Source organism: Mytilus californianus, unplaced genomic scaffold (genome assembly GCF_021869535.1).
Source record: "Mytilus californianus isolate M0D057914Y unplaced genomic scaffold, xbMytCali1.0.p SCAF_19, whole genome shotgun sequence".
Lineage (NCBI taxonomy): Eukaryota > Metazoa > Mollusca > Bivalvia > Mytilida > Mytilidae > Mytilus > Mytilus californianus.
The window spans coordinates 10,976,852-11,254,904 of NW_026262667.1; the positions used below are offsets into that span (position 1 = coordinate 10,976,852).

The following is a 278,053-nucleotide window of genomic DNA, read 5'->3' on the forward strand; positions in this document are numbered from 1 at the left end:
CAGAAAAGTAGGGGTGAGAGCGCTTACAATGCAATTTTCCATATAATTTATATTTTCAAGAGGGCATAACTCCTTTAAAAACAGTTGTTTGGCACTGATTTGCAAACTTGTCCAATACATTGCTTATATAAATCTTGGATATAAATTTCATAAAAATCTGGCAAAAACAGTACATGTGAAAGTGCTTACAAGACCGGATGGATACCTGTAATTTCAGCGTCCCCCACACCACATTGTGCAGGGGACAACAAAAAGTAAATAAAAGCTGTATACAGACTGATGTTTTTATTCTACAAAGATCATCTGTAAAGGCACATAATCAGCAGTACATTATAAAATATCACAGAAAGAAACAGAGGTATAATATCACCAGTAATAAAATCACCATCAGTGGTCAATCCAGGATTTTCAAAAAGAGGGTCAAACCGAAAATTTGGCAGAAAAGGGGTACCTGCTTTTTCAGGTGAAAAACAGAAAATGCACTTGAAACACAAATATTTTGCCATATTCCACCTGGATCTACCCTAATTTTGTGATAAACCTAAGAAAGTGATGAGCAATTGTTGAGTAATATACATTTAGGCACTTTTAAGATTATCAATGATAAAACATGTAGTTAACTTCTCAAACTTCTCTCAGTTTGTAAGAATTTTTTTTATTTCTAATCTTTAATCACTTGTTTAAAGAAAATTAATATGAGACATATCTTTAGGCAGCCAATTTTGAGTTTTAATCTTAAAGAAAGAATTTCCTCACTTCAAAAATGTTAATTTATAACAATTTTCTTATAAAGATTCATATAATATTACCATAGCATAACAACATATTATTGAACAATTTGCAAGCTACTCATGAAAAAAGGTCAACTAGATTTCAATTTTATGTGTCTTTTCTTATATGCTTTTAAGTGTAAAATCTAAAATAATGATCTCTTGCCTTTTTATGCCAGATAATTTAAATACATTCAAATAATAACATTATTCATCGATTTTATATTGTTTTTTTTGTAAACGACTTACAATATGCAGTTTATCTACCCAAAGATTCTACTAATGAAACCGGGACCTTCACTGAGATATTTATGTCGGTGGAGTAATACATTTTTTTTTTATTAAAATAAGACCTTTTTTAAGGCAGAACAAATGTTTGGTAAAGCAAAACAATTCAATTAATCCTAATAAAAGCTATTACAGTTTCCCTCTAAATTCCCATTCAACTCAAAAGGAGCTAACAAGTGTATACTCTTTTAAGTTTTTCATTTGTTTTCAGTGTTAACTTAAGAGAGATATTGTGCAAAATATTTTAGGTTTTCCATAAAATTTTAAAATATGTTTTTTAACACAAAGAAAAACGACTTTTCCAGATTTTATAAAACATGTTTTCTTCTTAAACTTTCACCCATTTTTTTTAGGCAAATGCAACACCAAAGGGGCTAACTAATATCATGATATATATAACATGTATTTTCATTTCAAAAATAATGTTGAAGTAACATTTAGACAGATGGTTTTCATATTATAATAATCATAATCACATAATACATTAAAGCATCTTTTTAACAACCCTAATATAGAGGTTGGTCACAAACTAAAGCAGGCAAATAGCACAACAGATAAACATCTTTTAGAAGATATACATGGTGCATTCAAAACTACCACCACCCATAAATAAGTAAGATGATTTTCATTTGCATATTTAACAGTGATCTAAGTCATTATATTAGATAGTAAACAGCACCAAGAGAGAATAATGGAATCAAGTTCTTAAAATATTTTTTTCAAAACTAAATAAAATTTTAAAATGTCACAACCATCCACATACATGGCAACCAGACCCCCCTTTCTATTCCAAACATTTTTACAAGTTACTACTCACTGTGATATTGAAAACTTGAAGTAATAACCACTTGAATGAGATGAAAACAACATTGTCTTTTGAACTTAAAATTTACCTCAGAACTGTTGATTATTTATTAGCTTTGTGTTCGTCCATACGAAATTAGGAATTATAATAAAAATGCATTGAATTGATTTAACTAGACTTGACTTTTAACATTTTTTTGGATAAGTTAAGTATTGTATTTTATAGACTTCATATAAAATTTAAATATTACCAACCAGAAACTTTAATTTGATGCATGCATCGAATGTCAGTGTTGAGTTGAATAAAGATTTTATGTCATTAAGTCTTAGTTGTGAGTTACTTCCTACAGAAAGTACAATAAAGGTTGTGAGGCAAAGTGCTCAGACAACTGAAAATCACTTTTAATTCAGGATAACTTATTTCTATTTGCTGTTGTGTAGTCACTAAAAGCCAAGTATACACTTAAATACAAATGAATAAATAATCACAGAAAATGGTAACCGGTACAATTTTTCAAAGATATTATGTGGAATATAAGATGAAAAAATGTAAATCTTTAATTATGCCATCATATTTAAAAATATTTCATTTAATTTTGCTCAGAAAAATATTTAAATTTTCTACTCTTATTGTACCGAATTTTAAACACATACATGAAGCTCAAAAAGTCGTCTGATAATAAACAGGACATCAATTGGCACATACATAAAATAAAACAATTTGGCACAAATACCAACCAAAATATCACAATAAATACAGGTATTTTCCAAACAAATTTCATTGAAAAAAAGATACTGAATTCAATATTTACCCAAGAAATAAAATAAGTCAAATTCAGTATGAAAAAATATATATTAAAAATATGTAACAGAAAGGGCACTTAGGCTGTATGAAAGTGAGCATGAAGCATAAAAATTTAATAATACAAAAATATAACCCATAACATATTTTCTGTTGTTTGTCAACCATTAATATTAATTTGCCATTTGTGCAAAAATAAATTAATCTACATGTAAGTACAGTATGTATAATCAGTAATTTATAATTTCTTCTAACTACATTGAAATCTGTTACAACAGTTTTAGGAATAAATATATAATTGCAAATTTGACACTGGCATACAACACTCCATGTAAAACTTCATCCAACAATGATATTGTCATGAGTTATCTTTACTGTTTTGGTTCCTAGAATGAGATTATCTCCCTTAAGTAACGGTTCCCTGAAGTCTTCTACCCGGGGCAGAGAAATGTCTTTTCATGTCTAGTATATGGTAACGAACAGGTGACGGTGAATGATCCATGTACTTCTCATATCCTCTGAAAAATATATAAAACAAACATTCAGCTTCTATAATACAGCTAAATCTAAAATGTGTTTCGGCAAAAAGTCTGGCATTGATATTGACAATCCCAATAGTTCTTTTCTCAAGAATGAATAATAAAGTATTTCTTTGTCACAATAATTTTTTACCGAAGGTAGGTTAGTTTATCGTGGTTAAAACCAACTACTTCCCAATCTTCTAATACGCATATAAACATATGTCAATTCTACCATAGCTATACAAAATCTACTACTACACTGAATAAGTGTAATATTGCAGCAACAGGGGACAGCACTCCTATTAAAGGGAGTTAACCAAAGAATACATTGACAAGACATTATATTGGTGAGTAATGCTGCTTATCTCATTTAATTTGTTAAGATAGCAGATCTTTTTATTGAATATGAATGTTTCAAATATAAAATAAAAAATAATGTTGGCCAATTTTCAGAGCAGTTTATCTCTTAATCCTTATATAACTATTCATGTTGTCTTTGGAAGGTTGATGACATTTACAAGTTCATGAATCCAACGTTTCTTTATTCTTATATAAGATTGGGTATCGAAAGTGGCCCCTTCAACTGACTTAAGTTCAGTTATAAAATTACATACTGTAAATTCAGAAATTTTTGCATACATTAATTATTGTGATTTTTGAAGAATGTACAAAAATGTCAGATTATAAATTAGTAAGGTTTCAGTAAACGCTGTATATAAATAATGCTATCAAAGTTTTAATTTATATTTGCTATACCAATTCTGTAACAATTTTTGCAATGATAAATTTATTTTGAAAATTTCAGAATTTACAATATAATTATATAAATATCTGTACTCAAATGTTTTTTCTCTGTAATAGTTATGGTATCAATGTGTAATAATTACTTAAATAGGTCACTATAACTTCTGTAAAGTGTATAAAACAATCTTTGGGAGAAAAAGAATTTAATAAAATGCTTCGCTGGGCGCAGCTTGATACGACCGCAGAGGTCGAACCCTGAACAGTTGGGGCAAGTATGGACACAACATTCAAGCTTGATACAGCTCTGAATTTGGATTGTGATTAAATATTTGACACAGCATAGGTTTCTGACACAGAAAGAATGTGGTCTAAGAACTTCATTTTTTTTAATTTACCTATTATGGTCCAATGTCCAAAATCAAAATACATGGTTAGATTCAGCATATCAAAGAACCCCATATATTCAATTTTTGTTGAAATCAAACAAAGTTTAATTTTGTTGGACCCCAACTTGGACCAACTTGAAAACTGGGCTCATAATAAAAAATCTAAACACATGTTTAGATTCAGCATATCAAAGAACCCCAAAAATTCAATTTTTGTTAAAATCAAACTAAGTTTAATTTTGGACCCTTTGGACCTTAATGTAGACCAATTTAAAAAACGGGACCCAAAATTAAAAATCTAAATACACGGTTAGATTTGGCATATCAAAGAACCCCAATAATTCAATTTTTGATGAAATCAAACAAAGTTTAATTTTGGACCCTTTTGACCTCAATATGAACCAATTTGATAGCGGGGTCCACAAATAAAAAATCTAAATACATGGTAAGATTCAGCATATCAAAGAACCCCATATATTCAATTTTTGTTGAAATCAAACAAAGTTTAATATTGGACCCCAGTTTGGACCAACTTGAAAACTGGGCCAAAAATCTAAAATCTAAATACATGTTTAGATTCAGCATATCAAAGAACCCCATATATTCAATTTTTGTTGAAATCAAACAAAGTTTAATTTTGGACCCCAACTTGGACCAACTTGAAAACTGGGCCCATAATCAAAAATCTAAACACATGTTTAGATTCAGCATATCAAAGAACCCCAAAAATTCAATTTTTGTTAAAATCAAACTAAGTTTAATTTTGGACCCTTTGGACCTTAATGTAGACCAATTTAAAAAAAGGGACCCAAAATTAAAAATCTAAATACACGGTTAGATTTGGCATATCAAAGAACCCCAATAATTCAATTTTTGATGAAATCAAACAAAGTTTAATTTTGGACCCTTTTGACCTCAATATGAACCAATTTGATAGCGGGGTCCACAAATAAAAAATCTAAATACATGGTTAGATTCAGCATATCAAAGAACCCCATATATTCAATTTTTGTTGTAATCAAACAAAGTTTAATTTTGGACCCCAATTTGGACCAACTTGAAAACTGGGCCAAAAATCAAAAATCTAAATACATGTTTAGATTCAGCATATCAAAGAACCCCATATATTCAATTTTTGTTAAAATCAAACAAATTTTAATTTTGGACCCTTTGGACCTTAATGTAGACCAATTTGAAAACTTGATCCAAAATTAAAAATCTAAATACATCGTTAGATTCGGCATAACAAATAAATAAATGTGGTCAAAGATTTTACAAATCTAATGCGCCATACTGTGCAATTAAAGATTACTTCTTGAAATTTTTCAATATTTGAAATTTGAAAAAAAAATAATATTTGAAGAATAATTCTTTTTAATTTCTGAAATCTGAAATGAGAAAAAAATTGACCCCCCACCCCCCCCCCATTTTTTCCCCCAAACCATAATTACCCATTTAAATTTACCATAGTGCTAACTTAATCTATTATATAATAGAATTTAAAATATAGTGTCAAATCCTTCATATGGATTTTTTTGTAAAAAAAAAAAGATGCAACATTTGCAGATATTTTTACTGGTCTTCCTTTATAAATATGCATTTCTTTAAACATAATTTAAAAGCAGTGTAAGGGAAGTAACCAAAACGTTGTATTTGGATTACCTCCCTTACACTGTTTTAAATTATCTTAATTGTTCATTAACCATTACTTTATACATAATTAAAAAGCAGTGTAAGGGAGATAATTTCAATGATGTATTTGATTTATCTCCCTTACACTGCTTAAAATTATGTTTTGTACTAAAGTATTTGTCCATTAACCAGGACAACCTTGTTTTTCCCCCTTTTTTGCCCCTAATTCTTAAACGGTTTGAGCCATAACCCCTCAAAGCAAATCCTAAACATCCCTTTGTGGTATGGAAACTTGTAGTATAATTTCAGAGAGATCCATACACCGTTCCACAGTTATTGTCTGGAAACTAGAAAATTCTTATTTTTGGCCCCTAATTCCTTAACTGTTGGTACCATAACCCCCAAAATCAATCCCCACCTTCCTTTTGTTGTATTGAACCTTATGGTAAAATTTCATAGAGATCCATTCACTTAAACTAAAGTTAGAGTGCGAAAACTAATGCGTATTCGGACGACGACGCCGGACGACGACGCCGGACGACGACGACGACGCCAACGTCATACCAATATACGACCACAAAAATTTTTTTGCGGTCGTATAAAAACAAATATTATAAAATACTACTTGACAACAAAGTGGTATTGTTTGTTTTACCTTTTTTTATTGTCAATGAGTATTACTTTATTGGTACAGGTATCATTCAGGATTGATGGTTAACATATATTATTTGTTTTTAAGATTATGGTTCTCAACGTAAAAATATTCTTTAAATTCTGATTAACAAGTTACATTATTTACACGTTCTTAGACTTCGGTTCATGTGCTTGATGTACCTCAATCAGGATTAATCATAACATTTTAAACATTCTGAAGATTATGATCAATCTCTGTTTTAAAAGTTCCTTAGATTTTGGATGCTAACATTTTTTAATAAAGAAATCTGAAAAAAATCTAAACTTTGAAAACCATTATCGATGAATAACATGAAAGTATATTTTTCTATTAGGACTAAGGTAGGACTTTTGTATCAGCTAATGTATTAACTGCTTGGATTTATAGAAATGTATATAGGAAGAAGTGATACGGATAAATCTCTATTATAAATATGTAATAAAATATTAGGTTTGTTGAAATTTATGTAAATTTTGGATTTCCCTAAAAACTGTAAATACATGGGAGATTTGAACCTGTCTGTAAAGTGACAATTACCTGTAAATCAACTAAACGAGGAACGAAAGTCCGATGACGTTGAAGTCTGTTAATAAAATAACATGCAGTAAATACACAGACCATGCACTATTAACAATGAATATATGTTTGTGTTTATTATTTGTTATCTAATGTTATACAATTCTAATACTAGTATAAAGTATGGTAAAATTAAATCTATAAAATGAGATAACAAAACAAGATTTAATGAAATATGCATGAGCTAAAATGAAACATTAAAGATACAATAAACGTGTTTGTCTTCTCTATCTTGTGAAGTAATAATAAAATAGAAAAGAAAGGATATGGGGTATCCATCCATGATTGCATGAGTTCAAATATTTTGATAACATGTTAAATTCTATTTTTACCTTGAAACGTATTATTATTTTCACTGTTACACAGACATGATAAAATGTGACATTCATTTTTCAAAAATTGATAAAACATATCATTTACTAATTTAACCAGTATTTGCCTTATAAATTGCTGTTTTTTTTTTCATTTCAAATTTGAATAATATAAACAATATCAAGAGGAGTGTTAAGGTAAGCTTTAAACAAAAACATATGTTAAAGAAACATAAACTTTAGACACAGCAACAGCATTAATAATTTCTACCATTTCGCATTCCATAATGAACAATGGCTTTAGTGCATAAGATCATTTAAGATTTATTTATTTTTCTGATAGATGGTATTTGTTAACTTCCCTACTCATTTGCAAAAACCTATTGTCCACACAAGTGTATACACTTTACAAAGATATGCATACCACTGTCTCAATACAGTGCAACAATTATCACCATCAACCTTAACTATGATGTGAATTACAATTATCACCGTCAACCTTAACCTTAACTATGATGTGAATTTAGAGATTATCTTCTTTTGATTTTACCTTTACTTGAATAAAAAAAACTGTGAAGCCATGCCAGCATGCGAGTAGTATCTATAGTGTTGCCTAGTTGGACCTTTTGGATCTTGTGTATTGCCTATTAGGACCTTTTGGGTCTAATGTATTGCCGACGGTTGTTGGACCTTTTGGATCTAGTGTATTGCCTATTAGGACCTTTTGGGTCTAATGTATTGCAGACGGTAGTTGGACCTTTTGGATCTAGTGTATTGCCTATTAGGACCTTTTGGGTCTAATGTATTGCAGACGGTAGTTGGACCTTTTGGATCTAATGTATTGCATATTTGGACCTTTTGGATGTAATGTATTGCCTAGTAGGACCTTTTGGATCTAATGCATTGCTTTAATATTAGGACATTTTGGATCTAATGTATTGCCTGGTAGGACATTTTGGATCTAATGTATTGCCTATAGACCTTTTGGATCTAATTTATTGCCTATTGACTTTTTGGATCTAATGTATTGCCTGATAGGACATTTTGGATGTAATGTATTGCCTATTTGGACCTTTTGGATCTAATGTATTGCCTGATAGGACATTTTGGATGTAATGTATTGCCTATTTGGACCTTTTGGATTTAATGTATTGCCTGATAGGACATTTTGGATGTAATGTATTGCCTATTTGGACCTTTTGGATCTAATGTATTGCCTGATAGGACATTTTGGATGTAATGTATTGCCTATTTGGACCTTTTGGATCTAATGTATTGCCTGATAGGACATTTTGGATGTAATGTATTGAATATTTGGACCTTTTGGATCTAATGTATTGCCCGATACGACATTTTGGATGTAATGTATAGCCTATTTGGACCTTTAGGATCTATTGTATAGCCTATTTGAACCTTTTTGGTCTAACGTATTGCCTATTTGGACTTTTGGGATCTAATATATTGCCTGTTTGGACCTTTTTGATCTAATGTTCTGACTATTTGGACCTTTTGAAATTTGTGTATTGCCTGGTAAGACCTTTTGGATTACTGGTACATGTAATAGCAAAATGTTTAATATAATAAACTATTTTTTTGTGAAGTTCTAAAAGAAACAACTTTTACAAATGTTTTCAGTACTGACCTGCTTGACCGTTTTCTCAATGTTAATGATCACTGAACTGGAGTATGTAAGTCCTTTTAAATGTATTATATTAGACCACTTGTTTTTATGTAATTCAAACTTATTAAACAATTGGCCTGATGAAAGTCTTTATAATCTGAGTATTAATTTCCAAAACTTTAAATTTCAAAATAATTTGTGAAGCTGGAGGTGCTATGTGCTGAACTGGTAAAAGACTTCATTTAAGTGAAAATCCAATAAAATCAATGCAAATAATTGTTATCTGAAGTTTTCAAATACAATATTATTGTAAAAAGTTGACTTCTGTGTAACTTTAGTTCCTTCTGTCTAAAGACTAAACTATGCACTCTTTAAAATGATATATCATTTTGCAGTTTATCATTTTTTCTCTATCATAAATATTCTACTCTAGAAAAAGACATTTCTTGGTGCAGAATGAACTTTGAATACAAAATACTGAAACATATAATATCTCCACGAGAAAATAATATTACTTTGAAAGAGTGCCTATCTAACATAGCTTGAAGATTTAATTATTTAATTAATTTGATAGATATAAATAATAAAATAAATTATTATTATTATTATATTATAAAAAAAATATATAAAAATTGCAACCCTAAATTACTGCACATAACCCCCCTGGACATAATTTTGGAAAACAATAGCAATAATCCAAAAGGTAGTGAACAATTGCTAAAATATTTGTGCAAGTATTGCTTCACTACAATCCTCCCTTTGTACTTACACATTAATTTACATATATGATCTGGCCCCTTTCTTCTCTGTACAAAAAAATGGGGAAAATACTTACTAGTAATTCAACTAGGTTTACATGAGAATAACAAAGTTAACTTTTTTTCCTTTAGATTGATTGATTGATTGATTGATTGGTGATTGCTTTACATCCTTTAGACAAAAAGTACATGTAGTGTCATAGAAATAATCATATTTTACATATAAGAATTTTCTACAATCAAATTAGATAAGGATAAATAAATTTAAAATTAAATTCTTTATAAAAAGAGACATTTTATGAAATTAAACATTCTGATCTCGAAAGATATAAATGAGATAGACCATCAAAACATACTGTGACCACCATGATTGATTATGTAGAATGATATTATGTAGATGAAATTATGCTTCAGGTGTACTCTTATACCTATCTACCTTCATTTCTTTACTCAGATAATTAGAAAAAGAGTCCGTCATCACATTTATGTACAGTCCAGACTGACAAAACAACTATCAACTTATTTTTTCTGAATGTCTAGCAGGCATGTATCGGATATAACTAATTGTTAACTAACTATCATGATAAAAATTGAACTTAGCTTATAAATAAATTAATCATCTACAAGCAGAGTCAGTGGAAAGAAACTTATTTCATAAAAATCTAACCAGACAAGATTCAAACCAAAAATAGAAAAAATTAACTAATTATAGAAGTTTTTATTATGCAAAACCCTAAAAAATAGTTAAAATAAAATTCTGAATGTAAAATTTAAAATAAATATCTACCATTAGTATGCAAAGGAATTTAAAAAAGATTTCAAAATAAATTAACATATTAAATAAATTAGCATAAATTATTGGTTAACACAGTCACTGAGTTTTATTCCTAATTTATCTAAAATTCTGCTAAAACACAATTCATTCAAGTCTGGTCTAAAATTAAGAAAGTACAAATAACCTATGTTCCCAGAAACTACTTTAACTTTATATCATGTAGATTTATGAATTTTTTAATGAATAAATAAGCTTTTTAACAAATGGTAATGTTAAAACATGCCAATCCTACAATACTAGCCTAAATAAAAATACATCAAGTCATTATTTGATTTCCTTTCAAACTTATTCTATGTAATGGCATGCATATTATGTTATAAAATTATTTCTCTTGAACAAAATTTACATTCATTGTAATCTTTTTGTTAAAGCACTGAATGACATGCTGATGAAATGCCCGAATGAATTGTGACGTGAAGACCCTGAGATTATAGATGTGCGATTTTAGCATCAGTCATCACAACACAAGTTACCTCCTCTTGAATGGTTCTATTGATAGCATTGGCCCAAGTTTAGCATAAATTTCCCTAAAATGTTATAAAGATATAATAAAAAGTTGCTACTGAAGTTATTTTTACTTTTTTACTAGTTTTTTTTTCTCAGAGAAGACTTCTTGTTTAAGATTAAAAATTGCACAAAAACAAAAAAATGTGACATTAGGTTATCAAATGTGTTAGATATTTGTCCCTTAGTATGATAGTGACAGTATGGTGTAGATTTATAATAACACACCATACAGAATCAAGAAAGATAGAATACACAGGCTAACTTGCATAATACTGGTAACGTTCCTTGACCGCATATAGAAAGAATTCTGAAACACAATACAGCATTGACCATTTTATCAAATGCTGCTTTTTACCGGAAAATATGATGTTATTAAAACGTTCAGTGTGATTTTCAGTTGAAGTAACAAAATGGTGTAAATTATATTTAACAAATGGAAAAGAGATGTATATCCTTACTGCATACATCCTGCTTGACAAAGCATATTTAGCTCCCCTTAAACTGCATACATCATGTTTTACAAAGCATATTTATCGCCCCTTAAACTGCATACATCATGCTTGACAAAGTATATTTATCTCCCCTTTAACTACATACATCCCGCTTGACAAAAAGCATATTTATCTCCCCTTAAACCAGTTTGACTAATAATATAACATCCATCGGATGAAAATTCTCACACTGCAAAAAATAGTTTTAAAATTTGTTGTTTTGCTGAAATTTAGATGAAGTTATATTAAAAGAAAAGAGTTTTTTAAATTATTTTTTCAAGACTCAACATGAAGTTTTCATCTATTATATTTTGAAAAACTAAATATGCTTTGTGAACATTTTCAAGTAAAAAAATGTTTGATATTCATTTTGACCTAGTATTATTTCCCAATTTAACAAATTACTTTCTTCGTTTTGAACTTTTGATGATAAATAATGGTATTCCTATATTCCTATATCTGAAATCTGAAAGTTGATAATTAGCTATCACCTAGGAAACGGTAATAAAATCCTCATCAATACAGCCATCACCATTTAAACTAAAAGCAACAAATGTGACCTTGGCCTAAGTGAGAAAAAAAACTTAAGTGACAATACATTTCACTAAATCAAACAATACTTTTTTTTTCATGAAAACCCAGTAATCATAGACATATTTTCTTGATGCTGGTAAAATCTATTTTGATTGTTGCAAATACTGTTTGAATCACTAATAGGTTTTGAAATCACATATTTAATAGCTATAGATTTCTTAAGTACATTTTGATATTTTAAATTATTTTTAACCATCAAAATAGATATAATGGTAATCAGTTACAAGGTAAACATATATATTCCAGCTGGGTTTTGATAATAAATAACTACTACATTTTTTATTTAAGATGATGATATAATTAAGCTCTTCATAATTAATAAGTAAGAATGTCGGATGTACACCAAATCTTCTGTGTACAAAAATTTGGTAATGAGTATTATATCAAAATCTACTTTTATTCAATTAATAGCTTTCGATATAAAGTACTTTTAGTATTGTCACTAGCAACTAAGTGAAAAGTGTTCTGACAAAAAATCCTAAACCTCAATCCCCTTTTCCTTCAGTGCACACTATACCTAATCCACCTTGAAAAGTGAAATAACATTGTAAATTCACAGAATATTATACAAAAAAAGTCAGAAGTTGTATAGCAGGTTCAATGTCTAAGACATAATTACATCTCATTCATGTTTTTGATTGTAACATACTTAAATAACTCCGGTTTTAACTTAGGGACATGATCCTTTCGTTTACAAGACTGTAAGACTTATTGATGGAGTTCAATGAGATTGTATGATAATTTCATCATATTTATTAAGACTTTGTCCTACAACTTATCTGTGGTTTATGCTTGATATCTTTTTTTTTTTTTAAATTCAAACTTCCACAAAAGGATTAAAAAGAAGCCAGATTTAATTTTTATGATAATTATGCAGTAATCAAAATATGCATTAAAGTTTGACAAAATAAGTGTAGGTATAAGTGACTACAATATGCAACCGGAAATGGATAAATGGAAGATAAATTGCTTTTCAAGTTTTCTGTCAAGTATTTTCTTTTGAAGAGTATTTTTTTCTTTTCAATCATTTTTACAAAATTATGAGTGATAATATATGTATTAAAATGTTAATGCAAATTCAAGAAATAAAAACAGATTCATATGAATTTAGAATTAAAAAAATGTTACTTGAAAAACAACTCGTCTCGGTGGTTTGTGAGAGGGATTTATTTACAATACAGTGAACATTCATAGCATATATTGGATGTAACATCTAGCTAAGATATACAACTATTTACTGATCATATAAAAACAATACACCATGTAACATTTAATTATATATATAATTTAAGGCCAGCTGTCTGCACTTCATTTCTTATCATAGTACAATTCAAAAATTTTTCTTTTGTTATTTAGAATAAAATGTTGCTCTATGATATTTGAATCCATGTAATTTGAAAAATAAAATTGTGTAATGTGCTTTGTGGTACTAAACCTGGAAGTTTACTAAAACTTGTATCCTAGCAACAATAATAATCCCTAAACATTATGTAACATATTATCTTGCGTTTCAGACAGAACCTGCATTTTTCTCCCTCTTAATGCCTACAAAAACGTTTTTCTAATGTCATCAATGGTAAATATGGTATTAAGAAATTTATCCTAACTTACCAAGATATGAAATGCAATGACTTTACAACAAATAAATAGACTTACTTGACTTGCTGTATATTTGTGTTTTCTCTGAGTCTGTCAACTCTGTCCTCATCCGTGGAGGATGTCAGTGGTCGCTGTATTGGCATTAGTGCAGAGTCCACAGACATTCCAGGATTACCCCAGTGGTCCACTCCTGTACCCCCTATCTCTCCACCCCAAGCTGACCTCATTCCAGATTTACCCTTGACTGGACTGAAATATCAACATTATCATTTTTTTTACTGAACAGTTCCTTTGAAAAGCTAATCTAATTATAAGTCATTGGTGAAGAATATAAGTCATGCATTTATAAATTAATAAATGACATTTTTCGATATCAGCTCTACTATCAGCTGAGAAATAGGAGCTCCGAAAGTTGTAGTTCTCTCTAGGTACTCTGGCTTCCTCCACCAATAAAAACAGGCTGACATGAAATACCCAAGAGTGCTAAAAGTGGTGTTAAACACCAACAATCAATTAATCATATCTTGTTTTGATCAGATATCTTTGGTAATGATAGAATTCTTGTATTCACTGAAATTATTTTCCTTTTTTTTTACAGTCTGAAATCTTTTGGTGTAAGGACTTCTGTTTGTTTGCTTTACATTTGACCCTTTATATTTACCTGAATCTAAAATCTTTGGGTAAGGAGAACCCTTGCATTGCCTGTAATCTTGTTTTCATTACTTGTTTTTTGAAGTCTCTTCTTGCATTACCATAACCATTGAATATATGATCACAGAATGACAGATTCCCATTCATATACATCTAAAATATCATATACGATAGAATGTTAAGTTCAAGACAGATTCCCATTCATATACATCTAAAATATCATATACGATAGAATGTTAAGTTCAAGACAGATTCCCATTCATATACATCTAAAATATCATATACGATAGAATGTTAAGTTCAAGACAGATTCCCATTCATATACATCTAAAATATCATATACGATAGAATGTTAAGTTCAAGACAGATTCCCATTCATATACATCTAAAATATCATATACGATAGAATGTTAAGTTCAAGACAGATTCCCATTCATATACATCTAAAATATCATATACGATAGCATGTTAAGTTCAAGACAGATTCCCATTCATAATCATCTAAAATATCATATACGATAGCATGTTAAGTTCAAGACAGATTCCCATTCATAATCATCTAAAATATCATATACGATAGCATGTTAAGTTCAAGACAGATTCGCATTCATATACATCTAAAATATCATATACAATAGCATAGCTCTGTGTTCGGGTTGTTGTCTCTTTGACACATTCCCCATTTCCATTCTCAATTTTAAGTTCAAGAAACAAGATTGATAGAACACATTTTTTTTCTGGGGTTTACATGAATATTTCTGTTTAAAATGAATAATTTTGAATGTCACAAAAACCTGATAACCTGAAGAAATTACATAGAAATTGATCAAAGATGCAAATGGTCAGGTTGCACAGACTTTTTTTTAAATGCAGAATGATCTATACTGAACAATGGTTTTTTATAGCTGACTTTACGGTTCTGGTTTTGCAGGTTGTTGACAGCCATATGGTGACCTATAGTTGCTTAAATCCACATCATTTGTATTGTAAGCCCAAGTTGAAATTATGTTATGATATGCCCACTGTAGAAATTATGTTATGATATGCCCACTGTAGAAATTACATGTATTCTGCTTTGAATAATTTGTATGATCACAGACATATGGACATCTTGGTCATCTTCCCCTTTTTAAAGCAATTGAGATATGAGTTTGTATGTGAATGTACCAAAGATGTGTTTGGTCATGTAAACCGTATTGCATGTTAACATCAACTTTTGTCAATTGATTGAGTCTTGTGACGAATAAAACTTTTTGTAAGTAAAAAATTAAACTGAAATTCAATTATGCAGAGATTGTTAGGTAAAGTAGATAAAATGTGTTGTGTATATTGTGTTTATTCATCGTCTTCCTATTGCAATATAAATGTAACATCATAAACATAAGAGTCAGCTAGTGATGTCTACATGAAAAAAATGGTGTGAAATTCCAGACAGAGCTACTGAATTAATATCTATTGATTTCATCCATAATATTACTTACAAGAATCATACCAGGAACTACATTATGCCGAGTAAGAAGAAGGGGTGTTGTGTGATGTGACCCTTCAGCTGCCGTATTAATATCATATTGAAAAATCCTATAGGTATCATTCCGTCCTTGAACACAAGGTTTAGTTCGATTCCTATTTTGATTCATATAAATTTCTTCCAACATATCTTCTGCTGAATTTACATATGGAAATCTGAAAAAGAGACAAAAAACATTACAATGGAATAATATCATTTTAAAATGTAGGTCCTTTAAATTTCCTCTTCACTTATGCATCAGATTTCCAGCAGCCTGAAAGAAAAACACATTTTGAACAGCAAGTCTTGGAAATTATTAAAGTGCACTTTTTGAGAATATCAGTCCAGTGAAAACTCTTTCTGAGAATATCAGTCCAGTGAAAACTCTTTCTGAGAACATCAGTCCAGTGAAAACTCTTTTTGAGAATATCAGTCCAGTGAAAACTCTTTCTGAGAATATCAGTCCAGTGAAAACTCTTTCTGAGAACATCAGTCCAGTGAAAACTCTTTTTGAGAATATCAGTCCAGTGAAAACTCTTTTTGAGAATATCAGTCCAGTGAAAACTCTTTCTGAGAATATCAGTACAGTAAAAATTTACTTTTACTACTAAAGAGGTGACATTTGTCAAAACATACAAATTTTATTAGAACTAGAAGCTCTTAAGAGCCTGTGTCGCACACCTGCATCTTCAACAATAGCCACTATTTAGTAAAACTCATCATTTAAGAGAATAACTCTGAGTTAACTGACAATTTCAGTGATGTGGAAATATTTGTAGATCTTATCCTGCTGATAATTTTTCCCTTTTTAAAGTTTCTATTTATCTAATATAGTTTTCAAGATTATAGTAAAGAAATGCATAAAAATGTTAGAAATTATCATTTAAGGGCATAATGGCTTATTTGTAGATCTTGTCTTGCTGATCATTTGTGTTATTTAAAGTTTCTATCTATCTATAACATTTTTCAAGATAATAGGGAAAAATGGGAAAAAATGGAAAAAAATCGTTATTAAAGGCCAATAACTTCAATAAGGATTCAACTAATGATTTCGGTTATGTTGACTTATTTGTAGATCTTGTCTTGGTGAAAATTTTTGCTTTAAAAGTTTCTATCTTACTATTCTGGGTTTTAAGACATTAAGCAGAAACAGAAAAAAATCGTAAAAATCGTCATTAAAGGGCAACAACTCTAATAATGAGTCAACTGAAGATTTCTGCTATGTTTGACTTATTTGTAGATCTTGTCCTGCTGATCATTTTTGCTTTTTAAAGTTTCTATCTATCTATCATAGTTTTTAAGATATTAGGCAATAATGCACAAAATTGGTAAAAATCATCACTTAAGGACAATATCTCCTATAAGAAGCCGTCTGGCAGTTTTGGTGTAAACGAAGAAGTTGGTAGAGCTCAACATTTTGAACATATTTGCCCTATCAGATTTTCAAAATAATGGGCAAAACTTGCATTTTACCTCTATGTTCTATTTTTAGCCATGTCAGCCATCTTGGCTGACAGGATGGGTCATTGTACACATTTTTCAAACTAGATACCCTAATAATGATTGTGGCCAATTTTGTTTATATTTGGCCCATTAGTTTCAGAGGAGAAGATTTTTGTAAAAGTTAACGGACGACATACTACGAAAAAAAGTTTTATACTTTTCTTTACCTCTCTTAATTAAATTGTTTCATATTTTTCATGTCGAAGCCTTTTATAGCTGACTATACAGTATGGGTTTTTCTCATTGTTGAAAGGTCGTACAGTTGCCTATAATTGCTTACATCCACTTCATTTGAACTTAGGTTGATAGTTGTCTCATTGTCAATCCTACCACATCTCCTTATTTTTATATTGTGAAAGTTGACTTACAATGACGAAATAACGGAGATAACAATAACTTGTGATTCAGGAGCTTCTGTTGATACAAAATCATCATATTCAATGTCAGTGATCTGTGGAATGTAATGTCTGCTGCAACGACAAGATGGCCGCTCTAATCCTAATAGCTGTTGTCGAATAGCTATTGGACAATGGACTTTGACAGTTGACAAGTCTATATGGCTCAAGCTTGTAACCTGTCGTGACACAGGAGCACTAGATAGACTTGTTCTAGTACTTCTAGTTGATCTTTTACCAGCCGATCTAAAAAATAAATTATACAAAATATTAAAATGTATGATTACTTTGTATACTTTGAAAAAGGAAAAGTTCACCATATTTTGTTTCAATTGGTTCTTAGACAAGTATATTTCAGACACAACTTTATGTATTTCAAACTACATTTGTGACCTTAACCTTGCAGTCAACATTTTAACCTAAATCTAAACACACCTTATGGTGGCTGACAACAAAAAAATCAAAATATCATTTTTATCTTTCAAGCAATTCAAAAGTTATGAGTCATGACACAACTAGGTATATTTGAATATGGGGATGTACAACTGAACTAATTTTGTGACCTTGACCTTGAAAATAGACATTTCAAACTTATTTGCTGATATTTGTAGTGACATGTCCCAAAAATAGGTGGCAAAACATGTCATATCATTTTGAGTGTTGACCTCTCAAGATAGTGTGTCAACCAGCTCCATATCTATGGTCAATCTGCAACAAAAAGTAACAATTGTCAAAATATAGCCCCATTCCCTAAGAAATAGTATTCATACTGTGTTAATCTCTCTAGAACAGCTAGTGCAGTGGGTGACATGTCGTCATCACCAATCTCATGTGGCTCATCGTCAAATTTAACCACCGATGCCACAGCAGACTTCCTTGCAGTGTCTTTCGGTGTGGTCCGTGATAAAACTGAAGAAAAAAAATCATCTTTTTCAATTTTAACTTTTGAAACCATTGTTCTTATAAATACTCTGCAGTAAACGTAATAACAATAAAGTCAGAAATAACAAGAAATGATTGTAACAGGAAGCTGTGACGAAGTCTCCCGAACAAAGTCCCCATTAGAACAAACCCCTAAGGACTCCCCCTATTATTCATTCAATTCATCTTTCAGATATTATATGGTTAAGGAGTAGGGATCGTTACCATTTACAAGATATAAGAACATTCTTATATGAGAGGGGGTGGGGATGACCACTGGGAACCTCTTTAATATTTCATTTAATGTATCTTTTCATGTCAAACTAGAAAATATATGGTTTAGGGGTGGGGATCTCACCCACTTATAAGATATGTGAACATATTCAAATGACAGGGGGTGGGGATGACCCCTTGGGACTAACCTTAGATATCATTTAATTCATCTTGGCATGTCAAACCAGAAAAATATGGTTTAGGGGTGGGGATCTTAACCACTTAAAAAGATATTTGAACATATTTAAATGGCAGGGAGTGGGGATGACCCCTGAGGAATAACCCTGTATATCATTCAAATCATTTTGACATGACAAACAGGAATATTAATGGTTTAGGGTTGGGGATCTTGACCATTTACAAGATATAAGAACATTCTCAAATGGCAGAGGGTAGGGGTGACCATTGGGGACTAACCCTATATTTCATTCCATTTGTTTCATCATGTAGAAATTTTCAATTATATAGATTCTCCAATTTTGTGTTTTGTGTAAATTGAAAAAAAAATGTTCAGGGTCAAAGGTCAAGGTCATAGGTGACCATTTACCTTTTGACCTTGAAGTAGGCCATATGTTCCCATGGTCATTACTGAAGACTCCATGTGTCTATCACTATCTGTTCTAAAGTTATAATCATTTGAAAATAAAAAATTAAAACATCCCATAGGGTTCCATAACTAACCCATTTCTTATGGCCCCTTAAAGTACTCCTTAATAGCCCCTGATGCACAAATAAAAGTCTGATTGCACCACTGGACATGTTAGTCTAACATATTGTGGAACCTTCAGGTAATCTGACAAGCAGCTTTGGAAAAATGCTGCGGATAAGTTCAAGTTAGAAAAGCTACAGAAGAGGAAGTATAACTGAGTTTGGAAGACTTAATAATACATAGGACATATGGTCAGGTTTTTGTTTAGAGTTGAACTTCAATTAGCTTTAGCATACCTTGAACACTATGATCAACACAAAATGACATAACTCCCTAAAATGTCTTATCTGTATACATCTATATCTATAAACAACAAAAAATGCTAACAAAGTTTTATGACATCTTTTGGATCGAAATGTACTCCCTCCAGTAAGCTTACATACTTTCAATTTAGCATGCTTTGTTACCAAGGAAGTTAATCCAAAAACATTCAATATACCAACTGGAACATAAACAAATGATTACCATGTCATATAAGATATTTCAAGCCGGCAAATATTAATGACAAGTAAATCATAAACAAAATATTGTGGATTTAACAAGCGTAGCTTCTGAAAAGACACATAGTAAAATAATTCACTAGACAGTTAAAATAAGGTAATGGCTTCAGGCTTACAACATATTTTGCACATGGCCATGAATTTCTTACTTAAAATCCACATACCAAAAATTATTAACAAGTCATGCAAAGTTACTGAGAAACAGACATTACCAAAAAATCTAGTTACTGGAATGTTAAAATTAGGACAAGGTCATGCAAGAAGTGACTGGTTGAAATGGTTATTGTGTTAGCTACCTCTATACCAATTTTTGCTGGGCCAGGGGAAATATTAGATAGGAATCAACTGTATGAATTACTTTCTGAAAATTAATGCTGCCACCAAAATGATATTCTAAAGTTTCTGCTCGTGTGACTTTATTTGCAGTAATAATATTAGGGCTGATTTATCAAAATTGTTGAATAAAACATAAAATAAATTACAAATGGTTTTCAAGATTAAATATGCCAGGGTAGGTAAATTTAGTGTTCTAGTTCAAAAAGGCAATGAAGTACTTTGGAGTTAAAAAAGACTTTGCAAAACTAATCAATCAAAAAGTTGAAATCCCTTCTTAAGGTAGATAGGGTGTCTTCCTCCATCTTGGATTTTAAAATACCAGAAAACAATCGGTCTAGATCTTTAATAAAAGGTGCAAATTTTGAGAGTAGTAGGTAATTCATGTGTAAGAATTTTCATTTCAATATAGAAAATGATCTATTTTATCATATTTATGGTTGTATTTTATAAAAAAAAGAATACTTTTGTTTGATTCTATTTTTTCCAACTTTGCCACATAAGGGGAGGCAACTCAAATGTAAGGGCAGATAATTCAGATAAAGTTACATTTACAATAGAATGTGTTAGGAATTTACCTATTTTATTATGTAGCAAGAAAACGGGTCCCGTGACCCCATTTTTTCTTTTTCTTATCTGAAAGCATACTAGTAGAGCTATCTTCTCATATTTTATCTCAAAATTCTATGGTGTAGTTTTCGTTTTATAGCAGAAAATTGGTTTTTCCATGCATAATCTATACAAAATCTGTCAATTTTGCACAATCTGTAGCGTGAAAATAAGCCCCGTGACCCATTCTTTTTATTATTTTTTTTTAAAAAGCATGATATAAACTACATTTTGGCAAATTATTAAAAAATTCTATGGATTATAATTTAGACACCCCATCTACCTTAAATTAAAATCTAATTTAATAAATTTTACTTTAAAACTATGTAAGATAACAAAATTAACAAATCAAGCAGGCGTGTTAATTTTGAACTTAACTTGCCCTATATAAAATCTGCCGGCAATAATGACAAACAAATGATGAAATTCTTATTTCAACCGTTACAAACAGTAATTCTGTTTTTAAGGATTCATTCAGGTAATACAGGACAGGGATTTTGGGTATAGGTGATCATTAAGATAGGGTTAACTTTACCTTTCTTGAGGCAAGAACGGGCTAAAACAAATATGTAATCTGTAAGTCATAATATACGCAAATCAAAATAAAAGTATCAGGTAAAAACTTTTTATATAATGTACTAATTATAAATATAAATACGGCTGACCTTTTCTTTAACAAACAATATGACATGTCAAACCTTGATTTACGAAGTGACATTGATATTGGTTTAGTAGTTTAGTAAAACACAACTTCAAATTCATAAAGTTTTAAAAGTTGAACCAAGGATTGCTTAGGACATTTTTGATATCTTAAAACAATTTGCATCAAATTTTCCTGAAAATAAAAATAAAATATTAGATATTGAATTTTTCTAAGGTATATGGACCCCAAAATGCACAAATATTCAGTATTCTATAATTGCAGTATACAATTGTAATGTTCAGTTATCTAATATTGCAGTAAAGTATATATATACCTTCATCAGTACAGAAAAATAATTCATTGGTAGGATATAAGTAAGTATACAAAACCCTTTTTTCCCTTTGCAATTACCTAATGGGGCAGAGGGAGCTCTAATTCGTCTGTCAGTTGCCAGGTCAAGAACTGCTTTCTGGCTTGCTGTGTCTCTATCCATTCTTTCTGATATTCTAGCTGATTGTATCTTGCGTCTGTAATCTGTAAATTCAGGTCGATCTTTCATTCTGCTAATATCAGGGGAGATAAGTCCAATCGTTACACGATAATGTTCCATCCAGTCATCAACTAAATTTCTACAAATTAAGATTACATTGAAAATGAACATTTGTAATTTGTATTTCATATGTATTTCAGAATTTCATAATACAAGATATAAATCTGAATATTATCTTTTTATGATTGCTTACAAATTTTATAGAACTTAATTGTAAAGAGTGCACACGCTGAAATGTCTCGCCTACTTTACTACCATTGATTTTATGTTGATAGCCCTAAATATAAAGTTTAACTACAAGTATCACATTGACTTATCATGATCCAAGAAAATGAGGTCAAGGTCAGATAAACCATGCCAGAAATAAATGTAGTCATGTACACCTTACAATCATTCCATACATTGAATTTAGTTGACCTATTGCTTATAGTATACAAGAAACAGACCAAACAATGAAAACTTTATATTGACCAATGAACCATGAATATGAGGTCAAGGTCAGATGAACCCTGCCAGACAGACATGTACACTTTACAATCATTCCATGGATCAAATATAGTTGGCGTATCAAATATAGTATCTAAGAAACAAACTTAACCTCGAAAATGTATCATTGACCAATGAACCATGAAAATGAGGTCAAGGTCAGATGATACCTGCCAGACAGACATATAAACATTACAATCATTCCATACACCAAACATAGTTGACCTATTGCTTATAACAGACCAAAACACAAAAACTTTGAGCAATGAACCGTGAAAATGAGGTCAAGGTCAGATAAAATCAGCCAGACTGACATGTACAACATAAAATATTTCCATACACCAAATATAGCTGACCTATTTTATACAGTATTAGAAAAATAGACCAAAACACATAAACTTAACTTTAACCACTGAACCATGAAAATGAGGTCAAGGTCAGATGACACCTGCCAGTTGGACATGAACACCTTACAATCATTCTATACAACAAATATAGGAGACCTATTGCTTATAGTATTTGAGATATGGACTTGACCACAAAAACTTAACCTTGTTCACTGATCCATGAATTGAGGTCGAAGTCAAGTGAAAACTGTCTGACAGGCATGAGGACTGTGCAAGGTATGCACATACCAAATATAGTCATCCTATTACTCGTAAAAAGAGAGAAATTAACATTACAAAAAATCAACTTTTTTTTCAAATAGTCACTTAACCATGAAAATGAGGTCAAGGCCAACAGACATATGACAGAAGGAGACTTCATCACATTAGGCATCTCTATACAAAGTTTGAAGCATCCAGGTCTTCTATCTTCTGAAATATTACGCTTTTTAATAGTTAATTAATGCCGCCGTGGATGTTGCCACCGGCAGATCACTATCCCTATGTCAAGCTTTCTGAGACAAAAGTCGCAGGCTCGACAAAAAATGATCATACTTGATTGAAACTGTAAGCCACAATAGAATTGTTGTTCTTTCATTTTGTCCACTCTTAATATTCATAGAAAAATAAGTTTCATTTACTGATTCAACAATGGTTAACATCAACTGAATTCAGTTTTCTCTGTGAATATTGCAATAAAAGATTTAATGAACATTTCACAGCATGTAACCATCAAATATGTATGAGTTTCACAAAAATAACGATCGATTTTTTTTATTTCACTTTTCATATATATGCAACTACAAAAAAAATGTATTAAGAATCTAAATACTGATCATTTCCAACCGATTTACATTATTAGTTAAAATGAAAACATTCCATGACTTGTAAATATCTAATGTGTACGTTATCTAATGATCTCTAGTTCCAATCTAAATGTCTTTCACTTGACAACAAGTCAATTTTACAGCACTTTCTTACGCATACATTAACTAATGGTAATTTGCTGTATATTCTCTACATTTTTTGAAAACCTTTGAATTTCCAGCATATAGAACAATATTTCTGTCAATACTTAGTTGATGTTACATGTGAAATTTTTAGTTTATCACTGAACACATTCTCAAGATGAAGAACAGCAATAAAAGCACAGATCTTTTGATATATTGATATTTTTATGAAGTTTTATAGAGTATTGTCTCATGTGCATGATTTCCATACTCTTTTGCCCATTGGCATTTTTATATCATCCCTAGACAAGCCCATATCAGACTGAGGATTTTATTTACTAGTTTTTTGGCAATGCTTCGTCAATAATTCCCATAGACATCAGTGGTCAGAAAAATACTGACTATTTAATGCCAATCCAACAATACAATAATATGTGTATAACAAGAAAATATGTTTTAAACTTCTTTCCTTTTCTTTTTTATCTAGATATATTATTTGCAACTAGTTTAAGGGAGTACAGTATTGTCTCATGTCCATTATCTCTGTATTCATTTAATTCCCAAATAAAAACCTACTTTGCTTTTCTTTGTAATCTTGCTAAGTCTCTTTCAGATTCGTGTTCATACTGCAGTTTATCAGGAAACTCTAATAACTTCTGTATTTCAGCTATGTGGGCTTTCACCTGTAAGTAATTTTACACTTTATTGACTGGTTGTAAAGCAGAATTTAGTTTGGAGGAAACACAATTATAACAGTGTATAATAACCATATCTTTGAAATCTTTATCATTAGCTATATTAATTAATGCAAAGTTCACACAACAACAATTTGTTTTTTCTTACAATCTACATGTTCTGTTGTTCATCTTTTACCTACTTACAGGGGCATACAATTTTTGAATATTCAGTAATAAACTGTTGACAGATATATGTCTTATTTAGATATAGGAAGATGTGGTATGAGTGCCAATGAGACAACTCTCCATCCAAGTTACAATTTATAAAAGTAAACCATTATAGGTCAAGGTACGGCCTTCAACACGGAGCATTGGCTCACACAGAACAGCAAACTATAAAGGGCCCCAAAAAATTACTAGTGTAAAACCATCGTCTGCATAAAATTCAGAAAAAGACCATCTGATGGACAGCAACATTGATAATTAATTCAAAGTCACTGGACCATGAACTAGTGGGCAGGGCCTTAAAATGGTTGTCAAACTGAGATATACAGACAGCAATGTTACTTTATGGAAAATATCATTGTCTATTGTAAGTAGTTCCTATCAAACTAACTTAAGAAGAAAACTTAACATTTAAAATTGCTAATTTATTCAGTCATTGGACCATGGCCTGTGGGCAGGGCTTCAAAATAGTCGTCAAACTGATATGTACCGATAGTAATGCAACTTCATACAAATCTGATCTGAATTTCAAATTCAATTGCAATGTTACCTTTTTCTGTTTTCCTCTGTTCTTTGTTTTGGTTTTAGGTGCAAAAATTCTCATAAGTTCTTTGGCTGCTCTTGAAGTAAAGTTAAGTCCTGTAAGTAACTGTTCCTAAAAAAAAAACAAATTGCAAATTGATCAAAATTTTATTTTAGGAAATTGCCAATATAGAAATGTAAAAAAAATAAATAAAATAAAATACTTATGGATTATTCCAACTACACTATTAACCAGGGAAGTCATTAATAGCTGTGAAAATTATTTTATTGTTTTCATGATATTTTACAAAATACATATTCATCTTTTCAGTAACAACAAATGCTTGACTATGATAAAAAGTTTTTCAAATATTTTTCTTAATCATATCAAATCATCATGGACTTTCTTAAAGCTGTAAGAAACATTTTCTGCAGCTTTTTCTTGGCAGAGTGATCAAGGAGTTTCTGAGAACGGGAAGAAACATAGCTGCTGTCATTTTCATTGCAATGTTAAAGTATGCTTTTGGAAAACTGGATAAACAAATATTGGAAAGTCACTATCCCCTTTTAGAAACCTGTATACATGACTAAGTATGACTATCTAACCAATATATTTACATTGTCTTCCTTCTCCACAGCTCCGGTATAAGGTAAGATAGGAAACTTTGCTGTTTCTTTCTGACAGCTGAACACGATGGCCATACTGGTCTGACTATAACATCTGAACACTAGGTGGTTATTGAGCTAAAAAAATACTAATTGTTTATAGCTGAAAGGTATACAGCATACAGATTTCTGTCAAATGAAAAAAAGAACACAGTTGACCTTCTGTAATGTAAAATTTTTGCTCAGTATCATAAATATCAAGATAAAACTCTGAATTACATCCTTTTTTATTATCATCAATTTCAGATAATTCATTTCAAGAAAGCAGGATAGTTATTAATATTGACAAAAACTTTTCTTAAAGGATATGTTTAGTAATATCTGTATTGATTCAATAGATGGCTTTATTGGAGGAGTACAAACTGTTGTAAATCAACCACAATGACTTAGTTGTGTTCTGTGTTGAAGTTAATTTCTACTTTCATTTTGTGAAATATAAGATATTGTGAAATATAAGCTTTTTTAAAATATAAAATATTACATATGTGTTAAAAAAACTTTCTTTGTGCAAACTTTTTTTTGCCAAGGTCATGTTAAGTTCACAAGAAGAAATGATTTATACCTGTAATACAACAGGAGTCCCCAGTTTTACATACCTGTAACATGACAGGATTCCCCAGTTTAACATTGCTCATCGGCCATTTCCATTTCTGTATTACACTACCATCAGTGTCTGTTAAATGACCTCCCTTTGCTGTAGACAGAAACCTAAAATTAAAAGTAGAGTTGTTAAAGTTATTTCTGTGTTGATAAAAATGTGGATAATTGTCTCATCAGTTATGATGCCACAGATTCTTATTTTCATTTTTTTTATTTTGTAGTTATTCTAAGATAAAATAAGAGATGTGTTTAAACAAATATGCTTGGTATTAATCTTAGGTTAAAGCACATATTTTAATTAAGATATAATTCATGGGGGCTTGAATATATCGTGATTTTACCACGGGTTGGCCCTTTATGACAAATATTTTACCCTGAGTGATAGCGAGGGGTAAAATATCGGCATAAAGGGACAACCCATGGTAAAATCACGATATATTCAAGCCCCATGAATTATTTCGATTCTAATAGGACAAATACGGCAATTGTTTTGGATCGAAGCGCTCTAGATGAAGGCATTATTTGCCGTTCCCATAAATAAACGCACTATTAAATTGACGTAAAAGACCGGAGCAAACTGAATAAATGGCATGCTTAAACTATTTACAATAACATATTTAGATAGGTTTGGATGAATCTAAATGATAATTGTACTTATATGTCTTATATGTATACAAAAAATGGCTTATATAGCACATTTTTGCATCGTTTGTTTACATTTGCTTGTTGTGATGATTTTCGGTTTCACAATCGTGTATTTTCCCGTAAAATGCTTATATTCTTACGTCATCGTTCTATGACGTCGGGTAGCTCATTCATAAAAAACATATGACGCGGGAGTACGATTGGAACAGCCCAAACAATATATTCATATTTTACCACGGGTGTGTACTCAAAGCGTTTGAAGACCGTCATGTTAGAATGCTAATTATAATATCAAAAGTAGTAAATTCATGTTTGTAACTTGACAAGATGTAAGTCATGCAATCAATAAATTGAGTCTGATACACTTGATGAGGCTTTTAGATTTGACGGCAGTTTTCAGTCTTTGCTCCAGTTTTTAGGGGTCATTGATTTTTTTATTCAGTGTTTTGATTTCCTTTGAAATTTTTGTTTCTGGGGACATATCCCTTATCCTGTCAGTTTGATAATCTTTATAATTTTTAGTTTCAATTGCACCTTCATCAAGTCACAACCAAAGTGGTGTCGTCAAACGTATTCAAAACTAATTAGTTATTTCATTCTAATGGCTATCAAAAACTCACCAAAACACCTGTGGACTTCAGGGAAAAAATTTATGTATCAAACTTGTGATGACTTCACATGCATCAACTCATAACTTACAACATATTTACCTGATATTTTTGCCAGTATTGCTAAAACATACACCCTTGCCACAGGGAGTAAAACAAGCAAGCATTCTGGGATTGTTGCCATCATCATACGCTACCAAGTAATATCCTGGCCGACCATATCCTGCAGAACTAAACATTATAGCTGGCTTTCCAGAGGGATAACTTCAAATAGTTAAGGATAATTTACTGTTTTTAATAAATTGAGAAAAAAGTTTCATTTAAGACAAATTATATATTTACCAAGTACATATAAATTATGAAATTATTGTAATTACATTATTGATGTAACACCTTGTATTCAAGTCATTACAAATATTCTATGACTTAATTAACAAAGGATACTACACAAAGCTTGTTCCGTCATGAACTGTGGCTTGTATGAGTTGTTTCCCTTCATTTCTATCATCTCCAATGATTGGTATCCGGATTTTGCCGGACTTTCCTAAAACTGGACTATCTGTTTTTACAGGTGACTTTCTGTATTTCAGCAGGACTTCTTTTTTGTGGTCTCCATAGTAACGAACAACAACTGGCTTATCTTTTCCTTCATCAAGATCATCTTGTTGCTGTTGTTTTCTGAAAAGAAAAAAAAGTAAATATAAAACAAAAGATCATTTATTTTTGATTAATCAGGTGATTAGTCTTGAATGATAAATTAAATAAATTCTTATTCTGCATGTAAATATACATCGAGTGAACCAACACCTTTGAACGGTAAAGCTGGTAGAATAATCAGGATGGATACCGAAGTATGCTGCCGTTGTCTGAAAACCTCAGGAAAATAAAACTATAAAAAGACAACAACATCCTGGATTACTGCAAGGAAATGCTTTATTCTGGTCTACATATTTCGCCACTTATGGTGGCGTCTTCAGGACAGTTTAATGATAGGAAACAAATGCATGTAAATGTTAAATTTGGCAAAGCACCATACTTGAGATAAATAAATAATATATAAATACTATAAAATGCAAATAAACATAGCAACACTTAACATAAATCGATATGACAAAAAGAATCCTATCCATCATATATATTAAAAATGGCTCAGTGAATTACTTTTACCTCAAAATTATGAACATTTAGTAATTAGATCTTCAGATTGAACAGGCCATTCATTAGGAGGCAGTACCCGGCACTTTTACTCTCCTATGCTACTGATAAGTACCGCCTGAATTAAGGAATTTTTATATAAAATGTTCATTGAATATATTGAAATGTTCCACCTACAAATAGGAGTGTACCAGTCAACATGAAAGATAATGAAACCCCTGTTGAAAACAAAGTTTGGTGTCATATATTTACTCTTTTATCAAATTTGGGAGATTTTTGGAAATGACTGGAGGTAAATTACATTACATGTATTTCAAAATGTATAATAATCTATCATTTTTTAGGTTATAGCCCAATACTACTATGGTCTATAATTTCATTATAGCCTAGTACTACTTTAAATAAAAATAATTAAAATTGAAATACATACACTGTCTTAATAAGTTCTTTAAAAGCTTCATATTCTTCTTGCAATTTCTTCCTGTCTACTTCTTCTACGTTGTTGTCCATTATTACACCTAAAAAGAACATTAGTAGAGTGAACACATTTTCTTCTTAATTATTTGTTTTCTTGAAATAAACAAAAAAAAAAAGACTTTAAATTTTCATTTCATAAGATATTGTAATAGCCATAAAATGGAAGATAAATCCACATACCCGAGATGAATAAAATTTCTTAAAGGTGTAATACCACCATTGTTTTTTCCCTATTAGTCTTTGTTAATTTGGCATTTTTAAAAAATAGTGCAGAATTTATCTTTGTATCAAATAAAGAACTACATGGCATGAGTCAAGTATTATCCTGTCCAGTACTACAGTCAAAATTTTACATACATTTAATTGCATATGAGATAATAACCATCACTGGAAGTTAACCCATCAAAATGTCGCCCCTTTTTTTCCTGTTTACAAGCTTTATAAACCATGTCACCTCAAGTTTCAAGAAACACCAAATAAAAAAAAGAAAGATGATTTGAATCCCCCAAGGTATATGTTTATGACTCAGAAATGTCAAATTCAAGGGGAATATTTTATTTCGTCCCTTTTTCGTATGAAACCGGATGTGACGTACCATGTATTGGTGGTATTACATCTAAAAAAGATTTTCAAAACATTTTTCAACACTTATATCTTAATCAATATAGTTAAATTGAAATATACCAATATATTGATCAAATATTAAATCTTTTGTTGTTTGTTTGTGATGAAAGTATGGATCACACTGTTTCTATACATATAGAAGTTATCATAACTTGATATATAAAACAATATTCTATCTAATAAGTTACACAAACCTTTTTTGTCTTTTAATGAAAAACTTATTGTAACTAAAGCCGTTGCTGAAAAATAATGAAAAGTATTAGAATAGAATTTTGTGTCACAATCGATGAGTATGCATGAATTTTTTAAGACTTACAATACAATTCTATGCATCTCATTACTTCCATATCATAGTGATTGAAAATGTTTGTACTTATTTTGACAGTTTTCATTACTGTTATTGGTTGTACTTTTAAGGATTTGTGTATGAATGTCCAATTAAAATGATTTGTAGGAATAGTTATACATGTATATGGCAGGGTAACAGGGCTATAATAGAATACAGCAGCAGTTATAAATGTTTTCAAAAGAAATCACTTTTATTAATTGAACTGGTATAATATGACAAACAGATGTAAATTAAAGCACTTCATTTAGATGAAAAACAGCAATATGTGTTGATATCTTATTTTAATTATTTTTCTTATCCTTTTATGTTGCCTCATGTAGGTTTGTCAAACTGCAAATCAAGTCAATATATCAAGCCATAAAAGGAGATTTTTTACAACTGTGAAGGATTTTCAATTTGATGGTAGTAGAGAGAATTAGTATACCTAGGTTAAACCCCCAACCATAAAGTGACTGATTAACTTTTGCCAAAAGTAGATCAAGTGCATCATATTACTTTTGCCAGAGGAAGTGTTTAGATAATAGGGGATATAATACAGTGATCATTACAGAGGTCAATCTTTGCCCTCAATGTAATACTCACCACTGTGCAAAGTGGTATTAAATAAACATATTAAGATTAAAATTTACAGCATCATCCAAGTAAATGATATAGTGAATTAGTTGGAGTCAAAAGACAGCTGCAGTTATGACGTAATATATGTACATGTATCAGAAAAATGGAGAAAGGTGTTACCTGATCTGAAATTAAATTAGATATTTCATATACAAGGTTTTTTATACCAGCACAACTATTTGTTAAATGTTAGATGGTTGTTAGTTGGTTGTTAGTACTAAAAGATCAATCTGATTAGAGGAATAATTAAGTTGATGGATAATATATATGGGTATAATAGAAGTAAACTTATCATTACCTATCCAATGGCTAAAACTCATTAAGTAAGAAAGATATCAATTTTATCTTTTTTGTGAATCATAATTAAAACATTTTGACAACTCACATCTTGGATCAGATGGCGTTTCTGCAATATTGGAAAAAGCATCGTCATGCAATCCCTTTCTGATATTTGGTGAGCGTAATCCTGCGACTGTAAGTGTAGAGGATGAGAAAAAAATTCTAATTATTATAAGCATTATATTCAAATAAACATGCAAAGTGGTAAAATGAATTGTTCTAGTTTCGTGGATAGTTCACCTTTTTTTTTTTAAAAAGGCAGCAAGTTAATTTAAAATATTACAAAAAACAGCCAATGAAACCATTATTAAATTCAAACTTTTTGCAAATTAAATGAAATGTGCTAACTCCAAGCAACTGAAACAAGCATGAAAATAATAGCATGAAATTAGGACCTAAAACTCCAGCAATGACATAAATGATCCACGAAAATTATAAAAATTCATGATACTTCATAGATATACAGCTTTCAAAACTAAATCAATTAATGCCTAATTCTCATAGATATTTTTTGACAGAACAAATAAGTCGAAGCGCAGATAACTTCAAAACTTATAAAATCTTTTTACTTTTATCAGAAAATTCATTAAAAAATCTTTGCAATGTTAACCCTTGTTTGTATTTCAATGTTATGTGCATGACAATGTTTTTGGGGTATTTTTATTTTTCAGATGTTTTGCTGGACCAGTGCAAGCAACTGCAGACTTCAACCAAAAGAAATAACATATTTTGAATCCTTACAAATGAAGATGTGAGCCATAAATTTAATATTAATTTACTTAAGAGTTACCAAACACTGTTAATTTTTGTTCTTTAAAAAAGAGACATATGAGAAAGAAATATGCATTAATTGACAATTCAATGGCTACTCATGCATTTAAAGTTCTAATAAGTAATATAAAACAAGCTAATTTACAAAATGTATCATAGGTTTATAAATATGAACTATATATCATCATCATTACTAGTAATATGTAGTACTACTTGTGTATCTATAAATAAATTACAATAAAAAATATAAGCACATTATATAAATTAATATGAAAATAGAATTTTTTGTGTAACGGTAATTTTGCTTATTTAATTACCTAGACTAACATTTTTTTTTAATTTCTCATAATGAAATTTGTTGAAAATCTACTACGATATGATTTTAAGATATGAACTACAACTATTACACTAGATGACCATGCAGTCTGAGTATCTTAAGTTTATTTTAAGTCTTTATAGTATACTTCGTTGACAATGATATGGGTACGTAGATGATGTTAAATTCACTTCATGCATTCAAATTTTGTTATGTTGTTGGAACAAAATATTGTTTTTATTACCTGGCAATTTATCTAGAAGTGACACAAAAATCAATGTATAATAACAGATTGATTAGTTGATTGCTATATAACATCAAGTGACTTTCAAAGTCACATTTTGAATGCTTATTCAGGATGATGAAATGTTGGAGTTATAAGACTATACTTTGCTTTATACTAGACCAATAATGCAATATTCTGATTTCTGAGTCAAATTCACATTCTAGCTCATCAGGTTCAGTCCTTCCTGTTTGAACACATCATTCTGAGTACAAGCACAATGGTATTTGCTCTTACTCTTAATAGCTATATGCTTAAACATATTAACAGTAAATACTATATGAATGGTCTCTTGTTTCACCAGTCTAGGATCAAACTAATGATCTTCTATTCATAGGACCAACACACTTTCAGGAAATCACAAAGTCAATTACAAAATAAAAGAAGTACTCATAAATAAAAGGAGATGTGGGGCATACTCAAACCTAAATACACAAAGAACTAAAAGAATCTATAATTACATGTATGTAAAATAAAATATAGACTTCTACGTACACCACACCCTCAGACAGACTGAAAAATTTACAGACAACTTATCCTAAATAAAGGACTAAAGAGATGATTTTATTTTGTGTTTAAGAGCAGGTGAACAAGCAAAAATCTTCTTGGATTAAATAATGAGATAAAAAAATATTGGCATAATTTTCCTGTGATTTTTTTTTCTGACATGTAGTTGTACTGAATATCCAACAAATCTTCCAGCAACTTTATGTACTTTCTGATTGGAAAACACACAAAGCATTTTGATATTGCTATACACAATGCAAAATGAATTTTGATTATATTATTTTAATCTGTAAATATGCAGTCATGCTTCCCTCATCCATTGTTTGCATTTAATTTGACTAAAAAAATATTTTACCTCTAATGCCTAATGCATTAATAAAATAAAAATATCAAGTGTACCCAGCCCTACAAAAATGTTAAAGCAAACCTAGTTACCATGCATTTAAAATTTGACTTGAACGTTTTCATTGAAATCATGATCAACTAATAATTTCATGATTTAGTGCAGGACACATGCCATCTGCAGTGCAATGATATAGAGTAAATGCAGATTTGTTAATTGATTACCCTTTCTAGGCTTATATATCGGCTGGTTAGGAGATAATCCTAAATAAAAGATATATCGGCTGGTTAGGAGATAATCCTAAATAAAATATAAAGTCAATTTTCTTTCAACTATACAATCATTCTAATTCTCTTGACAACATAATTGTTAATTTATCATTTAAAGTTATTGATAATCATAATCAGATTACCCGGTAAAGAAAACAATGGTGCAGTACCTGGTGCAGCTTACACGGTTTGATTCATACCACTTTCATAGCTGGTGTTATAGAAATGATACAAAACTAAGCATGAACAACCATACCACTTTTATCATATATATATATATGCTACATTTAGGACATATAGATAATGTAATATTCCCATGCTACATGAATATACATGTCAGTGAAGAAAGAAAAAAATTATGTGTTAAGAATCTTTTAAAAAAATAAATGGAGAATGTGACCATAGGACACAATAGTTATCAAAGGTACCAGGATTAAAATTTAAATAAACATTATAAAGGGACATAACTCAAGAATGGTTAAAGTGATCATATGCAACCCAAATTCAAACTTGATCTGTGTTTTGTGGTAATAAGCATTGTGTATAAGCTTCATAACATTTGGTTGAGGCAAACTAAAGTTAGAGAACTGAAAATTAAACTAATTTTGGAACATACAGACGTACAAGGGTAACCGTCACACTTAATGTCCCCTCCAGTGCGGCTGGAGCATAAAAAGAGTCCTTTACTTGCAATGTAGACCTGTAAGACATTTCTGGACTATAGAAATTTGAAAGTTTTTTTATAATTAGAACTGGCAATTAGTTTTCATTAAGATTTGACACTTGAATATTAAATATAAAGACTTTTTATTAACTTTCCTGACCAGTGGTGTTGACAGTCCTTTTACGGTATTTCATACTATATTTTATCATCTAATCACAGCTAATTCCAAATAAATTTTAAATAAGATACCCTATCTGTTCAATATGTGTGATAATCACAAGTCTTACATGATCTCATGGTATGTTACTTTATTATGTAAAGATTTTAGTCTTAATCCTTTTTACTGACAATATATTCAGAAAAGATATCTGAAAGTTTACAGCTTATTAAAGGTCTTATCATCAAAATTATATAACCAAACATTTCAAATTTAACAGAAACATAATCAAATTAGTTCATTTAACTTGTATATCAAATTATGAAATCTTTGTTCACTGTATTACAGAAACAAGTAACAGACCATCTATTATATATTTTATAGCGTGTCATTTACTCCTAATTACATCAAATTTAAAGATCAAGATCAATATGATATTGTACTAAACTATTTATTCATTCAGGCAATTAAATATGCAGGGTCTCAAGACTTGTTCATTTCTTGATGAAGTGTAAAACTTGTGGCGGGAGGCCTAACGTCACGACAGTTCCTAACTTGTTAACACGACAAACATTGATTTATTGTTTTTATTGAATTTACTATTGATCCTAACATCAAATTAACGATATAAAAAACATTAGTCAGACTTTATTACAGTTAAACTTCTGATTTTCTGATATTCAATGTTCTATATTAAAAAAAATATTTTTTAGTTGTATAAAATTAAATCTAAGGATACAAATCAGTATCTAAGTGGAATAAGACATGAAAAATAAAGTTAATTTTGAATTTATCATGCTACTTTGAAAACGAGCAACATTCAACTAGTTCAAATCATCCAACGAAACATGCAACTACATGTAATTCAAAATATCATGGCACATAGTTACAAATGTAGATGCCTGTGTGGCAGGGCATGCCATTTCTTATATTTATATCTAATTTAAAGTTTGGCCACACTTGCAAAATGTTTTATTATTCAAGGGAGAATAATTACAAAGTGCAAATGATTACATAAAAAGCAACAGCTTCTGGTCTGTAACTTTTCTGAATACCTGGTTGTTTATAAGTTTGATCCCTTGGAAGACACTGTATTTCAGATGATCAATCTTGCAACTTATTAATTTTCTGGAAAAGTTGCTTATCAAAATTTGCTACTATTGACCTACACTCATTAAACACCAATTAGGTTATTATAAAACCCATCCGGGTGATTGGTCTCAACCTGTTAAGTTCTAGCTGGGACTATTATACTAATGTTAGTATAATTGTCCCAGGTTCTAGGTATAAACAGACACTTTCATTACAGGTTATTAGAAAAAATAAGTATGTTAAGCTTCTCTGGAATTGACTAGTAAGATTTAATGATTTAATTGCATATTCAAAATCAGTTTAAGTTAAAAGTTCCTAACTGCATTAAGTGATTAAACACCATAAACTATTTAAATGCATTTTAAAGTATACATGAACCTTTTAACATATAGTTTAAATTGCATTTATATTTTCAGATCAAAGCATTTGTTAATTACTACTGGAAGAAATAATAAATTAGCAATTAATAATTAATATGCCTAACAGGAAAGATTTTGCATTTTAAATGATTTCCGTTTTAAATTATACCTAATAATGTGTTATCCTTTCACAATGCATGGAGAAGGGAACAAAAGAATACCCATTAAAGCATTAGAAAACTTTTCTGTTTACAATTGAGGTTTAATTATTGATTTTTCCATTTAATACTTAACAACTCTTATGAGTATAGGATATCTGAAGTAGTTTGGCAAATAAATTCATTTAACATGTATGGATTGTGTGTGATTTACATAGCGATAACACATTATCGGAACAACCAATTCAACACAAGATATTGTACCAGTTTTAAGTGTTTGCTTGTAATGACTCTTCACTTATGTCCAGGAAACAAGTTTGTTTGATTCTGTTAGAGTCAATATCAGTTTTATAAAAAAGAGTCCAAAAACTACACAAGAAATTAATAATATACTAATCAATGTTCTAAACTAATACAAATAGGTTAAATGGAACTTATTTTAATAAAGTTATATCACTTAAATACTATCTGTAGGATATAATCTATATATATATAAAATCCATGCATTTTGTTAGTAAATCTATGGAAAAAAGAATTCATGATGAGGTACATATCATTTACCCTAAAATAGACAATTTTATAACATGTCTATATATTAATTAACTTTTTCATGTAAACTTAAGACCATTCATTGTTGGAAGGTATGATACATTCTTTGAAATGAACTGTGACCTATTTTTTTTTTTTTTTTTTTTGCATTAAAATTGAGAATGGAAATGGGGAATATGTCAAAGAGACAACAACCCGACCAAAGAGCATTAGCATAGAGCACAATTTAAAAATAAAGTCTAGTGCCAAGTTAAGTCTAAATTTGAATTCACATTTATATCAATTACATTGTATATGAGATGTCTAGGACCACCTGTGAGGTCCCCAGGATAACATCAATAATAACAATATCAGAGAGCCTAGACTGTAACAGCAACTTTAGAGTTTGAATGTGTTGGGAAGCATTCAAATTACTTACTGACACATGATGCCTTATAATATTAGTATTATCTGGGTCTTGAAAAATTGAAAATAACTATTAATAATGAATCTTGAGAAACAGGTTTATAAATGTGACCTACTTGAACCTCTATGATCCCTAGATACTCTGCCGCCTGGTCGTATATCCAGTTTACTTCTTGCTACTGACTGTGTTGACATTCTGCTATCACTTCTTTTTGGCATTCTATTATCTCCTTTCCCATCATCTTCAATTATTTCTGGTATAAGGGGTCGGTTTGATATTTTTTTCACTTTTGGTTTTCCTAGACTTGACGATTTATCTAACACTGAAGTTCTACCACCAATGACATCATCGTCTTCATCATCACTATGAGTATCCCGCAGTGAATTAAAATACTGTTCTTTAATTTCGACCGTCTGCCATTCCCGTGGTACATAAATCACATCATTAGTAAGTTCTTTCCATGTTGACATTAACTGATATTCCAAACTTTTTGGAACATGATCTGCAATATCATCATAAGAATACAAATATTTTGCTAGCTGCTGAAGAATAGAATATGATGTACTTTTAGTGTCTTCAAATAAATATTTTTGTGAGTCCTCGTCATTTGACAAGGCACTATCTAATCGGTTTTTAATGTTTGTGACTGATTGGTTAATATTTGGCAGCAAGCTTTTCTTTCCCAATCCATCGCCAAATGGATCTTGTTCCTGTTGTTTTAAAGCTTCCCTGTTCTTGCTAGCTAAGTATGCAGCTACTTTGGGATTTGGATGTGCAAATCGTAAAGCTTCTGGTAACTCCTCTGGAGCCTTACGACAACGTTTTGGTATCTTCCTTTTCACCTCTTGTTGAAAGAAATATATTTCTTTTTCATTGTAAAGCACATCATTTGCTGCCATTCTTGTAATCCATGGGTTAATCACTTCCCAGGCTTATCCCTCAGCCATATCTATAAGAAATTAAATCAAAAATGTTTTAAGTTTTACTTTAGTTGTTATATTAAAGAAAATCATTCATATGTGATAAATTTTAAACACAACAGAAGTAGTTGTTTTAAATTCACAAGTTCTAATAAACTTCAAGATCTGAAATTTAAAATCGACAATGTAATCCTTCATTTATGATCTTATACAAACTTTTATTATCAGAACATTAGATAAGAAGTCAAAAAATTACTATGTACACAGACAGTATAAAACTGACAAAAGTTAAATATTATTTTCATCATAAAATGAATTTGAATGTTGACAAATACTTAACAATGGATCAATAGTAAAATGGGATATAGTATTGAAGATATCTGAATAATCAGGTTGTTAAATAACAAACAAGTCAGTCAGTAGAGGGATAAAAAGATAGTACAATGTACATGTAGGTAACCAAATTTTTTCAAGCCATTCGATTGACTTTATAAGCTACAAATCTGGAAATAATCTTGTGAAAATGGGCCTTGGTTTTGAACCAAGTAATCTACATGTAGTAGTATTTTGAATTGTATAAAAATGTTTCTTGATTTCAACATAACATGTATGAAGGTCTGGTTTGGGGGTCTTCATTTCTTTATTCTTTTAATTTGTATCCCATTTTTTCTATACTTTTTTTTGGCCCATTGTTATCTAATCTTTATATTTTAGCAGCCCATTATTTTCTATTCTTTATAATTTTGGTTCATTACTCTCTATTCTTTATTTTTTGGCCAATTATTCTGTGTGTTTTGCACACGATTCTCTTTTCTGAAAACCCATCTAGTCCAAGATCTAGACCCTCATGTATCAAACTGCAGACTAAAGCCTTAAAATTTATGTCATTGAAAAATCTGAATCGGCATTTGGCAATATCATATCCCTGTAAGTATCTCTAACCATAAATTCAAAATTCAGATATCAAAAATACAGTTTGTACTGCTTTGTCCCTTTTCAAATTATCTACTGGTGTCAAAATTGGAAAAACAAAACTACATGTAATTGTCCAGTTTTATTTTTAGTCTTCTTAGGTGACAGGGCGAGCATTAATTTCTATCCCTGTGGTATAGGTAAATAAAGGAACCGGCATGCAAGTTAAGATAGACCTACATGTACGAATATATGTTATAGTACAATCTGCATTTTATATTTCTGCAAATAAGCATTTAATTTACCTACAAGGTTACTGGACATGAAAATTGCAGTAAATAAGAACTTACTGTTTGCAGTACCATAAAATATCCATAACATATAGATGTAAATTGGAAGCAGTCGGTGTAATACCAAACATGTTTCAAACTAACCTTCCTTTATACGAGTTAAATCATAGATTTCAGATGAACCTACAGTTTGTAGTTTTATTCAAACTTTAGTTTTACAACATCAATATTTTCAGTTAAGATTTTGGTATAAAATTGACCATTCTTGATTTCTTCAGACCAAAAAAATGAAAGAACTTTCTGAATTTTGAAGAATTTTTACATTGGCAATTTAGAAAAACGTAAAAGTAATAGCTTAGCTATTGTTTTCTTGTTGAGTATTTTTACATCTCAAAATTTTAAAACCCTTTGACCATGCTAGGGACATACACATGTAAAAAACTATGTCCCTTGTTGGCAGACCTTCACAACAAATTAATAATATTAAACAAACTAAGATATAATTACAATCTTGAACTTCTAGAAAATAAATTGTGACTTCAATGAGATATGTTTTTGTATCCTTTAAATTCATATACAATATTCATACATTGTACAAAATATAAAATTTATTTTAATGAGCTAGGATAGAAATGTAGAGAGCTCTTCTCCTGTTTCTTAGTGTGTACAAATACTTTTCATATTTTCCTACAATGTACAAATATTGTTTTAATCCTGCAATGCATCATTCATGCTCAAACCTATTATTTTTAACTTCCAACCGTTAAATTTGTGTTTTTTTAATGAAAGCAACATGACTTAGACCTGAATGGCTATGAGAACCCCAAATTGCAAAAATGATCTGAGATGTAATTTGAACATAACTATTTGCTCACAACAAAAGCAGGTTACATAAATATATGTGTACTATCTGTATCACTTCATGTTTTCTGTATACATGTGCATGTATTTTTATTGTAAAAAGGTTGATTGCAGGATAAAAACAATGGTATAGCGTCCTAATGACATATACATGTATGATGTGTGAAATTCTTTGCTATAATGTAAAGGATAAATACTGCTTAGGACACAACATTCATTTTAAAAACATTGCAGCCAAAGAGTTAAACACAGGTCTTTCAAAAGGTTAGAAATTTAATTTAAGCACATGTACATGTATAGAAAGTAACGATGGTGACAAATTAGATGAAACACTTTCAAAACTAGAGGCAGATTCCAATTTCATTGACCAAACACCAAAACAAAATTTATATGATCAGAACCACCTCATTGACAACCAAAATCTTTACAATATTTTAAAGTGTTGTTAATTAACAGCGGATAAACCAAATATGACATTCTAGTTCAAATATGCACAATTCTTGAAGGATTCACACAGATGTAAAGTGGTCCATAAGGCCTTAAGATTGAGGATGATGCTATCCGGTTATTCTGTTCGTCTGACGTCCAAATCATGTAATCTTTTGCGTTCTGTCTACTGAATGCCACAAAGGCAGGGATATTAGAAAAACTAAATTATGGGAAGCAACCTTATAAATATGATATATCGGTTAAATGCGAAGTTGTATATCAGTCATCTCTGAGACTACTATAACACAGTGTTATAGTAGTCTCAGGTCATCTATTACTATTACTATTACATGTAAAATTGAGAATGGAAATGGGGAATGTGTCAAAGAGACAACAACCCGACCATAGAACAGACAACAGCAGAAGGTCACCAACAGGTTTTCAATGCAGCGAGAAATTCCCGCACCCGGAGGCATCCTTCAGCTGGCCCCTAAACAAATATATATACTAGTTGTAGCATGCAATCATTTGCATTTTCTTGTGCACATACAAGATATAGATATAAGAAGATGTGGTATGAGTGCCAATGAGACAACCCTCCATCCAAGTCAAAATTTATAAAAGTAAACCGTTATAGGTCAAAGTACGTCTTAAACACGGAGCCTTGGCTCACACCGAACACGAGCTATAACAGCTGTATAAAGGGCCCCAAAAATTACTAGTGTAAAACCATTCAAACGGGAAAAGGTTAACATTTATTGATTAGACCAATAGTCAAATTTAGTTATTCATTACTGTTTTCTTATATGTTGTAAAGTTTTCATTAAAAAAAAAAAATCACTCACCCGGTTTGTTATGATATAATTGCATTTTAAACATGCACACTCCACGAGTCACAGCTCGCTCGACATAAATGTAATAAATCTTGTCATTGACTCAGAATGAAACAATGAAATGCTATATCAAACTATATAGGTAAGTATACAGGTTAATATGTAATTTTCTTTTATATAGAGTCATTAATGGAATGAAATCTTTAAATGAAATGAAGTACCTGTTCGTTTTCGCCGCCATCTTGGTTGACATCGTAACCTGGCAACTTGAAAGATGACGGAACGGACATGAAACATTATACGGATTTCAGATGAGAAAGTGGGAGTGCTCCTATATAAAACGGAGGATCAGAATGAACAGAACAGTTGACTTTTTTGGGACCAGTCGCTAAAAGACTAGTTTGTCCGTCAGCCCGACTATTACAGTTTCCTTGTTAGAACTTAAAGTAAACAAACAAAAAATATAAATAAACGAAAGTCTATTACAACATGAACATATATATTAATGCACCTAATAGATAAATGTATAGAAGTCCCAGGTGGGGAAAAGTTTTTTGATGAATTGTACAAATGTAAATTTCTTGAACATATTTCAATTTTTTCCAGAATTGGATGAGGGTATAGAATTTTTCTATTGAAGATTTGTTTAAAAAACAAACTAAAGTCAGTATTAGTTTTGGTAATGGTATTGATAATGGTATCATTGGTATTGTAATAGTTATTGGTATTGGTATTGGTATTGGTATTGGTAAAAAAGGTATTGGTATTGGTATTGGTATAGGTATTGGTATTGGTATTGGTATTGGTATTGGTATTGTAATAGTTATTGGTATTAGTATTGGTACTGGTATTGTATGGTATTGGTATTGGTATTGGTATTGATATTGGTATTGGTATTGGTATTGGTAAAAATGTATTGGTAAAAAAGGTATTGGTATTGGTATTGGTATAGGTATTGGTATTGGTATTGGTATTGGTATTGATATTGGTATTGGTATTGGTATAGGTATTGGTATTGGTATTGGTATTGGTTTTGGTATTGGTATTGGTAAAAATGTATTGGTAAAAAAGGTATTGGTATTGGTATTGGTATTGGTATTGGTATTGTATGGTATTGGTATTGGTATTGTATGGCATTGTATTCTATAGACTAAGCTGTCGTGTGTGATAAGTGTGACACATTGTTCCATATTAACTGTGAAAATATTAGCGACGATATTTATAATTGCTTCATTGGTTCAGATTGCTCCTGGTATTGCACCAATTGTGGACTACCAAGTTTTGCCACTAGCTCATTTGAATCAATGTTAATACCTGAAAGCTTAAACACATATAAAACATTAGATTAAAGTAATGAGTCATTGAACTATAGTAACCCCAGTTCGCCACAGATGACATCTTCACCAAAATCAATAATTACTAAGAAAGCATCTAAACACAAAAGAAGACCACTACCATCAGATACAGAGAAAAATAGAATTATGATAATCAACTGTCAATCATTGAGAAGGCGAAAGGACATCTTCCAAACAGCTATAGGAAAAATACAGTCGCATATAATAATAGGTACTGAATTATGGCTTGACCCATCAATTAAAAATGAAGGTATATTCCCGGATGAATTCAAAGGGAATGTATACAGGAAGGATAGACAATCAGATAAACATGACAGAGGGTTTGTAGCCATCAAAAATGCATTAGTAAGTGAAGAAGCAGTAGAGCTTAAGAGTATTGCTGAGACAGTATCGGCAATATGACATTGCCCTCAGGTAATAAACTCTTTTAGGTTCTATATACCATCCACATACAACAGACATAGACTCAATGTTTATGTGTTACATATTTGTTTTTCGTTTATTTTTTGTACATAAATTAGGCCGTTGGTTTTTTCCTTTGAATTGTTTTACATTGTCATTTCGGGACTTTTTATAGCTGACCGTGCGGTATGGGCTTTGCTCATTGTTGAAGGCCGAACAGTGACCTATAGTGGTTAATTTCTGTGTCATTTGGTCTCTTGTGGAGAGTTGTCTCATTGGCAATCATACCACATCTTCTTTTTTATATATCAATGAATGAAATAAGGAAGAACATAGAGAAAGCAACTAGTGTTGAAACCCAGACAGTATGGTGGGGATTTTAACCTACCAGACATAGAGTGGAAAGACCTATCAAACGCTCAAGTCAAAGAAAATGGTAAAAGCATAGAAATCCATCAAGACTTTATAGACCGCATAACAGACAGCAGAGGCCTGGTACAACTAGTAAATCGACCGACTAGAGGAAACAACACATTGGACCTCTTTCTTACAAACAAACCTTCAACAATATACAGAGCTGAAGTCTGCCCAGGGATTTCTGATCATGATATTGTTTATGCAGAAGCAACAACGACACCGGTTAAAGAAAATCAGACACTAACAAAAGTGTACCAATATAAGAAAGCAGATTTTGAGACCATGAAAGCTGAAGCAAAGAATCCTGGAAACGACTTTATTATAAACCATCAAAATAGTACAGATATAAACATAATGTGGGAGGGATTTAAAGATGAAATACATAAACTTACTAACAAACACATACCATAGAGAACAATTAGATATCAACATAGATACCCCTGGATAACGATAGAACTGCGTAGGATGATGAGGAAAAGGGACAGACTGTAGGAGGGGGGGGGGGGGGGTAGAACCTTTATCGGGACTCCGGGATCGGGTGTTTTTAAGCTCGGGATTTCGGGAATTCTTTTTTCGAATTTCGGGATGTCGGGATTTAATTTTTTTTAAATTCGGGACCTCGGGATTCCATGTTTGTAAGCCCAGGATTTCGGGATCAGGACCCTCCTACCCCCCCCCCCCCCCCCCCCCCAATTGTACAATAAAATAAAAAAAAACACAGGAGATAACGGAAAAATTAGAACAGCATACAAAAACCTGAAACATCTAGTGAATCAAAGCACGAAAGCGCTGTAAAGGCAGTTAATTACAGGTTGTGTGTATTTTAAGTCCAGTTATATCATTATCTTGCATAGTACAGTGTACTTATCAGAGGTGGCTTTCAGTATTTAAGATTTAGAGTTCTCTAATGATATTGAATAAGTTTTATGAATGTCATATTCTGAGCACTATATGAAGCCGATTGTTCTCACTTGTTTATGAACTAGTGCATTATGTCCAGTTTGTACCTTTTTTATCTATGTTTATAGTCAAATTAGTTATCAAAGGTACCAGGATTATAATTTAATATGCCAGACGTGTGTTTCGTCTACATAAGACTCATCAGTGACGTTCAGATCAAAATAGTAACAAAGCCAAACAAGTACAAAGTTGAAGAGCATTGAGGACCCAAAATTCCAAAAAGTTGTGCCAAATACGGCTAAGGTAATCTATTCCTTGGATAAGAAAATCCTTAGTTTTTTCATTGGCAATCATAACACATCTCCTTATTTATATAATGATCTATATTCAACGACCTCAGGTACAAAAAAAATGTATGTAACTAAACTATGATGGGAAACCTTTGACTTCTTTCTTTATATAAACTTTTGATTTGGTACCATAGAACTATGTAGAGTAAATGTACATTGCAACATGTCAACTCTTTCAACTCCAAGCAAAATTATATTTCCAAGCATAAAGTAATTTATGAATGAAATAAAATGCTCCGCTGGGGCGCAGCTTGATACGACCGCAGAGGTCGAACCCTGAACAGTTGGGGCAAGTATGAACACAACATTCAAGCTTGATTCAGCACTGAATTTGGATTGTAATTAAATATTTGACACAGCATAGGTTTCTGACACAGAATGAAAGTGGTCTAAGATACTTAAAAAAATTTAATTTACCTATTCAAACCATATCATTATTATTTGCTTTTATATATAAATCAGAAATAACCAATTTAAAATGGAAAATTTTAAAGAAAAAAAAGGAAAAAGAATCCCCCCCCCAAAAAATTATTTGAACCCCCTTATGATTCATCACCCCAAAACTCAATCCCAGCCTTCCCTTTGTGGTATGGTACCTTGCAGGACAATTTCAGAGAGATCCATACACTTGAACACATGTTATTGTCTGGAAACTAGAAAAATGCTTGTTTTTTGGCCCCTTTTTGGTCCCAAATTCCTTAACTTTTAGGGCAATTACCCCCAAACTCAAACCCAGCTTTCCCTTTGTGATATGGAACCTTGTAGTACAATTTCATAAAGATCCATACACTTACACACAAGGTATTGCCATGAAACTAGAAAAATGCTTGTTTTTTGCCCCTTTTTGGCCCCTAATTCCTAAAATTTGGAGGCAATTACCCCCAAAATCAATCCCAGCATTCCCTTTGTGATATGGAACCATGCGATACAATGTCAGAGAGATCCATAGACTTACACACAAGTTATTGTCATGAAACTAGAAAAATGCTTGTTTTTTGCCCCTTTTTGGCCCCTAATTCCTAAAATTTGGAGGCAATTACCCCCAAAATCAATCCCAGCATTCCCTTTGTGGTATGGTACCTTGCAGTACAATTTCAGAGAGATCCATACACTTGAACACAAGTTATTGTCTGGAAACTAGAAAAATGCTTATTTTTGGCCCCTTATTCCTAAACTTTTTGGGCAATTACCCCCAAACTCAATTCCAGCTTTCCCTTTGTGATTTGTAACCTTGTAGTACAATTTCATAAAGATCCATTCACTTACACACAAGTTATTGCCATGAAACTAGAAAAATGCTTGTTTTTTGCCCCTTTTTGGCCCCTAATTCCTAAAATTTTGAGGCAATTACCCCCAAATTCAATCCCAGCATTCCCTTTGTGATATGGAACCTTGTGATACAATGTCAGAGAGATCCATAGACTTGCACACAAGTTATTGTCATGAAACTAGAAAAATGCTTGTTTTTTGCCCCTTTTTGGCCCCTAATTCCTAAAATTTGGAGGCAATTACCCCCAAAAATCAATCGCAGCATTCCCTTTGTGATATGGAACCTTGTGGTACAATGTCAGAGAGATCCATACACTTACACACATGTCTGGAAGTTACAAAAATGCTTATTTTTGGCCCCTAATTCCTTAACTGTTGGTACCATAACCCCCAAAATCAATCCCCACTTTCCTTTTGTGGTATTGAACCTTATTTTAAAATTTCATTGAGATCCATTCACTTAAACTAAAGTTAGAGTGCGAAAACTAATGTGTCTTTGGAAGACGATGCCGAACGACGACGACGACGACGCCAACGTCATACCAATATACGACCACAAAAATTTTTTTGCGGTCGTATAAAAAGGAGTTCTTAATTAAGAAATAAACTGATTCGCTGAGCGCAGCTGTATACACCCGCAGAGGTACTACCCTGAACAGCTGGGGCAAAAATGGACACAATATTCAAGCTTGATACAGGTCTGAATTTGGATTGTAATTAAATATTTGACATATTATAGTTTCTGAATAAATGTAGTCAATGAACTTGAAATCGGTTATATGAATTGAATTTATATTCAATTAAAGATTTCTTGATGTTGTGCAATACACTGTGCTGTTGTGCAATACTTAATAAATCTGTTGCCAGACTATAAACAAATAAAGTTCAATTTCTTCTCAATGTCATATTTGAAATTTATGAAAATCAATAGGGAGATTACATCAATAGCTATAAATAATTCACCAAAGTTTCATGTGAACTGCTTAAAGCATTTTTGAGTTGTTGTCCAAAAACTGGAAAATCCCCCCTTTTTTAATGAATAAAACCCCATAACTCAGAAATGTAAAATCTAAAATTTATAAAATTCTAAAGGGAGCTTACGGATTGATAATTTAGTCTTAGATGCAAGATTTTTTATCAGTTGTTAGTGGCTTTGAACTAGCTGTCAGTAACTGCGAGTACTCTCAGATTTGTACTTAGTGTCTTTTTGTTGTTTGGATGTTCAACTACCCGACCACGTCCACTTGTATTTGTATTTATCCATCTGATGAGTTTAGCCTCTTTCAACTGATTTTTATAGTTCTTTCTTATATTGTACTGTTACACCACTGTCCCAGGTTAGGGGGAGGGTTGGGATCCCGCTAACATGTTTAAGCCAGCCACATTCTGTATGTACATGTATGTGCCTGTCCCAAGTCAGGAGCCTATAAAAGTGTAATTCAGTGGTTGTCGTTTGTTTATGTGTTGCATATTTGTTATATTTGTTCATTTTTTTACATAAAATAGGCCGTTAGTTTTCTTGTTTGAATTGTTTTACATTGTCATTTCTGGGCCTTTTATAGCTGACTGTGCGGTATGGGCTTTGTTCATTGTTGAAGGCCGTACTGTGACCTATAGCTGTTAATTTCTGTGTCATTTGGTCTCTTGTGCATGTGTGGAGAGTTGTCTCATTGGCAATCATACCACATCTTCTTTTTTATATTAACATCAACAGATATAAAAAATTCACCAAAGTCAAGGTGAGACAACAAAACTTAGTTGTAAGATCTCTGAAATTTTTTACAGGGTATGAGTTTTTCTCATTGTTGGAGATTGTACGGTGACAGTTACACCTGTAACTGCTTAAACCCATTTCTTATGCACTTTAGTTTGATAAACTCACTGAATATCATACCACATCTCCTTATTTTTATATGCATTACAATTTACATGTGCATGCAATTGTAAATATATATATATCAGAACAAAATTCATTGCGTCACTTTTATTTATGCATCCTTTGGCACAATACAAGTTCTAAAATTACACAACATAAAACAACTAAATGTTATTTCAGATGAAAGTTTTGTTTCAGTTCCATTCATAGGATTTATTAGAATTTTGTATGTTTTGCCAAGTCCAATAATTCGCTCTATGTGACATAGAGACATAGTTGACTAAACCACCAGGTGTCGAACATTCAAGAATTTTCAGTGTTTCTGTTTTTATTTGATGAAAAGGTTGCCTGAGCTCTAGGAGCTTTAGGTTTTATCACGGGATATTCTGTGCTGTCAATAATAATCCAAGTCGTAGGAAACTTTAATTTGAAGTTGGATGGTGAAAAATACCTGACTAAACCACTAGATGGCCAAGTGTTAGCCTCACACCACTGTTTAGACATAAAAACAATCCATGTATACACAATATTCTTAACACTAGATTCAATCTAGAATCTAGACAGTTCAAAGTTGGTTGTATGATGCCTCAATTTCATCAAAGTCATAAAAAAACTGATTTTCAACTGACACCCTATCAATTTGAAAATATATGTATCTCAAACAATGTGCTGCTGGACCAAGTGTGGTCAAAACAAATAAAAATTTAGTATACAACTCTAAACCGGTATAAAAATGCATGGCTGTGTCACGTGTCTTCATTTCAAAATTCTCTGTTAAAAACATAGGCATTGATGGTGTTTGCGTAATTCCATCTGTGAAGCTCAACATTAGCTCGGCAGTTGGTGGTGGACAGTCATAAATCCTTTCTGCAGTATGAATGACTTCTTCAGGAAAACCAACTTTACAATCAAAACTTTCCTCTAGATTTCTACTACAATATTCATCAAGTTTAGTTCTTTTGTTTTCACAGGAAACTGCCCTGATTTTTCTTTTTGCGGACGATTCAGTCTCTTGCTTGGTCCAGGAAAATAGGCTGGGAATGGCAGTAGACTTAAGTCTCTGTATGGTGGGTTTGCGCCCTGAAAAAGGTTATAAAACATTAGTTTTTTTATAATTAAATGAACTTCCATTAGCAATGTATACTTTGTACTACCTGGCGAAATATTAACTAGATTTATTCATTACAATCTGGATAAAACTATGTTTGCCTGATTCAATGTATGTTATGTAAATCCAAAGGACAAACAATGAGAGACTTATGCAACAAACGTACATTGTTTGTACCTAAATAACTATAATATAGATGAGAGCATGTCATTGTTTTGTTCCTGTTAACATTGTCATTGATATTTTTCAAGAAAGTCTATGAGGCATAGCTTATGCATTCCTGTCATTACTACATTAGCATAATTACTGCTAAAATAATTCTCAGTATGATATACCTCTTGTAAGAAATCATTATAAATGTAGCAATCACCAAAAAATCTCAAACAGATCACATTGAATCGTAATCCAAAAAATTATGACGTCTTGAATTACCCACCCCCTTTCAGTGGCGGATTTACCGGGGGGGCACAGGGGGCACGTGCCCCCCCAGTCGGGGTCACCAAAAAATTTTCTAACATAGTTTTATTGCTACTGTATCTGCTTATCTAGATATCTAGATCAAAAATCAAGACACAGCTTGATCTGACTTCCTAAACTGGTCGTTAATTAACCCCAGCTTCAACATGCGTGATTTATGACAACTTATCGAAGGGTGTGTAAATATTGACACCTTTGTGTAATGTCTATATCCAAAAGCATTTATGTAAACTACATGTACATCTACATGCTGATTGGAATTAATACGAATATATTTATTGATTTCTAATACAATATTACAGGATCAAGATCGATTAACAAGAGAAATCTTCTGATCAGGAAAGAAATTACCAACTAAAATCGGTCTGAAAAGAATATGTAAAAATAGATGTTTTGTGTCAGGAATGTTAGTATCGATATGAGATACGTCTTTATTACCAAGCACTCACATTGTATACGGTTTCTGGGGAATGTGTCTTTCTCAGAACAGTCTTTTTCGGACTTTATTAAACAACAAACGATTTTTTTTCAATGCATACATCTTTTTTTTAAACTGAATGTCGTGTTTTTTCCCTTTATTTTTTTTATGGAAACCAATGATTTGTCTTTAAAAAAAACCCTTAAGTCCCCCGCCACAAAACATGAATGGTCTGTGCCTTATATATATATCATTAATAAAATGATATTGTACTTTTAGAAAACCTATACTCATATTTGAGATAAAGAACAGCAATAAAAGCGCTGTTCCTTTGCTTATTGTGTGTTTTTTTGCTGTGCATGTACTGATTTTGTGTCGTGGATGGATACCCAATACCCATTCTTTTTCTATTATAGTACAGTAATATGTGTGTACACATTTTTTTCTTGTTTTAATTACCATGTATGAGGGTATGAATAGGTTACCATGAATGAGGGTATGAATGGTTTACCGTGAATGAGGGTATGAATGGGGTTTACAGATTAGAGAATAATGGTCAAAAAGTAAAGACTAGAAAAAAATGTGCCTTAAAAATATAGAAAACAGATTAAAGGTGTGATGAACTATAAAGAATAGAGGACAATTGGCAGCAAATAAAAGAGTAGAAAGAAATGGATCCAAAAATAATGAAAAGATATAGAAATGAAGACCTAACCCCCCCCCCCCCCCCCTTTCCACGACCACCATCATCCCTAATACATGACACCACCACCACCCACACTCGCATATATACATATCTAAACAAATCTTTAATTTTGGTTTCATGGTGCCCCCCCAGACTTCGAGGTTCTGGATCCGCCCCTGCCCTTTAATTCTAAAACGATAATTGCGGTTGTAAACAGACTTTGGTTTATTCGCATGGCGATTACATATATAACTATATATTTCACAAAGAAAATAGAGTTTTACCATGAATAGTTTCCTGCACGTAGTCTTTTTCAGTAAAACGTGCCTTGCAAACAACAGCTGATTGAGATGGACTCCACGATATCATCGTGTTCTCGTCCAATCTGCGTATGGGCCATGGCGTTGATCCAACTTTTCCTTCTTTTTAAGTCATTTGGAAATGCATGTCCTCCTCTTAAATGACATCCAGGTACACAACAACAAGTACTTGGCATCGTTAATTAAAAATATAACTGAAATAGTTGCACAGTGCAGAAACCGGAAGAAGAGGAACAGGATCCGCTACCATGGCGCCACCTATTCAGGAACGATAATTTGCTACTTTATATAACTGCGAAAATAACGTTAGACGGGTTCACGTGCATAAACAGAAATGCGCTTTAAATTGTATAATATAATTCATGTTCAGTCGACCTTTAATTATTATATCAACGACTGAAATGATTTATAAACATCTAGATTGCAGATAACACTCGAAATTAACCCGAGCTCTTTCCACACGGAATTCAAATAATTCTAGTTTGTCAATCGGTTGACTGCTTATAATGCAAAATACTAATATATCAAAAGTTTTCAAAACTAACAAAACACAATGATCGTTTCTCTATTTCCCAATGTAAATGAAATGAAACAAAAAACATTTTATATCGCAATAAGAAGAGGAGAGAATTCAACATTTCCGGATCTACTTGGAGTCTAATGACCCCCCACGTAGATAAGTTGGATATCGCGGAAGGAAGGATTAACCCGGCAGCTAGAAAGGCATTAAAGCACTGCCTTTAAAAACGAGACACGCAAATGCTACTGGAACTATGTATCCAACATTGTAGCACCCGACGACAAACCAAACCCAAAGAATTTTTTCTCTTTTTTAAAATGCATGAGGAAAGAAACAGCTGGAGTTCCACCTTTGAAATATCAAGGATTGACATTAAATGTCACAGTTAATAAAGCAAACACATTAAACCATCAGTTCCAATCAATGTTTACTGAAGACAATAAAACAGAAATGCCAGATATGGGAAACAAAAACTTCAACACCATGAACGACATCAATATCACCATAAATGGAGTAGAAAAGCTGCTTAAAGAACTCAGCCATAACAAACCAAGTAGGCCAGATCAACTAACTCCAAGAATATTGAAAGAGCTTCATCACGAACTAGCTCCAACAATCACTTTCCTGTTTAGTAAATCAATTTTTCTAGGATAAACACCAACAGACTGGAAACACACATTTGTCTGTCCAATCTACAAGAAGGAGGACCACGCCATGAACCAGCAAAGTACAGGCCTGTCTTACTTACTTACATCCTTTGCAAGCTAATGGAGCACATCGTAGTATCTAACATCTAGAAATTAATAAAATACTATCCGAATTCCAACATGGCTTCAGAAGTAAGAGATCGTGCGAGACGCAACTAATAGGCCTGATACATGATCTAACATGTACAATGAACAGTAAAACTCAAACAGATATGATAGTTTTAGACTTTGCAAAAGCATTTGATAAAGTTAGCTATCCACGTCTGCTACATTAACTAAGACACTATGGGATAAGAGGAGAAAATCACAAATGGATCTCAGCCTTTTTAGACAACAGAACACAGGCAGATGTATTGGAAAAAATAAGTATTCGGATAAAGTGGGCTTTACATCTGGAGTACCACAAGGTAGTGTACTTGGCCCAGTTCCTTTCGTAATCTTTATTGATGACATCACTGATAACATACACTCAACAATTCGCCTGTTTGCTGATGATTGGTGCATCTACCGACATATTAGAACCAAACACGATCAAGACATCCTACAAAAAGATCTGACAACACTAACAAAATGGGAACAGAAATGGAAAATGGAATATAACGTCAGCAAATGTAACGTGATGCACCTAACACGATCTAAAAACCTGATAACAGAACTCTATTACATGCATGGTAAACAACTAGAGGTAGTCACGGACACAAATACTTAGGAATTACCATCAAAGATGACCTAAGCTGTAGCTGGTACCTACACATTAACAACACTGTAGCCAGTGCAAACCAAGCACAAGGGATGCTCAGCAAAACACCAAGAAAGCTCCACAGCAAACAAAAATCAATGCTGTTAACGCACTAGTAAGACAGTGGAATATAGCGCAGCCATATGGGATCCCTATACGCAGGAACATATTTAGATAAAATAGAGCGGGTACAGAGAAGAACATCTCGCTACATTTTCAACGATTACAGCAACGAATCAAGTGTCACTAGCATGATAAGCTGGCTTAACTGGATACCTCTATACCAACGAAGAGTTAACATCAGATTATGCTTATTCTACAAAATTGTTAATGGACTCGTAGCAATTCCAACAGAAACCTACCTGATTCCACTAAACAGACCATCAAGACACAACAACACTAGCCCAAGACATGACTACTTCAAATTCTCATTCTTTCTAAGCAGTAATAGCCTGAAATTAATTGCCGAAATCGACAGTGAAAGCTCCCATCATGGAAGCTTTCAAGACACTGATTATGTAGATGCTGGAATATTTTTATCTTCACCGACTGTACAGCATGCACCATTTTTTTTATTTTTGATCTTTTATTGTAAACAGACATTACCAGCACCTATGCACACACAAGTATTGGTTACTCATTAATGAGTTTAATTACTATATCAAAGAAGTACGGTACGGTACGATACGGTACCAGGGGCGTAGCTAGGTATAAAATAAACTGTAGGCACAAATCGACAGGGGGTCTATGGGCCGCTTAAGGCACCCAGAAGGTCCAGGGCAGAGCCCTGGTAGGGGGTTCAGGGGGTCGAAGCCCCCAACGGAAAACGGTTTTCAGCATTTTAGTTGCAAATTTTGTGTACAAAAAACACATAAAATTTACTGGTAATTTTATCATGATATATAATAAACATGAAAAAAATCGCATAATATACACAATTTTACAATAAACCGTCTGACTGATGAATGAACCGGCAGCACAATCGGAAATATAAAAACAATATTTGGAATATGCATTGTCCAGCGTGAATCAGTGTAGCCCTTTATTAAGTCGAAACCCTGTTTATAATAAATAGTTTCATATCTATTCCACTCTGATTGAGGATATTTGATGTCATACATCAATTGATAGTCATTATTGACGATCCTACATTAAAAAATTAGGCACATTAACACTGAGACTGCTATATGATCATACTATCCTTTGGACTACGCATCGACCATTCATCTTTTGATACTTAAATATTCACCATCCCCCAGCCACACAAACACATACCAACTCAAACTCAATGGCATCATGCCTCATGCAGAAGTTCTGTTCTGTTCATACAATCTTAGAAAATTCAATAGATTTATATTTTCTGATATATACCGTGTACTGTAAACTCTCTGCCTGCTTAGGGATTAGAATAATAATATCCATTACACGTAGATCTGAGAGTACTCGAAGTTACTGAAAGCTAGTTGATTGATTGATTGCTAAACTTCCAGTTACAAATTATTCATACATGCTAAAGAAAAATACAAATTTAAAATAAATACAACAGGTACCTAAGTCCTGTAATTAGAGCCAGGGTCGTCCAGGATGAAGGTCTTGAAATTTGGAAATGCCATGCATTGGAAAATGAGGGTTAAAGGATAGGAACAGAAATTCTAGTAGACCGCCTATACGAATTCCTCAAAGAGTTGTTGCAAGTTTCTTGACGTGCAGAGAGCGTGGAATTCTCTCTACACTAGGCATCTGACAGACGTGACTGCATATTTATACATCCAGACGCCCAAATTAGGCAAGGGTCGGATGAAGACAACATGGAAGGCTAGCTGAAAAATAACTAATTAATAAAAAAAAAATCATGTATAGATCTAAGAATAAAATGTTAGGGTTTTGAGCATGTTGAGGTTCATTCAAGTATTTGTTGATAGAAGTGAAATAATCTGAACCAAAGTTCTAGTTTTTAGTTTCTATATAAGGTGGAATATATTGACATACTGTTGTTCGGTGTGAGCTAAGGCTCATGGTGGAAAGGCCATACTTTGACAATAATGGTTCACTTTTTACAAATTTTGACTTATATTGAGAGTTGACTCATTGACACTCCTACCACATCTTCTTATACCTATATTCAATAATATTCAATACTCCATTCACTAAGGGTGATAGACAGTTTACAAATTCATTTGATAATTAGATAGAGAGTTTTGACGAGTTCACGTGAGTGCATCTACAGATAACATTGTATATTATTTTTTTTTAATTTTAATTAGAAAAAAAATATTTGTGAAAAAGTTATGTGTAGGCACACTGTAAATCTAAGTGTTAATAAATAGAACACTGCTTGAACGCTTTTTTGTAACACTTTTTGAACGTGTAATGGTGTTCCAAATGTTTACACTAGTGTTCATCAATTGAATGTGTGGTGTTCAGTTTTTAATGCCTTTGTGTTTCATTTTTGAACACTTGATGTTAGAGTTCTTAACACTTAGTGTTCAACGATTTAACGTGTCCGAATGTTCAAAATCTTAATACGTCGACGCGTTCAACAGCCATGTAACACTTTTTGAACACATAGAACATGTTTAAAGCCAAAGTGTTAAGATTCAGAACACCAGACGTTAACTTTCAGAACAGTTGACATAAGTGTTCAAAGTGATGGTGTTCAAATGTGGAACATGTTCTATTTTCAAGCGTACACAATTTTCCATAAGTACTCAACTTCAATAAACTGTTATAAAAACTATATTCAATCAGGCAAAATATAACAATAAAACATATTTTAACAAGTAATTCTTTATGTAATCAAATGAGCATATTATATGTAAGAAAAGTACACCAGATAACTTTTGATATCACAAGTAACAGTCAGTGAAATCACATACATAATGTTTTTAAACTGACTTAAATATATATCACAAATAATGATTTTCCCCTACGTGACTTGATAGTTGCAACATCATTTGTATCCTAACCAAAAAAGCATGTCAATGTGATAATTAGATAGTTTATGATATAGGTATTTGTCACAATGAAAGTTTAAAAGTTTGCAAATTCCAACAGTTCTTGTACGATCACATACAATGTACGCTCCATTTTTCAGTGCATCTTCACTTAAAGCTATCAACTGGGTGGCATTTTATGTGTTGTTATCAACTTCCAATGTCAAAATCCTCCACAACAAGGAATGTCTATGAGCCTATATATCCTGCAAAATAAAATTAAAAATTAATAGAAGAGAGTTTTTCATAAAGCATCAAATTATGCAATGCTTGTTATGCTTTAATGTCGATATATACTAGTGTACACATTGATATTCTATAGCAATGAAATGCAAGTTTTGACATTATAAATTACAAAAGTCGATTTCTTGACCTAAGGTGAACAGATAGAAATGATACACCCACATAAGCTATTAATATACATATATTGTCATACCTTTTTTTCGACATCTTTCTTTTTTCCACCACTTTATAGCATGCAGAAATGACCTTTTTGGGATTATTGGCTACCGGTTCCTAATTCAAACATTTTAATCTAACGATTCCTGCAAATAAAAAAACAAATGCATTTTCTAAGTCAAAAATGGTGTTCCAAATGTTTGCACTAGTGTTCATCAATTGCATGTGTGGTGTTCAGTTTTTAATGCCTTTGTGTTTCATTTTTGAACACTTGATGTTAGAGTTCTTAACACTTAGTGTTCATCAATTGAATGTGTGGTGTTCAGTTTTTAATGCCTTTGTGTTTCATTTTTGAACACTTGATGTTAGAGTTCTTAACACTTAGTGTTCATCAATTGAATGTGTGGTGTTCAGTTTTTAATGCCTTTGTGTTTCATTTTTTAACACTTGATGTTAGAGTTCTTAACACTTAGTGTTCAGCTAATGTATGTGGATGTCGAAAATCATCATTTATTCTATAACAGACTGTTTATTCATCAGTTTAGGAAATCATCAGAACAAAGCTGACAGTTATTTACGTTTATATCTAAAGCCGATTTTTTAATTCGTCTTTTATGTTGAATATTGAAAATTTGGATATAACAGTTATGAATATTTGACAAATATATATCTGGCATGAGAAAATAACAAGGAAGCCATCGAACTACCTCTGGAGATTATTCTAACTTGTTACTTACTTCTTTCGTGTTCATATGGGATAGAAGTCCCTTCTCCAGTTCTCTTTCTTATGTGTATCCATTCTTCGTTTAACCGCCTAAATCGCCAGCCGATATCTGTTTCCGGTATTTGGTATCCTGGTATATTTTTTTTAACACGAGGTGTTCAAAATTTCGAGCGATTTGAACACTGATTGAACATGTAATGTTGAATAAAATGAACGGATCATGAAATAAGATAAACATCGACATATTTTTATTACGATATTATCATAACAGGCCTCATTGATATGCATAATTATGTCACTTATAAGTAAAACTAGTATATATAAATAAATAATAAAATAAATTCATAAACTATACATATATGCCAGCTTGGAAGTTTAATATTTCACAATTACTAAAATATTAGCCAAAAATTCACAAGATCATCATCCTGCGTATACATTCATATTTTTTAAAGAATTTCTTTTTGAATTTGCCAATTGGAAGGATAGAAAATCGGACAAACGACTATCTTCTTTTTTAGATCAGAATTTGAACACCGGTGTTCACTGCGTCTGAACACACATGTTAATATTTTTAACACAAACGTTAAAACTTTGAACACGTCTCTAAGCATGAACATATGCACTGAAAATTTAAATTAGTCACTATGACTATTCAGTTAGTCAAATATTAGCCGAAAGGTAGTCAACAGCATATATGACTACCCATCAAGTCATTGTGACTACCTGCACGGTCAATTTGACTATGTTAGTGGTCACATCACCACGTGGTGTACAGTATCGGTTTTCACGCGCACTCTTTCGCGTTCCCTTTGTTCCCTAGATCGTGTAGATGTAAACAAACCAGGAGGCACGAAACTGTTATTTTGTCAATTAAACCAATAGTTTAAAGTAAGTATCATGTATATTTGTTTTAATTTAAACTTACAAAAATTAAATTTAAGAAAAAGAAGTGTAATGAATGTAATATCGACACATGTTGACGTAATGACAATAAAAAAAGGGGAGATATGTATACGGGATATCAATTTTGATACACATACAGCGTATTGTTGATTGAAAAGAGTATTTAGCGATATCTTTTTTTCACCTGACCAAAAGCTGTTAAAAATAAACACTGCAATCGATATTCACAACAATAAATAAAAAAAAAAGCTCAGGGTGGCTGTCAAGATCCTGTTGCTTACAATACAATGCTGTGATATAGGATGGGTGGCTGTCAAGATCCTGGTGCTTACATTACAATGTTGTGGTATAAGATGGGTGGCTGTCAAGATCCCGGTGCTTACATTACAATGATGTGGTATAAGATGGGTGGCTGTCAAGATCCCGGTGCTTACATTACAATGTTGTGTTATAAGATGGGTGGCTGTCAAGATCCTGGTGCTTACATCACAATGTTGTGGTATAAGATGGGTGGCTGTCAAGATCCCGGTGCTTACATTACAATGTTGTGATATAGGATGGGTGGCTGACAAGATCCCGGTGCTTACATTACAATGTTGTGATATAGGATGGGTGGCTGTCAAGATCCCGGTGGTTACATTACAAAATAATGGTATAAGATGAGTGACTAAATCACTAGATCAAAGATTTTAAAATTTGTTTTTTTCTTTTAACTTTTAACATGACTGATATACTTATTTATTGTTATATTTTAGCTTCTGAAATGATATAATTATATTTTTCAGCAAATGAAGACATTGCTATTTGTATGAACACAGCTGAGAGATTTTTGGCCAGAGAGAATATTACACTGACACATGCGGAGTTGATACCGACAAAATATCTGAAATAAGCACTTCAAATTCTGACATACTGAAAATGTATAAAATATATATTTAAGTTGGGATATCATAATGTATGTAGAAATGAGTTTATAATAAATATATTTTCTTTAGAAACTTAAGATATAGGAAGGTTTTGAACATTGAGCACTTTGTGGTCCTATACTGTTGTCATTGTTAGTATTACTGCTGTGGTATTTTTAATGATATTATATTCCAGATGCATTTGTCAATCCTATGGAAGAGAAACAACATAAAGTAGAATAACAGAAGAAATGAAACATAAAAGTACAAAACGGATAAAAACACACACAAAGTAAAATAGTAGAACAAAAAACACAACACAAATTAAAATAACAATCTAACAGTCTATTAATCGTGACTATTCACAGTAATCATGTTGACTAACCAACATGGTCACTTTCGACAATTTCAATAAGTCATATGGACTCCATTCAATTGTCAAACTGACAAATGTGCATAGTCAATTGAACAATCCAATTCGTCAAAACGAGTATAACATATAGTCATTTTGACTTCCTAACATAGTCATAATTACCACCCTACTCAGTCAAATGTGACTAACCATCTAGTCAAACGACTAAGAGCATAGTCACAATGATTAAAGTGCATTGTCATCTAGAGGACAGTCAAAATGACCAATTAAATTGGTCAAATTGACTAATTTAGGTTTTCAGTGTGACGTCAAAATATTGAACATTCGGTGTACAAATTTTGAACGCGTCCGGACGCGTCAGGCGTCAGGTATATTTACAGTGCACGTGCCTAAAGTGCCTAACGGCAGCTACGCCCCTGGGTACGGTACGGTACCGGTTCTGGTAATGGTAATGATATCGGTATTGGTATTGGTATTGGTATTGGTATTGGTATTGGTATTGGTATTGGTATTGTATTGTATTGTATGATCTTGTATTGTAGGATCTGGAGATGTGGTATGGTTTACAATGAGACAATTGTCCAACAGAGTCCAAGTGAGTGAATTTAAGAGACCTTTGGTTATTTTAGTCTTCGAGTTACTGTCTTATTGCCGTTTGACGTTTACCTCATATGTTTTATTCATTGTAAAATGTGTCCTTATTTTTTTTAAAACAACAACGTGCACTTGTCTTTATAATCTTTGCAAGTGAACTTTTATTTATATAGATTGAATAAGCATCGGTTACGACTGATGATTACAGAAGTCAAAATTGTTATATTGTTATATAATGCTAGACCAGTGTGTCCTGTGTTATTCTAGCTGTGCGTATTCGCTGTATATTTCTAGATTTCATGTATATTATTTTTCGCTGTGAACAGAAATTTGATAGTCAGGTGACAAGTACATTCTTGCTGTAACAAGTTTCGATATTCTGACATTGTAAGGAGCAGCATCATTTATATCCAGCCCCTAAATCGGTCCCATAATTTTTCAAAAGTATTTTTGTACAGATATCAAATGGATATAGTTAATTTTACGAACATTCCAACACCAACTGTTAAATTCATTTGAAAGAGTGAGATATTTTACAAAATTCAAACACCAAATGTTAAATTTCTACATATAATGTAAGCTAAGATTCAAGTATCATAGTAACTTCTTACACAAAATAATTTAAAATATTAAGCTAGTTACTGGATAACACCAAATACATTCTCAATCATAAGTCTGGACTCAGCACATTAATCAAAATTTATAAACCTTCGACAGACTGCTCTAAAAGTATAGTTACATACCAATTTTCAAAATAGTGTAAGAAAATTTGAGAACAATCCGCAATATTCCGCTTTTTTTTGTAGGGGAGGGGAGCTTTATTATGATACCACCAAAGTTATTACTATTGATCAGGTTTGCATATCATGTGACTTGTGAAGTTGTGATTTAAGTTCAAGTTTTCTATCTTTAGTATAACAAGAGTCACAACTGCTTTACTGAACATGATTAATTTTTATGTTCAAAGTCTAAAATATTCACACTAGAAATATCACATCAACTTAAATCTTATCCATGTAAATGCGATCAAGGCAGATGACATGTACACCTTACAAATAATCCGTGTACAAAATATAACTGACCTATTGCTTATAGTATATAAAAAACAAACTTAACCAGGAAAACTTAACATTGACCAATGAACCATGAAATGAAGTCAAGGTCAGATTCTACCTACCAGACATACATGCACACCTTATAATCATTCTATACACCATATATAGTTTACCCTCTGCTTACAGTATCTGAGAAACTGACATAATCAAATAACTTTAATCTTGATCACTGATCTATGAAATGAGGTCGAGGTCAGTTGAACCCTGTCTGACAGACACGTAGACCTTACAAGGATATTATTATCATATTTCTCCTAACAAGTGAGAAATTCACATGACAAAAACTATACCGTTTTTATAACAGTTGCTGAAAAATGAAAAAGAAGTCAATGGACATACGACAGACAAAAACGTCGTAACATGCAATGTATGAAGCATCAAGCTCTTCTATCTTCTGAAATAAAAAGCTTTATACAAATAGTTTATGCTGCAGCTGACAGATTAGCATACCCCAGGCTCCTGTGTCCTGATGACATGTTTTTTTTCTCAGTTTACTTAATGTAAGATTAATTTCTGATATGATTTTGAAACAGTAATATTGTCTTACACAATCTGTTTTAGTAAACAAAACATTGACCATGGACTAAGTAATATTTTTTGTCAAAATCAAAAGGGATCTTCATCTCAATCCGATTGAGGTTGCAGTTCATATGTAGAACTTGATTTAGCATCCAGTAACCTCTTTTCTGCTTACGTTTCAGTTGATTTTTAGTAACTGTGACCTTGACCTTTGAAATGACCTCAAAATCAATATTTGTTTCTTCTTTTATTAAATGTGAAAATTTATCTAGGTAAAGTTACAATCCCATATGTAGCATTTGATTTAGCATCCGGAAACCTATGTCTGTAGATATATTTATCTATTTTAGTAGCAATGACCTTAACTTGATGTACCGACCTCAAAATCAACCAATATCTTCCTCTTGCTATATATGATTATATATCCAAGATTATATATCCAAGTAAGGTTGCATTCCCATGTATAGTATTTGATTTAGCATCTGGTCAGTTGACCCCTTAAGGAGTTATTGCCCTTTATAGTCAATTTTTAACCATTTTTCGTAAATTTTTGTAATCTGAAACTACTAAGACAAATTTAACCAAACTTGTCCACAATCATCATTAGGGTATCTAGTTTAAAAAATGTGTCCGATGACCCCGCCCGCGAACCAAGATGGCCGACATGGCTAAAAAATAGTACATAGGGTAAAATGCAGTTTTTGGCTCATATCTCTGAAACCAAAGCATTTAGAGCAAATCTGATGAGGATGAAATTGTTCATTAGGTCAAGATCTATATGCCCTGAAATTTTCAGACCAATCAGGCAACATGTTGTTGGGTTGCTGCCCCTGAATTGGTAATTTTAAGAAAATTTTGCAGCTTTTGGTTATTATCTTGAATATTATTATAGATCGAGATAAACTGTAAACAGCAATAAAGTACAGCAAAGTTAGATCTACAAATAAGTCAACATGACCAAAATTGTCAATTGACCCCTTAAGGAGTTATTGCCCTTTATAGTCAATTTTTTACAATTTTCATAAATTTTTGTAAATTTTTACAAAAATATTTTCCACTGTAACTACTGGGCCAAGTTCATTATAGATAGAGATAATAGTAAGGAGCAAGAATGTTCAGTAAAATAAGATCTACAAACACATCACCATCACCAAAACACAATTTTGTCATGAATCCATCTGTGTCCTTTGTTTAATATGCACATAGACCAAGGTGAGCGACACAGGCTCTTTAGAGCCTCTAGTTTTTTTAATGAACAGGAGAGCCAATCAAAGTGAAATTAGTAAACTTTATGACACATTTGACATGGAGACCATCTCATGAGCATCTCCCCCTTTATTTGTATTTTTGATGTGGATTTTTATTAGGAAATGGACGGGAATACAAAAGAAAATGGGGATCTTGACCTGTAAGATGCAGACTTATACCAAGTACAAATGTATCATCAATATACTTCACATGTATTCAAGATACAGTGGTTAATCCAATTGTGGATAACTTACAACTAGGTGTGTGCACTTAACCTTTCAGCTTCCTTCAGATTCAAAAGGAAAATAACAATTCATAAATTTGGTGTGTCCAAAGCTCTTTTCTTAATTCACCTCCCCCAGGAACCTTTAAACCCAACATTTGATTGATGGAATGTTGCTTGCTTAACATCCAGTGGTCAAACATTTGAAATCTATTACAAATCTTTCTTTTTTTGAGACACAGCTATTGGTAGTGAGAACATCATACAAAGTATTATAAACTACATGTACTCAACATATAAAGCAGTAAGGATTATGATTATGGACATAAGTTGGACAATTTCAAATGTTTTGTGACCCATCTCCTGGTAGTATTAATTGAGTGTTGCTTACTTCTGGTGCTAGTAAACACTCTTACTAAGCATCATCAATAAATCCAAAGGATACTAAAGGTATGGAGTGACATGCATTCTTATATGAACCTGACATAGACAACAACTAAGTCTGTGACCTTGAATTTCAACCTAGATATATCAAATACTTTTTGATGCATACAAGAACCATGTGGCAGTAAACACTTTCATACCAAGTATTATCAATTAATGCTTAGTGTTACTGAAGATAATTTCAAGCAGTTTCAATCAGTTTTTTCAGAACCAAACATAATCACTGCTACTGAATTTTAAAACAATCAGTACATGCAACAGAAAACAGCTTACCCTACCATACAAAACATAAACATAACCATTAAAGGTATCTCCAAACTACGTCTAAATTTAAACCCGTCAAAGGCAGGGGACCAGACGAACTTAAGCCACACCTCCTAATGGAGTTAGCACATTTCATATCACCTATTCTATGCCTCAAACCGCACGTCTCCCCCATTTTCAAGAAAGGGTCCACATAAAATCCAGAGAATTATAGACCTATTTCTTTAACATGCATGTGTTGCAAAATTATAGAACATGTTGTAGTTAGCACAATCATGACACACGCGGACAACCATAACATCCTGTATCCCCTTCAACACGGCTTTCGAAAAAGTATATCTTGTGAAACTCAGCTTTTGGAATTTATAGATGATGTCACTAAAAATATTGAAAATTCAAAACAAACAGATGTACTTATAAATAATGGACTTTTCTAAAGCTTTCGATAAAGTCAGTCATAACTAATTAACGCACAAACTAAATCACAATAGATACAGGGGAAAACAAATGCATGGATACAGGGCTTTTCATCATGTCGTACCCAACAGTCATCTAGAGGGTGAGACTTCAGGCTATATCCCTGTGAAGTCAGGAGTGCATCAAGGATCTGTTCTGGGCCTGAGTCTGTTTGTTTTACATCAATGATATACCAGTTGGCTTAAATTCCACCATACGCCTATTTGCAGATGACAACATTGCTTATCTCGTAATAAAATCTAACAACGATTGCGAAACCCTTCAAAAAGATCTTAACACACTAGGTATATGGGAACACATGGAAAATGGCTTTTCATCCTGACAAGTGTAATGTTATGTCCATCAGCTGAAATAAAAATCCCTTCGTATACAATTACACTCTACATGGCCACATTCTTGAACACGTTGACAAGGCAAAATACCTAGGCGTGACAATTCAATCAGACCTAAAATGGCACAGTCACATAAACACCATTTGTAATAAGGCTAACAGTACACTAGGTTTTCTCAGAACGAATCTTAACATCAGTTCCACCTCAGTAAAGGAACAGGCATATAAATCTTTAGTCCGACCATCACTAGAATATGCCTGTTCAGTCTGGGACCCTTATTTTACTGAAGATATAAACAAACTAGAAAAAGTACAAAGAAGGGCTGCTAGATTTGTCACTAACCGACATAGAAACACCTCAAGTGTTAGAGACATGATAAATCACTTAAAATGGAGAGACCTTGCACACAGAGGAACAGATGCACGCCTTTGTCATGTTTTATAAAATTTCATATCGACTCATTGCAGTCACAAAAACAGACAGACTAATACAACTGCTCAGACAGTCCCGGAACATGCACACACTCTCATACCAAATTCCATCCTGCAGAACACAAATACGCCATCAATAATTTTTTCCACGAACGATTCAAAACTGGAAAAGCCTTCCTCTGATGAGCGACTCTGTAGAGTCATTCAAAGCAGCAGTCTCAACCTACACCTACAGTCAGTTAATTTAGCAAGAGTAAATAGTTTTAAAATGTTAGAATTAATTTGTTAAAAATTATAAAACTGTTAAAATTCACTGTATATACATCTCCACTAAGCCATGCGTAGTACAAAAGACATAAACTTCAATGTGTTAAAGCCCGTCACTACAAAGTAGAAGATATGGAATGGACAAATGTTGGATACACAGATAGACAGACCGAATACTACATGGTAATGGCCATAGATGGAAAGGACTCTTATCTATGCATAAATAACATTAACAGTACCAACTTTACTGCTTATTTCAACAAAAAAAGAACTAAATAAAGCAAAACCCCGAACAAAGAATCAGAGCTATGCTTAAGGGAGATATAATCCTTAATTTAAAAATCTGTTTGTCAACATAAATATTATAAGCATGTTGGTGATGATATCAAAGTTATTTCTATAGACAATTTAAACCTTCCCAACAGTACATGATGTTTCTCATTGTTGAAGTCTAGTGGTCCCTGACAAGTAGTGTCAACACTGACATCTCCTGATAACTTTAACAATGACTGTTGGTTGCAGGATACATCCGTTGCTTGGAATTCAAGAACTCAAATAATTTAGTTATTAAATTTATTTAGTTTGCATGATGAATGAACAAATGCAAATTACTTTCAAATGAGATGCATCAACTCATCCTTACCAACAAAAACAACAATCTTTACATTTAATATATACAGTTCTAATATTTTAACAATGTTTGATGAAGATAAATATTCATGCATGATCGTGGAAACACTTTAACCAGCATAACATATCTGACCTATGACCCCAAAAACATATTACAAATCTTATTCTACAATTATTAAAACAAATACTGTTCAAAGGATTACACTTAGCACACCCCTTTTCTCCCCCCCCCCCTAAAAAAAAATAATCCAATTATTGCTTATGTTGAAAACCTTGATGTCAAATTTTTAAGAAAAAAAGGTTACACTAAGAGGTAAATATGTTGTTGGTAGGTTTGAGAGTATAAAAACAATTCTTTTGATTTATTACCTGAAATTTATTGATAGAATGGCACTATTTCCGGAAGCAACTTTTGAGTTTCTGTTGATGCTCTCTCATGAGACTGTATTCTCTATAGGCACTCTCTCATGAGAATGTATTCTCTATAGGCAGTTCTCTCATGAGAATGTATTCTCTATAGACACTCTCTCATGAGAATGTATTCTCTATAGGCACTCTCTCATGAGAATGTATTCTCTATAGGCAATGCTCTCTCAAGAGAATGTATTCTCTATAGGCAGCTCTCTCATGAGAATGTATTCTCTATAGGTAGCTCTCTCATGAGAATGTATTCTCTATAGGCAATGCTCTCTCATGAGAATGTATTCTCTATAGGCAATGCTCTCTCATGAGAATGTATTCTCTATAGACAAAGTTTTTGCAGACATCAATTTTTGTAAGTATTATAAAATTTGTGGTAGTGGCTCCATGAAAACAAATTGTTCATAAAAAAAGGTTCATTTGGGGGAATTTCCATAATCAAACATTAAAGACATAGGTAAGATATAACAAGTAAATAAAAGGCATGACATTGTGCAAAATCAGTTATTTCAACAATTCTGGAAAATATTCTAGTTTAGGAACAGTTTTATACTATCACACATTTCACAGCATTTTGCTTTCCAATTAATTTATTGGCTATCTCTGCCCTGTTTTATCTCATGAATATTTATCGAGGATCATTTCAAAACTAAAATATCCACTCATGAATAGGAGAACATGAGTACTTACAATTAGTATAATATGGAACAGTTTGTTCATGTATATATTTAAAATAAGTGGCATTTCTGTACATAAATAATTTATGATATAAATGTTTATTTACATATAACTTTTCCCTATTCAGATTTCCTGAAAATGTTATACAATGATTTCTTCTTTGATTTTTGTTATTATGTGGATGTAGCATTACTTTCAGATAGATATTACAAATGTTTTATTTTTACAATAAAATCTAAAAGCTATTTTATAATATGTGTAGAAGGCATAATTTCCACATAATAAAAAAACACACATATTAATAATGCCTTACAAAAATCTCCACAAGCGTTAGTACAAGATTTAATAAAATTCAAATTCTAATCTACACATGGTACTATTTTTGACGTTGTTGGTATTTCATTTAATGAAAAAACATGTTTCTCATCGTGGTTATGAAGAGGACAATTATTTCCCCATATACAAATATAGTTTATATGAAATACTAAAGAATAGATTTGTCCTTTCCCATTCATAAATCGTAAAACACTTAATTTAAAACTTAACCAAATAAATTTTAAAAGACATCTAACTGTTGTCTGTTAAAGAAAATATCTGAAGACAAAAAAAAAACTTTTATAATTATTTTTAAGACATTCAATTTCTGTTGATTATCATTATGGTTCTAATTTTCCATCGAAAGACAAGTATATACCAAATTTTCTGCTATAAAAATAAAATTCAGCGACACAAAGCAAATATAAAAAATCACCTGTATAATGGGTTGTAAAAATATGTACACCACAAAACACAAAAATACAATCTGAATGGAAAATGTTTAATGTAAAACAAAGGTATTGAATCGTACACATTTTGATGAAATCCTGTAGAATTGATACAAAAAGAAAGCACATTGAAGCTCATGTGAAGAATCTTTGATGAACGTTTCATTTTGCTTTAGACATAGAAACAAAGCAGCAAAGCAGAAAAAAAATCTAAGAAAAAAAAACATTTTTATTTTTACTGCAATAAAGTTGTTTTCTAATAAACCCATGAACAGAAACTAAACTTTTTAACATTTTGAACACATGTTACATATGAAAAACTTCATAAAAATTTCAAACTTGATTACATAATTCTCTTTGATTAAAGGCTGTTGCTTTAAAACATGCATGATACCCAATTAACCAAAATCTCCAGCTCAGTGACTAAAACTACTTTTCCTAAACACAATGAACAAAAAAATAAAATAAAATTGCTTCTCCTAGTGGGTAACCCATTTTTAATAATGTGCCCTCCCTTGGTACAATATGCATAATATATGATAAAATGGACAAGGACTTAACTAATACTCATTCTATACTAAGAACAAAAAAATTGCAGGGGATTATTTTTCAACACTTAAATGATAAATTTGCTCAAACAATCTTTCCTGTCTGCTTAAAAAAAGATGTGTTCATTAAAAGAAATCCAATATACTAATTCCTAACATGTTAAGTTGGAGAATTTCTTGTTCGTTTACTCTCCATATAGTCATCAGTTGGTGCCGATCTTTTCTGTGATTTCCATCGATTATGTTTTTCACTGTCTTTATCGTCATCCTGGTCAGATGACTTTATCTCTTTCTGAACATCATCATTAACATTCACGCTTTCCGAGTTTGCCTGTTCAATATTTGATGCCTTGTTTTTTTGACAATTTGACTGCTGATGCTTTGTGGGACTTGATAAATTAGTGGCAGAGACAGATCCTTGCCCAATTTGCCAGACCTTGCCACCATGGTACATATGCCTTATACGGTGAGCATCGACAGGAACAAGCTTGTGCTGAGTGGATGTGGAAGATTTGATTTCTGGTTTAGTGTCGGAACTTTCTTTTTCTTTAGCATTAGCCTCCTGACTGTCTAAAACATTAAACTCAGAAATAGGAATGAGTTTTTTATTTGTTGTAATCTTAGGCACAACAAAAGGTGTCCTTGAAGAATATCTCTTCTTTGGAGGTGATGGTAAATTGTATCTCGCTATACGATTTTTCAAAAAGTGTCCAGCACTTGATGATGAAAAGCCACGAAAAGCAGGCCTTGTCTTGACACGATCTGACGTTGAAGCAACTGTTCGATCAAGAGTAGAAGAAACTGACTTAGTTTCCATTTTAACAATTTTCTTTTCACCTGTTTTAGAGACAACTGAGGATACTTCAGTAATATGTTTGTGGCCTTTATTAACACTACATTTTTTCACTTTATCTAATTTCACAGATTCTTTAGAACTTTTCTGAGATTCGCTCTCCTCCAAATCCATGTCAGTATTTAATGCAGTAGATAGAAATTTCTCAAAATGTTTTTCAAAGTCACTATCTGTATTTTTTCCATCTACAGAACATTTATTCCCACAAGACTTGTCACAAGAACTTTTTGAAGATTTCCGGGAAGTTTTCTTACCAATGTTATCCACACTTTTCTGATCTGATTTAGGTTTTGTGGATTTTTTCATAGTAGATTTTGTTTTGTTTTTATCTTTTCCCTTAATTTTAGGAGGCTGTCTACCTTGACATGATGATTGAGTAGATTGTTTTTTTGACAGAGTATCTGAATGGTGTTGGACTGGTTTCTCAGATTTTTCATTGGTACAAATATTTACACATTCTGACTTATCAGAAGTTTGTTTATCACTATCAGCATCTGCATCAGTATTTTCTTTAGATTTTATATTTTCACTGCCTTTTATATGTGAACTTTTGATAGATTCAGTACGTTTATCCAAGGTTGGACTTTTGCCGGATTCAGTACTTTTATCCACGGTTGGAGATTCAGTACTTTTATCCACAGTTAAAGATTCCGTACTTTTAACCAAGGTTGAACAATATCTAGACTCACTACATTCCTCCTCAGACTGTTTCTGTTTATTAGATTTTGATTCAATGCACCGACCAGACTTCTTCTCGTATGTTTTCATTTGAGAATGTTTAGTGCTGTCAGTCTCTTCATCATCTAGTTCCCATTTGAACGGGGATTTCTTCTGTGATAATTTATCACGCCTGAGGGAAGTGTTTGATCCTATATATGACATGAAACTATTTTGAAATGGGGACTCCCCTCCTGGTGATTTACACAAGGTTCCTTTATTTTTCTTCTCTATCTTCGAACTGTCACTTTTCCCTTTCAAACTTTTATTATTCTCATTTTTCTCCTTTGCAGCCTGTGTTTCTCCACTATTTTTACTTTTTTGCTCCACAATTGCTTGCTTATTTTTCATGTCATCAACCCCTGACTTCTTATCATTCTTCTTTTCATCACAATTTTGTGTCAATTTTTTAGCTTCAATATTTTTTATCTTGGATGTTTCCTTCTGTTGGTTTTTCAATTTTGTGTTTGCCTTTTCTGCTCCTTTAGATCTACAAATACAATTAGTTACACAATTAAGAATCGGTTCAATTAAAAGCACAAGACAATTTTCTTAAAACTAGAGGCTTCTAGAAGCCTGAATAGCTTACCTATCAATAAATGTGCTACACTTTTTAGTGTATTCAAGTGAAATCTAGGTCAATAAGTTATTGTTTTTCTCCAGTGCTAGGATCACATTATTAGTTTATGTAAAATCAGGATAAAATAGATGTGTATGTGCAACATGAATTCCCTCCCCTGATAATCATTATTTTACACATGTGTACCAAAATCAGCTCCATCATAAATCATAACAAAAAAATAGTCAGGAAAAGTACAATTTTCATGAAGTCTAAGTGTGTAATTCCACCTGTCAAGTCAGTAAACCAGAATAAAGTAGCACTGTGCAACCTTAATCTATTAAGTCATTTGTATGCACAAATGCACAAAAAAAATCAGATGAATACCTGCAGAAATAAAGAAAAAGTCTGAAGAACTGTTTGATTTCAAAATAATAGATTGATGGAAGGACAGAAGAACTGGTAACACTTTATGCAACCTACAAAATATTCCAAGTCAATTTAACTTTCTGAGAATGTTTTCCCCAAGTCAGATTTTCCGTAATTACTTTCAGTTTTCAAGATTTTTGATATTATTTGCTTTATACCTCTGCCTTGTAAAGTCACAGCAGCCAATAATTGATAGAAGTAATTAATGTGTTTCCCTGAGCCTCCCTGCTCAGTCACTTCGTAACTTTTATATCATGGCTGATAATTAACAATACCAATGTGAAGAACACTAGATAATCTATTATTAAAATTCTATACATAAATCAAGACAAACTAAGGATCATTCATTTCAAAATAGGTGTAAATTGATTAATTAGTTTCCGAAGTGAAGATCTTTATAACAATAATACAAATAATAGATAATATAGTTATTGATGGTAATAACTCCATCAAAGTCAATTGACAGCTTCAGTCATGGGTCTTTTTGTAAATTTTGCCTTTATCTTAATTTTTGCTGTTTCCAATTTCTGTTGATCTAAAAGTCTTCAAATTAATAGGCAATTGCAATAAAAGGGCATTCACTGCTACATAAGGAGTTAATAAATGGTTTCAGTCATATTGGTAATTAATTTGACATAATATTGTTGATTAATTATGATTAATGGGTAGTAACGCCAATAAGGAGTCCATTAATTTCCGTTATAGTGAAGAATCATTCATTTTCATGGATATAAAAAGCGTTTTTCCCAGGCCCTTAAAGCACCACAGCGCCATTGCTGTGTTTTCATGTTCTGTGACGAAGTTGCATCTTGATACCACACCTGTTTCATGTCAAACTACTGACAACGTAAATATTATCACTGATTTGTAAAATTTCGGTCCTTTGAAGTGGTATATAATAGTTCATATAATGATGTATTCACCTACTACGTGTATAAGCAGTTGGTCATCTATTCAAGAAAAATATGTTTGTTATAGTTTCAGCATGCATGTTTTTCCTGAAATTCAGAGAGAATATTAATACTGTAAATTCAGAAATTATTCATATTACAATTTTTGAAAAATGAATAAAAATGTGAGATTAATTATTGCAATTTTAGGAAAATCTACAAACAGATATACGTATGAGATATCAGAATGCTAGTTCTTGTTATTGCAATACTCAACCAGTCCCATTATTCCAATTAATATAAACCTTGCAATAATTTCTGAATTTACAGTATTTATAAAGCATTTTAAGTGGGAAAAGAGTGTAAAAAATTTACTTCCAAAGGTGAAAGGATAACTTGTTTCTTAATGACCAGCCTATGTCATGTGAGCTACTGTTATAATTTTGCAAATATGGTAAAGCTTTTTCTCTTTTATAAAACTTTTACACATTTTTCCACTTATAAACTACTCTATGCTTTTGTCTGTGCTTCTAGCTCTTGAAATTTGGTACCAATGTTTTAATCATGTGTACTGTTCTTATGCCCCCTCCTCAATCAAATATCACAATATCAATGCATATTTCCCAAGGAGCTATATGTTAATCACTTTTTAAGATTAACAATTGTCTTCTGTTATTTAAACCGCTATGCTGTAAGAGATTATCCATTAACTGTTTGATTTCTAAACCTGTGTAGTTTGTAGAAATCTAACCTGAACCTATCCACTATTCTAATCAGTCCATTTAATTTCTTGTTTGAATTGTTTCATATTTTGTAATTCAACTGCCTCTTATAGTTGACTATACAATATCATTTTTGCTTATTGTTAAGCTGAAAGGTGACCTATAATTGCTTAAATCCATGCCATTTGTCCTCTGGCGGACAGTTATCTCATTGGAAATCGTACCAGGTCTCTTATTTATATATCATACATACCTGGTCTGCTCCTTTATGGACTTCTTCTGTTCATCAGGAGCCTTCTCTGACTTTGCATGTTGTTTATTTGAACCTTTCAGATTTTTTCTGTCATGGCTATGGCTTTCAGGTATCTTACGGTCAGGTTTCTCTGAGCTTGTCTTCTTGATTTTAGCATCAAAGTTTGATGAAAAATCATTTTTCCTCTTATTAGACGAGTTTTTTACGTCAAATTTATTGGAGTCAATACTAACATGTGCCAGAAAACTATCAAGGAATGATGGCTTATGAGAAGGTGAGGTAGAATTATTCAATTTGGAATTTGATGAAGAACCCGCTTCTTTGGTTAATTGTTGTTTAGTAGATGCACTTTCCAAGTCTTCCGTCAGATCTATAACTTCTACTTTTTTGTTGTCCTTAGAGGTATTTTTGTTTGATTTCCTGAAATCTTTTATTTCAATGAGATCAACAAGTTCCATCTTATTTATAGCATTCTGTTCTACATGAATCTTCCCTTCTTTCACTTTCCTTAACTGCTTTCTTTGATGAATTATTGCCTGAGATTTAAGTTTATGGGATTTTCCTTGCTTGAGACTTTTGATTGGATTTGAGACAGAGGTTGGTTTTGAGATTCCGACAAATTGCTTAAAACTGTCAAGGAAGGCATTCTGAGTATCCTTCCCTCCCTCCGAGGTCTTAGATAACTCTTTCTTCTTCTTACTGCTGTTACCATCTTTCTGTTTCATTTCTTTACTATTTTCCACTGATTTTCGGTCTCTTAAATGCCTATCACTTTTCAAACAATCAATTTCATCTGCCTTTTCTCCCAAACTAACTCGTTTGCGGGGCTGAGGCTCCGTTAAATTTTTGTTTGCCTCTAGTAATTGTTGATCAGATCTAGAAACTCGTTTTTTCTTCTTGCTTGAGTGTTGGTCCTTTTTACAATTTTTCTTATCAGCTGAGTTAAAATTTTCCCTTTTGATTTTTTTATCTTGGTTAGACATTTTACTTGCATCTGATTCCCAACTTGAATGCCTTTTCCTGGTACTGCGTGTACACAATACTTCTATTGCCTCTTTTTTCACGTCTTCAGCCGTTATAACTGAAGTTTTACTTGATTCTGATTCCTGACTTGAATGTCTTTTCCTATTACTGCGTTTAGATGGTATTTCTGACTTCTCACTTTTCCCATTTTCTGCTGCTGAATCAGAAATTTTACTTGAATTTGATTCTAAACTTAAATGTCGTCTCCTTGTGTTGTGTGACCTTGACAAATCTGATTCAAGTTCAACTTTAGGAGACTTTTTCTCCACTGACTTTCTAGTATTCATTACTGAAGTTTTGTCTAAGTTTCTACACTTTGTGATCACTTTTTTATCATTTGTTTTTTCAGCAATGTCACAATTTTCTGTCTCCTTTAAATTTGAATCCCTTTTATGATTTCTAGATCTTGAGGTTACTGTTTTATCATTCAATTTCTCTCTTGTGTCCTCTTTCTTTAGATCTTTATTTGTACATGTATTATCTATGTCTGTATTATTTGTCTTAGAACTTCTAGTATTGAAAGACTTGTTGAGTACTTTGCCTTCTTTAACATCTATTTCACACTGTGACTGATTTTGTTCACTTCTACATCCTGCATCGTCCTCTTCAACAGATTTTGATGCCTTTTTATTGGACAGCTGGAAATCTTTATACACTGATAGACCATCTGTTCTCTTCCGAGAACTTCTCCTTACAAAAGACGAATCAGGTGATTGAAGTAAATCCTGATTATTTTCAAATTCATTATCAGTCTCAGTCTTTATGGCCAGTTCCTTATCAGGAGTAATCTTTTCACTGTGCCGTCTGCTACGTTGTCTCTCGGGAATCGACTCACGGATGGAATGCTGTTCTGGGGTATTGTTATTTGATTTTACTTCTTTCTTTGGTAATTTCTCGATTGTCTTTTTAGAGCTTTTAATGATAATAGTATCTTCTTTCCCCTTTTTGCTGACCATACCGTCCTTAACACCACATTTTACTTCCTTTCTTATTTTCTCCTCCTGTATGCCAAGTTCTTCAATTATACCAGTTTTCCTTGTTCTGACAGAAGTCTTGTTTCTGCTTATATCCTGACCAGAGTTAGAATCATTATCTATGACTTGCGTTACTTTTGAAACAGTTTTGTTATTAATCGATAATGTGTCTTGACTTTGACTTATGCTTTCATTTTCTTTTTGGTTTATCATTGATAACAAGCCTGTTATCACATTCAAAGAAGAATTTGAGATATTGTCAATGATGATATCTGTCAAGTGGTTTGCTGAGTGTGCAACTATTTTGTTTTCACTGTTACCACGGAAACTGCAATATGTGCACTGAAAGTCTTTACTTTTTGTTTTCTTGTACATTATGATATTATGGCGCTTGTCAAAATGTGACATCATAGAAAACTGAGTTGAATAAGGTCCTCTACAAATTCTTATAGGACATCTGAAAACTTTCCTACCATTTTTTTCAAAGGTTAAATGTTTGAATAAATCCATACTGTCAGCGATTGTAAAGTTCTCTCTTTTGTAGCTCGTCACCTTTTCTGTAAGTTCTCTCCTACTTTTGGTTACTTTAAATCCTATGTCATCTTTTAACACTTTATTTTGGTTTTTCCACCTAGAGTTTATTTTAATTTGTTCTTTCACTTTAGAAATTTTCTTATTTTTCAAAGCTTCAATTGTTTTTCTTACTTTAGAATTTTTCTTGTTTTTCAATGCTCTCCTAAGTTTTGGAGAAATATTTAAATTCGATCTATAACCTGGTTTGAATTTTCTCTTTAAATTAACCTTCTTCGCTTGTTTCTCAACAAACTCTGGGACTTCAAACTGATCACCAAAGAACTTTTTGGCTTTAATCATTCTTTTACCTATTTTTTTGTTAATCAACCTAGCTGAATGTTTCTGTTGAACAGCTCTTGGCTTGTAATCACCACTCTTGATTGATGATGTTTCACTGGCATCTATTGTAACATATGATGATTCTGTTGAAAAACTTTTCACACTTTCATTGTCTATATCTTTTTCAAATTCAATTTTCTGCCTCTTAGATTTTATTTCAAGAACTTTTAAGTCTTGCGTTGCTTGTAACATTTCATTTTCGGCAAGTTCCTGTGTGACCCCTACCTTGGGGTTAATATTTGGGATGACTGACAGGTTATCAGGTTCATCTTCCATGTTTTTCTGTCGATCCTGTTTAACAGCATTAGAATGATTTTTTTCTTTAATGCTTTCCTCTGATTTCTTTCTTTGCTTTGTGATTGACTTTTCATTGTTCATATCACTACTGTCTTTTTCTGTAGACAACGTCAATAAATTACTCAGCGATTCTGATTTTTCTAAAGTAAATGAATGTTTTGGTGAATGGCCATGCTTAGGTAACTTTTTGCACAACTTATCCACATGATCACAAGCACTCTTTTGTAAGATAAACTTTTCCCCACACATTTTACATCTAAAGTAAGTATTCGTACTGTAACCGGAATCCACATTTCTCCCGTTACAAACTTCACAATGAAGTTTAGCAGCAAATTCAGTTTGTAAAGAAGCTTTACATATATTACATGTAAATACATATTCACAATCCAGCGTTTTGCGAAGGTCCATTCGACATGGATGTTTAACATGTTGTTGCAATCTTTTGATTGTATCAAATGTTCTTTGACATATTTTACATTTTGGTTTATCTTGTAGTTTACGTTCCTTTAATGTTCCTATTGGAATTTCTGGTTTGATGGGTACCGATTCTATTATTTGCTGAGTGACAATTTCAACAGTTTTATCCTTGTTCTTCCATTCATTATAAGTTAACAAAGAGGTTTGAGGTTTTGGTCTGATTTTATTGGATTTTAATTGAGGCAATGCTAATCTGTATTTTCCACTTTTCCCACAAAAGTTCAATTTATACATGTGAAAACTTTCTGGGATATTATTCTTTCTGGTCTCTGACATCTGAAATCCTTGTAGACTCTTTTCTTGATACTCTCTATCAGATATAACAGACTGAGATTCAAAATCTGAAGAATTTCCATCAATTTTAGACAGATCAACATCTGAAAACGACCGTTTAAGAGTTCTTCCTTCCTTCGAAAAGGAGTGCTCCAATTGTCTTGACCATCTTGGTGCCCAATCATCAGGTAAACTTCTTGTAGTTAAGTCTCTCTGTGTGCAACTTTCTGGTAGCTTATTCCAATCATCAGCAAAAATACTAAAACTATCGAGAGACCTATCTTGAGTGCCATTCTGTCTTGATGCAGACTCATTCTTTTCTAAATCATCAAAACCAAAACTTCTGTTCATAGAAAATTTATCATTACTTTGAGTTAGCTGAGCTGATTGTTTCGACGAAGATAAACTTAGCATTTCATCCATTAATTTTTTATAGTTTGTCACCAAATCATTTTTCTTTGGTGTCGTGGCATCAGAATCATTTTTGTTTATTTCAGAATCACTCTGTTCTGACTTTTCAAGATCAGTATTATTTTCAATATACAGATCAGATTCTGCTTGAATGCATTCATTATTTGAACCACTGATTTTCACATTTTCTCTGTCTTTTGAAGCAAGATCATACGAGTTCGATACTTCCTTGATGTCCTGAGTATTAACCTTATCTGATGGTGGTGAGATAACTGATGACACTGATACCTCCATTTCCTTGTTACATAATGGAGATCTTATCTCATCTTTCTGCACATTCTCCTCTTTGCTTGACAGGCTGACATCTTCAGCATTCTCCGATACCTAAAACATAGATGGCGATGAAACCAAATTAAGTACATTATACAGTCTCATTTCAAAATTAAATTGCCCTGAATAGAAGATTTATCATGATAACTACATCCTCCTGGAAGCCTGTTTCCCCAAAAAATACATCTGGTTATATTAAATTTTCTAGAGAAATACCAACATCTAACCATAAAGCAACATCTGCTACCATCATAAATATATCAAAATAAAATGTTTCTGTCTTTATCCCATGGGGCAAAGCCAGTTTTGTAAAGGTTTGAGTACATGTATGGTTTTAAAGCTAACATTACAAAACCTGTGGTTATCAACTTTATTGTAAACTTTCTCTTGTGTGTGTTTTTTGTTTATGTTGCTGTGTCAATGACATTTATAAGTTGTAACCTCAGGGCTGTCAAGTTCTCATGAAGCAAATGCTTAAGATTTGGCAAAAATTGTAAAGATCAAAGAGAAAAAAACTATAGATCAAAGGAAAATGCCATTAAATAAGCATGAAAATGCATGTCTCACGCAAAATGGCATGACACTTGACAGCACTGTAACCTGATATCTTCACATTTAAACAATAATTCTGTCAAATGCTAGACAAATGGAATGAAATGCAATAACTAGAAATTGTATTTAAACACCAAAAAATAGTTCAATATCTAAAGACATCACAAAAACAAATCTAGATAAGTGAAATATTTGTGAACGACAGAATGATTGACATGTGTAAAACTACATGCTCCAAGCCAGGAGCTAGCTGTTTTCTGGTGGCTTCTGTCTGTCATAAGTGTTTTTTGTTTAATGTTATTAGCTTATATAATGCCCTTAAGTTTTCTTTTAAATTGTTTCACATTTGGTCATCCTGCTGTTTATTAAAGCTTTCTATATATATGGTATCAACTTTGCTCATTGTTAAACATTTTGTTAAAGGCCATAAGATGACCTGTAGTTTACATCCTTGGTGGATAGTTAACTAATATCAACTTTGCTCATTGTTAAAGTGACCTGTAGTTTACATCCTTGGTGAATAGTTAACTAATATCAACTTTGCTCATTGTTAAAGGCCATAAGATGACATGTAGTTTACATCCTTGGTGAATAGTTAACTAATATCAACTTTGCTCATTGTTAAAGGCCATAAGATGACCTGTAGTTTACATCCTTGGTGAATAGTTAACTAATATCGACTTTGCTCATTGTTAAAGGCCATAAGATGACCTGTCGTTTACATCCTTGGTGGATAGTTAACTAATAAGAAATCATACACAATCTCTTTATTTCCATAAGATATTTACATACCAGCTAGCTATATTAATCCATAACCAAAGCTGCTTTAATTAGTCTTTATTAATTGCATAATGAGATTTTTTATATCATAAAATGTATTATTCACATTGTCACCATGGGCATGGATACAAAGTGTTTATGACTCATATATCTATGTAAAGAGTGCCCTAACAGTGTAGTCCTCTGATACAAAGTGTTTATGACTCATATATCTATGTACAGAGTGCCCTAACAGTGTAGTCCTCTGTGCAAAGGATGCCCTTAAAGTGTAGCCAATCGCGCTAAGAGTGCTCTCTGAGAAAAAAATTACCATGCCCTTTTCAAAAGCTGCAGGAAACTCTAATGAGGCACAAACAAAAATAAGATCATTAACTTACACCCTAGCATACATACATTTATATAAATTACACAGCATACATTTAAAATTACCTGATCTGGGAAAACGATTCTGTCACCATGAGAATCTGTTACAACTTTATCATCATTGGTCTCTTGGTGTATGTCACTCAGTGTAGCTATTTGTTTGAGTGTCTGTTCTGTATCACTATCTACAATATCCTGTTTTGTTTTTAAATTGGAACTTTTGGAAGGTTCATCTATTTTCTGAACAATAGTATCAGTAACTACACTTGGTTTGAGAACATCTACATTTTTCCCTAGGTTCTCATTTTCTGTGTCGGAGTCTGACGATTCTGGGTAGTCCACGATGTTGACAAGTTTTGATCCTTTGTCTAAATTTGCATCAGAATCAGAAGTTTCTGAATAATCAACAAGTTGACTAAATTGATTTGTTGTTTTATTCACTGTAACATTGGCTTCATTAAAACTTTGATCTCCTTCAATCTCTGCTCTTGTTTCCTCATGATCACTATCAGGTTTTTCTTCTGATTTTCCCACATTTTCAGAAGTTTTTAAATCATTATCATTTTCAGCAGTAACCGTATTGCCAACTGCAGAAACTGTCCTTCTATCTGAATGTACCACCATTCCTTTTTCCCTATCTAACTTCTCTTTTTCTGATACTACATAATGTGCATTAGACAATTCAATGTTGTCAACTTTTATACTACATTGTTTCTCACTGTCTGAATCTGCATTTGATAACACAACACTTGTATCAAGTTCACTTTTAACCTGACTTTGCATATCTTTTTCTAGTATAATTTCATTAGTTTGAATATCAGCGTCATGAAGGGACTGATCTATTTCTGAATTTGTATTTCCAAAAGAACCTGAATCATTATTTCCATTTTTCATATTTTCCTCATCCACACTATTGTAATATCGATCCCCTATGTCTATCTCATCCATCCTTGTAGAAGATTCTACCTTGGAGTCCTCCATCTTTGTGTGTGTTTCTATGATTTCTGTCCTCGGAGGTGATAGTACATCCAGACTTATCTCTGTATTGTCTATGTTAGATTTCTGTGTGTTATTCTGACCAATGTCTGCATTGATATATTCAGACACTAAAGTTGCTTTCTCTCCTGTCACATGACTGTTGTCAACCTTTTCTACGTTTAAAGCTTTAGGATCATTTTCTTGTAAGTCACAAGTAGGTTTTACATACTGATTATTCGATTCATTTGACATCTTTTCAACATCAGAACTTTTCTCTGGACTACACAATATGTTCGTGATTTTTTTGTCAATAAGCTGTCTGTATGTAAATTCTTCTAAACTCTTATTGACCTCTGTATTATTTTGTGACTCTTTATCTGTCATTTCACAGGAGTCCTCATGTTCTGCATTGTTTTCTAAAATATTTTTATCATCTTTACTTGCCGAGGTTATAGACTTTTTATTACTTGCCAATCTCTCCTTAAAACGACTGAAATCCTTCCAAAAGTTTTCATGAACAGTGTCTGACAACAACTTTGTCCCACTTTTGTCTTGTTTATCATTTTCAGAATACTTGGACTTAGGACTTGAAAGCGTATTTTGATTGTCTGAAGTTTGTTCTGCTGTTTCACTACTGGAATGATCCTGTGCTTCATTCTCCTTTTTCTCATTACTAAAAGTGGTAATATGAACGTCAACAATATTTAAACCAGATGGATTAGAGATAGGTGACATGGTATTTGTTAGTAAACTGTCTATTCCAGATTGTGTAGGTATTGTAGTATCAACATTTCCAAGCAACTTCAAATTTTCATCAACTGGAACACTGTTGATATCTGAAACATTATTTTGTTGAAATTCACTGCTTGCTACAAGGCTAACTGATTTACTAGACATAGAACTCAAGCTTGAAGTAGTGCTTATAGTCTCCCTTTCAAGTTCACTTGCACTGACCCGTCTTACAATTTCAAAGTTATGTTTCTTGGGTGTCACAGGGGTAGTTTCAGTTATTTTGTTACTTGAAGCTTCCAGAGTTCCACCCTTTCCTCTATTTAACATGGCCTCTAATATTGGTGACTGAATAGTCATGTCCATTGGTTGAGCCACAGACATAGTAACATTTACTAAATTTGATGCTGATGCTGGATTACTTTCATAACTTGGAAGAATGGTCGGTGCAGAATTTGTGACTGGAAGCAAATAACCTTGTGAACTTGAACTCGCTGGAACTGTGACTAAAGAGTCGGGGACAAATCTAAAAGGACCAACAACAACATTATTGGTAGTTGTTGCTGTTTTTGGCAGTATTGAAACATTATTGGTAGTTGTTGCTATTTTTGGCAGTATTGAAACATTTTGTTTTGGCATTTTTGGAGATATTGCTGTTGATGTAGAAAGTGAAGGTGTACCAAAGGCGACTGGTGTTGTTTTAATGCCAGGAAGAATTGTCATTGGTTGGTTCAAGTTAAGTGTTGATGTAGAAAGTGAAGGTGTACCAAAGGCGACTGGTGTTGTTTTAATGCCAGGAAGAATTGTCATTGGTTGGTTCAAGTTAAGTGTTGATGTAGAAAGTGAAGGTGTACCAAAGGCGACTGGTGTTGTATTAATTCCAGGAACAAATGCCGTTGGATGGTTTAAGCTATTTGTCAAATTATTCTGCACATTAGAAGAGTTTGGTAGAATAATTTGTCCTGGTTGCAATGTTGTGTTGTGAACCAGATTAAATGAAGCGGGACCAGAAGATATAACATTTCCCGTAATAGAGGTATTTGATATAGTTCCTCCTTGTAACATGTTTCCAATAAAATTCATTGGTGCTTGACCAGTTGTCTGGGTCAAGGTCAAGTTGTTCCCTGGTATGATTACATTGTTAATTGTGGATGAATTCTGACCATTTAATGGCAAAATGTTTGTTGGTGTAGACACTTCTGCAGACATTACTCTAGTTGAATTTGTAAACGTGACACTGGTGTTCGGAACTGCACGTTTTATGTTCATGCTAATGCCTCCATCAGGCAAACTTGTAAAGCCTATTGTTTGTGAAGATGGTGGTATATTAGGGACACCAATAAAGGCCTGGCCTTGGTTCACATGCCCAAGTGCTAGAGAGTTTGTATCTAAAGAAGGCTGGTAAGTTAGTCCTTGAAACTCAACTGGCTGATTGATCTGTACAATATTGTTATCATTTGTGATTCCTTGAACACTAAATTCTGGAGCACTAATAGTTTGCATGTTAGTCTGACCACCTATTGTTTGAATGTCTGTCTGACCACTAATTGTTTGAAATCCTAAAGTCTGAGCACCAAATCCTTGTACTATAGCATTCTGTGTATTCACTGTTTGAATAGCCAATCCCTCAGTGTTACTTCCTTGAATGTTTAATGTCTGAACAGCTTGAGGCAGTATATCCTGTACTACCATGTTCTGAGTATTCATTGTTTCAGCTTGTATGCCCTGTATTGCTATGTTTTGAGGGTTCATCGTTTGAACTGCCATTCCCTGAACATTCATTTGTTGTAAAGTCATATTTGGAGCACTAAATGTCTGTTCTTCTATTGGCTGTGACACAGCTCCTAGTCCTTGCAGCATTACATTTTCAGTACTAGCCGTTTGAACTGACGGAGAACAAGTGTTTTGAATCGACAGGTTTTGAGCACCAAAATTTTGTACTAATGACTGACTATTCAGATTTTGAATGGGAAGTGATTGAACAGCCATTCCTTGACAAGCTAAACTCACAGAGTTCGTATTTTGCACTGGAACACTATTCATTTGATTAGAAATGTTTGATGTTGAAGCACCACTTAATTGTTGGATTGGAGTTAATTCAGATGAATTTCCAGTTTTAATTTGTCCTAGATACAAAAGTTGATATGCTGAGTTTTGTCCTTGAACATTCTGTTGCTTTTGTGCAGAAGTTACAGTAGTGGATGTCTGAGAACTTGTAAATGACTGTAATAATGTTAATCTTGGTTGTGTTGTTACTACAATTGTTGTGGTTGACATGAGACTTGGCATGGCTGATGCTGGACGAGCAGGTCGTTCTTCTTTAGGTTTATTAGACTTGCTAAAGGACGTTGTATTCTGGTTTAGAAATGTTGATGATTTATCCAGGACTTTTGATAAAGATTGCAATGCATTTTGAATGTCAACCTCTCGATATTTGGAAGGTTTGGAATGGCCATCAGAAGATGACAAAGATGTAGAAACTTGACTAGTTATTGGTTGAGCACCGAGATTAAGTGTTGGCTGTTTTGATAAATCAGTTTGGTTTTTGCTTTGCTGTTTTGTTGATTGGATCATCTGGTTGACAAACATATATCCATCATGTGACCCAATATTCTGAAGTTGAGGCTGATAGTTGGAGGTTGTCACTGTTGTTGTTGTTACTGTTGATACTGGTGATGGACTTGAAGGTTGCACTGCAGTTTTCAGTTTGTTTTTTTCCTGTAACAATTTAGTTCTGTGTCCTTGCAGTTTTGATTGCATAACCATATGGGCTGAACCAGGAATCAACAAGAATCCTTTGGACAACGCCTGTTGTTGTTTTTTCTGTTGTTCCTTTAGCTGTTTTTCCTTTAATGCCTCCTCTTGTTGTTGGCGCATTATCAATTTAATTTTGGCAATATTTATTTGTTCTTCAGTCATTCCTGGTCTGATGCCAACTTTTGTCATCACCTGACTAGCAAAATTTTTCGAATCATCACGCTTAATTTTTAACTGCTGACCAGGTTTTGTATTTTGAAAAGCTTGACTCGGACTAGATCCAAACGCTACATATTGAACAGGATTATCCTGACTGCTAGTTTTTGTTGAACCTTCTTTCTTCTTTTTAGGAACCAATCCTACATTTTCCTCCTTTGACTGTTTTAAAACAAGCTGTGGATTTATTTTTGCATCCTCTGTACCAATTTGTAACCAGTCAACAATACTTTGAAGCTCCTCTTTTGATGGCTGTCTACTTCTACGTGCTGGAGTTGCGGTTGTAGCACTTTGTTTGTCACTGGTTACTTTTTGTGTACTTGTTACTTCTTTTGCTGTTTGAAGCTGCTTACTCGGAAGGCTTTTGTGAAGGGAAGATTTGTTTGAGGAGGAAGATTGGTTAGCATTACTTCCAAATGAATGTTGGAATGATGTTAAAGCTTTATCTTGTGATCTCTCTGGAATGATTTTTGGACGATGCTTTGACATTTTGCTTAAATCAGTAGCAGAACTCCATGCTGACATCTGACCAGGTTCTGAGACCTGTCGTTCTAAAGACAGAGTTCTAGAACGTTGTGCTTGTTTTTGATGTACATCAGAAGAACTGACCTTTGATTTTTGCACTGTTAACTGGTCTACAGAAAATGATCGACTCAAATTTTTTTGATGTTGAACTAAAGCACGCTCAACTTCTTTTGTAGTAAGTCCCGGTACATATGGTATTTGAAAATTTCCATGAGTTGAAGGTGGTGTCTTCTTTGGAACTTGTGTTGTAATTTTGCTCAGTGCTTGCATCTGAGGCATATTTTTGGTTGCTTCCAGAAGTTTGGCAAAGTCAATGGTTTTTTCTGGTTTTACTTTTGGCTTTAATGAAGCTTCTTGATTAGACTTTGTCATGTCAATTGGACCTCCTTCAATAGACATAGTTTGAAGTTTTGCATATGGAATCAATTTAGATTCTTTGTTAACAGCTGGTTTGCTTTGAGTGGCAGTCTTGGTAGTCCATGGTGATTTTGGCGGAGAAGTGCCAGTGGGGGCCTTTGCTGCCTGTTTATACGGTGTAAACTGTGTAGTATCATCACAATAATATTGCATCAGTCCATCTTTAACAGAATCAGACATTTTCTCCTTTGGAGACTTTTGTGTTTCTTTGGAACTGTTTGTCCCTTTTTCCAACATGAATTTTTGACATACTGGAAACAATTCTGACCAAGACAAATCTGGGTTTAAGTAATATGGTCTCAACATGTTCAATATTCGTTCCACCTCATACAGTGTTGCCAGATTTACTTCTCCATCATGAGTTGTCCTTCTGTCCTTTCCTTTGTTCATTTTTTCTAATCGCTTAGTTGAAGCTTGGTTTAAAGTTTTATTCACATACATTTTTTCCACTAGATACATGTTTGATCGAGAAGGATTCAAAGCAAATGCTGTCAAAGCACTAACTTTTGCTGCTTTTAGATTGTTCATAGCAATAATATTTGCCAATTTTTCACAAGTTGCAGCCATTGATATTTGTTTCTCTTTAACACCATCCATGTTGTTGTGCATCATCTCCTGTTCACACCCTCCTTTGTCCAAATTAATAGCATAAACACACAAATCGGTATACAGCTGGCGTAACTTTATCCCACACTGAAATAATAAGAAAAACTTCTTACAAATAAACTGTTAACACAGAGATATGTCTCGCCTTTTTGTTATTTTGATAATGCAAATGTTGAAATTAAAATAGCAATACTTTAACATGTAAGTTATACAAATATTCAAAGTCAATGAACCATGACTGAAGGTACAGGGCTAAACAATCTCCATGGAAATGAGATGTGCCAATGCTAATACAACTGCAAACCAAATACCATTGACTTTTCATAAGTTGTTCCCTTTAAACAAACCTAAACACAAACATTAACTTGTAAACTATGTAAAAGTTTCAAAGTCAATGAACCATAATTAGGGGGTGGGGTTATATAATCTCCATGGAAATGAAACTTGCAAATGCCAATACATTTGCATACTGAATATCATTGACTTAACATTATTTGTTCATCTTAAACTGACCTAATCACAAACTAATACATGTAAACTAAACAAAAGTTTCAAAGTCAATAGACCATGACTGAGGGGTAAGGACCAAATATTCTCCATGGAAATGAGATGTGATAATGCTTATACAACTGCATACCAATTAACATTGACCTACCATTAACAGTTCCCCTTAAACTGACCTAATCACAAACTAATACATGAAAACTAAGCAAAAGTTTCAAAGTCAATAGACCATGACTGAGGGGGCACAGCCAAATAATCTCCATGAAATGAGATATTCCAATGCTTATACCAGTGATTTTGCTAGCGCTCGTCATTTTCGTCATTTACCAAACGGTTTTCAAAATGACGAAAGTATTGCAAATCAATTTCGTTACTTAAATTTGGAAAGAGTAAAAATATTTTCGCATGAAAACACTATAATTCTACCTGTCTTATTGTTTCTGACAAGTTTATGACCCTCAGCTAATTAACATTTACAACAGGTGTTATAAGTTGTGATTACAGATAATCCGCTTATCGCCATCGGATGGGTCACTCCTCCGTTAATTATTTATTAACCTCATAATTGATCATCATAATTATTTTGCCCAGTAAAATCAGTCAGTCGGTATTTCAATTTCAATATTTATCAAACGAGCACAATTTGCAGTTCGTTTTTCGTAGTTTCGTTATTTGAGTTTTCCCTCGGACAAATCGCATTTTAATTTCAATATTTCTCAAATGATCACAATTTGCAGTTCGCTTGTTGTAGTTCCGTCAAGTGAACGTATTTTCATCATATTTGATATAACTTTTAATAAAAAACTTTCGACAATTTCGATTTAAATGATAGAACTTTATTCATTAACATTCAGAAATGTACATGTATTCACGAGTCAAACAGGTGCTTCCTTTACGATGAACTGCGCATGCGCCAAAGTATTCTTATGAATTTAAAGACACTAAAAGGTAAAATATGAAATAATTAAGTATCAAACTAAACGAAAGAGACAAATATAGTTCTTATTTAGCAAATTTAATTTAAAAAATTTGTAAAGGTTCCACGGAACCCAGTGTCTCGCCTACTTTTTCTGTTAATCGCAGGCTCAACAAAAATTAGGAAGTAAATCAATAAAAATATTCCTCTTGATACTATCTTTTGATTGTAAGAAACTTCTGTCCAAGTTTGGTAAAAATCCAGGATAGTTTATGAATCTAATAAATGTTTTAAAACTTTAACTGCAGACTGAATGTAATGTTAACTGGAAGAAAACAAAATTTCCTTCTAGATACTAGCATTTGATCATAAATAGAACTTCTGTCCAAGTTTGGTACTAATCCAAAATAGTATAAGAAAGTTATTAAAATTTTAAAAACTTTAACCACAGAGTGAATGTGTTGTTTCCTGGCAGAAAATCTAAGTCCATTTAAAAGTAAAATACGGAAAAAATGGATTTATTTTTTTACTAAATTTCCTTCTAGATACTAGCTTTTGATCATAAACAAGCTTCTGTCCAAGTTTGGTACAAATCCAAATTAGTATAAGAAAGTTATTAAAATTTTAAAAACTTTAACCACAGAGTGAATGTGTTGTTTCCTGGCAGAAAATCTAAGTCCATTTAAAAGTAAAATAAGGAAAAAATGGATTTTTTTTTTTTACAAAATTTACTTCTGGATACTATCTTATGATCATAAACAAGCTTCTGTCCAAGTTTGGTAGAAACCCAGGATAGTTTAAGAAAGTTATTAAAATTTCAAAAACTTTAACCACAGAGTGAATGTAATATTTCCCGGCAGAAAAACTAAGTCCATTTATATTAAGTAAAATACGGAAAAAATGGAATTTTATTTTTACAAAATTTACTTCTCGATACTATCTTATGATCATAAACAAGCTTCTGTCCAAGTTTGGTAGAAATCCAGGATAGTTTAAGAAAGTTATTAAAATTTCAAAAACTTTAACCACAGAGTGGACGCCGCCGACGGAATGTAGGATCGCTATGTCTCGCTTTTTCGACTAAAGTCGAAGGCTCGACAAAAATGATAATTTCCTGCCTTTTTTAAACATGAACCAATCCATAGATGAATCCGGATTCATTCTGAATTTATTATCCACTTGTCACTTCCCGTTTTCATTTCATTTGGAAATCGAAAGTAAACGTGAACTATTCATGATAAATTTACAATTTAAAGTTATTAGAATTGTTCCAATAAGGATTTGTACAAATCCTTGGTTTCAACTTTACAGAATTAATAATTCTAAATATCGATTTAAAACGTTTTTAAGGATAATGGGTATGAATAATGCAGTGAAATAGTCCTTACAAGTTCATTTATGCTGTGATTCCTGGTTTAAAAAAAAAATGGATCCCAACTTTTGCTGATTAGGAATGTGTCCTGAAACTAACTGAAGTGAAATTGTGAACTAGATTTCTAGATCTTATATCCTAATCTTCGTATCCACATCAGTCAAATCATGCAGTAACTGCCTAGTATGCCTAAGTCCTTCAAAGTCTGACAAAGATGTATAGATAGTAATATACATCCTAGGTCCCTTGCTGCTACCCAAAATAAGGTTGATTTTCATCCCACACAAAAGTGACTAAAGCCCTCAAAATCCTAGCTTAAACCCTGGCTTATACAACTGAATACCAATTAACATTGGCCTACCACTAATGGTTCCTCTTGAACTGACCTAATCACAAACTAATACATGTAAACTAAGCAAAAGTTTCAAAGTCAATAGACCATGAATGAGAGGGCAGGGCCAAATAATTTCCATGGAAGTGAGATGTGCCAATGCTAATACAACTGCATACCAAATATCATTGACCTACCACTAGTGGTTCACCATCAACTAGACCTAATCACAAACAAATACATTGTTGATGCCACTGCCCCCGACGCTGGAAACAGCATACCTGTCTCGCTTTCTGACTTCGTCAAGGCGAGACAAAAATGTGTAAAAGTTGTCATTTCAGAGCAAGAACTATCTTATGAAGTGAATGTATGATTTCAGTCATGTTTAATGTAATGTACATCTTATCTTGTTGATCATTTTTAGAAGCTGCTATCTAAGTTTTCAAGATAATAACAAAAAAGTGCAAAAAGTGGGAAAACTGTAGTTCAAGGGAAATAACTCCTTTAAAGAGTCAATTGATGATTTTGGTTATGTTTGACTCTATCATCATAATCTAAACTGTTTTCAGTTTCTTTTTGATCTATTTGAGTTTTGAATATAATTGCTAAAAATGCAAAAAAAAATATATATGGGCAAAATAACTTCTGCAAGAATCTATCTGGTTTCTGTCATATTGACTTTTTGTAGGTCTTTTTATATTACTGATTATTTTTATTACATTTACACTCTTTCTTATACAGCTTTCACAAGGGAAACAAAAATGCTAAGCTTGGTAAAAAGTAGATATCAAAGTGCAATAATTCCTATATGTAGTCAATTGAAGCGCTCAATAATATAAGCATTTTTTTAAATTGTGTATAACTGATAATTTTTGCTGTTACATTTTCTGTCTTTCTAGTTTTCAAGATGACAGGGTTTTTTTTTACTTTTCTTACTATATAGTTTTCAAGATAACAGAAACACTTTTTACATTAAAGGGCAATTATTCCTAAAAAAGGTTGTATGATGGTTTCATTCATCATGTTCATATTGGTATATCTTTTGTGTGTTTTTTTATTATCTATACCATCTACCAGCATACAAAAAATCTAAAGGTTAAAGGACTTCAATTACTTAGACCCAATTATAATCAACCCAGTATACATATATACATACCTCTTTTTGTAAACCTGTAACTAGGACACAAATTTGTTCTGTTTTACTGGACAACTTAGCAATAGACCATACATTTTCCAGGAATTTAGCTCTATCCCTGTCTGCCATGTACTGGTGTCTAATCCACAGCTTGAGTAATTCCTGAAATTAAAATATATATATTTAGCATTTTGGAGATTAAATCATAGATGAACATTTGTCACAACCTGATCATCGGGAACAGCAATCATACTTTCAAAGGCAGTTGATCAATGAAAAACAGAATTATATTAAGTAGGTCATTGTTTTAACTATATGCATGGAAGATAATCACTAATAAACAAATTAGTATGTTTTTCTGTCTTTCAGCTTTTAACATTGTTGTGTGTTTAACACCATCATATTCTGTATTTCTTATCCCAAGACAGGAGCCTGTGATTAATTGGTTTTCATTGTTTGCTGTCTGTCAAATCTGTTTTTTCCTTTGCTGTTTTTAGGTAAATCAAGTAGTGGTTTTTCTAATTTGGACTGTTTCATATTTTGTCATGTCAGGGACTTTTTATAGGACAAAAGCAGGGCTAAAAGCATGTAGAAGAGATGGTCATTCTTCAAGTGCACCTGACATGTCTCTGAAATGTAGAAGAGATGCTCATTATTCAAGTGCACCTGACATCTCTGAAATGTAGAAGAGATGCTCATTATTCAAGTGCACCTGACATGTCTCTGAAATGTAGAAGAAGAGATGCTCATTCTTCAAGTGCACCTGACATGTCTCTGAAATGTAGAAGAGATGTTCATTCTTCAAGTGCACCTGACATGTCTCTGAAATGTAGAAGAGATGCTCATTCTACTAGTGCACCAGGCACTTTTATTTAACACTGCCATGCATAAAATTTCAATTGATTATTTCATATAATTGTTAAGGCTATCTGTCTAAAATAACCACCACAATCAAATTAAAATAAAAGTGCCTTTTAACCATTCTAATTTCAAAGATCTATCAAGCAACATCCTTCAGATGTTCACAACACATATTTGTCTGTTAGATATGAGTATCTATATATGTTTCCTCATTGCTTAAAGCCATACGGTGACCTTTAATTGTTCTCATCTTTCAGTTGTCTCGTTGGCAGCCATACTATACATGAGATCTCCGTATTTCAAATTGAAATTATCTGTATATCTGAAACCATGCCTGCAACTAATATAATTTGTTTAGTTTATAAAGATTAAAAGGTTGTAAGTTTTACAAACTTTCATGAAACAGAGTGCTATAAACCAATACCACTTATCATACTTTAATGAACAAACACATTGACTTGAGGAACAGGCCTCACCTTTGTACAGCAGTTACGATCTGGATTGATCCAGTCTTGGACAAGAAAAATCTGGACAAGTCTGACACACAGTTGCTGGTTACTTTCCTTTTGTTCAAGTCTGTTTATTATCTTGATACCAGTATGACATACAATTTGTTCACACTAAAATACACAATTGTACACATCATTGTTTATAGTATTTTGGTGGACATCATGAAAGCCAGTTTAATACTAATATTTTTGTTCTACAATGTACTTCTATAGAAATAAGATATCCGATATACAATTTTTTCATTGACATTGTTTTGCAAGTCTGGAGAAAATAAAATACAAAATGTATAACTATTTCAACTTTGCCCCCTTCGTATCTATTCTAGATACCTGTTGGTCATTTCCATTGAAGTCCTAGACAATCTTTTGGATTTAATATCAATTTAAGGTATTAATTCAAAGCAGGCTAAATTGTTTTTTTATAAACATGAACTGTTTTCCGTTTCCTTTAATCACTATCACCTTTTTGTTCATAGTATTTTTTTTTTGTGTTCTTGACACTTGGAAGTTTTTAGTGATATCTAAACTGCTCACACCTTTCTTTAAGGATGTACTTAGGTGATCTAAGGTAAAATTAGATGAATCAAGAAATCAAAATTGATACTTTAAGCTGGAAGAGTATAAGTAAAGGATCAAAATAAGCTAAAAATATTGATAGGTCATGGAGCTCCTTTTCGAGATATTTGATTTATAAAATATGGCGGGAAAAGGCTGACGCGGAGTTTTACCTTATATTTGCATTAGTATGATTTGGGTCTCAAATCAAAATAAAGGAAATCAAGAATCTGCTTAAATTTTGTCAAATGACCTTTTATGAGCTATTAAGTCTTATGCTAAAAGATAAATAGGTGTTATGGGGCAAAATGTTTTACCTTCTATTGTATGGAAAAACACCAAGAAGTCCGAACATTTGACACTTGTTCCAAAACCTCACCTAAGTACATCCTTAAGATATATATGAATCCAAGAGGTAATCTCTTATATTCCTTATTAATCAATATAAACTGTAATGCATACTATTAGCCATGTAACACATAAATATTTTACTGGCAACTTCTATTTTTATGACATGTTTTTTTTTATTGAAAATCTAAAACAAACTTAAGATGCAATTTGTAATGTTCATCAGGGTATTTTTTTTTTCTTTTTTGTGCAAGTTAACTTTTAAACACTGCCAGTAAGCATACATACAACAAAAACTAAATTTATTTCCCATAATGCCAAAAAATATATACTTATATCTTGCATCCTGACAGAAAAGAATAAGGTTGGTAGGTAGTAAAATATTCTTAATACTTCACATAGACTATATATGGAAGTATTCTGGCCTGCACTTTAATGATACTTAACCAAAAAGGTCTGGACTTTTATAAAACCCAAATTAGAATAAATCATTTTTCAAAATCTATTGGATGCAAAACAGTGATATTTCAGAAAAATAACTTTGAAAAGGCCAATAGATGTCTGGTACAAAATAGAGTACCTGTCCCCTGAATAGGTAAATTTCAACTGACAGACGACTAATTAACCTTGACTGTAATGAGGGGGTTAAAGTAGAGCTTGTTTTTATAGTACTTATTCATCATGTCACTTTTATGACCCGGAATGTGTAGCTGTTAAAGGCTAACGGTCAGGGCAAAAAGATCGAATACACTTCAATTTTTTTCTGAATTATGTTAAAATGGCAAACCCATGTTCGAAGTTCAATTCACACTCAGGACAACCAGACAAAAATATAATTCCCTGGACTTGTCTGAACAATACAACCGTTTTGGAAGTCATGGTATGGAGAAAAGAAACAACTGTATTTTTTTGGCCTTATTACTATTATCAAAGACCTTTCATGTGCTAAATTCTATTAATTGATGTAAAAATATAAATTTTTTTCGTGTGTTATTGTTCTTACCTCTTCTTGAAGCTTATCCATGTGGTTAAGTTTGTGAAGTAATTTAAACTGCATCTCTCTCAAATCCAAATCATCTTTAAATGGTTCGTACTTCACTATACAGTTGCATAGATTAAGGGCAAAGTCCTCACAATTTTCTAAGATTAACATTTCTACACGTAGTTTTAGTATCAATGAATCTTCTTTTCGGACGTAATTAGCTATCTCATCCATTCTTTCCTTCACTTTTCTTTCTTTTTCTGAATGAAACAAATTTATTAATCATTATTTTTATTTAATATTTTCATGCATTTCGTTTCATTTAGAAAATACAGAAATGACTAAAACAAGTACTAGAGGCTCTAAAGGGCCTGTATTGCTCCCTTAGATCAAGTACTAGAGGCTCTAAAGGGCCTGTATTGCTCCCTTAGATCAAATACTAGAGGCTCTAAAGGGCCTGTATTGCTCCCTTAGATCAAGTACTAGAGGCTCTAAAGGGCCTGTATTGCTCCCTTAGATCAAGTACTAGAGGTTCTAAAGGGCCTGTATTGCTCCCTTAGATCCATGTCCAATATCAGCAATAGACACGCTCCAACTCTTTAAAGCTTATCTAACCTCCTTATGTCCAGGAGCAAACACTGGATTATCAGAAATGTTTCATAGCATTTTAAAATTATCAGCACTTTACAATTACTGCTGGCTATTCAGATGAATGAAATAAATGAGGGTAATGAATGTTTTGTTTAAAGTTTAGTAGCTTTGTTCGGTCATTAGGGCAACTCAAAGTATAATACCAATGGCTCCTTACCAAAGATTAGTCATAACTTTCATATCTAACCTTTTGTAAATTTTTCTAAAAGTGTAATTGTAAGTGGGCTTGTCTAAAGCCAGATTGTGTAAAGTAATCAAACTTATAATTAGAAAACAAAAGTACTAAGTCTGGTACCAATAGGTCTTTACATACTGTAAACCAACTTATTTTCGTGGATACTTTATTTCACGTTTACCCCTTTCTAGACCACTTCGCGATTTTCGAATTTACTTGATGTATTTCAATCAGGGAAGATCCAAGTTTTTCATATTCGCTACGATTTATATTCGTGTTATTTTTCTACTCGCGAAAGTCGCTAAAATAAATCGTTCGCTAAAATTAGTTGGTTTACAGTAACTATTACAGTAACAGCAGTGACCATGTTTGAAGGTGGACTGGTCATCAACAATTGTATTGTGAAAAGCTGGATGCAAAATACCACTAAGTTATCAATCTTAATATTTGTAATGAAACTTTGTAAATGTTTTGACCAATCTATCTAGAGCTATTCCAGGAAAAAATGTAGGGAGGGGGAAGACAACACTTTTTTTTTTATTATGAAATATCTTAATAAATATTACAGCCTTCACGATTTACTTTTTGAGTCCACAGGCCCGAAGCACAATTTTTGGAAAATTTTAGTGGGATTCTGTTGGTTTGAATAGAAGAATCTTACAAGCCATTGCTGTAGGACTTGTGGTTAATAGTGAAGACTGATATTAAATTTATTTTAAATCTGAGACATCACTCAGTACAGAAAACACACACCAACTGAGAAATGTTCCAGTTGGATGACTTTGAGTGCACTCTACATGAGCATGATGAACATTGTATGTGATTATAATCAATAATAACAGTTTCATAGGGATATATCTCTTCTTTATCTTAATATTACAAACATTAATCTTACTTATAAAAAATAATCAATAGTAACATTTCCTCAAGTTACAAAAAAAGTATCATATAGAATAAGGAAGCTATATGTATATAATACAGTCTGTCAAGATACTATTAATATTAAAAGGGAATTAACCTGAACTTTTGTAATGAGATGTAAAAGTTTGTTAAATCAATAATATCATTCTTATTTTCATAGAACTTTCAAAATATAAATGTTTTTTTGTTTTCTGTAAATATCAAAGTTAAAAACATCTCACAAATAACTTTATGACTTTGAGACTTCCAAAAATGACTAAACTGTCCTACTTCTTCATAAGTGGTAACTTAGTAACAAAATAAATTGAGAATGTGTCCATGGGACACATATGATGCCCCCGCTTGCATATAATGTTATAAAGGGACATAACTCAAGAACAGTAAAAACGACGCTACCCAAATTCATATTTGATCTGAATTTTGTGGTAATAAGCATTGTGTATAAGTTTCATAACATTTGGTTGAAGCAAACTTGTGTTTAAGAACGGAAACGAAAAATTCAGCAATTTTTCCATTTGTATAGGTGTATAAATCTAGAACAGTAAAATTGAGGCCACCAAAATGCAAACTTGATTTGAGTTTTATGGTTATAAGCACAAGTTTCATAACATTTGGTTGAGGCAAGCTAAAGTTAGAGAATTTGTGGGATGTACGGACGTACAGACGGACAAGGGTAAAACTTAATGCCCCCATAAAAACTCACAACCTCAGTGTTGACAGGCAATTTATACAGTAGTTGATATAAAAAAGAAGATGTGGTATGATTGCAAATAAGACAACTCTCCACAAGAGACCAAATGACACAGAAATTAACAACTATAGGTCACTGTACAGCCTTCAACAATGAGCAAAACTTGAACTACTTAGAACACTTGGCCACTCTGCTATGGAATTGATTGATTGATTGATTGATAGGGGTATAACGCTACTTTTAGCACTATTGGCTATTTTGTGGAGGTCAGTTTTTATTGGTGGAGGAAGCCGGATTGCTCTTAAACAACAAACAAGCTTCGGCCGAAGACAATTTCTTGTCAATTAAGACTTGAGTCGAGTCTAAGGCATTGATATATACCATACATTTATAATCATAATGTTAACAATTTCACTCAAAATGATAGGTCAATACCAAAAAAATTATTCTTGAGGTCAAAGAAACGATGGAATAAGAGAAACACAATATATACCTCTTTGGGACAATATATACCTCTTTGGGACAATATATACATCTTTAGGACAATATATACCTCTTTCTGTTTCTTCTGTTTCTGTATCACTCCCAGAAGATTCCTCTTTGTCATCTCCAGACATAATTTTACTGAGAGTTGGATCGGTCCAAGGATTTTCCATCAAAGGGGTCAACAACTCAAACCGTTTAAAACCAGTATTAACAAGGTGTTGATGTGTATTGGCAATGGTTTGAGAAAAGTTAACCTTTCCCTGGTCATCATCAGGTAGCTGCTGCCATTTTATATTTAGCACAACTTTGGCACACAATCTGCAATAAATCAATTTAATCTTGTAATAGTAAAGTCTTTGTACAGAGGATTCATTATAATTTGTGGTATACCAATAGTCTTGGATATAGCTGAACCAAAGATTTAAATGTTCAATGAAGTACAATCTATACATACTATAGGCTTGTATGCAAACTTAACAAAACCATAAAACCATAAATTTTTTTCCATCCAGGAAATAAATGAACCCACAGTTACAGTATTTATTTGAAATGTTGAATGTTATCTACAGTAGAACTTTATCAATTAAAAATTTTTTTTTTTGATTTTTGTTAAGAAGAAATATAACACATTTGTCTTACTTATAAATTATATATCCCTACATCACTACTTAAGTATAATGTATAGCCAATTGATAATGACCACCAGTAATTTCAATTTTAATACATTTAGTGTATAGCACAAAAATGAGGTCAAGTCTGCATTTTTCTTTTATCATTTAATTATTCAATAATTAAGCTTCACTAAATATTAATATGTCTTTTTTTTTTATTAAAGTAGAGCAAACAAGAATGTGTCCATAGTACACGGATGCCCAACTCGTACTATTATTTCCTATGTTCATTGGACCGTTAAATTGGGGTCAAAACTCTAAATTTGGCATTAAAATTAGAAAGATTATATCATAGGGAACATGTGTACTAAGTTTCAAGTTGATTGGACTTAAACTTCATCAAAAACTACCTTGACCAAAAACTTTAACCTGAAACGGGATAGACGGACAGACGCACGAACAGACACACAGACCGAAAGACATAATGCCCCTAGGTGGGGCTTAAAATGTATTAAAATAATTTAGGACATAGGAAGAAAAATATTGAGAGACAGTATAACTTACAGAAATATGTGTTGGTATAGACTGTCTCTGGCAGTACATGAGGTCAACGTCTGGTATGTATTACAGAGCTGAGATAGGGTCATCCACAGTATAACAATCTGGTCACCATATTCTGATACTCCATTCTCTGCCTTCTGTAAAATCTGTTCAGAAAATACAATATAAATATACATGTGTAACAGCAGTGCAACTTTATAGTAGGTACACATAAATCTGTCTTCCACTTCTGCTTTTATATTTGAAATTTTGTGATCATAATTTTCATTCAAAGGGAACTACTGTTATTGAAGAGATTTCCCGCAAATAGTTTTCTTTTATGCTGGTCTTGGTACAATGCACAAATTGTACAGCAAATGTAAATGTGGTTTTCTTGTTCTACTTTTGCAAACTTTTTCTTACAGATCTTATTGTTTAATTTACTGGATATTTTCATGGTAAATAAGGTATGTCCTATGTCATGTATGTTGTACAAAAGTTTGTAACCACTAACAGTTAAAAAATATCAGAGAAGTGGTTTAAAAAAATAACCTCTATTTCAAGCTTCTTTACTGATTGCAATTCAAAACAAACATGACAAAGGACAAGAAGAAATAGATATCAAAAGGCAGAAAAAATGTTATCAAGATAAAGAAAGAGAATAACTTTATATATATACTTGAAAACTTGAAATAGACCCTGCCATTCATAAAACTGTTTGAACAGTGCAGAGTTCAACAAAATTTAATTCATCACTAAAATAATTCATATTAAATTATCCCCCGTTTTCTAGAAACAAATATTTTCTGAAAGTGGCATACAGCATGATGTGGGGTACAGCAATTATTAAAACCTTAATTATAGACAATGTAAAAAAAAACACAAATTCAACAAATACATTGGCTTTATTCAATTGTATCATTCTAGTTTTTCTTTTCAACTTTAAATGCTAAAATGTGATAGATATTTTGCATGGCATTTCCCATATCAGCCCTTGTGTCATCACTTGACCTTTATCAGACCTCAGGCTAAAGCTCTCAGTCTAACACTGAAGTATCTGGACAATACAAGGAACCAAGATTCAGCCCTCATTCTGAAATGGGAGTCTCTTGATAAAACAGTGCTAATATGGAAAATGCCAAATAACAATTATAGGTTTCATAACTAGTGAAAATTAGATATTGCTTGATATCAATTAGAGCCATTTAATATTAATTTTTTAAATATTTAATGGGTAATTGTTGACTCCATACCTGTTAAAAAAAAGTTAGTGTGTGATGATAAGGGTCAACAATTAAAGTGTTGTTTGTGAGTGTTTTTTCCCTGGAATTAGTGTCTTTTATTCCTGGGTATCAATTTTAGTGGTTTGAGAAAAAGTTACATGTTCGTTGGTCCTTAAATTCATGGATTTTAGTTTTCTGAAGAAAATAATCGAGTGATGAATTTGAAGCCATCACAAGAGAATTTTTAAATTTTTATAATGATCTGTGGGAGGTTGCAAAATAAGGTACACATTTTTACTTGTTCATCTTTCATTACTGACAAAATACATCAAATTTAATAAAAAATAATTGCTTTCAGAAATAAGCTGATTCGTCTATGCTTACAAAGGCTTATTCTCATTTTGCCTTAGCTGTCAAAATCATTATATTAAATAAATCCCAATTGGCCTTAGTACAAACTTTCAGGTAAAAAAGAATTAACTAAGGCGAAATGGGAACTTGTGTAAACAATGTAATTAAGTTATTTTTTGTTTTTATTGCAATTATTTGATATTTGTTATGATTTTAATGTCAAAATATGCCATGCATTACTTTTTAAGAGAAGATTTGTTTTTGTGTCTTCTCGACTGTCCCACTTTTAGAATAAGTCTTTTTATAGTTGCTCATATTTTATTTTTTTGTTTTATTTAACTTTTTAACTTATATGATATATTTTGTAAATAAAGTCTTTGTTGTTGTTTGTAATAAGAGATGACATTCATTCCTTTCATTCATATGTTTAATTCCTCATAAATGAGATGACATGAACATACGATTAGTGAATAATTATATGTAAACGTCATTATTACAAACAAAATATCAGTATGAGAGCAAAAATATAAAGTAAAAACACAACAGATAAATGACTGTTTATACAAGCAATCTTAAAAGTATTGATGCAGTGACCTATCATGTATTTACGGAGCCCTGTTGGTCTCACACAGATTATAAAGTGTCTTTTAAAGTCCTGCGCTGAAGATGTGTAAAGTCTAGCGATGGAGATGTAAAGTCTAGCGACAGAGATGTAAAGTCTAGCGTTGGAGATGTAAAGTCCAGCGCTGAAGATGTAAAATCTAGCGCTGGAGATGTAAAGTCCAGCGCTGGAGATCTAAAGTCTAGCGCTGGAGATGTAAAGTCAAGCACTGAAGATGTAAAGTCCAGCGCTGGAGATGTAAAGTCAAGCGCTGGAGATGTAAAGTCTAGCGCTGGAGATGTAAAATCAATCGATTATACGAATTCCAAACTAAAAGATAGCTGATAGTGGGCATAAAGAACCCTCAGATAGCTGATAGTGGGCATAACGAACCATTAGATAGCTGATAGTGGGCATAAAGAACCCTTAGATAGTTGATAGTGGGCATTACGCAGCAAAGAACAAAACACCCTCAGATAGCTGATAGTGGGCAAAGCGAACCCTCAGATAACTGATAGTGGGCATAACAAACTCTTAGATATCTGATAGTGGTCATAACGAACCCTCAGATAGATGATAGTGGGCATAACGAACCTTAGATAGCTGATAATGTGCATAACGAACCCTTAGAAAGCTGATAGTGGGCATAACGAACCCTTAGATAGCTGATAGTGGACATAACGAACCCTTAGATAGCTGATAAAGGGCATAAAGAACCCTTAGATAGCTGGTAGTGGGCAAAGCGAACCCTCAGATAGCTGATAGTGGGCATAACGAACCCTCAGATAGCTGATAGTTGGCATAACGAACCTTTAGAAAGCTGCATTCTGATCCAACGTCGCCAACGTCGCCAACATTTACGAAATCATTACTATTCGCCAATGTCGCCAACATTTACGAAATCATTACTGTTCGCCAACGTCGCCAACGTCGCCAACCTTTATTCTATTCTATTCACTATCAGCTATCTAATGGTTCGTTATGCCCACTATCAGCTATCTATGGGTTTTTTATGTCCACTATCAGCTATCTAAGGGTTCTTTATGCCCATTTTCAGCTAGCTAAGGGTTCCTTATGCCCAATATTAGCTATCTAGGGGTTTGCTATGCCCACTATCAGCTATCTGAGGGTTCGTTATGCCCACTTTTAGCTATCTAGGGGTTCGTTATTCCCACTATCAGTTATCTGAGGGTTCTTTATGCCCACTATCAGCTATCTGAGGGTTCGTTATGCCCACTATCAGCTATCTGAGGGTGTTTTGTTCTTTGCTGCGTAATGCCCACTATCAACTATCTAAGGGTTCTTTATGCCCACTATCAGTTATCTAAGGGTTCTTTATGTCCACTATCAGCTATCTAAGGGTTCTTTGTGCCCATTTTCAGCTAGCTAAGGGTTCCTTATGCCCACTATCAGGTATCTAGGGGTTCGTTATGCCCACTATCAGCTATCTAAGGATTCGTTATGCCCACTACCAGCTATCAAGGGGTTCGTTATTCCCACTATCAGCTATCTGAGGGTTCGTTATGCTCACTTTTAGCTATCAAGGGGTTAGTTATTCCCACTATCAGCTATCTGAGGGTTCTTTATGCCCATTATCAGCTATCTGAGGGTTCTTTATGCCCACTATCAGCTATCTGAGGGTTCTTTATGCTCACTATCAGCTATCTGAGGGTTCTTTATGCCCCCACTATCAGCTATCTAATGGTTGTTTGCTGGTCATAGTGTGCTTCATTTCTTCTTCCGTCTATAAATTTTTTCATTCTCGTTTTGGTATTTTCTTACTTATTTTAGTGAGTTTCTGACTCTTTGCTGAATTTTCTAATTTCTTTTTGTTTGGAATTCGTATAATTTGATTGATTTTACATCTCCAGCGCTAGACTTTACATCTCCAGCGCTTGACTTTACATCTCCAGCGCTGGACTTTACATTTCCAGCGCTTGACTTTACATCTCCAGCGCTAGACTTTACATCTTCAGCGCTTGACTTTACATCTTCAGCGCTTGATTTTTACATCTCCAGCGCTTGATTTTACATCTTCAGCGCTAGACTTTACATCTCCAGCGCTTGATTTTACATCTTCAGCGCTAGACTTTACATCTCCAGCGCTAGACTTTACATCCCCAGCGCTAGACTTTACATCTTCAGCGCTTGACTTTACATCTCCAGCGCTAGACTTTAGATCTCCAGCGCTGGACTTTACATCTCCAGCGCTAGACTACATCTTCAGCGCTGGACTTTACATCTCCAGCGCTAGACTTTACATCTCTAGCGCTAGACTTTACATCTCTAGCGCTAGACTTTACACATCTTCAGCGCAGGACTTTAAAAGACACTTTATAATCTGTCTGAGACCAACAGGGCTCCGTATGTATTGGCACACATAATAGCTCTGTCTAAGAGATTTACTATATTCTGCTACACACTACATAACATGTGCATGACACAGCTTGAGAAACTGAACCCATTCATCTAGGTTTGAGATAAAATGCTTCGCTGGGGCGCAGCTTGATACGACCGCAGAGGTCGAACCCTGAACAGTTGGGGCAAGTATGGACACAAAATTCAAGCTTGATACAGCTATGACTTTGGATTGTCATTAAATATTTGACACAGCATAGGTTTCTGACACAGGATGAATGTGGTGTAAGAACTGGAAAAAATTTAATTTACCTATTATGGTGGAATATCCATAAACTAAATTGTTTGTTAATTTCAATATATCAAAGAATATGTAGAATTCAATGTTTGATGTAATGTAATAAAGTTGAAATTTGGACCGTTTTTGTTCAATGTGGACCAATTTGGTAACATGTATAAATAATCAAAAATCTAAATACATGGGAGCCCATTTAAATACATCATAAAGGTATTAAAATAGAAAGTGACATCATAGTCATGGCTAAAAATAAACAAAAATCCTTAATCAGCAACATTTAAAGTAATATCTAAAAATAAAATTCCTTTGTAACCATAAAAGCCCATTTAAATACATCATAAAGATATTAAAATAGAAAATGACATCATAGTCATGGCTAAACATAGCAAAAATCCCTTAATCAGCATCATTTAACAGTAATATCTAAAAATGGAAATTACATCATAAAGGTATTAAAATAGAAAATGACATCATAGTCATGGCTAAAAATAAACAAAATCCGTAATTAGCATCAGCAACATTTTATAGTAATATCTAAAAATAAAATTCCTTTGTAACCATAAAAGCCCATTTAAATACATCATAACAGATATTAAAATAGAAAATGACATCATAGTCATGGCTAAACATAGCAAAAACCTTAATCAGCATCATTTAACAGTAATATCTAAAAATAAAAATTTCTTTGCAACCATAAAAGTAAAATAGAAAATGACATCATAATCATAGCTAAAAATAAACAAAAATTTTTTTTATTGGCAAATTTTAAATGGAGTTTATTATACTAAAACAATAAATTTGCAACCATAAACATGATAAAACCCCATTTAAACACATCATAAAAGTATTAAATAATTCAACTACATCATAAGGCTATAAAAATAGAAAATGACTTCATAGTCAAGGCTAAAGGTAAACAAAAAACCTTCATCAGCAAAATTTTATATTGGCAAATTTCCAATGAAGTTTATTACACTAAAATTGTTGGCAAATTTCCAATGCATTTATTAACAATAAAGTTATTGGCAAATTTCCAATTTACATACTTAAAAGCAGTGTAGATGAGATATTTAAATGAGTTTGAATTACCAACTTTACACTGCTTTTAAATAATGTTCTTTACTCAATTATTTGTCTATTAAAATGGAAACCCTTGTTTTTTAACCTTTTTTCCCCTTATTCCTTAAACATTAGAGCCATAACCACCACCACCACCACCCCCCCCCCCCCCCCCCTCCCCCAAAGCCAATTATTACTTTCCAATGTAACCTAAATTTCCAATATACATAATTTTAAATTTCAGTTCCTCATGATATATAACCGTATCATTATTATTTTCTTTCATATATAAATCTGAAACAACCATCTTTAAATGGAAAATTTTAAAGAAAAAAAAAGGAAAAAAAAAAATCCTACCCCCCACACATTTTTTCAACCCCCTTTTGATTCATCATCCCCCACCTCAATCACAACCTTCAATTTGTGGTATGGTACATTGCAATACAATTTCACAGAGATCCATACACTTGAACACAAGTTTTTGTTGCAAACTAAAAAAATCCTTATTTTCGACCAATATTTGGCCCCTTATTCATAAATGTTTGAGCAATTAACCCCAAAACTCAATTCCTACTTTATCTTCGTGATAAAAAATAACTAACTTAAAATGTAAATTTTAAACAAAACAAAAAAGGAAAAAAAAAAATTACCCCTTTTTTGACCCCCGCCCCCCTTATGATTCATCACCCCCACCCCCCTTTCCCCCCAAACCAAGCTCAATAACAGCCTTGCCTTTGTGGTATGGTACCTTGTAATACAATTTTAGAGAGATCCATACACTTGAACACAAGTTATTGTCTAGAAACTAAAAAATGCTTATTTTAAACCCCTTTTTAGGCCCCTTATTACTAAACGTTTTGGGCAATTACCACAACACTCAATTCCAGCTTTCCCTTTGTGAAATGGAACCTTGTAGTAAAATTTCAGAAAGATCCATACACTTACACACAAGTTATTGTCATGAAACTAGAAAAATGCTTGTTTTTTGCCCCCTTTTGGCCCCTTATTCCTAAAATTTTGAGGCAATTAACCCCAAAATCAATCCCAGCATTGACCCTTAGTGATATGGAATCTTGTGGTACAATGTCAAAGAGATCCATATGCTAACACACAAGTTATGTCTGGAAGTTACAAAAATGCTTATTTTCGGCCCCTTTTTGGCCCCTAATTCCTTAACTGTTGGTACCATAACCCGTAAAATCAATCCCCACCTTCCTATTGTGGTATTGAACCTTATGGTAAAATTTCATAGAGATCCATTCACTTAAACTAAAGTTAGAGTGCGAAAACCATTGTGTATTCGGACGACGACGCCGGACGACGACGACGACGACGACGACAACGACGCAAACGTCATACCAATATACGACCTCAAAATTTTTTTGCGGTCGTATAAAAATTGTCAATGCATGGTTTTCGACAGAGTAAAATTTGAAACACTATTTTGTTGTCATACATGCTTAATTCAAAGTAAAGCTTCACTGGATATTTGCCACTTAAAATGTCTCACCAGACTTCGCGCTGTGCATTAGTACTTGGGCAATTGCAAAAAGCAACAGTTTTTTATGGCCCCGCAAAGTTGTCGGTGCCATATAGTTTTACCCTTGCCCGTCATTCCGCAACAAACCATTATACGGACTTTTTTTCTAAACTCCTTCAGATTTCAGGTATCGTTCCGACACATCTATTTTTTTTTTTTATATTAAAGTTTCAGTTATATATGTAAACAAGTCTGTGGGAAAACATGTTTTTCTGTTCTATTAAACTTTTTGTGTTGCATAATGTTAAGGATAATTGAATTATTTAGATTTTTCTAATTGCATAAAATTCATAATATTGCAACTTTTATTAAATGAAACAAACAATATTTCAAGAGAAGCAACTTTCCTACTGACATGTTTTTATTGTAGATTTCTCATGATCACTTTTATTAAATTAATATAAAAATAATATTTAAAGAGAAAAAAATCCCTAATTACATGTTGTTTAAATTGTTAAAAAAACACAGAGGTTTAATTTGTTTATTTAACATTTTTATCTAAATTCACATTTCGCCTTAGTTCAATTCCCATCTCGCCTTAGTATTTTTTTTACCTTTTTTACCTGGAATTCACAGCTAAGGCGAAATGGGAACACACCCTTACAAATTGTCTTGATCATGTTGATTGAAGGAAATTGCAAAGTAAACATTTTAATTGTTGCACATGTGTAATCAAAAGTGATGACACTTATTAACCTGAAATCAAATGATCAACAGATTAACGATCATCAAAGGTGTTAATTGGGCCAAAAACATGTCACTTGAAGAAAATGGTTACATAAAAAATGCTACAAATGTACTTAGAATTGTAGAATTATTTCTCAATATGATTTTTTCAATACGAAAGTTATGAGGAGATAAAATGAACACTTCATCACCGGTAGTCTGACTTTCGTGATTTTATATATATGAGAATTAAAAGTCGTACAGTTTAATTTTTTTTAAAGATTAAATTGGTAAAACCTGTCTGAAGATGTACATAATGCGTTTGCTGATATTCGATGTACAATTTATTTTCTAGATTATATGCCTGTATCCATGTAGTCAAACCTACATGGTGATCTTTGCACGTCTTGATTTGGACAACAATGGTAATATTTTATTGAACACTTAAATTCGTGGATATAGCCATCCACGAAAACCATGACAATTGGTATCCCACAAATATAAGTAATTTCACAGTACATTCTTCAAGATTATTGCTGATGAACTTAATGAGCCTTTTTTCTTTTTTATTAGATGCATGACTCTTGTAATGTGTTTATATTGTAGAAAAAGTAGATTACCAGCAAGATCTTTTCTTATACATAATAAACTGCTTCGCTGAGCGCAGCTGGATACGCCCGCAGAGGTCCAACCCTGAACAGGTTGGGCAAAAATGGACACAATATTCAAGCTTGATACAGGTCTGAATTTGGATTGTAATTAAATATTTGACATATTATAGGTTTCTGAATAAATGTAGTCAAAGAACTTGAAATTGGTTATATGTATTGAATTTATATTCAATTAAAGATTTCTTGCTGTTGTGCAATATACTGTGCTGTTGCGCAATACTTAGTAAATCTGTTGTCAGACTATAAACAAATAAAGTTCAATTTCTTCTCAATGTCATATTTGAAATTATGAAAATCAATATGGAGATTACATCCATAGCTTTAAATAATTCACCAAAGTTTCATGAGAACTGCTGAAAGCATTTTTGAGTTTTTGTCCAAAAACTGGAAAATCCCCCCTTTTTAATGAATAAAACCCCACAACTCAGAAATGTAAAATCTAAAATTTATAAAATTCTAAAGGGAGTTTACTTCAACAGATATAAACAAGTCACCAAAGTTTCATGAGAACTGCTGAAAGCATTTTTTAGTTATTGTCAGAAAACTGGAAAATCACCCTTTTTTTATGAATAAAACCCTGTAACTCGGAAACGTAAAATCTAAAATTCATAAAAATTGAAAGGGAGCTCATGTCAATAGATATAAACAATTCATCAAAATTTCTTGCAAGTTGGTGAAAGCATTCTTGAGTTATTGTCAGAAAACTGGAAAATCCCCCCTTTTTTAATGAATAAAACCCCAAAACTCGGAGACGGTAAATCTTAAATTTACAAAAAACGAAAGGGAGCTCACGTCAATAGATATAAACAATTTACCAAAGTTTCATGCATATTGGTTAAAGATTTTTTGGGTTAATGTCCGACATGTTGACGACGGACAGACGGTCAACGGTATACCATAATACGTCCCGTAAACGGGCGTATAAAAAAAACTGACCGACTTCCTTCTACAGGGAAATCTTCTTTGCAGTTGAGACTTTATGTTCCGAACATTGGTTAGTTGAGGAAGTTACAGACAGACTTAAAAGTGTTCTGATCCTAGTAAGATTCCTTATGAAGTGACTTAAAAGTGTTCTGATCCTAGTAGGATTCCTTATGAAGTGATTTAAAAGTGTTCTGATCCTAGTAAGATTCCTTATGAAGTGACTTAAAAGTGTTCTGATCCTAGTAGGATTCCTTATGAAGTGATTTAAAAGTGTTCTGATCCTAGTAGGATTCCTTATGAAGTGATTTAAAAGTGTTCTGATCCTAGTCAGATTCCTTATGAAGTGTACTGCATTCAAACTTTGTACACTGTGCAGAAGGGGTGTGATATCCCCATGATCCCTCGGGTTGTTTTTGTCATCCAGTCACTGAATTTAATTCATAAGCTCAGTCAAGATTGTCTACCTTGTGAAGTTAGAAATCTTAAACCAACAGATCTTTACAAAATCATTTTTGGGGCTATTTTCATGATCAAGATTGTGCCCTTTAGACTATGGATAAATCATGTAGTTCACACCTACAGTCTAACTTTGATAAGTCGAAGTCTGAGGCACCTGACATTACTATTCAACACATCCAAGGTTCGAGTCATCTTAGATCGTGAGTTCATCATGTGCTACTATTTCAATATTGTATCTTGTGCTGTCAGCCCAATATGTCATGCCAGAAAACATATCTAATATCCTAATCTGTAGGTATTGACAGCACATGCGGTATAAAAAAAAATTATTTCATAAAAACAAGACAGAATAGACAGTTCACATCTGATGTTTTCAAAGATAATGAAATACAAAATACGGAAGTACTTGCAAAACGAAACAATTCATTACAGATAATTTTTCAACTTTCTACTAGCTGCTATTTGCTGAGATCAAGTCTTTCAAAATCGTTTAACAACAGTTTAATCAGTTTAATTACAAGTTTTATTATTCATTGATCTTTTATGAATATCTCTGCTTTGGTCTACTAATTCGTTTCATTATTATCTCAGGTAAAATGTGTCCCACAAACGTAATTTTCAGAATGGTCAAACATCAAAGTTGTTGAAAAACAAACAATAAGAGTAATATGCAAATCTAATTGTAATACAGAGATTAAACGAAGTTAACAGAAATTTTGAACCAATTGAGTTTGACTCATCGGAGTTAGAAATGCCTTTAACAAATAGGAATTCTGCCAGGACTTATAAAATACTTCAAGTTATCCGAGTTTTTGACCCAACAGAGTTTGACACAAGATAATGTAAATCATAAAAGATGGCACATATGTGACTTATTACTGAAATTAAATATTGACACCTACACATGTATTTCTCTTATGATAAAAATACTTTTCGAATGGCCTTATTTGTTGTTTTGCATTATCAACTGAGACAATTTCAAATAATTGCCTTTTAAGACTCTTTTTGTGCCATTGCATAAGCACATATATTGGTTAGTTTTTTTTATTTCTACATTCATAATCAAAAACGTTACTGATAATACAGGATCATGAAATATAGAATTAACAAACTGCCATAGAAAAAAACAGTTGTTGTAATCGTTACAGTAAATCATAGAATTGCATGATAGGCAGACCTAATAAATGCATTAGTGTTATATGATATTAATCAAATTAATGTTCAACAAAAAGAAAACAATGATAATTATTACCTTCCATTTGGAGATATTAGCAGTAATGCAAAGCAATTTATGTTTTAAAAATTTATGTTTACACAACAATGACAATGTCTGTCCCACAAGTCCATTCATTTAAAAGCAAAAACAAGGCAACTGCACAAAGTTATAAGATATGACTACTACTAAGCAACACAAGAAACTTATTCATTAATTACAATTCAAATAATGCTAAAATTTAACATTTTCTAAGTATGAATTGTAATATATATATATATTTGCAGTATACATATCTGGGTTTTCTCAAAGTTTATTTCATTTCTGGGTCACAAGGAATGTCACGAATGCCTTTCTTTTTCGGAAATTCAATCTATAAATGCTGGTTAAAACAATACCAAGTGTGCCTAAGAAACATGTTTTCATACAGATCATAAAATGTCAAGTATTCATTCTGAAGATTGTTGATTTACGTGCAACCAGTCACGATCATCATGTCTTCGGCAATACACAAGACATGATAGCCAACCAATATAACACCCGTCATACGGGACCCCCACCTCACTTTATCATCAAATTTACGCACCTTGCGAAACATTTCGCAATACATAGATGTTGATACATTGCGGTCGGTGTCTTTACTGTTGTACCGACTTGCAATTGTCCTCAAATCGGCAATCAGGGCCGAGAAATCCATCCCAAACTTGATGATATTTAGGCCTACATGTGTGCGCTGTACGTAAACACTCTATTGCTTTCAATCAACACCGCCGTCTGGCGGTCGCGGTACCTTTGATCATTTTCAATGGAAACGATAACTCTGAACTACAACAAACATTCCCCGCCATATTCCCTCGATTTCATCCTGAACATACTGGCAAATAAATTTAGGGTATATAAGAATAAAAGTCGAATTTGGTATACAGTATAAGGCTAAATGAATTGTTTATGTTTATAACATTAGCATGAACAATTTTATGGCCATGATTTTTTTCCCGATGCATTTTTTAGTGTGTCTTGACTTTAAATATGATTACTCCTGAGACCAGTAAGGTCTATATCACTACTATAGTAGTCTCAGGGCACTCTTATTAATAAATTAATTGAATCTTATTTGTGTTATTTACAAATTATAATGTTATTGTCGTGTCAAATGTTTATTCTTCGGAGTCCTTGTTTGGAATAAACTATAATTCTTCTTCTTTTTCTGAAAGCCTCCAGTTTCATTATAGATTTATCTTCTAAATTTACTAATTTTGAATTTTTAAAAGACCAATCAAAATGTATATTATGGTTGATGTCAAATGAAGTTCCAATAGTTGATAATATAATGATAAAATTAATAGATAGTTTAATATATAGATAGTTTAATAAAGACTCAGAGAAGACTGCAAAATTAAGCAATAAGACATGAGTGGCACCCAGCTCTTCCTTCAATAATACAACGATACTGATTGTGTTCACTCACTCATTATCTTTGGGAATACACTGTGTTGTTGTCTCCCTTTTCTCATATACGGTTTTAGTTTTATTGTGAGATATTGCTATAGTTCATTCAATTATTAATTTTGTACACTTTAATTTAAACTGTAATTGTTCTGCTCCTTTGGGCGCCTTGATTGACAAATCAAAATTGTTGTTGTTGTTGTTGTTGTAATAGCAAGGACGTAAAACCAGAGACATGACTTTTTGTATACTTACATGTCTCAGGTAAAACTAACATATAGGTCCTTGTTAATAGCTGGGACTATTATACTATATTATAACTGTACAGTTAATAGCAACTACACTTTACATTTGACATTTATCATTTAAATTTTATTTTTAACAGGTGAACATAGTCTTCAACACGATACCTTGGGGTAGTCACTCGGCTCCATTGCTGAACTGATAATGATCGATCGGATGCTATCTGTGACCAATAGACTGTATTAGTCCCAGGTGCCATTTAGTTCAAATTAACCGATGTTTGTTCCGATTTAAACAAATTTTCATCTAAGTTTTTATTTTTGGGAATACACTGTGTTGTTGTCTCCCTTTTCTCATATACGGTTTTAGTTTTATTGTGAGATATTGCTATAGTTCATTCAATTATTAATTTTGTACACTTTAATTTAAACTGTAATTGTTCTGCTCCTTTGGGCGCCTTGATTGACAAATCAAAATTGTTGTTGTTGTTGTTGTTGTAATAGCAAGGACGTAAAACCAGAGACATGACTTTTTGTATACTTACATGTCTCAGGTAAAACTAACATATAGGTCCTTGTTAATAGCTGGGACTATTATACTATATTATAACTGTACAGTTAATAGCAACTACACTTTACATTTGACATTTATCATTTAAATTTTATTTTTAACAGGTGTACATAGTCTTCAACACGATACCTTGGGGTAGTCACTCGGCTCCATTGCTGAACTGATAATGATCGATCGGATGCTATCTGTGACCAATAGACTGTATTAGTCCCAGGTGCCATTTAGTTCAAATTAACCGATGTTTGTTCCGATTTAAACAAATTTTCATCTAAGTTTTTATTTTTTTTACACAAATCAAGCATGCAATGCAGTTTATTTTTCACAGTTAAGCTTTTTTTTATATACCTATCTGTAGTCTGCCTGGTCTCCATCTTCCGAGTCTGACATACAGTTCAAATTGATCAGTTTACTTTTCTATACCTTTTTAAGCACGGAAATAAGAGAGACACGAGATTCACAATCTCATTATCTTTAGTTACAATCATAGTGTATTGTATATCTGATTCAAAGTTTGAAAATTGATGCTTCAGTTATTAGGATTCTAATCTAATCTAGCTTATATTTAACCCGGCCCTGTGTAGAGAAATCATATTTTTATATGCAGAACAGGTGCTCTGTTTATATACAGTGATTGGTCATAACTTGGTTAACCTCCAGTGACAAATATTTCATACATACTCAGGAAGAGAATAAACGGTGACAATAAGCAATACAATAGCCTAGATAGGTTTTGCCAGGTAGGCCGACCGCCATTAAAAACAGGGTGATAATTTGGATTGTCATCAGAAAATGAGGGTAATACGTTGTAAATTGTGTGTCTCGTATTATCGTTTTAAAAAGAAAAGGTAGATTTAGTTGTAGTGAAAATAAAATAGACGACTGTCATTTTCTTTGATGTAAAGTACCACTGAATAATTTCATATAAATTCTTCGGAACAACGAATCGGTAAATTCGCCATGAATAATGTTTAATGAACAAACAATTCTGAACTAGCATAGAGAAATATGCATGTTCAGTAAATCTGAATGTAGTGTTGAGAAGCGAGCGAGATTTTAACAAAGGTCAATAACTGCCTCGTACGACAAACAAATTAGACCGGTACACACTTGTTAAAAGTAAAGCCCACTTTGGGGTTTTCCTTCAACAAAAATAGACACGTATGATTTAATTTGTCACTTGCATCTATCCACTTTTGCGTTTTTCAAAGTCTTAATCATTTTGTGCATGTTTTGTGGAAACCGAATCTTCCTTCTTGTATTTGCGAATAGTCGCTTGGGTACAGGATTTGGACTTGTTTTCATTGTTTACACTAAATATTCAATTTTCTTTTTTTTTTTTAAACCACAAAGCTTGTGTCTTACCTTGTTTTTGTTGTTAATATTCATGCTTAAAAACAACGTATGGATAGTAAAATATGGGATATTTTAGAGTGGTTAATTTCACTCAAAATAAGGTATAACAAGCTTAGTAAGTATCTATGTATTACTGGTAAATTATTAAGTCAAGGATTTCATTAAAACAATTCATCTTAAACCTTTACTAAATTCTTCCATAGATATCAAGATTTGGTTTGGAAGTTTGGTTGTACCAGCCTGTAGAAAACTTATTTCAAACGGGATAGCACATCCTAATTTTTACGGAGACGTTGTTTACCGAGACCGGAAATGTCGATACGATCCGGGTAAACTTATCGATCCTTTAAATAAACTTAGTCTAAAAGGTTAACAATCCAACACTATAATTAGACTTATCGATCCTTTAAATAAACTTAGTCTAAAAGGTTAACAATCCAACACTATAATTAGAACTTTGAATATTGTTTTTATTGGTATCAATATTGATTTCGTTATCAGTAAATTAAAATCAAACTAAATATTATTTTTATATACATCTGCACATTCATGGCTCTACAATCTGTCGATACCTGCGTCTTGGCATTGCACTCCATTGGATCTTGGGTGTGTATTGACTGATATTTTAGTCTTAGATGCTTGATTTTTTTATTAGTTCTTATTGAATTTGAACTATCTGTCAGTTACCGCGAGTACTCTCACATCTGTACTTAGTCCCAGGTTAGGGGGAGGGTTGGGCGCCCGCCAAACATGTTTAACCTCGCCACATTCTGTATGTGCCTGTCCCAAGTCAGGAGCCTGTAATTTAGTGGTTGTCGTTTGTTTCTGAGTATCATATTTGTTTTTCGTTCATTATTTTGTACATAAATTAGTTTTCTCTATTGAATTGTTTTACATTTGTCATTTCGGGGCCTTTTATAGCTGACTATGCGGTATGGGTTTTGCTCATTGTTGAAGGTCGTACGGTGACCTATAGTTGTTAATGTCTGTGTCATTTGGTCTCTTGTGGGGAGTTGTCTCGTTGGCATAACACATCTTCTTATTTTTATATCTAGTGTCTTTTTGTTGTGGGGATGTATTTAAATATCCTGCCACGTCCACTCTGTGTTTTTGTTAGATCTATTTCTGCTTTGTATCTATCTGATGAGTTAAGCCCATTTCAACTGATTTTTATAGTTTGTTATTATGTTGTACTGCTTCACTACTGTCCCATGTTAGGGGGAGGGTTGGCGCCTTCAAACTAGTTTAACCACGCCGCATTCTATATGTGCCTGTCCTAAGTCAGGAGCCTGTAATTTAGTGGTTGTCGTTTATTACTGTTTCTTATATTTGTTTTTCGTTTATTGTTTTGTATATAGGTATAAGAAGATGTGGTATGAGTGCCAATGAAACCACTCTCCATCCAAGTCAAAATTTATAAAAGTAAACCATTATAGGTCAAAGTACGGTCTTCAACACGGAGCCTTGGCTCACACCGAACAGCAAGCTATAAAGGGCCCCAAAAATTACTAGTGTAAAACCATTCAAACGGGAAAACCAACGGTCTAATCTATATAAAAAACAAGAAACGAGAAACACTTATGAACCACATCAACAAACGACAACTACTGAACATCAGATTCCTGTCTGAGGACAGGTGCAAACAATTGCAGTGGGTATTAACGTTTTAATGGTACCAAACCTTCACCCTTATCTGAAACAATAGTGTAACATCACAACATAGAAAGACACACTATAATGTATAGTTTGTTCTTGTGTTGTGTCTCTGCACCATTGTCCCAGGTTATGGGGAGGGTTTGGCGCCAGCAAACTAGTTTAACCCTGCCACATTCTGTATGTGCCTGTCTCAAGTCAGGAGCCTGTAATTCAGTGGTTGTCGTTTGTTGCTGATCATATTTGTTTTTCGTTCATTATTTTGTACATAAATCAGGCTGTTAGTTTTCTCGCTGACTATGCGATATGGGTTTTACTCGTTGTTGAAGGCCGTACGGTGACCTATAGTTGTTAATTTCTGTGTCATTTGGTCTCTTGTGGAGAGTTGTTTCATTGGCAAGCATACCACATCTTCTTATTTTTATAATTAGTACTGTTCAGTATGTGGTATAAAAATAGAAAGTTAAATATTCAGCGCAAACCACGAAAAAAATCCAAATCCTGCACTCAAGCGACAGTGGAATACATATTTGCAAATTAAGTGCATATTCAGGACGAGATCGTGATATGCAATTAAAACCCTGCTTTGTACTAAACCGACACGCTGAACCGGTTAGTTAACGTGCTCATTCACAAAGTAACAGTTCGAGCCGACCAGACCTAAATCTTACTTCTAAAGGCCGCGTGCTTAGCGGAGAAGCAGCAAATACCCATTTTCAAGTCTTTGGTTTGACACAGCCGGTTCGCACTCGAAATGAGACCACCGAGGCGAGCACCCTACCACGAGATCTCCGATGCGGTACTGGAATACAAAGGAGTTAAGCTTCTAGTGTATCTTGCTCGCTTTTCAGTATAGATTGCAAGGTAGGTGTCTCCTCATGGTTGCATGTGAGACCACATTTTGTGTTATTGCTAACATATGATTCTGGTTCTTAATTCGTCCGGACATGACCTGGCTTCTATTAGCAAGTTTCTGACGATAATCAGATTACAAGAGTTCCAATACATATATCAAATTAACAAAAGCAACACAGTTTTAAGTTAAAGAAAGTCAAAACAAAAAGTGTTCAAAAAAGATCCCTGGACGAACCTAAAGGAGACCTTGCTTTAGAAAGATCTGAAATCATGTAGCTTACATAGACGATCACTTATTTAATATTCATACTTGTTGGTGATGAGTGCACACTACAAGAGTTTCAAAGTGACTGTGTCACACGGTAAAATCAAGAGACAAGACTATATCATAATCAAACAAAAAAGAAGACGCAAAATTACATACACTGATACACACAATCACAAACACATGTACAAATGGCCGTTTTGGTAATTTTTGTCGTTGTTTTGCTGTCTTGTTGGCATATTACTTACGTCTCTGTTTATTAATACACATGTTAACAGTAGGCAACGATACAAATTTTAGTTTGAGAACTTGAATCCCACGCATTAAAAGATTAGAAAAGTTTGAAATGATAAAGTTAGATGCTTTGAAGGGTTCTGCAGGTACTAAACAGAAGAAGGTAGTTTTAGCTGTTTTTTTTAATGGTAACAGATATACGCTTTACTGGTAAAAACCTTTTGTATTTATTAGCATCTTTTATAGTCATAGCAGATACCTTTATGGACCTAACTTAATAATCGACACTGAATGATCTTAAAATAGAAGAGACGGATACCGCGATGATGTACTAGCTGTTGATAATAGAAAATTGTCATAGTAGTCCCCTTGACGATTAGATGTACTTGTATATTATTGTGTCTTTGGGCCTTGTGAGTTGAAAAATGCGCACACTTATATTTTCTCATCCGTTACTTATTACTTATTATGAATTAATTTTATGCTGAAAGTCTTTAATGTCAAAGTCTTACTACATGTATATCAGAAATTTAACATCTAATCTAATCGAATCTAACTTATCTTTAAACCCCCTTTGAAGAGGAACCATATTTATCAATGATTATCAATGATAAAAATGAGGTCAGGATCATATGAATCACCAAATATAGTTGACATGTTGCTTTCAGTGTCTGAGAAACGAACCTAATCATGACAATATAATGTTGACCAATGAACAACGAAAATAAGATCAATGTCAGAACAATTCCGCCAGAGGAAATAAAGTCATTACACACATCAAATATGGCTGACCTACAGTAGTAATACTTATAGTATCTGAGAAAGACATAATCACCAATCTTGATGAGGTAATGATTCAGATCAACCCTGCCAGAAGGACATATACACTTTATACTGATTCCAGGATCTGACTAGCCTTCTGGAGCACCTGCGATCACCCCCGTTTTTTATGAGGTTTGTGCAGTTCAGTCTATAGTTTTCTATGTTGTGTTTTGTATACTGTTGTTTGTCTTTTGGTGGTTTTTGTTTTTTGCCAAGGTATTGCCAGTTTGTTTTCGACTTATGAGTTTGAATATTCCTTTGGTATCTTTCTCGCTCTTTTCCATGCCCTAAATATAACGGACCTACTGTTTTTGTTATCAAGAAACGGACCTAACGACAAATTATTAACATTTATCAACGACCCTTGAAAATGAAGTCAAGGTCAGATTAGACCTGCCAGACGGATAGGTACACCTTAGTATCATTCCATACACCAAGTTTAGACCTGCTTTAATACTGTATCGAACCATCAAAACTTCATGTTCATCTATGATCCATTAAATGAGGTCAAGGACAGGTGAACCCTGTCAGGTTGACATGTATACCTTAAAATGATTCTATATACCCCATCAGAATAGCATCCATACGCCTGGCATTCTGCAACATTTGTGGAAGGCATCCAGAAATTGCCATAGTCCCATATGAATCTCATGAAATTGTCAAATCAAAATGAAAGTATAGCATGGTAACAATTATGATTTATAAGTAGAGGTGAATTATCATGTCCAAGTTTCATTACCAAACTCCAAGGGGTTTGAAAGTTAAAGAGCGGGGAAAAATTTTCTACACTTGCGCAGAGGCTTAGTTGAACAATTTTTTTTACCTTGACCTTCACTGTAGGGTTTCTTTTTACCTTGCCGATCATCACTGTAGGGTTTCCTTCCTCGAACAATACACACCTTCTAGTACTGGTAAATAGTCCTGTCAAGTTTCATTACCAAATTTTAAAGGGTTTGAAATTCAAGCAGAAACGGTTTTTCTACACATGCACAGGGGTGTGACTAAGTTGAACCAAGTGTTTGATCTTGACCTTCACTGTAACTTTCTTACATGTACTATAGGCCTTCAGCCGATCAATCGAAGGGACCCTTATAATAATAATCCTGATAATATGCACACCTTTAGAACATTATATGTACTAGCTTGAAAACTGTAGGAGGATTTAGCTGGACAATCCATTTACAGTGATGACATTTTGTCGTATGGGAAAACAAAATGGTCAAAGTCCCATAACTCCATAAAAATTATCGATTCAAAATGATGATATAGCATAGTCAGAACAATAGGATGACTGATACTACTACTAAATATGAAAGCTTTTTTTCAGACTGAGTGTTGTTCTGATTCAGACATAAAGACTATCAATATGTCCCCTGCAGTGTGCACCGTGGGGTACAATAATTGGATGGCCTTTAAAACTAGCAATTTGGATTAGTTATGCAGGAATAACTCAAAAATGATTCATATTTGTTCTTTATTATTCATAAAGACTTGATTATCTGATTAAAAATCATTATAAAAAAAGAATCAAATGACATATTCAATATGCAGTACAGTAGAATTGTTTTATCTGAATGATAATAAAATAAATCAATATGCAGTACAGTAGAATTGTTTTACGAGTGATAATTAAATAATCAATATGCAGTACAGTAGAATATTTTCATCCAAACGATAATAAAAAAAAAATTGGTGAAGAAGTATACATTATTATTATAAAATCTAATAGTTCAATTTTGTTACTTCTCTTAAAACTAAAATATCATTTGTAACCAAGACAGGAACCTACACTGTAGTTTTCATATCTTAAGATGCACCAAACTTATCAAGTGCTTATTTCATTACAGGAAATGGGCCATGTCAATGATTTTGCATATAATTTTACTATGTTAACTTGAACTAAAAAAGCAAATAAGTAATGCACTAACATATTTTATTTTCTGAAATATTATTGAATAAAATTCTTTCAAAATAGGTGTTCATTTGCATAGCAAGTACATAATGATGAAAAACATTCTCAAAATTGTCTTAAAATCAAATCTCCAAAACCCATCAAGTTGACATGTTGTTTGCTTTGATTGATTTATATAATCATCGAGTCACTCACATTGTTTCTGATGTATTAACCAACCTGTAACCCTGTTGGAGGGCTTTACATTGTGAATATGTTAACTTTATTTTTTTCACAAAGAACACCACATTACTGTTGTTTACCCAAAAAGCAAAGTTGTTGACCCTATAATTATTTTACCTCATCAGTACTGAAATTATCTGGCAACAACATATCAATTTGATGAAAAATCTATTGAGTGGGTGATCAGAAATTTTTTTTTTTCAAACAATAATTTTTTACCATGTTTTTAATAGATTGTTTTGTACTTACTGTACAAATGTTGAACTATTTTAAAAATTTTACCAAAATCTGTGACATAGTCCATTCACATATCCTTGACCTTAATGTTTTTCATTATTTTGGGAATTGGGTATAAATGGCTTTGATTTTGTTTCTGTTAAGTACTAAACATTTGTATAGACACTTGTCCATTGCTGGAGACTATGTTGCCATCTAGTTTTTCGGAGGTTTATTTTTGTCATTGGGTTGATATCTCATTGTATATACACTGCACCTCCTTTTATTCATACTAAATTTTTACTAGAATTTAGTAACAGCTTCCATTTCAAAATCTTGGTCTGGAATTATTGGTTGTTATACATCAAAAGGACCTATGAATTGATGTTTTTTTTTGTTAACAAAACAAATAAGTAAATGTACTTACATTTCTTTATAAAATTACGATTATCTGAGTTTCTCCCCTTATATGGCAGTGTTTAAAAATATTTTTGCAAAAACAGATCAAAATTATTCAAACTAATTGTATCATTTTTGAAAAATGTGCATTTTACATTTAAAAATCTAGACAGATTTTACTTTACTATCAAAGATCGATAAAGAGAACAGATCTACCTTAATCAATTATTAAATTAAAAAAAATAATAAGTAAGTTTTCTGCTATTAACAAGGAAAGGGAATTATTAATTAAAACAATAACAGATTTTTGGCCAAATACAAAGAAGCTTGGATCTTTTTATAGCAGGTTATATTTAATATTAGCTGTAACTTTATATATTAAGTACTGTAATAATGTCCCCAGCAGATTTTTGTATTGCATGAGCTTGTGAATACTATACAATTCTACGATTGATTGTTGGTGTTTTAACTATTAAGCGCCACATTTGGGCTATTTCGTGGCGGCCAGTTTTTATTGGGGGAGGAAGCCGGAGTGCCTGGAGAAAACCACGACCTTCGATAGGAAAACTGACAATCCTAGTCAATTAAGATTGGAGTTGAGTGCACCCGCACAAGCGGGATTCGAACTCACAACCTCAGTGTTGACTGGCTAGTGATTAAAGTAGTAGAACTACTTAGACCACTTGGCCACCGAGGCCTACGAGGGATAATATTCATGCAATAACTCTACATTTTTAGCAAAATTTGCTTAAAAAATATTATTGTCACTGATGACCTATATAATTTGAAGTTATATATGCACCAGTGCATAACTTTTATTGCTATACATTAACCATTGTTGATGATCAAAGGGAAAACAGGAAACACCCATATATCATAGGCGGATCCAGGGGGGGCCCCCCTTTTGTGGGAAAAATTTGGTTGATTATATAGGGAATCACTGAAGCATGACTGGAGCGGGCCCCCCTTAGGTCAGTCAGCGGGCCCCCCACTTATACAAAATTCTGGATCCGCCACTGTATATTATGGTTATATCTTGCATATGATATTGAGAAATAATATTATTTTATTGAATCTGGAAAAAATTATAATGGGATATGGATAAAGAAAAAGGGTTGTATATCAATATGTATATACACATGTATTTTATTTTATCAAACACAGTAATAATTAATGCATTTTCATCAATATACATAATCATGGATTAATGATGCACCAACTAAATGCCCAATAAAAATGCTGCCTGGCCATTGGTTAAAAATGAGTGATGTGCACCAATAAAATGCCAGATAAAAAAAAGCTGCCTTATCATTGGTTCTTGATTTGAGATGGTTAACAATAAAAGATCTCGTTTAACTGGTTGATGATTTTAATAATGCACCAATGAAAATATGACAGACAAAAAGCTGCTTTTAATCATTTAAATAGTCACAACAAAATTCACTTTTTGCACTGTTTTTTATAAAATGCCACATGAAATGAATTATAAAAGATCAAATAAAATATATAAAGCATTCATACATTATATATCAAAGTCATATGAAAATGGCAAACCTGTTCCATAAATGGCTGACACTAGCTTGATACAATAAGCTGTCAACATGTACTTTGTCAATCTTTGTAACTTTCAATACACCTTATTGCTATTTATTCCATTCTGATAAGTTCTGAAATTACACAACTCTTTCTAACCAGTTGACGCCATCTGGGGCCCTGTTTAAACAATGTACTGTGCATAAAAATTTTCAAAGAGTTATGTTTAAACCATTGTAAATACTTCAAACAAAGCATTTTTCTTACTTTAATTTGTGTTTAAAAAATTGGATCATAACTATACAAATTTCAAAACGTTTTCCTCCCTCAGCTCATTACTGATGACCTTTGTGTTTGTGACACTTGACCCAAACAGGAAGTTGTCTAGATGACTGTTTTTTCCGGATTGGACTAAATAGCGATAAGGTGTTTAGGTTACTATTTTCTTCTATTATCAACACCATTTCCGTTTCATAACAAAAATGGTGAAACTTTAAAGAGCATAATATTTTTTTTTGTCTATGTAAATTTAAACTTGATAAGGCATTAATAATAGATCACAACCATCACCCTAAAAATATTTACACAGGAAGTGTTTTAAGTGATGATCTAATTGCTGCCAGAACTATAATTTTGGGCAATGCTTGAGCTCTACATTATTAGCCAAAAGTCAAATTTTTCCATTATCTGATTTCTGAAAAAAATCCATTATCACTTCATTTACAGACTTTACGTTATGTATGTTACTTATCCTTTTACTTACTGGAAATATATTATAAATAATTTATGAGATCAAATTGAAGTCTACAATTCAAATGTCAAAAAAATACACAATACAGCTAAACTTTATAATAGGACTGGAACTCAAAAGTACTCATCATCAAATTTCAAAACCATAAAAAAATAGCCAAAAAAATTATATACATTTATAAAGTTTAACCATCAAATTGCTTTTGCAAATGATCTTTTAAGTTCTTACTAGTACTATTCAAAAAATTTAAATATAAAATTTGACCACTTGGTCCGAGTACACAGTTATTTCGTAGTGCATTTCTTTTAGACAATAAATGAAAATAAAAAAAATCCCACCTGCGCTTTCTCAATAATATTTTTACAGTGTGTTGTACTACTTTTGGGACAAATTATATCAAAATTATAGAAAACTTCATCGGCTCTAACTCAAAATATGGACAATTCTATGTTAAGGGGGTCTTGAAATCTTTTGACAGCTTCCGAAGTGCTAATTTTTAACCTTTTTCAGCTGGACCAAATCACTACTTTACTTTACAATTCATGACCCAAATTTTTTTACAGTGTAATTTCATCCCCCTACTTGCTATTTGAGGCATAAAACATGAAGGAATACATTTGGAAGGGGTACTAAAAAAATTGGCAAGCAACACACTGTCCACACTAGGGACTTTATTCGTGGACAACGAAAATCAAAGGACGATAACTGTGTACTCGGACCTAATAGGATAGAAAAATTTGACCAATCTTAATAAAACTTGGTATGACTAAAGCTTAATAAATTATGAGACTGCTGACAAAGTTTCATGGCAATAGGATATATATTATAGACAATATGATAAATTCTATATTCAACTTCGCGTGTTAAATTTTGACGTTTAAATTGAAAAATTTCAACTATCGACATTTGGGGCTTTAAAAATTAAAATATTGCAAAAAATTACATTTTAAAGGGCTTTATATATGACATATTATGTATTTAAAGCAATAGAATACTCATTTGATTTATCAGACTTATCACAATTATTTAAAAGTCAAATTTATATGAGCCTGTGCCAAAAAATGGAGGTTTTCCAATGAAGGGGGCCTTACATGAAGATGTATTATTTTCCAGCAATTTTAAATTTGTGGAGTTTTTTGGTTATAAATAATCCTTACATATGTATTAAATGTACTTTAAATGGAAAGAAAAATTACAAATAGCATACCATATTAGTATAAAAGGGTCTTAAGCCAAGTAAGACTGAAAATAATTTAGGGTCAATTTAGGCCGTAGCACATATTTACATTTAAAAATGCATACTGAAGCTATAGGAAATAAAAATTTGTGTCTCTTTTATAATTTCTATACTCAGGTTACATGATACAATAAATCTGAGAATAAAGGGACTCTTGCATTCTACTTTTTTTGCAGACAGTATGGTCTGATACAAAGATTTTTCACTTTTTAGTGAAAAACTCGCATGCAATTTTAGCCTCAGCAGGCTTATATTTGAACCACTTGCTATTTAACATAAGAAAAGAAAGATACTATGTGAAATGAAACAGGTACAAAAGACATTGTGAAGTGCTTTTAATACAAATTTAGTGAAATCTTTATTATGGACTTCAACTTTTATGTACCTAGGTCCTCACATTTAACTTGATCCAAACAGGCCGTTACACGAGGGTCATTTATACAACACATTTTGCACATATTGTCTGAGATAATCTTATTTTCTGTAGATTCAGAGTTCACAAATGAGTAATACAACTGGGTTAAAGCATAGAAACACAAATATTGACACAGGAAAACCTGTCACATAGAAAGTCAGAATGCCATTTATGCATCAAAATTGAAAAAGCTTTGAAATGCTTATTTTGACCATATAATGCCAAAATGGGTAATTTTTGCAGAATTTCTATCAAATAAAAGTTTAAATCCTTTAGTTTCATGCTATCTGACAAATTGACACCATTAAATCATTCAGGGAAGTTGCCAAAGTACAGATTCTATATTTACTGATTTCGCCTCTTAGGTCCGAGTACACAGTTATTTCGTAGTGCATTTCTTTTAGACAATAAATGAAAATAAAAAAAATCCCACCTGCGCTTTCTCAATAATATTTTTACAGTGTGTTGTACTACTTTTGGGACAAATTATATCAAAATTATAGAAAACTTCATCGGCTCTAACTCAAAATATGGACAATTCTATGTTAAGGGGGTCTTGAAATCTTTTGACAGCTTCCGAAGTGCTAATTTTTAACCTTTTTCAGCTGGACCAAATCACTACTTTACTTTACAATTCATGACCCAAATTTTTTTACAGTGTAATTTCATCCCCCTACTTGCTATTTGAGGCATAAAACATGAAGGAATACATTTGGAAGGGGTACTAAAAAAATTGGCAAGCAACACACTGTCCACACTAGGGACTTTATTCGTGGACAACGAAAATCAAAGGACGATAACTGTGTACTCGGACCACTTCAGGTACTATATCATTTTATTCTTTTTATAAATTATCAAACCTACTTCCTTACTTGACTTTTCACAACCATTTCCAAGAACTTTCTAGTTTTATCTATGACACATTCATTTGTCAGTTAGTATATTTTATAGCCATCTTTGTATATAACGTTTTTGTATCTTCCATAGAAAATTTGAATACCGTAATTCCATATTTATTTTTTTAATTTCTTGCTTTTTAAAAAAAAGATGTTAAGCTTTTATTTTGTCTCTACAGTTAGGAACAAGGGCTTTAAGTTACTATAATTCAAATGAAGATTTTTTCTTGGTAGATCTTTTAATTCACCTTTTCAAAATCTAAAGGACAATGGGTGATCTCATTGTTCGTAACCCAAAATGAAGATAACATTACGTCATTAGTTGAATTTCCATTGTATAGTACGTTTTAAACCAATCACAATGTTTTGGTTTAAGTCTCTGAAAATATTACCCAGAATTCATTAGATTCTGAAACGGTAAATTGTGCAACAATAAAGTAAGACATTTTGTAATCTGGAGAGGAAAAATATAAATGTGTACTCCTTTCTGCAAAAACTGAGCTTGAAAAATCCAGTCCTATTTTAATACTATGAACAAACAAAAAACAAATCTAGAATACAAAGATTGAAGCTAAATAAATATAATATTGCAAAATTAAGCACTTGATTCTTCGAATCCACTACAAAAGTAGAAACATAATTAAATAGCACTCTTCACAAGATAGCACTTTTACATATAGATATATACAAAATTGTAAAGACTAGAAAACGGACATTTTCTCCACAGTCCTAAAAGAATAATTCCATTGAGCATTATAAAAGTTATATTTTTTTCAATGAAAATTGTACTACTTCAAATATAATTTGATTTAAATGATATAATGCTTTATCTTTTTACAAGAAGTACTTTTGACCAAAAAAACCCTAAAAACAAAAAAATAACATATATTCCAACAGTTCAACAACAGACAAATGCATAGCACTAGACTTCATACAATAACAGTTAACAATGATACATACTTCTATATATATAAGTAAAGTGATATTCCTAGCTCATAATGGTTGAGATCAATTTTCCTTGTAAAACAATGAACCATTCCCAGAATTGTCAAAGCTATTGCCAATGTACTTTTACTTATTCTAAAAATAATATAATTCTATATTGATTGTTTGTTTGTTGGTTGACTTACGTCCAATGGCCAATATTTCATGTATGTTCAGGACGACAACAATGAGCATATTGGTAATGACTGAAGATTACCCTATAGCATTGTGTATATAGGACCAATGAGGTTCTCTTCGAAATAGAATAGAACCTCCTTGAGAGGATAATGTATGTTTCTTTCTTTAGCTGTCAGCTAGTTTACAAACAGGTTTTGATAATATATTATAGGTAATTTCATTAAAACAATAGAAAATGTTGATATTTTTGTGTATATCACTGGCTATATAATTGAACACAAGTCTGAGAATGTTCCACTGTAAGCTGGAATTCAACAACCTGACTAACATGTATGGTATATTAAAACCAACATATAAATATACTATTAACTTTAAAAGTATTCACTAAATAAAATATTCAAGAACAAATATTCTGCAAACAAAAACAAAAACAACTAGAGGCTCTCAAGAGCCTGTGTCGCTCACCTGACTCTACTTTGGTTTTAGAAATCATGTAAAGATAGATAAAAATCATAACAGATACCCAAATAATGATTGAGGCCAAATTTTGATTAATATTGGTCCCGTTATTTAATAAAATATCCTGGTGGCAATCTTGAACAGTAAATCGGCAACAAAGTAGCAACACTTGGTCAGCACTTCATAAGGAACATTCATGCCATGTTTGGTTTCATTCCATTCAGTGCTACTCTAAAAGAAGACATTTGTATGTATTTCCCATAGGGTCCTATGTTAAACTAAGCCCCCCCCCCCCCCCCCCCCCCCCCCCCCCCCCCCCCCCCCCCCTAGCGGCCATCTTGGATGATGGATCGACTGCAAAGTAACAACACTTGGTCAGCAACTCATAAGGAACATTCATGCCATGTTTGGTTCAATTCTATTCAGTGGTTCTCTAAAAGAAGACAATTGTATGTATTTCCCATAGGTCCTTTTTTAAACTAAGTCCCCTGCTGTCGGCCATCTTGGATGATGGACCGACTGCAAAGTAACAACCCTTGGTCAGTACCTCAAAAGGAACATTCATGCCATGTTTGGTTTCATTCCATTCAGTGGTTCGCTAAAAGAAGACATTTGTATGTATTTCCCATAGGTCCTTTGTTAAACTAAGTCCCCTGCTGTCGGCCATCTTGGATGATGGACCGACTGCAAAGTAACAACACTTGGTCAGCACCTCATAAGGAACATTCATGCCATGTTTGGTTTCATTCCATTCAGTGGTTCTCTAAAAGAAGACATTTGTATGTATTTCCCATAGGGTCCTATGTTAAACTAAGTCCCCCGCTGGCGGCCATCTTGGATGATGGATCGGCTACAAAGTAACAACACTTGGTCAGCACCTCATAAGGGACATTCATGCCATGTTTGGTTTCATTCCATTCAGTGGTTCTCTAAAAGAAGACATTTGTATGTATTTCCCATAGGGTCCTATGTTAAACTAAGTCCCCTGCTGGCGGCCATCTTGGATGATGGACCGACTGCAAAGTAACAACACTTGATCAGCATCTCATAAGGAACATTCATGCCATGTTTGGTTCCATTCCATTCAGTGGTTCTCTAAAAGAAGACATTTTTATGTATTTCCCATAGGGTCCTATGTTAAACTAAGTCCCCCGCTGGCGGCCATCTTGGATGATGGATCGGCTACAAAGTAACAACACTTGGTCAGCACCTCATAAGGAACATTCATGCCATGTTTGGTTTCATTCCATTCAGTGGTTCTCTAAAAGAAGACATTTGTATGTATTTCCCATAGGGTCCTATGTTAAACTAAGTCCCCCGCTGGCGGCCATCTTGGATGATGGATCGGCTACAAAGTAACAACACTTGGTCAGCACCTCATAAGGAACATTCATGTCATGTTTGGTTTCATTCCATTCAGTGGTTCTCTAAAAGAAGTCAATTGTATGCATTTCCCATAGGGTCCTATGTTAAACTAAGTCCCCCGCTGGCAGCCATCTTGGATGATGGATCGGCTACAAAGTAACAACACTTGGTGAGCACCTCATAAGGAACATTCATGCCATGTTTGGTTTCATTCCATTCAGTGGTTCGCTAAAAGAAGACATTTGTATGTATTTCCCATAGGTCCTTTGTTAAACTAAGTCCCCTGCTGTCGGCCATCTTGGATGATGGACCGACTGCAAAGTAACAACACTTGGTCAGCACCTCATAAGGAACATTCATGCCATGTTTGGTTTCATTCCATTCAGTGGTTCTCTAAAAGAAGACATTTGTATGTATTTCCCATAGGGTCCTATGTTAAACTAAGTCCCCCGCTGGCGGCCATCTTGGATGATGGATCGGCTACAAAGTAACAACACTTGGTCAGCACCTCATAAGGAACATTCATGCCATGTTTGGTTTCATTCCATTCAGTGGTTCTCTAAAAGAAGACATTTGTATGTATTTCCCGTAGGGTCCTATGTTAAACTAAGTCCCCTGCTGGCGGCCATCTTGGATGATGGACCGACTGCAAAGTAACAACACTTGATCAGCATCTCATAAGGAACATTCATGCCATGTTTGGTTTCATTCCATTCAGTGGTTCTCTAAAAGAAGACATTTTTATGTATTTCCCATAGGGTCCTATGTTAAACTAAGTCTCCTGCTGGCGGCCATCTTGGATGATGGATCGGCTACAAAGTAACAACACTTGGTCAGCACCTCATAAGGAACATTCATGTCATGTTTGGTTTCATTCCATTCAGTGGTTCTCTAAAAGAAGACATTTGTATGTATTTCCCATAGGGTCCTATGTTAAACTAAGTTCCCTGATGGCGGCCATCTTGGATGATGGATCGGCTACAAAGTAACAACACATGGTCAGCACCTCATAAGGAACATTCATGCCATGTTTGGTTTTATTCCATTCAGTGGTTCTCTAAAAGAAGTCATTTGTACGCATTTCACATAGGGTCCTATGTTAAACTAAGTCCCCCGCTGGCGGCCATCTTGGATGATGGATCGGCTACAAAGTAACAACACTTGGTCAGCACCTCATAAGGAACATTCATGTCATGTTTGGTTTCATTCCATTCAGTGGTTCTCTAAAAGAAGTCAATTGTATGCATTTCCCATAGGGTCCTATGTTAAACTAAGTCCCCCGCTGGCGGCCATCTTGGATGATGGATCGGCTACAAAGTAACAACACTTGGTGAGGACCTCATAAGGAACATTCATGCCATGTTTGGTTTCATTCCATTCAGTGGTTCTCTAGAAGAAGTTCAAAATGTAAAAAGTTAACGCCGACGACGGACGACGCCGGACGACGGACGCCAAGTGATGAGAAAAGCTCACTTGGCCCTTCGGGCCAGGTGAGCTAAAAAGGACAAGCTATAACATATCTTTAAATTTCAGTTTTACACCTAAGTCCAGTCCATAATACCTTTTGTACAAATCTAAATGCAAAGATATAATAAAAGAGTAGTGTATAGAAGTTCACAAATCTATAATTTCTTTTCTGCTGCAAAAAAATCAATTTATATAAGCACTATATAATTTTACTAACTTAAAATTTCATTATAAAATATGACATTCAAAACTTAACATTTCAATATCCTGTATACAGTTTGGAGATAAAATGTATTCACTCAGCCAAAACAAACATTCATATAAACAACCATTTACAATAGCAATTAATAGATGGAAGGGCTATTATTAAAACATGAGTAACATCATTTTAAATATTGTATCTCATTAAATAAATCAAATAATCAAAATCAAGAAAGCAATAATTTTTTCTATTATACACTGAGCCTTTATTGGGGTGTTGTATTTTCAGTAAAAATGCCGTTAAATGAGACACTTACTTTAGTTCATTCAACATTAACACTAAATCTTTTAATAACAGGAATGTTTTTTTCTTTTTCAATATACCTCTAATAAAATGACCCTGTTCACAGAGATTCTGAAGTGAAGTCTGGCTCTAACCTTGGTTAAATAAAGTGATAATGTCAGGTCTCAATAACATCCTGGTCAAATAAAGTCATTATGTCAGGTCTCAATCACATCCTGGTCAAATAAAGTGATTATGACAGGTCTCAATAACATCCTGGTCAAATAAAGTGATTATGTCAGGTCTCAATAACATCCTGGTCAAATTAAGTGATTATGTCAGGTCGCAATAACGTCCACTTATCAAGGTTTGAATTTTAAATAAAGTAAAGTCAAATTTAATGTATATTCTCAACTGCCTGAACCTTTTAGATTCAGAAGATTTCATTTCGATAAAGCAAAAACTGAACATGGTTCTTAATATACAAAGTCAAATTTCTATATTGATAAAATAATTGCATGTAAAAAGCCAAAACGATACAAAGAAATATTTCTCTCCTTTGAACACATTATAAGACGTGATAAAAAAACAAAAACATATCAACAGTTCAAGTCTGATTGACTTTATATAAATATATAAATATCAAATATAATAAAATAGGAACAATCATAAAGTCATCAAAATTAAATAGGAATGTCGACAGAATAAAAATAACAACAAACTGTAGATTCTTATCAAAGATTATTCATTTCCTTTGATATTCAAAGAAGGTCATTCATTTAATAGGGTGCAAAATCCTAAAATTTTAACAAAAACAGAATAAATAGAAATATCTGTAATTTTGAAATACTTGTTTTTTTGTGCAGATCTGTTAACATTCTAGTTAACTTAAACAATTTATTTGTTCATAACCTGAGAAAAATCGGCCCTGAAAATACAAATCTACATAAACTGATACAGGAAAACTTTAGTTATACAAATGTAGATACAGATATATACATCTCTAAATTAAGGGACAAAGGAAATCTTGAATTCCATAAATTTTCCTGAATAAACTAGTTAAAAATCTAGCAGTTTGTTGTGGAAAACTATCTGACTACAATACTGAGCTTTGCCTTTGTTGTATTACTGGGCCTCCATTACGTTGTAGTTCACTATGGCAGTGATATAAATATGAGATCAATCTAAAAAAACAAAAAAATCAGAATAAATGTAAAAATGCAATGGGGAATCACAACCTAAATAATCAAAATTTGTGAATCAGAAAGTCAACAATATGTTTTACCATCCACCAATCCATTTTACTTTTACTATCATGTTTTATAAAACGTGTCTATTGTGGAAGACCTTAAGTTGATCTGTAGATGTTGTTTACATTTTTGTCGTTGGGTTGCTGTCTCATTGACCACACATCCTCTTTTTTATTTATAACAAAAATACTAGATTTAGATGAAATGAATGGATTTTAATGAATTTGATTAAGAATTCATTCACAGACAGGTGAGAGACTGTATGTAGTCTCTTCATAATAATCAGAACTCCTGTAATTTAAGGATATCAACAGTGAGATAGATTGAATGCTAGAAGTTGAGAAAAATCAGGAAAAATCTGAAGATTGGTCAAGGGTCCAAAATGAATACAATAATAAGTATTGGTAAGTAAAAGAATGAAGATATTTTTACATACTTAAAATGTAATGTTTATGCAATATAAAGTATCAAAATGTGAGTTTTGTTCTTCGTTCATTAATTGCCTTCAAGTAGGACTTAAGATACTGAGCAAACACAATTAATGAATATGGAAGTAGGGTTGGGAATTTTGTTTTAAACCACATAAAAAAGTGTAAAAGAATAATAATTTTTTTCCTCTATCCACCAAAATTGGTATCTTATAAAATGAATGAAACCACAGTAATATCTGTCAACAAAAATAATCTCACATGGCCAAAATCTTCTCCACAGAATCATTTCTTTCTCTTCCAACAATCGGGGTGAATCTTTTTCTGTTGGTCTGCCATCAGTTTAGCTTTTTCTGAATAGGCATGGCGATGGTTTAAACCCATTTTCTGCCATTCATCACCTAATAGAACACTAATGGCTCTGAAACATTTATATTCTTCTGATTAAAAAGTAAGACATTGTTATCCTACAAAAGTTGACAATACTTCAAGGTCTTATATTACAGGAAAGATAAGCTTGGTGACAAGTTTTCTTCAATTGCTATCTTATCCTGAAACATACTGTGTGACATGTTACAAAACAATTAACATTTCATAAATTGGTAATTTGCTAGTATTTCTAGAGATTTTGGTGAAATGTCCAGCCCTCTACATGTTCTTCTAGTGATGTATTAATAGTGGTTGTATTAAGAGATGTATGAAATTATGATTAGAATGCAAACATGACACATTCATTGTGGAACAAAATAATAACATTTTTTGATACTTTAAATTTTTTGCACTTCTTTTTGATTCAATGCTTCATTTTGTGTATTGCACCCCTAAACATGCTAAAAGGTAATTTCTCTAACAGACATAAACAAGAGGCTCTCAAGAGCCTGAATCACTCACCTGTATTTCAGAGGAGAAGATTTTTAAATGTTAGCAAACTTGATGAACAAATTGTGTAAAATTGTCTTTAAAGGGCAATAACTCCTTAAGGGGTCAATTGACAATTATGGTCATATTAACTTTTTTGTAGATCTTACTTTGCTGAACATTATTGCTGCTTACAGTTTATATATATCTATAATAATATTCAAAATAATAACAAAAAACTGCAAAATTTTGTTAAAACTACCAATTCGGTGGCAACAACCCAACAATGGGTTGTTCGATTCATCTGAAAATTTCAGAGCTGATAGATCTTGACCAATTGAACAATTTTATCCCATGTCAGATTTGCTCTAAAAGCTTTAGTTTTTGAGATATAAGCCAAAAACTGCATTTAACCCTTATGTTCTATTTTTAGCCATGGTGGCCATGTTTGTCGATGGATCAAAACTTCGGATACAATTTATAAACTAGATACCCTAAGGAACATTTATTTAAAGTTTGAAGGTATTTGGCCCAGTAGTTTCAGAGGAGAAGATTTTTGAAATAGTTTACGAAGACAGACGACGGACGACGACAGACGCCAAGTGATGGCATAAGCTCACATGGGGCCGGTGAGCAAAAAATGGTAAAACATGTTTATCAAATATATTGAGATCTTACACAAACGTGAAAATTTGTTTAGTTTTGCAGTTTCTGAGTACCGGTAGAACCATACCTCATAAGGAAGACTTCTGACCTTATATCTTCCTGAATATGCATGAAATATTTGCTGCTGGAACAACAAACAATCAATCAACCTTACCTGTTATCCTTTCCAGGATATTTCTGGGTGTATTCCTCTCTGTGGTCCTTGGCAAATAACATAAAAGCATTCATGGGCCTCTTTGGTTTAGGCTGATCCAGTTTTAATTGCCTTTTCTTGGTTGGAGAACTATGAGGACTTTTCTTTGGACTAGATGTCTTCTACAGATACATAATCACACTTTAATTTTCTATTTACCTTCTTTAAATGGTCAGAAAAAGTTTAAGTTGATAACATTGATTGGCCAGTTAAATATATCCATATTGTTTTTGCTAAAAATGTGTTTTTTATATTTTAAAAGATAGATGATGTAATTACAGCAGATTTTTATCAAATATGTTGTCATGGATATTCGAGGATAGATTATGGTCCTAAATTAAAATTTCTGAACTATTCTGCATCAATTAATTGACATAATACACCCTGAGCTTGGTTGGGCTGCCATAAACAATGTTCTTTCAAATAATATGAGATGCCTTTCACATAAATGTTTTCACATTGTTTTTTAATAAATCCTCTGTGTGTCTAAATTTCTTGACTTCATTTCATTTAAAAACATTGCAAAAATATCCAAATTTATATTTAGTCTCCCACTGGCTACAAAAGTAACACCTCTTTGTACTCTTAAAGAATTTTTTCAATCATTGAATAGGATCACTTGCAATACATCTTTGAAGCCAATATTGGTTGTTATATATCCTAGAATTAAAGCAATATATCACAGAAACCCAACAATAAGATAATTAACCTACCTGTGCCATTGTACTCAAAGTGTACACAGCAGACCGGTCCATGGGGGTAAACTGGTCATAACTGTAAAATGTTAAAAGTATACATAAATCATACTATTTCATGTACTGACTATACTATAATATATACTGTAACTGTCAGACCATATATGTATGTTATTTTGTGTCTCAAAGAAACAGACACCACAAGGATTATAGATACTTTTCATAATGAAAACTCGCCGCAATATAGCCCTTTTGTGCTAAGGCAGAGTAAAGCAAACATCAATAAATAATAATGAAAACATTTAATTCTTAATTAGCACTTTTCGTATTATTTAAATTTCTTAAAGAAGATGGTGCTGATCCTGTAGTGTTTTTATTTTCTTCAAAAACAAGTTTATACATATACTTACATGTACATATCTTTTCTGATGGTTACTGGACAAAAAGAAACCCTATCTACCTCAGAAATATGGTAAGACTGTCATGTTTAAGCTTATTGTCTATATCTTGCACATAAATGCCCAAACATGCATATAGTCTGGGACATAATTATACATATAATGGTATAATAAATCACTTTTCAATATTTAAATTTTTTTGGGTAAAATTACTGTAAGATATTTAATATTTGTTCTTTCAAAATCTTCTTTTTATAGTTTTAAGGTCAGTCAGGGTTTGGACTAGACAGGATCACATACTTATTCTGAGAAACAAATTATATTTACAATAATGCCCTTGGTAACAGTAGCCATAGCTGTCAACTGACCCGTATTCTGCGGGTTATACCCAAGAATTTCCCCCTTCACACAGGATTTTTTAAATACCCACCTGGTATTTAAATAACCCGGGAATTTCAGAAAATGACCTGTTTTTACCCGTATTTTTTACAGGTATTGTTTCCAGTATTGAGAAGTCAAATATACTTTTGGTTTTCTCGTTATTTTCCTTTGAAAAGGTAAACAATTGAAATTAGAATTAGCCTGGCATCCTGACCCAATCTAATACTACTGCCGAGCAGTGAGCCAGGATCCCAGGCTAAATTAGAATTTACTTATTTACCGTGCCAATGACAGCTATCAAAACCATTACATTTGATTGAAAAGTAACAATTCGAGGATTTTTTGTTAATTGTACCCCAGAAAGTTGAAGCCAGTCAAGCTTGACATACAATTCTATGTCTTGATTAAAAGATTTGCTGTTTGCAAATATCAAATATCCTGTAAAAATCATTTTAAAACAATTTGAACCTTTTAATACATTTCTGTTGGAGAGAATAATTTTGTAATCACTTAAATGTAAAAGCTTTAAATCAAATCCATATGCTCTAGATATTACACTGAAAGGAAACACATTAACTTCTTTCTATTTATCTTCCTCCTGTGTATAGGAGCACATTAGCTCTAATTGATTTCTAACTACATGTATAGCTGGGGTTTATGACATTCATTAATAAAAAGAAGTAAACTAGTGTGAATAAAACAATAAAAAGGCATTGCTTTAGAAAGATATTTAATTAATGATAAATATTTATATACTTAACAAATACAAAAGTGATTATTTTTAGGAAACTCAGTGGTACATGTATATAAAAAAAACCTCAATACTAAAATTGGACCGAAAAAGTTTGTACGCGTTTTGACCTGACATTTTCTTCTTCAATGCAGGTCATGACCTGCATTTTCAGTTTCAGAGGTTGACAGGTATGCCGTAGCTAAAGGTTAGAATAATATGACAATGTCTTACTTAGTTCTTGTTTCCATTGGTTCACTGTGAGATGGTTGCAGACAAACATCATTTGTTTCCAGTGTGTTACATGGTATCCCATAATGCTGTTCTGTCAATACTGGGGCATTAGAACACCAACCTTCAGAAATGATAATTGAGAATGCTGTAGATTCTGATATCTAATATCATTTGTTTTCAATCATAAATATTTTCAGAAAAAGATGACCTCAAATGAATTTGACTATTCCTTTAATGTCCTTTTTTGGTCATATAACTTCAAATTTAAAGTTCTACAAATACGTTCTCAGGTAAATAAAAAATCATGTAATTTAGCTGTTATGGAAGCTAGGTCGTACTCCATTGCTTATTGACATTATTTGTTCAATTTTAAAATTTTTACAAAGAATTCATGGTTTAGAAGAGGGTCATTTGTTAAAACAAGCCCTGGTCACAAGTAATGACACTCACAAATGTAATAAGTCATCTTGGTATTCTAGTATTGTATATATTTTAAGATGTATTGAGTTGATGTAAAAAGGTTAAAAATATTTTGATTAGTAGATATAGGATTTACTGGAAAAATACTATAGATGATAATGCAAGTGTTAAAGGAAAATTGCAAACTTATTTTAAATTTAAAAACATCTTCAAACAGGAAGCATATTTATGTCAAGTTAATTAATTTCAGTATCGAAAAAGCCTAACTCAATTTAAAATTTGTGCTCATCAGTAAGCTATTGAGAAAGATCGATGTACAAGAATCGATAAAGATAAAAGATTTTGTGGGCAGTGTAAAAATATGCAGGTTGAAGACAAGTCTCATTTTTTAATAGAATGCACTGCATATGAAAAGGTATTCAATGTAAAAAACTTCCATTATATTTCAAAGTATGAACTTTTTATTTGGTTAATGTCCAGGGAGTCTGAAAAATTCGTAAGGGTTCTGCGGATCCCAGTGTCTTGCCTACTTTTGCTGTTAGTCGCAGGCTCAACAAAAATGGGGAAATAATTATTAAGTTTTCCTCTAGATACTATCTTTTGAATGTAAGAAGCTTCTGTTCAAGTTTGGTAAGAATCCAGGATGGTTTATGAATCTAATAAATGTTTTAAAAACTTTAACTGCAGACTGTATGTAATGTTTACTGGAAGAAAAACTAAGTCCATTTATAAGTAATATACGGAAAAACAGGAAATTTTTTTTTACAAAATTTCCTTCTAGATACTAGCTTTTGATCATAAACAAGCTTCTGTCAAAGTTTGGTACAAATCCAGGATAGTTTAAGAAAGTTATTAAAATTTTGAAAACTTTAACCACAGAGTAAATGTAATGTTAACTGGCAGAAAAACTAAGTCCATTTATAAGTAAAATACGGATAAACAGGATTTTTTTTTAACAAAATTTACTTTTGAATACTATCTTATGATCATAAACAAGCTTCTTTCCAAGTAAGGTACAAATCCAGGATAGTTTAAGAAAGTAATTAAAATTTGAAATAATTTAACCACAGAGTGAATATTTGTGGACGCCGCGGCCGACATCGGAATGTAGGATCGCTATGTCTCGCTTTTGCGATGAAAGTCGCAGGCTCGACAAAAATCAACCCACTAAACCAAGATCCACTTTAGTGTATACTCAGAGAGAAGTTCTTTATATTACTTTGTTTTTCCAAAGATTTTATTGAATTTCATTGTGAGCAACTTCCACAAAAATGTTCATTTTAATATCCAGCGTCCTTCAAAATAAACGAACACTGCAAATTCAATTGTGACCTCAGGCACATCTACACTAAGTTTTGTTGGAACTAGAACATGGCTTTGTTTACAAAGCAAAAAGACATCATATTAAAATCTTGACATAATAAACTTAATATTGGGGCTAAAAGAGCACCTACTCCTTTAAATATTGCAAGTCTATGAGGAATACCTACCTTTTCCTTTCACAAAGAAGGGATGATCTATTGTACATTCAGCACACATATTATGTTGTGATGGAATGTCTGATGTAAAGTACAAGTGTACTAAAGAGTTTGATATATTGTCCAGCTGTGCAAATTTTCTTATTTCTATCAGCCGTAAACCGTTAGGTGCAACATACCTGAAATAATATAATGCAAAGAAAATTATCAGATTTATATTTTTTTAATAACATATTTACAAAAATATACTCCTTTTAATATTGTTTTTTTTTTTCTGTCATCAAAAAAATAAATATGAAAGAAGTGTTCTTCATTTATCATCTAAATGTGATTTACCACATTATCACCAAATTTGTACTTACATGAGGAACACCACGGGTGCCACATGTGGAGCAAGAACTGCTTGCCCTTTTGGAGCACCTTAGATCACCCCTGGAGAGGGTTTGTGTTGCTCAGTTTTTTATGTTGTGTTTTGCAGACTGTTGTCTGTCTTTTCATCGTTATTTCTTTATTGGCATGGTGTTGTCAGTTTGACTTTGACTTATGAGTTTGAATATCCCTTTCTTATCTTTCTCCTCTCTCGTCAAATGTGCATGCATAGACAATGGACAAATGCCACATGATGGTATATAAATTATCATAACTTTCATTCATTATATTTTGCTTACTTCTCCACAAAGCCATTAAGACCAGCAGCCCTCTGAGCTATTGATTCCTGTAATGCTACATATTCTACATCTTCCCACTGTATAAAACCAATACAAACTTTTGTTCCTGAAAAACATATTTTTTTCAGAATCAATTAAGTACCACACCTAAAAATCTTGCAAAAGATGATTCATAAATGATATTTTGTTCAGAATGTAAAATCGTATTAAAAGCTACCTATAATTTATTTTTATCCTGTGTAAATGTCATATCAATTATATAGAATATACTATGAAAATTCTGTAAAGGGAGATAAATCCATGATATGCACTGCATTTCTTTGTAATTTTCTATTCAATTTTATTCCATCAAAAGGCAGTATTAGAAGAACCATTACCCATTCATGATGAGTATCTAACAGTTTGTTGATTAACAAAATTAAGTTATTTGTAGGCTTTATTCATGTTAATCGCTTTTCTTGAAAATTGAATGATTGTTACATATTTATGGACTTTATGATACTTAACTAATTATTCTTTAAGCAAGGTAGGCAAATTTAATAAAAGAACAGATTTCCATTGTCCCCCGCGTTGCACATATTCTATCTATCCAGGGGCAATAACTAAAATAAACCACTTTTTTTTTGTTGTTCTTTAAAACTAAAACAATTTATAAATAAAAATCATGCGCTGGAGACAAAAAAGTTTTTTATATAATTGTATACTAAATATTTCATACAGACCTTCAAGGGCATTACTTATAGTATACTTTAAGTTTTATTAAAAAATTGTACCCTTGAGCATGTTGAGAGGCCATTTTCCATAAATTTAATTATTTCCAAGGGTCATTACTCTTTTAAAAAATTGTGTTAACTGTACATTAACCAGGAAACCCTTGTTTCCCCCTTTTTTTGCCCCTAATTCCTACACGATTTGAGCCGTAACCCCCAAAGCCAATACTAACCATCCCTTTGTGGTATAGAAACTTGTGGTATAATTTCTGAAAGATCCATACACTTAAACACAAGTTATTGTCTGGAAACAAAAAAAATGCTTATTTGGGCCTCTTTTCGGCCCCTAATTCCTTAACTGTTAGCACAATAACCCCCAAAATCAATCTCAACCTTCCTTTTGTTGTTATGAACCTTGTGTTTAAATTTCATAGATTTCTATTTACTAACACTAAAGTTATTGTCCGGAAACCAAGTGTCTTCGGACGACGCTGACGACGACAACGACATGATACCAATATACGACCGCAAAAATTTTGCGGTCGTATAAAAAGTCGATCGTCCACCATTATAAAAGTTGTCCGAGATAATGCTGCTATTAACCTATAGTATAGGTTTTATAAAAATCTGGCAAGAATTGTACCCGTGAGAGCGCTAACAAGGCCATTTTCCATAAATTTAATATTTCCAAGGGCATAACTCTTTTAAAAAAAAGTCAATCGGCCACCATTATAAAACTTGTCCGAGATATTGCTGATATTAAACTATAGTATAAGTTTTATAAAAATCTGGCAAGAATTGTACCCGTGAGAGCGATAACGAGACCGGACGGACACACGGACGACTGGTATTTCCATGTCCCCCGCAGTGCTTTACACAGGGGGACAATAATTATACGGGATCTCATTATTTTAAGATTTTATTATTGTATAATATATACAATTTTTTTCATATTTAAGAATTGTTGAGTAATAATTCAAATTATTTGTACATTGTTTCTGTCATGTCAGTTAGGTATATAATCATCTCTCAAAACAACAAAACAACAAAATATTGTTTTGCCAAAACCTTGATCCTCTATCAAGCATGGCTACTAAAAAGTAAAGCAAAGAACTGTGCTTCAGCCAACTCATTATAGAAAACATACAAACAAAAGATTCTAACTCACAACTACTACATAAAAACATTTACTCAAATATGAAAAGCTAACAAATAAAAATATCAAACAATGAGTGTTGAATATTCATAATATTTGTTTTGGGTAATAAAACTTGAATCATTTACCTTCATCTATTTAAATTTTCGTATATTTAAATTATCACTCTAAAGTTTGAAATAAACAAATTCTTACCCCCAAAAAGTATTTTGTGAGTATAAAACTTCACCTGGTGAAGATATGTGAAGATGATGCTTGTAATACTGTAGACAGATCCTTTTCCCTTAGTGTGAGTTGTGTATTAGAAATACCATAATTATGGCAGCTATTGACACCTCATTAACACAAAAATCCTCCTTAAAACTTGAGTTAAACTGCCTCAGTTTACTCCACAATGTTAGAACACCTGTCTCAAGTTAGAAACCACACAGTGATTATCTGTGGTATCTCATTAGTAATTTTTTCCTTCTGACTGCACTTTATTGTATTGATAAATTTGATATTTTGATTATATATTTCATAAGTTTTTATTTAATTGAACACAGAAGTCTGAACAATTTAACATTTGTGTGAACATGATGATAAATCCCAATAGTGCACACAGCCACCGAGGAACACATCATACTTACATGTCAAATCCTGATCAGCCAAAATAAATCAAATATCAATTTTGCATGGCTTTTCCATTGTGTACAAGTTCAATAGATTTAGTGGTTCAAAGTATCTAAACTCCCCATCTCCGATTTATCAATGAAACTTTCATGTCTAAAGATGTACAAAGCTTGTATCAAAACTTCCCATCTCTGATTTATCAATGAAACTTTCATGTCTAAAGATGTACAAAGCTTGTATCAAAACTTCCCATCTCTGATTTATCAATGAAACTTTCATGTCAAAAGATGTACAAAGCGTGTATCAAAACTTCCCATCTCTGATTTATCAATGAAACTTTCATGTCTAAAGATGTACAATGCTTAAGTACATCTATGAGAATAAATAAAGATGTATGGTATATGTCAATGACAGCAACCATACAACACAAAAGCACCATAAGACAACTAAAAATGCTTCATTAGATCATCTACATGTACTTCAGTGAATTTTAAAAGTTACAAATTTGGTGTTTCTGGGGGATAAAGTTCGAATTCACAATTAATTTTTGCCATTCTAAGCTGCAATGACAAAACAAAGTAAAATCATTATTTCTTGTCAAACATTTTCAAAGACAAGAGTGGACACGCTGAAATGTCTCGCCTGTTTTACTGACCATTGATTTTATGTTGAAAGTCTGGGATAAAGGTTTTACTACAAGTATAACATAAACTTAACATTTTTAAAGATCCATGACAATGACGTCAAGGTCAGATAAAAAATGCCAAACAGACATGTACACCTTACAATTATTCCATACACCAAATATAGTTGACCCATTGCTTATGGTTATTGAAAAACAGTCAAAAACACAAAAACTTTATATTGACCAATGAACCATGAAAATGATGTCAAGGTCAGAAGACACCAGCTAGACAGACATGTACAACTCACAATCATTCCATACACCAAATATAAAATTGAGAATGGAAATGGGGAATGTGTCAAGAGACAACAACCCAACCAAAGAGCAGAAAACAGCCGACAGTTGACCTTTTGCTTATAGTACTTGAAAAATAGACCAAAACACAAAAACTTAACTTTGACCAATGAACCATGAAAATAAGGTCAAAGTCAGATGACACCAGCTAGACAGACATGTACACCTTGCAATCATTCCATACACAAATTATAGTTGACATATTGCTATGGTAATTGAAAAACAGACCAAAACACAAAAACTTAACATTGACCAATGAACCATGAAAATGAGGTCAAGGTCAGATGACACCAGCTAGACTGACATATACAACTAACAATCATTCCATACACCAAATATAGTTGACCTATTGCTTACAGTACTTGAAAAACAGACCAAAACACAAAAAATTAACAATGACCAATGAACCATGAAAATGAGGTCAAGGTCAGACAAAACCTGCCAGTCTGACATGTACCCCTTACAATCATTCCATACACCAAGTATAGTTGACCTGCTGCTTGTAGTATCTGAGAAACGGACCTAATCGCGTAACTTTAACCTTGATCACTGATCCATGAATTGAGGTCGAGGTCATCTTACAGTATAGCATTTTCACATGAAGCTTGATATGAAATGTCAGGAAGCTCTAATTTGTAGTCCCGTGGAAATATGATGAAAACTTCATACTTTGCAAGTATATACAAGAATATATAAGTATTCTTTTAAAACGAAATTGATGAAAGATGTATGCGAAAAAATGCATCACACAGTAAAATATGCTAATGTTAAGCTTTATACAAAATTTCATCAAGCTTCGAATTGTAGTTATTGAGCAAAATGCAATGAACATTTTAATGGGACTAACAGATCGACAGAGGTAAACAGTTAAGAGTAGGGCTATGAAGAGGATTTTTTTGTTTGAAATCTGATAATTTTTTTTTCATATTTTGAAGGTTTTTCTTGTTACTTGGTATCTTCAAATTTTTGAACTCAACAGTTAACTTCAGAGAGTTGAAACTTGTTATAACACTACTGCACACATAATAATTACATTGAGGAATTTGCATGGATAATTAATAAAATCCTCTTGGAAAATGAAAAGAAAGATACTTTAATTCATTGTATATATACTGAATAGATAACAAACCTGCTATGAAACACTGCCAAACTGGTTTAGGCCATTGGTGGGACCACACACCATTTTTGTTTCCTATGGACTCAGATGAAGATGTCACTTCGTTATCACAATAATTTCTAAATAAAATACATTAAATCATATCAGATATATATACAACTTATTCATGTAACCAGTCATGTTTCCATCTTTAATCCAAAGTAAAAAATCTATTAGGCATTATAATGTTAATGCAAGCTTGTGATTTAATAGTTGAATCCTTTTTTGCCTAAAATTTCAGTTGCTTCAATGAAATAACTCCAATAGTTACTTATGAAAAAGGTATTATATAATGTAATCTGCCCGTGAGAGAGAAGTATTAACTTTAACATTGATAACATTCTGAGGTTAGTGTTTCATCTGTTATTATAACTCCCGTGAGAGAGAAGTATTAACTTTAACATTGATAACATTCTGAGGTTAGTGTTTCATCTGTTATTATAACTCCCGTGAGAGAGAAGTATTAACTTTAACATTGATAACATTCTGAGGTTTGTGTTTCATCTGTTATTATAACTTCCGTGAGAGAGAAGTATTAACTTTAACATTGATAACATTCTGAGGTTTGTGTTTCATCTGTTATTATAACTTCCGTGAGAGAGAAGTATTAACTTTAACATTGATAACATTCTGAGGTTTGTGTTTCATCTGTTATTATAACTCCCGTGAGAGAGAAGTATTAACTTTAACATTGATAACATTCTGAGGTTTGTGTTTCATCTGTTATTATAACTTCCGTGAGAGAGAAGTATTAACTTTAACATTGATAACATTCTGAGGTTTGTGTTTCATCTGTTATTATAACTTCCGTGAGAGAGAAGTATTAACTTTAACATTGATAACATTCTGAGGTTTGTGTTTCATCTGTTATTATAACTCCCGTGAGAGAGAAGTATTAACTTTAACATTGATAACATTCTGAGGTTTGTGTTTCATCTGTTATTATAACTCGGTGAGAGAGAAGTATTAACTTTAACATTGATAACATTCTGAGGTTTGTGTTTCATCTGTTATTATAACTCCCGTGAGAGAGAAGTATTAACTTTAACATTGATAACATTCTGAGGTTTGAGTTTCATCTGTTATTATAACTCCCGTGAGAGAGAAGTATTAACTTTAACATTGATAACATTCTGAGGTTTGAGTTTCATGTGTTATTATAACTCCCGTGAGAGAGAAGTATTATCTTTAACATTGATAACATTCTGAGGTTTGTGTTTCATCTGTTATTATAACTCCCGTGAGAGAGAAGTATTAACTTTAACATTGATAACATTCTGAGGTTTGTGTTTCATCTGTTATTATAACTACAATTTGTACTTCTATCCCTTTACCATAAAATCCACAAAAATTGACACCCAACATACAAAAGTATCTTACATGACTTAAAAGACCTACTAATTCTTTCCAATTGTTGAACACTTGGAAAAAAGTTTGCATAGCCATATTTTGTTGAATATTGGTATTGATGTGAAAAAGATATTGATCAGTTCACCATTCCTGTAGCCAGTTACATTATAAATACTCTTTAACACCAATGTTTTTAAATTGTTTTCACCTACCCATTTTTATCAGTACTAGATAGTCTGGTTTCCTGTAAGCATGGCAAGGTTTCCATTTCTACCACATTTCCTGTTTCACATTCCTGTTTAACTCTTAAATATGACTCAAGCTGTCCACTGTAAGCAAGCACACATTTGTACAAGTGAGTAAAGTTCATAACATGAAACTTAATTAGAAGTTGAATAATCATACAGAATTTTGATAGACATATCAACACTGCATTCTCATCCTAAATACAAGTATTCAATGTCTGAAACTGGTACTGCTCACTGTTGACTGATCTCAACTGGAAAACTTTAACAATCCCAGAACAATAAAACTCAATGGACAAGTATTACGCTGTTACTGATTTCCATTTTAAATTAGTTAAAAACAAGAAATGATTGTAACAGGATGCTGTTACGAAGTCTCCCAAACGAAGCTCCCACAATTCGTAATTCCCATTAGTGATGCCTGGGGACTAACCCTGTATATCATTCAAATCATCTTGGCATGACAAACCAGAATATATATGGTTTAGGGGGTGGGGATCTCGACCATTGACAAGATACTAGAACATTGGGGGTGGGGGGAACCCCGGGGGACTGACCCTAAATGTCATTCAAATGTTCGAGACATGATGAACAGGAATATATATGGTTTAGGGGTGGGGATCTCGACCATTTACAAGATATTAGAACATTGGGGGTTGGGGGAACCCCCGGGGACTGACCGTATAAGTCATTCAAATGTTCGAGACATGATGAACAGGAATATATATGGTTTAGGGGTTGGGATCTCGACAATTTACAAGATATTAGAACTTTCTAAAATGGCAGGGGGTCGGGATGACCCCTGGGGACTAACCCTATGTATCATTCAAACCATCTTCGCATGAAAAACCAGAATATATATGGTTTAGGGGTGGGGATCTTGACCACTTACAAAGATATTAGAACTTTCTAAAATGGCAGGGGGTGGGGGGTGACCCCTGGGGACTAACCCTGTATATCATTCAAACCATCTTCGCATGACAAACCAGAATATATATGGTTTAGGGGTGGGGATCTTGACCACTTACAAGATATTAGAACATTCTTAAATGGCAGGGGGTGGGGGTGACCCCTGGGGACTAACCCTGTATTTTATTTGATGTGCTTTATCATGACAAACCAGAATATATATGGTTTAGGGGTGGGGATCTCGACCATTTACAAGATATTAGAACTTTCTCAAATGGCAGGGGGTCGGGATGACCCCTGGGGACTAACCCTGTATTTCATTTGATGTGCTTTATCATGACAAACCAGAATATATATGGTTTAGGGGTGGAGATCTCGACCACTTACAAGATATTAGAACTTTCTTAAATGGCAGGGGGTGGGGGTGACCCCTGGGGACTAACCCTGTATTTCATTTGATGTGCTTTATCATGACAAACCAGAATATATATGGTTTAGGGGTGGGGATCTTGACCATTTACAAGATATTAGAACTTTCTCAAATGGCAGGGGATCGGGATGACCCCTGGGGACTAACCCTGTATATCATTCAAACCATCTTAGCATGACAAACCAGAATATATATGGTTTAGGGGTGGGGATCTTGACCACTTAGAAGATATTAGAACTTTCTTAAATGGCATGGGGTGGGGGTGACCCCTGGGGACTAACCCTATATTTCATTTGATGTGCTTTATCATGACAAACCAGAATATATATGGTTTAGGGGTGGGGATCTCGACCATTTACAAGATATTAGAAACTTTCTAAAATGGCTGGTGGTCGGGATGACCCCTGGGGACTAACCCTGTATATCATTCAAACCATCTTAGCATGACAAACCAAAATATATATGGTTTAGGGGTGGGGATCTTGACCACTTACAAGGTATTAGAACTTTCTTAAATGGCAGGGGGTGGGGGTGTCCCCTGGGGACTAACCCTGTATTTCATTTAATGGGCTTTATCCTTTAGAACATTTTCAATTGAAAAGATTGTGTCTATCACAAACGGTTTTCAATTTATAATCATTTGAAAATTTAAAAAAATAGAATCCCATAGGGTTCTATAGTAAAACCCTCTTTTCTTTTTGCCCCTCAAAGTACCCCTTTATAAACCCCATTGCACAAACAAAACCCTGATTGCACCACTAGACATGTTAGTCTAACATATTGTGAAACCCTAAGTTAATCTGACAAGCGGTTTTGGAGAACGGGTGCGGACAAGTTCAAAAATTAAAAGCGGCGGAAGAAGAATAATAATAATAATAAGAACTGAGCAAAAACAATAAGTCTTCCCAAACTTCGTTTGGGAGACTTAAAAATGGAGAATGTGTCCATGGGACACAGATAATGCCCCCACTTACATATAATGTTATAAAGGGACATAACTCGAGAACAGTAAAAGTGACGCCACCCAAATTTGAACTTGATCTGTATTTTGTGGTAATAAGCATTGTGTATAAGTTTCATAATATTTGGTTGAGGCAAACTAAAATTAGAGAATGGAAACCAAATTCGGGGACAGATTGACAAAGGTAACACTTAATGCTCCCTCCAATAACGGTGGGGGCAAAAAAATATAATTATAAATTATAAATACAGATATTGTCAACAACCGCAGGATCAACCCAATAGGTCTTTATTTCAATTTATAAAAGTTTTTTTTTAATTTTTAAGCAATTTTCTATGTCTAATGACCTCAATGCCTGAAAACAAATCTAAATGGGAACAAAACATAACTGCTTATGATAGGACTATACACCATCTTTTAATCAATTGATTCAGGCATTACAGAAAAAAGGGGTAGAAGCTATTTTCTCCTGCAAAAATTAATCAACCAGCACAAAACATCTCGGACTTGCCTTCTAATGATAAGGATATATAATAAATGTCTAATAAAACTTTTGGCATTTTAGAAAAAAGTGGAAAACTGATATTTTCTTTGTAAAAGGGCCACCACTACCACAGAATATCCCTTAACCATAACATAACTCACACTAGATCTGTCATCAAATGACTATATACCCAATTTCTAAAAGAAAGAAAGAAAAAGTTAGGAAACCTTACCTGACTGAAGTGCAAAACCAAAAGTTTCCTTAGTCTTCACTGGTAGGGGATTAATAAATGAATTTATTATACTTCATGTCAAAATGCCAGATTTTGATTGGTTAGTACGAGGGAGACAATTTACTCTGTCCTATAGTAAATACTCTATTACCCTTCACATAGACGCTTGCTCAAGTGTGTGCTTTATTAAATACGGATGGTTGTTATGTACAAGACGTCATAGTTTATTACTTTGAATTTGAAATTTAATAGACAGTAATAACAGAACATTCAGTATAATAAATTAAATAACACATATCTGAGAGGGTGATAGAGCAGATTGTTACCCCTCGAAAAGACATTGTCAACCTTGGCTTCGCCTCAGTTGACAATGTTTTCTCGGGGTAATAATCTGCTCTATCACCCTCTAAGCTATGTGTTATTTATCTAGTGTTTACAGTTGTTACCTTGGTATTTCCCATGGCTTCAATGGTGCTCTCTGTACCAATGGACTTGTGGCAATTATTGCAAATTCTGTAAGTCTTTCTGTTCCATATGCAGGGTCATTTAAATTTCTCAAATCAAGTGCTGGTGGAATTTTCTTCTCTACAATATAATTATAATGCTTTGAAATTCAGTCAGATGTAAAAAGTAAATCAACATTTTTGTCTATTCCCATGACACTTTTATTCATTCTATGCTGAAATCATAGATTACCGAAAATACTAGTCAATTAAGATTGGAGTCAATGGCAACTGCCATATCGGGGGTTTGAATGTATACCCTCAGTGTTGACAGGCTTGTTATAAAGTAAATGAACTAGTTAGACCACTAGGCCACTGAGACCACATAAAGTGCTATCACTGACCTAAAGTAATTCATGTTACAATTGTTTGGAGTGTATAGAAAACATATGACTAAAATGCATGACATTGATGACCAAAACTAGTTACAATATAATTATCTTCTTCATTTACTTGTTACTTTTTCCTGTTTAACACCAGCAGCCCCATAGCCTTGAATGAATTCTGAGGACGGTTCTTCATCTGAAGCGGAATCTGTTCTCCTGGTTCCCTCTTCACATCGACCTCTCTCACAATGATACCTCAAACCATTAGAACTAAAACATATGAATGGTGAAATATGCATGTCATTATTCATAACATTTTCTAACCATGTAATGAAGGCTCATGCTGAGGCCAAGTTTTTTTTTAAAAATTTTGGCCCCTGAATTTGAATAAATGTATTTAGAAATATAATAAATCCATCAAATAACATTCTCCAGATTCCCACAAGTAATATGTCTGACAGATTCTGCATCCCTAATCAATATATTTCAATTTGTCTTATATACTTGCTTTAAGCCTTAAACATTTTTTCACTGGAAAAACAGCATAAAAGCATAAAAAACTTCTGACAAAGGCTGTTGCTTATTCTTAATGTAACTAGTAAGTTTGTGTAAAATGACCATTCTTGGTCAAATTTGTCAATTATCACACATTGAGAACGTCACAGGGACATTACACGACATATCCACATAACAAAGATGACTATATTCAAATTAAATGAATGTGTTTCATGCAAGAACTTGAGGAAATGATACAGAAAATTAATGGGGAATGTGTCCATGGGACACAGATGATGTCCCTGCTTGCATATAACGTTATAAAAGGAGCTTAACTCAAGAACTACCCAAATTCGTACCGGATCTGAGTATTGTGGTAATAAGCATTGTGTATAAGATAAGATAAGATATTTTTATTTCCAATTATGGGCCCCAAAGGGCATAAACATTACAACATCAATAATTTTTTCATAATACAATACAAACAATGAGATAAAAAAAAAAAAAAAGTTAAACGAGAACTATTTAAGTTCTTAAAGAATACGTAGATAAAGAATCTATAGTATGTTGTTTTTTTTAATACTAATGCATTTTATTGCAAGTGTGGTTGATATAGATAACAAACAAACAGCCCAAAAAGAAAAAAAGAAAAATAGATATCCACATATGTATAGTACACAAAAAGTTGGATCAATTAAATATATAATAATTAGCCAAAAAGAAAGTAGAAATTAAACATGTCCATGACTCATCCTGTGTCAGCAGCAAATAGGAAAGCATTATGGTTTCCTAAAGGCAGCTGACACCAGGGGGCGATACCTTATGGGCCATAGGCATGTAAAATGTGTGTAAATGTCTCTTTCCTACCTGTATCAAAAGCAAACAAGGAAGCATCATAGGTAACTTGAATGCAGTTGATACCAGGGGACGATGCCTCAAGGATATAAGAGAACATTTGAATAAATAATATATCTTAACAATTATTTTTTTTTTTAATCGGCTAGTATGTTTGTGATATTCAGATGAATATAATTTTCTATGTCCAATCAAATGTATATACACACATAGATTTCCTTTAACTAATCTTCACTAAGGAAGATGTTTGTATATAAAATTACATATTATTTTAAGTAACTCAACATTTTCTACACTAAATAACCAGATAATTTTGCTTTGACTGTTCATATGATTATAATAAGAATTATATTGTGCAATACTAGCTAACATACAATTTCTATCATCCTCAAATTTGTTACAATCAAATAGAAAATGAGCCTCATCTTCGACAGTATTGGAAGAACATTTATTACATATTCTGTTAATTCGGGGAATACCCTGATATCTACCTAATTCTATTTGTAATCTATGAGAAGATACACGTAATTTAGTAAAACTTCTTCTAAGTTCAAAATTCTTGATCAATGTTAGATATTTTTCAAAACCAAAATTTGTTTTATATAAAAGGTAGGTTTTCAGTTTACTGTCTGAAAATTTATCTATTTGTTTTTTCCAACAGCTAATAAACAATATTGATAGCTTGGTTTGTATATATTTCTTAAATTTGTATAAGGATTCACTAAATGGAGCATTTATGGCATTTGTATAGTCAATACCAAGTATTTTAAAAACAACATTTATTGAACCATACCATGATGTTATATTCATGTGATGTAGTGTCTTTGATTGTGTATATGCCTCTTTTAATAGAGGAAAATTATTACCTAAATTCTCTAATCTATACCAGTACAATAACATTCCTTTTATAATATTAAAATATATTGGAAATCTTCCAAGTTCAGATAACACTGCAGCATTTGTTGTTTTCTTGTGTACCCCAAGTATAAATTTACAAAATTTTATATGAATTTTCTCACAGGGTAAACCTGAATATAATTTTTCAAAAGATATATCTTCCTTCTTACATTTAGAGGAAAGAGAATTAAACATCCCCCATATTTCGCTACCATATAATAAAATAGGTTTTACAGTGTGGTCAAAAACATGAATACTTGTTTTTACATCAGGATTAAGTGATAAAAGATCTTTCCTTAATTTGAAATGAGCTTTCAGGGATTTTTTGTATAGTTCATTTTGAGCATAACTGAATGAACCAGATGAGCTTAAATATAAACCTAGGTATTTGTATTTTGAAACACATTCCAGATTTATATTCTGAAATGTGAATATCTGTTTTACATGTCTGCCTGCCTTGTTGAAAATCAGCACCTTTGTCTTATTAGTATTCACATTGAGACACCAATCTTTGCAAAATTCATCAAGCATTCCCAGCTTTTCTCGTAGTCCTTCAGCTGATGTAGATAATAAAACAATATCATCAGCATACATTAAACAATGTAGATCTTTGTCATTGACATTAACTGGGTCTCTAGTATCTGACAAATATCTGGGCAAATCATTTATGAATATCTTGAATAAATTCGGACTGAGGTTGTCACCTTGTTTGACTCCAATATCTAATGGGAAAAAATCACTTACTTGATTTTGAATTTTGACACATGATTTGCTAATTTCATACATACTTTTAATAATGTTATAAAAATAAGACCCAGCCCCAATATCTAGTAGTTTAATCTTGATCCCTGTATGTATAACAGTATCAAAAGCCTTCTGAAAATCAACAAAACAGGCAAACAGTCTACCTTCTTTTGAATTACAGTATTTGTTAATAAGACAGTTTAAAATAAACATATGATCTGCAGTTCTGGCTTTCCTTGTGAATCCAATTTGACTATCATGTATAATATTATGTTCCTGAAGAAATTTGTCCAGTCTTAGACTTAATATTCTATTAAAAAGCTTTCCAATTGCACTTGTTATTGTTATTCCTCTATAATTGTTAGGGTCACTTGTATCGTTGCTTTTAAAAATTGGTGTAATATAACCTTCAGCCCAAGATGTTGGGTATATACCTGAAGACAGACAAGTATTAAACATCTGTTGAAAACTTTTTAAAAGGAAAGTCTGTCCATTCTTTATCATATTATTACTAATGTTATCCAAGCCTGATGATTTATTGCATTTTAAGTGTGAAATGGCTTTGGATATTTCAGACTCAGTGATAACGGAGTCCAACTCGTTGAAACATTTTGAGTTTTCTAACTGTTTCAGTTTTTCACATAGCTCTGTATATCTACTTTGAAATTCACCTTTCAGTTGTGACAACTTTTGGAAATGTGATATCAAAGTTGATGGTTGTACTCCACATTTTTTTTTAGTTTCATTTTTTTCCTGTAGTTCATTAATTAAGTTCCAATACAGTTTTGGATTCTCTTCGTGCAAGGAGTCCAGCTGACTAATCAATGATTGTTTGTATTGTTTGTATTTATATTTCCTTAGTTTGGAGTATTCACGATTCAGTTTATAAAAGTGATTTTTGATAATTGGATCATATGGAAATCTTGAATAAATTTTTCCATAATTAAGCAAGTTAGTTCGAGCTTGTTGTAAACTTGCGTCAAACCACTTTTTGTTTTTTTGTTTGTTTGTGTGTTTTTTTAAAGGTCGTTTAAGTGATAGATTTGCTGCTGATAAAAAGATGTTTGAAAGTTTTGATGATGCTTCATCTACTGATGTCTGAGTAAATTGAATTGTGCTGTTGTTGAATTCTAGTATGTAGTTTTGTAGTGTATCTGAAGAAAGTGTTTCTTGAAATTTTATTGCTGAACAGTCAGTCCAGATATAATTAGGTGTCATATTTTTCAACTGGATTGGAATATCATTTTCTCCAGGAACACAATATTTTGCAGATAATTCCCACTCAAGTTTACAATGACAATCAGATAATGTGGGAATAAATCTGGATACTTTAAAATACAGTACATTTTCAAGAATTTCTTCCGACACAGCAACATAATCAACCACACTTGCACCATTGGGGGTATAGCAAGTAAAATTACCAAATGTATCACCAAGAACTCTGCCATTTAAAATTCTTATTTGTTTACTAATGCAAAAATCCAAAACTTCTTTGCCTCTTTGATCAATTTTTTGGTCTCGACTTTTTCTTGTCATAATGTTTTTGTCAGTAGGGTATGTATCAAAAATTGGAGTAAATTTTGAATCATCGTTTACTATAAAGTCATTTTCAGAGCCTATTCTGGCATTAAAATCTCCACATAACAAAATTTCACCCATTTTTTTATACTGAAAGATATCTTTTTCTATGCATTCAAAAACATCAGAAGAGAGTTCTTGGGTATATTTAGACGTAACAGGGGGGTTGTACAGTACACAAATAAATAGGTCACTTTTAAATCCAAAAAAGGATTTTTCTAATTTAATCCATTGATAATCTGGATTACTGTTAATCAATATTTTGACATGAGGTTTAACGTGACTTTTCTGTAGAATTGCTATACCCCCAAAATGACGGTTATTATTTGATAATTTTCTACATATTGGATGATAATGAAATTTACCAATATTGTGTATTTGGGAATTATATCCCACATGAGTTTCGACTAAAAAAACAATGTCGTAATTCTCTATATGTTTCAGAAAAAGGGGATCCTCTGCTTTATTCATGCCCTTTGAAAATAAGCCACCTATATTCCAATAACCAAATTTTACAGATGATTGGTTTGATTTTGGCATTTTGGTTGATACAATTAAATCTGGTATAAATAATAGAATAGATTTTCTATCTATAAAAAAAAAATAATAAAAATTTGTCTCTAAATAAAAGGAAGAGACAACAAGGAAAATATTCAGAAATGTAAATATTTGAAATAAGTAGATTTATTTAGAGGATAGTTTTTACAATGGTTTTCTAAATACAAATAGTCTATGATATAATGACAGATAATTTCTTTTCTATGTATCCTCTTTTAACTGAATAACTATTAAACTGATTTGGGTTGAATAACCTGATATCCTGGGTTAATTCAAGATCAAAAGTATGATTCAAATGTGAAAACTAAAAATAAAAATGAATAAAATAAAATAAAAAAGGCGAACTTTTATACCTAGCAGAGGTTACATATATATGACCATGTAATAGTGTGACTTCTTCACATAATGGCTGTTTCATTTGAAAAATCTATTCAAATGTGAATATGAATTTATCAGCCCAAAAAAAAGAAGAAATATATAAAGTTGTACATGTATATATAAATTATATGTAAATGACTTTAAACATGTTAAAGGAAGTCAACATAATGATATGGTAATATGTATAATATTAAAAAGCAAGTTATTCATGATGACCTCTGCCACGTCCACGTCCACGTCCTCATGTGTTGCGCGATTTGGATCTACCTCTTGAATTTGGCATGGGAATGTTTAAGGCAGTGTGTATTCCACGCTTTAAGTTTGCCGATAGCTGAGACACGCCAGAGTCAGAGAGATGAAATTTATCTTCACTTAGTAGCTCTGCAATTGGGTTTCCATTTCGCAACATATTGCCATGATCAACAAGTAGAACATCTTTATTGTCATCATATATTTGTTTCAACAAGGCATTTATGATTTGTCCATTTGTGTTGAAAATTACACTGTCGAGTCGAGGAGTAGTAAGAGAGATGATGCAACCACTATTTTGCCATTTTTGAAGTGCAAGCTTGACAATATCTTGTATTTCTTCTACACATTGCTGTGGTGATTTTATTTTCAAATCATTCGTCAGGGAATGAAACACTACTAGATTTGGAATTATATCCGATATCTCCAAAATAGCTTGTTTAGTTTCTTCTAAATTGAAAGCAGTAACCTTATTGGTTGTAAATGATGGCGATAGCTTCTCTGCATTGATACGTTTGGTATTGGATGTACCAATTAAAATAATTGTTGGTTTGTTATCAATGTCAAGTTTAGATTTGTCAGTATATTTCGTATAAGTAAGTTTCATATATATAACATTTAGTTGAGGCAAACTTAAGAGAACGGAAACCAATTTCGGGATGTACGTACAGACAGACGGACAAGGGTAAAACTTAATACCCCCTCCGCTATGGCGGGGGCATAAAAAAGCAGCTAATATAGCATAATAGAAAAGAAAGAACAATTTTTCAAAGCACAAGTATTTTGTTGTTTGTATTGTTGTACTTTTTGTAATTTAAATAGGGTGTTAAAGCATTGACCGAAGCACATTTTGTGTGAAGCATGCATCCACTTCATCAAGCCTTTTATAACCCTATAAAATTACAAAACGAAGCATACAAATTTGATACTGGTAAATAGATTTTTATGCGATAACCATGTAATTACGAGTTAAATCAGGCCTTTTTTTTTCATTTTGTGCATTATTTCAATGTTGTCCCAGATAGCACCTGCAGTCATAACTGTTGCATTTTATTTGGAAATTAATTATATAACTTTTGGATTGCGCCAGCCAATTAAAATTACAAAATTGTGTGAAATATCTATCTTATGTAATTATAACAAAATGTATACAAATTTGGTCAGTATTGCATTTGTTCAGGCAATGAACAACAATATTTTTCTGAAATTTTCTCTAAATCTTTGTGCTTTTCATCTGGTTCTGAAAAGCTGGATAAATTTTTCATAAACTACACACGTACAAAATGTACTGTCATTCACAATGTCCATAGAATCTATTTACAATGGTTGGGTATTTTTGTTATTTTACTTTTTGTTGAAGACTGTATGTTGACCTCTGGGTGTCGTTTGATTATTTGTTTGGTTTGGTTGCTATTTTATTGACAGTAACTCCACTTATAGAAATATATATTATACTGATTAAAAGTAGATTACCTTTTAAAAGATCTTTGACATTTTTCACATATAAATGCATTACTCTGTGGTTGATGATTCCTCTGGATGTGATATTTTAAGCCTGGATAACTTGTAAGTACTTTAGTACATCCCTCAAATGAACAAGAAAAGTGTTTATGTTGTTCTCCTTGTGTCTTAATAAACTCCATCATTTTTTCTGTTTTCACATGGGGCCGCTTTCCCTGCAATGGTTCCTGGAAAGAAATTAGTCATTTGTTGTAAATATTGTATTTTATATTTGTTTACCAACAATTTATAAGACAGAACGGGAGTAAGGTTAATTCTCACAATTCTTATTCCACATAAATATAATTAATGCAGGCTTTAAATAATTAAATATGGATTAAATTGAAACCAGACACTGATGAATACTCAAGCTAAAGTTAAATTGGTCTTAAGTAATCATCTCAGTATCATATTTTAAACTCTTGACATGCTTTTATATACATGTCTGTTTGGGCCATTTACCAAAAGTTACAAGTCAGGATTTAGAATTTTCCTTTTAAAACTTTTGTATATCTTTCTCATGTTTCTATTTTGTGGCCTCATTGACATTAAGCATCAAATACTCAATCTATTTTGTGGCCACATATTTGAATATGTATCATTTAGTCAACTTGCATCGAACTCGAAAGTTGTCTATTATATTTCAATTATTTGTCAACATGGTCAATGTACAATATTTTATTCAATTTTACAAATACTGCACAATTAGAAAAACTGTAAATTTATTAAAATTATTAAAGTGAAAGTATGTCCTCCTAGTTAAAATATGTAGCTTACATGTAGTATTTCACACATGCATGTAGTTAGTCTATTTATGTATATATATGTACTATTCTCTGTAACTTTGTATTTAGTTTATGAGAATAAAAGATTCATTCATTCATTCATACAACATGATGTAATTAATTACATTTCAATTACTTAGTCAATGTACAACATAATGAAATCAATTACATTGTACATTTCAATTACTTAGTCAATGGACAATGTAATGTAATTAATTACATTTCAATTACTTAGTCAATGGACATTGTGATGTAATTAATTACAAATGTACATGTACATTTCAATAAATTCTGTGTTAGAAATTTTTCATATAAGGATAAAATGTGAACCAGCTAGTATGAGGCTTTTTTACATTATATTTTGAACAATGAAATATTTGTAGACACATTCTTTTAAGGTTTAAAATTTCATTGTAACATTTATATGTTTCAAAGGCATCTGTTATTTGAGTAAATTGATTATACTTTTTGATTTTCAAAGCCAAAGTGGCCTCAACATACCTTCTCCTTTACAGACTAAATACCAATTAATTGGTACTATTTATAATGTCTTATATATTTATTTAAATGTGAATTAAATGAAGATTATTATACATGTTATATAAGTTTGCAATATTTAGCAATGATGTATTATTATTTAAAAATAAAATGCTTCGCTGGGGCGCAGCTTGATACGACCGCAGAGGTCGAACCCTGAACAGTTGGGGCAAGTATGGACACAACATTCAAGCTTGATACAGCTCTGAATTTGGATTGTTATTAAATATTTGACACAGCATAGGTTTCTGACACAGAAAGAATGTGGTCTAAGAACTTGAATTTTTTTAATTTACCTATTATGGTCCAATGTCCAAAATCAAAATACATGGTTAGATTCAGCATATCAAAGAACCCCATATATTCAATTTTTGTTAAAATCAAACAAAGTTTAATTTTGAACCCCAACTTGGACAAACTTGAAAACTGGGCCCATAATCAAAAATCTAAACACATGTTTAGATTCAGCATATCAAAGAACCCCAAGAATTCAATTTTTGCTAAAATCTAACTAAGTTTAATTTTGGACCCTTTGGACCTTAATGTAGACCAATTTAAAAAACGGGACTTAAAATTAAAAATCTAAATACACCGTTAGATTTGGAATATCAAAGAACCCCAATAATTCAATTTTTGATGAAATCAAACAAAGTTTAATTTTGGACCCTTTTGACCTCAATATGAACCAATTTGATAGCGGGGCCCACAAATAAAAAATCTAAATTCATGGTTAGATTCAGCATATCAAAGAACCCCATATATTCAATTTTTGTTGAAATCAAAAAAAGTTTTATTTTGGACCCCAACTTGGACCAACTTGAAAACTGGGCCCATAATCAAAAATCTAAACACATGTTTAGATTCAGCATATCAAAGAACCCCAAGAATTCAATTTTTGTTAAAATCAAACTAAGTTTAATTTTGGACCCTTTGGACCTCAATGAAGACCAATTTAAAAAACGGGACCCAAATTAAAAATCTAAAAAAACGGTTAGATTTGGCATATCAAAGAACCCCAATAATTCAATTTTTGATGAAATCAAACAAAGTTTAATTTTGGACCCTTTTGACCTCAATATGAACCAATTTGATAGCGGGGCCCACAAATAAAAAATCTAAATACATGTTTAGATTCAGCATATTTAAGAACCTCATATATTCAATTTTTGTTGAAATCAAACAAAGTTTAATTTTGGACCCCAATTTGGACCAACTTGAAAACTGGGCCCATAATAAAAAATCTAAATACATGGTTAGATTCAGCATATCAAAGAACCCCATATATTCAATTTTTGTTGAAATCAAACAAAGTTTAATTTTGGACCCCAATTTGGACCAACTTGAAAACTGGGCCAAAAATCAAAAATCTAAATACATGTTTAGATTCAGCATATCAAAGAACCTCATATATTCAATTTTTGCTAAAATCAAACAAAGTTAAATTTTGGACCCTTTGGACCTTAATGTAGACCAATTTGAAAACTGGACCCAAAATTAAAAATCTAAATACACTGTTAGATTCGGCATAACAAATAAATAAATGTGATCAAAGATTTTACAAATCTAATGCGCCATACTGTGCAATTAAAGATTACTTCTTGAAATTTTTCAATATTTGAAATTTGAAAAAAAAATGATATTTGAAGAATAATTCTTTTTAATTTCTGAAATCTGAAATGAGAAAAAATTGACCCCCCACAATTTCTTTTTATCCCCCCCCCTCTTTTTTCCCCCAAAAAATTCTTTCCCTCAAGATATGGTCATAATCTCAATTCAAATTTCCAATGGAGTTGGCAACCATAATTACCCATTTAAATTTACCATAGTGCTAACTTAATCTATTTTATAATAGAATTAAAAATATAGTGTCAAATCTTTCATATGGATTTTTTTGTAAAAAAAAAGATGCAACATTTGCAGATATTTTTACTGGTCTTCCTTTATAAATATGCATTTCTTTAAACATAATTTAAAAGCAGAGTAAGGGAAGTAACAAAAAAGTTGTATTTGGATTACCTCCCTTACACTGTTTTAAATTATCTTTATTGTTCATTAACCATTACTTTATACATAATTTAAAAGCAGTGTAAGGGAGATAATTTCAATGATGTATTTGATTTATCTCCCTTACACTGCTTTAAATTATATTTTGTATTAAAGTATTTGTCCATTAACCAGGACAACCTTGTTTTTCCCCCTTTTTTGCCCCTAATTCCTTAACGGTTTGAGCCATAACCCCCCAAAGCAAATCCTTACCATCCCTTTGTGGTATGGAAACTTGTAGTATAATTTCAGAGAGATCCATACACCGTTCCACAGTTATTGTCTGGAAACTAGAAAATGCTTATTTTTGGCCCCTTTTTGGCCCCTTATTCCTTAACTGTTGGTACCATAACCCCCAAAATCAATCCCAACCTTCCTTTTGTGGTATTTAACCTTATGGTCAAATTTCTAAAAGATCCATTCACTTAAGCTTAAGTTAGAGTGCGAAAACCAATGTGTATTCGGACGACGACGCCGGACGACGACGACGACGCCAACGTCATACCAATATACGACCACAAAATTTTTTTGCGGTCGTATAAAAATTGAATTATTTACAATTGAAAGTATTAACAAAGAAATTCAAGAACCAAGTGCATGCATACCTAATGTGATAAAAAAACACATACAGATTACACGTATGAGTGCATCATAGAAACAAGAAATGTTCACAAATTCCAAGCAAATTCTCCATTACAATTGCATGTACATTACCTTAAATTACTATTAAATTTGTAATTAATTATAGGTAATTACAATCATATTTTAATTACCCCATGTCTGCAACTACATGCACATGACTGTAACAGGATTTTACAATTGTTTTTTTAATCTATATATTATTTTTTTGTTAATTCCTAGCAATCAATCATGTTTGCACACTCTATGGAGGAGGGTGGTCAATCTTTGTTTCTGTTGACCAAACAAATTTTTATCAAATTGTTTGTCTTAAAGTTTACATCAGAGGACATACTTCTAAATGTATTCTGATGAGAATAGATGCTCCAAAAATTTGAGATAGAGGAAATGCAATTCTTTTATTCACTTCTTTAGTTTAAAAACAACTGCTCAAATCATCTCTCTTTTGAACCAAAATAAACATCTATAGAACACATTGTATGTTGTATTGCTGTATTTGAAGAAATAAATCATTTTTCAACACAGAAACTTGACTTTCTGTCAAGTGGGATTGTTTAAATAACACACGAACTTTCTGTTTATCTTTGAGGGCAGTCAGATCACCTGAGATATAAATTCCCCCCAGGCTCCCCCCTGCGTGGCAAACAAGTTGGTACGCTCGTGGACGTCTGGAACGGTTACATGTAAGGTGATTTATTTGATTATCCGAAACTTAAAGATGTGTTTCAAATGCACCCGTTATTGTTAATTCACTTCTATTTCACAAAACACAATGATTCAGTATAACGGTTCTCGTATTTGTGTACAATGTTTACAAACATGAAAGGTGTTTACTTTTTAAGTAACTTTGACCTAGTTTGAAATACTACGCCGGTCAAAGTTTGTAAAATCATGTTTACCTGTATGACAACATCAGTTATGCTGTTACTATCACCAATTATGTTTTTTCAAAACATTTGTATTGCTTCAGAAAATTAAAACTAACGTTTTCCCTGCACAAACTAACGTAGTAAAAATTTGAAAGTTTACTTACCAACGCCATCTTCCTTCGACAGGTGCGTGACGGTGTATGACTAAATTTAATTGGTCAAAAAATATCACTCAGAACGTTATATTGTATCTGATTGGACAGTAGGATTTGAATATTCATTTTTTTCTGAAGTTTTTAAAAAGAAATAAAAATCAAGTTAAAACTTAAGCGAGGCCCCATGGGAGCGGGTCAGACATGGAATAATTTGATATTGAAATTTAATGAAGGGGACATGCACACGACAGAACAGAAAGCAAAATAATCATAGTTGGTATTTTTCCCTTCTTAACATCTATGTACTTTTCGCCGCTATGCTAATTTGTATCGACAGGTTGTATGTATTCATATGGGTAACAGTTGCGCCCTTTTAAAATGATCCCATTTAACAGAAAGAAAAACATAAACGTTTCCTTTATGTTATTTTTTATTTTAGATAAGCGAAATTTCTCTTATTACATCGGAAAACAAACAAAGAGAACTGTCTTTAAAAAATCTAACGTAAACAACAAAAAATGTCCTTTACTTGATATAGTGATTTCAATTTCATATTTTTCTATAAAAAATTACGACAAAAAAGTAAATTTTTCGTTCGATATTTTTAATATTGTTGATTTTTCTTTGATGTACGGCGATTTACCGTTCTACCCCTTGAGATGTGTATATTTATTACTTGTCGTTCACTCTTGCCTCAGTTCATATTTCAATGAAAGTTATCTTTGTATAACTAGTATATTATAAAGTCGGGGATTTCGCCACCACAAGTTACTTAAAGCCTTTACGAAATTCTTTCATAGATACAAATATGTTGTTTGGAAGTTGGATGTGACCTGTATGGAAACCTTATTATAAACGGGGATTATGGTGATGTTGTTTCCTATAATGCTCGGAGATCAGATCCTTGTAAACTTATAATCCTTTGAATAAACTTATCCTGAAAGGTTATTTATTCTAAGGTTGTAGTTTCTTGTCTTCACCGGCACTAAAATTGATTCTATTTTAAATAAAGGTAAATTTGCTAGATATACTTTAGTCTTACTGGAGGTGTGATGAGATGATTGGAGGTATAATACCACCAAATCATAATACGTCACAACCGGTTTCAAAGGGTTGGAAAAAAATTTTCCCTTGAATTTGTCAGTTGTAGGAAATAAACAGGTGCATTTCATTGCAGCAAAACATTTCTGAGTCAAAAACGAATATCTTTGGTGTGTCAAAGCACCATTCTTTTTATTTGGTGTTTCAACTATAAAATATTTTGGAAACTTAAAGCTTGTAATTACTGAGGGAAAAAGGGGTGAACATTTAGATACAAGTATCTTGTCTTGGGGAGGGATAAATCCTACTTTGTAAAGAATCACTCTGATTCAAACAAAAAATTCTCTGAAACTGAAATTATCAAGATGCTTGATTTCTTGATTGACAACATATTTGTTACGTTTGGAGGACGTGTTTTTCAACAGACTGTCGGAATTCCAATGGGAACCAATTGTGCCCCTCTTCTTGCCGACTTGTTTCTTTATTATTACGAGGCTGACTTCATACAGGAACTTCTTAGGAAGAAAGATAAGAAGTTAGCAATATCCTTTAACTTTACGTTCCGCTATATAGATGCTGTTCTCTCACTAAATAATACAAAATATGGTGACTATGTTGAACGAATCTATCCCATCGAACTAGAGATAAAGAATACTACAGATACAGTTAAGTCTGCCTCATATCTTGACTTACATCTAGAAATTGACAATGAGGGTCGGTTGAAAACAAAACTTTACGACAAAAGAGATGATTTCAGCTTCCCAATTGTGAACTTTCCATTTCTATGTAGCAACATTCCAGCAGCGCCTGCATACGGAGTATATATCTCCCAATTGATACGATATTCCCGGTCTTGTATTTCCTATCATGATTTCCTTGATAGAGGATTGCTGCTCACAAGGAAGCTATTAAACCAAGAGTTCCAAATGGTGAAGTTGAAATCATCCCTTCGTAAATTTTACGGACGCCATCACGAGTTGGTTGACCGTTAATGAATAACTGTTTCACAGATGATAGCGGATATGTTCCTTATGTCGTAACTACAATACCCTTCCCTTTTTCACGAATGTGACCTACCGAATTAGACTATTTACCGGATTTGTAATAACATAAGCAACACGACGGGTGCCACATGTGGAGCAGGATCTGCTTACCCTTCCGGAGCACCTGAGATCACCCCCAGTTTTTGGTGGGGTTCGTGTTGCTTAGTCTTTAGTTTTCTATGTTGTGTCATCTGTACTATTATTTGTCTATTTGTCTTTTTATTTTTGGCCATGGCGTTGTCAGTTTGTTTTCGATCTATGAGTTTGACTGTCCCTCTGGTATCTTTCGTCCCTCTTTGATTGGTTTAATTTCGGTGATGGTCATTATCTTATATGCAATGAAATGTTATGTGAAATTTTCTATGTAGTACTGGACAGGATAAAACTTTACTCTTGCCAAGTATTTCTTTATTTGAAACCAAGATAAATTCTGCACAATTTATTGAAAAATGCAAACTTAACAAAGACTAATATCGGAAAAACAATGGTGGTATTACTCCTGGATATGTTAAAGTTCTCCTTGACAACCTTTTGTGTACATTTCGGCAATAAAGTTTATTGGCAGGTTGTAGGTATTCCTATGGACACCAACGGTACCCCTTTAATAGCAGACTTGTTCCTGTACTGTTATGAATCACAGTATATGGCCAAACTCAGTAGAGACCCGTGTAAATTCCATTTAATTGATAAATTCATCAACACTGACTGTTATCTTGATGATATTTTTTCGTTAAATAATCAAGAATTTTTTAAATATGCCGCCGAAATTTACACAGATGGACTTACTTTAAATGAATCATATAAACAATAATAACTGTCGTTTCCTCGATTTAGATATTTCAGTTTTAAATGGGAAACTCTACAAACATTTACGACTAAAGGGATACATTTTCGTTCTCTAATATTAATTTTCATTTTTTGATGATGATTCTTTGGCACCATCTTACGGTATCTATTTATTCCAACTCGTTTGCTTTGCCTGTTCTGTTTTGGATTTCAATGAACGTAATCTATGAATTACTGGTAAATAATTAAGTCAAGGATTTCGTTACCACAAATTACTTAAAAACTTCACGAAATTCTTCCAGAGATACAAAGATTTGGTGTGGAAGTTTGACTGCACCTGTTGCAGACTTATTACAAATGGGATAGCACATCCTTAATTTTACTTGATGTTGTTTACCGAGCCCGTTACTTTAGATGCGATCCGAGTAAAATGTTACCAATTCAACACAGTAATTAATTCTTTGAATATTGTTTTTATCGGTATAACTATTGAATTTCTTATCAGTAAATTAAAACCAAACTAAAATTATTGTTATACACATATGTTCATTAACGGTTCTACAATCTGTTGATACCTATATTTTGGTATTGCACAAGGTCATGTTTTTCTCTGATTGGCAATGGTGTCTTTTGTTAGGGATTTTATGTGCTTTGTAACAATCTGATGAGTTAAGCCCTGTTTAACTCATTTTTATAGTTTGTTCTTATGATGTACTGTTACACCACTGTCCCAGGTTAGGGGGAAGGTTTTGCGCCAGCAACTATGGTTAACACATCCACATTCTGTATGTGCCTGTAATTCAGTGGTTGCTTTTGTTGCTGTACGTCAATTTTTTTTTACGTTTATTGTTTTGTACATAAATCAGGCCGTTATTTTTCTCGTTTGAATTATTTTACATTTGTCATTTCGGGAACTTTTATAGCTTACTATGCGGTATGGGTTTTGCAGATGTTTGACGGCCGTTCGGTGACCTATAGTTGTCAACTCCTATGTCATTTGGTCTCTGGTGGAGAGATATCTCATTAGCAATCATACCACATCTTCTTATTTTTTTATATCCATTCACTTAATACTGTTACCATGCAGCTCCTGCGATACAGATACACAAGACTGCCAAATGAGTGATGCATAGATATGCATCATTTGACGACGACGACGATGATGATGATGATGATGATGATGATGATGATGATGATGGATTTGTGCTTAATGGGCATGCATATAAGAGCGAAAAACTTGTTAATGAGATTTGATTATGCATGAACCCTGCTTTGTACTGGACAGACACTCTGAGCCGAATTTTTAACTTGTTATTTCATAAGGAAGACACGTTACCCTCCCCGGACACACTTTTCTGACTCCGAGCTGACCAGTCTTTGATGTATTCTTGAATAATGCAAACTTGGATGAGAAATAGCAAATTCCAATTTTCAGGTATATGGTTGGACTCGGTCGGTGATAGAACCAACGACCTTCTGCACTCCAGGCGATCACACTACTACGAGACCACGAGGCGGTTATTGCGGAATTTAAAAACAGCAATAAGTAATGAAAAAGGTCATATTACTGGACATTTATAACATCAACTCTACCTTATTTGTATTTAGAACCGTGGTTTATTTGCAGTGATATTTAGTTAAATTTCTGCTGCAAAGTTATACACATTGGCGAAAAAGTTACCTGCCTTGGAAATTAACAAATTCTTTGAAGCAGAATTTCCTGTTACTTCTAAACTATAACTTTTGGAGTGAGAACATATATCTTTTGCAGTTTAACTGATCCTACTGGCTACACACCTTTTAAAGTGCGTAATATTGATATCCTAATTCTTAAGGCCATGCAAGTGTACTTTATATAGATAACGTGTAAAGGGTTAACGTGTGTGAATACATGTATATATCTGTATTATTGGTTAAGTATGAACATATCGACACACATCACGGTTCTTTCTGTGCACTGACAACCTATTATTTCCAAAATATCATCCTTCTGCCATCTCTTTTCATATTGCAAATTCCAGTTTTCTCTTTTTTTATACCGTAAAGTTTGACCTGATCGATACCCCTGTGTATGAATGTTAGCCATGAGAGCTAGTTGAATTTGTAGAACATCAAGGGGATAAAAATTAAGAAAAAAAAAAAACCAACAAAGTTTCTGCCTTCTAGTATAAGTTGCTTTTTTCAAGTTTTATAAACTAAATATATTTTTAACTTATTGATTAAGAGTGGACCTCTGACATATTAAACATAGGGGTCATACCTGTTGCATACTTATGTTGCTCCATTTAATAATACATGTTATCGCAGGTATCGACAGAATATTACAACTGTGCAAATGTAAAAATGTCGGAAGTCTACAGCAGTACGGGATCTTTAACATTTCGAGATAGAAAATTCTATTTAGATGGCGAACCATTCACAATTCTTAGCGGAGCAATGCATTACTTTAGAGTTGTACCAGAATATTGGAAAGACCGATTAATGAAAATGAAAGCATGCGGACTAAATACAGTAGAAACGTAAGTTACATAGGTTATATTATATGCACTATCACTGACTGTGTTGGACTGGCATGGATTATGCAACGGTCATTTACTTTGCTGAGTGACAACATTACTAAATAGAAGTAGTTTCAAGTAATACAGAGTATACAGAGATAGTTAACTTATTGTTTTCAATATTAAAATAAACTGAATACAGTCATATTTTTAATTTTTAGGTGTTGAAACTGAGATCAAAACATTAATATTTTTCTTTTACAATGAAAACTTTTTAAATCTTTTTGTTTTAGATATGTGTGTTGGAACTTACACGAAAAGTATCCCAATGAATTTGATTTTTCTGGAATCCTGGATGTGCGGTAAGTGATGTATATGAGGCTATCACTATGGCAAGCCGTTTTGCTATTTATTCTAACTTCAAGATATCTTATAAACTTTGAGCAACATCAGCAATCTTCAAGAAATCTTCAATGTAGATAACACTTTTACAATCCATACCACTGTTTCGTGGAAAATAGTATTTAAATTGATTTTGGATTTATTTAATGGGCAAGTGTTACAATGAGTCGTGTGTAGACGAAATTCGCGTCTAGCATAAAAAATCATAAGCCTTGTATCTTTGAGGTGTTTTTTAACCACTGGGTGGATGTCACTGCTGGTGGACGTTTCTTCCCGAGGGTTTAACCAGCCAAGTAGTCGACACCCCTTTGCTGACATAACTATCACTTATGAAACTAGAGGCTCTAAAGAGCCTGTGTCGCTCACCTTGGTCTATGTGCATATTAAACAAAGGACACAGATGAATTCATGACAAAATTGTGTTTTGGTGATGGTGATGTGTTTGTAGATCTTACTTTACTGAACATTCTTGCTCCTTACTATTATCTCTATCTATAATGAACTTGGCCCGGTAGTTACAGTGGAAAATACTTTGTAAAAATTTACAAAAATTTACCAAATTTATGAAAATTGTAAAAAACTGACTATAAAGGGCAATAACTCCTAAAGGGATCAATTGACAATTTTGGTCATGTTGCCTTATTTGTAGATCTAACTTTGCTGTACATTATTGCTGTTTACAGTTTATCTCTATCTATAATAATATTCAAGATAATAACCAAAAGCTGCAAAATTTTCTTAAAATTACCAATTCAGGGGCAGCAACCCAACAACGGGTTGTCCGATTCATCTGAAAATTTCAGGGCAGATAGATCTTGACCTGATAAACAATTTTACCCCTGTCAGATTTGCTCTAAATGCTTTGGTTTCAGAGATATAAGCCAAAATCTACATTTTACCCCCTATGTTCTATTTTTAGCCATGGCGGCCATCTTGGTTGGTTGGCCGGGTCACCGGACACATTTTTTAAACTAAATACCCCAATGATGATTGTGGCCAAGTTTGGTCAAATTTGGCCCAGTAGTTTCAGAGGAGAAGATTTTTGTAAAAGTTAACAGACGACGCCGGACGACGACGACGACGACGACGGACGACGGACGCAAAGTGATGAGAAAAGCTCACTTGGCCCTTCGGGTCAGGTGAGCTAAAAAGTATACCGCTGTTCAAAAGTCATAAATCGATTGAGAGAAAACAAATCCGGGTTACAAACTAAAACCGAGTGAAACACATCAACTACAAGAGGAAAACAACTGAACAACAGAAACACTGTCTTTCAGTGAAACAATGACCACTTAAAGTGTCCATACCATATATATGCAGTCATATAAAAAAAAACCAGATTTCTTATTATTTTAAGATTTATTCTTCCAGTGAAACAAAAACAAACGCCAACATACATAGAAACGAACTATTTGATAACAACTGGCATATTCCTGACTTGGTACAGGACATTTTAAGAAAAATGGTGGGTAAGTCAGTTTTTGGGTAAAGATTGCATGAACCCTATGGTACTGACTTGATATCTAAATCTTCCAAAGTTTATCACTACTTTTGAGATACACAAAATATAGTGCATTGATCATAACAATCTGAACATCCTATCCATGAACATTTCCAGAAATCTATCAATGAAATATGTGCTCAGATATTCAAATTACAAAATGATGTTATACATGTCAAGAAAATTACATAACTTGTGCAAGATGCAGGAATCTAATATCTGTTCTAAAAATATCAATTATTTCCTGGTAAAGTAATCTTTAAAATTAGAGTATCAAATTTAAAATCATTTGAAATACTAAGGTTTTTCTACCCCAGGCAAGATTGCCCTAACCCTATGGTACTGACTTGATATCTAAATCTTCCAAAGTTTATCACTACTTTTGAGATACACAAAATATAGTGCATTGATCATAACAATCTGAACATCCTTTCCATGAACATTTCCAGAAATCTATCAATGAAATATGTGCTCAGATATTCAAGTTACAAAATGATGTTATACATGTCAAGAAAAAATTACATAACTTGTGCAAGATGAAGGAATCTAATATCTGTTCTAAAAATATCAATTATGTCATTGTAAAGTAATCTTTAAAATTAGAGTATCAAATTTAAAATCATTCGAAATACTAAGGTTTTTCTACCCCAGGCAAGATTGCCTTAGCCAAACTTTAAAAAAATTTTGGTTTTCAATTGTTCAAATTTCTAATTGATTTCAAATTTTGGATTCCCATTTGTTTGTGATTCGAGCTTCACGGAGGAGTCTTGTGTTCACGAAACACGCGTCTTACGTACAAAATTGTAATCCTGGTATCTATGATGAGTTTTTTTTACATGAATGTATGAAGAAAAATGCCAGTATAAATCTGAATTACTATTTTACAGAAAGTTTATAAGACTAGCAGAAGAAGTAGGCTTGTATGTAATATTTCGACCCGGGCCTTATATATGTGCTGAATGGGATTTTGGAGGAATGCCTGCGTAAGTAAAAATCATTTACATTATACATGTTGACGGAGTATATTTGTGTATTACATCTATCTACAAAAAATAATCATAGCGCTGAACTTAGCAAGACTACGTTTTCTATTTAGTTCAGAACCATGATCATCTGTTCACATTAATGAAACTGGTTGAACATTAAATATGTAAACTTTTATTGCATCTTTCCCCATTTCTTATATATAAGCATATTCTTCTTCTGCACCCTTCGTATCTCCCTGTAGATCAACCCCTTATTTTGAAGTGTTTGGTTTTGAGTCAAATCGGGTTGACATTTGCGAACGCCAGACGTATTGGGGGAATGGTTAAAGTCATGCTTTTGAAACGTACATTAAACTAGCGACCATAAAAACGGCCTTATAAAGGATACCCTTCTGATAAGAGGGTTATATCTGAGATAACAAATCGCTCTGCCAAGGAATTCAATGCATATTTAATGCTTGTTGAATGACGAATTAAATGTGATATATAAACACCATAAGCTTCAAGCGTTAGTAAAGTCACACTCAGGAAAAGGAAATTCACTGCTGAGAAGTTGAATAAATCGCGTCTGTCTTAATTACTGTGCTGATTTCAGATTTTCCATGCCCGATTGATAGGTAAACTTATTATTTCATAGACTCATTTCTGTTTTGTATTTAATTTTTTTTTACGTCTTTTGTAGATGGCTTTTGCGTGACCCTGAAATGAAAGTACGAAGTAATTATAAGCCATACCAAGATGCTGTAGATAGATTGTTTAGTCAACTGATTACACTGGTGTCCGACTTACAGGTTTGTTTATTTAATTAAACTTTGGTTTTACTTTCTTATTTCTTCGGGGTGAAATAAATCTTTCACTGGTGAACATCATATACTCTCTTAGTTTGTTCCTATTGATGTGCAGGTTGGTATTCTATGTACCATATATTTTCATGTTTATATCAAAAGGGAGATGTAAATAACCATCATTATTTGCTTAAGATGGACAATGATGGACAGTTATTCAGAATAAAAGAAGCCATCTTTCCGAATAATACACTTCATATTTTAGTCATAAAACCATCACAATAATGAAGTTTAGGTAACTTTCTTACCTAAAAATACGCACTTAATGACTATATTTTTGTTGCCTAATGAAATAAATGTTGCATTTATTTTTTTCAGAATTGTCTAAAACTGCCTGAAAAATCAAGCGGCGGACCAATTATAGCATTTCAAGTTGAAAATGAATTTGGTTCCTACAGTAAAGAATATGATCATCTAAAGTTTATTCATGAGGCAAGACGTAAAGTAGTTTAACATTGTTCAAATCTCGTAAATCGACTGAGAAGACTCAAATAAAGTTAACAAAAAAAAAAAAAAACTGTGGGAATCGCATGAACTCCAAAAATGAGCGAGACGAGATGCGTCCCCTGCTATGCATGAATTACTCGCCATTTTAATCCACACTCATTCTAAATGTCACAATCGGGAATAGTAAACAACCGGTAAAATGACCGGTAAAATTACAGATCAGATGACTATACTTGTAGTTAAAGATCTATCCCGCAACAGCATATCGCTAGTGAGTTGAGACACCGACAGATCGTATCGGTCAACCAATTTGTGATGGCGACCGTAAAACTTATGTAGTGTTGATTTCAGTCGTTCTTCCTCAAAACTCTGTTGAAGCAGTTTTTGACCTGGGAGAACGCCCCTGTTAACGAAGCCCGTATAGTGTGAACATTACCGAATGTAACGTATTAAATGAGATATGTAAACGCCAAACGACGGATCAGAGGGTATGTCACTGCTGAGAAATTGGAAGTTGACAATTGGAAAGTTGAAATCATCACGTTTGTCATAGATTCTAGTTTGAAGTTGTCCCATCTGTGTAAATACAGAGGAAAAGATCAAGATATAAAGCACCATCCTTAAATGAAGTTCACTGGGATATATGAAATGTAAGCTCTCATTGAAACGTCGATTATTGAACGACAGGTAATCATCAATATATCTAAAATGAAAATCGAAGAACTTTTCACTGAGAAAATGTATTCGATCTTTCACTTGAGCATGGCGATAATATTGTAAAACATAAAATAATTAAATGTTTTGATTTTATTGCAATATTGAAAAAAATTGTGATTAAATACTTAGGAGTAAATCTTTAGAATTTTTAAGAATCCACATTTGATTGACACCGCTACTTGAATATACCTCATCACATTATTTCTGAAGGCCATCGTTTACCTTGGAAAGAATGGGGGTAAGAACTTTAGAAAGATGTTAAGTCGAACATCTTGACGACCCGGCTATACACCGTTCTTTATAAGGAATTTTTGTGTAGTTTAGGTATTCAGTATGAAGATGTTAGATTTTCATCATCCTTTTATATGTTAATTTCAAAGTAGAGAAGAATGGATTTGCCATTTTCTAAAATCTTTTTTTTTTCGTAAATGATGTAGAGGTATATGTTGGATTCTTACTTTTGCTGCTGTGAATTCCAAGTTCTTCATTCCTAATAATGGTTTTGCATATACAAAACTATTGTTTGAAGCTTTGTCTGCTGGAACAATAACACATTTGTCGTGAAGAGAGGATAAATCATCTGCAACCTCGGACTATTTAAAGAGTCAGTGACATGTGAGCTCAACGTGCATCATAAATTGGAATGCACTTTTGAATGCGTGACCGAATATTTGATCTATAAATTGATTACAGCAGATTCCATTGAGTGTGTAGCCAAAGGTAATATCTTTGGTTAGCTTGCTTGTTAGCTGAACCGTGAAGTCATTGTTAGGTTAGGTAAACTACCTACTTTAAGAATAGACTAGTCCGACAGAAAACCAATCGATCTGTCTGTTGGACTATGCTACTTCGAAAAGAGGGTAGTATACCTGACCTAATAATGACTTCACGGTTCAGCTAACACGTAAGCTAACCAAAGATATTACCTTTGGCTACACACTCAATGGAATCTGCTGTAAGCGTCCAGTTTTGGTTCAATTGGCTCGGACGTTACCCACTTTCTGGCATAGTTCTCAACTGCATTCATAAGTTACATAAAAACCTAGAACAGCTGTCAATTTGTTTATTTAAGAAGATGATGATCAATTGATTGACTTCATTTGCAGTGAAAAATGTACAACAGAGTATCAGTTACTTTTTGGTTAATATTTCTCACTAATGTAATAAATGACTTGACTGTTTGCAGTACATTATTTTTTCTTAGGTAGCGATGTTAAAAGTTAAACTGAATAATTATGAATATTTTAGACTTTGGTAAAATATGGTGCTAAAGAATTATTCTTGACGTCTGAAAATCCAAACGGGATAACAAACTGTCTTTTCTACGATCGTAAGTAAAACTTTGGTCAGTTGATAACATTGTTTCTTTTTTTACGATCGTAAGAAAAGTATTGGTTAGCTTATAACACGGCGTCCTTTCTATTTTATTGGATCATAGACAACTATCAAATAAACATATGTTAAACCATGTTAGTTGTAACAATACACTGCTATAAATATTCTTTTTTATTTTTTCACATTTTGTCAGCCTGTGCTTTTTAGAGCTATCTAGTTGGTATGTGTTTTATCATTGTTGAAGGCGGTTCGTTGACCAGCAATTGATCACATCTTTGTCCTTTTGTCTTTATTTGATAGTTGTATCCCTTTTTATATACCATTGTTTACTTTTGTCCAATCTTGCCTCGTGATAATTCAATTTTTTTCCTGTACAATCCATACATTTCATAACGAAAAGGTAGTGCTAGGAAACAAATCCTTTCGAAATTGGTCTTTGCCTATTCGGAGAAATATATATTTTACGCACACCTTGATAAATAATTTTGTATGCATTGTTGATATTATATGGTGTCCGTTAGTCTGCGCATATGTTGCCTGTTGATGTTTTTTAAAATAAAACTAGAAACACAGGGACAAAACTCTATTTATTCATAACAGGGTCATTCTCTGAAAGTTCTGTTTATTTCAAAAATGCAAAATATAAAGGGGCATTAGCTGTCAAATTCGTGTTCACTGATTTGACCCAAATTCTCATATTTGATTTATAACATACTAAAACGTATATTCAAATTACAAAAATTCCAAAGAAACAATAAATAATGCACGGAATCTTTATAATGTATAATCATTTCGAACGTATTTTAGACTAGACGCCATCTAATTATCCATCGAGATGACCTTCGAAGACTTCCGACGGTCATATAACCTAAAAAAACATAAATATAAATGCAAATATACAGGCAAGCACATATAATCGCATAACGACGACTTTTCAAGGTCTGATTGATTTTAAGTTATAGATTGGAAATATATGTTTATCGTCGTTATACCTATATAATAATGATTTTTTTTTGGGCCGGATCAGTCAACGAAATGGTTATTCCTGGTGTCCCCTTTTTCACTTGGCAATGTTGACATTCTTTTCTTTTTTAATGAATGAACTACATGCTGAGCACATGCGCAACCCATCTCCACTGTAGGTCAAATTAAAGTTTACATGAATATGGATTCTAATAAGGTTAAAATTTTGACTTACAAGCTTATAATACATGACACAAACAAAGTTCAAAAGTGGAGCTATGTCTTATCTTAAGAAACAAAGTCATTAATTTGGTCCTTTGTGTCCTGCAACGGAAATATATACAATAACTTGTGTAATATTTAATATTTTATCAAATAGTCTCCAACAACAGTTTGAATGGCTGAATAAAACTTTATTCCATAGAGATTGATAATCAATACTGAATGTTTTTGATATTGGTTTTTGCAACCTTCAAATTCACTTTAATCATAGTTTTTAACAACTTTTCGATTTTCAAAAACACAAAGTAAGATTATGAAAAGTATAACTGCTTCTCTGTTAACTTGTACTTCGTTATGATATAAGAGAATAAAGTATCTATCTATCTATCTCTGGAAACAATAAATTCTAATGATTTGTTTATTTTTGTTGAACAACTTTTTCAGGAGCTCTTCCGACTGCAAACTTTCCCAGTATGAAAGTTGGAGCAGATACCTTGGACCTGATACGGAAGTGGAGTCCAAGCTTTCCTCTTATGGTAACGGAATTCTGGTCCGGCTGGTTTGACCACTGGACATCTACACACAAAGGACTGCCTCTTGATGGTACTTAAAACGAAATACATATCTGTAATTGTGGGATAAGGAAATTGTTCAATTGATGTGGTCGCCAACTCATTACCAGCCAAGTATTTAAATAAATATGATGTACAATGTTAAGAAATGGTCAGTTTTGAAAAAAAAATCATTACTAGTTTCAACCAAAGTCGATAGCAACTTTGACTGACAAGTACTCACATCTTGATCGAACATGCGGCGAAATATAATCAGAAGAGTGGATGGAAGATGAGAGGATTATGTTCCCTACACGTTTCAGGTCAACTGTTTTTGTTTAAAAAAATCAGATTTAAAACTATAGATTTCAAATTTATTAGTCTTTATCAATACCATAAGAGCTAAAAACACTTTTTTTTTGCATACAGAAATTCTTCTGGACATCCCTTCTGGACATCCCTGGGTTTCAAATATTTAGGTTTGAGCGTTCCTTATGAAAGTAAATTCCAGTAAAGCGCTTCGGACGCATTAAATCTATAATGTGATATTTTCGTTTAAAAGCTATGGGTCGATACCTTCTCTTGTGGACTGTTAGTCCCCAAGGTATTATCAGCTAAGTAGTAGGCGCTTCGGTACGGGATTTATAACATATATTTCTATTAACATCCGATGATAGATTAAGAAATTATGGTTCCTACTCTCTCAGACAAAGTTGAATTTGGTTACATTGGCTATTTGTTTAAGACTCGTTTGGCTTATCGTTTCTACGAATTTTTACTCTTTTGCTAGATTTATAGAAACTTAAACTGCTATTTATCACTTATGTATGGTAATCTATCTGAAATAAATAGATTCTCGGTAAAACTTTCTACTTATCACTTCAGACTTTGCTCAAACACTCACAGACATTCTTGATGCCGGATCGTCTGTTAATATGTACATGTTCCATGGAGGTACAAACTTTGGTTTTATGTCTGGCGCCAATAGATTTCCAGAATCAACTTATAAGCCCGATGTCACCAGCTATGGTAAAACTATTTTCCATTGCATTTTATAACTAGATTTTATACCACTGAAGAGAGGTAATATATTTACAAATGGTGGTGTCCTTTTAAAGATTCTTTTTAGATATTTAGATATAACATAAAGAGTTGTGGTATGACTGCTAATGAGACAACTATCCAACAGAGACCAACTTACATAGATGTAAGCATCTATATGTCATCAATGGCCTTCAACAATGAGCAAAACCCATATCGAATAGCAAGCTATAAATGACAATGAAATAACAAAATATAAAACAATTTGAATGTGAAAACCAGATTTATGAACAAAACAACAAACGAAAAACAAATATTATATACAGCAACAAACGACAACCACCGAATTTCAGTCTCCTGACTTGGGACAGACAAAACTATTTATGCCCAATAAAATTATATCATATATAAAAAGTAAAATCACAAAAATACTGAACTCCGAGGAAAATTCAAAAAGGAAAGTCCCCAATCAAATGGCAAAAAAAAAAACAAACACATCAAACGAATGGATAACAACTGTCATATTCCTGACTTGGTACAGGCATTTTCTTATGTAGAAAATGGTGGATTGAACCTGGTTTTATAGCTAACTAAACCTCTCACTTGTATGACTTGTCACGTAAAAGGTTTATAGCTTATAGAAATAGAATCCTATTTTAATGGATAATTGAAAATACACGTACAATGTAAAACTTTATAGAAAATATGAAAGCCCATCATTCCATAGATATTTTGTAATATTTAGATTATGATGCCCCATTGAGTGAAGCAGGAGATATTACAGCTAAATATCTCAAAGCAAGGGATATCATATTCGAAAAAATATTGAAACCACAAGGTAAAAATTTTAAATTGTAGTTTGATTCTTCCAAAATGGTATATAGTTTAAAAAAATCGAATGTATATAAGTTATTGATAAATATTGCCTTACTTTCATAGAATACAACAATAAATTTAAAAATATTTTCGTTTTTGTCAAAAATTCTTTCGAAAAAAACCAGTTCAAAAATATTTTAAAATGATATGTTTAAAATGACGCTAAGTAAAAAGGTTGAAAATTATCGTCTTTGTATAGATTTAAGAATGTAAAACGATTATGGTTATACGTCTATCATTCAATTCCTAATTTATTTATCTTTAAATGTAGACGTACGGTCAGTTCTAAAAATATTATCATCCTTATATGAGCTGTAATCTATTTCGACGTCATCAGAGATGATGATTTTTTTTGTAAATAATTCCAAATGTTAAATGATATTGGAAAATAGTAGTTACCAGAAGTATTACCTTTATTTTAGCCTTTATGGATTTTGAAAGTCGTTGACTCACTGACAATCTGGCCTTTAAGTCGTATAATAATTTTAACATAATATCCTTCGAATTTTATTAAGTAGTAAAATATCATCAAATATATCACGCTTATAAGTGAGTCAGCCGAATTTACATATCAATAGAAATAATTCTATATTACTTACACTTCCAATATGAAGCAATGAAAGAATGTCAAGATCAAAAACTTTATCAGTACTTACAGTTTAGCCTTTGTGGGAAATCATACTCACGACTTCATTTCAATACAATGACAAAACATGCAGGATTCAAGACTCTTATTTCCTGTTAAGCCCCAAAAAATAAATGTTTGCTATTATCTTTTTTTCTTATAGGCATTAACAGTTTACCGAATATTCCACCGAACACACCAAAAGCCAGTTACGGTAAGACAAACTAATAAAGTTTTACTTTTGCAGAACACTTGCACATAAAAAAATGTTTTAATTTGGTTAGAGGTGTTTTACATGATAGAAAGAAGAAAACAAGGAACAATAAAAATCAATAAAAACAGACATCACTTCGGCCAAAAAGAAAAAACGACGAAGAAACTAGCAACAATAACAAAACACTACATAGAAAATAAAAGATCGAGGAACACCAAACACACCACAAAACCCGGGGTTAGTCTAGATGTTCCGGAAGAGTAAACAGTTCCTGCTCCACTAGTTAACTATTTTGCAAATAATGTTTTCATTTACTATATGCCCCATAGCATTTTAAAAAAAATCAGCTACTGAGATATAAAATTTACAGATACTTACTTTTACTTAACCATCATCAAGTAAAACAAGCCGCTAACACCCGATTCCTCGGACGACTAGACGCACTAACAAAGACAACAAAAAAAAAGTATGGTCAAGATAGCCTGATTTCGCACAGGCACAAACAGTGGTGGGGTTAAAGCATATTCACGTCCACAACCCCCAATTTCATATCTAGATCATATGTCGTCAAACTAAAACCCAACAGGGAACCCAAGAAATTGAACAATGAAATAAAATCTATCAAACACAAAACTGCTTTTGTGAGAGCCAAATTAGTAAAATTGGTCAAATAAATCAAGAAGGAAAGCACGTTGATGTATTCATTTGGTTATTTCAGATCCAGTAGAAATAAAAGAGTACCTTTCACTGGATTTAATACTAGCATATTGCAATGTGAGTTGAAATTCGTAATATACATACTTGTACTATCATTTATTATATTTTCAAAATTTAAATACATAAAAACATGAACTGCTATCTATGGTCCTATACTCTGTCGAAACTTATAGTTTGACATTGTCCAAGGTCATGTTTTTGTCAGAAATGACATGACCTTTTTAAAAGTTGAAATTGGATTTTTTGTATTGATATTAAAGTAGATTGATCAAGTCAACACACACATATTTCATGCTGAAAGATACAAGGGACTTACAAATATGCAACTGTTAAAAACTCAAAAGAATGCTGCCGATAGACTCATAGTCAATAGCCAGTACATTGCCACTGCCACGCTTAAATAATACATCTCGACTCAAAAATTTCCTTCTGGTTGTTACATATGAAATTGTGTTAAAATTGCGGTTTTAATTCCTTCAGGAAAAGATAACCCTTGACATTTTTGGCTGTCCCGTTAAGAATCATTAATGTTTCTTCTCCAAATGATTGTATGTTTTAAGCAAACGCACCTGATCAAGGTTGTTTTTGAAACACTGTCTTGTATCATACGTCCATATAGGGAAGAAAATATTCCTGGATAGCGTTACAAAAACCCTATGTAGTGCAGCAACACAATTGTTTAGCTAAGTGATACTTGCGTGGACGCGACCGTTTCTATTATTGATATAAACTTTTATAGCTGACTATGCGGTATGGGTTTTGCTCATTGTTGAAGTCCGTACGGTGACCTATAGTTGTAAAATTCAATGTCATTTGGTCTGTGGTGGAGAGTTGTCTCATTGTCTAATTGGCAATCATACCACATCTTCTTATTTTTATATTAATTTCTTTTCTTTGTCTTTTAAAGCCGTTAACAATTTGCATAAAGAGCATTTTGAAGGTTGTGAACATGTTTACTATTATAATATCAATGTATAAATAAGATGTTAGCATTATTGCAGGCTAAGGTGGAATCTCCTAAACCGTTAAACATGGAAAGTCTGCAGATTCACAATGGTTTTGGACAAAACTATGGTTATATTTTATACCGAACTACGATCGGTAAAGGTAGAAAGCTCAGATTTGAGAAGCAGCCTACGGATAGAGCTCAGGTATGTAGAGCTAAAATGAAATCGGTATTCTCCATACAAAATTCTTTAACCACCCTTCAAAAATAAAACTTGGACAGTTTTGGGCTACTTAGGTATTTATATATCAGGAAATGTTTGAATAAAAATATTTGTTATCGTAAAAAAAAACAAAAAAAAACATGAAACTTTTTTCTTAAAACATGCAGTTTGAAAAAAGTAACCCAGAAAAGCGCTTCGGACGCATAACATTTATAAAGTCTTATTTTCATTTTGAAATGTTTGAACTTAAAAAATGACAGGTTTCTTTTTAAACAAACTTTAAGGATTGCACTTTTTCTTAATTGTATTTTTCTCTATTTTTTTCGAATAATAGAATATAAGTTTATAAAATAAGAATAAGGTTATCAAAGATTAATATGGTAATGTTGCAGATTTTCATTGATGGCATGCAGAAAGGTGTGTTAGACTGGCGAAAAGATTCTGTAGAGCAGGAAGTCAACACAGACAAGGTAAATAACGACTTGCTTAACTGCAAGCACAACATTTTGTTATAAAAAAGTATAAAAATAAAAAAATCTTGATGGCTTGAAACTTAACTTGTCTAAGTTATGTATTTGTAAAATTTCTTAACGTGTGATAAAACAAAGGTTTGTCATGTAAGACTCATCTGTTCAGTGGCGTTCTAATCAAAATAAATTAAAGAGCCTTTCAACCAAAACATTCTAAAAAAATGGACCAAATACGCCTAAGGCCAACTGTTCCCTGGAGTTAAAAAATATAGTGAATTGAGTAACTAAATATTTTATAAACTATATAAAAAACAAAAATTACTGCATCAAAGATAATTTCATGACTGCTGGCCTGGTGTGATCAATCGGAACGTCTTGCAGCAGTTGCGTCGATCCAGTGGTTGTAAATAAAGGCAACAGTAGTATACCGCTGTTCGAAATTCATAAATCGATTGAGAAAAAAACAAATCCGGGTTACAAACTAAAACTGAGGGAAACACATCAAATATAAGAGGAGAACAAAGACACAACAGAAACACAACATTAAAATGTAACACACAGAGAAACGAACTATAATATAACAATGGCCATTTTCCTGACTTTGTAGAGGACATTTTAAGAAAAAAATGGTAAATAACGTTATCAATTTCATGTAAAAAGTTACCAAAGATACAATATTCATTATTTAGTACGCGAGACACACGTTTCGCCTTCATAAAGCTCGAATAAAGTTGGAAGGCCAAATTAATTGCCAAAGTCAAAAACCTGTAATTATGTTGTGGCAAATACGACTAAGATCATCTATGCCTTGAGGGTAGAAATCAGCTTTCCATATGTATTTATAGATTATCGTTGATCATCTCAACGAGATTGATTTTCTCGCTTGAGCCGGAACGGCGAAAGTGAGAAAATCAATCGAGTTGAGATGACCAATGATAATCTGTTTATCGCTATTTTACCTATGACGACGTTGTCAATTTCATTAGCAACTCCACGTGCCCCCTTAGTTTCTAGCGTTAATTTTTCATATCATTCGACTCCGCTGAGAAAGGAAATTATCAGTCAGCAAGATCAAAGGAAAATTTCATAAAATAGCGATAATCATTATTATTCGTAGGTTACCAATTTTCGTGGACTTCGTAGGAAAAGGTAAACCACGAATTTGAATATTCAACAAAGTAGACATTTGTATAGACTCTTATGATTACTTTGGCAAAACCACGAAATCAAATATAAACGGAATAAAATTTACCTCAATCCACGATGTTGATTTCCACTAAAATAACTAAATCTACAGTAATTAAAAGTGGTTAATAGTGATTACAGATACTTTGATCCTACGTTGATCTGACACAGTGTCGATAGAACAGATCGTATAGTGTATCTTCTTACAGGTTTTTATTTATTGTTTAATTTGCAGGTAACAGAGCTTTAACTCATTAACACATTCCTGTCCGCTTTATATTACACTCTTTTCCAAAAGCTGTGAATTTTTACGTTATTTGAACAGCCTTCACTATTAATTCACCTTTTTAGGAAAACAACACTCTAGATATTTTTGTTGAAAATCATGGAAGAGTAAACTATATCGAAATTGGCGAAAGTCTATTAAACGAGCAAAGGAAAGGTAATTTAAAATATATTTGATTTGATATTTATCAATGGTGAAATGTTTAACACGTTTAAATGATACATTGCCCACACTGACACGGAAAGTATCAATCGAACCCCATTTTTTCATAGTCATAAAAGATAATGCAGCATTAAAACAGATAATGCCATTCATTTTCATTCACATTTTGATTAGTTGTTTTAAACTTGTGAAATAATTGTCATAGCAAATGTTTATCTCATCTGGTTGAATAGCAGGTATTTTTATACTTGATTTATATTTTAAAAATGGCACGTATGCACACACATTGACATGCTTGATTTTTAAAATGAATTCATCGTAAACGACCACAAAAACAAACATTTCAGACAATTAGGATGGGAAGCAATCACTACAGTTTTTACTTAAATTTTACCACTTCGGTTTTTACTTTTACCGTTAAAAAAAGTCAGTCATTGTTTTTTTAACGAAATTCTTGACTTAGATTTTTTGCGATTTGAAACCGACTACCTAATACAGTGAACATTTGTTTAGCTTGAGAATTACTTTGGTATCTTTCTTCTCTCTTTTAGCTGCTTTAATGTTATGCAATATTTTATTACATAAAACACATCCAATCCAAAGTTTGCTTTTATCTGATTGACTCATGTTCGATCTTTTTACGGCGAAGCATTGATACATCCGAGAAGATCTGTATAGTTTTTTTTTTTAAAACCAAAATTTTGTTATTTTATTGGGTAAATTTATGCAACAGTTGTTTAAATCTCGTACATCCATAATCAAGTTAACAAACAAGAAACGAGGGTATTGTATGAACTCCAAACGGTTGTCCATAGGATAAGCGTCTCGTACAATGCATGCATCACCATACGAATTCACAATCAGCCAAAATTTTACAATCGGAAATAGGACAAATCGGTAAAGTAAAATATTTTACGACTGTTCTAGTATCTAAAGAAAGTAAGACTATCAGTGAACACACAGGATACGAGTTCCAGGTTTGGATTTATTCATAATATTTTCTTATGGCTAAAAAACAAATGACTTTAGTAGATATTTGTACAATTGGATTTCTCACCATTAAATGTTAATTGTGTTTTACAAACTCATAAATTTGTAGTCGACTGTCGATTCTATACTGTATTTTTGTTCTTTTATTTGAAAAATATTAATAATGTCCTGGAATTTTTATTGAGGTCCTGGTTATTTAAAGACAACCTCCCCCCCCCTTTCGTACATTCATATAACTTCCAGTTTGGTGTAAAACATGAAACGTTTACTTTGAAATTTAATGGAGATACATTTTCTTTAAGGTATAACCGGAAATGTGTATCTTGACGATAAATGTATTAGTAACTGGACCATTTTTCCACTAGAATTTGACAGTGATTTTGTTCAAAGGTATGACATCTATTTAGCATGATATCTAGTTAGCATATTCTACCTTAAATGCAGATATAATCACTTAGAATTATTGACATTATTTTCTTCAAATCGAAATAATGATAGAACAAAAATGTTTTGTATATTATATATGAAAAGGGCCATAATAAAATTTGTCAAAATTATTCGATAATTAGGACCTTAATACATGAGTAAGATTTGCTTTTAAGATGTCCGTCACCGTATATTTGTTTTCATCATTCTGTTATATTGTACCGGTACTCGTATCATTATTTTTTTTCACTTATAACGAAAGATAAATGACATTTAGATTGATTCTTTAATTAACCAATATATTTCATATTTATACAGCGTATTGAATGGTAGCAACTGGACAAGCTCTCATGGAAAAAATATCCCAGTCTTATGTAGAACAATTTTGACTATCAGGGATACAACCAAAGACACATTTCTTCTCCTAAGCGTAAGTACTGACCAAGTAATTGCGTTTAAAAAAAAAAACATTACCGGTACCAATTGTTCTGCACCAGATGAGCATTTTGACAATGAATGTCTCTGCAGTGATGCCCAAGGCCAACATATTTTAAAATCCAAAACTTATTAGAAAAAAATGAAGAGCTTATAAACCAAAATGGACAAAAAGTATAGCCAAACCGACCAAGGAATTTTTACTTGCATTTACTAGAATGTGGCTACAATATTCGGCTTTTTTCTGTATTCTGCATTTATTTCTTCGTCATATACGAAACATATGCATATACCTCTAAGGTTTTATAAGATAAATCTGATTTAAGAGAAATGTATCCTGTCTCTTTTTACATATAATTGAAATTTTTGGTTTTAATGATATTTGATGATATTTTGATAATGTTTGTATTGGTCATATATTGTGTTCCTATTGAATCATTTTAATCAGGGAATTATTTTGCTTTCACTGTAGATTTATGCTATCAAAACTGCCCCTCGTGGCAGTGATGTTTATAAGTTGTATTGCATTGAAACCATTGAACAAAGCCTTAATGAAAATGCATCGATATCTTATGTTAAAGAACGCTGATCGTATTTTCAAAAATTATATATATTGCATTGGCGTTTAAGAGAGGGACGAAAGATACCAGAGGGACAGTCAAACTCATAGATCGAAAACAAACTGACAACGCCATGGCCAAAAATAAAAAGACAAACAGACAAATAATAGTCCAGATGACACAACATAGATAACTAAAGACTAAGCAACACGAACCCCACCAACAACTGGTTTAATTGATAGGTCGGATGGGACCAGTGTAGTTCAAAGATGAACCTCTTCTGGTGCAATAATATAGGTACCAATGATGTAGTTTTATTCATGAATAGCCCAAATTTAAAGGAACGTTGACAAAGAATAGCACATTTCCACTTCTATGTTTGTGTTTATTAACCTAGAAGTATGAGATCTAAAGTCATAAAAGCCAACTACTTGCATGTTTCAAACAAGTCCTATTGAGATTTTAAAAAGAATGTCAAGATATTTTTACCATGGGAGTTCAGTACAGTCAAGACTTTGTTCATATATAAGGATCAGTTGTCATCGATAAACTACTGAACTAATACTTAATTAAGAGGAAGTAAGCAGAATACTGAATGATTAAAAAGCTGACCAGAGCTAAACTTTTCTTATTCACATGAACAACCTTTTGAACAAAATGATTTGTTTTAGACTCAATTATATTTTTCTTATTTAGGAATGGGGCAAAGGAATTGTATTCATCAATGGGTTCAATCTTGGTAGATATTGGAGTGAAGGTCCTCAAAGAACATTGTATGTACCTGCTCCTATTCTGAAAACTGGTGATAATGAGGTAAGTTAATTCATTTCGAGGCTTCTACGTCATTTGGTCTCTGGTGAAGAGTTGTCTTATTGGCAATCAAATCACATCTTCTAATTTATATATTGACGTAACACATACATGTTTGCACGATTGTAGACATACACTTTTAAATTATAACATATTTAATATTATTTACATTATTATATTTCATCACGAGTACACCAACACTTTACGACTTGCCAATACATTAACAGTATTAAGTGTAGCAACTTTAAAACAATTATTCAAATGTTTACTTTGTCTTGCAGATTTTGATTTTTGAGCATCAACACGTTGGAAAGAAGGTGGTGTTTGTAAAAGAACCAATACTCATATGAAACACTTGCTTTTTCAATTAGCAGCTTGTTTGTCCTTTCACTGTGATCTAACAATAATATGTATCTTTTATAACTACGCTTTCTGATTATAAAATCAAAATAAAGAATAAAAAATCTGAGATAGTCATTTCTAAAATAACAGAAAGTAGCTCTGTAATACTCTTGTCAAAACTAGAATAACATTTTACAAGCTCATTTACTCTTTCAGTTAATTATATCTCACGGTACTGACCTTATGTATACAGTTTAAGTTACTGTAGTATCCAGTTTATTTACACTATATCACTAATATTTGTTTTTTTTTGGTTACCATAGGAAAAAACAACAAACACATTTCACGTATAAATTTTCATTAGTAAATCCATATACTATATATATATAATTTAATTTTGGATGTAACGTGTCTTCTGATTGGCTGACGTTGTTTTGTTTATCAGCTCATAGACATAATTTTGTCATGTAACCGTGACGTCATCAACGTTTTTTCATGGTTTACTCAGGTTTAAAATGGAATTTAGAATTAAATTATAAAAAATGACGGGTTATTTTAAAGTGTGCACCACATTTTTTATGTTATTTCGAATAGACAGAAAAAATATTACAGTCATTCCTTAAATATACTGAATGAAAATGCTGCTATACAAAATATGAAAGTAAATATTTGATCTTATTTTATTTAAAATTAATGGGTTTTTGAAATATTCCTGGCATTCATTCATGCACTTGATATTGTGGTCTCTGCTATTAGCATTCCATTTAAATGAGATGTTGGAACTGCAAGAAGATCTTCTGGTTTACCAGTTTCTATAATCTACCAACAAAATAATGGGAAATCAATATTTATTAATCATAACTTGATAGTTCTCTGTATCTGCATAACTGTTCTAAGCAGAAAGAAAAATAATAAACACGTAATTTATGGTGAATAAATTATGCAGTGAGAGGTAAAGGAGAGGTAAATGGCTTTTTTCACTTTTATGTCAAGATCGGATTTAGTTTATTAATCAGCTTGCTAAAACCATTAAGTCTGCTTCACATCTTGACAAACATCGAGACATTTGCAAATGAGGTTCGGTAGAGAACTAACCTTTAAACAAAAGAAATGATCATAGCTGTCCAATTATAAATTTCTATGTAGCAACAGTTCAGCAGGGCCTACATATGGTGTATATATATATAGAAATATATTCCAGAGCTTTGAATATCTATTCTGATTACTTTGAATGAGAGTTACTGGATACAAGGAAGATTTTTAGCCAGGGTTCCTTAGTAAAGTTAAAATCATGATGAAAGATTTAGGGGCGCCATCATAATTTTGTTAACTATTATTGAATATCTGTGTTAAAATACCACAGATAGATCTCAATTTTCGTAGTCACAATCCCGTCTTGATTTCTTCGATTGTGAAATCCCCGAATGCGACATAATACTGAATGTTAACTTGGAAATTAGAAACACACCGGATGCCACTAGTGGAACAAGACCTGCTTACGCTCCCGGAACACCCGAGATCATCACCGGATTATGGTGGGGTTGGTGTTATTTAGTCTTTAGTCTTCTGTATAATAATTTGTAATGTTGCTTCTTCTTTTTGCTGTTTTTCTTATTTGCCATGGTTTTGTCTGTTTTATTCGGCATGTGGATTGTATTGTCTCCTTAGTATCCTCTGCCTCTATTTCCTTAATGTTTGATCTTGAACATATGACTATTAACGTTAAGCAATAAAAAACAAATTGAAAATATTACACGGTTTACTGTGTTAATGTTGCATTGTGTCTAGCACAACTATAATTACAATGTAGTGCTTATTCAAGTTCTCTAAAGAAGCAAAATTCACCAATTTGTGAAAAAAAAACGATTTGACTTGATTATAAATGGTAGTTATGAGTTGTATTTTCCCTGTTTGTGATAATAAGCGTTTTTGTTTTCCATAAAAAAGATAGTATGCTATATTTCATCATCATGAACATACACATGCTGTACCAACTTATTTGGCAAAGATGTTAAATGTATTATTCAAACCTTAATATGTAATCAATCAGTTCATAATTCACAGATTCCGAACAAATAAGCGGATAGTGGGCTGTATCATTATACAAAATCATATGACAATTTTTATGTCGTAAAATAATTCGTATCTTTAAGTTAAAGAATTTGAAAATTATTTAACACTTTAAAAAATGAATTGTATACTAGTATGTCCGAAACGCTTTTCTGGATTTAACTTCAGGAACGCTCAATGCCAAACACATCAAAGCCAACTTAGGGAGTTGGAACCTTAATTTCATAATATTTTCTAAATTTATCAACGGAGAATACCTGAAATTTAGTTCAGATTAATTAACCCATCGTTATTTCTCATAATTTCTAGATTGCTTCTAGAATCGACTATGATGAATTTGGCAAATCATAAGTGAGTACAATTAGCTCATCATAGATACCAGGATTAAAATTTTGTACGCCAGACGCGCGTTTCTTCTACAAAGACCGTTTGTAGTGACGCTCGAAGCAAACAATTTAAAAGGCAAAATAAACAAGAAATGATTGTAACAAGATGCTGTTACGAAGTCTCCCAAACAAAGCTTCCATAATTTGTCATTCCCATGGTCGCCTGACATTGGGCAAAGTCCAGTACAAATTGGTTTGGTCCAGCAAAGTGATATGCATTAGTGACGCCTAGGGACTGACCTCGTATGTCATTCAAATCTTTGTGACATGACGAACAGGAATATATATGGTTAAGGGGTGGGGATCTCGATTATTTACAAGATATTAGAACATTGGGGGTGGAGGTACCCCTGGGGACCTCTCCTATATATCATTCAAATCTTCATGACAGGACAAACAGGAAAATATATGGTTTAGGATCTCGACCATTAACAAGATATTTGAACATATTCAAATGACAGGGGGTGGGGATGACCCTTTGGGTCTTACCATGCATATCATTTAAATCATCTTGGCATGACAAACCAGCATATATATCGTTGGGGGACGGGGATCCTGACCACTTACAAGATATTAGAACTTTCTCGTATGGCAGGGGGTCGGAATGACCCCTGGGGACTAACCGTGTTTATCATTCAAATCATCTTGGCATGACAAACCAGAATATATATGGTTTAGGGGTGGGGATCTTGACCACTTCCATGATATTAGAACTTTCTCAAATGACAGGGGGTCCGGATGACCCCTGGGGACTAACCCACTTTATCTATCAAATCATCTTGGCATGACAAACCAGAATATATATGGCTTAGGGGTGGGGATCTTGACCACTTACAAGATATTAGAACTTTCTCAAATGGCAGGGGGTCCGGATGACCCCTGGGGACTAACCCAGTTTATCAATCAAATCATCTTGGCATGACAAACCAGAATATATATGGTTTAGGGGTTGGGATCTTGACCACTTACAAGATATTAGAACTTTCTCAAATGGCAGGGGGTCCGGATGACCCCTGGGGACTAACCCAGTTTATCAATCAAATCATCTTGGTATGACAAACCAGAATATATATGGTTTAGGGGTTGGGATCTTGACCACTTACAAGATATTAGAACTTTCTCAAATGGCAGGGGGTCCGGATGACCCCTGGGGACTAACCCTGTTTATAATTCAAATCGTCTTGGCATAACAAACCAGAATATATATGGTTCAGGGGTTGGGATCTTGACCACTTACATGATATTAGAACTTTCTCAAATGGCAGGGGGTGGGGGTGACCCCTGGGGACTAACCCTGTATTTCATTTGATGTGCTTTATCATGACAAACCAGAATATATATGGTTTTGGGGTGGGGATCTTGACCACTTACAAGATATTAAAGCTTTCTCAAATGGCAGGAGTGGGGGTTACCCCTGGGGACTAACCTTTTATTTCGTTTAATGTGCTTTATCATTTAGAACATTTTCAATTATAAAGAATCTATCTCTATCACTAACTGTTTTCAAGTTATATTCATTTGAAAATTCCCCCTCTAAGTACCCCTTTATAAACCCCATTGCACAAACAAAACCCTGATTGCACCACTAGACATGTTAGTTTAACATATTGTGAAACTCTAAGTTAATCTGACCAGCGGTTTTGGCGAATGGATGCGGACAAGTTCAAATTTAAAAAAAGAAGAAGAAGAAGAACTGAGCAGAAGAAAAAGAAGAAGAAGAAGAATAAGAACTGAGCAAAAACAATAAGTCTTCCCAAACTTCGTTTGGGAGACTTAAATATGAAGTTGAAGAGGATTGAGGACGCAAAATTTCAAAATGGTTTGCCAAATACACATCATCAGTATATGTATCCTGCCATCACAGATATACTCACTTAGTAATTACTGATGTATAACTTACATTGCCATTGTCCATTATGATCAAAATATCAGAATCCATAACAGTCTTCAATCTATGGGCAATTGTTAGTACTGTACAGCCAGAAAATGCTTCTTTAATTGTCTTTTGAATCAGTGAGTCTGTATCAGTATCAACAGAAGCAGTAGCTTCGTCTAAAACTAGTATCTAAAACGACAATAACAGGATATATAACAGCAAGGATATTCCAGTTATTTTGTGATTTTTAAAACTGTCGAGTATACTTTGTTCATAAACCACCTTGATTCTTGAATCATCTATGTACACTTTCATGGCAATGCCAGAAAAATATTATTTTTTTTAACAAATGTTTTTTAACAAATAGTTTTTGTATTGAAGACTTTTTATACACACGTAAACCTTTTAAACTGTTCATCCACAAATAAGCTCCTAATTACACAAGAATAGTGATAGACATTCAACTGGTATTATTTCTATGCATTAAACAAAAAGTAAAACAACAAAAATACCGAACTCCAAGGAAAATTCAAAACGGAAAGTCCCTTATCTAATGGCAAAATCAAAAGATCAAACATATCAAACGAATGGAAAACAACTGTCATATTCCTGACTTGGTACAAGGATTTTGTCATGTAGAAAATGGTGGATTAAACCTGGTTTTATAGCTAGCTAAACCTCTCTTGTATGACAGTCGCTTATAATTCCATTATATTGACAACAATGTTTGAACAAAACAAAAAGACATAGTAGTTAAAAATGTCAAAAATAGGGGTGCAGCAGTCAACATTGGGTTATTATCTCAATTATAATAAAAACAAACAAATATCACTCTTTAATGTTTGTTTTTGTTTGTTTTTTGAAGTAGTGGATCTAACGATTTTGTTCAGAGCATTGTTATTCATTAATTATTATGACTAATATTTCATAATCTTGAAGTCGCTTTATTGTCTTTGTTTTCTCACCTTTCTTTTTCTTAAGATCGCTCTAGCAAGGCATATAAGCTGTCTTTCACCAACGGAAAAATTATCCCCATTTTCTTCTATAAGTAATTGTAATCCATTATCTAATTGCAGTATCTGATGAAAAAACGTAATTGTACCTGATGCATATTAAATAAATGTACATGTTCTTAGTTCAAAACTGATATCATGTTAGTCATAATCGTAATAGCTCGTAATAAAGTGTTTTCTAAATATTATTAAAGTCAGATTGAAAATCAAATAAAAAAACTAGTAAAAGTTAATCTCTTAAAACTCATTAAAGATACGTGGCTTATAATTTTGTATGTAAAACACTTGGTTCGTCTACAAAACACTCATCAGTTGCTTTCGAATTCAAACATTTGGAAGATCATGAAATTATTTTTAATATCTTTTCCTTCACGATATAATTTTATTTTAATATCCGTCAAGTAAATACATATATAAACGTTCATTTAAAAAGAAAAATCATACACAGTACTATACACATTTACTTTTTTCTTTATATTAGCTTTTTCTAGACTATTCCACAATTCATCGTCTGTGTAATTGTTAAAAGGATCTAGATTATACCTGAAATAAACCAATACTTCATTAGAACCATGTTTTTGCAATGACACTAGACTTGCATCAAATTGGCGATTATCTTACCTCCTATACATTTCTAGGAGTATCATTGGTTAAAAGCGACCGCGTGGAGACCCTGTATATTTAAAATGGGGTTAGTAAGTGTTTTGATACACGGTTAGTAGTGGTTTAACGTACATTTATAAAACAACACGGCGTTGAGGAAAAATCTGAATTGATTCGCCCGGATAACAGATGAAGAAATTGATGACAAACGATTGAAATAAATGCAGAAAACACATTAAAAGCTAACAAGGTGTTATTGATGGCATTTTTGTTGTTGGTATAAACCAATGAAAGTAGGTTCTTTATGTTGAAGACTTGATCATTTTGATAGGCCATTAATCTAAATGCCATAGGTTAAGAAAGTCGGTAAGATAAATTCGAAGCTCTCACCCCATATGGAATTTACTGACCCCATATATATCATATGGGTCACTATCACACTGTGTTCCTAATAATATCTGAATTGACAATGATATTTGAAAGGAACAATTCGTAATTATACTGGTATCCTGTTTGTGTAGCATCGTCAATTCATGGTCATCCGACAGTGTAAAATAACATGACTTATTTGTCCGATAAATGTATGAAATGAACTTGGCTACCTTCCAGCAACAACCATCATTCACGAGAGGTTAATTTTCAATTAAGACTTTCAGTCCAGTTTTGCTATGTCAAATTAAAGTGAATTTTGTTAGAATAATAATATGTTGTCAAAAAAAGGTTATTTTTCAGCCTGAAATGATATGACTTTTTAGATATGGTGAAACATTCTTTCTCCAAAGCTTCAACTTACACAATTATTCTAGAAATTGATTGAAGGATATATCTTTACTGTCCTGATTCTTTCTTATAATTTTACAAAGTATCATATTTGTTTTTATCGCGTTAAAACAAATCATAAACCCTTTTTTCTCGAAGAGAATATCAATACTTTTAAACCCCATTATATACCTCAAAATATCAGCCTTCCAGTTTTTATATATTACGATATTATGACACACATATGTCAACAATCAAACATTGTAGAAGAGTAAAATATCCCGTTTTAAATGCATAAAAAACCGAAACAAATGTTCACCCCTGTGATTTCTGTTGCACATTTCGCATGTTTATATTTATTTCTGTGAAATATTTGTGATTTTTAAACTTTCACTACTTTCTGTCATTCCTCAGTTAAGATAATTGATGTCCCTCTTGTTTGTCGGAGAAAAAGAATATATAGTGGATATACAAGAAACTGCATTCCTCGGAACTTAATCTTTACCTACCTCAATGATCCAGAAAACATAACCGGGTCTTGTGGAATAGTTGATAATCTAGATCGTAAAACATTTAGCGGAATTAATGATATATCTATTCCATCTATGTTGATATATCCGTTCCTCAATTCCACTAGTCGATAAAGCGCAGTAATAAGAGACGATTTACCTACAAGTATTGTACAATATAATGACTTTAATCAAGAAAAATCAAGAAAAAGATTTCCGTATGGATAAATTAAGTACACAGATAGTATAAAGAATCCGACCAAAAAAGGATCGTTGACGTGACATGTCTTCTGTTTGGCTACAATTTATGTCTTTATAAACTCACAAATGTAGTGTGATCGATACTGGATCTATGAATACACATGCTAAATCAATCTTTAAAGTCCAAAATGTTCCACTAGGATTTGAACCTGCCACAATCGACTGTTTTATGAAAATTTGTCTATAATTTAAAAGTTTACAAATATCTAGAAGCTACATACTATAATTCGAGTAAAAACACGTATATTAGATGCATAAAATCCTAAATTAATAAACAATTCAAATATAACAATTTTGTTTTTTACCTTCTCTAAGAGTTTCATTTCTTTTGTTTTATTTCAACTGGGTTTCCGCCTGAAAACACCTGTCCTACCTCCATGACAAATATGCTGTTGTCCCCGCAGATAATGCTCCAAACAACATCGGGTTTTGTGTGTAAATCAATTAGGTATTGATAATTCACTTGGAAACTCAACATATAACCCCACAACACTTACCAAGGAGGAAATTCTGGATAATCATATGTTTGTTCTATGTTCCTTTGAAATTTCAGCCAAAGATGAAGAACTGGATCTTCCTTCACTGTATTGGATACCTAAACTACATAAGTGTCCTTACAAATAACGTTATATTGCTGGGTCTTCCAAGCGCTCCACGAAACCTCTTTCTAAATTATTAACATCAATCTTATCAGCAATCAAAGCTGGGCTTCAAAGTTATTGTGAAACTACCTTTTCTAGAGGTGGCGTGAACCAGATATGGATACTAAAAAATTGCAAAGATCTTTTAGAGTACATACAATCTGAGATTCTTTCATCTTGCGATAGTTTAAAAAAGTAAAATAACAAAACTACCAAACTCCAAGGGAAATTCAAAACGAAATGGCAAAATCAAAAGCTCAAACACATCAAAAGAATGGACATTTGACTATTTAACACTATACACAATAATCCCCATTTCAAACTAAAAGACAAATTGAAAGTATTGGTCCTGCTTTATTTCATAAAAAATGGCAATGGTAGATACAAGTCTCATGTGTTAGGGAGGGATAAATCGTACGTTGTAAAAATTCATACTGATTAAAAAAAAAAAAAAAAAAAAAAAAATTGGAATCGACATCATCAAGAGGCTTGATTCCTTGATTGACAACATATTTGTTACGTTTAGAGGACGTGTTTTTTAAAAAACAATCGGCATTCCCATGGGAACCAACTGTGCTGTTCTTCTTGCGACTTGTTCCTTTATTCACATAAGGATGACTTCATATACGAACTTCTTAAGAAGAAAGTAAAGAAGTTAGCAGTATCCTTTGACTTCACTTTCGGCTATATAGATGATGTTCTTTCACTATATAATTCAAAATTTGGTGACTATGTATGTTGAACGCATCTATCCCATCGAACTTGAAATTTAGGATACAAGAGATACAGTTAAGTATGCCTCATATCTTGACTAACATCTAGAAATTGACAATGAGGGTCGATTGAAAATAAAATTTTACGACAAAAGAGATTATTTCAGCTTCCCAATTATGAACTTTCCATTTCTATGTAGCAACATTCCAGCAGCGCCTGCATACGGAGTATATATGTCCAGGGCTTGTATTTTCTATCATGATTTCCTTGATAGAGGGTTGCTGTTAACAAGGAAGCTATTAAACCAAGAGTCGGTTGACCGTTATGGAATATCCGTTTCACAGATTACAACAAATATGTTCCATTTGCCGTAACTACAATCCCGTCCCCTTTTCCCCGAATGTGACTTAACGAATTAGATTTATCTCTGGGTTTGTACTAACATGAGCAACACGACGGGTGCCACATGTGGAGCAGGATCTACTTACCCTTCCGGAGTACCTGAGATCACCCCCAGTTTTTGGTGGAATTCGTGTTTGCTGAGTCTTTAGTTTTCTATGTTGTGTTTTGTGTACTGTTGTTTGTCTGTTTGAATTTTTTCTCTTTTTTAGCCATGGCGTTTTCAGTTTATTTTTGACTTATGAGTTTGAATGTCCCTACGTTATCTTTCGCCTCTCTTTTTCTAGCAAAGAATTCCCATAAAACCATTCTAGGGGAGAGTTTCTGTGACATGTAACTTTCAGAATAAGAAAATTAATAAAAAAAAATTTTCTTTTTTACATGTACGTGCAGTGTTTTGTGTCATGAACTGATTAACGATATCATGTTTTGTCATTTACATGTACGTGCAGTGTTTTGTGTCATGAACTGATTAACGATATCATGTTTTGTCATTTACATGTACGTGCAGTGTTTTGTGTCATGAACTGATTAACAATATCATGTTTTGTCATTTACATGTACGTGCAGTTTTTTTGTGTCATGAACTGATTAACGATATCATGTTCTGTCATTTACATGTACGTGCAGTGTTTTGTGTCATGAACTGATTAACGATATCATGTTTTGTCATTTATAAGTTAACTAACATCAAACGGCTTCGCGGCATTTAGGGATCATCATTACTAACATCAAACGGTTTGGCGGCATTTAGGGATCATCATTATTAACATCAAACGGCTTCGCGACATTTAGGGATCATCATTACTAACATCAAACGGCTTCGCGGCATTTAGGGATCATCATTATCTTATAAAAGGATAAAAACTGAGTGATGTTTGTTTGCTTAGCGTCAAATTACAAATAGTACCATTTAAGAACAGAATGTCTGGTGTTTATGAATGTTTGAAGTTGTTGCTTGGTAAATAAAGTAATTATAATTGCTCCAAGCTAAACTTCAACGAAAAAAGTCTTCCTCATAAAAAGATAGGAATTATGGCTTTGGATTTCAAAAATGATAGATCTTTTGGACTTATATAGATACAACGATAGAGGATTGAAAAGTAATAAGATCATATGAAAATTCAGGAGGACAGCAAGTTGTTTCTTATTATTTATTGATAGATACCTGCCCCAGTTCGTCCAACAACGCCTACTTTTTGTTGTGGTTGAATATCAAATGAAACATTCTTTAAAACAGGTGCCAATGATTCCCGATACGTCATTTCTACGTCAGAAAATTTTATGTCTCCTTTATTGGGCCATTGATCATTTGGTTTGCACCGAAATGAGCTGGATTCAGCGTCTATATTCTATAGCAAATATATTGAATAAAATTTGAAATGTAAAAAAAAAATATGGCTATGTCTTCATTTCAAGAATTATCTAAAATAAATGCAATATGAATAACAATATATCAGTTCCAGATGAAAAAAAAAACGTATGTTTTCTTTCACATTTGTTTGTTCAATGAACAGTGAATTCTTGGTCGAAACCTTAATTTGGCATATATATTTTGAAGGATTCACAACATAAGGAACAAACTGAACTCTTGACTAAGTTTTAAGTTTCCTTAAATAAAAACTTTAAACTGCTACGGGACGGTCGTACGGACGGGGCGGAAAAGTTAACTATCGAAGGCGAGGAATAAATAATTCTGGAACATCTTCAATAACTACAATTGATGCCTTACATTTTGAAAGCTAAACAATTAAAACGATTGAGAGCATGAAAACCAGATGGACTAAATATATCAGAACTTGCACATCAGTTTTAACAAAAGTAGACAAGAATTCTTATAGAAACTACATATGGCATACAGCAAAAGTATAAAGTACATGTTTTGCTGTAAGTCTGGGTTTACTTTAATAGTAAAAAAAAACATGCACAACATGTACGAGTAAAAAGTGAAAAGGTCTAAAAGAGAGGCGAAGGATACCAAAGGGATATTCAAACTCATAAGTCGAAAATAAACTGACAACGACATGGTTAAAAAAATACAAACAGACAAACAACAGTAGACAAAACAACATAGAAAACCAAAGACTGAACACACGAACCCCACCAAAAACTGGGGGTGATCTCAGGTGCTCCGGAAGGGTAAGCAGATCCTGCTCCTCATGTGGCACCCGTCGTAAATAATTATCTGGCAACAAAAGAGACCAAGATTAAGGGAAAACAAAACCTGGCATTAGTTATTTGATTGTTATAGTAAGTTTCATCCATGCCTGTTTGACCACTGATGTTTAACAGACTTAATATAATCTGTGTTATGTTATATAAATATTAAAACTAACTAAACGTTGTATTCCATTAATTCCGTTGGTTGATATAGTCGAGTGTTTAGTTTTGTCAGGTTTAATGGACTCCTCCCTTTTAGCATTAACCTTCGAGTTTGGTATATTTGTTTATACATTTTGTACCTTTGACCTTATAAGAGTCGTGTCACTAAGCCTACGTCTATCTACTTAGAATCGTTTTTATATCTAATACATTCATGGTTTTCAAATATTTGATTTTGAGCGTTCCTGATTAAAGTAAATCCAGAAAAGCGCTTCGAACACATGAAATTTATAATGTGTTGTTTTCATTTTTTTTTATCTTAGTCGAAGAAATATTATTTGAGTTAAATCTACAAACCTTCATATAATGATTTAATCGTTCCACTGAGGTAAAATTTGCCTCCGCTTCATTCATCAGTCTAACCGTTTCACGCATCAGACCAACAACCTGTAAAATAAATGTTTTTATACTATTGCACAAAGAGAAGGACTTAGACTTTATGAATGAATGAATGAATGAATGAATCTTTATTTCCTCCATGTATATGAAGATTTTGTATACAAAAAGAAAACAAGTAATTATTTACATAATCAACAAAATATCATACATTTTGAGATAAATACACAATGAAAAGAAAAAAAAAAACATATTTTGATAAACACACAATACACAGATTCTGGTTTACACAACAAAAACACAATGTTTTTCAATTAATGTCTATTCAAAATTAAACCTGTTTTCAAATAATACATGTCTGAATATTTTAAACATGGGGTAAACATGTTTTGCTATGTAATACATCATTCTAGACCAAACTGTAGGATCGAGATCGTATACTGTATCATTAACAGCTCCTAATAGCACTCCAAGAAGGTCATCGTCGTCTAAATTGAAAATATCCACGGACTTTTGAATGGGAAGTTCATCCACAATTTTATAGAACATAACATTTCTTTCTGTTAATAAAACATGACATTCCATTATTAGATGTTTAACGATATCAAAAGACTGTTTGTTACATAGAGTACATGTAGCTTTCTTAATGGCTGCCGATCCTAAAGCCACAAGTACTAACAGTTCGAGTTTTGCATCGGGATACAAAACTGTCAACCGAATTAATCTATGTTCGCACAGGCTATGATGAATTTTGGAATACCGTATAAGTTCATTTCTATTTTCTAAATTACTTTTCCATCTGTTCTCTTCATAAATTTCAATAGACTGACGGACGATTTTCGACCACAGCATTTTTCCTGGTATGTAATCCTCAATTACATAGGTTTCAAGGAAAGAAAATAGATCGTATTTAACAAGAGTTGTAATAAGATTATAGGTTATAGAGTGTTCGGCATTTTCATCCAGAATAAATTGACTGATACACATGTTGAACAATTTTTTGTGAGTTGTGCCAGATTTACTCCTACATAATCGCCCAAAGAATAAAAGCTTGAATTTGTCGATTACAGCTTCTAATGACCATAAACCAAGGTTACTTGTAGTTGAGTCCGTTGGTGAATATTTGTCCATGCACTGTATATATCGCGCAGCATATCGTTGTGTTCTTTCTAAAAGTTCTGTTTCAGAATTTGAGAGTTGTCCCCATAATTCGCAAGAGTACAATGCTGTGGGAAGAACAAAACGTTTCCATATCAACGTGTTTGTAATCGGCGTAAGACCTTTCGGGTTTACTCCAGCACTATACAACAAGGCGGAAGTTTGAATGTAACTCAAATGCTCGGTTTTATTTGCTGATAAAAAAGTTAATAATTTTGAAATAAGTTTTGTAGATCATTTGGTAGAGCAACTGCAATATGATGTCTTTTGTAAAACCCTAATATAATATGAGTCTCCAGCAGAGTGAATGAAGATCAAGTTTTTGTTTTTTTCTCTTAAAAGTGAACTATGATTGTTCAATGCTTCCTCTGTGTTAATGATTGTGCGAGTGTATGTTCTGTTTGCACACAAAATTGTCAATACATAATTCCCTTATCCTGTAGTTAAATAATGTGATTCACAAATAAAAACGGTATTATTTCGGGATTTTTTGCAAAGACAAGGGCATATTTTTCATAGAGGTAGAGCAACTGCTTAACAACATTCTGGTCTTTAAAGATGGAGGTTGTAAGAGTTTTTATAGAATAAAGACTTTTAATATATAGATATCAAATGGTAAATCAAAACTAATAAAAACTAAGGACTGAGCCACACGATCCCGAGCAATAAATGAACAATTTTACTTTAAAACCAATAGGTTCTTCCGTTTGAAGTGTTTCAGAAATTCGCCAGATTAACTATTACCTTAAACTTGGATATACCGACGGATCGACCAAAGTGGTTATTCAATTTTTTTTTTGTCGCGGTGACATGATATTCAAAGGACAGTAGAAGTTACAGCATTCACAACAGACAGGACAACGAGTAACCAAAAACAACTTAAAACCAAAGCTAAAGCATAACAATCAAATATTTTTTTAAATTGTCCGTTAATAAATTTGGAAGTTATTATTGGAGTTTCAACTCCCTCAGGCAAAGTTGACCTTAGATGGCTTTGGCTATTTCATGTCCTTTATTTGTTATTAAACTCTTCAACTGTTTCTGTTTTTATACACCCTTAGCTTCAAATATTCGGCTTTGAGTGTTCCAGATAAAAGTAAATCCAACAAAGCTCTTCGGACGTTAAGTTATAATTTTTTACGACAACAGAGATGATTTCACCTTTTAATTTGTAAATTTTTCATTTCTAAGTAGCAACATTTCAGCAGTGCCTGCATAAGGTGTATCTATATACAATATTCTAGGGCATGCATTTCCAATCATTTGATTTCACGTTTTTGAGCAGAAAATGCACAGTAATATCTAAGTAAATACTGGAAGGGTGGACAATATTTTATAAAAAAAAAAAATAATTTATAATTGATACTCTATATATTTATCTATAAAAATACCTTTAGACACAAAGTCAGGGCAAGAGCTGCTAAAGATGGATTGACTGACCCTTTCGTACTGACGAGCACAACTGCAGTTACTATTACTATAATAGATGTTGTCAAATCTAACCACAAACCTATACATCTCATGCATGTATCATAAAGTAAAGTAGTCGTAGTGGTCACATCAATCAGCTTTTCTGCCCTAAAAATAGAACTATACATCTCATACATTTATCACAAAGTAAAGAAGTTGTAGTAGTTACATCAATCAGCTTCTCTGACCTAAAAGTAAACCTATATATCTCATACGTGTATCACAAAGTAAAGAAGTTGTAGTAGTCACATCAATCAGCTTCTCTGACCTAAAAGTAAACCTATATATCTCATTGGTGTATCACAAAGTAAAGAAGTCGTAGTAGTCACATCAACCAGCTTCTCTGACCTAAAAGTAAACCTATATATCTCATTGGTGTATCATGAAGTAAAGTAGTCGTAGTAGTCACATCAATCAGCTTCTCTGATCTAAAAGTAAACCTATATATCTCATACGTGTATCATAAAGTAAAGTAGTTGTAGTAGTCACATCAATCAGCTTCTCTGACCTAAAAGTAAACCTATATATCTCATACGTGTATCATAAAGTAAAGAAGTTGTAGTAGTCACATCAATCAGCTTCTCTGACCTAAAAGTAAACCTATATATCTCATACGTGTATCATAAAGTAAAGTAGTCGTAGTAGTCACATCAATCAGCTTCTCTGACCTAAAAGTAAACCTATATATCTCATACGTGTATCATAAAGTAAAGAAGTAATAGTAGTCACCTCAATCAACTTCTCTGACCTAAAAGTAAACCTATATATCTCATACGTGTATCATAAAGTAAAGAAGTCATAGTAGTCACATCAATCAACTTCTCTGACCTAAAAGTAAACCTATATATCTCATACGTGTATCATAAAGTAAAGAAGTCATAGTAGTCACATCAATCAACTTCTCTGACCTAAAAGTAAACCTATATATCTCATACGTGTATCATAAAGTAAAGAAGTCGTAGTAGTCACATCAATCAACTTCTTTGACCTAAAAGTAAACCTATATATCTCATACGTGTATCATAAAGTAAAGAAGTCGTAGTAGTCACATCAATCAACTTCTCTGACCTAAAAGTAAACCTATATATCTCATTGGTGTATCATAAAGTAAAGTAGTTGTAGTAGTCACATCAATCAGCTTCTCTGACCTAAAAGTAAACCTATATATCTCATACGTGTATCATAAAGTAAAGAAGTCGTAGTAGTCACCTCAATCAACTTCTCTGACCTAAAAGTAAACCTATATATCTCATACGTGTATCATAAAGTAAAGAAGTCGTAGTAGTCACCTCAATCAACTTATCTGACCTAAAAGTAAACCTATATATCTCATACGTGTATCATAAAGTAAAGAAGTCGTAGTAGTCACATCAATCAGCTTCTCTGACCTAAAAGTAAACCTATATATCTCATACGTGTATCACAAAGTAAAGAAGTCGTAGTAGTCACATCAATCAACTTCTTGAGGAAGCCTATACATCTCATACATGTATCACAAAGTAAAGTAGTCGTAGTAGACAACTCAATCAACTTCTTTGACCTAAAAGTAAACCTATATATCTCATACGTGTATCATAAAGTAAAGAAGTCGTAGTAGTCACATCAATCAGTTTCCTAAGGAAGCCTATACATCTCATACATGTATCACAAAGTAAAGAAGTCGTAGTAGTCAACTCAATCAACTTCTCTGACCTAAAAGTAAACCTATATATCTCATACGTGTATCATAAAGTAAAGAAGTCGTAGTAGTCACATCAATCAGCTTCTCTGACCTAAAAGTAAACCTATATATCTCATACGTGTATCACAAAGTAAAGAAGTCGTAGTAGTCACATCAATCAACTTCTCTGACCTAAAAGTAAACCTATATATCTCATTGGTGTATCATAAAGTAAAGAAGTCGTAGTAGTCACCTCAATCAACTTCTCTGACCTAAAAGTAAACCTATATATCTCATACGTGTATCATAAAGTAAAGAAGTCGTAGTAGTCACCTCAATCAACTTCTCTGACCTAAAAGTAAACCTATATATCTCATACGTGTATCATAAAGTAATGTAGTCGTAGTAGTCACATCAATCAACTTCTCTGACCTAAAAGTAAACCTATATATCTCATACGTGTATCATAAAGTAAAGAAGTCGTAGTAGTCACATCAATCAACTTCTTTGCCCTAAAAGTAAACCTATATATCTCATACGTGTATCATAAAGTAAAGAAGTTGTAGTAGTCACATCAATCAGCTTCTCTGACCTAAAAGTAAACCTATATATCTCATACGTGTATCATAAAGTAAAGTAGTCGTAGTAGTCACATCAATCAGCTTCTCTGACCTAAAAGTAAACCTATATATCTCATACGTGTATCATAAAGTAAAGAAGTCATAGTAGTCACCTCAATCAACTTCTCTGACCTACAAGTAAACCTATATATCTCATACGTGTATCATAAAGTAAAGAAGTCATAGTAGTCACATCAATCAACTTCTCTGACCTAAAAGTAAACCTATATATCTCATACGTGTATCATAAAGTAAAGAAGTCGTAGTAGTCACATCAATCAACTTCTTTGACCTAAAAGTAAACCTATATATCTCATACGTGTATCATAAAGTAAAGAAGTCGTAGTAGTCACATCAATCAACTTCTCTGACCTAAAAGTAAACCTATATATCTCATTGGTGTATCATAAAGTAAAGTAGTTGTAGTAGTCACATCAATCAGCTTCTCTGACCTAAAAGTAAACCTATATATCTCATACGTGTATCATAAAGTAAAGAAGTCGTAGTAGTCACCTCAATCAACTTCTCTGACCTAAAAGTAAACCTATATATCTCATACGTGTATCATAAAGTAAAGAAGTCGTAGTAGTCACCTCAATCAACTTCTCTGACCTAAAAGTAAACCTATATATCTCATACGTGTATCATAAAGTAAAGAAGTCGTAGTAGTCACATCAATCAGCTTCTCTGACCTAAAAGTAAACCTATATATCTCATACGTGTATCACAAAGTAAAGAAGTCGTAGTAGTCACATCAATCAACTTCTTAAGGAAGCCTATACATCTCATACATGTATCACAAAGTAAAGTAGTCGTAGTAGTCAACTCAATCAACTTCTTTGACCTAAAAGTAAACCTATATATCTCATACGTGTATCATAAAGTAAAGAAGTCGTAGTAGTCACATCAATCAGTTTCTTAAGGAAGCCTATACATCTCATACATGTATCACAAAGTAAAGTAGTCGTAGTAGTCAACTCAATCAACTTCTCTGACCTAAAAGTAAACCTATATATCTCATACGTGTATCATAAAGTAAAGAAGTCGTAGTAGTCACATCAATCAGCTTCTCTGACCTAAAAGTAAACCTATATATCTCATACGTGTATCACAAAGTAAAGAAGTCGTAGTAGTCACATCAATCAACTTCTCTGACCTAAAAGTAAACCTATATATCTCATTGGTGTATCATAAAGTAAAGAAGTCGTAGTAGTCACCTCAATCAACTTCTCTGACCTAAAAGTAAACCTATATATCTCATACGTGTATCATAAAGTAAAGAAGTCGTAGTAGTCACCTCAATCAACTTCTCTGACCTAAAAGTAAACCTATATATCTCATACGTGTATCATAAAGTAATGTAGTCGTAGTAGTCACATCAATCAACTTCTCTGACCTAAAAGTAAACCTATATATCTCATACGTGTATCATAAAGTAAAGAAGTCGTAGTAGTCACATCAATCAACTTCTTTGCCCTAAAAGTAAACCTATATATCTCATACGTGTATCATAAAGTAAAGTAGTCGTAGTAGTCACATCAATCAGCTTCTCTGACCTAAAAGTAAACCTATATATCTCATTGGTGTATCATAAAGTAAAGAAGTCGTAGTAGTCACATCAATCAACTTCTCTGACCTAAAAGTAAACATATACATCTCATACGTGTATCATAAAGTAAAGTAGTCGTAGTAGTCACATCAATCAACTTCTCTGACCTAAAAGTAAACCTATACATCTCATTGGTGTATCATAAAGTAAAGAAGTCGTAGTAGTCACATCATTCAACTTCTCTGACCTAAAAGTAAACCTATATATCTCATTGGTGTATCATAAAGTAAAGTAGTCGTAGTAGTCACATCAATCAGCTTCTTAAGGAAGCCTATACATCTCATACATGTATCACAAAGTAAAGTAGTCGTAGTAGTCACCTCAATCAACTTCTCTGACCTAAAAGTAAACCTATATATCTCATACGTGTATCATAAAGTAATGTAGTCGTAGTAGTCACATCAATCAACTTCTCTGACCTAAAAGTAAACCTATATATCTCATTGGTGTATCATAAAGTAAAGTAGTCGTAGTAGTCAACTCAATCAGCTTCTCTGACCTAAAAGTAAACCTATATATCTCATACGTGTATCATAAAGTAAAGAAGTCTTGGTAGTCACCTCAATCAACTTCTCTGACCTAAAAGTAAACCTATATATCTCATAGGTGTATCATAAAGTGAAGAAGTCGTAGTAGTCACCTCAATCAGCTTCTCTGACCTAAAAGTAAACCTATATATCTCATACGTGTATCACAAAGTAAAGTAGTCGTAGTTGTCACCTCAATCAACTTCTCTGACCTAAAAGTAAACCTATATATCTCATACGTGTATCATAAAGTAAAGAAGTCGTAGTAGTCACCTCAATCAACTTCTCTGACCTAAAAGTAAACCTATATATCTCATTGGTGTATCATAAAGTAAAGTAGTCGTAGTAGTCACCTCAATCAACTTCTCTGACCTAAAAGTAAACCTATATATCTCATACGTGTATCATAAAGTAAAGAAGTCGTAGTAGTCACCTCAATCAACTTCTCTGACCTAAAAGTAAACCTATACATCTCATACATGTATCACAAAGTAAAGAGGTCGTAGTAGTCACATCAATCAGCTTCTCTGACCTAAAAGTAAACCTATATATCTCATTGGTGTATCAAAAAGTAAAGTAGTCGTAGTAGTCACATCAATCAGCTTCTCTGACCTAAAAGTAAACCTATATATCTCATACGTGTATCATAAAGTAAAGAAGTCGTAGTAGTCAACTCAATCAACTTCTCTGACCTAAAAGTAAACCTATATATCTCATACGTGTATCATAAAGTAAAGAGGTCGTAGTAGTCACATCAATCAGCTTCTCTGACCTAAAAGTAAACCTATATATCTCATACGTGTATCACAAAGTAAAGAAGTCGTAGTAGTCACATCAATTAACTTCTCTGACCTAAAAGTAAACCTATATATCTCATTGGTGTATCATAAAGTAAAGAAGTCGTAGTAGTCACCTCAATCAACTTCTCTGACCTAAAAGTAAACCTATATATCTCATACGTGTATCATAAAGTAAAGAAGTCGTAGTAGTCACCTCAATCAACTTCTCTGACCTAAAAGTAAACCTATATATCTCATACGTGTATCATAAAGTAAAGTAGTCGTAGTAGTCACATCAATCAGCTTCTCTGACCTAAAAGTAAACCTATATATCTCATACGTGTATCACAAAGTAAAGAAGTCGTAGTAGTCACATCAATCAACTTCTCTGACCTAAAAGTAAACCTATATATCTCATTGGTGTATCATAAAGTAAAGAAGTCGTAGTAGTCACATCAATCAACTTCTCTGACCTAAAAGTAAACCTATACATGTCATACGTGTATCATAAAGTAAAGTAGTCGTAGTAGTCACCTCAATCAACTTCTCTGACCTAAAAGTAAACCTATACATCTCATTGGTGTATCATAAAGTAAAGAAGTCGTAGTAGTCACATCACTCAACTTCTCTGACCTAAAAGTAAACCTATATATCTCATTGGTGTATCATAAAGTAAAGTAGTCGTAGTAGTCACATCAATCAGCTTCTTAAGGAAGCCTATACATCTCATACATGTATCACAAAGTAAAGTAGTCGTAGTAGTCACCTCAATCAACTTCTCTGACCTAAAAGTAAACCTATATATCTCATACGTGTATCATAAAGTAATGTAGTCGTAGTAGTCACATCAATCAACTTCTCTGACCTAAAAGTAAACCTATATATCTCATTGGTGTATCATAAAGTAAAGTAATCGTAGTAGTCAACTCAATCAGCTTCTCTGACCTAAAAGTAAACCTATATATCTCATTGGTGTATCATAAAGTAAAGAAGTCTTGGTAGTCACCTCAATCAACTTCTCTGACCTAAAAGTAAACCTGTATATCTCATAGGTGTATCATAAAGTGAAGAAGTCGTAGTAGTCACCTCAATCAGCTTCTCTGACCTAAAAGTAAACCTATATATCTCATACGTGTATCACAAAGTAAAGTAGTCGTAGTTGTCACCTCAATCAACTTCTCTGACCTAAAAATAAACCTATATATCTCATACGTGTATCATAAAGTAAAGAAGTCGTAGTAGTCACCTCAATCAACTTCTCTGACCTAAAAGTAAACCTATATATCTCATTGGTGTATCATAAAGTAAAGAAGTCGTAGTAGTCACCTCAATCAGCTTCTCTGACATAAAAGTAAACCTATATATCTCATACGTGTATCATAAAGTAAAGAAGTCGTAGTAGTCACCTCAATCAGCTTCTCTGACCTAAAAGTAAACCTATATATCTCATACGTGTATCATAAAGTAAAGAAGTCGTAGTAGTCACCTCAATCAACTTCTCTGACCTAAAAGTAAACCTATATATCTCATACGTGTATCATAAAGTAAAGAGGTCGTAGTAGTCACCTCAATCAACTTCTCTGACCTAAAAGTAAACCTATATATCTCATACGTGTATCATAAAGTAAAGAAGTCGTAGTAGTCACCTCAATCAACTTCTCTGACCTAAAAGTAAACCTATACATCTCATACATGTATCACAAAGTAAAGAGGTCGTAGTAGTCACATCAATCAGCTTCTCTGACCTAAAAGTAAACCTATATATCTCATTGGTGTATCACAAAGTAAAGTAGTCGTAGTAGTCACATCAATCAGCTTCTCTGACCTAAAAGTAAACCTATATATCTCATACGTGTATCATAAAGTAAAGAAGTCGTAGTAGTCACCTCAATCAACTTCTCTGACCTAAAAGTACCTCAGGTGCTCCGGAAGGGTAAGCAGATCCTGCTCCACATGTGGCACCCGTCGTGTTGCTTATGTTATTACAAATCCGGTAAATAGTCTAATTCGGTAAGTCACATTCGTGAAAAGGGAAGGGTATTGTGGTTACGACATAAGGAACATATCCGATATCATCTGTGAAACGGTTATTCAATAACGGTCAACCAACTCGTGATGGCGTCCGTAAAATTTACGAAGGGATGATTTCATCTTCACCATTTGGAACTCTTGGCTTAATAGCTTCCTTGTGAGCAGCAATCCTCTATCAAGGAAATCATGATAGGAAACACAAGCCCGGGAATATCGTATCAATTGGGAGATAAATACTCCGTATGCAGGCGCTGCTGGAATGTTGCTACATAGAAATGGAAAGTTCACAATTGGGAAGCTGAAATCATCTCTTTTGTCGTAAAGTTTTGTTTTCAACCGACCCTCATTGTCAATTTCTAGATGTAAGTCAAGATATGAGGCCGACTTAACTGTATCTGTAGTATCCTTTATCTCTAGTTCGATGGGATAGATTCGTTCAACATAGTCACCAAATTTTGTATTATTTAGTGAGAGAATATCATCTATATAGCGGAACGTAGAGTTAAAGGATATTGCTAACTTCTTATCTTTCTTCCTAAGAAGTTCCTGTATGAAGTCAGCCTCATAATAATAAAGAAACAAGTCGGCAAGAAGAGGGGCACAATTGGTTCCCATTGGAATTCCGACAGTCTGTTGAAAAACACGTCCACCAAACGTAACAAATATGTTGTCAATCAAGAAATCAAGCATCTTGATAATGTCAGTTTCAGAGAATTTTTGTATGTGAGGGCCTCAGGGAAGATTAGTTTATTGTAAGTAACTGAGTTTATCCTCTTTAAATAAAGAATTTATTATATTATTATTATTATTATAGTAGTCACATCAATCAGCTTCTCTGACCTAAAAGTTAATCTATACATCCCATACATATATCACAAAGTATAGTAGTTGTAGTAGTCACATTAATCAGCTTCTCTGAACTAAAAGTAAACCTATCTATATATATATATATCATACATGTATCACAAAGTAAAGTAGTCGCAGTATTCACACCAATCAGCTTCTCTGACATAAAAGTAGACCTATACATCTCATGCATGTATAACAAAATGAAGTAGTCGTATTATTCACATTAATCAGCTTCTCTGACCTAAAAGTAAACCTATACATCACATGCATGTATCACAAAGTAAATTTGTCGTAGTGGTTACATCAACCAGCTTATCTGACCTAAAAGTTAACCTAAATTATTTCACAATATTTCTTAGAATATGATGATGAGCAGGCAAATATGAAATAGTACCTTGGTGAAAATTTTTACCAGCGTTTTAAGTAATACCTTATTCAGTGTCTAATGGTTAGGGCTTTATTGAGTCATACGTAAAATCACGAAGAAAATACTAGACAAAGGCTAAATGCTATAGGCAAAAAATCTATTCTTTCAATAAACTCATCATAGATACCAGACCCAAAACTTTGTACAGCAGCTGCACTTTTTTTAACAAAAACTCATCAGTGACGCTCGAATAAAAAAAAAGTTTAAAAGACCAAATAAAGTATGAAATTGAAGAGCATTGACGACCCACAGTTCCGAAGGTATTGTCAAATACCGTAATAAACTTGTAGTTGATATAAATAATTAGTTGATGTAATTGGTACTTCTTTTTAACATGATGTCAATCTTCATCTTACTTCATCAAATAATAAAGACTCTGCTGTAATAGTAGATATAATTGAAGCAACAAGGCATTGGTGTTAAAAATAGTTGACCCTAGGGTTGAATATATAAACAAAACCTTGTGAAAATGTCATTAATGGAGATATTAAAGTACATAAACCTTATTTTCAAACCAGATTCTATTTTTTGCTGAACTAGTATACATTATTGTTGAGGGACCAACTGAAGCCCGCCTCCAGTTGCGGGATTTTCTTGTTGTGTTGAAGACCCATTGGTGGCCTTGGGCTGTTTTCTGCTCTTTGTTCGGGTTGTTGTCTCTTTGACACATTCCCCGTTTCCATTCTCAATTTTATCTATTATCATTGAAATCAAAAAATGAATTATCAAAATAAGGATATTTCTTGTCGTCAAATATTTATTACCTTCCGAAGCGTAAATTAGTCTTATCATGAACCAAAAACAGGAAACCAGCACAATTAATGAGGATTCAACAACATTCATTCTTAACTTTCTACGGGCTTAAAATGATTTCTGATATATCAACCCCGGAGATTGGAGATCGCCCCCAGTTATTGGTGGGGTTCGTGTTGCTCAGTCTTTAGTTTTCTATGTTTTGTTTTGTGTTCTGTTGTTTGTCTTTTGGTCGTTTTCTTTTTTTGCCATGGCGTTGTCAGTTTATCTGTGACTTATGAGTTTGAATGTCCCTTTGGTATCTTTAGCCTCTCTTTTTCCACGTTTTGTGATTTCATAAGAAATTTAAAGGTTGCGAACATGTACAGGACTATATACTTGCTTTTCAATAAAGCTGGTCCTCTCTTGATATGCCTCTATGGTGGATAATCCCTGAGTTGTAGTGTTTAGATGGGCAAATAATGGCGAATTTGCAACATTTGATATTCTTTTCATTTGTCTAGTTGATGCATTAAAAATGTTTTTGAGAACAGCAAAGGCGATAAGAACTGGAATAACTCCGATAAGTATCCATGGTATTACTACTGCTGCTGATACTAAAGAGAGAATCACAGTGCTCAATATTTGTAATATATCATCAATCCTCTGTGGCAGGAAAACGTCAACTACAATTGTAAAAGAAAAAAATGGATATATAAAAAGGATAACAGGAATGACAAAATACAATCGGATATTACAAGGGATAATTAAAAACCAACTTCTGCGATAAAAACAGTGGTACAAACAAACAACAACGAACAGCACATGGACTCACTAGGTATAGGCACATATTGTGGTGGTATATAACCAATGTAACATGCACACAAACCGTCCCCTTTGTCTATATCGACCATATGTTGTAGAAGTAAAACACAGGATATAAACCACACATAGCGAATCGGACAACAGGATGACCACTTACACTGAAATAAAAGCACATAATTTGGAAAGCAGGTGAAAATGTACTCACTACTATATTGATATCGAAAATGGTACAAAAATCACATAAACGAAATTGAATGAACTCCAAACGAAAGCGACACCAGATAGATAGATCATCTCCTGATATGCATGACTGCATCATCGATCATACGATCACCAGGTGTGTAGACAGATGGAGCCTGATATGCATGACTGCATCATCGGTCATACGATCACCAGATGTGTAGAAAGATGGAGCATATCCTGATTTGAACGACTGCATCATCGGTCATACCATTTTCAAGATATATCCCGTTGCATGTGTATATACGTAAACAAACATTGATTAGGGCAGATCCCTTGTCACTCCTTAAAAATGGATGGTAAAACATTTCGATCCATGATGAGTTTGTTGTTGATATAAGATTGAGATACATTCTTGACATATGTTTTCATAGTATACTTTATACAGAAATAAGTTTTATTTTTCTGGTTGTTGCCTTTTTGTCAGGTTTTCAGAAATCCGGTAAAAGCTCTTATTATTTAATCGTTGCAATGGTTTTTGCTTACTGATGCCATATCTTGCAATCAATCTGTAATCAAATTATTGTACCTTCATCAGTATCTTTAGAAAATCTATTGAGTATTCTACCAGTTGGGTTAGCATCAAAGAAATGCATCGGAGCAAATAGAACTGCTCGTAGTGCCCTCATGTGGAGTTGGACAGATGCTTGTATTGTCACCTATTAGAAAATTACAATTCAATGGAAAAAAAGAAATGCAAAAGATACTTGCTTATATAAACGTGCAGTTCGTTCGGCTCTTTGTTTTATAATTTCATAAAGCTAATATATAAATTTACCGTCTTTTAAGTAGTTACCACCCTCTTTACATCGCCCTCGATTATTTTTTCCTGATGGGGTTTGTAATGCTTAGTTATAGTTTTCTATGTTGTGTTTGCCTGTCTTTTTGTCGTCTTTCTTTTTTTGCCATGGCATTTGTCAGTTTCGTTTTGACTTTTGAATGTCTCCTTGTTATATTCTGCATTCTTTTTATTACAATTAAAACAAATCCCCCTTTTGTCAAACATTATTAAATTCCATTTTAAGCGGAATTGTTTTTAGAATAAAGTACAAGTATATTTGGCTAGGTATCACTGCTTTTGTCCTTGATGGACCCTGGCAGGTAAGTTTTTTTCTGTTAATTTATTTTTACTACTTGTCGATAGAACAGGTATTGTAGAGCATATCAGCAATAGAGTGAAATAAAATCTGTATGTCATGTTTACAAAAATTAAAAAAAATATTGTAGAGCTTGTTAGTTTGAGCATTATATACTGTTCTTTAACTTATAATAGAACTTAATTACGAGCTAATCATCCAAAATGAAACCTGATTGGACTAATTAATCATACCGCAGCACCAATAAACCCTCGAATAATTGTCAAAACAATGATTCCACCAATTGTGCAGACATAAACTAGAAAATAGATATCGCTTGGTCTTGTTTTGTCTGATGATTTAGTGGTTGAACTGTACGCAACAGATGTTGTCACTAGTAATGTTTCGTTCGTTGTTAAGTTTCTGGATTCTAGCAAAGTTTCCTGTGTGGATTAATATAGAAAAAAAAATATCTAAAAAAATAGTACAGGATTATTGATAATGGATTCAATGCGTTAAATTTAATGTTTCAATTAAAAACGACAATGTGTATTGAAATTTGGCCTCTGGTTAACACTAGAAGGAGACACTTTACTTTAGTGCTATGGTCCTGTTTTTGTTATTATATTGTTGCATGCTGTACAATAATTTCACAGCCATAAAAAAATTATGTTGTAGTATTCAGTATTGTTTGTTTATTTGATTATCTAGCAATGGGTTTAGGTATAGCTAACTGAAGGTTACTGATGTCTTTTTGTCCTAAGTATGCCTCACTACGAAATAAAAATCTGCAATATTTTTACTAAATTATCATCTACATAAGTTTGTAGGTCAACATCAGTAATTTCTATCACAACAAACCGCTGAAAAAAAAGTAAAATCACAAAAATACTGAACTCCGAGAAAAATTCAAAACGAAAAGTCCCTAATCAAATGGCAAAATCAAATGATAAAACACATCAAATGAATGGACAACAAAAGATATATGGTGACGTTTTTTGTGTTTTAAACGGCATCATTTGGACTCTGTCGGATAGTTGTCTCATTATCAAGCATACCACATCTCCTTATTTTATTATGTTCATACAAAACCCTTGCTTTTTTGTATGTTATTCTTCAACATATTTTTGGTCACGTACACAGTATGCATTTACCAAACATGCCGAAAGCCAGGTCATGTTTGATTAATATTAAGAGTGTTCCGAGCAGAGTATAAGTTTTGGTTTCCAATAGATGTGTTCCGAGCAGAGTATAAGTTTTGGTTTCTAATAGATGTGTTCCGAGCAGAGTATAAGTTTTGGTTTCCAATAGATGGAGCTCAGTGTTAGGAAAAACTTATACCGACTCTAAGCCGTTGGATCTACAATTAATCTATCAAAAATTCGTCTTCATACCTTAGATAAAGAATTTATCCATATGCTTAGCCACCAGTCACTAAAAACTACAGATCCCGTAGATGCAAAAAACAAAATTAACACAATAATGGAGATAAGTACACCCCCAGCAGCTGACATGTAAGTTGTGTACGTGCTACATTTGACAGTTCCCTTTTCCACGTCTTCTTTTTCTGTTAACTTTCCTGTTAAGATAATCCGGTGTTAACAATGATATAAGGTCATAACCACGATGAGAACGTAATAGTCATTTCAAGTTCCAATGAAAGGCAAGACCATATAACAATTTAAAACTGTCTTTATAAATTTATAAACTGTTGTATTCATTTATTACAGGACTGTGTTGATGCCGCTGCATGTTGACTATCAGTCATCGAGGGTATTATCAGCTCAGTTGTCAATACTTCGGTACTGACATGATTTACAAAAACCTTTCTTAAATCATCTTTACAAATTTAGAAATTATTAAGAAACTAAGGTTACAACTCCCTAAGGCAAAGTTGACCTTAGATGGGTTTTGCAATTTTTTTAAGTCCTTTGTGGTCACAAAGCTCTTCGACCGTTTCTGTTTTAAAACATCCTTGGCTTTCAAATATTCGGTTTTGAGCATTCCTGATGAAGGTAAATCCAGAAAAGCGCTTCGGAAGAATGCAATTTATAAAGAAAAAAAGTGTTGTTTTTAGTGTTTTTTTTAATGATGATTCACAAACCCGATACTTAGATATCTATCAAAATCGTTAAAAACGTAAAGCATTTAAATGATAAATAGATTAAGACTCATCTCATTAGTGTACCGAAACCCCTACCTTTCTCTTTTTCCTTGGTCATGTTATAATCAGATTCGGTTGTTTTTATGCCTAGCTCATCTTGTTTTTCCTCACTGTCTACTGTAACTTCGTCTATCTTTGATTCTTCCATAATGATATCATTAGGTGAGGTATACACTAAAATGATCCAAGAGACCTTCCATAATGATATCATTAGGAGAGGTATACACTAAAATGATCCAAGAGACCTTCCATAATGATATCATTAGGTGAGGTATACACTAAAATGATCCAAGAGACCCTATTCACTATTGAAATGAACAATTCTTTAAAAATGTGCACAGGTTAGTTGACAGCGCTTATATTTATTGTTTGATGATCGCATTATGTTTATCAATTCAATCTGTATCAAACTAATTCTTAAATGTATGTTTTTGCCTGTTTTTTGTATTATGTCAATCTTTCTTCTTTTCTAATTTAAATTTCCTTTAGAATTAAGATTAACACCAATATTCGATAAAAAAAAGGTGAGGAACTCAAATGAATTGCTCTTTAATCCTCAAATGATACTCGACATTATTAAGTAAATCTGAAAAGAACAGTCTACTCTAAATACAAAAATTGTTCTTGACATTTAAACCAAAAAACTTGGTATTGTTTTCTTATCAAAGTCCCTTTGATTAAGTAATGTAAATTAAGAAAATATTTATTCAATAAAATGATGATGATTACACATACCATTTTGCTCAATACCGTGATACTTCTCTATCATCGATTTGTAGTATCCATCACCAATCTGATTTAATTCTTCATGATTCCCTCTCTCGGTTATTTTTCCATTTTCTATGACAACTATTTCTTCACTGAACTTGAGATACTGAAACAAACTACTACAGCTAAAGGGCATAACTTAGTTGACCAAACACTAATTTACAATTAAAATATTCAAAACTTTTACTAGTAATCAGATATTTTTCGATAATCCAACATGCAAATTACAGTTGAATCAAACCCGATTTTGATATAATTTTAATCAAGGTGTTTGTAGTGAGCATATTGTCAAGTAAAGGGTAAAACATTAGCTTCGAAATATATTGTGTATTTGCAGTTAAACGTATAAAATATGGAAGGCAACTTTCAAATTGATAATAAATTAATAAATGTCAACTATCGTGACTTATTATTTCCTTTCTTTTTGTTTGGCACACTAAATGTTTCCTTCTTTTTTTCATCTGGTCCACAATATTGTATCGTAGTTTACAGTATAGATTAAAATTGATATTCAAAATCTCAATATTGCTATTATCTTACAAATACTCAGGTGAATGATTCTCGTGATAAAATATTGCTATGTAATAAAAAATTGTGAACCAAGTCCTTATGTAATTACTGAATAGTTTACATGTTGTTCACAAAACATTGGAGTACATGATTATGTTTTAAATGTACTTTTCATAAATTGGTTATAGGCAATAGATGTTGCAGTCAGTATATTTAGACAACGATATTTGTGATCAATATTTTGCTTTCATAGTGTTTGCTATCCCACACAATATGTCCGAAACTTTTTTGGGATTGAAGATTAAATAAAAAATTAACATGCATTTTGGTTAAAGAGATTTCATGAGTCAAAATTATTTCAATTTGAGGAGTGGCCAATTTTGTCGTTGTTCTCCTCTTATATTTGATGCGTTTCCCTCAGTTTTAGTTTGTAACCCGGATTTGTTTTTATCTCTATCGATTTATGAGTTTCGAACAGCGGTATACTACTGTTGCCTTTATTTGGCACTAAAAGGAATTTATCGATTTGGTCAAAAAGACGTTCATAAAAAGTAAAATAACAAAAGTAACGAACTCCAATGAAAATTCAAAACGGAAAGTCCTTTATCAAATGGCCACATCAAAAGCTCAAACACATCAAACGAATTGAAAACAACATAAAAGAACTTTTACACTATTCTCAGCATACATTGCTATAACAATCAGAAGCAACATAAGCAACGTACTTGGTTATTTAACGAAAAATATATATTCTCAGTATAAACTTTTAGATAAAAAGCTTTAATATTATTAGAATACAGAACTAAGTATTTCTTTTATATTTTGAAAAATTATTCTTAAGGTCATTATATGAAATAAAAGAAGAATGTGTCTGAGGACACGAACGCCTGCTCAAGCTTTGCAATTTTCCAAGTTAAAAAGGGCCTAACTATAGAACAGTAAATGAATTACAACCTAAATTCAAACTCTGTCTGCATGTTGTGGTTCTCAGCATTGTGTACGAGTTTCATACAATTTGGATGAGACACACTCAAGTTGGAGTGTGGAAATGGGAAAAAAAATAGCAATTTTCCAGGTTATAAAGGGCATAATTTTAGAACGGTGAGAGACCCACTGGCAAAATTCGAACTTTGTCTACTAGTTTTGGTTCTTAGCATTATGTATGAGTTCGATAACGTTTGAATGATAAAAACTTTAGTTAGAGTGCGGAAAAAAAAATTGCAATTTTGTAAGTTAAAGACGGGCATAACTCTAGAACGGTGAATGACTCACTGTATAAGTTCTAACTCTGCCTGCATGTTGTAGTTCCTAACACTGTGCAAGAGTTTCATAAAATTTGGATGAGACAAACATAAGTTAGAGTGCGGAAATGAAAAAAAAAATAGCAATTTTCCTAGTTATAAAGGGGCATAACTCTAGAACGGTTAGTGCCTCATTGCAAAAATTCTGTCTGCGAATTTTTGGTCTCAGCATTGTATTTGAGTTTCATAAAATTTGAATGAGGCAAACTTAAGTTAGAGTGCAGAAACGAAAATTGGACGGACATAAAAGGACGGACGGACGGACGGATGGACGGACGGAGAGACGGATGGAAGGATGGACTGAAAGACGGACGGAAAGACAGACGGAATGACAATCAAGGGTAACACTTAATGTCCCCTCTTGCCTGTGACGGGGCATACAAAGATCGTAGACTTATATACTTTAAAATACGAAAATGTGGTATGTTTGCCAATAAGACAAATATAGACCAGTGTCTAATCGACGTGGATTTAAGCAACAATAGCTCACCAAACGACCTTTAACAATGAACAAAACAAATACTATAAAGTCAACTATAAGAAGATCCGACATGACAAATAGTTCAAATGTGAAATTCAATCAAAAAGATAAACGAAAACAAATACGACAGACACCAACCAAAGACAACTACTGAATTACAGTCTCCTATCTTGGGACAAACATGTCTGTGATCGCTCCACCCCTCTTACCTATGATAAGAATGATATGTGTAAAAACATACCACACATTCAATTGGAAATCTCATCGTGTTATAAAACAAGATAAAACATTCTATACATGCTATCATATTGTATCAACGCTCTATATCAAGGTCATTTACGCGTCGATCTCCAACGAACTGACTGCCATGCTCTCCTTCATGATGTTATAGACAAAAACATAACGAGTTTGTCGTGAAAATTGGCATACACTTACCTGTAATTGATGCGTAACCAGAATAATGGTCTTCCCACGAAGCTTCTTTTTTATGCATTCGTTAAACAAATGCTTTCCAACATGGACATCAACTGCAGACAACGGATCATCCAGAAGATAAATATCACTGTCGCTATATACAGCTCTAGCAAGACTTACACGTTGTTTTTGTCCTCCGCTAAGATTTATTCCCCTGTCACCTATCTGAAAAGCAAAAAACTTCATATATATATATATAAAATGTCAATTAAGCGCATGCATGTTTAGATTAAAAGGGTCTTAAGTAACAAGGGTATGCTGTTAATACAAAAACTGTCCAAGCAGGTAATTATCATAAAGAACGACTGAAATGAACACGTCACAAGATTAACCGTCACCATCACGATTATGTTGGTCGATATCTGTCTGTGTGTTTTCATGATTTTATATCTTAAGGTATCAGAATAGTTTCTGACTGTAAATTTACCGATTGTGTCTTATTCCTAAGTAATTTGACTGATTCTGTGTTCTTATGGCGGGTGATGCATACATAGCAGGCGACACTTACCCTGTCAACACACCAGATCTCGCTTCATTCGAGACTTGTGCAATCCCCTCAGTTCTTTTTTTTTCTAATCATGATTTGAATATCTAATGTATTTTACAAGATTTGGACATCAATAGCTACTGTTGACTCTTAGTTTAATATCAATATACGATAATAGCCCATTTGAGACAAATCATCGTAAAAAGTTAATTATGACAACTTTATAAATGAGTAAGTCAATTACAGAGCACAAGTATTTCTTGAAAATGTGTGTTTATGACCAAGTGACTTCATAAATGTACTTAGTTTACAAACCTCTGTGTTTTCACCGTTGTCCATATTAGAAATATCTGACTCTAGTCCACAAACATTTACTACTTCTCTAAATCTGAAATTTTGAAATTCAATCCAAAGTTAGTAGCATGATTTTAAGTAATTGGTTTGTGCTTCGTCGCCATTCATGAGATATGAACAAATATAACATGACATTCTTAAATGGAAGTGGATTCATCAAAAAGACACAGGATGATATCAACTTGTTGATATGTTATCAAATTAACAAGAGATTGCTTATGATGCAAGTTCAAGGGTTAAATGTGGTTTATATTATAATTCCTTCTTTGTTTACATATATTGCAATGATTATTCAGGCTTTCTTCATATACCTATACTGGAACGTAGGTTTGAGAAAACAAATTCAAAGATATAAAAATATCATTTTATATTGTGTTTTTAAGTGGAATTCAAAACGCTCAAACAATGTGAAATTCATGTGTCAATTTCAAGGAAAACTCAGAAATGGACAGTATTTTATGTTTAAATTTACTTCACCTGTGCTTATGGAAACCAAACGTTCTTTCAGGAAATACTGTCTTAATAAAAATAATCATACTGAGTAATAAAAAAAAAAAAAAAAGAATTGTCGTTTACTGAAAGCTGATTAAAAACTAAAGGTCTAATAATAGTCCCTACGTCACATATAACCTCAGATGTGTTCCTACTTGCGAAGGTCACATTCCTGTATCTTATTATCAACGTTTTACTTGCAATGAACAACAAGATGGTTGTACCACTGGTGTGAGCAGAACCTACAAACCCTTCAAATAGCTCAGTTCAACCCCGGTTTTGACAGCGTTAGTACATGCATTGCTAAAGTTTTCTGTGAGTGTTTTGTGGACGTTTATCTTTTCGTTATTTTTAAAAAAGAAATACTTTGCCATTTTTATCAACTCTTGCTATTTGATTACTCCCTTGGTACTTTCCCCTCTTCTTAATGTTAATAATATATTGTTGCAAGGCAATACTGTGACTTCCCAGTCCAACAAAAACCGATTTTGCACATGTGAAATAGATCCTGTACTTCCTGGGCGAGAACGCGTAGGAATAAACTTGTTTTTACGTTTTCTATTCATTTACATTCAAAGTCAATATAATAGAATTCATGGGTTGCCTAATTACTCGTTCAATTTTTGCAGCATTCGAATTCTTAAAAAAAAGTAAAAATTCAATAAATATGTTGTCAATAAGAAACTCCAGCATACTGATCACTTGTTCAAAATATGCAGTATTGTATCCCAAAATAATAAATTTATAGCGTATGCTACCATTTTTATATTTAAAAGCATTGTGGATTATTTCTTTTAGACGATTTTTTTAATTTCACAAAGGAAATGGTGGTATAAAGGGGTTGAAAATCAAAAGTTTTGATAGAATTAATTTCAGAGAAAGATCGAGATTTAAACTTATCCAGAAGTTCTTTAGTGTTTTTTTTTAAATCCACAAATGGTTAATACCACTACGCGAGTTAACAGCTTCACAGTATTTCTGAAGAACCTCTTTCTATGGGGACAGAACTTTTGCCAATTTAATGGATAATTCCTGTGTAGAACATGCAGATGAGCCGGCAATGTACCATTGTTTGAACGGGACTATGTGAAGCTTATGTATACAATACAAACAAGATAAGTCCTCATATTTGCTGTTTACTGTAATTTATTGAAGCCACGAAGGACGTATGATTAGCCAAAACCTCATCCTTGTCAATAATATGTATACTATGAATGCTACTGTCATATACTATACCACCATGATGTAACATTAAAGGTTAAAAAGTTACGAAATCGAAATGAGACTTTATGATTTCTAATTGAATATGCAGTTTTGTGATCATTTACTTGTTTTCATCAGATGGTTTCCCAAATAAAACGTTTTCTTTCAATGTGTCGTTAAATATCCATGCCTGCTGAGATGAATATGCTATAGTTCCATTAATTGCTAAATTTCCCGATACCATTGGCATCTACAAATGGAAAAAAAAACTAAAATTTTATCAAAGTGTGCACAACTAAATACTATTTTAGACCCTGCAATACAATAACCCCAAAATCATATTGCAATGATAACGCCGTATGGAACGACAATATTATTCGAATGATGAGGAACATCAACAAAAAAGGATATGACTGATGCTACCGATAACACGCTAATGGAGTGAGAACCAGGTATATGGGTTAGCAGTTCCTTAAAATCGACGTCGTATAAACTGAGCTATATAGTTTTCAAACATTGTGCCAAATATCAGTCAGTCAGCTAAGACAACGAGATACTTTAAATGTAAATTAGATGCAACAGTAAATATCTTGCAAACCAACCTGTGCCTGTATCGCCCATCTTGTGAAAAAATCGACGGTTTGCTAATAAGGGCTTTTATATGCATATACTATTGTTACTTTTGTATTGTTGGTCATTTTTGCAATTTACATGTTAAACCTTTCTCTAATAATTTTTTAGAAACAGAAATAACACTGAAATCTTATCATGCTGATCATTTTTTGCAGTTTACACTTTTAACCACTTTTAACCTAGCACCTATACTTTTCACGATAACAGCAGAAAAACTGAACAGGAAAAGGGCATATTTCATGGGCAATTGGGCAATATCGACAGATTTTATCTCAATTTTCAGGTTAGATACATCTTGTCAGGCTGATCCTTTTTGCAGTTTACACTTTTAAACTAGATCTTATAGTTTTCACGATAACAGCCAATAACTCCCAATATTTTGGACAAAAATCGATATTTTAGTGGTAATAACTTCGAAGCAAGTAGTCTGATTTTTCTACAATTTTAAGGGTGGATTCATCTTGTCAAGCCGATCATTCTTGAAATTTTCATTAAAAGCATAAGATTCAGTCAATCAATCAATCAGTCAAGATTGCTCGACGCCACATCAGAATTAAAAAAAACAAAATATTGAAAAGGGGAGCTGATTCCTACAGTTTAATTAATCATTTAGAAAACAAGAGTGCACACGCTGAAATGTCTCGCCTACTATACTGACCATTGATTTTATGTTGATAGTCCTACATATAAAGTTTTATTACAAGTATCACATTAACATGTATGATCCAAGAAATTGAGGTCAAGGTCACATAAACCAAGCCAGAAATACATGTACACCTTTAATACAATCATTCCGTACGAAGAATATAGATCACCTACTGTTTATAGTATAAAAAAAACCAGAAAAAACCATGGAAATTCCATATTGACCAATAAACCATGAAAATGAAGTCAAGGTCAGATGCACCCTGCCAGACAGACATGTACACCTTAAAATCATTCCATGCATCAAATATACTAGACCTATTGCGTATAGTATATAAGAAACAAAGTTAACCAGGCAAACTGAACATTGACCAATGAACCATTAAAATAAGGTGAAGGTCAGATGATACCTGCCAGACAGACATATACACCTTACAATCGTTCCATACACCAAATATAGTTGACCTATTGCTTAAGAAAAACAGACCAAAACACAAAAACTAAACATAAGCAAGAACCATGAAAATGAGGTCAAGGTCAAATAAAACCTGCTAAGCTGACATCTACATCGTAAAATATTTCCATACACAAAATGTAGTTGACCTTTTGCATACAGTATAAGAAAAACAGACCAAAACACAAAAACTTAACATTGAGCAATGAACTGTGAAAATGAGGCCAATGTCATATAAACCTGCCAGACTCACATGTACATCGTAAAATATTTCCATACACCAAATATAGTTGACCTACTGCATACAGTATTAGAAAAACAGACCAAAACACAAAAACTTAACATTGAGCAATAAACAGTGAACACGGGGTAATGGTAAAATAAAACATGCCAGACTGACATGTACATCGTAAAATACTCCCATACACCAAATATATTTGACCTACTGCATACAATACCAAACCACACAAAAAACTATAACCACTGAACCATGAAAATGAGGACACTTGCCAGTTGGACATGTTTACCTTACAATCATTACATACACCAAATAAAGTAGGCCTATTGCTTATAGTATCTGGACTTGACCACTGATCCATGAAATGAGGTCAAGGTCAAGTGAAAACTGTCTGACAGACATGATGACCTTGCAAGGTACGCACATACCAAATATAGTTATCCTATCTCATTATAAGAGAGAAATTAACATTACAAAAAATCTGAACTTTTTTTTCAAGTCTGAACCATAAAAATGAAGTCAAGAACAATGGACATATGACAGACGGAAACTTCGTAACATAAGGCATTTATATACAAAGTATGAAGCATCCAGGTCTTCTACCTTCTGAAATATTAAGCTTTTAAGAAGTTAGTAAACGCCGCCGCCGCCGCCGCCGGATCACTATCCCTTTGTCGAGCTTTCTGCGACAAAAGTCGCAGGCTCGTCAAAAATCAGTTAGCATCACAATTTGCATCAAAAACACTAACAAGGATCCCAAGAAATAATGTCAAAATGAATATGACGACTTTTTGTTCGTGACCCGAAGCAATAATCTCACATTTTACGCTTAATTTTGTTCCCTTACTTAAAAATGAGGTATGTCATACTCTTAACTAGATATTTCTGTATTAGAAATTACTAATCAAATTAATATACCCTTCCAAGGATTGCAGAAAGAACTGAAGATCTCCCTGATCCGACCGGTCCACAAATTGCTGTTAGTTTTCCCTACAATTGAAAATATCAAGTTTACTTGGTTCTCCGTTCACTGAATGTATATTATGTTGTTTTCATTCATGTATATATATGAAAAAAGTAAAATCACAAAAAATACTGAACTCCGAGAAAAATTCAAAAAAGAAAGTCCCTAATCAAATGGCAAAATCAAAGGCTCAAACACATCAAACCAATGGATAACAACTGTCATATTCCTGACTTGGTACAGGCATTTTCTTATGTAGAAAATGGTGGATTGAACCTGGTTTTATAGCTAGCTAAACCTCTCACTTGTATGACAGTCGCATCAAATTCCATTATATTGACAACGATGCGTGAACAAAACAAACAGACACAATAGGTTAAAATGTCAAAAATAGGGATACAGCAGTCAACATTGTGTTATCATCTTAATCACTATAAAAACAAACAAATGTAACGAAGAAGCACAAAAAGGCATACATCAAATTTAACATCGTCATTTTATTTATCTATGTAAAATCCACCCATAAGGATGGAAGGTTTTTTAATACTGGCGTAAAATCTCGCGTTTGAAATTCGCACAGGTAGACATAAAATAATTTTGTCGTTCAAAGTATGACGGGATACATAAGTACAGAGTCACGTAAAATGGATATCACAAAAAACAGACTTAACAGTAAAAGTAATATTAATAAATAAAATAATATAATGGTTCAAAGTATGACGGGATACATTAGTACAGAGTAACGTCAAAGGTATATCACAAAAAAAACAGACTTAACAGTAAAAGTAATATTAATAGATAAATTAATTTTGTCGTTCAAAGTATGACGGGATACATAAGTACAGAGTCACGTCAAATGGATACCTCAAAAAACAGACTTGACAGTAATAGTAATATTAATAAAGACAAATAAAAGAATACAATAACACGTTATTAAGATGATAAACAACGTCAGTACGCAGAATCTATACTTCAAGACCATCGTGTATTATTTGTGAAGTTGATACGGAATATTTATCAACAAGGTCTTGGTACCTTCGGATGAACTTTTTTAGAAAAAGGACGAGACGTTCTTTGACATACCCCTGGTTCATCAACTTTCTGCTCAGACACTGGCGACGTTTTACAAAGTCTGAGTAGGAGCTGCAAGCTCTTGAATACCGAATAAGTTGGAAAATGTATATCCCATATGCAGGTGAAGTTGGTATATTGCTATTAAGGTGGGGGAAATTGATAATTTCAAAATTAAAATCGTCTCGTTTGTCATAGATTCTGGTACTGAGATGACTGTGTATGTCAAATTCGAGGTATAAGTCTAAAAATGAGGCGGAGGAAGCCGTGTCTGTTGTTTCTTTAATTTCTAGTTCTGGTGGATATATTAATGGAACCCAATCAGAAAAGTTCGGATTGTTAATGGAAAGAACATCATCAATATATCTGAAAGTGAAATTAAATAACCTGGCTTCTTTGATCTTCTTGTTTTTGACAAGTGTCTGAAGGAACTCCGATTCATATGAAAATAAGAAGAGGTCGGCAAGGAGAGGCGCACAGTTCGTTCCCATAGGAATGCCGATAATTTGTTAAAAAAGTCTACCTCCAAATTCAACAAATATGTTGTCAATAAGAAACTCCAGCATACTGATCACTTGTTTCTCTGTGTAGCATGTTTTACCCTATTGTTCACTATTAACAAAATTTGCCTTATGGTATCCCAAAGTAATAAATTTATAGCGTATGCTACCATTTTTATGTTGAAAAGCATAGTGGATTATTTCTTTAAGACGGTTTTTCAATTTCACATTGGGAATGGTGGTATACAAGGTTGAAAAATCAAAAGTTTTGATAGAACTAATATCAGAAAAAGTCCGAGATTTAAAATTATCCAGAAGTTCTTTAGAGTTTTTAAGAATCCACATATGGTTAATACCACTACGCGAGTAAACAGTTTCACAGTATTTCTGAAGACCCTCTTTCACTGCGGACAGAATTTTAGTCAATCTAATGGACAATTCTTTGGTGGAACATGCAGATGAGCCGGCAATGTACCGTTGTTTGTACAGAATTTTGTGAAGTTTAGATATCCAATACAAACAAGGTAAGTCCTCCGATTTGTTGTTCAATGCAATGTTCATTGAAGCCATGACGGACTTATGATTCGCCAAAATCTCGTCCTTTTCAAATGATATATTATTGTATGTGGGATTACCTTAGTGCTCATTTATTCCTAATTCTTTTACAAGACACTCGTAGTAATACGATTTACATATAAAGACAATATTATTTGAAGCTTTGTCCGCAGGAACAACAACATACTTATCATGAAGAGATGATAGACATTTCACAGCCTCTTCGTCTCTGAAAACGGACTTTGGTCGATCATTCACACAGTTTTTCAACTTATGAATGCGACGTTTTATCAGAGACCTGATTGTTTTGACCCATTCTGACATAGTGTCCTATTGAACTTCTTCTCATTTAGCCCATGCTCTGGCGTAGTCCTCAATGGAATCCATAATTATTTTGAAGTTATGGTTCCAATTGATGTGTTGGGGTTCTCTAAACTTAGGACCATGAGAAATCACCTTTCGGAGATTTTCATGTTGAATTATGTTTAGATCCCCAGTAATAACATGGCCAGAGGGGCTGTAATTGTAAGGCGAGTGGGAACAGTCACATGTCAGAGGGTTTTTTTAGGTATTGTTCTAAATCAAGGTCCTTTAAAGTTTGTTTATAGTTAAATATTTTGAGTGCAATGGTTTTGGTGTAACTGTAGGATACAATAGGAACAGACTGATTTTCAAAATAAATAGGAATTTTAGATGTTACTTTTATTTTATGATATTCCTTTAAAGAAAACATTGGGTATTGAAAACATGTGCTACTGCATAAGGAAAATCAAGGGATTGAGATAACGGTCACTAAACTTATACTTTATAGTTATAGAATTAGCATGATAATTGTTTAATATTTATTAGGTTTTTATATTTTCATTATCATGGGTTTGCTCTTTCAACTTTCATTCTCCAGTTTTTAAGCCCTTGTAGGAACAAGCAAATATAGTGTTTTGAATTAGATATCAGCAGTTCGTGATCAAAATCTTACTTCTGACATTAGTTAATAGTTATAGTTGACGTTACTATCAACGCTGCTGTGATAATATTTGAAAGTTTTCTAATGTTAGAAATTCATTACAGTACTAATTGCATTTAGTCTATCACATCACGTTTTTAACTACAAAAAAAAATCTTTCACGTTACCTTTTGTATGACTAAATTAAGTCCTTCAATGGTGTATCCTTTAACTAAAACAGAAAAAAACTTTTATAAAACATTCTAAATATACTGACGAAATTTACCCAAAGGAACTTACTTTAAATAAATCATATGTAAACGGTAATAAGTGTTTTTCCTACTTTTAGATATTTAAGTTTTACACAAACAAAATTACGACAAAATGGACGATGTTTCGTTCCCTATTGGTAATTTTCGGTATTTGGACGGTAAAGTTCCTTTGGCACCATTTTACGGTTTTCGCTATGCCCGTGTTTTTATCGACGTTTTTGATTTCAATGAACGTAATCGGTGTATTACTAGTAAATTATTTAGTCAGGGATTTTGTTACCACAAATTACTTGAAACCTTTACTACATTCTTTCATAGATACAAAGATTTGGTTTGGAATTTTGGCTGTACCTGTAGAAAACTTTCAAACGGGATAGCACATCCTAATTTGTACGGAGATTTGTTTACCGCGCCCGGAAATTTAGATAAACTTGTCGATCCTTTAAATAAACTTATTCAAAAAGGTTACCATTCAACACTGAAATAAGATCTTTGAATATTGTTTTTATTGGTATAAATATTGATTTTGTTATCAGTAAATTAAAATCAAACTAAATTTTAATTTTATACATATGCACATTCATGGCTCTACAATCTGTCGATACACGTATCTAGGCATTGCACAAGGTCGTTTTTTTCTTTGACTGTTTATGATGTTTTTACATTAAATCCATTGGATGTTGGATGTGTACTGATTGATATTTTAGTCTTAGATGCATGATGTTTTATAAGTTGTTATTGGCTTTGAACTAGCTGCCAGTAACTGCGAGTACTCTCAGATCTATACTTAGTGTCTTTTTTGTTGTGGGGATGTATAAATACCCTGTCACGTGCGGTCTGTGTTTTTGTTAGATGTTTTTCTGCTTTGTATCGATCTGATAAGTTAAACTCTTTTTACTGATTTTTATAATTTGTTCTTATGTTGTACTGTTACACCACTGTCCCATGTTAGCGGAAGGGTTTGGCGCCGGCAAACAAGTTTAACCCCGCCACATTCGGTATGCGCCTGTCCCAAGTCAGGAGCCTGTAAATCAGTAGTTTTCGTTTGTTGCTGTATATCATATTTGTTTTTTGTTCATTGTTTTGTACATACACCAGGCCGTTAGTTTTCTTGTTTGAATTGTTTTATTTTTGTCATTTCGGGGCCTTTTATAGCTGACTATGCATTATGAGTTTTGCTCATTGTTGAAGGCCGTCCAGTTATCTATAGTTGTTAACTTCTATGTCATTTGGTCTCTGGTAGAGAGTAGTCTCATAGGCAATCATACCACATCTTCTTATTTTTATATATATCATAAACAAACGGAACAAGTAACAAACAACTGCCGTATTCCTAATTTGGTACAGGCATTTTCCGAATAAATTGTGGGTAAAACCTGGTTTTGTAGCTAGCTAAACCTCCCACTTGTATGACAGTTATTTATAGTTCTGTTATATTAACAAATTGGGTGAGCAACCTAAACAGACATAATAGGTTATTGGGACAATGATTGGAATTCAGCAGCCAAAACAGTGTAATCATACATCATAGACAAACAACACAAAAATTCAAACAAACATTCAAATTAATCTAACAAAGAAGCCAACAAAAAAGGTGTAGTAGATAATTTGACAATGACATCAACAAAATAAGTTTTGTTGTTGATAGTACATACCTATATGGCTATTGTAATAAGGGAAAAATTAGCAATCACTTTTTCTTATATATATCTTATTATCTAAGTAGGACTTAAGTTATGTTTTAATTTACAATTTCAAATGAAATGCACTGGCCTGATATCACGTAATATGAATTTAGATAGCGTGGTCCTGGGACGTTAACCCGGATATGTCATTTGGGACCAAAAATTTCGTAATCATCAAACTTGGTAGAATCTTTATTTATCCACCTGAAGTACATGCATTAAGTAAAGTACCTGTTGTTTCGTCTGTTGGTGTGTCCCATTGGAAGAATCCGTCAGAAATTTCCACAGCATTTTCTATGTCTGTACATTTACAACTATGCGCCTGAAATTCTTCTTGTAGGAGTAGATTCTAGCATAAAATGTAAGGAAGAAAAAATTAATTTGAATAAATACAATAATCTTAAAAAAAAACCTTGTTAAAGCAAACTAATGGACAACAGTAGTTGAACTTAAAGTTTAATAAGAAATCTTGATAATTATCGCCTGCGTAATATCCTAAAAGGATATCGGTTAAAATGTATATTCATCATTTTGAAATTGATGTTAACCGATTGTACATTAGTTTCACAGCATGTTGACCTCAAATGAACAAGGAAAAGTAACCATCTGCTGCTGTAACCTAGAATTTAATGCAGTAACGGACGCGTACAGTAAATAAGTCATTATGTTATTAACGTAGGACAACTATAGTAGTCAGCACTGTCGACATGAATTATCATTGATATGGTAATAATTATAAATTAAAAAAAGAAAACAACACGTTATAAATTGCATGCGTCCGAAGCGTTTTTCTGGATTTACCTTCATCAGGAACGCTCAAAGCCGAATATTTGAAAGCCAAGGATGTATAAGGACCGAAAACGTTGAAGAGCTATAAACCAAAAAGGACCTAAAAAAATAGCCAAATCCATCTAAGGCCAACTTTGCCTGAGGGAGTTGAAACCTTAGTTTCTGTATAATTTCAAAATTTATAAACGGGCAAGTTTAGATAGTTTGTTATAAATCATGTCAGTACCGAAGTACTGACTACTGAGCTGATGATACCCTCGGGGACTGATAGTCCACCAGCAGAGGTATTGACTCAGTGCTGTAAAAAATGAAAACAACACGTTATAAATATCATGCGTCCGAAGCGCTTTTCTGGATTTACCTTCATCAGGAACGCTCAAAGCCGAATATTTGAAAGCCAAGGATGTATAAGGACCGAAACAGTTGAAAACTAAGGCCAACTTTGCCTGTTTACAAAACTTTGAATTTTTCGAAAGACGTAGGATTTTCTACCCAAAAAGAATAGAATATCTTAGCTTTATTTTGCAAAGCCTTTCTGAATTTTTGGTCCTCAATGCTTTTCAACTTCGTACTTTATTTGGTCGTTTTAACTTTTTTAAATCGAGCGTAACTGATATGTCTATTGTAGACGAAACGCTTATGGAGTACACAATTTTAATCCTGGTATCTATGACGAGTTTATATATATATATATATCTAATTTGTAAAAAAATGTTCAGTATTGTTTGATTTTGTTTGCAAAAAATATTTAAGGCAGTGAACTATCCAGCTTTCTGATTAGAATACAGATTGTTACAAGTTACATGTACGATGACGTGACGTCATCACTTACTGACGTTTTCAATTTAAAAAAGTTATCGTTGTTACATAAGGCACGTCTAAGCTTCAATTGGACACACATTTACAAATCAAACTTTATACTCCTCTGCAATACAGTACGGATTGGTGATAACATTAAAAATATCAAATTAAAAAAAATTATCTTCCGAATGTAAAAACAGAATCCTGATGTGTTTGGTTTAACTGTCATGAAGAACATAGAAAGATAGGCGAAAGATACCAAAGAAACATTCAAAATCATATTTTGAAAATAAACTGACAACGCCATGGCTGAAACAGAGTAAGACCAACACAAAACACAACATAGAACATTAAAGACTGAGCAACACGAACCCCACCAAAAACTTGGGGTGATCTCAGGTGCTCAGGTAGGGTAAGCAGATCCTACTCCACATGTAGCATTCGTCGTGTTGCTCATATAAGTACAAACCCGGTGATAGAAAGATGTGATGAAGAGATGTTTTGTGTAATTCTGTTAACTATTTAATAGACATATCACACATTACTTTTATTGATAAGTTATTACCGTTATGTATTTACCCAATTGTTTTCATGGTGAACCAAAGAATTATGCTTTAAAAAATAGTACAATTATATATCACATACCTTCATTCGATCAAAACTAACTCGAACCTCACTGAGAACTCGGAAGCACATTGGTGTGAATATTACAATAACTCTGAAGAAATGAAGAGTTCCAACTACGGCAAAAGCCTAAAAAAAAACAGTTATATATAAATAACGAAAGGCAAAGGTATTGTAAAAACAAACATACAACGCGATTTTTATACAGAATTGAGTCATAAAGTTAAATCAGGAGGGGCAATTACATCTTGAATCAGGAGGTGCAATTTCATCTTTTGGTGCAATAATTGATTTTTGTTCTACCAGGCTTTTCTCTGACTGATTCTTCTGGTTTATCTTAATAAGAGATAATAAATCATTTTGTGCTGGTAAAATTTCCTTCTGAAATTAGCGTCATAATCTTTACTTATTATTGAACATTTTATATTCGAGCGTCACTGATGAGTCTTTTGGAGTCGAAACGCGCGTCTGGCGTACAAAATCTTAATTCTGGTATTTATGATTAGTTTATATATATATACCACATGCCGTTTTATTCATATCAACGACACTTATCGGGAACAAAGACGAACAAAAAGAGATGTGTTGGGAGAGATGTGTGGAGAGAGATGTGTGGAGAGAGATATGTGGCTAGTGATGTGTGGAGAGAGATATATGTCAATATGTCAATGATGCAACAACCAAAGTATTATATTTTTTAACTTGTTAAAAAAAATAAGGTTTTGAACAATACAGAAATGATCAGAAAACGATACACAAAGAGTCACTCCATGCAGTCCTCTGTTGCACACATTTTTAAGATAGTTGTTTGAATATAAAACTCATTGTGATTGCTGTTCTACTTTCATAGTAGGTTCACAGTAAATAATCAGTTGCACATTTTCGTATACAGGATATCAGATCAGAAAACGATACACAAAGAGTCACTCCATGCAGTCCTCTGTTGCACACATTTTTAAGATAGTTGTTTGAATATAAAACTCATTGTGATTGCTGTTCTACTTTCATAGTAGGTTCACAGTAAATAATCAGTTGCACATTTTCGTATACAGGATATCAGATCAGAAAACGATACACAAAGAGTCACTCCATGCAGTCCTCTGTTGCACACATTTTTAAGATAGTTGTTTGAATATAAAACTCATTGTGATTGCTGTTCTACTTTCATAGTAGGTTCACAGTAAATAATCAGTAGCACATTTTCGTATACAGGATATCTTTTCATTTGTACAAATTAAAGCTCCTGTAGTTTTAATATCTTGTAAACCGACCAATAAGAGACAAACCACGGCGAAAAAAAAAAAGAAGAAAAAAAATAGCACTGAGGAAATAAAAAAGGAAACAGAAAAAGAACGATAAGAACAAAGACAAAATTGAAAGTAATAAATGTAGTATCACTATTATGTCTTTATTTTCATTTGATAAGAATAAATACCAACCGTAGAAGCCGAGATGTCATGTCCGGTAGCCTGGTATGCTGCGATGCTTACTATGGAAGCAAATGTAGGTAAAACAGGTATTATAGCACTTCCTATAGAACTTAAAGTTGCAGATAGTAACAAAAATTTCCTTTCCTGTTTTCGTATTTCTGAAATACAATGTAGATAATAAGTAGTTGTTCCAATTACCATTTTCAGTTAAAATTTATAAAGATACTACACCCTTGCCATAAAATACACTCAAATTCGTAATAGAGAGGCGAAAAATAACAAAGGGACATATAAACTCATAAGTCGAAAATAAACTGACAGCTCCATGGCTCAAAAAGAAAAAAAACAAACCATAGTATACAAAACACAACATAGAAAACTAAAGACTGAGCAACACGAACCCTACCAAAAACTGGGGGTGATCTCAGGTGCTCCGGAAAGGTGAGCAGATCCTGCTCCACATATGGCACCCATCGTGTTAATCATGCAAGTTCAAACCTGGTGATAAGTCTAATTCGGTAGTTCACATTCGGGGATAAGGGGACGGAATGGTAGTTACAAAAATTAGATCATATCCGTTGTCATCTTTGAAACAGATATTCCATCACGGTCAACCTACTCGTGATGGCGTCCGTAAAATTTTCGAAGGGGTGATTTCAACATCACCACTTGGAACTCTTGGTTTAATAACTTCCTTATGAGCCCTGGAATATCGTATCAACTGGGAGATATATACTCCGTATGCAGGCGCTGCTGGAATGTTGCTACATAGAAATGGAAAGTTCACAGTAGGGAAGCTGAAATCATCTCTTTTGTCGTAAAGTTTTGTTTTCAACCGACCCTCGTTGTCAATTTTTAGATGTAAGTCAAGATATGAGGCAGACTTATTGTATCTGTTGTATACTTTATCTCAAATTCGGTGGGATAGATGCGTTCAACATAGTCACCAAATTCTGAATTATTTAGTGAGAGAACATCATCTCTATAGCGGAAAGTGAAGTTAAAGGATACTGCTAACTTCTTTTCTTTCTTCCTAAGAAGTTCCTGTATGAAGTCAGCCTCATATCTATAAAGGAACAAGTCAACAAGAACAGGAGCACAGTTGGTTCTCATGGGAATGCTGATTGTTTGCTGAAAAACACGTCCTCCAACGTAACAAATATGTTGTCAATCAAGAAATCAAGCATCTTGATAATGTCAATTTCAGAGAGTTTGAATCAGAGTGATTTTTACAAAGTACGATTTATCCCTTCGTAAGACAAGATACTTGTATCTACGTTGGCCATTCTTTTTTATGAAACAAAGCAAGATCAACTCTTACAATTTGTCTTTTAGTTTGGAATGGGAAATAATTATGTTAAGTGTAGAAAAGTCAAATGTTTTTATACTATTGCAGGATGAAAGATCTTTGGATTTTTTTAGTATCCACATCTGATTCACGCCACCTCTAGAATAGGTAGTTTCACAATAAGTTTGAAGCCCGGCTTTGATTGCTGATAAAATTGATGTTAATAATTTAGAAAGAGATTTCGTGGAGCACTTGGAAGACCAAGCAATATCACGTTGTGTGTAAGGGCACTTATGTAATTTAGGTATACAATACAGTGAAGAATATCCAGTTCTTCATCTTTGGTTGAAATATAGGAACATAGAACAGACCTATGAATATCAAGGATTTCCTCCTTGATAAGTGTTGTGGGGGTATATGTTGAGTTTCCAAGTGAATTTTCAATACCTAATTCATTTATCAAGCAGTTTAGGTAATGTGATTAACACACAAGGACGATGCTGTTTGGGGCTTTAAAGTGAGAATACTTCAACATGTTGATCAGCAATTTAAAAAAAATGTTAAAATATGTTCTTGTTATTTCCTTTTTGTACGTTGAAAAGAGTGTTCCATTGCATTACAAACTAAAGTATATTTCATTTTATCTTTTTTTCATAGCAAATGAACTCAAGTTTCATGAATTCATCACGTTTACAAAAGATATAATCAAGTGATTCTGTTTGTTTTTAATCGTCGAGAATATTTAAAACATATTCAGTGTTAAGGGGTTTTGTTCCTACTTTGAGATGTTGAAAATCCCTTGTGCCGAAAGTAACCTGTCAATACTTAGAGTGGCATTAACATATTCAATCACAGTACATTGTTGAACATCTCAAACACAAACTTAAACACACACATGCACTCACACAAAGCTAGATTCATTATTGCTTCGCATCACGGCGCGGAGCTATTAGTTTTAGTCGATATACACGCCATCTTGAAATAATTAATTATCACATATAGAATCTGATTGGTTGCTTTATGATGCGGCTGAGAGACAGCAACAGCTATTGGCTTAAATGAGATAAAGAATTACTTCTCGTCTCAGGATAAGACATCAAATGCCGGAAAATTAACTATGTGTATTTCAGTTTCGATAAACTGTCATTAATTCATGTTCGTTTTATTATGCATATACTGCACACTGAAATTCAATATTGAAATATCAATTTTTAATACGTGTTTAGTTGTTTTGTTAATCTGCAATATGCACGATTTGTTTTACTAAACAATGTTCCTATACAATGTTTACAAAAATGCATTATCTGTATTTTATAACTTCTGCCAATCTAGGCACACCTCCAGAGAGGCACACTTCCAGTTTCAACAAGTAAAGTGAACAAAATTTTAAAAGCATGGGTGTATAACGCACACTCTTAAAGTAGAACAACATCATTTAGTTACTCTTATTCAACATACCTAAACATTCATATATATCTAAATAAATTATATACAGAACTAGCAATCAAAATCGCAAGTCAATGACCAGCTGAAAGAACTAGAAAACCACACTCCACAAAGACACATTGACAACTAAACACTGAACAACCAGTTTAAAATTTCAGAAAAGTTCATCTTAATATATATACAAAAGTTGATATTCCAAGTCTAAGACATCCATTTTATACCAATCAATATCTAAAAATACCACATTTCCAATACTACATCAACAACCACATGCACACATATATCCCTTAAAGTAGGATAGAGCGAAGCAGTCCACAGCTTTTTAGAAAGCTCAAACTTGTGATAAAATATTAGGTTTACAATTTGAGCAAACAATCCAATGTAGTAATGAATTTATCCGAAACAATTGTTTATAGTATTTCATTTCCAGTATTAATATCTTTTTACTAACTTGATCAAATATGTTCAGACTTTCTGAAATTGAAAAAACAAATTAAACTGCATTTGTTATAAATGTCAGTATTGACAAGATGAGAAAATTATTTAACCATAACCAATATTCAAAATTTAAAAAACAGCATTATCGAATTATTTCCAAGAGAAGAACGAAAAGAAAGTGTTAGCTAGTTTATAATAGAGTTAATATTCTCAATAATCCTAGAAATGATATATATCTTTACGAACTTGTTTATTTATTTTCTTATGCCATAAAACTTACGTAGTAATGCATCGTGGAAGGAATTTTCCCATGCATACATCTTTATAAATTTAATGCTATTCAAAACTTCTGTTATTTTTCTCACCTACAATCAAAGGCAATATATAAACAAAAGTTTAATAGTTTAAGTAAATATGTTACAACAAACATTAAACGCTTCTTGCCAACTCATCCTTAGAGATATTAACATCACAAGTTGGTTGACCGTTATCGAATATCCGTTTCACAGATGACAACGGACATGTTCCAATTGTCGTAACTACAATCCTGTCCCCTTTTCCCCGAATGTGACCTACCGAATTATACTTATCACCGGGTTTGTACAAACATGAGCAACACGACGGGTGCTACATGTGGAGCAGGATTTGCTTACCCTTCCGGAGCACCTGAGATCACCCCGTTTTTGGTGGGGTTCATGTTGCTCAATCTTTTCTATGTTGTGTTAAGTGTACTGTTGTTTGTCTTTTTCTTTTTTACCCATGGCGTTGTCAGTTTATTTTCGGCTTATGAGTTTGAATGTCCCTTTGGTATCCTTTGCCTATCTTCAACGAGATCGAAAAGGCGTCTGCTTCAGTTTGTGCATATCAAAATTACTATACAATCCCATTAGTTATAACGAAACTGGTCTTGGGGGGTACGCAGGGATTAATAATTCAGACAAAAAAGCCTCTTTGAACGAATTTGGTATCGTGTTTTTAAAAATAAGTAAAGTATTTCTTCATGTTAAAGCAATGTACACGACAATAAAAACATATACGCAAATAAAGGAATAGCAAAACATTTTACTGATATACTTGAACTAATGTACTGAATTGCTATTTCCGATATATTTTAAATTAATTTGCAGATTCAGGTAAACAAAAATAAATAGTTTAGCAGTGTCTCGGATCTAAAGTTTAGCAGTGTCTCGGCACTGAAGTTTGGCAGTGTCTCGGCACTGACGTTTAGCAGTATCTCGGCACTGAAGTTTAGCAGTGTCTCGGCACTGAAGTTTTTTTTTATGCTTTCTCCGTTGATACATTTCGAAATTATTCCGTAACAAAGGTTTCAACGCCCTCAGGCAAAGTTGATCGTTGTTCGATTTGGCTATTCTTTTAAGGGCTATTTGTTTATAAAGGTCTGCAAGTATTCAAGTAAGTAACATCCCTGGCTTTTAAACTTGTGTGTTGTATTAATTGTTATCTAAACACACATGCAACAAGCCTTCAGTTCTTTCAAATATTGAAATAAATACACAAATTCAGCAAGTCTTTAATCGTATTTAAATATATTTACCCGTGCATCAGTAAATAGTAAAGTTTTTTCCCTGGAAAATTGTCCACACTTTGCCAGAAGTATCTAAAATATCATATTTTAAACAATTTATGTTAAGGACTTCATTTGTTCATTTTCTGTTTTTACTGAAACACAATTTAATTTGAAATGGCAAGTCATGGAATTGATTATGAAGCTAGTGTACCAATGAACAAAATTATTTGTTGAATAAACAATTCGAAACGCATGAACCGTTAAAAAAACGAGACGTGCTCAAAAAATTCTAGCTTTATATTATATGCAACACTCATATAATTCTAAAATGAAAATCAGTAGCAGCTGTTCAAATAATGAAGAAAAACGGTAACAAAATCAGATGGATGATAATGAACAGGTTAGATCTTTGTTGATAGATTTATAACCAAAATTTCAATCAATTGTCGAATTATAACTTTGCCAATTCTGGTCAAAATGTGTACGTACCAAATATATGACAACAAACGGCCAATTTACCGAGTGTGACTTAATACCTATCGCGACATTTTGACTAAGTGTGGATTCCCATGGTGGGTAGTACATTCATAGTAGGTCGATTCACTCTTTTTTCTCATTTCATGCGATTCCCGCGGTTATATTCACGATTCCCGCGGTTATATTCACTGGTTGAAAATGATATTAGAACATCGGTAAACTAGCTAGTGTTGCCTCTCAATTAAATCGAAAGAATATATGCTTACTGGGTCTTGTTTGGCAACGTTATAAGTGAAATTGTTTACGAGACTCAAATGGCTGGCATATAAAGAATAAATCAAATTTTAAATATTGGTTTTGTATTTAATAAACTTCACTTTCACCATTTTGTTCAAAACTCATATCATGACATCCTGCAGGAAGAAGTAAAAACTTGTAAAACTTTTTGACATAAAAATTAGGTATACTCCTCGAATTTTCTGCGAACCTATTTCTCGAAATCAAATGTCTTAGTTGAAACTTGAGGTGGCCAATTTGTTATTTCTAACTGTTAGCTTTTGCCGGATTTTTGCGTAAAAAAATATTTCTTAAGTTTTAAAGTTTCCGCAGCACCTGAGATCGACCCCAGGTGTTAAAAGAGTTCTTGTAGCTGAGTTAAAAAAGTTTTTAATGTAGTGTTTTATGAACTTTTTTGTATTTTCGTCGTCTAGTTTTCTGCTATGGCATTTTCAGTTTATCACGGCTAATGAGTTTCTGCTATGGCGTTTTCAGTTTATCACGACTTATGAGTTTCTGCTATGGCGTTTTCAGTTTATTACGACCATGAGTTTCTGCTATGGCGTTTTTAGTTTATTACGGCTTATGAGTTTCTGCTATGGCGTTTTCAGTTTATCACGGCTAATGAGTTTCTGCTATGGCGTTTTCAGTTTATGACGACTTATGAGTTTCTGCTATGGTGTTTTCAGTTTATGACGACTTATGAGTTTCTGCTATGGCGTTTCCAGTTTATCACGGCTAATGAGTTTCTGCTATTGCGTTTTCAGTTTATGACGACTTATGAGTTTCTGCTATGGCGTTTTCAGTTTATTACGACTTATGAGTTTCTGCTATGGCGTTTCCAGTTTATGACGACTTATGAGTTTCTGCTATGGCGTTTCCAGTTTATCACGAATCGTGCGTTTTTGCTATGGCGTTTTCAGTTTATTACGGCTAATGAGTTTCTGCTATGACGTTTTCAGTTTATGACGACTTATGAGTTTCTGCTATGGCGTTTTCAGTTTATGGCGACTTATGAGTTTCTGCTATGGCGTTTTCAGTTTATGACGGCTTTTGTGTTTCTCATGTCATCTTCGTATACTCCGCCTCTTATTTACACTAAGTGTGTAAAGTTTTTCTCAGATTGAAATTGATTACATAATGAGCATCTGAATTGATTTTTGTTTAGATATCTTGATAAATGGAAAATTATTATTCAAACGCTTCTAAAATGGTAGAGATTCGCATTCAATATAGATGCAGAAACTCTGCGATTTGTCAATGATATAAAAAAAACAAGAATTAATTACGTATACATAATAAATGAAAAAGGAGATCATATATCTAATATCGAATATTCAGAATGTGTTAGCATTAAGAATATACCATATGAACAGAATAACACCTGTGTTTATACACAATGAATTGACACACTCACCTGTATTAAATAGCCAACAAAAAAGACAGCAATGGCTAGAAAAGACCATGGTCCAATAAGGTAGTACAAATACCCTATGGCAATGATCAAATAAACTGGTAATGCCAGCAGATACTCAAATAGCAGACAATTAAAATACACACGGTATGCATCTCCACCAAATATCGTTATTATCTAAAACATATAATCATCTTTTTTACGTCACTGAAATTGATGAAAGTGGATCTTCGCGTGATTTTAGAATATATGTTATATATCTGGCGACTTTTTAAATAAACTGTGTGCATTTTCAAAAAAATTAGATATATTTGTGCATGTCACTTATTTGATGAAGAAGTTAATTATGAACAAATTGTGTGTTATTTTTATCGTTGACAGCAAAAACTTCCACAGATCAATGTGAAGAATTTTTCAGGTGCCTCACTCATGCTTATTTTCATGCCTGTTCCATATATTATTTTCCTTTTATCTGAATCCTTTGAAATATCTATATCCAAAAATGTCTGTATACATCACTCATCTAACCCTCGAAGTATTGCACTTAGATCTAATGTAAATATCTTTCTTTTTTGTAGATATTTTTACTTAGGGAAACATCTGATGAAAAAAGTAATATAACAAAAAATATATCAACATATTCCTGACTTGGTACAGGCATTTCCTTATGTAGAAAATGGTGGATTAAACTTTGTTTTATAGCTAGCTAAACCTATCACTTATTTGGAGGTCGCATAGAAATCAATTATATTGACAACAATGTGTGAGCAAAACAAACAGACATAATAGGTAAAAATGTAAAAAATTGGGGTACAGCAGTCAACATTGTGTTAATCACTATATAAACAAACAACTACGTCAACAAAGAAAAACAAAATGGCATATAGATACTCTATAGACAAAGCACATAAGCAAAAATGAAAGATAAGAATACAAAAAATTACTATAGCACAATAACACAATGGTGGGATGTATAAATACCGAGCCACGCCACGCCACGCCAAAAGAAAACAGCTTTAAGCATTTGTGCCTACTTTATTTTTATATTTATTAGTTTTCTTTTAATTCAAATGATTTTTAAGGTTTCTGTGGTAAAATATTAACTTTTCCCCTTCATCCTCTTATTGTTTGTTTCCACATTCATTATACACCTGTGGATTTAAAAAGATTCCATTTGATATTCGAGGTAAGGAATTTGAAAATGAATATTTTGGCCTAGTGAGAAAAAATAACCTTGCCCAAGGCAGGATGAATATGAATTTCTGAACAACCAAAATGCTGGAAATAATGAATTTTTCCGCGATAATAATAAATAAGACAGAATGGCAACAAATGGAAAAGAATATTCCACAGGGTAAAAAATTATCCACCTTAGAAAATCAAATGTTCATTTCGTAAGCTTACACAGACTTTTGGTAGGTATGAATACGCATATAAACATGTTCTTACACAGACTTACTATCTAGACAGGGAAACGATATATACTATCAAAATAAATATGACTTAAAGTTGTATTTGTTCAATTTCTGTAAATTCTAGGCCGTATGATAATTCTCTAACCCAAAAAATACAATAATTTACAAAACAATCGAGTTTAAATAAAATGCACTTGAAGTCCTGAAAGTGTTTAATTTGAATATATACTTTATTCAAGAATAATATATTTGTTTACAATTTCTGTAAACTATGATGCTTTCAATACGATCCCCGAGTTTATGAAGATTTAAATGATCGTGTATCAGTTGATTCTTTTGCCAAACTATTAACACAAAATATAGATATGCCTGTGCTTAAATAGTTAGTAAAATTAGAATACCAGTTTAACCATACCTCTGCTAAACCTTTTCCTTTGATCTTTTTAAGCTTAAGAAGTTTACGATAAGCAATTCCTAGAAATCCAGCCCGAAACCGTGCACCTATGTAAATGTTGTCAATTGCATATGAAACAAATCAGATTAAATAAAGTACATTTGGGTCGTGATGACAAAATATGAAACAATAGTAATTTAGCAATAATGAAATGACCACTAAATTTTACTCGTACAGATAATTTTTGGAAAAAAAAATCAATATAAAAAAGTAAATTAACAAAAATACCGAACTCCAAGGAAAATTCAAAACGGAAAGTCCCTTATCAATTGGCAAAATCAAAAGCTAAAACTTGTCAAACGAATGGAAAACAACTGTCATATTCCTGACTTGGTACAGGGATTTCCTTATGTAGAATATTCATCAAATCTATAGAATCTGTTTTCATTTTGTTTTTAATTGAAAACAGTGTTAATGATACTTACAAAGTTTGCATCGTGAGAAAAGTTTGTTTGGTTTTCGAATAGAGACCCTTTGTATAGCAATGCACCAGTTATAAACAAAAGAACATTATAAAGGGAAAAACAGAATTTAAATTTTTCGAACGTAAAAAGGCCAGTCTGATTTTACCTGTATTTGTTTCACTTTCAGGGGATATTGAAAAGTTGTTGAAACGTATAGGAATGTGAATATAAAAAAGTATAACAAAAATACCGAGCTCCGAGGTAGAGTCAAAAAGGGGAAGTTAAAAAACTGACAAAATCAAACGTTATCAATCAACGGAACGAGTTAAAAATGGCTCTTTGTGAATTAAATTCAGGGAACAATTGGCACTACCACTTTCGAAATTGATTTAAATTAAATAATGTATTACCTGTTTGAGCAGCAAACACCATTATAAAGCAAAATGACCCCGCTCTAACAATATTAGCTACTAGCATTGATATAACGAGTCCGATGCCAAGTATGATATTACTGTCTGATGTTTCAATGAAAGATACTATCTCTTTTAAGAGCAGTCCCTATGAAAAAAAAAATGTTAGACCGTGATACATTGATAAATTTTTAATTAAGTATCTTTAAAGGCAAACTTTCAGAATTCTGTCAATGTTATATATTTTTCTTAATAGTTCAATTTAACACGCTACGTTTAAAATAACCCAATTAAATGAAAATGTTATGTTTTAAAAAAATGTATACTTTATCTTACATTTATCAGTTTTTTTCAGCTGTCGCTTTATGCAAATACTTTTTTGTTATTTCGTCATCCCGAAACGAAATTCTTGAATCGGACTCTAATAACAGTTATTACCATTAAAATATTTTTTAAAGACCTACCGATACTAAGAATATTGCCATAGGTGATTAAGGTCCTACCTATACTAAGAATGTTGCCACATTTTATTAAAAACCTACCGATACTAAGAATGTTGCCACATTTTATTAAAGACCTACCGATACTAAGAATGTTGCCACAGCATTTACTATAACTCCTAGTGAACTTGAGAGAAATCGACCATAACAAAACTGCCACCAGCATCTCATAAACGAGGCTTTTTCTTTACCGTGTTTTTTAATTTCCTCCTCCCAAATTTCCTCCAATCTACAATACATGCTAATCTTCTTTTCAAGAATATAAAATTTGTTTTCTCTCAAGCTGTCTGAGTTTTAATCGTAAACATTTGTATAAATTCAAATTCATCACTTTGATTTTTTTGATTTTTTTTTTTTTTGTTTTTTGTTTTTGGTTTTTTAACGCCACTTTTAAGCACCGCTTTTATGCTATTTCGTGGCGGCCAGTTTTTATTAGTGGAGGAAGCCGGAGTGCCCGGAGAAAACCACCGACCTTCGATAGGAAAACTGACAATCCTAGTCAATTAAGATTGCATTCGAGTGCACCCGCACGAGCGGGGTTCAAACTCACTGACTGGCTAGTGATTACAGTAGTAACTACTTAGACCACTCGGCCACCGAGGCCCCTTCACCACTTTGAACTGTTGGTATAAACGCTCCATTGTAAGCTGCAACCCTATATCAAGGAAATCATTATAGGAAATGTAAGCTCTGGAATATCGTATCAACTGGGAGATATGTTCTTCTTATTCAGGCGGTGCTGGAATGTTAATTTTTAATAAATAGAAATGGAAAGTTCACATTCGGGAAGCTGGAATCATCTCTTTTGTAGTAAATTTTTGTTTTCAACCGGCCTTCATTGTCAATTTCAAGTTGTCAGTTAAGATATGAGGCAGGCAGCCTTAAATGTATCTGTTGTGTCCTTTGTTTCAATAAGACTCGGCACCCGTATAAAAGTTGAAAGGACAAATAAAATACGAATTGGAGATAATTAAAAACGAAAATTCCGAAAAACTGTGCCAAATCTATGACATATATGCCTTAGTGAAGATATACCTTAGTGTTTCGAATAATTCAAAAAAGTAAAATCACAAAAATACTGAACTCCGAGGAAAATTCAAAAAGAAAAGTCCCTAATCAAATGGCAAAATCAAAAGCTCAAACACATCAAACGAATGGATAACAACTATCATATTCCTGACTTGGTAGAGGCATTTTCTTATGTAGAAAATGGTGGATTGAACCTGGTTTTAAAGCTAGCTAAACCTCTCACTTGTATGACAATCGCATCAAATTCCATTATAATGACAACGATGTGTGAACAAAACAAACAGACACAATTTAAAAGAGAATTACATGCTTATGATATCACTCTCAGTTTTAATGGAAATTAAAGTACCTAGGCGTTATTTATTCTCTGTTGTTGGTATACATATGTCTGATTGATTGTGTGTTGTCTCTTTATAGGTGTGTGTTGTTTTGGGTGATCTATTGTTAGCATATTTATATGTTGGTTGTTGGTTGTTGGTTGTTGAGTTTTTACATGTATATATGTGCATTTATGCATTGGTATTTGGTGTATGTTTTACATTATGTGTTTGTGCCCTTGTTGATGTTGGATTTGGGTTGTCTGTTATTGACATGTATGACGGTTTTTGTTATCTACCGTTTTTTTATGTGTGCATGTTTGTTTAGATTTTGGATTGATTGTCCTTTTTATGTACTATTCAATGTTGCAGCATTACAGCAGCACTTGCATCTTGAGTATATATCTCTTAGTTAATAAATCCGATATTCCGTTGCTTGCGATTGCTATTACGATATCCTTGATAGAGGGTTGTTACCAATGAGGAAGCTATTAAACTAAAGGTTTCAAATGGTAAAGTTGAAGTCTCTCGAGAAAGTTTTTACATCTGTGATCATGACTTGGATTACCGTTATTGAATGTCTGTGTCAGAGAAGACCGTAGATATGTTTCACTTGTCGTATTCTCGATCGTGAAATTACAAAATACAAGATAACACTGTTTATAAACTGCTATTATTAATACGACGATACATTGTTAGTAGAGCATACATCGTCCTACTTTCGGATCGATCGATTTCCTGTGAAGTGTTTTAGGATTGTTGTTTTTGTTTTTGCTTTTCTTTCGGTTATGTTTTTTTTTCTGTATTTTTTCGACTTATGGTTTTTGATTGCCTCTTTGTGTCTTCTCTCCGTTTTGGAAGAATATCTCATGCTTTAGTACACAACACAGCTTATACAAAATAAACTGTTATCACAGAGATATGTCTCGCCTTTTTGTAATTTTGATAATGCAAATGTTGAAATTACAATAGCAATACTTTAACGTGTAAGTTATGCAAATATTCAAAGTCGATGAACCATGACTGAAGGTACAAGGCTAAACAATCTCCATGGAATGAGATGGGTCAATGCTTATACAACTGCAACCAAATACCATTGACTTATAACGTTCCCTTTAAACAAACCTAAACACAAACATTAACTTGTTAACTATGTAAAAGTTTCAAAGTCAACGAACCATGATCAGGGTTGGGCTATATAATCTCCATGGAAACGATACTTGCAAATGCCAATAAATTTGCATACCAGATATCATTGACTTAACATTAGCAGTTCATCTTAAACTGATCTAATCACAAACTAATACATGTAAACTAAGCAAAAGTTTCAAAGTAAATAGACCATGACTGAGGGGGCGGGGCCAAATATTCTCCATGGAAATGAGATGTGCTAATGCTTATACAACTGAACACCAATTATCATTAGCCTACCACTAATGGTTCCCCTTGAACTGACCTAATCACAAACTAATACATGTTAACTTAGTAAAATTTTCAAAGTCTATAGACCATGACTAAGGGGGCGGAGCCAAATAATCTCCATGGAAATGAGATATGCCGTTGCTTATACAACTGCATACCAAATATCATTGACCTACCACTAGTGGTTCCCAATAAATTGACATAATCACAAACTAATACATGTAAACTATGAAAAGTTTCAAAGTCAATAGACCTTGACTGAGGGGGCGGGACCGAATAATCTCCATGGTAATGAGATGTGCCAATGCTAATACAACTGCATACTAAATATCATTGACCTACCACTAGTGGTTCACCATGAACTAGACCTAATCACAAACTAATACATTGTTGACGCCGCCGTCGCCGCCGTCGCCGACGCTGGAAACAGCATACCTATGTCTCGCTTTTTGACTCCGTCAAGGCGAGACAAAAACTAATTACCTGTCAGTATTGTCTTTGCATTTTTCCAGGTCAGAGCAATGCCAAATGTCAGTTTCATCCAAATTTTCATCTTCATGTTTGTACATGTGTATAACAAGTGGTGTCAACCATGACAGAAAAATATACGAAAGTATACCAACATCGTTTATTGGTATTTGACCAGTTCTACAAAAATAGCATTTAAAAATGATATAAATTATTCATATCAAGAAAAAGAAAAAGTGGTATCGCAGATTTATCTAATATGTGCATATTTGTCAATTTTACCAATCGTTTTTTAAGGAAAAAACTGTATTAACTGAACGAAATCAAATAAAAAAAAAAAAAAAACAAGATGTGTCGGAACGACATGCATTGCCCGCTTGCAAAAAGAGCTTGAAGCCATTTTTAGGAGTGGAAATTTAATAATGAAAGGTTGATAAAATCAGCAGAGCGGAATGATACGTAAACTCAATCTGTAATTCATCATAGTAGACTCACATACTAAAAATCAGCTCAATATGTGAAGGCGTTTAAATAAAAAGTCCGTATAACTGTTATTTTCATGAAATTTTCAAAGTAAAAAGCACGTAATTTCGGCAATAATCAGCGGAGCAGAACCAAACGTTAACTCGATCTGTAACTCATCATAGTAGACTCACATACTAAAAGTCAGCTCAATATGTGAAGGCGTTTAAATAAAAAGTCCGTATAACTGTTATTTTCACAAAATTTGAAGAATGACGGAATGACAGAATGACCACTAAATGGCGGGGCCATCAAACAATTTAGATTGCAATCAATCAAACAAAATAGACATAATGTATGCATTGGTCTCAGTACTTGTGTGGAAAGGGAATATGAATATATAAATCGCATAAATTAGGTTGCTTCGAAGTAAATCAAGAAATGCACTTCAGCTATTGTTGCTTATTATCACGGTGAGAAGCTATTATATTCATTAGACATTTACATTATCGTGAATTTATTACTCAACAAAATATCGGTTCTGATTGGTTGTCTTATGATGTGGCTAAGGTAACCATCAAAATAGCTTTACTACTTTTGTTTCTAGTATTTATATCTAGCATAAAGTACAAAGATTTATCTTCATAATATTCACGTAATATTTGTTGCTGAACATTAAGCAGACAATTAAATAAATCAACCTTATCAAAAACTTGGTATTTCAACACGATGAAAAATTATTTGTAAAACAAAATATTGTTGTATTATACCGTTTCTTTTGTATGTTGTTTGAGTACCGAGATGTTCTCAAATACAAAAATATAAAAATGAACTTACCAAGCGAATGAATGGCAGGAAAATAGAAAGCAAAACAACCGGTTTTGAATGTTGAATTTATTGCATAATTTTATATAAAAAGCAACTGTTATATCAAAGATGTGATACCAATGTTTTAATATAGTATTGCCTTCATGAATGTATTCAAGCTAATCGAATTGTTTTCGACGGTTCGCCAAATATTTTCAAATTGATATTTGCAGTATCTCCTCTAAGCACATGGCATTAAAGAGTAAGAGCAATATTGATTGACTCGGAGTCAAAATGATGTATCAGAATGAGCTTCCATATGGCATCATTCGAACTGTTACCATGGAAGTGAGTATGCAATAAATTGGACTTAGTGTATCGAGCTCTGGTACGAAATTGGGATCAAATTACATGAACATGCCCTCCACCTTAAAATAAATGTAACATTTGCCGCTGAACTTAAATTTAACATATCCATCATTTCAGCAACACGATTTAAATGAACAAATTGTTTTAACAGCTCTTCAATTTTTTAGTAGGTTTTGCATTTAAAAAAATGTTAGCCACGAGCATCACGTGCACTGAAGAGACATCAATTGTCGAAATGCGTATCTCGTGCAGTAAAATTGGTACCGTTTATGTTGTTATTCAATAAACGCAATTTCAAAGACATATATTATTAAATTTGGATAATTTACATATTTACGTTCCGGAATGTCGATTTAATTACAACTAAGTACTAAGGTACGATGTCTTAAGCCTATTAATTTTGTTGGAAAGCTTAAATGATGTATATATATATATTTCATAAATATCACATTTGCGTTTAATGTAAGTTAACAGACCGAGTATTTCTACACTAAGTTAAATGTACTTCATGTACTTATACGTATACATGCAAGCTTCCCGGTTTTTGGTGGGGGTCGTGTTGCTAGTTTTTAGTTTTCTATGTTGTGTTTTGTGTACTGTTGTTTGTCTTTTGGTCTTTTTCTTTTCTTGTCATGGCGTTGTCAGTTTATTTTGCGACTGATGAGTTTGAATGTCCCTTTGGTATCTTTCGACTCCTTTTTATCGTCCACTTCATGCACTTAAACATATACATGTCAGTGAACAGAAACAATAATAAAAATTTATCGTAAAAGTCAAAAGAAGTAGTCGATATATATGCGTTTGCATGCATTTCACCTCATTTGTTCAAGGCTGATAAATTATACATGAACTGAGTATAAATTACAAGAGTTATTCATTCATAACTGTTTTCAAATAGTACCTTCAATTTCCTCTATAGTAAATTCATGTGTACGTGTCGAATCAAAGTATTTGCGAAGGATGAATCAGCATTCACTTGAGCTTAATACATACTATAGAAATTTTACTTGAAGTGAAAATCATTTGTACTTGCATAAATTTAGGTAAGAATTCTATGCTCGATAAAGTTTCTATAATACATGTATATATAAAGTTGTCGAGCCAAAAAGTTTCAGCATGTTTACTGTCCGTCCATCAGCAACAAGTAAGATAGCAGTGTGGTATCCTAGATGCAGCTGACACAAGGAGATGATATCTTAAATAAAGGCAACAGTAGTATACCGCTGTTCAATAGTCATAAATCGATTAAACGAAAACATATCCGGTTTACAAACCAAAACCGAGGGAAACACATCAATTATAAGAGGAAAACAGCGGAACAACAGAAACACTGAACTGCAACAAAAACAAATGCCAACATACATAGAAACGGACTATTTGAAAACAACTGCCATATTCCTGTCTTGGTACAGGACATTTTAAGAAAAACATGATGGGTTGAACCTTGTTTTATGGCTATCCAAACCTCCTGCTTATATGGCAATGTTAAAAATACCGCTAAAATGACGAACTACGTGATAGGAATACAGTACAAACAAACGCATGAACACTCAGCACAGAGAAATACATAAATAAATAATATAATAGTTCATTACAACATGTAAATCGCAGACTGACTGGCATGCTTAACAAACATGTGGATATTTTATTATCCTAAAAGAGGGACGAAAGATACCAGAGGGACAATCAAACTCATAGATTGATAACAATCTGACAACGCCATGGCCAAAAATTAAAAAGACAAACAGACAAATAATAGTACAGATGACACAACATAGAAAACTAAAGACTAAGCAACACGAACCCCACCAAAAACTGGGGGTGATCTTAGGTGCTCCGGAATGGTAAGCAGATCCTGCTCCACATGTGGCATCAAAACATAAAAAATTACTTGAATGCAGTTGACACCAGGGGATCATGCCATTACCATATAAGAACATTATGATTTGTAGAAGAAAAAAAAAAATGTATTAATCAATATATATCTTCCATTGTAATCTTTTGAAGGACTAATATATGTTTGACTTTAAAATCAATAAGTAAATACAGCCAAAATTTAAAATATCTATGTAAGTTGTTTGTATGTAAAACTACCTATTTTTTAAAAAAGAAAATCAACGTTTTCTACAAGAAAAGGCCAAACTTTTTTATTTTGACTGTTCAGGTTAGTAAAAAAAGTTTTATGTTTTGCAATGCTAGACAACATATCACCTCTTTCATCTTTAAATGTTGTGCAATCAATAAGAAAATGAGCCTCATCTTTAACATAAATGAAACATTTAAAAAGTTTGTTTTGTCACACATTGTTGTCAATATAATGGAATGCTATATGACTGTCATACAAGTGAGAGGTTTAGTTAGCTATAAAACCAGGTTTAATTCAACATTTTCTACATAAGGAAATGCCTGTACCAAGTCAGGAATATGACAGTTGTTTTCGATTCGTTTGATATGTTTGGGATTTTGATTTTGCCATTTGATAAGGGGACTTTTCGTTTTGAATTTTCCTTGGAGATCGGTATTTTTGTTATTTTACTTTTTAATACATATTCTGCTGTGTCGTGGAATACATTGATACCTACCCAGTTCGATTTGTAACCTATGTGAAGAAATACGTAACCTTTTAAAACATCTAAGTTCAAAATTATCAATCAATGTGAGATATTTTTTAAAACCAAAATTAATTTATATATATGATAAAATTCCAGTTTACCGTCAGAGCTTTATCTAACTGTTTTTTTTTTCAGTAGCTAATGAACACGGTTAATAGCTAGATTTGGTTATACTTCTTAAATTTGTAAATAGAGTCATAAAAAGGAACATTTCTGGTATTTGTACGATCAATTCCAAGTAACTTAAATATAATATTTATTGAACCATATAATACCATGATATTTTATTCGGCTGGTTTAAAGTTTTACACCAGATGACATTTTTAATCTGCTTGTGAATAAAAACTGATATGTTTCGAAATCATTTTGGCCTTGGGAATTACTGAAGAGTCATTAATTATCAGAACGCGCAGCTGATGCAGTTTATTGATACCGTTAAAAGGAAGGCAGGAGATACCAAAAAGAATATCAGATATCATAAAGACGTTAACACAGAAAACGCCTTTCCAAAAAAAAAAAAAAAAAAGTTACTGTACCTGCGTGAGACATGCATCATCACAGAATCAAGATAAAAAATAAAATAGAAAAAAATTGAATGGACTTACTACGGTAGAGTGCCTATATTTAGCCAGAACTACACCTTTACCTATAAAACCACAATATTTGATTGTGGTTCATCTTCTGTTTTTGCAAAAATCGTACGTTTTAGTTTTCGTTTTTCAACAGGACAAAAAAACTTCACTACATTATATTGGCGACTCTTCACAGAAAAGTAAATCATACCTCAAATTAAGATAAATTCTACACTTATTTTATTACAACTATGTATTTTAAAACAAACTGTGCGTTTATCATAAGAATCAAAAATATATTTACATTACTACAACAACGTTTACCAGCCAACAACATGTTTTTTAATTCATGTGGGCTTAAACTAGAAAATGGTTTGACCTACTACAGAAATTGATGTAACTCATACCAAGGGTTAACGGAGAAGAATGGATGTGAGCACCACATCAATCTATGCTTTATATATATAATATATATATATATATACAAGTCTAAATTGAAAACAACGTTCAAACCTATGATTGCGTTGGATAAAAACCGCAATTTTTATACGTGTGCATGCAAAACAAATTTCTTGTAAGAGGGGTCTAAATACAGCACAAACAACATTTTCCAAAAGACCAAAAAAGTGAAAAAGTATATTTTAACAAAACGCATTTGACTAACAGGTCGAACAACAAATGTTCTTTAACCCTGCTGACTGCCATTGGCGATTGCCAAATAAACGGATCACCGATATATATATAAGAAGGGACAATCTATAACCGTTTAAACTGTCTTTTGCAATTATTAGAGTTACAATTAGTACCCATTGGAATACCGACTGTCTGTTGAAATATAAATCCTCCAAACTCAACAAATATATTCTCGATCAAAAAGTCCAGCATTTTGATAATATCATCTTCAGTATGTTTTCTGGTAGATTCAGCGTGGTTCTTCACAAAATATGAATTATTGTAACCCAACACAAGAAATTTGTATTTACGATTCCCATTTTTATAGAAAAAGCTCTGTTTAATGAGATGGTGAAGTCGATCTTTCAACTCAGCATGGGGAATAGTAATTCTTTATGTTGCTGCAAAATTGCAAAGATTGTGATCGAAGATTTAGCAGTAGATCTTTCGAATTTTTGAGAATCCACATCTGGTTAACATCACTGGAAGAATATATCTCATCACAATATTTTTGAAGCCCATCTTTAACTGTAGAAAGAATAGTAGTCAGTACTTTAGAAAGATGTTTAGTCGAACATTTTGATGACCCAGCTATGTATCGTTTTATATTGAGTTTTGTGAAGTTTTGGTATCCAGTATAATGATGGTAAATTTTCTTCGTTTTCTTTGATGTTGATACCAAAAGAGAGAAGGACAGATTTGTGATTTTGTAAAATTTCGTCCTTGGTAAATGATGTTAAATAATATGCAGGATTACCAGTAGTTCTATTTATTCCAAGCTCTGTTGTGAGACTATGCAAATAATGGTTTTTACATATGAAGACAATATTATTGGAGGCTTTATCTGCTGGAACAACGACATATTTGTCATGCAAAGAGGATAAAGCATCCACAACATCCGGATTCTTGAAAGGGTTAGTAACTCTTGTGCTCATAGTACATCGTAATTTTTGAATGCGCTTCTGAATGCATGATCGAATAGCTTTGATCCATTCAGACAAAGTGCCCAGTTCTGGTTCGTCTGGTTCGCGCTTTACCCATTTTCTTAATAGTCCTCAACTGCATCCATCAGTAACCTGAAGTTCTTTTTTCCAGTAAATGGGCTGGGGAATTCTATATTTTGGTCCCTTGGCTAACAACTCTCTTAGTTGTTCATTGGTGACGATGCCAAGGTCGCCAGTTGTAACATGACCAGCTGGACTCTAATTGTATTGCGACGATGCACATGAGCAATCCGGAGGCTTGGATTTCACATCTTTGAGGTTAAAGGCCTCTAAAACCCTCTTGTGGTTGAAAATCGTGGATGCAATAGACTTGGTGTAAGTATAAGAAATAACAGGTGTAGCTTTATTTTTGAAGTAATCAGGTATAGTTTTTTGTACAGATTTCTGGTGGAAAATATTGCTAATATTTACAGCATCTTTATTGGCGAATTCTACCTTAAGAAAATCACGTTTTTCCTCATTTTTGGATGTAGTAGATACGGGTTTGAATAGTCTATGGTTAGCAATGTCCATGATTATTGCAACTAATCTATACAAAACAGAACGAGAATCAGGAAATAGTAAAAAAAGTTTTGACAATGGAATGGAGTATAATTTAGTTCTGATATGATGAATTCCTAAAGGTTTTTAAACAAACGTTAACAGACTATCAATTGTCACGGTGTGCACAGCAGGTGGTATATATTTTCTGTGACCATGACTTCTATTTCGTCGAGCAGAAGTATTAAATAATTGTAATGTATTGACAGTACTACACCTGTGACTAGACAAAATACCTACACCATCAATTTTGTCATTGCATCCATAGGGAATGGCTGATCCCAAATATCTTATCCAAAAGTCTTCTCTTTGTAAACGATATGGTGTACTTAATATGGGGTCATTTGTTGAATGATATATTTTCTCTATAATCCGGACTTTCATTGAAACAATAGAATGGTCAGGCTGATTGAAATGTTTATAGAGAAATTTGTTGTTATTAGGATCATTTACATTAGACCGATGATCATTCATTCTAAAATTGAGTCTTTGTCGAGTTTCAAATCCTCATGACTGTGTGTATTGTAACTTTTGGTGGTTAAATTACTTTGAAAGTGGGTATCAGATATTAGTATATCACATGTTTTACAATTTTTACGGTTACATTTGGAAATAGAGCAATATTGGTGGTTGTCATTGAAATCTAAAATATCTGAAAGTTGAACAGTACAGGGCCGAATATAAACAAATTTGTCTGAATTTTTATAGTACGATGAGGATTCAAAAGACTGCACATGTGTCATTTTCATTACATCATTTAAGATGATCCTAGGGACACCTGATAAAATCGGTGTTGTGTCCTTGAAAACATCCGATTGACACCTTTTTATCCTGGGCGGCGTGTCATCCAGTATTATATTTTTTATTCTACTAGTTTTCATGCTGTTAGGCTACCGGACTGGTAGAATCCTCGGGGACAGATTGTCCACCAGCAGAGATTCCGGTCCGGTGGTGATAAATAACGGCAACAGTAGTATACCGCTGTTCGAAATTCATAAATCGATTGAGAAAAAAGCAAATCCGGGTTACAAACTAAAACTGAGGGAAACACATCAAATATAAGAGGAGAACTACGACACAACAGAAACACAACATTAAAATGTAACACACACAAAAACGAACTATAATATAACAATGGCCATTTTCCTGACTTGGTACAGGACATTTTAAGAAAACCAAACCTCCCGCTTTTATAGCAATGTTAAATATAACATTAAAATGACAACATTACATGACAGGACTACAGTACAAATAAATGGGAGAACATATAGGAAAGAGAAACATACGAATAATAGCTAACAAAAGGTACCAGGTTTAAAGTTTAAGACGCGCGTGTCGTCCACACAAGAATAACCAGTGACGCTCAGATAAAAAAAGTTCGAAAGCCAAAACAAGCACAAAGTTGAAGAGCATAGAGGACCAAAAGTTCCAAAAAGTTGTGCCAAATATGGCTAAGGTTATTTGTCTGGGATAAGAACATCCTTAGTATTTAGAATATATCATACTTTTGCAAACAGTAAATTTATACAAATGACTATATAATAGATGTACATGATAACACCAAAGTGGTGAATAACTACAGAATAAAAAATGGATACATAAAACAACATAAACCAGCACATAAAAATTCACAGCCGAGTTAGCCAAAGAGATCAACGCAAAAAAAAGGGTGACATCACATTTGAATTTCTGAAATTTCCCCAAAATAGGATAGAATTAGGATAGAATTCAAGATTGTAATCAAGATATTAAAAACAAAAAGTGCCACTGGCTACTCAGACTTTGTAAAACGTCACCAGTGTCTGAGCAGAAAGTTGATGAACCAGGGGTATGTCAAAGAACGTCTCGTCCTTTTTCTAAAAAAGTTCATCGGAAGGTACCAAGACCTTGTTGATAAATATTCCGTATCAACTTCACAAATAATACATGATGGTCTTGAAGTATAGATTCTGCATACTGACGTTGTTTATCATCTTAACAACGTGTAATATTGTTCTTTCATTTGTCTTTGTTCTATTATTAATATTACTTTTACTGTTTGGTTAGTTTTCTGTGATATCCATTTGACGTGGCTAGGTACTTATACATCCCGTCAATGTGTTTGTATTATCTTTCATTTTTGCTGGTGTGTTTTGTATATGCGACTTTTTGTGTTTCTGTGGTTCTTATAACGTGACTCTGTACTTTAAAAGATCCCGTCGTTATGTTATTGTTCTATTATATGTCATTATGTTATTGTTCTATTATAAATTTGAAAATACTTTGAACGACAAACGACAAATTTATTTTACTCCCGTAGTGGTATTAACCATATGTGGATTCTTAAAAATTCTAAAGAACTTCTGGACAATTTCAAATCTCGGTCTATTTCTGAAATTAATTCTAACATAACTTTTGATTTTTTAACCCTGTATACCAACATTCCACATGTGATTTTATAAAATTGTTTTGAATAAACATTGAATGACAAAATTTCTTCTTATGTGACGTTTACATTTTCTGACGTCAGACACGCGAAGCAATGAATGTGGTTTTTAATTTGATAGATGCTTTTGTTCTTTTTTGTAAATAATTGTTTGTTTTGATATTGTAACACAGTGATGACTGCTGTACCCATATTTTGACTATTTTATTTATAATGTCTGTTTTGTTCACGCATCGTTGTAAATATAACGGAATTTGATAAGACTGTCGTACAAGTGAGAGGTTTAGCGCTATAAACCCAGGTTCAATCCACCATTTTCACATTTGAAAATGCCTGTACCAAGTCAGGAATATGACAGTTGTTGTCCATTCGTTTGATGTGTTTTGTCATTTGATTTTGCCATGTGATTAGGGACTTTCCGATTGAATTTTCCTCGGAGTTCAGTATTTTTGTGATTTTACTTTTTGGAATAAAATTTTGTGTCCTAAATGAAAAAAAGGTGTTTTTTTTATTAGTTTTCACATTGATTTTTATTTATATATCCTGCTATCAAAATCTTTGGTTTAAAAAGTTTTTGTTTTAAAAGACAAGTTTCTTTTATATAAATAAAGAAAAAGATATGGAAATTAATACATTGATTAGTGTACAACGCTATCCTATAATTATGGTAATTCATTTTTCATGCAGATATGTTGTATACAAAAAAGTATGTATTATTATAAACCTTGTAAAGGGAAAGTCAAGCAACTTGATGATGATCATGATGGCGATAATTTTTTTTTAACGTTCTGCGGGAAGTTGGTTCCTTTCATCCGTTGTTATTCTGCGGTTTACATGTTGTAATGTACTATTATATTATTTAGTTATGTATTTCTCTGTGCTGAGTGTTCTTGCATTTGTTTGTACTGTATTCCTGTCACGTGGTGTAGTCATTTTAGCGGTATTTTTAACATTGCCATATAAGCAGGAGGTTTGGCTAGCCATAAAACCAGGTTCAACCTACCATTTTTTTTTCTTAAAACGTCCTGTGCGAAGGCACGTATATGGCAGTTGTTATCAGACAGTCCGTTTCAATGTATGTTGGCGTTTGCTTTTGTTGTAGTTCAGTGTTTCTGTTGTTTCGTTGTTTTTCTTTTATAGTTGATGTGTTTCCCTCGGTATTAGTTTGTTACCCGGATTTGTTTTTGCTTAATCGATTTATGACTATTGAACAGCGGTATACTACTGTTGCCTTTATTTATTCATCATGAATTGAAAAACCGTAAAAATGTCTGAAAGGAATGTGCTGACAATATCTATATTCTAATAAAGCGTTTAATTGTTATACTAGTAAAGGTTAGTCTATGGAAAGGTATGAACTAGTAACAGTTAGTCTATGGAAAGGTATGTAGTAGTATCGGTTATTATATGTAAAGATATAAACTAGTAACGGTAAGTCTATGGAAAGGTATGTACTAGTAACGGTTAGTCTATGGAAAGGTATATACTAGTAACAGTTAGTCTATGGAAAGGTATGCACTAGTAACTGTAAGTCTATGGAAAGGTATGTACTAGTATCGGTTAGTCTATGGAAAGGTATGTACTAGTATCGTTTAGTCTAAGGAAAGGTATATATTAGTATCGGTTAGTCTATGGAAAGGTATGTACTAGTATCGGTTAGTCTATGGAAAGGTATATACTAGTATCGGTTAGTCTATGGAAAGATATATACTAGTTTCAATAAGTCTATGAAAAGGTATGTACTAGTAACGGTTATTCTATGGAAAGTTATGTACTAGTATCGGTTAGTCTATGGAAAGGTATGTACTAGTATCGATTAGTCTATGGAAAGTTATGTACTAGTATCAATTAGTCAATGGAAAGGTATATACTGGTATCGGTTAGTCGATGGAAAGGTGTATACTAGTATCGGTTAGTCTATGGAAAGGTATATGCTAGTATCGGTTAGTCTATGGAAAGGTATATACTAGTATCGGTTAGTTTATGGAAAGGTATATACTAGTATCAGTTAGTGCCCTGAGCACTTAATTTCATAGTTTATACTTTTTCATAGACTATCCAATTTAACACATATTTACAACTCAGAAATAGTTTAATTGGTCTAGTTAATTTGACTGACTACTTGTAACATAAGTGCTTGTTAAACGGAGTTCATTAACTAAGTTTTCTGTTTTGTAAATTTACTCACTAGTATCATAGCTATCATATTTGTTCAATTTGCGACACTAATTTACTAGATCATGAGTAAATAAATGCAGGAAACACTTATTTAAAAAAAAAGCGGTTGATAAGTCAATCTCACATAAAAATATGTGATTTTTAAAGGCCCTTGACTCCAGAATGAAAAGATGGTAGCTGCTGGTGTAAGTATGTATATCTATATACAGCGGTGTCTTTGCACTATTATTATTATAAAGATAAAAATTCGTAAGGGTTCCGCGGAACCCAGTGTCTCGCCTACTTTTGCTGTTAGTCGCAGGCTCAACAAAAATAGGGAAATAATTATTAAAAATTTTCCTCTAGATACTATTTCTTGAATGTAAGAAGCTTCTGTTCAAGTTTGGTAAGAATCCAGGATGGTTTATGTATCTAATAAATGTTTTAAAAACTTTAACTGCAAACTGTATGTATTGTTAACTGGAAGAAAAACTAAGTCCATTTATAAGTAATATACGGAAAAACAGGACATTGTTTTTTACAAAATTTCCTTCTAGATACTAGCTTTTGATCATAAACAAGCTTCTGTCCAAGTTTGGTACACATTTAGGATAGTTTAAGAAAGTTATTAAAATTTTTAAAACTTTAACCACAGAGTGAATGTAATGTTAACTGGCAGAAAAACTAAGTCCATTTATAAGTGAAATACGGATAAATAGGATTTTTTTTAACAAAATTTACTTTTGAATATTATCTTATGATCATAAACAAGCTTCTATCCAAGTATGGTACAAATCCAGAATAGTTTTAGAAAGTTATTAAAATTTGAAAAACTTTAACTGCAGACTGTATGTATTGTTAACTGGAAGAAAAACTAAGTCCATTTATAAGTAAAGTACGGAAAAACAGGATTTTTTTTAACAAAATTTATTTTTGAATACTATCTTATGATCATAAACAAGCTTCTGTCCAAGTATGGTACAAATCCAGGATAGTTTAAGAAAGTTATTAAAATTTGAAAAACTTTAACCACAGAGTGAATATTTGTGGAAGCCGCCGCCGACGACGACGACGCCGACAGAATGTTTGACCGCTATGTCTCGCTTTTGCGACAAAAGTTGCAGGCTCGACAATAAATGATATTTATCTAATAATTGTACATTTATACTTTATGAAACAAAAAAACAAAAACACAAAAATATAATAACGTTTGATATAATAATTGAACAAATTATTTGTAAATAGTGAAAACTAGTTAAAAGATAATCAGTAACAATCATTATATATTTTTGAGTGAGTTTAATTCGAAGTGGCACGGCAAATCTTGTGCATCTTTCATATTAAAACAGAGTTCATAAACTATTTTATTACGGATCACAGGCGCATTTGGAATCATGAACCCCTTTCTTCTGAATCTTTTTTTTCATTTGGTGTTTTAACTTTTTCAAAGTAAATTTTCTTTAATATTTTAACCTATGTTCATTTATTTAATGTTATTTATTTATATATGATACCCCTCTGTTCTTATTTTCCACATGGACCTTAAACCTATTTCTTGACATTCTTTATTTTGTACTTCCTCCCATTCAAAGCATTTATTTTGTGATTTCATTTAAACATTGCGACTGGCGTACAAAACTACAAGACTTTGATGAGTTTTGTGTATTGAATGGTTGAAAAATTTGGAAATGTTAAAGACATCTTAAATGCTATCTAATAGTTTATTTGCAGCTAATTGTTGGGATGTTTGATTGAAGAACCTTTATCATATATTAAAATATTTACATACCCTTTCACTACAAAAAGGGACCACACCCTAAGAAAATAGTTTTACATGTAGTATAATATAAAAATGGTAGAGATTGATGACATTTTAGTTCTGACTAAAAAGCACTTCTGCTGAAATTACTCAACATAACATCACTAAATAAATTGATGACACTTTTCTTGAATATCGTGTATGTGCATATTTTAAGCAAACAATAGTACTCTTATTCGGTAATTGAAAAATCAAAAGTACTAACGTACTTTTACATGTACTTTCATTGTCCAAATAGAAACCTGCAATATAAATGATTGTTGTTTTATTTACTTCAAATTGAAATATATCCCATGTATACGCAGGACGAGCACACATTAATTTGTAAATTATATCGGCAGTGTTGAACAGGAGGTTTGGCATGCCACAAAACCAGGTTCAACCCACCATTTTTTTTCTTAAAATGTCCTGTACTAAGTCAGGAAAATGTCCATTGTTATATTATAGTTCGTTTCTGTGTGTGTTACATTTTAATGTTGTGTTTTTGTTGTTTCGTTGTTCTCCTCTTATATTTGATGCGTTTCCCTCAGCTTTAGTTTGTTACCCGGATTTGTTTTTATCTCTATCGATTTATGTGTTTCGAACAGCGGTATACTACTGTTGCCTTTATTGAACAACAGTGTTAGCTATTATAAAAAAGACAACATGTTAAAAAAGGTCAGAAGTTTGCATTAGAAAAGAAATGCAAACCGAAAAAGTAAATTGAAGATAACTCTTTTAAAATGCGACGTTTGACTTTATGCATGCCCCGTTATGATCGTTACGTGACTGTCTATGATATATACAAACAGATCTTACATTAGAAAAATTTGGGTGACAATACCTCTATACTTAAGTGAAACATAGTGTCAGTTACAACCAAATAAATGTGAGGGTCTCAAAAATGAATTTTATTTAAGAATTTTGAAATATTCATTTATAAGTGCCACCGTATCTAATCAACCAACAATTTCAGGTGCTCCGGAAGGGTAAGCAGATCCTGCTCTACATGTGGCACCCGTCGTGTTGCTTATGTTATTACAAATCCGGTAAATAGTCTAATTCGTAAGGTCACATTCGTGAAAAGGGAAGAATATTGTAGTTACGACATAAGGAACATATCCGATATCATCTGTGAAACGGTTATTCCATAACGGTCAACCAACTCGTGATGGCGTCCGTAAAATTTACAAAGGGATGATTTCAACTTCACCATTTGGAACTCTTGGTTTAATAGCTTCCTTGTGAGCAGCAATCCTCTATCAAGGAAATCATGATAGGAAATACAAGCCCGGGAATATCGTTCCAATTGGGATATATATACTCCGTATGCAGGCGCTGCTGGAATGTTGCTACATAGAAATGGAAAGTTCACAATTGGGAAGCTGAAATCATCTCTTTTGTCGTAAAGTTTTTTTTCAACCAACCCTCATTGTCAATTTCTAGATGTAAGTCAAGATATGAGGCAGACTTAACTGTATCTGTAGTATCTTTTATCTCTAGTTCGATGGGATAGATTCGTTCAACATAGTCGCCAAATTTTGTATTATTCAGTGAGAGAACATCATCTATATAGCGGAACGTAAAGTTAAAGGATATTGCTAACTTCTTATCTTTCTTCCTAAGAAGTTCCGGTATGAAGTCAGCCTCATAATAATAAAGAAACAAGTCGACAAGCAGAGGGGCACAATTGGTTCACATAGTATTATTGCCAATGAGACAACCCTCCACTAGAGAATAAATGCCTTTGAATTTTAACAACTATAGGTCACTGTTCGGCCTTATAAAATGAGTAAAACCCATACCGCATAGCAAGCTATAAAAGGCCCCAAAAGACTAATGCAAAACATTTCAAACAAAAAAAATATAACGGCCTGGTGTATGTAAAAAACAATAAACGAAAGTCAAATATGATAACCAGTAACAAACGACAACCAATGAATTACAGACTCTTGACTTGGGCAGCACATACAAAATGTGTCGGAGTTACACATGTTTGCGGGCGCTCCAACCCTCTCTCAAAACGGGACAGTGGTGTAACAGCATAACAGAAGAACAGAAGAACAAAGTATAAAAACCAGTTGAAAAAGGCTCGACTCATCAGATCGATCCAAAGCACAAAAAACAACTAACAAACGCACAAAAGATGCAAAGTACAGATCTGAGGGTACTCGCTGTTACTGAAAGAGGGACGAAAGATACCAGAGGGACAGTCAAACTCATTCAAAGCTAATTCAAATCCGAAAAAAAACTAATAAAATAATATATTATCATTGCTGAACAATTCATGTTATGAGATTAGCAATTGCAACATATTCATGTGCATAAAAGTGTTAAATAGCTTAAATCCAGGCAAAAAGTTATATCCGCGTAAGCATGTTTTAATTACCGGAAAGTTGTTTTGAATACCAAAATAAAAAAAATATAAGAATAAGAAAAAACATTTAATCATTTACCAATCCAAAACAAGAAGTCAAAGAAAAAACAGACAATACTCACGTGAAAAAGTACATAGTATTGTATTGTGAACTAAAATTAGTCTCACAATTTCAGTTATGTCAAAGTTGAAGTAAGTAAATGCACTTGTTATGTCTTATCGTTTGTAGTTGTAAATCTTATTTTTTTCTGTTCTATTCGTGTGTTACGGTAAAGTTCACCCAGTTCATTTACAAGATTTTAGTTTGGGTTAACTAAATTTATACGATGTATTTGGTTTACAGATCAATAGCTATCAAAAGGTACCAGGCTTATAAAACAAGAAGAAATACCGACACAGCTTGATAATACAATTAATTATCTAATTACTACCTCAATTGTATATTAATAAGTATTGTAATTTTCATTGTTATTAATACATGTTATATCAGTATGACAAACCTTATCTTGAACTATATCCTATTGTTTTGGAAATTTATAGAAATTTATATGTGACGTCACATTGTGCGTCGATCTCTTCGGCTAAAATATAATACATTCTTCGGCTGTGCTTTTTTTATGTGCTGATTTATTTTGTTTTACGTATTCGTTTTTATTCTGTAGTTAGTCACCACTTCGGCGTTAACATGTATATCTATTATATAGTCATTTTTATAAATTTACTGTTTGCAAAAGTATGCATTATTCTAAATACTAAGGATTTTCTTATCCCAGGCATATAGCCTAAGCCGTATTTGGCAAAATTTTTTGGAACTTTTGGTCCTCATTGCTCTTCAACTTTGTACTTGTTTTGGCTTTCGAACTTTTTTGATCTGAGCGTCAGTGATGGGTCTGATGTAGACGAGGCGCGCCTCTGGCGTATTAAATTATAAGCCTGGTACCTTTTGATAGCTATTATTTGTGTGTGTCTCTGTCCTGTATTTTCTCCCATTTATTTGTTTTGTAGTCCTGTCATGTAATGTTGTCATTTTAATGTTATACTTAACATTGTCATAAAAGCGGGAGGTTTGACTAGCCACAAAATCAGGTTCAACCCAACTTTTGTTCTTAAAATGTCCTGTACCAAGTCAGGAAAATGGCCATTAGAATATTATAGTTCGTTTCTGTGTGTTGCATTTTAGTGTTGTGTTTCTGTTGTGTCGTTGTTCTCCTCTTATCTTAGATGTGTTTCCCTCAGTTTTAGTTTGTAACCCGGATTTGTTTTTTTTTAATCGATTTATGAATTTCGAATAGCAGTATACTACTGTTGTCTTTATTTATCTAAGATGTTTATAAGCTTATTGCCCTGCAAAACTGTGCCTCCGATAGTATGGTTGTGTGTCCATTAACGCGAATCCTCAGAAGGTGACATAGCTAGATAATACAATTAATTATCTAATTACTACCATTTGATATTAATAAGTATTGTAATTTTCATTGTTATTAATAAATGTAATGTCAGTATTACAAATCTAATCTTTAATCAATCCTAATCCTATCTTATTTTTGAGAAATATTTTTACAAATTCAAATGTGACGTCACTTTGTGTGTTTTTTAGAATTTCAAATATGACGTCACTTTGTGCGTTGAGGCTTTGACTAAATCGGTTGTGTATTTTTTTATGTGTTGGATTAAGTTGTTTTATGTAATGTATCCGTTTTCATTCTGTAGTTAGTCCCCACTTTGGTTTTATCATGTATATCTATTATATAGTCATTTTATAAAATTTACTGTTTGCAAAATTATAAATTATTCTAAATAATAAGGATGTTCTTGTCCCAGGCAGAAAACCCTGGCCGTGTTAGGCGCAACTTTTTGGAAGTTTTGGTCCTCGGTGCTCTTCAGCTTTGTACTTGTTTTGGCTTTCAAACTTTTTTCATCTGAGCGTCACTGGTTGGTCTTGTGTGGACGAGACGCAGTCTGGCGTATTGAATTTTAAGCCTAGTACCTTTTGTTAGCTATTATTCGTGTGTTTCTTTGTCCTATATGTTCTCCCATTTATTTGTATTTTGGTCCTGTCATGTGATGTTGTCGTTTTGATGTTGTGTTTGTCGTTGCCATAAAAGCAGGAGGTTTGGCATGCCACAAAACCAGGTTCAACCCACCATTTTTTTCTTAAAATGTCCTGTACCAAGTCAGGAAAATGGCCATTGTTATATTATAGTTCGTTTCTGTGTGTGTTACATTTTAATGTTGTGTTTTTGTTGTGTCGTTGTTCTCCTCTTATATTTGATGCGTTTCCCTCAGTTTTAGTTTGTAACGCGGATTTGTTTTTATCTCTATCGATTAATGAGTTTTCGAACAGCGGTATACTACTGTTGCCGTTATTTAAAATGTAATTTTTTCGGATTTTATGAAAAACTATGACAGTGTTTTAGCATGAAAATATTTTAACATGTCATAGAAGTGATTCTATAAATGAATCATACAAAATTATAAAGCCTGGTATCTATGATGAATTTTTACAACAACTGTGTCAATGAGACTGCTGGTGGAGGGTACCTTCCCGAGGGTATCAACGGCCATGTAGTCAGCACTTCTGTGTTCACATGAATTATCATTGATATTGTCATATTTAACTGTTGACAAAAGTTTGAATTGTTCAAAATACTAAGGATTTTCTACTACAGGAATAGATGAGTCTTTTGTAGACGAAACGCGCGTCTGGCGTACAAAATTATAAGCCTGATATCTTTGAGGAGTTTTTACATTCTCATATACATGATTCAGACTTAACTTCAACTCAAATTTTTATCAAACTAATCAAAGAGTGCTTTGGATATAGATTAACGTCATATGTTAATAATAGAGAGTTTCACTATTCTGTGCATTTTCCCAAAAACTTACTGTGCATTGGAATCTGTGTGTTCAGCTTCACCGGGTTTTTGCGTAACTGCTTCATATTCACTGTAATTATAATTATAACAGCATGTCATTTTAAATCGAAATGTTGTTTGATGGTTCGCACTTTAAAAAAAAATCATCAAATAGCATCAATTTACAAAATTCAAGCAATATGTCCGTTTTTATTTTATTGTGGTGGTAGGTTTGCTGTGGCATTTATATACTCACATCTCCTTTAAGATTTCAATGTTTACAAAATTGAATGATACCGGTGCCCATTTCACTTTCTATTATGTAGGAGATGGACAAACAGTGCTACGGGTTGAATTTTCAAAACATACAGACACTTTTAATCATGAATAGGATACTGATATTTATTAAACCATGTCAAAATGCTCGATTTTGGTTAATACGAGGGAGATGATTTACAATCCCGTCCCCTTTTCCTCGAATGCGACCTACCGAATTAGAATTATCACCGAGTTTGTACTAACATGAGCAACACGACGGGTGCCACATGTGGAGCAAGATCTGCTTACCCTTCGGAACACCCCAGTTTTAATGTCCCTTTGGTATCCTTCGCCTCTCTTTTACTCTATCCTATGGCAAATACGCTATTACTCTTCACGCAGATGCTTGATCAATTGTGCGCTTTATCAATTACGCATGATTGTTATGCAGAAGACGTTATCATGGTTATATTTTATTACTTCGAATTTGAAATTTAATAGGCAGTAATAACAGAACATTCAGTATGACAAATTAAATAACTCATAACGGAGAGGATGAAAGAGCAGATTGTCTTCGCCTCGGTTGACAATGTTTTCTCAGGGTAACAATCTGCCCAATCACCCTCTCAACTATGGGTTATTTATATATGGTTACATTGGTATACTATCTGGTTTGTTTGGAAAGTCTCAGTGTTGCTTACTAGTACATCTGCCTTATCAACTATATGTATGCAAATAGTATATAAGCTTCTAAAATACTGCTAGTTTCTTTCGAGCGACTTCTTGGATGTTTCATTAAGCCATCTATATACGTATGAATGAAATTTATTATAGATAATTGCAGGTGCTGTAATTGGTAGCTAATTCATAATGACGTTATTTTATTTATAGCATTGTCAGAAACAGAGCCATTCAATCGATGAGGGTTTTTACACTAGAAAGACGGACAAACAATCTGGAGAAACAAATGTTTTTTTTTTTCTATTTGTTCTTGAAATACAATATTTTCTCCTTATCAATACAGTAAATGAAAAACAGACAACACATTTAGCCCAAAATAAAGAACAAAAAAAAAAAGAAACTAAGGTTTGAACTCCCTCAGCAAAGTTGTCCTTAGATGAAGTTGGCTATTTTCTAGGTATTTTTGGTCATATAGCTCTTCAACTGTTTCGGTTCTTATACATCTTCGGCTTTCAAATATTCGTCTTTGAGCGTTCCCGATGAAGATAAATCCAGAAAAGTGCTTCGGAAGCATGAAATTTATAACGTGTTGTTTTCATATTTTATATAACAAAGATAACTAAATATTGACTAACATGAACTCCAAAAATTCGGTTTCCGAAAAGGTGTGATTCACGCTTGACAAGTGGCAACCGTTATGTTACTCATGGAGAGTAAAAACCCGATAAGTCGCATTCGTTGATGCCATTAGGGAGACACAGAGGATGTCATTGTGACTACAAGATATGGAAAATATATACAGGGGGTGACACATAAACAAACAAGAATATTCAGTTGGCAGTCAATTAAGAAATGAAAAAAAATAAAATAAAAACGATAATAATGATCACATTCAATACAGTCAGTTACATAGTATGGAACAAAAGAAGGGAAATATGTTGGTGTCAATTTCTGATAATGGTGTTTATCGAAACGATGTCTTACACCAACCCAGAGATTTGGTTCAAGTTCGGCACAAACACCTAACAAACTGCTTGATTTATATTCATGATATTAATTGATTCCAATTGATCTGAGTTGCCTTAAAACATTTGGCCAAGATAAATACAGATAGACTCTTTTCTATGTTAACTGGGTTCAAAATCTGGGATAGTAACTTTTACGAAATGGCCTTTCAACAAAGGATAAAAGTATAAACTATGACTATAACTAAGAATCTGATATATGAACAGTAAAACTATTTCTAACTTACATGTTTTTCGATCCTCTTTGCTCTGTTTTATTCATTTTAATGTCTTTCTGTCGCTTGTCCTGTAGAATGTAAATCGAGGTATGACACTACATGTATTTGATCAAGTATCAGACGACGTGCTGAATAAGGTAATTCATTTACACGTTGTCCAAAAAAATTAAATCTCACTTTTGTATTATTTACTTTTAGGTTCAAAACATTATATACAATACTACACGTTAATTGTAAAACGTATAGCGATTGTTTTTTTTTGGCTGTTGAAGTACAGATCATATTCAATGCAGCTAAAACAAATTGTACAACGAAATTGTCTGAAATATACCGCTCTACGTTTAAACATCGGATAACTAATGTTGCCTTAATTTATCTGCAACATAGAAAGAAACTGTCTAGATATTCTTAAAGTCTCTCCTCTTATGTCTAAAATGTTGAATGTTTTTCTATCATCAGGGTTACATACTATTATTCGTCTAGCGTACCTTGATTCGGACAGAACACCGACTGTGATAACTAACAAACCTAATTGATTTGAATCCATAATGGAACCTATTGTTGATACAGCTGTATTGTAGAATATTGTAGTTACTAGAAATATATTGGTGTGGCTGCAATAGAATCACATCCAATTTTCCTATGTATTTGTCAGCCAAGGTATAACATAATTTGTTTAGTAAATAAACCTTTACCATATAAATATTTCAAACATAGCTTAACGGTACATCATATTCATTCAGAAATATCACTGAGAGATATATCCACTCAGTTGAGCAGCGGTTCGACAGTGATTTCTGGATTTATCTTCTTCTGGAATGCTCAAAGCCGAATATTTGAAAGCCAAAGTTGTATAAGAACTGAAAGGTTGAAAAGCAAATATGACCTTAAATAGCCAAATTCATCAAAGGTCAATCTTGCCTGGAGGAGCTGAACCCTTAGTTCCATCAAGTGTCTAAATTTTAGGTATTTCAAAATAAGGAGATGAGGTATGGTTGCCAATGAGACAACTATGCACCAAAGTTCAAATAAAGTGTATGAAAACAATTAGAGGCAACCGTACGGCCTTCCAGAATGAGAAAACCCCATACATATGTTAACATTTTTGTACAAATACATTAATAATTATTCAAGAATACACTAATATTTGTAGTGATTTATTATTTTCTTTTTTAAAATTCTGATATGACATAAACTCATCCAATATACCAGGCTTATAGTTTTGCACGACAGACGTGCGTTTCGTCTACAAAAGATTCATCAGTGACTTTTGAAACAGAAAAGTTGAAAGGTCAAATAAAGTACAAAGCTGAAAGGCATTAGGACCAAATTTCAGAAAGGTTTAATGAAATACAGCTAAGGTAATTTGTGTAAAATGTTAATTTATAAATATGACTATACCATTGATAATTCGTTTCATCACAAAGCAACTGTCCCTCTCCTTTATATTAGATACACTTTGAGGCGTGAGCCCGCATGGGTGTTTCCTAATTTACATCAAGATATTTTTGTTATTGCAGAATGATAGTTTTCAATAATTTAGGACGGGTCTTTTAACGATTTGATAATATGTTATTGAAAAGCTTGATAAATGCAGGGTATCCAATTTCATTTAACGACATTTAGGTGTAAATATATATACAATTGTCTGTTTCATTGTATGTATTTGATCATGCCTTTACCATATGATGAATAAAGAAAGGCAACAGCGGCTCTTTTCACAAAAAAACTTAAGAGTACAAATACTCGTAAGTCATACACATTTCAGTACTTACGATCAATTTTAATTGTAACATTTTTTGTGAAAAAAGTCGCAGTAGTATATCGCTGTTCAAAAGTCATAAATCAATTGAGAGAAAACAAATCCGGGTTACAAACTAAAACCGAGGGAAACACATCAACTATAAGAGGAAAACAAAGGAACAACAGAAATGCTGAAGTGCAAAAAAACAAACGCCAATGCAACATACATAGAAACGAACTATTTGATAACAACTGCCATATTCCTGACTTGGTACAGGACATTTTAAGAAAAATGGTGGGTTGAACCGGGTTTTATGGCTAGCCAAACCTCCCGCTTATATGGCAATGTTAAAAATACCGTTAAAATGACAACATTACGTGACAGGAATACAGTACAAATAAATGCAAGAACACTCAGGACAGAGAAATAAATAAATAAATAATATAATAGTACATTTCGACATGTAAACCATAGAATAACAACGAACACCTAAAATTAATTTACGACAGTACACAAATACAGCATAATAGAATTATGAACTGTGCGTCACACGAATGTACCAACGCCACAAAAAGTGACTTCACATGTAAATTTCTAAAAATTTAATATAAATCGGGATAAAAGGAGGGACGAAAGATACCAGATTAAGTTTGTAATGGTGTTATTTGATGTATTTTCTAACAATTACAAGAATATTAATATAGAATTGTGTTACTAATGGTGTAATTAATTGTATTTTCTAACCAGGTCGGTTTTTCTTCTAAATCAAACTGTGTAAAAATAAATAAATACTGTGCATATAGTTGCTTTAAACCAAAGATCATACAAATGAACTATGTGATTAATTATCTTTACTTTTACTAAATGTGTTTTGCAAATAAATATTGTCTACTGTTTTAATCAAATTAAATCAAATAAGTTTAATTCCTAATTAAATGACATGAAGGGCATATCAATTACAACATATACACATTCATTTCAGAAAATACATTCATTAAACATTAATATATGATTTATATAACGTGTACATATATTGTTTATTGTCAATGTTTCAAATGATAATATTATTTTTGAATAAATTATGGAAACTATTCGTTATGTTCAGCGCGTCGTCTTTTTCGTTATCACACATACTCTTGGTAAGCGTGTTTATATTTGATATATACAAGGTTCGTTATCAGTTTGATACTAGATCCGCAATGTCATATTGCAAAAATTAAAATTATTCAACAAGTAAACTTTATCCATCAATCATATCAATGAATTAAAATATATACAACTGGATTGCTCTGTAATAAATAATAAACTATCTGTAACTATTCTACTTCATATATTCTTATAGATGCAAATTTGTACAATTACAAATGTGTCTTCGGTTAAAAACATTGACCTTATAAATCAAATATTAACTCTACAAATTACAACACTTATTCACTATGTCACGACCACTACATTATAAGCTTTAACTTGTAGAATGTCGTAAGTTTCTAACAGACACCAACAACCTGTTCTTTATTACATTACAATGTTTATTTTACATACATCTTATCGCTATTTAGTCCAATCCGGAAAAAAAAACAGTCACTTAGACAACTTCCTGTTTGGGCCAAGTGTCGCAAAATCAAAGGTCATCATGACGAGCTGAGGGAGGAAACATTTTAGAAAGCAAACATTTTGAAACTTTGATAGATTATGATTCACTTTTTTGAATCACAAATTAAAGTAAAAACATATTTGGTTTAAAGTGTTTACGATGGTTTAAACAGGTTTCTTTGAAACGTTTTATGCATAATACAGTGTTAAAACAGGGCCCCAGATAGCTTCAACTGGATGAAAAAGTTGTGTAATTTCAGAACTTATCCGGAATGGAATAAATAGCGATATGGTGTATTAGAGACTACAATTCTCAAATATCCACGTACTGTGATGACAGGTCAAACGACAACGAGGAATAAATCGTGCCTGCTTATATACGACTATGAATGCCGTACCATTCTTGAAGGAGTGGTATTCTCCTAAAGCTCAGCATGTCGAGTTTTTTTTAAATACCCTTCACATTTGACCTGATTTACCTACCGAGTATCTGGTTCTTTATTACGTTTTATCTGACTATAAACACACAAGTAAATTATAAAGTTTCAACTGATGTAACTAATGTAAACTATTTAAACTAAGATACAAAATCATCACACATATTATTTCTCCTCTTTTGTGGGCAAAGACAGCTGATTTTTTAAGTGTGCTTTAAAAGTTACTTTGGTTGTTTATCAGGTGATTTTATTTTGTCAATGCAGTAACAAACTGGTCAGCTGAAATTTTATAATCATCCTTTTGTTACCTGTCTTTTGTTACTTGAAGAAAGGTAAAAGTGGTTTTTAACCTATCTAACAAACAAATCTAAGGGCATACTATACAGTTTGATCCCACAGTGGGTTTTTTTTTTAATGTTTTTTGAAATTTGAATACAAGATTATTCAAATATGTAAACATGCCCTACTTTTAGAGATAAACGTCTTCGAAAATTTAAACATTTACTCAACATTTCGGTTTCTTTGACATTCCTATCCTTTAGACATAAATTGTTTCAAAAGATAAACACAATTGATTTTTTTAAACACAATTGGAATATCTGTATTATATAATTTGTTTAACAATTCGTTTGAAATAGTTTATTTTATTAAATTTTCATGTTTTAAGAAGAAAAAAAACGACATTTTCTGCTGTTTATCTTACTAATTTAGTAAAAGATCATCGGTGATTTGTTTATAATTTTTTTCAAATAAGCTTCATACATAATGAAACCAAATGTCATTTTTAAACAACTGTCATACAAGTGGGAGGCTAAGGTAGCCTCCTTCGAGAAATGCCTGTACCAACTCAGGAATATGACTTTCCATTCGTTCCGTTGGATGATAAATTCTAACGTTTGATTTTTTCAGTTTTTATGGACTTCCCCGTTTGAATTTACCTTGGGTGTAGTTTTTTTAAGGGTCCACTTGTTTTTAAGCTTAGGATTAAAATCTGAAGAAAAATGCCTTTTTTCCAATATTTTACATTTTGACATCAAGGAAAATAACATTTTACGTTAGCGACGTCCTTGTACCTAATGCAATTTACTGCAGTATTCTTTGTACACAGTCAAGTATAGTTCTTGTTCTGTGATGTGAAACACCTTTAATACGAGACCGAAATGCATACTAGTTTCCAAGATAATAGTCCGAAGTATGACATGCAACCTTAAATATTCATACTGGAATTATGGAAAAGAGGCTCATTGATCACACAGTGTATTTCAAATTGGAGAATTTTATTCCCAAAAAAATACGCATTCAATTTTAATTTCCCTAATTACAAAAGTCATGAAACATTTAGGTTACAGACAAACACTGCCAATTCTATGTGGAAAACTGGGTACCAAATGAGTAATGACATATTTCCTTAGATATTCCATATTCTCTTTATGGATTAAACTCATTACTGGTAGTTATTCGTTCTTATCTTCATAACTACCGATTGGGAAATACACAGGATGCAGCTGGTAGTGAATAATATGCTTACCCTTCCAAAGACTTAAAAGATTGTCCAGTTGTTCTGTTTGTTTAACTATATTCGTTGATTGATTTATATACTAGTTTGCACTGTATGTAACCTAATTGATTTTCACATAATCCATTCTTATATTATTTCTAATTTCTTATGCGTTCTATTTTTCAAACATCAGAAATCCTCTTGATACATTTGCGGGTTTGTGGCAATCGTCTATTTCTCTGTTAATTAAATGTTTAAATTATCAGGTTAATCTACCTTTAGACTTCAAGTCTAAACCTCCTGATTGCATCTGTGCTAGTTCCCCATTCATATATAATACGGCTGGCCACGTTATTACTGGTGACCTAAACATTGTCAATAACACTTCTCTGCGAAATGTGTTATCCAAAGACCCGAAATATAGTGAGCCTAAATCCATCAATTGACAACACAACTTCAAAATACTGATGGATTCAGTCGAGGATTATGCCAGGCAATGGGTTAAACACGAGAAAGAAGACGAAAATACTCTTTCCGAATGGATAAAGGCTGTGAGGTCGTTGATAGAAATCAGAATTAAAAAACTGAATGGGTCTATGAATATCCATGCTTTAAAGACCTAAATGTTGCAAAACACCTGTCCTACCTCGATGGCAAATACGTTGTTGTCCCCGCAGATAAAGCCCCAAACAACATCGTTTGTGTATATAAAGCACATTATATTAACTGCTTGATAAATGAATTAGGTTTTGACAATTCACTTGGAAACTCAACTTATACCCCCACGACACTTACCAAGGAGGGAATCCTGGATAATCATAGATTTGTTCTATGTTCCTTTGGAATTTTAACCAAAGATGAAGAACTGGATTTCCTTCACTGTATTGGATATCTAAACTACATAAGCGTCCTTACAAACAACGTTACATTGCGTTCCAAGTGCTCCACGAAACCTCTTTCTAAATTATTAACATCAATTATATCAGCAATCAATGCTGGGCTTCAAAGTAATTGTGAAACATCCTATTCTAGAGGTGGCGTGAATCAGAAGTCGATACTAAAAAATTCCAAAGATCTTAGTATACATACAATCTAAGACTCTTTCATCTTGCAATAGTATTAAAACATTTGACTTTTCTACACTTTACACACGTATTCATCATTCCAATCTATAATAAAATTGAAAGAGTTGGTCCTCTTTTGTTTCATAAAAAAGAAGGGCCAACGTAGATACAAGTATCTTGTCTTAAGGAGGGATAAATCATACTTTGTAAAGAAAATCACTCTGATTCAAACAAAAAAAATTCTTTGAAACTGACATTATCAAGATGCTTGATTTCTTGATTGAAAACATATTTGTTACGTTTGGAGGATGTGTTTTTCAACAAACAATCGGTATTCCCATGGGAACCAACTGTGCTTCTCTTTTTGCCCACATGTTCCTTTATTCATACGAGGCTGACTTCATACAGTAACTTCTTAAGAAGAAAGAAAAGAAGTAAGCCGTATCCTTTAATACTTTCCGCTATATAGATGATGTTCTCTCACTAAATAATTCAAAATTTGGTGACTATGTTGAACGTTTAATAAATTATGACTATAGAACAGTGGTATATTACTGTTGCCTTTATCTATCCCATCGAACTTGAGATAAAGGATACAACAGATACAGTTAAGTTTGCCTCATATCTTGACTTACATCAAGAAATTGACAGTGAGTGTCGGTTGAAATCAAAACTTTACTACAAAAGAGATGATTTCAGCTTTCCAATTGTGAACTTTCCATTTATATATAGCAATATTCCAGCAGCGCCTGCATACGATATTTCAGGGCTTGTATTTCGTGTGGCAAAGTTAAAATCATCCCTTCGTTAATTTTACGGACGCCATCACGAGTTGGTTGACCGTTATGGAATATCTGTTTCGTGTTGGTCTTGCTATAGTTAAAACAGCTGTTCTTTGTGCTTTTTAACTTTTAAATGTTTGTGTTATTAATACCGATAACAGTTTCGTCTAGCCTTTATCATTAAAAACATGTTTCGACTTAGAAACTTCACGTTCGGTCAAATTTCAGGGTTAGAAAATTTTACAAGACTGTTGGTCTTGAATTTGGTGATGTCTTAGGGTTAGATAAGAGTCAATTACCAATCCGTTATTGCGTGATGTCTATTCACTTGATATAACTTATCATAAGAGTAACACGACAGGTGTCACATGTGAAGCAGGATCTGCTTACCCTTCCGGAGCACCGGAGATCAAGCCTAGCTTTTGGTGGGGTTCGTATAACACATTCTAGTTTTCTATGCTGTGTTTTGTGAACTGTTGTTCGTCTGTTTGTCTTTTCTTTTGTAGCCATAGGGTTGTCAGTTCATTTTTGACTTGTGAGTTTGAATGTCCCTTTGGCATCTTTCACCTCTCTTCGGAAGACACGCAAAGTAATAGAAGTGAGAATATATATTTAACAATAATTCTGACGAAGAATTAGGAAGCATCGTTCCTGAATAAGGAACCGTCTTTATAACATAAATACCGAACTCAAAAGAAAATTCAAAATGGAAAGTCCTTTATCAAATGGCAAAATTAAAAGCTCAAACATATCAAACAAGTAGAAAACAACTGTCATATTCCTGACTTGGTACAGGCATTTCCTTATGTAGAAAATGGTTGATCAAACCTGACACATTTTAAAAAGAGCAATCAAGAGCATCGGCTTTAACCATAAATTAATAGCTTTGGCTTTAAAAAAAGGTAAAATAACAAAAATACCGAAAGCCATGGAAAATTCAAAACGGAGATGGCAAAATCAAAAGATTAAACACATCAAACGAATGGAAAACAGCAAACAGCAATTAAGAGCAATAGCTTTAAAGAGCAACTGTAAGAAAAGCAGTACAACAGATTAGAAAGCAGAGAAAAAACAGCATCTTCCTTAGCATTTATCGTCAACTGCTATACCCTTGTTTAATTAATTTGAGGACCAGAAGCCATTAAGCCCTTGGTGTCCTTCGTTCATCTAAAGGGGGACCCAGACCACTTATTTATTCGATTCAAAAATGATACCAGTTAGTAAGCCTTTGCTATATCCGGAGAAATAACTCTGGTACGAACTCCGAAGAGTACCTACTCTGTACAACCGGTATGTGACCGTATGCTATTTTGCTGGCTTGAGGTGTGCGGAAGCCAATTTTGCCAATAAAAAAACCGATTTAACTTACAGCTATGCAATTCAAAGAACTGACTATTATTTCAAAAGCAAATTTAATTTTCATATTTTTGATTTTGAAGCTATGTGATAGATTTTGTTAGATTGTGTAATGTTTAATCAAATTTATATGCAATGACATTTTTTACCTTTATTTTTTTACAAAATACAGAGTATTAGACTGTGACTTATTTTAGAAGTATTTTTAACTACGTTTTGATATATTTTCATTGCTACAAATGCTCAATATTTTTATTTCTTTTTACAAATTCTTATTTTCACTTGTGCTCATAAACGTGTGAGGTCAAAATTGCCCGAAGAAGCAAGGAACAAACATAAAATGAACAGGGATCACGTTAATGCTATATATACATTTCAAACTTTGGATAATACATTTATCTTTGTTTTCACCCGAATGAGACTTAACACCAATTCTAAACTTATCATGTGCAATATAAGGGTTCCACATGTGAAGCCGCATATGCGTACTCCCCGGAGCACCTGATATCAATAAAAACTTTGGTGGGGCTCAGATTGTTATTTCTTTGCGTAATGTTTTGTAAAGTTTTGTATTTTCGTCTTTAGCCATGATTTTGTCTGTCTCTCGTTGGATTCTTCGGCCTTTTTTATCATTCAGATCATTGCAACCCATTGCCAGGTCTTTTTGCTAAAGTTTTAGATAAAGTTTTTTTTATATATCAATATAACACTGTTTAAAGGACAATCCTTTACTATTAAATGTTTGTAAATGTCTCTCTTATTGCTCAAACTAAATTTATTATGTCTCCATTTGCGTGTTTTGCACCAATTTCTTCATAACGATTTTTCCCACCAGCAATATTTTTCTGCAGGTTTTGGTTTTTTTTTGATAAACAGTTTTGTCTACAACACCATGTAGTATCAATAAAGAAAAACCTCTGATTTATTCTGTTTCTTTATTAAGATCACTGTGAGATGGACACATAAATATATCCAATAAAGAAAGGCATAGCTTACGATTTTTTTGTTTGACAATCATATCTTTTCACTCAGATAAGAGTTTAAGTAACCTAAGTGAACATTAATAAATAATCAATGTTAAACTGCCTATCTATGCCCTACTTAAATGTTTGAGAAATATCTTTTGTCTAATTTCAATACAATTTTTAACATAATTAACAATGAGAAAACTTAATCCCAGACTGTATGTAAATGTTAACTGCAAAAATCTAAACAGCTAAAAACTAAGTCCATCTACAAATAACATACTGAAAAATGAAAGAAAAATATTTTCTAACTTTTACTTCAGACATTATATCTTAAATATAAAATAAATTCTCTCAAATTTTCATAATATGTTAAGAAGATTTGAGAAAGTTAAAGATCAATACATACTTTAACCTGAAATTGTATCTAAATTTTAATTTAGAATATTTTACTCTGGATACTGTATTTTGTTCACAAGAAAGCTTCTGTCCAAGTTCTGTAACATTCCATGAAGGTTTGACAAAGTTACTGAAGAATGAAAAACTTGAACCATAGACTTCTTCTTAATTATAATTGTGAATTTGCTGCCATAATTCCTTAATGAACTTTTATGTTGAATCCATTACATTTAAGGAAGCCTTGAAAATAATAACTCAAGGTTTGTAGCATAACTGTTTCAACTTTGTTCACCAACTGTATAAAATATCATAATTTAAGAGTAGTAATTTAGATTGAATTTCTACATCTTCAAAATCTATTTCCAAAAAATAACATAATGATAAAGGGCTAGGCTGGGTCCTGCATGATATGACCACAGCAAACAAGTCGAAGATTCCTTGTTGCTCACAAGGCATGCATATGTTTATAAGTATCTATGATGATTTTTTTTATGTTAAAACTATTCTATATCTCAGAAAAAATGTTTATCCAGTAATAAGAATTTAAGGTTTGCAGTTGCTAAACAGTGTCAGAAAAATGTGAGCAATTATATACAACTGCCTTCAAATTGGACTCAAATAAAAATGTTTGTGTTTTTGGAATAAAGTATCATTTACCTTAGTTCTTGCATTTTCTATTATTTCAAATACTTTTTTATTCAATAAAACATGGATGTTTACCAAAAAAATACAAGAGAAGGGAATGCATTCAAATCAAATTAAAAATACATTTTAAATCAGTTTTGATGAACAAAATTTTTGACAATGCTTTGTCTTTTTTAACTATCCTTTTTTCATATATAAAGAAGAAATGTATGGTAAACTGGAACAAAAGCAAATACTAAATATATCCAAATGACTAAAAGAAATGTAAATAAAAAAAAAACAAAAGTTTTTTCTTGTATCAATAAAGAAAAAAGTAACAACTGTTGTTAATAGATACAGAAATAACAAGAAATGATTGTAACAGGATTCTGTTATGAAGTCTCCTAAACCCAGTTCCCACAAGTAGAAACCCCTAAGGACTCCCCTATTTTTCATTCAATTCATTATCAATTTGCTTTATCATGTACATTTTCAAATATAAAGATTCTCCAATTTTTAAAATATCTTGTGAAAATTGAAAAAAAGGCCAAGGTCAAAGGTCAAGGTTATAAGCTTAAGTGACCATTGACCTTTGACCAGAAAGTAAGCCATATGTTCCCATGGTCATTACTGATGACCCCATGTGTCTATCACTAACTGTTATCTAGTTAAATTCATTTGAAAATAAAAAATTCAAAAAATCCAATCGTGGTTCTACAATAAACCCCTTCCTCCTTTTGGCCGCTCAAAGTACCCCTTCATAGACCCCAATGCACAATCAAAACCCTGATTGCACCACTAAACATGTTATTCGAACATATTGTGGAACCTAAAGTAAATCTGACAAGCACTTTTGGAGAACAGATGCAGACAAGTTCATTTGAAAAAGCGGCAGAAGAGGAAGAAGAAAAAGAAGAAGAAAGAAGAATAATAATAATTATATAAAAATATAATTAGAAGAACTGAGCAAAAACAATTAGTCTCCAAACATTGTTTGTGAGACTTAATTACAAATGAGTATGTAAATTATTTTAATTTCTAAACAATAACAAAATAAAGTTTAGACTGAAGCAACACTGTTGTTTTAAAGCAGAAAACTAATACTAATGGAAACACTATAGATTATATAAAAGAAGTCAGTTGTTTAAAGCAGAAAACTAATGCTAATGGAAACACTATAGATTATATAAAAGAAGACAAAGTTTAATTACTTTCTTTGTAATCTGATTCAACCAATCACCAGTCTAACAATGCTGACATAAAATATCGGATATAATACAGAATAAAACATTTAGAGTAAGTTTTTGTCAGGGTGCTAATGCATACAAATAATTTTCTTTTTTTTTTAGTATGTCTTTCAAATAAAAATGGATTCTCATTTTTAATATGACTAGGTGAGTGGGTGATTTTCCATAATTCTATTTCTAAGTAAGTTGGCAGGGTGAAGACCAAGGAAATGTTATATCACTGATTGACATGTGACAACACTTACTGCCATATACTAAGTTACATGATGACAGTCATACAGACTTGATAGATCTTAATCTTTAGTATTCTTGAGAAATCCATTAAAATCACAGCACCATTTTTCTAGAAAATATTTAGATACATCTGAGATACAAAATTCAAGTATTCTAATATTTTACTTATGTTAATATGGCAGTATACCAATTGAATAATTACTTAAAACATGTATCCTTTAATCAACTTCGAGCTATTTATAAAGAAATCTTGATAACAATAACAATCATCAATTTTACTAAAAAGTAAGTGTCTTCCATCTGTATATCTTTATAAAAAGCAGTCAAAAATTTTCCAAAAGAATATTGCTATTTTAATGTGTGAAAATATTTTCATAAATTACTAATTATCATGCAAGCTTAAGGGCATACAATGCAGTTTTGATCCCTCAGTGACTCTTTTTACAAAAATATACAATAAAAGCTATTTTTTACCTAGTCATTTCAAATATGTCATAAAAAATATACCTCCATGTGCCACTTTTAGAGATAAATTGGGTCGAAATTTTAAGACATTTACTCAAAATTTAGGTTTCTTGGATATTTATATCAATTGGATAGACACACCTCACTTTTATCTTTCAAAAGGATTTTTGTAAAAACATTTCGAATATCTTATTTACATTATTAGTATTGCTCTAATTATGTGCAACAATTCTTTCGAAATAATTCATTTTTTTATTAACTTATCATAATTTTAGATAAAAACACAACATTTTTTGAGGTATATTTATCAAATCAAAAAATTTCCATCAATGATTTGTTCATAAAAATTGGTATAAAAAATCTCCATATATAAACAAGCCAAATGTCATTTTAAAAAATAGGGGTCAATGTGCTCTTCTTCAAGCTAATGGTTAAAATGAATAGAAAAATGCATCTTTTCCCAAAATGTCACAGTTTGATGTTGCAAAAAATAACATTATGTTAGCTACGTCATTATCTCTCCTGTAACTGTATCGTATGCCCTTAAAGGCTAACCATTCAATAAATGATAGAGCATTGGGAATTAAAGAATTAATTGAAATGGCTAAATCATTACTTAAATGTATAACATAAAAAAAATGGGGCAAATTAAAAATAAATATGATTTTCAAGTTCTAGGACCATTATTAATTGACATTTAATTATAACGAAAACAAATAATACAACATAATGTTAGTAAAATAAACCTACTATAACAAACAAATGTATAAAAATAAAAGCCAAAAACAATCTCTTTGTCTGTCTGAGATCTTGTTATCACCAGGTGTTTTCCAATAGTCCTGTACTTATGGTAACTCTTATTGGACTTGTAATCATAATCAAAAAAGATCTCAACAAAGTATACATAATCAAAGTTCTCTTGTACCATACACTTTAAACAGCAGGTTTTATTTCAATACTGTCAACACCGTGACTTCATTACCTTTCTCAGTAAAATAATTGCAATAAAACAAACTCTTAACCTAAAAAGTCAAGTAAAAGCACTATCTTTTATATAGCATAACACTTTATATATTTGGTTTTTAATTCTTTGCTACTTTTCACCTGAATTTCTCCTATTTATAAAGGAGGTCCAGCAAATATGTGATGCATAAGCCAAATTTTTATAAAACTTATATTTGTTGAAATATTTTGATCAATTTTTTAGCACCAGTAGCATTTTGTAATTGAAACTTTTAGAAAGTAAACAAAGAACTCATTTACCTACCGATTAAAAATAACACAGTTGAAATTATGCTTTTGTAGGTAAAAGCGATTTGGTTTTCTCTTTAAAAAGGCCTAATTCTTATCACATATTCAAAACTATACCAAGTTTAGGTCTCCAACATAATAATGTTTTAAAACTTGTAATATGTAGTTTCTGATTGTAAACCTTTATTAGGACAAATATTTTTCCCACCACATTTATCATTCCATTATAGGAAATTTAAGTATTTCTATTAGGACTACTCTAAAAGTAAAAGTATTGTGCTGATCTGAAAGCACTTTTATTTTAAATCAAAATTACTTAAAAAAAATTTTCCCCATATATCATCATTGATGTTTTTTCAGGAACAAAAGCAACCCATTTAAATTGTAACATATTACTAACTAGATTTTCAACAGACCTTTTTTTTATATTTCACTCCTTTTTAGAAGTCCTTTTTCTTTTTAAGACTTCACTTCTTTTTCTTTTTTTTATCATTAACTCTTTAAGACGGCTGTCAATTTGTTTTTACCTTTGTGAACTAAACACTCATGTGAAGCTTAACTTCACAACAAGATTTTACTGTACTGAACACACATGTGAAGCTTAACTTCACAACAAGATCTTATAATCATGATAAGAATCATAACAAAGAATGACCATACTGCTTTCAATATATATTAATGAGTCTGTTAAAAAGGATCAGAAAGCAAATTGTGTTTGTCTAGTGGTTGTTGTAGAATTCAATTGTTGTTAATATGCAGTTTTCATGAATATCTCCACAAGTTATATAACCTGATTTTTGAACCAGTTACTAATATCTTAACAGAATAGCTGTTCTGAAAACAGAAATATCTTTATACAGTTTCCAACATGATTCTAAGTTTTCAATAACCCATCACTTAAAATATATTCTGTTTTTGTCAATTTTTTTTTTAATGAATAGGACTTGCTCAATGAAACTACTTAATAGCTAATATTTCTAGTCTGTAATCCATGTATAATCAACTTTTCATCCACTATCCACAAAACAGGATTTCATTTTTCAAACTTTGCAATAGCGAGGACCTCAAAATAAGAATATACAGATGAAGACAAAACAAATCTTAAAAGTATTAAAAATTAAAATTTAGGGCCAATTTATATTGTAAACCAGACAAACATTTGCATCATATTCTGACATCCAGAAAAGAACTAACAAACATTTCTTAAATCTTGTTCATGATATTCAAGACTTTTCCAATTCAAACATTTCAAAAGCAGTTTGGTCATTTAAAAATAAAACATTAGAACAACACATATATAACAACTTTCATAGATGGTAACTTTTCAAACCTCCAATGTGGTAACCTCCCTCTGAGGGAATATGAGTAAGTATTTTCTCAAGAACCTATTTCAGATTGATTTGTATGATAGCATATTTATCAAATAGTGGTGAAAATGAAAGTAATTG

General features: G+C 32.6%; 5 protein-coding genes and 4 long non-coding RNA genes across 20 annotated transcripts; 1 reads left to right on the plus strand and 8 right to left on the minus strand.

Moving 5' to 3' along the window:
- Nucleotides 1-270: 270 nt before the first annotated feature.
- Nucleotides 271-42,234, minus strand: LOC127726915 (uncharacterized protein C3orf20-like). Of its 11 annotated transcripts, XM_052234294.1 has the most exons (22): nt 42,171-42,234; nt 37,820-38,653; nt 34,275-34,313; nt 31,877-31,963; nt 30,722-30,766; nt 29,857-29,944; nt 28,716-28,949; nt 28,374-28,535; nt 27,015-27,126; nt 26,371-26,496; nt 25,781-25,885; nt 24,905-25,011; nt 22,368-22,585; nt 18,739-18,877; nt 17,942-18,214; nt 16,045-16,246; nt 14,574-14,716; nt 13,970-14,161; nt 11,195-11,248; nt 9,898-9,934; nt 7,158-7,203; nt 3,081-3,182 (listed from the first exon to the last, which is right to left on the minus strand). In XM_052234294.1, exons 2-20 carry the CDS (start codon nt 38,601-38,603, stop codon nt 9,901-9,903), a joined length of 3,144 nt encoding a protein of 1,047 aa, XP_052090254.1. In that variant the 5' UTR covers nt 38,604-38,653; nt 42,171-42,234; the 3' UTR covers nt 3,081-3,182; nt 7,158-7,203; nt 9,898-9,900. The 11 variants fall into 11 exon arrangements, with proteins under 11 accessions (XP_052090252.1, XP_052090255.1, XP_052090253.1 ...); XM_052234292.1 differs by lacking the exon at nt 9,898-9,934 and having other exon boundaries at nt 271-3,182; XM_052234295.1 differs by lacking the exon at nt 7,158-7,203 and having other exon boundaries at nt 271-3,182.
- A 5,879-nt stretch (nt 42,235-48,113) lies between these two features.
- On the minus strand, nt 48,114-52,270 carry LOC127726942 (uncharacterized). Its single transcript, XR_007993720.1, has 2 exons — nt 51,491-52,270; nt 48,114-49,598 (listed from the first exon to the last, which is right to left on the minus strand). It is a non-coding gene; the product is annotated as an uncharacterized LOC127726942 (long non-coding RNA).
- Nucleotides 52,271-66,265: 13,995 nt separating this feature from the next.
- On the minus strand, nt 66,266-109,514 carry LOC127726912 (uncharacterized). Its single transcript, XM_052234283.1, has 9 exons — nt 109,327-109,514; nt 97,402-97,544; nt 96,294-96,544; nt 93,324-93,562; nt 91,385-91,528; nt 90,069-90,209; nt 79,628-85,876; nt 73,170-77,920; nt 66,266-70,806 (listed from the first exon to the last, which is right to left on the minus strand). The coding sequence occupies exons 1-9, from the start codon at nt 109,435-109,437 to the stop codon at nt 68,907-68,909; spliced, it is 13,929 nt and encodes a 4,642-aa protein (XP_052090243.1). The 5' UTR covers nt 109,438-109,514; the 3' UTR covers nt 66,266-68,906.
- Nucleotides 109,515-117,637: 8,123 nt separating this feature from the next.
- Nucleotides 117,638-121,477, minus strand: LOC127726940 (uncharacterized). The gene is made up of 2 exons (XR_007993715.1): nt 117,802-121,477; nt 117,638-117,751 (listed from the first exon to the last, which is right to left on the minus strand). It is a non-coding gene; the product is annotated as an uncharacterized LOC127726940 (long non-coding RNA).
- Nucleotides 121,478-124,269: 2,792 nt separating this feature from the next.
- LOC127726936 (uncharacterized) lies at nt 124,270-128,209 on the minus strand. Of its 2 annotated transcripts, none has more exons than XR_007993711.1 (2): nt 128,047-128,209; nt 124,270-127,714 (listed from the first exon to the last, which is right to left on the minus strand). It is a non-coding gene; the product is annotated as an uncharacterized LOC127726936 (long non-coding RNA). The 2 variants fall into 2 exon arrangements; XR_007993710.1 differs by having other exon boundaries at nt 124,270-127,880.
- A 1,493-nt stretch (nt 128,210-129,702) lies between these two features.
- On the minus strand, nt 129,703-159,428 carry LOC127726923 (HMG box-containing protein 1-like). Its single transcript, XM_052234311.1, has 13 exons — nt 159,403-159,428; nt 154,339-154,553; nt 147,239-147,381; nt 146,729-146,867; nt 143,234-143,350; nt 141,645-141,751; nt 137,059-137,164; nt 136,403-136,569; nt 134,493-134,613; nt 132,768-132,828; nt 132,016-132,176; nt 130,599-130,758; nt 129,703-129,843 (listed from the first exon to the last, which is right to left on the minus strand). The coding sequence occupies exons 1-12, from the start codon at nt 159,409-159,411 to the stop codon at nt 130,623-130,625; spliced, it is 1,482 nt and encodes a 493-aa protein (XP_052090271.1). The 5' UTR covers nt 159,412-159,428; the 3' UTR covers nt 129,703-129,843; nt 130,599-130,622.
- On the plus strand, nt 159,021-183,176 carry LOC127726931 (beta-galactosidase-1-like protein 2). Its single transcript, XM_052234319.1, has 19 exons — nt 159,021-159,052; nt 164,571-164,782; nt 165,055-165,123; nt 167,552-167,647; nt 168,333-168,441; nt 168,814-168,927; nt 170,908-170,989; nt 172,624-172,782; nt 173,616-173,759; nt 174,517-174,609; nt 175,436-175,486; nt 176,205-176,260; nt 177,205-177,354; nt 177,765-177,842; nt 179,379-179,469; nt 180,768-180,855; nt 181,210-181,321; nt 182,583-182,699; nt 182,978-183,176. Exons 2-19 carry the CDS (start codon nt 164,607-164,609, stop codon nt 183,044-183,046), a joined length of 1,854 nt encoding a protein of 617 aa, XP_052090279.1. The 5' UTR covers nt 159,021-159,052; nt 164,571-164,606; the 3' UTR covers nt 183,047-183,176.
- Nucleotides 183,177-187,784: 4,608 nt separating this feature from the next.
- On the minus strand, nt 187,785-195,034 carry LOC127727007 (ATP-binding cassette sub-family C member 5-like). The gene is made up of 5 exons (XM_052234378.1): nt 194,949-195,034; nt 193,438-193,621; nt 190,255-190,414; nt 188,848-188,926; nt 187,785-187,802 (listed from the first exon to the last, which is right to left on the minus strand). The coding sequence occupies exons 1-5, from the start codon at nt 195,024-195,026 to the stop codon at nt 187,785-187,787; spliced, it is 519 nt and encodes a 172-aa protein (XP_052090338.1). The 5' UTR covers nt 195,027-195,034.
- Nucleotides 195,035-198,744: 3,710 nt separating this feature from the next.
- Nucleotides 198,745-202,768, minus strand: LOC127726946 (uncharacterized). Its single transcript, XR_007993725.1, has 3 exons — nt 202,724-202,768; nt 202,385-202,483; nt 198,745-198,904 (listed from the first exon to the last, which is right to left on the minus strand). It is a non-coding gene; the product is annotated as an uncharacterized LOC127726946 (long non-coding RNA).
- Nucleotides 202,769-278,053: the final 75,285 nt, after the last annotated feature.

Coding starts and splice junctions, on each gene's coding strand:
- LOC127726931 (XM_052234319.1), top strand. CDS start 164,607: ATGTCGGAAGTCTACAGCAGTACGGGATCTTTAACATTTCGAGATAGA. Junction 170,990..172,623: donor AAACTGTCTTTTCTACGATC/GTAAGTAAAACT, acceptor CAACTTTTTCAG/GAGCTCTTCCGACTGCAAAC. Junction 177,843..179,378: donor AGGAAGTCAACACAGACAAG/GTAAATAACGAC, acceptor TCACCTTTTTAG/GAAAACAACACTCTAGATAT.
- LOC127726912 (XM_052234283.1), bottom strand. CDS start 109,437: ATGGATTTCTCGGCCCTGATTGCCGATTTGAGGACAATTGCAAGTCGG. Junction 93,563..96,293: donor AACAGAAGAAACAGAAAGAG/GTATATATTGTC, acceptor TGTTTCATTCAG/AAAAAGAAAGAAAAGTGAAG. Junction 91,529..93,323: donor TGGATAAGCTTCAAGAAGAG/GTAAGAACAATA, acceptor TGTGTATTTTAG/TGTGAACAAATTGTATGTCA.
- LOC127726923 (XM_052234311.1), bottom strand. Junction 137,165..141,644: donor TTGGCAGTGTTTCATAGCAG/GTTTGTTATCTA, acceptor TATGTTTTTCAG/GAACAAAAGTTTGTATTGGT. Junction 132,829..134,492: donor CCAATGGAAACAAGAACTAA/GTAAGACATTGT, acceptor AACATTTTACAG/TTATGACCAGTTTACCCCCA.
- LOC127727007 (XM_052234378.1), bottom strand. CDS start 195,026: ATGCGTGAAACGGTTAGACTGATGAATGAAGCGGAGGCAAATTTTACC. Junction 193,622..194,948: donor GATTAAATCATTATATGAAG/GTTTGTAGATTT, acceptor TATTTGCTATAG/AATATAGACGCTGAATCCAG. Junction 190,415..193,437: donor TGTTGGACGAACTGGGGCAG/GTATCTATCAAT, acceptor CAATACTTGTAG/GTAAATCGTCTCTTATTACT.
- LOC127726915 (XM_052234288.1), bottom strand. CDS start 38,603: ATGGCAGCAAATGATGTGCTTTACAATGAAAAAGAAATATATTTCTTT. Junction 25,012..25,780: donor ACAGAGGAAAACAGAAAAAG/GTAACATTGCAA, acceptor AATTACTTACAG/GTGAAAGCCCACATAGCTGA. Junction 16,247..17,941: donor ATCTCCGTTATTTCGTCATT/GTAAGTCAACTT, acceptor TCTCTTTTTCAG/ATTTCCATATGTAAATTCAG.